The 288,358-nt window shown below is 34.4% G+C and overlaps 2 protein-coding genes and 1 non-coding gene across 6 annotated transcripts; 1 reads left to right on the top strand and 2 right to left on the bottom strand.

Moving 5' to 3' along the window:
• Positions 1–15,679: 15,679 nt before the first annotated feature.
• LOC143239426 (uncharacterized) lies at positions 15,680–66,157 on the bottom strand. The gene is made up of 3 exons (XM_076480459.1): positions 66,064–66,157; positions 19,101–19,215; positions 15,680–18,097 (listed from the first exon to the last, which is right to left on the bottom strand). The coding sequence occupies exon 3, from the start codon at positions 18,028–18,030 to the stop codon at positions 16,267–16,269; it is 1,764 nt and encodes a 587-aa protein (XP_076336574.1). The 5' UTR covers positions 18,031–18,097; positions 19,101–19,215; positions 66,064–66,157; the 3' UTR covers positions 15,680–16,266.
• A 22,760-nt stretch (positions 66,158–88,917) lies between these two features.
• On the top strand, positions 88,918–275,739 carry LOC143238008 (adenylate cyclase type 2-like). 4 transcript variants are annotated; one of them, XM_076477874.1, is made up of 23 exons: positions 88,918–89,068; positions 158,944–159,092; positions 162,080–162,433; positions 175,714–175,863; positions 183,276–183,427; positions 187,729–187,840; positions 204,047–204,174; positions 205,767–205,925; positions 214,360–214,492; positions 214,879–215,037; positions 228,036–228,094; positions 244,571–244,741; positions 249,318–249,402; positions 249,760–249,885; positions 252,803–252,892; positions 255,765–255,931; positions 257,212–257,293; positions 261,545–261,703; positions 262,015–262,161; positions 262,672–262,770; positions 266,525–266,639; positions 268,852–268,976; positions 272,851–275,739. In XM_076477874.1, the coding sequence occupies exons 2-23, from the start codon at positions 158,952–158,954 to the stop codon at positions 273,001–273,003; spliced, it is 3,066 nt and encodes a 1,021-aa protein (XP_076333989.1). In that variant the 5' UTR covers positions 88,918–89,068; positions 158,944–158,951; the 3' UTR covers positions 273,004–275,739. The 4 variants fall into 4 exon arrangements, 3 of the variants coding, with proteins under 3 accessions (XP_076333989.1, XP_076333991.1, XP_076333990.1); XM_076477875.1 differs by having other exon boundaries at positions 88,924–89,133; XM_076477876.1 differs by lacking the exon at positions 175,714–175,863.
• On the bottom strand, positions 238,567–238,639 carry TRNAV-CAC (transfer RNA valine (anticodon CAC)). Its single transcript has one exon. It is a non-coding gene; the product is annotated as a tRNA-Val (tRNA).
• Positions 275,740–288,358: the final 12,619 nt, after the last annotated feature.

Below are 288,358 nucleotides of genomic sequence, written 5' to 3'. Positions count from 1 at the left end.
TGGGATTGAGATAACTGAAGTGTTTGTTATGGATTAGAAAGTGAAATCAGTTTGTAATTGGATAACTGAAGTGTTTGTTATGGATTAGAAAGTGAGATGCGTTTCTGATTGAATAACAGAAGCGTTTGTTATGGATTATAAAGTGATATCTGTTTGTGATCGAGATAAGAAAAGCGTTTCATATGGATTAGAAAGTGATGTATATTTCTCATTGAGATAACAGAAGCGATTATTAGGGTTTAGAAAGTTATATCAGATTCTCATTGAGATAACAGAAGCGTTTGTTATGGGTTTGAATGGAGATCAATTTCTGATTCAGATAACAGAAGCGTTTTTTGTGGATTAGAAAGTGAGATCAGTTTCTGATTGACAAAACAGAAGCGTTTGTTATGGATTAGAAAGAGATATCAGTTTCTGATTGAGACAAAAGAAACGTTTGTTATGTGTTAGAAATTGAGATCGGAATGGTATTGAGACAATAGAGACGTTTGTTTTAGATTTCAAAGTGATATCATTTTCTGATTGAGATACGAGAAGCATTTGTTATCGATGAGAAAGTGATGTCAGTTTCTGATTGAGATAACAGAAGAATTTGTTATGGATTACAAAATGAGATCAGTTTGGAATTGAGATAACAGAAGGGTTTCTTATGAATTAGAAAGTGATATCAGTTTCTGTTTGAGATAACAGAAGCGTTTGTTATGGATTAGAAATTGAGATCCGTTTCTGATTCACATAAGAGAAGCATTTGTTATGGATGAGAAAGTGATGTCAGTTTCTAATTGAGGTAATAGAGGCGTTTATTATGGATTAGAAAGTTAGATCAGATTCTGATTGAGATAACAGATGCCATTCTTATGGATTAGAAAGTGAGATCAGTTTCCGATTGAATAACAGCAGCATTTCTTATGGATTAAAAATTAGATCAGTATGGGATTGAGATAACAGAAGCGTGTGATATGGATTAGAAAGTGATATCAGTTTGTAATTGGATAAGAGAAGTGCTTGTTAGGGATTACAAAGTGAGATGCGTTTCTTATTGAATAACAGAAACGATTGTTATGGATTAGAAAGTGCTATCAGTTTCCGATCGAGAGAACAGAAGCATTTGTAACGGATTGCTAAATGAGATCAATTTCTTAATGAGATGACAAATGCGTTTGTAATGGATTAGAAAGTGAAATCAGTTTGAAATTGAGATAACAGAAGAGTTTGTTATGGATAAGAAAGAGATATCAGTTTCTGATCGAGATAATAGAAGCTTTTGTTATGGATTAGAAAGTGATATCAGTTTCTGATTGAAATAACAGAAGAATTTGTTATGGATTATAAAAGGAGATCAGTTTGGGATTGAGATAAAAGAAAAAGTTGTTATGGATTCGAAGGTGAAATCAGTTTAGGAGAGAAATAACAGAAGAGTTTGTTATAGATTAGGAAGTGAGATCAGTTTCTGATTGAATAACAGAAGCGTTTGTTATGGATTATAAAGTGATATCTGTTTGTGATCGAGATAATAAAGGTGTTTAATATGGATTAAAAAGTGATGTATATTTCTCATTGAGATAACATTGGCGATTATTAGGGTTTAGAAAGTTATATCAGACTCTGATTGATTTAACAGAAGCGTTTGTTATGGGTTTGAATGGAGATCAGTTTCTGATTGAGATAACAGAAGCATTTGTTATGGATTAGAAAGTGAGATCAGTTTCTGATTGACAAAAAAGAAGCGTTTGTTATGGATTTGAAAGTGATATCAGTTTCTGATTGAGATAACAGAAGCGTTTGTTATGGATTAGATAGAAAGATCGGTTTCTGCATGAGAGAACAGAAGTGTTTGTTACAAATTAAAAAGTGAGATCAGTTTGGAATTGAGATAACAGAAGGGTTTGTTATGAAGTAGATATTGATATCAGTTTCTGATTGAGATAACAGACGCGTTTGTTATGGATTAGAAAGTGGGATCCGTTTCTGAATGAATAACGGCAGCGTTATTTATGGATTAGAAAGTGAGACCAGTTTATAATTGAGATAAGAGAAGAATTTGTTATGGATGAGAAAGTGATGTCAGTTTCTGATTGAGATATCATAAGCGTTTGTTATAGATTAGAAAATAAGATCAGTATGGGATTAAGATAACAGAAGTGTTTGTTATGGACTAGGAAGTGAGATCAATTTGGGATTGATATAACACAAGCTTTTATGATGGAATGGAAAGTGAGATCAGTTTGGACTGAGGTATCATAAGCGTTTGTTATGAATTAGAATGTGAGATCAGTTTGAGATTAATATAACAAAAGTATTAGTTATGGATTAGAAAGAGAGATCAGTTTCTCACTGAAATGAGAAAAGCGTTTGTTATTGATTAAAGAGTGAGATCAGTTTCTTATTGAATAACAGAAGCGTTTGTTATGAATTAGAAAGTGGAATCAGTTTGTGATTGAGATAACAGAAGTATTTATTTTGGATTAAAAAAGTGATATCAGTTTTGACTTACATAACAGAAGCGTTTGTTATAGATTAGAAAGCAAGATCAGTTTGAGATTGAGATAACTGAAGTGTTTGTTATGGATTAGAAAGTGAAATCAGTTTGTAATTGAGATAACAGAAGGGTTTTTATGAATTAGAAAGTTATATCAGTTTCTGATTGAGATAACAGAAGCGTTTGTTATGGATTAGAATGTGAGATCCGTTTCTCAATGAATAACAACAGCATTATTTATGGATGAGAAAGTGATGTCAGTTTCTGATTGAGATAACAGAAGCGTTTGTTATGGGTTTGAATGGAGATCAGTTTCTGATTGAGATAACAGAAACATTTGTTATGGATGAGAAAGTGATGTCAGTTTCTGATTGAGATAACAGAAGCGTTTGTTATGGGTTTGAATGGAGATCAGTTTCTGATTGAGATAACAGAAACATTTGTTATGGATTAGAAAGTGAGATCAGAATGGGATTGATACAATAGAGACTTTTGTTCTGGATTTGAAAGTGATATCGGTTTCTGCTTGAGATAACAGAAGTGTTTGTTACAAATTAGAAAGTAAGATCAGTTTGGAATTGAGATAACAGAAGTGTTTGTTATGAAATAGAAAGTGATATTAGTTTTTTATTGAGATAACAGAAGCGTTTGTCATAGATTAGAATGAAAGATCGGTTTCTGCTTGAGATAACAGAAGTATTTGTTATATATTAGAAAGTGAGATCAGTTTCTGATTGGGCAACAAAAGCGTTTGTTATAAATTAGAAAGTCAGATCAGTTTGGGATTGAGGTAACAGAAGTATTTGTTATGGATTAAAAAGTGATATCAGTTTTGAATTACATAACAGAAGCGTTTGTTATGGATTAGAAAGCAAGATCAGTTTGAGATTGAGATAACTGAAGTGTTTGTTATGAATTAGAAAGTGATGTATATTTCTCATTGAGATAACAGAGGCGTGTACTATGGTTTAGAAAGTTATATCAGATTATGATTGAGATAACAGAAGCGTTTGTTATGGGTGTGAATGGAGATCAGTTTATGATTGAGATAACAAAAGCATTTGTTATGGAATAGAAAGTGAGATCAATTTCAGATTGAGATAACAGAAGCCTTTGTTATGGATTAGAAAGTGAGATCAGTTGCTGATTGAGACAAAACAAACGTTTGTTATGGATTATAAAGTGAGATCAAAATGGGATTGAGACAACAGAAACGTTTGTTTTTTATTAGAAAGTGATATCAGTATCTGATTGAGATAACAGAAGCGTTTGTTATTGATTAGAAAGTGTATTAGTTTGTGATTGAGATAACAGAAGCGTTTGTCATGGATTAGAAAGAGAGATCAGTTTCTGCTTGAGATAACAGAATTGTTTGTTATATATTAGAAAGTGAGATCAGTTTGGAATTGAGATCACAGAAGGGTTTGTTTTGAATTAGAAAGTGATATCAGTTTCTGATTGAATAACAGCAGCCTTATTTATGGATTATAAAATGAGATCAGTTTCTGATTGAGATAAGCGAAGCATTTGTTATGGATGAGAAAGTGATATCAGTTTTTGATTGAGATAACAGAAACATTTTTATGGATTACAAAGGGAGATCAGTTTGTAATTGGATAACAGAAGTGCTTGTTATGAATTAGAATGTGAGATTAGTTTCTGATTCAGATAACAGAAGCGTTTGTTATGGATTACAAAGTAAGATCAGTTTCTGATTGGATAACAGAAGTGTTTGTTATAAATTAGAAAGTGAGATCAGTTTGGGATTGAGATAACAGAAGTATTTGTTATGGATTAAAAAGTGATATCAGTTTTTACTTACATTACAGAAGCGTTTGTTATGGATTAGAAAGTGAGATCAGTTGCTGATTGAGACAAAACAAACGTTTGTTATGGATTATAAAGTGAGATCAAAATGGGATTGAGACAACAGAAACGTTTGTTTTTTATTAGAAAGTGATATCAGTATCTGATTGAAATAACAGAAGCGTTTGTTATTGATTAGAAAGTGTATTAGTTTGTGATTGAGATAACAGAAGCGTTTGTCATGGATTAGAAAGAGAGATCAGTTTCTGCTTGAGATAACAGAATTGTTTGTTATATATTAGAAAGTGAGATCAGTTTGGAATTGAGATCACAAAAGGGTTTGTTTTGAATTAGAAAGTGATATCAGTTTCTGATTGATATAACAGAAGCATTTGTTATGGATTAGAAAGTGAGATCCGTTTCTGATTGAATAACAGCAGCCTTATTTATGGATTAGAAAATGAGATCAGTTTCTGATTGAGATAAGCGAAGCATTTGTTATGGATGAGAAAGTGATGTCAGTTTTTGATTGAGATAATATGAGCGTTTGTTATGGATTAGAAAGTAAGATCAGTATGGGATTGAGATAACAGAAGTGTTTGTTATGGATTAGGAAGTGAGATCAGTTTGGGATTCAGATAACAGAAGCGTTTATGATGGATTAGAAATTGAGATCAATTTGGGATTGAGGTATCGGAAGCGTTTGTTATGAATTAGAATGTGATATCAGTTTGGGATTGATATAACAGAAGTATTTGTTATGAATTAGAATGTGAGATTAGTTTGTGACTGAAATAAAAGAAGAGTTTATTATGGATTAGAAAGTGAGATTGGTTTCTTCTTGAGATAACACCACTGTTTGTTATAGATTAGAAAGTGAGATCAGTTTGGAATTGAGATAACAGTAGGGTTTGCTATGAATTAGAAAGTGATATCAGTTTCTGATTGAGATAACAGATGCGTTTGTTATGGATTAGAAATTGAGATCCGTTTCTGAATGAATAACAGCAGCGTTATTTATGGATTAGAAAGTGAGATCAGTTTCTGATTGAGATAAGAGAAGCATTTGCTATGGATGAGAAAGTGATGTCAGTTTCTGATTGAGATAATAGAGGCGTTTATTATGGTTTAGAAAGTTAGATCAGATTCTGATTGAGATAACAGATGCCTTTCTTATGGATTAGAAAGTGAGATCAGTTTCCGATTGAATAACAGCAGCGTCTCTTATGGATTAAAAATTAGATCAGTATGGGATTGAGATAACAGAAGCGTTTGTAATGGATTAGAAAGTGAAATCAATTTGAAATTGAGATAACAGAAGAATTTGTTATGGATATGAAAGAGATAACAGTTTCTGATCGAGATAATAGAAGCTTTTGTTATAAATTAGAAAGTGATCTCAGTTTCTGATTCAAATAACAGAAGAATTTGTTATGGATTATAAAAGGAGATCAGTTTGGGATTGAGATAAAAGTAAAAGTTGTTATGGATTCGAAGGTGAAATCAGTTTAGGAGAGAAATAACAGAAGAGTTTGTTGTAGATTAGGAAGTGAGATCAGTTTCTGATTGGATAACAGAAGATTTTGTTATGGATTTTAAAGTGATATCTGTTTGTGATCGAGATAAGAAAAGCGTTTGATATGGATTAGAAAGTGATTTAGGTTTCTGATTGAGATAACAGTAGCGTTTGTTATGAATTTTAATGTGAGGTCAGTTTGTAATTGACAAAACAGAAGCGTTTGTTATGGATTAGAAAGGGAGATAAATTTCTGATTGAGGTAACAGAAGAATTTGTTATGGATTACAAACGGAGATCAGTTTGGGATTGAAATAACAGAAGCGTTTTTTATGGATTAGAATGTAAGATTAGTTTCTGATTCAGGTAACTGAAGCGTTTGTTATAGATTACAAAGTGAGATCAGTTTCTGATTGGATAACAGAAGTGTTTGTTATAAATTAGAAAGTGAGATCAGTTTGGGTTTGAGATAACAGAGGTATTTGTTATGGACTAAAAAGTGATATCAGTTTTTACTTACATTACATAAGCGTTTGTTATGGATTAGAAAGTGAGATCAGTTTGGGATTGAATAAAAAGAAGAGTCTGTTATGGATTAGAAAGCAAGATCAGTTTGGGATTGAGATAACTGAAGTGTTTGTTATGGATCAGAAAGTGAAATCAGTATGTAATTGGATAACAAAAGTGTTTGATATGGATTAGAAAGTAAAATGCGTTTCTGATTGAATAACAGAAGCGTTTGTTATGGATTATAAAGTGATGTATATTTCTCATTGAGATAACAGAGGCGATTATTAGGGTTTAGAAAGTTATATCAGATTCTGATTGAGATAACAGAAGCGTTTGTTATGTGTTTGAATGGAAATCAGTTTCTGGTTGAGATAACAGAAGCATTTGTTATGGACTAGAAAGTGAGATCAGTTTCTGATTGACAAAACAGAAGCGTTTGTTATGGATTAGAAAGTGATATCAGTTTCTGATTGAGACAAAAGAAACGTTTCTTATGGATTAGAAAGTGAGATCAGAATGGGATTGAGACAATAGAAACGTTTGTTCTGGATTTGAAAGTGATATCAGTTTCTGATTGAGATAACAGAAGCTTTTGTCATGGATTAGATAGAGAGATCGGTTTCTGCTTGAGAGAACAAAAGTGTTTGTTACAAATTAGAAAGTGAGATCAGTTTGGAATTGAGATAACAGAAGGGTTTGTTATGAAGTAGAAAGTGATATCAGTTTCTGATTGAGATAACAGAAGCGTTTGTTATGGATTAGAAAGTGAGATCCGTTTTGAATGAATAACAGCAGCGTTATTTATGGATTAGAATGTGAGATCAGTTTATAATTGAGATAAGAGAAGCATTTGTTATGGATGAGAAAGTGATGTCAGTTTCTGATTGAGATAACATAAGCGTTTGTTATAGATTAGAAAGTAAGATCAGTATGGGATTGAGATAACAGAAGTGTTTGTTATGGACTAGGAAGTGAGATCAGTTTGGGATTCAGATAACAGAAGCGTTTATGATGGATTAGAAATTGAGATCAATTTGGGATTGAGATATCGGAAGCGTTTATGATGGATTAGAATGTGAGATCAGTTTGGACTGAGGTATCATAAGCGTTTGTTATGAATTAGAATGTGAGATCAGTTTGAGATTAATATAACAAAAGTATTTGTTATGGATTAGAAAGAGAGATAAGTTTCTCACTGAAATGACAGAAGCGTTTGTTATGGATTAAAGAGTGAAATCAGTTTCTGATTGGATAACAGAAGCTTTTGTTATGAATTAAAAAGTGGGATCAGTTTGTGATTGAGATAACAGAAGTATTTATTATGGATTAAAAAGTGATATCAGTTTTGAAATACATAACAGAAGCGTTTGTTATGGATTAGAAAGCAAGATCAGTTTGAGATTGAGATAACTGAAGTGTTTGTTATGAATTAGAAAGTGAAATCAGGTTGTAATTGGATAAGAGAAGAGTTTAGAAAGTGATGTATATTTCTCATTGAGATAACAGAGGCGTGTATTATGGTTTAGAAAGTTATATCAGATTATGATTGAAATAACAGAAGCGTTTGTTATGGGTTTGAATGGAGATCAGTTTATGATTGAGATAACAAAAGCATTTGTTATGGAATAGAAAGTGAGATCAATTTCTGATTGAGACAAAACAAACGTTTGTTATGGATTATAAAGTGAGATCAAAATGGGATTGAGACAACAGAAACGTTTGTTTTTTATTAGAAAGTGATATCAGTATCTGATTGAGATAACAGAAGCGTTTGTTATTGATTAGAAAGTGTATTAGTTTGTGATTGAGATAACAGAAGCGTTTGTCATGGATTAGAAAGAGAGATCAGTTTCTGCTTGAGATAACAGAATTGTTTGTTATATATTAGAAAGTGAGATCAGTTTGGAATTGAGATCACAGAAGGGTTTGTTTTGAATTAGAAAGTGATATCAGTTTCTGATTGATATAACAGAAGCATTTGTTATGGATTAGAAAGTGAGATCCGTTTCTGATTGAATAACAGCAGCCTTATTTATGGATTATAAAATGAGATCAGTTTCTGATTGAGATAAGCGAAGCATTTGTTATGGATGAGAAAGTGATGTCAGTTTTTGATTGAGATAACAGAAACATTTTTATGGATTACAAAGGGAGATCAGTTTGTAATTGGATAACAGAAGTGCTTGTTATGAATTAGAATGTGAGATTAGTTTCTGATTCAGATAACAGAAGCGTTTGTTATGGATTACAAAGTAAGATCAGTTTCTGATTGGATAACAGAAGTGTTTGTTATGGATTAAAAAGTGATATCAGTTTGGGATTGAGATAACAGAAGTATTTGTTATGGATTAATAAGTGATATCAGTTTTTACTTACATTACAGAAGCGTTTGTTATGGATTAGAAAGTTAGATCAGTTGCTGATTGAGACAAAACAAACGTTTGTTATGGATTATAAAGTGAGATCAAAATGGGATTGAGACAACAGAAACGTTTGTTTTTTATTAGAAAGTGATATCAGTATCTGATTGAGATAACAGAAGCGTTTGTTATTGATTAGAAAGTGTATTAGTTTGTGATTGAGATAACAGAAGCGTTTGTCATGGATTAGAAAGAGAGATCAGTTTCTGCTTGAGATAACAGAATTGTTTGTTATGAATTAGAAAGTGATGTATATTTCTCATTGAGATAACAGAGGCGTGTATTATGGTTTAGAAAGTTATATCAGATTATGATTGAGATAACAGAAGCGTTTGTTATGGGTTTGAATGGAGATCAGTTTATGATTGAGATAACAAAAGCATTTGTTATGGAATAGAAAGTGAGATCAATTTCAGATTGAGATAACAGAAGCCTTTGTTATGGATTAGAAAGTGAGATCAGTTGCTGATTGAGACAAAACAAACGTTTGTTATGGATTATAAAGTGAGATCAAAATGGGATTGAGACAACAGAAACGTTTGTTTTTTATTAGAAAGTGATATCAGTATCTGATTGAGATAACAGAAGCGTTTGTTATTGATTAGAAAGTGTATTAGTTTGTGATTGAGATAACAGAAGCGTTTGTCATGGATTAGAAAGAGAGATCAGTTTCTGCTTGAGATAACAGAATTGTTTGTTATATATTAGAAAGTGAGATCAGTTTGGAATTGAGATCACAGAAGGGTTTGTTTTGAATTAGAAAGTGATATCAGTTTCTGATTGATATAACAGAAGCATTTGTTATGGATTAGAAAGTGAGATCCGTTTCTGATTGAATAACAGCAGCCTTATTTATGGATTATAAAATGAGATCAGTTTCTGATTGAGATAAGCGAAGCATTTGTTATGGATGAGAAAGTGATATCAGTTTTGATTGAGATAACAGAAACATTTTATGGATTACAAAGGGAGATCAGTTTGTAATTGGATAACAGAAGTGCTTGTTATGAATTAGAATGTGAGATTAGTTTCTGATTCAGATAACAGAAGCGTTTGTTATGGATTACAAAGTAAGATCAGTTTCTGATTGGATAACAGAAGTGTTTGTTATGGATTAAAAAGTGATATCAGTTTTTACTTACATTACAGAAGCGTTTGTTATGGATTAGAAAGTGAGATCAGTTGCTGATTGAGACAAAACAAACGTTTGTTATGGATTATAAAGTGAGATCAAAATGGGATTGAGACAACAGAAACGTTTGTTTTTTATTAGAAAGTGATATCAGTATCTGATTGAGATAACAGAAGCGTTTGTTATTGATTAGAAAGTGTATTAGTTTGTGATTGAGATAACAGAAGCGTTTGTCATGGATTAGAAAGAGAGATCAGTTTCTGCTTGAGATAACAGAATTGTTTGTTATATATTAGAAAGTGAGATCAGTTTGGAATTGAGATCACAGAAGGGTTTGTTTTGAATTAGAAAGTGATATCAGTTTCTGATTGATATAACAGAAGCATTTGTTATGGATTAGAAAGTGAGATCCGTTTCTGATTGAATAACAGAAGCATTTGTTATGGATTAGAAAATGAGATCAGTTTCTGATTGAGATAAGCGAAGCATTTGTTATGGATGAGAAAGTGATGTCAGTTTTTGATTGAGATAATATGAGCGTTTGTTATGGATTAGAAAGTAAGATCAGTATGGGATTGAGATAACAGAAGTGTTTGTTATGGATTAGGAAGTGAGATCAGTTTGGGATTCAGATAACAGAAGCGTTTATGATGGATTAGAAATTGAGATCAATTTGGGATTGAGGTATCGGAAGCGTTTGTTATGAATTAGAATGTGATATCAGTTTGGGATTGATATAACAGAAGTATTTGTTATGAATTAGAAAGTGAAATCAGTATGTAATTGGATAACAAAAGTGTTTGATATGGATTAGAAAGTAAGATGCGTTTCTGATTGAATAACAGAAGCGTTTGTTATGGATTATAAAGTGATATCTGTTTGTGATCGAGATAAGAAAAGTGTTTGATATGAATTAGAAAGTGATGTATATTTCTCATTGAGATAACAGAGGCGATTATTATGGTATAGAAAGTTATATCAGATTATGATTGAGATAACAGAAGCGTTGGTTATGGGTTTGAATGGAGATCAGTTTCTAATTGAGATAACAGAAGCATTTGTTATGGAATAGAAAGTGAGATAAGTTTCAGATTGAGATAACAGAAGCGTTTGTTATGGATTAGAAAGTGAGATCAGAATGGGATTGAGACAACAGAAACGTTTGTTCTGGATTTGAAAGTGATATCAGTTTCTTATTGAGATAACATAAGCGTTTGTCATGGATTAGAAGGTGAGATCAGTTTCTGATTGTGATAAGCGAAGCATTTCTTATGGATGAGAATGTGATGTCAGTTTCTGATTGAGATAACATGAGCGTTTGTTATGGATTAGAAAGTGAGATCAGTTTGGGATTGAGATAAGAGAAGCGTTTATGATGTATTAGAAATTGAGATCAATTTGGGATTTAGGTATCAGAAGCGTTTGTTATGAATTAGAATGTGAGATCAGTTTGGGATTGATATAACAGAAGTATTTGTTATGGATTAGAATGTGTGATTAGTTTGTGACTGAAATAAAAGAAGAGTTTGTTATGGATTAGAGAGTGATATCAGTTCTACTGAGACAACAGAAGAGTTGTTATGGATCATAAAATTAGGTCAATTTATGATTTAGATAACAGAAGAATTTGTTATGGATTAGAATGTGAGTTCAGTTTGTTATTGGATAACAGAAGAGTTTGTTATGGATTAGAAAGTGAGATCAATTTGTGACCGAGATGGGAAAAGAGTTTGTAATTAATCTTTTTAATCAAGTTGTTGAGATAACAGAAGAGTTTGTTATGGATTAGAAAGTGAGATCAGTTTGTGACTGAGATAACTGAAGAGTTTGTTATGGATCAGAAAATATGATCAGATTATGATTCAGATAACAGAAGTGTTTGTTATGGATTAGAAAGTGATGTCAGTTTCTGATTGAGATAACATAAGCGTTTGTTATGGATTAGAAAGTAAGATCAGTTTCTGATTGGATAACAGAAGCGTTTGTTATGAATTAAAAAGTGAGATCAGTTTGTGATTGAGATAACAGAAGAGTTTGTTATGGATTAGAAAGTGAGATGCGTTTCTGATTGAATGACAGAAGCGTTTGTTATGGATTATAAAGTGATGTATATTTCTCATTGAGATTGCAGAGGCGTGTATTATGGTTTAGAAAGTTATATCAGATTATGATTGAGATAACAGAAGCGTTTGTTATGGGTTTGAATGGAGTTCAGTTTCCAATTGAGATAACAGAAGTATTTTTTATGGATTAGAAAGTGGGATCCGTTTCTGATTGAATAACAGCAGACTTATTTATGGATTAGAAAGTGAGATCAGTTTCTGATTGAGATAAGTGAAGCATTTGCTATGGATGAGAAAGTGATGTCAGTTTCTGATTGAGATAACATGAGCGTTTGTTATGGATTGGAAAGTAAGATCAGTATGGGATTGAGATAACAGAAGCGTTTATGATGGATTAGAAATTGAGATCAATTTGGGATTGAGGTATCAGAAGCGTTTGTTATGAATTAGAATGTGAGATCAGTTTGGGATTGATATAACAGAAGTATTTGTTATGGATTAGAAAGAGAGATCAGTTTCTGACTGAAATGACAGAAGCGTTTGTTATGGATTAGAGAGTGAGATCAGTTTCTGATTGGATAACAGAAGCGTTTGTTATTAATTAAAAAGTTAGATCAGTTTGTGTTTGAGATAACAGAAGAGTTTGTTATGGATTAGAAAGTAAGATCAGAATGGGATTGAGACAACAGAAACGTTTGTTCTGGATTTGAAAGTGATATCAGTTTCTTATTGAGATAACAGAAGCGTTTGTCATGGATTAGAAAGTGAGATCAGTTTGTGATTGAGATAACAGAAGAGTTTGTTATGGATTAGAAAGTGAGATCAGTTTGTGATTGAGATAACAGAAGAGTTTTTTATGGATTAGAAAGTTAGATCAATTTGTGACTGAAATAACAGAAGATTTATAAACTGTCTACATCTATGTTGTATTAGAAGACGATTTTTTTTTAAATAGAAACTTTTCATGTTCCATATATACTTACTGTGTGTCATAATGCTATATATTCAACTAACTTATTACTAATGCTACACCATGAACTACTACTAAAAATATATGACACATTTTTAGTTTGTGGTCATCTTGTGACTTACCATTCAGCGGGTTCCGAAACTTTTTAAGTGGCGTTTGTGAAATTATTTTTGATTACAATGATGTTTCAAATTATAGCAATAACGACGACCATTTTCTAGATTAACAAGCGAAGACGAAATTGTACTTGTTTTTCCAGTAAACATACTTATAAAAAGTTCAATTTACTTGGCTCTCATGAAGATTGAATACTGGTGCACTGGGCATTGATTACATCTTGATTGACTAGTCCTTCCACATCGTTATTGGCTCTCTGAATGTGTTCCTAGTTGAACTTGGAATTGGTTGTTGTAACCAACGGTAAATGATCTAGGTTAATAAATCTTAGTGTCACGTATGTCATTTTATGTCATTATAACGTCACTTTAGGCCTATTGGTTCCATTGGGTACAGCGTGATTCAATTCTGTGTATTTTCAGATGAGGTTAAAGCATGTAAAATACGAACCATGATGAAGGAAAACGTTTCGTACAAATTTTTAACACTAAAACTGCGATAAGTTAACTTTATTTTATTCAGTATGTGTTATAAAACGCTTCTCAGAAATGTGTTTCTTTGAACAATGATTTGTTTCACCTGTATTTTAATTGTTATTACGGTTTAATTAAACATAAAATTTTAAAAAAAAATTTCTTAAGGAACGCCATTGAGGAAATATTTCTTGAAACTTTAACAAAAGATCTTCAATATTCATCAATCATACAATAAGTTTAATATTATAAATTTAATTTTCAAGATTAACAGTTAAGCCTTTGATAATGCTCAGCTATTGAAAATCAATAACAATCGATCTACAGGATTTTGTCGGTATTACAGAAGCTAATGTTTTGTTGTAGAAAGTATTGATTCTGTTTCGTATATATAAGGATAAAAAAAATCTAGAATTTCCAGAACCACTGAAATAACTCATAACAGTTTATTGGAAAAAACTCTATAATGACTATACTTTAAGAAGCATAAACTAAAAACCTACTAAGAATACGGTTTCATCTAAAATGGCGACGTGATGGAAACGTAAGTCCATTAAATATATATACATACGACACTAGTTTAACCTATGCTACTAAATAAAGCATTATAATTTAGCAAGTTGAATTATTTAAAGAATAAAATGTTTACAGATATTTGGTGTTAATAGGTCAAAATGTTTACAGATATTTGGTGTTGATAGGTTCCTAATTCCGCTCTAAGGATAAGAAGTAATTCTGTTTTGAATTGAAGAAACGTTACATCACAACACTGTATTCAATAAAATCAACGAAATTATTCATCTGTAAGCTAAAACCTGCTGCTAAGCCTCGTTCTCTTTTCTATATTATGCTTAAACCTGCTGCTAAGCCTCGTTCTCTTTTCCTATATTATGCTTAAACCTGCTACTAAGCCTCGTTCTCTTTTCCTATATTATGCTTAAACCTGCTGCTAAGCCTCGTTCTTTTTATTACATTAAGTAAACTTGCTGCTAAGTGTCGTTCTCTTTTCTATATTATGCTTAAACCTGCTGCTAAGCCTCGTTCTTTTTATTACATTAAGCTTAAACGTGTTGCCAAGCTTCGTTCAGTTTTCTACATAGCGCATATGTGGAATTTGCCCGTTTCGTTTATTATTACAACAAAACAAGAATGACACACGAATATACTACTCACACTTAGGTGTTCTAGACTGTTTTACACATATTAAAGCAAACATGTCGTGTTTAGGTGTAACATACATGACAGACACTGTCTGATGGCATTTTAATAACATCCCATAACTTTCAATAACATTTTATCTCATTTTGGTTGTCAAGACACATCCTAAAATAAAAGTAAGAAATTATTGGTTCTCACTTAATAAAATATTCATTTTTACTTAGGACTTTGACCAATAGAGACGATTACAGATACCCCTTACGTTGAAATCAAATATTAAACTTAAAGTAACTCTTATAATGTCTGGTACCAAATATAACAGAACTCTGTAATCAGTGCCAACAAAAACATCAGAAATTGGAAAATAAGTTAACATATAGATATTTTCCTTACTTTCACTATTGAAATGTGTTAAAAAATTTAAATCCTATTGTTTGAGATGGATATTTCGATATAGTAATTAGTTGTATAAACCACGTGAGATGATGTATTGAAAGAAAGAAATATATCACACAATTATACCAAAAAATAAATAAATGAATAAAATAAATACATGACTGGCCCCTAACACCTCAAACGGTTTAATAACACGTGACTCGTAAATTTAGATTTATTAAAAAAGCCTACTCCAGTATTGCTAAACGTTATCTAGCCCTCACAGTTTTTTTACTATGACTTTAATTAAGTTATTTTAATTTGCTTTTAATGAGAAACCACATTAGAGGTATTCCAGCTCATATTCCCTGACTAATTACCATAAGTTGAATTTACAAAAAAAACAAAAAACAACTACAAATCTGCAATGAATGGACACCCAGGTTTCTTCAATCTAGCGTACGAATAGCATTTATAAAACAAACACGAATTTTCAAATAAACCAGTTCATTCACCATTAGGTTATTTTCACTTCTTTTTAAAGAGGTTTTATCTGTAATATTTCAGTTCTTATCCATTATTTTAGACCACATTATATTAATATAATATTATTCAAGTAAATATAATAGCTTTATATATTTGTTATTCTCTTTAACGCTTTCTTATGTCTTCACATTTACTACGTGGTAAATTCTCTGAAAAAACTATTTAAATATTCATGTGGCTCTAAAACACGTGGATCAAATACCTTGTTAAGCACCTACACGGTTACGTGAAACTATAGAGATGTGGATAATAATAATATGAAATGAATAAATTTATCTCTGCATAGCCTGTGCGAAGCAGAACAATAGACATTCACGCCTCAACACTGAGGTAATGAACTGAAGCAACTTGACTATCTAAGTAAAGTTTGATTTTTCCTGCAACCAAAGAAAACTAATAAAAGCGTCAAGTTAGGTTGTTGTTTGTTGTTGTTTTTTTACATTGATGCAATTTTGTTAATTGAAGAATCCATTCCTGTCAGTATATACTGACTTCTAAATACCTTTTTCTCGACTTCTTACAAACCATTAGTGAGGCAACATTCACGTGACTTACTCGTTCATCAGCATAGATTCTCTCTGTCATTACTGTCCTCCTTGTTAAATAGCCAGTTCTAGACATTTTTAAGTCTTCAACAGACATAGGTGACACTACAAGCGCTATCGCTCATCTTATGGTCAAGCCCGACGCTGCCACGACGATCACGTGATACTGTTCACTGTCTGTTTCGTTCTACTCCCCTCACAGTTTGTGCCTGATGATGAAGTACTTTCCTGGACTTTGTTCATCTGCAGTCCGCCATTTTTGTCGACGATGGCAATATTATCGTATGCTGCGTTTTCAACCCTTTCCTGCTCGTGCGTGTAATAATCAGCACTCTGTCGTTTATAAATCATAATCGCCGAGGCAATGACCAGTACTAAAATAACTATGACGACCACAGCGATAATTGTTCCTATTTTGGAAGCGTTCACCCCTACGTGTGATTGAGGTAAGGGCATGGCACAAAGCTCCAATTCTTCTCTTTGAACACTCATCAGTCCTCTTCTGGCCAACTCAGGGGGTGTTACACATTTTAAACAGTCGTCTTGACCCCCACAGATTTTTTCGTACAAGTCAGACTGATTGAAGTACTCCTGAAGTGGACTTACGTTACACTCAAGACAGCTCCACCTGTTGGAATGGAGTAGAAATAGCTGTAGGCTTGGAGTGTTGTTCATCGAGAATAGCACTTCAAAGGTCAGTTCTTGCAATTTGTTGTATGAGAGGTCAATCACTTCGACACGAACCAGCGGTTGAAGGAATTCGTTTGGGATTTCTGGAATGTTGTTGTGAGACAAGTTTAAGTATCGTAATTCTGGATTCTTTTCAAACGTATGTGGAAGGAGTTTGTCAATGTCCATTCCTGCCAGTGACAGATTCTGCAATCGATGTAAAACACTCACGATACTAAACACAGTATAAATATCTAAGGGATTAAATCCCAAATTCAAAGTGTCCAATGAGTTACTTACCATGGTCAAGACATCAGCAGTTAAAGAAGACAAGCGATTATAACTTAAGTCTAGATATTTTACACTGGTGTTACAAAAAGAGCAAGGTAGTAGCTTGATAATATTGTTTCTCGACAGCCCCAGTACTTCTAGACTGTGACCTCCAAATGTCTTCTCACGGATCTCTTTTAGATAATTACCATCAAGACGCAATATTCGAAGATTTTTGAGATGTCTAAATTCTTCGGGAGCAAGGAAGAAGAAGTTGTTATTTCGAAGATCGAGTTCGTGAATGTTAGGAAGGTTTTGGTAGACAAGAGAGTGTAAAGACCGCAGCTCACAGCCTGCCAAGCGTAAGATCCTCAGAGGACGAAGGTCCTTGAGGTTCTCTGGATCTAACTCTTTCAATGGGTTCCCACTGATATCAAGTTTGTCCATCTTTTTGAGCATGTAAAAGAACCTAGGAACCAACCTCTGAAAATGATTATTTGCCAAAGATAACGATCTTAAATTACTTAGAAATCGGAAGGGGGCGGAAGGGGTAGAGATTATTTCATTATTACTGAGATCTAACACTTCTAAGTTGGAAAGACCATTAAAATCCTGGTCATGCAATAAGGTAATGTTATTGTAACTAAGATCAAGTATCTTCATTCGCTTTCCAGGCCAGAAAGAACTGTCTCCTATAGCTGGAACGTGGGAGTTAGTGAGATGAATCTCTTCCAGATAGGGAAACTCCAGAAAGATTCGACCAATAGTCAAGAAGTTTGGGTTATCTGGAGGAGAGGTCACCGTGAGAACTTGAGTATCTCTGTCCATGCTGTTCGTTGGAATTTCTGTCATCCCTCCTTCATTACAGGTCACTGTCTTCCGGTGAAATACAAGTTGGCATGCGCACTCTACTGGACACTTGGTCTCGGCCAGAGTTAATACTGTTAACACGATAATAATAAAACAAGCTTTACTGGTCATTATGTTGGTGGCGTTACTTCAATTAAATGCAGTTCCTCTGCTACAAACAACCGCTAATATCTATAACCTAGAAGTAAAAGGACAAAAAATATTTTTACTAACTATAATACTAATTTGCCTGAAAACATTTATCAAAGACCACTTTCGAAGTTATCAGAACAGAAAATCTATATTTTCCGTATTCGTTTAAAATATTTTCAACTTAAAAACAAACGTAAGTTTTATCAAACAGTAATAAAAATAACCTGTCCTGAAACATAAAACTAATTAAATAATTTCATTATTTCACATACATAGAAGTTTTCGTTTTACTTATTTCGTACAAAGCTACTCGAGGGCTATCTGCGCTAGCCGTTCGTAATTTAGCAGTGTAAGACTAGAGGGAAGGTAGCTGGTCTACACCACCCATCGCCAATTTTTGGGCTACTCTTTTAACAACGAATAGTGGGACTGACAGTAACATTATAACGTCCCCACGGCTGAAAGGGCGAGCAAGTTTGGTATGACGAGGATTCGAGCCCGTGACCCTCAGATTACGAGTCGAGCGCCCTAACCACCTGGTTATGCCAGACCAAAATATAAAATAATCAAATTTTGAAAAAAACACTTTTGCCAGTAAGGTAATTTTGATTTATTCAGACCAAAGTGAATGAAACAGAATTATAAAATTACAGTAGTTCATATTTAAAAGGAAAATGTTTTGTTAAATACTGGAATAAAGAATAAATAAATTTCAAAAAAAAAACATTTTTTTTCTCCGTCTATGAAAACGTCCGATGTTTGTTTTGTTTCGGACATAAGAACAAAGTTTGTTCAAATAGTAGATTTTTTTTTCAGAAGTTTAGTTATTACTAACCCTTCCCACTTACTTGTTTTGAAGCAAAACGGAACGAAAACGATGTCTTAAGTTTAAGTGTCTGTTGGATCTTTCCAGTATACTGAGTTTTAACCTGAAAAATTCCTTACGAAATATATAGGTTAAGTAATCAGATAAGAGACTCCCTAAGATTTACGTGTTCCTAATTTAGACCCAGAAGGCGACACTTACCAGCACCTCTTCCTTCTCTTACCTAAATTGTGGTACTGACTGTTATGCCTGTAATAAAGTGCAGAGCATGTCCAACAGCATATCACGACTCGAACCTTGGACCTTCTGATCCGTTAGAATATACGCTCAGTCATCTACTGTAAGAAATGAGAAAGTATTTTACGAATATATCGTGTAAGTTTCAGCTCCTTGTGTAACGAATGTTTGTATGTGTAACGAATGTTTTTCCATTTAATTTCTAACAAGAAATCTCAGCATTAATAAAAACAGTTAAACACAGAATCGTGGTGCCTTTTAATTCGCCTATTTTGTTTTGCTCACAGAATATATATACATATATATTTAAAAATACAACCACGAACATTTAACCCACTAATTGAAAAACAATGAGAATGGTTCGATTGATATGTATTTCAGGCATAGCACACACACACATACAACCAGAATAGACCGGTAATTTATTTATCTTCATCGGTAACAAATTGATTTAAAATATGTAATGATGGTAGTTAAACTGATATGAAAACAAGTCATATATAAGTTTCAAACAGAATTTATCATTACATTTTATGGTGTCAAGATATTAAAATCTTCCTTATCGAGTCTCGTGGATAAGGGGTAAATATGTCATTAATCACGAGCTAATCTAGCCCCGTGACTTCATCTTCTCTGTAGTAGTTCCTGACAGTAAACAATGGAACACTAATTATAAGGTGAGAAGCTGAACCATTTGTGAAAGGCAGGAAAGAGATAGAGAGAGAGGGCGTTGCGAAACAATCCATGCATAATTTATTAGGCTTACCAGATTTTGCTACCGACGTTACTACTATTAGATGCTTAAGTATGAAAGAACATTATGCTAATATAATAACAAGTTGACAACAAACGATTTATAAGTATAATGAAGTGAATTTGAAAGAGGGAACATTATATGCCTTGTTGATCAATGTACTGTCGACACATGTAGTATGTCTCCCTTCTCCACAAAAATACATTCCTTCATTCTGTTCATAAGTCGTTAGTTACCATCTTATTACCGCTAGATGGCAGTATGCTACTAACGTATTTCTTTCAAAAAATAACTTATGGTTCTTGATTATTATTTTCTTAGCGTAATAGTAATAATAGTAACGATTTAATTATTACACCAGTATTTAAACAATAGTAACAATTTTAATATTATACCATTAATTAAATAACAGTAACAATTTAAGTATTACACCATTAATTAAATAATGGTAACAATTGAATTATTACATTAGTAATCAAATAATAGTAACCATTTAATTATTACATCAGTATTTAAACAACACTAATAACACTATGTAACAAAATTTTTACTTTTTCTTGTCCCTGAGCAGAAAGTGTTATTTCCCAATTGCTTGTTCTTAAAGTAAATGAAAAAGACCTACTTTTCTCTTGAAACTTTGCTTTTGTGATCTGGGTAATGAAATTTTCACATTTACACATTTTCCAGAACATTTCAGGTAGATTCAGTGCTGAGTAGCTGATAGAGAATTTTTTCGAACTTACAAGAATTTTCAATAACTTTCTAGATGGTGTAGAACTTACAAGAATTTTCAAGAACTTTCTAGAATGTTGTAGAACTTATAAGAATTTTCTAGAATGTTGAGAATTTTCAAGAACCTTTCAGAATTTTCTAGGACTTTCCATAGTAATATATATATATATATATACAGGGGTTCACCACTCACTACTTAAGTTTAGTTCTAGCTGCCTAAGTGAACACATAAACCTATCTGATTTGATAGAGATGGCATCAAGAAGCTGCAAGCATTCTCCAGACACATTCTGCTATGTATGTGGCCAATTTATCAAGACAAGAGCGGAAATGTACTCTGTGACGGTAACTGCTAAAATGTGTGAAGCCTACAAGACATATTTCGGAATGCCTGTCGGAGATCAAGACAAACCCTGAGCACCTCATTTTACCTGCGAGCACTGCAGAAAAACTCTAGAGGGTAAGACGGACAATTTCTGCTTGCTTGAATAGTAAGATTTTATATTATACAAATTTTAAGCCTTTTAAAATATAAATATCTTTTAATTCAATTTTATAAATTTCCAATAGTATGGAAAAAATATCACATATAAAATGTTTGGCACGAACCTCTTATATATTAGTTGTGAATGAAATAAATTTATTTTTCATAATAACAATTTTATTTTGTTCTTTTGCAGGATGGTACTGAGGGGAAAAGAGAGTCAGGAAGTTCTCTATTCCAAGAATTTGGTGTGAACCAACTGATCACTCAAGCAATTGCTACTTCTGCATGGTGGACCCTTTCAAACGTCGGGCTGGCAAGAATGCATCTGCTATCATGTATCCAGACCTCTTGATATAAGGAGTGTGCAGCCTTCAAGTACCTTCGAGACTTCTTCCCTAAGCTGTCTGAGGCAAAGGTCAAAGCTGGCGTCTTCGTTGGATCACAAATAAAGAAGATCCTGGAGTGCATAGAATTCCCCAAGAGCTCAGTAGGAAGGAAAAAGAAAAAGCTTGGGGCAGCTTTGTTACAGTAGTTCGGGGCTTCTTGGGCAATCACAAGGCCGAAAATTATGTGGAACTGGTTGAGGCTCTGGTAAAGAACTACGGCAAAATGGGCTGCAGGATGTCACTAAGAATTCATATCCTTCATGCTCATCTTGATAAATTCAAGAAAAACATGGGAGCATACTCAGAGGAGCAAGACAAGCGCTTCCACCAAGATATACCGGATTTTGAACGCCGCTACCAAAGAGCGTATAAAGCAAACAAGATGGGAGATTAAATTTGGGGGCTGATAGGTGAAAGCGATTCATATTACAGTCGCAAATCTCGAAAAATTACTCACTTCTAAACATTATTGTATAACTTAAGTAAAGAACATGGCTATTGTACTATTCAAACTTCGCTTTTGCAACATAAGCAATTAAGAAATACCACATACTATCCAAGAACAAAATTTGTGTTATATAGTGTAATTTAAACATCACATCAGTATTTAAACAACACTAATAATTTAAATATTACACCAGTATTTAAACAACACTAATAATTTAAATATTACATCAGTATTTAAACAACACTAATAATTTAAATATTACATCAGTATTTAAACAACACTAATAATTTAGACATTACATCAATATTTAAACAATACTAATAATTTAGATGTTATGTCAGTATTTAAACAACACTAATAATTTAAATATTACATCAGTATTTAAAGAACACTAATAATTTAAACATTACATCAGTATTTAAACAACACTAATAATTTAAATATTACATCAGTATTTAAAGAACACTAATAATTTAAACATTACATCAGTATTTAAACAACACTAATAATTTAAATATTACATCAGTATTTAAACAACACTAATAATTTAGATTACATTACATCAGTATTTATTTAAACAACACTAATAATTTAGACATTACATCAGTATTTAAACAATACTAATAATTTTAAATATTACATCAGTATATTTAAACAACACTAATAAACAACACTAATAATTTAAATATTACATCAGTTTAGACATTACATCAATATTTAAACAATACTAATAATTTAGATGTTATGTCAGTATTTAAACAACACTAATAATTTAAACATTACATCAGTATTTAAACAACACTAATAATTTAAATATTACATCAGTATTTAAAGAACACTAATAATTTAAACATTACATCAGTATTTAAACAACACTAATAATTTAAACATTACATCAGTATTTAAACAACACTAATAATTTAAATATTACATCAGTATTTAAACAACACTAATAATTTAGATATTACATCAGTATTTAAACAATACTAATAATTTAAATGTTATGTCAGTATTTAAACAACACAATAATAATTTAAACATTACACCAGTATTTAAACAACACCAATAATTTTAACATTAAATCAGTATTTAAACAACAATAATAATTTAAATATTACATCAGTATTTAAACAACACTAATAATTTAGACATTACATCAGTATTTAAACAATACTAATAATTTGAATGTTATGTCAGTATTTAAACAACACTAATAATTTATACATTACATCAGTATTTAAACAACACTAATAATTTAAATGTTATGTCAGTATTGAACTGTTTAAAAAACAACATAAATCTAACAATGCTATTAAAATACGTTTTATAAATACATGTGGCCAAAATTATGTCAGATGTCCACGTTGACCTATCTGTGCTGAAGTATGTGGTTTTTATGCAATGGATCGAGCGTGGCCTGGTGGTTAACATGATCGAAAGGTGGGAGGTGAGGGACTCGAACGTGATGCCACTGAATTCCCTTTGCTAATTTCAACTGAGGGTAAGCAGTGTAACCGTGATGGCCAATCTTATTTTTAAGTTCAAAGCCAGATAAAACCCTAGTGGCTAGATGTCTTTCCTCCGTTCAGTATCCCAAATTTAGAGAAGATTATAACTGACCACTAAGAGTCACTAACATGACTCTCGTGCAACCGTATGACTGAAATTATCACGTATGTGTATTCCTAGGGCGCATTGATGGGAAAGGATCTACACGTGTGATGATGTATTGGAGTATTTAACAAAACACAGTTTTCCATTGCAGTTTCTTCCTTGTTTTAAAATCGTCAATTCGCGAAAAAAAAGAGTTTATTTTTTCTGTTTTATTTTTCATAAAGTTAATTACTTCCACGTGGATTTCTCTCTCTATTTTTTTTTTTTTTTACCTTATTCATCTAAATGGTTCAGCTATACCAAAGCAAACAAACGTATACGACCAAATCTCTCGAGTCCAATTACTTAAGAGCAGAAGAAGAAAAAACAGAATAAACTAAGTTTTTTTAGACTCTATTATTTCTTATCAGGGATTGTCATGGAAACAGTTAACAGAACAATTCAGACAATAGTTAAGGGACTATTGAATGTATAAACCTCTTGTTGAACTGAGCATCAAAATGTTCAGCTGTATGGGTAATATTCATAATGTTAGTTGTGTCGTTGTTATTTAATTAGTGCCACCTGTCGGTTTAATAGTTGAAGTATCAAGTTAAACTTTTTTATCAGTAATTTTCTTTTTTCTTTCTTTACAATTTTTATAGATTTATTGTACATCAACGGATGTACTCGTATTAATGCAACGTTGCTAAGAAACATTAGGTAATAACCTGTGGCAGAAACTCTTGGTTTTCAAAATAACCAAAGTATTTAGGACTAAGTTAGGGCTCATTTGTGAAAACGATAATCATAACTCAGACTCATTTAAGGACTTCAGTTGAACGCCCTCTGGATGTATAATAAATTTCTATGAACAATTAATCAAAGTCGTTTGAATTAGTTTAGAATAATAACGTGATTTTTAAAACGAAAGAAATGAAAAATTGAAAGTAGATCATTACAAATATATAAATGATAAAACATAATACTTAAATATTTTTAAGTCAGCGCAGACGTCGCTGAAAAGTCTGAAACTGTAAAACCTAATACGTATCCGTTAAGCGTATACAATAATTAAAGTAGATTACATTTTAGGTACGTAAATAGTCAGTGAAACGTATTAAACACAGTAAAATATGAGTGATAAAAATCATATATCAGTTCTTATTAACGTCACCAAACTTGCTCACACTTTCAGCTGTGGGGGCGGTATAATGTGACAGCCAATCCCACTATTCGTTGTTAAAGAGTAGCCCAAGAGTTGGCGGTTGGTGGTGAAGACTAAGTGCCTTCCCTCTAGTCTTACACTGCTAAATTAGGGACGGCTAGCGCAGATAGCCCTCGAGTAGCTTTGCGCAAAATTCAAAACAAACTAAATCCAACTTATTAAAATATTAAACACCGTAAAATCTGGCTGTTAAAACTGTGAATTTTAGGTAACTCTATGTAAACATATTAGACAGAGTAAACTGTTATTTTTAGAAACTACAAATCCTGAGTACGTGTCTGTTACCATATTAAACACTATATGTAAACCCTAAGTGAACCTGTAGAGACCATGAAATCATTTACTTTTGTCAGTAAACATATAAAATGCAGTAAATTCTTAGTGTTAAAACTACAAACCCTGAGTAATTGTCTGTAAACGCGTTACACACCGTGAAATTTGAGTGTTAAAAAGTGTAAATCATAAGTAAGTAGTATACAAATTAGTATAATAAGGTAACCTAAGTAAGTAGTATACAAATTAGTATAATAAGGTAACCTAAGTAAGTAGTATACAAATTAGTATAATAAGGTAACCTAAGTAAGTAGTATACAAATTAGTATAATAAGGTAACCTAAGTAAGTAGTATACAAATTAGTATAATAAGGTAACCTAAGTAAGTAGTATACAAATTAATATAATAAGGTAACCTAAGTAAGTGGTATACAAATTAATATAATAAGGTAACCTAAGTAAGTAGTATACAAATTAGTATAATAAGGTAACCTAAGTAAGTAGTATACAAATTAATATAATAAGGTAACCTAAGTAAGTAGTATACAAATTAGTATAATAAGGTAACCTAAGTAAGTATACAAATTAGTATAATAAGGTAACCTAAGTAAGTAGTATACAAATTAGTATAATAAGGTAACCTAAGTAAGTAGTATACAAATTAGTATAATAAGGTAACCTAAGGTAACCTAAGTAAGTATACAAATTGGTAGTAACCTAAGTAGTATACAAATTAGTATAATAACCTAAGTAACCTAATTAGTATAGTAGTAACCTAAAATTAGTATAATAAGGTAACCTAAGTAAGTAGTATACAAATTAGTATAATAAGGTAACCTAAGTAAGTAGTATACAAATTAGTATATAACCTAAGGTAACCTAAGTAAGTAGTATACAAATTAGTATAATAAGGTAACCTAAGTAAGTAGTATACAAATTAGTATAATAAGGTAACCTAAGTAAGTAGTATACAAATAATATAATAAGGTAACCTAAGTAAGTAATACAAATTAATATAATAAGGTAACCCAAGTAAGTAGTATACAAATTAGTATAATAAGGTAACCTAAGTAAGTAGTATACAAATTAGTATAATAAGGTAACCTAAGTAAGTAGTATACAAATTAGTATAATAAGGTAACCTAAGTAAGTAGTATACAAATTAGTATAATAAGGTAACCTAAGTAAGTAGTATACAAATTAGTATAATAAGGTAACCTAAGTAAGTAGTATACAAATTAGTATAATAAGGTAACCTAAGTAAGTAGTATACAAATTAATATAATAAGGTAACCTAAGTAAGTAGTATACAAATTAGTATAATAAGGTAACCTAAGTAAGTAGTATACAAATTAGTATAATAAGGTAACCTAAGTAAGTAGTATACAAATTAGTATAATAAGGTAACCTAAGTAAGTAGTATACAAATTAGTATAATAAGGTAACCTAAGTAAGTAGTATACAAATTAGTATAATAAGGTAACCTAAGTAAGTAGTATACAAATTAGTATAATAAGGTAACCTAAGTAAGTAGTATACAAATTAGTATAATAAGGTAACCTAAGTAAGTAGTATACAAATTAGTATAATAAGGTAACCTAAGTAAGTAGTATACAAATTAGTATAATAAGGTAACCTAAGTAAGTAGTATACAAATTAGTATAATAAGGTAACCTAAGTAAGTAGTATACAAATTAGTATAATAAGGTAACCTAAGTAAGTAGTATACAAATTAGTATAATAAGGTAACCTAAGTAAGTAGTATACAAATTAGTATAATAAGGTAACCTAAATTAAATGACTACTCATTATTTAGCTTTAAATTCCTGCCTATTGATCCCAGTGTTTTATTATTCAGACATTAGGATGCACTACTGTCTCCATCAGGAATTAAACTCGGAACATACAACAGATGAAGAACGTTCGGTATCAGCGCAACCTGGTGACGTTTTCTAATATTTTATTAAACTCTGAATTGTACCTATTTTAACAGATTAATATTTGTACGTGCACTAAAGACAATGTTCTTAACTAACACTAGGTGTTGTCTCTAATTTTTGAGAAACTTTTCAGAGAGAAGAGCCGGACAGTCCGGAGCGTCTTACCGTATACATTAAGACAGTTACAGTAACTCTGCTGTCTCACCCACAGCTTAAAGTGTGGGGGACATCTTGTGCTATTTATCACTCCATGTCATCCAAACTTTATTACTATACACACCGTTACATATCGATGAACATCACTGATGGGGAATGTATTAATAAGTAGGAGAAACGGCCTGACTGAGATTACATAACGTTAAATGTTTTATCTGTGCAGGATTCAATATTTGTTGTTAAAATGTTGTGCATTCGGTGTTAACCAGTAGGTACCCAAATGCAGCTACGAAATAGGAGAGGACCACTCCTCCGTGCAGTTACTCTAATTTATTTCTTTTTAGCACAAATGTACGCAACGCTGAGCTTGCGATGGGTATCGAAGCCCGCTTTAGAAGGTTGTATTGAAAGAAATAACCTATTTTCACCGTCTGATTATTAGAGTCACTAGTAAAACCAACTGCCAGCGTTAGAGCGTGACACGAGATTCTTTTGTGTCTGACACGTGGTCACTTTTACGATGAAGGTAATAACCAGTGTTGGAGCTAAGACCACTCCCGACTGTCCAAATCAAATATTTATAATCAATTCGGGCGTGTCACCTCCTGGGAATAGTTTCTTTACCATTCATTTAGCGGGAAAACCTCACACAACACAAAAGTCACCGTAACTCGGCCTTACCTAAGTACGTTCGAATAAAGACTAGTGTTAGCTTCTTTTAATCCAAGCCCCACCCTGACACCACACCCAGTGGACTGTTCTTTGGAATCAACTGTAAGATGATGAATGAATTACTGGAAGATTTGGGTGGGGCAAGTCTAACAGCAAATTCACGAAAGAAAAAAACCAGCGCTCTCTCAGACTCCAACACTTTGGCCACAGTGAGCTTATAAGTTTAATAAAAACACCTTCTAATCACATTTAGTTTAATTCGGCCACTATCGATCAGATGTGGGTAATAAATTTTACAAAGTATCATAATTACCAATGAATGTCACTAAATGTTTGCTGTGACATCCATTACTGACCCAAAATGTCCTTTTCTTAACCAATCTGTAAAGGGTGGATATATATTCACTTTAAAGTACGTGTCTATCTTGTGGATAATACTAGGATAATCCAATGAAATATTGAAATTTATCCGTTTCGTACTATTAAGTAAATCTTTTTAAATGACATAAAAGTTTCTTAATGTTTCCGTTTATGTTATTTGGTTAAGGTTAACGTCTTTCCACATCGTTTTACGTCAGTGACTTATTAGAACATTAATTTCACACAAAAGACATGAGATGGCATTTATTCAGTGACACATAAACCTTGGTTATTAGCTGACGAAGCACCAATGTTCTGTTTGACATATTGATCAAACTAAGAATGTTTTGCCCTAATAAAATAAAGCTTTGATGTTGTATAATGAAGCCGCACCCACCAAAGCCCAACCAACATATTACAAAAGTTTAAACTTCACTTTTAATTTGGTTTTAAAATTAGGTTTGTTACTTTTGCGACGTGTAGAAATCTCATGAAGCACCTGCTATTTGATCCACTATAATCCGTATATTACTCTGTCTCGCTTTAAGGGGATTTTCTGAACTTTCAAATTAACATTCATAGTATTTTATATTCATGTATTCTAAATTTATATAACGAAAGAAAAAACTCAAATTAAAAAAGTGATACACCCCTAATCACAGTTACGTAGTTCTAAATCAGGTTAGAAACAATTAACTGATGTTTTCATCATTTTATGTTAAGACGTCTTGAACCGTCGTGTTTTTTTTAACATCATGGATGTATCTTTACGTAAGGAACATAGATTTATTTAAAAAAGGTATACTTCTATGTTTCCTAACATAGGTATTGCAGGTGATTCAATTCTCCAGCATTTAACTTCTATTAATGGACACCTAATCCTGTCAAAATCCATCGGTGGATCTAAAATCAACGATGCCATAGCTCTGACCAGTTCTCTTCCTAAATCTATCACATTTCTGACAATTCAGAACGACTTGAAACAATCTGATAAGACTGCTAAAGACACAAAATCAGATATCTTCAGGCTCAGACCACACAGTCCAGACTTGTGAACAGACAACACACAAAACAGCAAAATAATTAAACGATTTAACATTTAAATTAATTAACCAAACAGACTTAACTCCAACTTACCTTCATTAACCTCAGAAACTTAATACCATCCACCGATTTTCTCGCACCTGACTGACTTCGCCTCAACTTTTCTTATGTTTTTTACCTTGACCTCAAACTTCCCATACTATTATCCTACTCTTGTCTTCCTTTTCCAAGTTACCCCCAAACCATTCCGAGTTTCTACTTATACCAGTTTTTCTGGTGGCCCTACATGGCCAGGTGGTTAGGGCGCTAGACTCGTAATCTGAGGTCGCAAGATAAAATCCCCGTCACATTAAATATGCTCGCCATTTCAGCCGTAAGGTCGTTATAATGATACGGTCAATCCCACTATTCGTTAGTAAACGAGTAGCCTAAGAGTTGGCGGTAGGTGGTGATGACTGCTGCCTTTCCTCTAACGTTATACTGCTAGATAACAGACGGCTAACACCCTCATGTAGCTTTGCGCGAAATATAAAATAAACAAACAAACAGTTTTTGTGTCCATTCCTGTCCAATTTTTTACATTCCTACTACTTTAGAAACTCCCAACGTCTCGCACTAGAACACTTTCATCTTTTGATCTAAGCGCAGATAGCTCTCGTGTAGCTTTGCGCGAAATTCAAAATAAACCAAACCTCTCCATCTAAATACACTCTCAGACCTCAAAATATACCTCGTTATTTACGTTTTGGGTGCGTTATAAGAGAGACAGTCATTCTACTAAAGCAGATAAAGGAGCAGAGAGCAAGGTGATGCTGACTGGATGTCTTTCCTCTGGTCAGTATTTCAAAATTAGGGACAGCGAAAAATTGGCTTAACAACTTAACCTTAAATAGAAAATACAAATACAAGTTTTCATTAATAATATTGGTTATAACGTTTAAATAATCATTCATTGGGTCAAAAAAACTTGTAGGTTTGAAAAGTGTTGATACCAAATAATAAAAAGATCCACCACTAGAGAACGGTCGAGTTGTAGGTTTTTTTATTACCATTTCGTAATAATCGTTATAATAAGTGTTAGTTAATTACATCGTGAGCGGCCATTTTGTTTATACCTGAAAAAGTTATTACAAACTAGGGTGTTCAGTGGGTGATTTACTGTGCACTCGTCACGATAGGTTTCAGTTTTGTTTTTTTTTTTTGTAATGGATTGTTTGGGTGCTCGTTTCACAACCTGAATGAAAGTTGTGGGTTCGAATCTTCGTCACCAAACGTTCCTGCCGTTTCGGCCGTAGGGGCATTAAATACGACGGTCAATCCCACTAACTGTTCCTTGGTAAAAGAGTACCCGACGAGTTGACGTGAGATAAAATTCATTCGCTGCCTTCCGTCTAGTCTATCACTTCTAAATTAGCCCGGCATGTCCAGGCGGTTTTTTGTTTTTGGAATTTCGCGCAAAACTACACGAGAGCTATCTGAGATAGCCGCCCCTAATTTAGCAGTGTAAGACTAGAGGAAAGGTAGCTAGTCATCACCACCCACCGCCAACTCTTGGGCTACTCTTTTACCAACGAATAGTGGGATTGACCGTCACATTACAACGCCCCCAACTGAAAGGGAGAGCATGTTTGGTGCTACTGGGATTCGAACCCGACTAGGTGGTTAAGGCGCTCGACTCGTAATCCGAGGGTCGCGGGTTCGATTCTCCGTCACACGTGTTCGCCCTTTCAACCGTTGGAGCGTTATAACGCTACGGTCAATCCCACTATTTGTTGGTAAAAGAGTAGCTCCAAAGTTGGCGATAGGTGGTGATGACTAGCTGCCTTCCCTCTAGCTTTACACTGCCAAATTAGGGACAGCTAGCGCAGATAGTCTTCGTGTAGCTTTACATGAAATTCAAAACAAACCAAATCACTTCTAAATTAGGGACGGCTAACGCAGATAATTATGCGCGAAATGCAAACAAGTTCCTGGTGTGTTCATTTACGACATTATATATTTCCATTCAGTTTGTTAGCTTCATTATTTTGCGAGATGAATTTTAGTTGTAATCTACACATCTGTTTCATTGACGATTAACTTGGACTTTGTTAACATGATATAAAAATCTACAGAATTTAAAGTATTTTTTTCCTTTTTCCACACTCGCCAGAAACTTAACCATTTACAACGCAGACATTCAGAATTCGATCCCAGCGGCAGATTCAGCGCAAGCACCCCCTATTGTGTAGCTTTTCGCTATAAGCAATTAGACAAATTTAAAATACTAAAAAATGCATCACTATAATACGGTACAAAAAATACGTCAAAAGAGCAACATCTGGAGACGTTAAGTAACTCCAACTAGGCTTAGAATTATAAATGATATAGCAACCTCCGATATCCTAAACAACTGTAAATAAGTCCAAAGTTTTAAATATTAAAGAAGCAATCTCTAATATTCTAAGTAAGCCTAAAGTTATGGCCTGACATGGCCAAACGCGTAAGGCGTGCGACTCGTAATCCGAGGGTCGCGGGTTCGCGTTCGCGTCGCGCTAAACATGCTTGCCCTCCCAGCCGTAGGGGCGTATAATGTAACGGTCAATCCCACTATTCGTTGGTAAAAGAGTAGCCCAAGAGTTGGCGGTGGGTGGTGATGACTAGCTGCCTTCCCTCTAGTCTTACACTGCAAAATTAGGGACGGCTAGCACAGATAGCCCTCGAGTAGCTTTGTGCGAAATTCCAAAACAAACAAACAAACCTAAAGTTATAAATGTTAAAGTAATATTTATTATTCTAAATAACCCTACATAAACCTACAGTTATAAATGTTAAAGGATCATCGTTCGAGAAGCTGAATAACCCTAACTAGGCCTGGGGTTATTAATATTAAAGCACTCTCTAATTTTCTAAATGGCCATACATAAATATAGAGCTATAACAGTTTAAGAATGATTACTCTGGATGCTAAATAAGCCTAACTAGGCCTAGAGTTATAAGTATTAAAGCACTCTGTCATTTTCTAAATTACCCTACATAAATATAGAGTTATAGATATTGAAATTATCTATAATTTTATTAATAATCCTACATAGAATTACAAATGTTAAAAAAATGATCATCCGAGATGCTAAATAACCGTAAGTAGGTCTACAGCAAAAAAATTTAATACAAGATGCGCAGGTTGTGCGCTAATAATGGATCATAACACGAATGTTTAAGATCATTCCATCCTCATCTTTAATGTATAATATTAACTGTCTATTCTTAAAATAGGTATGTAATGTCACGTGATTTATTAAATATCACTCAAGCCATTACCAGGTCTTCACCGATATGGAGTAGCTTTACGTTTTGAGGTTATTAATTGGTACAGCAGAATTTATAGTCACTGTCGAGCGCGTGGATGAAGTGACAAATGAAGAAATAAAAGATTAGTGAAGTATAGCTTCGAAACATATATCTTAAATGAAGACATAAAAAAGTTCCGCTGTTAGTACTTCTAAAAAATTACACGTCGAATATATAGATCAAATATAATATACTTACGTAAAAGTTTCAAGATTACGAAACAAAGGGGTAAACAGAACTTGTGTGCAATCATTTCACATTAAATCTTATAATTCGCTGAACGAATATTTTAAAATCCTTTCTATATCGCGTCTTGCTTGGTAATATAATGAAATCGGAGTGTGTTTAATCAAGTACAATAATTAATTAATCTCTAATAGGATAAAAGTGCCAATTAGTGTTAACTAAGGAGTTCCTTAATGACTTGTTTTGTTTAATTCAGGAGATTTCTGATTTTTCGACTTGTTAAATAGAGATCTTTGTTTAACTTTACGTGATAATTACATGAAACCCTTCATTAGTCGGTGACAAGTAAGCTATAATTAACTGTGTGTGAACTGAAGATCAACAACATAGTATTTAGTCAGTTATACAGCACACCGTTTGCACAGTTCGTAAACACACCGATTATATGCTTATATGGGATCTTTGATCTCGGATTATTGTTAGCTTAATGTATGTATGTTACGTGCTACTTAAATTTACTAAGCTGCCAAGCCTCGTTTGATATTACTGGGTTTATGGACGAAAGTGTCGTTAACAGTAAAGATACCCAACTAATGAATCAACCTACTCTAGTGATTACACTATGTAACATACAGTTTGTTCTTGGATAGTATGTGTTATTTCTTAATTGCTTATGTTCTACAAGTACAGAAAATGGCCATTATTCCCTTCAAACTTTGATTTTGTAACCTGTATAATAAAATTTAGAAATTAACCTATTTTCTATGTAAAAACGAGCAAATTTGCTCATTTTCATTTACATAAGGTCTGAATAAAATATCATATGAATAAAAATTTACATGCATTTTATAAAGTTATACAAAATGTTTAGAAGTGAGTAGTTTTTCGAGAGTTGCGACTGTGATATAAATCGTTTTCACGTATTAGCCCCCAAATATAGTCTCCCATCATGTTTGCGTTATACGCTCTTTGGTAGCGGCGTTCAAAGTCCTGTATATCTTGGTGGAAGTGCTCGCCTTGCTCCTCTGAGTATGCTCCCATGTTCTCCTTGAATTTATCAAGATGAGCATAAAGGATATGGACTTTCAGTGACATCCTGCAGCCCATTTTGCCGTAGTTCTCACCAGAGCCTCAATCCAGTTCCACATAATTTTCGACCTTGCGATTACCCAAGAAGCCCTGAATCACTGCGACAAAGCTGCCCCAAGCTTTGTTTTCCTTCCTGCTGAGCTTCTTTGGGAATTCTGTGCCTCCCCACAGAGAACTCGGTCTGTTGTGGCCAGTGCTACCTGTTGTAAGGCGCTACGGTGACCCTGCTGTCCCAAAGGTAAAGATAACAGGGAACTTGGTAAAGCCTTCTTGGAGAGCCATCAGGAATGCCACCATTTTGAAATCTCCGATAACTTCCCAGCCATACTCACCATACTTCAAGGCTTCTAGCAAGGTCTTGACGCTGTTGTATTCCTCTTTGAGATGCACCGAATGAGCCAGGGAAAGAGACGGATACTAACTTCCATTATGGAGCAGTACAGCTTTGAGGCTTCTGGATAAGCTATCAATGAAGAGGCACTACTCGTTCGGGCACAGACCGGATACATTGTAACAGAAGCAGAGCCCATCTTGACGAGTGAAGAAGCTTGAAAATTTCGATAACGCTTCCTCTGACTTACAACATGCACACTTTCATCTAATAAATCCCACTTCTCAATCCTAGATGTCAAAAGCTCGGCATTCGACTTTGTTATACCAAGATCTCTGACCAAGTCATTGAGGTTTCAGCACCGAATCTACCTGGAATGTTCTGGAAAATGGGTACATTTGAAAATTTCATTACCCAGATCACAAAAAGCAAAGTCTGAAGAAAAAATTGGTCTTTTCTATTTACTTTAGGCATAAGCAATTGGGAAATAACACTTTCTGCCCGGGAACAAGAAAAAAGTAAAATTTTTGTTACATAGTGCTATAGGTTCGGTTACCTCGCTTTTTAATTACGATATAGGGTTATCTTCAGAAAAGAGAATGTCTTTAAGACTATATTTACTTTTGAGGTTTAGGTTTAATCATTTTTAAGTTCAGGTTTCATAACTTATAAGTTCGGGTTTAATAACTTACAGGTTCACGTTTAATAACTTACAGGTTCAAGGTTAAAAACTTACAAGTTCAGGTTTAATAATGTTTCATTTCCTCTTCAGGTTCCTGTTTAATAACTTTCAAATTTCCTGGCTTACTTAATTTTCAGTTTCAGGTTTGATAACTTATAGGTTCACGTATTTCTTGAATTCATTGTGCACTACAGAATAATTCACTTTCTTGAAACCGAAAATAAAACTGATTTTGTAAAAAGTTTGCAATGTATGGCAGTGTGTATATCTTAGGGAAACCTACACTTTCGTTGTTCGGTTTATTCAGCGGGAAAAACGTAATGAAACTTGTTTGACATTCTGTATTAATCCGCTTCTCAGCTTATTTGTTTAATAAAAGTTCCAGTTATCTTAATAACAATAAACACTACTTTGAGAAAACTGATAAGGAAAACTAAAATATTTTATGTATTGCAAATTAACATTACCCCCCGTAGAAGGCGTTTCACCTTTTAATAACCATGTAATGAAAAGTAGTACGAAAAAAAGATATCATGTCTCGTGCACGTGCGCACCCTCCCACAAAGCCATAACTATCCCGTGTTCACGATGAATAAAAACAAAAGTTTTGGAAATCAAACGTACAAATTTTATTGTTAGTTTCAACTACAGTTTTCATTTATGTTAGATCAGAAAGTTTCTCTAATGACAAGTAACTCGGCACGTGAAGCTACACATTGTGAAGTTACGTCTTCTACATGCGGTTAGAGAAAAAACAAAAAAGCCTTGAGATAAGTCACTTTATCAGAAATTATTATTACTAGTAGTAAAAATATTATTTGAAACAGGGTTTCGACACCGGTAGTAGTCGCCAAAGCACAGATAGACCATTACGTAGCGTTTCGTTTAAAACGAACAATCAAAATATTTCCGGAAGATGTCTCAAAAATTAGCTTCTAATCAATGAAATATTACGTCAAAGCTTAGGACGTTGAAACGGTTTCAAATTCACACCCATCTTCTCTGTAATGTTAGCTCGGAATGGTTAGAGTTCTCGACCCGTCATCTGAAGATCGAGGGTTCGAATTCCCGTAACAACAAATGTGCTCGACCTTTCAGCGGTGGGGGTGTTATACTGCGACAGCTAATCCCACTAAAAGAGTAGCCCAAGAGTTGACGGTGGGCAGTAATGACTAGCTACCTTTCCTCTAGTCTTACACTGCTAAATTACAGACTAGCCGTCTGTAATCAAGATACACGAGCAGATAGACCTCGTGTAACTTTGCGCGAAATTCAAAAACAAACAAGCAAACAAAACAAAAACTCCAGAGTACGCGCTGGAATAGTACTCCTGGTATTTAACTACGGAATGAACTATATATATATACATACTTCCTGGTTTCACTCTGATATAGCGAACGGTTTAAACTATAGAGATATCCCTTGGTTTCACTTTCGTATAACACGTGAGGTGGTTAGTTATATCTTGATTACATTCTCTTGAAACACGTGAGACGGTTAGCTGCCTCCCAGTGGAACAGCAGCATGTCTGCGAACTCACACTGCTAAAAACCGGATTTCAATACCTGTGGTGGGCAGAGCACAAATAATCCATTGTGAAGTTTTGTGCACAATTCTAAAGAAATAAAAAAGCGGTTAGCTATTTCCAGATTACATTTTTAAAGCCCGTTATGCAGTTAGCTATTTCCGGATTACATTTTGTAAAACACGTTATGCGGTTAGCTATTTCCAGATTACATTTTTTAAAACACGTTGTGCGGTTAGCAATTTCTATATTACATTTTTAAAGCACGTTATGCGGTTAGCTATTTCCAGATTACATTTTTTAAAGTTCGTTATGCGGTTGGCTATTTCCAGATTACATTTTTTAAAACACGTTATGCGGTTAGCTATTTCCGGATTACATTTTGTAAAACACGTTATGCGGTTAGCTATTTCCAGATTACATTTTTTAAAACACGTTGTGCGGTTAGCAATTTCTAGATTACATTTTAAAGCACGTTATGCGGTTAGCTATTTCCAGATTACATTTTTTAAAGTTCGTTATGCGGTTGGCTATTTCCAGATTACATTTTTAAAGCACGTTATGCGGTTAGCTATTTCCAGATTACATTTTTTAAAGTTCGTTATGCGGTTGGCTATTTCCAGATTACATTTTTTAAAACACGTTATGCGGTTAGCTATTTCTAGATTACATTTTTAAAGTCCGTTGTGCGGTTAGCTATTTCCAGATTACATTTTTAAAGCCCGTTATGCGGTTAGCTATTTTTAAATTACATTTTTAAACCCCTTATGCGGTTAGCTATTTCCAGATTACATTTTTTAAAGCCCGTTATGCGGTTAGCTATTTTCGGATTACATTTTTTAAATACCGTTATGCGTGTTAGCTATTTCCGGATTACATTTTTTAAAGCACGTGACACAGCAACAAATCTTCTTGTGTCCATCTAGCAAACTTAAATCAGAAATCCGATAACCGAAACGAAAAATTATTTCCGGACTTCGTTGTGTGTGTTTGTGTGTTTCTTATAGCAACGCCACATCGGGCTATCTGCTGAGTCCACCGAGGGGAATCTAACCCCTGATTTTAGCGTTGTAAATCCGTAGACTCTGTACTCGTTGTTTTAGAAGCACTTGACGGAGTTAAATATGTTTCTGTGCTTCAGTCTGTTGAAGCACATAATAAACCTTTCTATGAATCAGACTCCAAATCGTCACCAGGTGCATTAGCGAATTAAAATATAACAGACATTTCTCGTCATCAAAATATCTCTAAACACAAAAATAATTCTGGTAGTGCCAGACCTTTAACTTTAAAACAAAGAATCTCAGTATTTGGTCCAAACGTTCTGTTATGTCGTGAACCAGACAGGGTGAAAGTATACATATATTTAACTAGTAACAAATCAATTCAACTGTGCTAACACCTTTATTTTCTCAACTCGATGAGGAGTCAGCTAGTTTTATAGTGAAACGTTGGAAATATTAGACTAACCGTCTACCACAACATTCGCTACACTGAATTAACCTAATAGGTCGAGAATATTAAAGAAGTGTTATAGCAAAACGTCGGTAAAATTGGGTTATTCTTAAAGAGAAACGTTGAGAATGTTAGAATAACGTTTTACCACAACATTCGCTGTTCTGAGTTAACATAATACGTTGAGAATATTTCAAAACCATTATAGCGAAACGTTGGTAAAATTGGGTTATTCTTATGGCGAAATGTTGGAAAATCATTATTCTCACACCCAGCGGTTGGGATAATTGGACCTATCGTAGCTCAAAACGCTGGAACGACCGTGAGAGTTTTGCCTTGAGGTGGTTTTATATCTAAACCGAGGTTGCATTGAAGAGGTAATTAGCTAAACATTACATTAAGCAGTATCATATACACTGAGATCTAATCTGCTATAATATAGAGTTAGAAATTATTCCACTGAGTGGGCGTTTTATGACGTCATTTGAAGTTCCCTTTTCCCTCAAAATAAAAATACAGTTCAATTTATTTTTGTTCCTTTTAACCCACTGGTGATGATTATATATATATATATGTATGTATGTTTCGTTAGAAGTGACCCAGAACCTAAAATAGCTATGATGTCATAACGAAGGTTTAACTGTTAATCGTCTGGAATATGCTTATTTCCAAACTAATTTATTACGTATTCCCAAGTTCTCTTTCCGGTTTTAGTAACGTAATCGTATTTTTGCTTATTACTACACATTTTACGTGGGATATATACAGACATATGTATAACGTTCGGTACAAAAGTCCAAGTCAGCGGCCATGTTAGGCCTGGCATGGCCAGGTAGTTAAGGGGCACTCGACTCGTTATCTGAGGATCGCGGATTCGAATCCTCGTCACATCAAGCATGCTTGCCCTTTCAGTCGGGAAGAGTTATAATTCGACAGTTAATTCCACTGTTCGTTGGTAAAAGAGTAGCCCAAGAGTTGGCCGTGGGTGGTAATGACTAATTGCCTTCCCTAGTTGTCTTACACTGCAAAATTAGGGACGGCTTGTACAAATAGCCTTCTTGGAGCTTTGCGCGAAATTCAAAACAAACAAACAAGAGTGTTTTTTTTTATTTTTTGTAGCGTAGGTACCATTGATTTGTGTCAGGCTTAAGCAAGTGGATCTATGGATAACACCGGCCACCGGCTTCATATCCTAGATTATCGAGAGATTCTAAACGAATCGTCCGACAGGAATAAAGATTTTTTAGCTCTCCTGGTCATTAACAAAAGAATCGAATGTCGCTCGCAAAATAATTAAAAGGAAAAAGAGGAAGAAAAGTTTCGTCACATAAATAGCTACCAACATCGATAAAAATACTGCGCGTAACCTTCACGTGTTTTGTCGTCACTGTATCACAAAATAAGCGCGTTCCTCGCGTATTTCGAGCCGTTGTTATTACATAAGTGTCCACAAGGTGTCAGCGGGATCGATAGAAACGACCCAGACAAATTTGCAAAATCAATAATAGTACAATAATGAATAAATAGGTGAAAAAGACCTACTTGTTTTTATGAGATTAATTTAGAGTAGAGATAAAAAAAAAAGCATGTTCCAGGTAAATGTCACTATGAATGGAAAATTCTCTAAGTCAAACTTTTAATAAGATACGTAGGCCTGTAGGTATGCGTTGGTCTGAATTAAATACATTCGTCGTTTTTCAGAGAGTTTGAGCCCTTATTGTTATTTCTTCCTTAGGTCTCGTGTGGCTCGTTGTTACGGAACTCGACCCGAAAGTTGCGAGTTCAAAACTCGTCAGCAAACATGCTCGCCATTTTCAATCGCCAGGAAGTTATAACGTGACAGTCAATCCTATTATTAATTAGCAAAGAGTAGCCTAAAAGTGTACGGCAGATGGGGTTGTTTTCTAATATATGTAACTTAAAATCTACGGGTAGTTGGTTCAAAACCCGTTAGCAAACTTGCTCGCGTTTTCAACTGTGATGGGGGTTATAATATGATGGTAAAAAGTAGCCGATGAGTTGGAGATAGTTGATAAGCTGTTTTCCTTCTAGTCTACCACTGATAAATTAGGGACGGCTAGCACAGATAGTTGATAAGCTGTTTTCCTTCTAGTCTACCACTGATAAATTAGAGACGGCTAGCACAGATAGTTCTCGTGTATTTTACCGCGAAATTCGACCTTCAAACAATTAAAACATTAGACAACACAGGACTGTTTCTGAAATACACGAAGATTCTGTTTGTTTAATTAGTTTTGCTTGTTTGTCTGATTTTTCTTGCCATTGTAATCGTCCAACTAAAACTCTGATGTGATAAACTTGTCTGTCAGATTTTCTTTAGCCTAAGTTGGGGTTTTTGGGGTGTTTTTATAAAATTGGGTAATTCATTTTTTCTTTTTTTTTGCGTTTGCTAAACTTCTATTGGAAATAAAACAGTTGATCTACCATTGTGTACACATCTGACTTTCAACTCGATTATTTTAATGATAGATTATAAATTATTTGTCTCATGCATTACGTGTACGTGAAAAACAGAGAGTCAAAAACAGTAACAAGGGACGAATAATGACAGTCGTGTGAACTTGTTGTTAAGAGTAAAGCTACGGGTATCGAAACTCGATTTCTAGCGTCGTAAGCCTGCATTGACATCGCTGAGCCACTAGACGAGCGTTAGGAAATGTTGTTAAAATAAAGCACAATAAAAATAACAGGTTGCTTTAACACAGTGGAATTTTAACACACACAAAAATCTAATGAAATGTAGTACACCCAAAGTTCACAAGGTGACACTATGAGCGCATGAAATATTTTATGAAATATAATATCGACTGAGCGGATACTAAAACAGTGAAGATAATCCAGAAGGTTGACAAATATACCAGTTAAATCATTGTAACTTGTTTCACTCTTTCCAACTACATAAAATAACAAGTTTTTAAATATTTGCTAAGACCAAGCTAAGTCAGTATTTTCTTAACCCTTAAACAACGGGAATGCTAAAGGTAGCATCATCATTTAATGATGGCCGCTGTTTAAGGGTTAACTTATCGACTAGAGAAAAGACAGCTAATCAACAGCACCCAATGTTAACACTTGAATTACTTTTGTGTCCTCGAATATTGGGATTTGGCAGTTACTTTTATACAATATAACCTTCCTATGGTGCAGCGGTAAAACTGATGGTTTATAACACTAATAACAAAAACGGGTTTCGATAACCGTGGTAGGTACAGCCAAACTAAAAAAACGTATAGCGCACCAATGGTCTTAGAGTGCGGAGCGCGATTTTGCGGCAGCAGGACGAAGTCCATGAATCCAGCTTTACAGTCCATGATAACAGTATTTCCCCTTTCGATAGCGTTTTATCTGTTTGAAAAGAAACTGCTAGGCTTAACTTTCGCTCTATCGGTAAGACAAGATATGGTTTATTTAGTTATGAAGATAATTGTCAAACATTTGTTATTACAAATACCCTTCAAAGGTCAGTTGTAAACATTGTTTTTAATGATTTCGGTCATAAACCCAGTAATACCTCAGTACGTTAGACTGCCTTGAAACCATCTGTTTGGTTGTTGCTAAGCTGAGAGATATACAAAGGGTTATCTGCTCTCTGCCCACCAAAGATATCGAAATTCTGTTTTTAGCGTTGCAGGCCTGCAGACCTATCACTAAGGCATCGTGGGATTCTCGAAAAAAAAAACATGTGTATATAACTTACAGAGTAAATCAGTTCTTCATTTTCATGTTATGGTTATTTAAATTCTTTGTTTCAGAATATTTTGAAACACTACACTACATGTTCAACTAGCAAATGGAGGGAGGGAAGCTAATCAGCAGCACTCACCGCCTACTCTTGATCTACTCTCCATTGATCTAACAGTAATATTGACCCGTCATTCTTATAGCACAGCCCGAAACTCAGAGTGCGGTACTTTTTTTATTTTTAGGTAAGGGGTCGCGAACCATAAATTGTTGGGTTTCAACTTCAGGTGGAATAACCGCTACGCCTTATAATAATTTGAAATGTCTCAGTCAAACCTATGATACAAAACATTAAAAAAGAAAAACCAGCTAGACAGTCACTCGAAAATACGAACACATACAAATGTATAAATTGTTAAGTTACTGGCATGTGGATTCTAGCCTAATTGCTGGTAGTTAAATAAGTACCGAGGTGTCTTGAAGACAAAACGACACGTGATATTTAGTACCCGCTACTGTACTTTTACACAGCTCTCTTTATAAAATACGACACGTAAATATTAGTATCCTCTGCTGTATTTCTACACAATTCTCTGTAGACAATGCGACACGTGATACTTAGTACCCTCTAGTGTACTTTTGCACAGTTTTCTGTAAACAATACGACACATGATGCTTAGTATCCTCTACTGTACTTTTACACAGTTCTCTGTAGACAATACAACACCTAATACTTGGTACCCTCTACTGTACTTTTACACAGTTCTCTGTAGACAAAAAGACGTGTCATACTTAGTACCCTCTGCTGTATGTTTTCACGGCTCTCTGAGAGAGAACATTAACTGATATTAAGAACCTTCGGCTCGCACGAGGGTAATTTACATTATAATATATCAATCTTATCTTGAATCTAAAGATGATTATGCTAGCGAACTAGCTATTACGTTCATTATAACTTAAGACTAATAGTCACTCTGTGCATGTGTTTCAAAAAAATCTGAAACATCGGTATGGCCTAAATTGAATACATAATGTACTTGAACAGAGCGGCCTCCAATTAAGAATCGTTCTCTTTCGGCGTCGTCCAATGGTTTTGCTAGTGGTCGATATTTTATAACCCCCTCTCCCTACTACTAGCCGTAATAACCACGTACAAACGCTGACGGCAGAAACTATTAGAGAAAAGAGCCACCTACCGACGATGAATTTTTACTAAAATGTTCTGATGATATTGAATATTCGAACATCTCGCAATTTTGGGAATTAGTTTATGGAAATGAATGAGGATCTAACACGATATTGTAGAGTTGTTACATAATGGTTATATGGTGTTTTTCACAGCCATGTAAAGAAGAATATTCCTATATATATAAAGATTCATTGAGATATGTATATTTAAAAAAATAAGCCTCTGACACCGTGAGGTATGGCATATTGTGATAAAATAGATATACCTTTCTCTGATATTTGGTTAATAACTTGATACATGCATCTAGATGTTTTAGACAGAAAGTTAATGTGAGTGTATAGCAGCTCGAACCCTGGACCTTTCCATTCATAGACAAGCAAGCTAATCACTGTTCACACTCGACAGTGATATGTTTTGTTGTTGTTTAATTTACATTTCATTTGTTTATTGACCAAAATTTGAGGTATAATGTTTTTCAAGAATTGATTTGTTAACATATTTTTTATCAGAGGTTAAACGAATGTTTAAATCGAGCATCACCTTATGCGCATGTCAGCTGACAAATCTACTCGCATGCCTCAAGGAAATCAGCTGGGAAGGCATTTTTATTCTTATTTTGTATTTACTTGAGTTACTGACTGGCAATCAATAGCAATCTACCACCATCCTGCTAGAGGACTGACTGCCACTTTCATAACGCACTCACAGCGCGAAATGAAAATCAGGAATATTTTTTGGTATGGCACGGATTTGAACCCGACTCGCTAGCTCTGAAGTCCAGAACTCTACCAAACCACACCCTATAGGAGAAGACAGTTATTCAATACCACTCACCGCCTACTGTTGGGCCACTGTTTTCAGACTGAAGAGTGGGATTTCACTATCACTCTTATAAAAAACCCACGTCTCCAAAGTGCAACGAAAATATTATTGTATCACTAGTACCATTGAATCTCAGATATAAACTCCTGCACGTTAATCAGTGAATCGCGTTAGGCCTTAGATAAAATTCTAACAAAAAACGGCTACTTCAATTATAATTCAGTGAAATTCAAAAAGATTTTGTGGTTCATCAGTTCAGATCTTACAACTATTTTGTGGGGCCAGTAAAAATTAAAAATAAAACATCTAACACAAAATAAAAAGATAAACTGAAACGATTATATTAACAACAAATGTTATTATTTTTCATTTTTAAACTTATATGCACTTTCTATTGATGGAGAAATTTCTTTTTAGTTCATTCGTGTTTTAAAAATATACTTGAAACCTGATACGGCCTGGTGGTTAGGGTACTCGACTCCCAATCTGATGATCTCAGGTTCGAATCCCGTCACAGAGCATGTTTACCCTTTCAGTAATGGGGGAGTTATAATATGACGGTCAATCCCGCTTTTCACTGATAAAGATTATCCCAAGAGTCGACGGTAGGTGATGTTGGTTAACTGCTTTCCATCTATAGGCTGTTACTTCTAAGTTAGGGACGGTTAGCACAGATAGTCCTAGAGTAGCTATGTGTTAAATTTCCGAAGTAAACACAACAAATAAAAAGACGTTAGTTTGAATAAGAGGTCATCTTGAATGGATCTCTTCTTCAGCATTTCCTTAAAAACAGTCATGATGGTTGAAATGGCTCAAACTTCACGGGTTGTTCAGATGCAGACGTCACAAATTACAGCTAATTGCAAATAAATGGTCAGCTTATAATTAGCACAACAAACCATTACAGAAAATTAAAAAATAGTTAATAAGTTTCACAATTCACTAGTATTTTACATTTCCCTCAAATATAGTATTAAGACTTGTTGTTGTATTAACACAAGCTTGTCAAAGTCCTGTTACTTCATGCAATATAATAGATAAGAACATACTGTACCAGTCAACAGTCAGAGTGCCATCAATTTTGTGTAAATTGGTAACATCATTGGCTAAGATCCCAAATATGCTTCATTCAAACTTATAATTACAAGCCAAGTCATCGAAATGTTCTTTATACCAGATTGTCGCACATCTCTAATCCACAGAAATGGTTTAACGTAAACCTTTTTACATAGCTCTAACTGAAATATAAACTTTTGCCCTAATATATTACATGGTGTAAATTCACCAGTCAAGACCTTCATTTCTACACGTTTTTGCCCTAGGAGTTAGTCTTAGTCGTTTCTCTGGTTCTTTAATAACTCAATGAACTTAAAAGTAACGGAATTTGTAGATTTATTAGTAGTATCAAAGATAAAGATGGACTTAAACCAATGGAGGCTGTTCTTGACACTTTTCGCATGTGTAAAAAGTGATAAAACAAATTCGGAAATTCTGAATTAACTAATGTAAGTAAGTTAGAAACATCACGAACGAGACTAGACGTGGCAAAATTAGCTGTAACAATTGTAAATATTTCCTCCATTGGTAATTAAAAAAATTCATCTTTTTGTTGGAATGGATCGAGCTCTGAATTCTAGCTTTATAACCCATGCAGCTTACCGCTGAGCCATCAGGGGCTAAACGTTTATTAAAAATTCGAGTAGGAAAAAAGTATTAAAGTAAATAGTTCTGGGAGAATTGAGACAACTCAAGTTGAGTGGCTAAAATGTGAGCACGTGATGTAGAGAGAATCCAATGAGAATGGACGTGAACGGCTCTGCAGGTTTCGGAAAGAAAAATAAAGCTATTTTATAAGACGTCAGTGATAAAAGAAACTTTGGTGCTACAAACAGAGCCAAAAGTTGTTTTTTTCCTCAATTAACGACAGACCTAAATTACATGTTTCCGTAGTTTAGCAATAATAACATACGCTTAACGTGCCCAACATCATCTGCTCGAACCCCCACGGAAACACTCATTTTAAAAAAAAAATAAACAGTATTTAGTATACTGTAAATAAACTTAACCACTTATTTTGGGAGTTTTCCAAGAACAGTCACTGTTATGCTTTAGTTTTCTAATTTGGGGTTAGTTTCATAAAATATATAAATCAGCTAAGAACTGATTGGTTCATGACAGAAAAAGTGAAGTCTAATGGTTAGGATGAAAAACACTTTATTTATTTGAGTCGAACGTTTCGGAATCAGAAAGGTCGGAATAGTTTGTTATGTGTTTATGAATTTCGCGCAAAGCTCCACGAGGTCTGTCTGCGCTAACCGCCTCTAATTTAGTAGTGTAAGACTAGAGGGAATGTAACTGGAAGAGCCACAATAATCGATTGGTCTTTGGGGAACACTCAACTTTAGTGACACATTTGCCAAAGATCAGACGGAGTTCTTTGTACTTATCCTGTTCAGAGGAGTGAAGACAATATCCTGGTGGTCAGCCGGGAAAAATAAACATAAATTATAGGAAACAAATAGACGAACTGAGTATAGAAACCAAATGGGCGAAACTGTACACATGAATCGTAGAGTACAAACTACACACGTAAGTAGTGATTTCAGGACAGAAACTGTTTGGATTAGTTCTAAAGTACCATCATGGTATTGAAGGTAAATTATTGTTTACTTATATTCCATTTCAAGCTTATATTTAGATGATGTAAAAGGGCAAAGAGAAAGAAACAAATCCGTTGGAATAATTTTAAAAAGTTGCACTGGAAGTTTAGCGTGATGGACTTTGTTCTATTTAATACCATCATGGTCAACGAAATATAGATGAGTACATGAAGAGAATGGGTTCTTATTAGAGAATAATATATACTGAATATACGTTTGAGTTAGAGAATAAATGTATATCATATGCATATGTGGAGAAATCAGTGAATCAGGGGGTCTTTTAATACCTCTTAATAACTACCACGTATTCTGGGAGGGCCATACTCCTTAATTATCATGTTCAGGTCTCGCATGCAGTTATCCCCCTAGTAGGAAGTGTTATGTATTTAATGAATACTAAGAAATCAAATAAACGTTGCAAAATCAGCAGTTTTTAGTGAAAGGAAACTGGAGAACCATTAATACACAACAAGAAGAAAAACCGGAAAGACGAAAATGAAAGTTGCAGTTAGTAACACGTGGAAAAACGAAACCAAAAGAAGGAATGGAAAAAACGTGGAATTTGAGGTGTCAGAATTTTATGGTTAAAAAACGAGAAAGAAAATTTCTAAAAGGAAATCACGAATCCAGAAAGTTTTTACGTTCAAAAGCAACCAGACATTTTGAATATAGCTTTTGTCTTGATTTGTTTTCCTTGTAGATTTTATGAAAAACAAGGGTATAAGTATCCATCATAACCATGTTACTAGTGAAGAAAGATAAGTATCCATTACAACCATGTTACTAGTGAAGAAAGATAAGTATCCATTACAACCATGTTACTAGTGAAGAAAGATAAGTATCCATTACAACCATGTTACTAGTGAAGAAAGATAAGTATCCATTTCAACCATGTTACTAGTGAAGAAAGATAAGTATCCATTACAACCATGTTACTAGTGAAGAAAGATAAGTATCCATTACAACCATGTTACTAGTGAAGAAAGATAAGTATCCGTTACAATCATGTTACTAGTGAAGAAAGATAAGTATCCATTACAACCATGTTACTAGTGAAGAAAGATAAGTATCCATTATAACCATGTTACTAGTGAAGAAAGATAAGTATCCATTACAACCATGTTACTAGTGAAGAAAGATAAGTATCCATTACAACCATGTTACTAGTGAAGAAAGATAAGTATCCATTACAACCATGTTAGTCTAGTGAAGAAAGATAAGTATCCATTACAACCATGCTACTAGTGAAGAAAGATAAGTATCCATTACAACCATGTTACTAGTGAAGAAAGATAAGTATCCATTACAACCATGTTACTAGTGAAGAAAGATAAGTATCCATTATAACCATGTTACTAGTGAAGAAAGATAAGTATCCATTACAACCATGTTACTAGTGAAGAAAGATAAGTATCCATTACAACCATGTTACTAGTGAAGAAAGATAAGTATCCATTACAACCATGTTACTAGTGAAGAAAGATAAGTATCCATTACAACCATGTTACTAGTGAAGAAAGATAAGTATCCATTACAACCATGTTACTAGTGAAGAAAGATAAGTATCCATTACAACCATGTTACTAGTGAAGAAAGATAAGTATCCATTACAACCATGTTACTAGTGAAGAAAGATAAGTATCCATTACAACCATGTTACTAGTGAAGAAAGATAAGTATCCATTATAACCATGTTACTAGTGAAGAAAGATAAGTATCCATTACAACCATGCTACTAGTGAAGAAAGATAAGTATCCATTACAACCATGTTACTAGTGAAGAAAGATAAGTATCCATTACAACCATGTTACTAGTGAAGAAAGATAAGTATCCATTACAACCATGTTACTAGTGAAGAAAGATAAGTATCCATTACAACCATGTTACTAGTGAAGAAAGATAAGTATCCGTTACAACCATGTTACTAGTGAAGAAAGATAAGTATCCATTACAACCATGTTACTAGTGAAGAAAGATAAGTATCCATTACAACCATGTTACTAGTGAAGAAAGATAAGTATCCATTACAACCATGTTACTAGTGAAGAAAGATAAGTATCCATTACAACCATGTTACTAGTGAAGAAAGATAAGTATCCATTACAACCATGTTACTAGTGAAGAAAGATAAGTATCCATTTCAACCATGTTAGTCTAGTGAAGAAAGATAAGTATCCATTTCAACCATGTTAGTCTAGTGAAGAAAGATAAGTATCCATTACAACCATGTTACTAGTGAAGAAAGATAAGTATCCATTACAACCATGTTACTAGTGAAGAAAGATAAGTATCCATTTCAACCATGTTAGTCTAGTGAAGAAAGATAAGTATCCATTACAACCATGTTACTAGTGAAGAAAGATAAGTATCCATTACAACCATGTTACTAGTGAAGAAAGATAAGTATCCATTTCAACCATGTTAGTCTAGTGAAGAAAGATAAGTATCCATTACAACCATGTTACTAGTGAAGAAAGATAAGTATCCATTACAACCATGTTACTAGTGAAGAAAGATAAGTATCCATTACAACCATGTTACTAGTGAAGAAAGATAAGTATCCATTACAACCATGTTACTAGTGAAGAAAGATAAGTATCCATTACAACCATGTTACTAGTGAAGAAAGATAAGTATCCATTTCAACCATGTTAGTCTAGTGAAGAAAGATAAGTATCCATTACAACCATGTTACTAGTGAAGAAAGATAAGTATCCATTAGAACCATGTTACTAGTGAAGAAAGATAAGTATCCATTACAACCATGTTACTAGTGAAGAAAGATAAGTATCCATTACAACCATGTTACTAGTGAAGAAAGATAAGTATCCATTTCAACCATGTTAGTCTAGTGAAGAAAGATAAGTATCCATTACAACCATGTTACTAGTGAAGAAAGATAAGTATCCATTACAACCATGTTACTAGTGAAGAAAGATAAGTATCCATTACAACCATGTTACTAGTGAAGAAAGATAAGTATCCGTTACAATCATGTTACTAGTGAAGAAAGATAAGTATCCATTACAACCATGTTACTAGTGAAGAAAGATAAGTATCCATTACAACCATGTTACTAGTGAAGAAAGATAAGTATCCATTACAACCATGTTACTAGTGAAGAAAGATAAGTATCCATTTCAACCATGTTAGTCTAGTGAAGAAAGATAAGTATCCATTACAACCATGTTACTAGTGAAGAAAGATAAGTATCCATTACAACCATGTTACTAGTGAAGAAAGATAAGTATCCATTTCAACCATGTTAGTCTAGTGAAGAAAGATAAGTATCCATTACAACCATGTTACTAGTGAAGAAAGATAAGTATCCATTACAACCATGTTACTAGTGAAGAAAGATAAGTATCCATTTCAACCATGTTAGTCTAGTGAAGAAAGATAAGTATCCATTACAACCATGTTACTAGTGAAGAAAGATAAGTATCCATTACAACCATGTTACTAGTGAAGAAAGATAAGTATCCATTACAACCATGTTACTAGTGAAGAAAGATAAGTATCCATTACAACCATGTTACTAGTGAAGAAAGATAAGTATCCATTACAACCATGTTACTAGTGAAGAAAGATAAGTATCCATTTCAACCATGTTAGTCTAGTGAAGAAAGATAAGTATCCATTACAACCATGTTACTAGTGAAGAAAGAGATAAGTATCCATTACAACCATGTTACTAGTGAAGAAAGATAAGTATCCATTACAACCATGTTACTAGTGAAGAAAGATAAGTATCCGTTACAATCATGTTACTAGTGAAGAAAGATAAGTATCCATTACAACCATGTTACTAGTGAAGAAAGATAAGTATCCATTACAACCATGTTACTAGTGAAGAAAGATAAGTATCCATTACAACCATGTTACTAGTGAAGAAAGATAAGTATCCATTTCAACCATGTTAGTCTAGTGAAGAAAGATAAGTATCCATTACAACCATGTTACTAGTGAAGAAAGATAAGTATCCATTTCAACCATGTTAGTCTAGTGAAGAAAGATAAGTATCCATTACAACCATGTTACTAGTGAAGAAAGATAAGTATCCATTACAACCATGTTACTAGTGAAGAAAGATAAGTATCCGTTACAATCATGTTACTAGTGAAGAAAGATAAGTATCCATTACAACCATGTTACTAGTGAAGAAAGATAAGTATCCATTACAACCATGTTACTAGTGAAGAAAGATAAGTATCCATTACAACCATGTTAGTCTAGTGAAGAAAGATAAGTATCCGTTACAATCATCTTGGTCTGAGAGAAGGAACATCTATATAGGGAACACGTGAAGAGTAAGTCTATAAGAAAGATCAGATCTTGTCTGCTCTAATAAAACAAAGAAATCGTGAGGTTAGATCTTATCTTCTCTATTCAAACAAACAAACAAATAAATCGTGAGGTTAGATTTTGTCTTCTCTATTCAAACAAATAAACAAAGAAATCGTGAGGTTAGATTTTGTCTTCTCTATTCAAACAAATAAACAAAGAAATCGTGAGGTTAGATCTTGTCTTCTCTAATAAAACAAAACAATAGAATCGTAAGGTTAGATCTTATCTTCTCTATTCAAACAAACAAACAAATAAATCGTGAGGTTAGATCTTGTCTTCTCTATTCAAATAAACAAACAAAGAAATCGTGAGGTTAGATCTTGTCTTCTCTAATAAAACAAAACAATTGAATCGTGAGGTTAGATCTTGTCTTCTCTATTCAAATAAACAAACAAAGAAATCGTGAGGTTAGATCTTATCTTCTCTAATGAAACAAAGCAGCAAAAGAATCGTGAGGTTAGATCTTGTCTTCCATAACTAAACAAACAAACAAAAGAATCGTGGTAATAAATATAATTTTTATGGTTTTTTAATGGCCATGTAAAGATAAAGAACTGTGATGATTAGTTGTAGTTCGAGTATCTGTTCGTGGTACTGTACCGTCTATAATAACTGTAATGGTTTCAGGCAAACATTCCATTCTAACTTCTATTATTGAGTTCTAGACTACGTGTGAAGCCTAAAGCAACAAAAATATAGAGAGCGAGTTCTCATTCCAGAACGTTTCATAAAACTACACATCACTATCTACAGACATCAGTTACTAAAACTGAACTCTGAAACTAAAGGATGGTGGTTAAAGGCATCAGCTGCCAACTCTTGGGCTACTCTTGATTTATCAAATAATGAGATTTGACTGTGGAGCATGTTTTCATGGCAGCAGGTAGGAAACCAGGAATCCACAGATTCACTGCCCAAATACGCTTATTACTAGATCACGCTTGGTCCAGAGAGCGAAAGTAATAGTCCTAATAATCTTACTTAATAGTTCTACACTACCACTGATGTATAACATGGCTCAGTATTTGTGTAATATTTTCTAACGTAGCCCATTATATACGTAATATTGTGTGCACCATTTGTAACTATCATCTATATGAGATTGACAGATACTAATTGGTTTGGTTTGGTTTGTTTTTTAATTTCGCGCAAAGTTATACGAGGGCTATCTGCGCTAGCCGACTCTAATTTAGCAGTGTAAGACTAGAGGGAAGTCAACTCTTGAGCTACTCTTTTACCAACGAACAGTGGGATTGATCGTCACATTATAACGCCCCCACGGCTTAAAGGCCGAGCATGTTTGGTGTGACGGGTATTCGAACCCGCGACCCTCGGATTACGATTCGAGTGCCTCAACCACCTGGCCATGCCGGGCCTCAAAAACGAAGAATAGAGTTGTCAAAAATAAACAAATAAAACCAATGTTTTAACGTCGCAACTGATCATTAAGTAAAAGAAAGGGTCGTGTAAATACGAAACAAAAAACGGGCCAATGAGAGTGGAAGTTAACGTCTAACCGAACAATGTAATCTCGTGTCGTCTATTGGTGCGAACGTTTTAAAAGACGCGTCACAACATTTGAAGAGACATTATTTAAATACATAATAAAAATACTACTGTCTGCAGTAACTACGATGTCTCTTAAAAAGAAAACAACATTTGTAAGTTCTTTTCTAAAGTCTCGAAAACATTTTCTGTTGTGTTTTTTATTTGCTTTGTTTTAAAATATGCTTCGTAATTAGTAGAAGCTATTTATTTTCTCTTTGTCGAAAGAACAGTTCTTTCACTGTGAAGACTTGTTTTTTCGGCTAATAGTTTTGTTAATTGTTAAGCCTTAATGGCACGCGTTTACTGGGCGATCGTTTGTTTGTTGAACGTTGCGCAGAAATAGCTACTTGAGCCTTATCCGCGCATGCCGTTCTTGATTTAGAAGTGATACTAGAGACAAGGAAAGCAGTGAGCATCACCCACCGCCAACTTGGTGCTAGTCTAGTTCGAAAGTTGGATTCGACTACCAGTTTTATAACGTACTCACGGCCTCAAAGTGGGGAGCGCGACATTTTTTTCGTTTCTTCGTTTTTGTTAGTGGAAACAGGTCATGAATTTCTGATTGAGAGAGACAACTATTTTATTACTTCCATGGTTGTTTAACATTTTGTGCACCTACGTTTCTAGTAGTGCAGTTAAAAAGCTTTTTTGTGTGTGTGTTTTTTAAACATGTATAGCTAGTTACATATGATTAGGTATTAGAGGAAGATAAGGAAGAATGCAGGTTTATCAACAGCTTGCACGTCTGTGTGGACCAAAGTTTGCAAATAATTAGCCGTTCAAATGACTTTAAGGTAACACTTCATCGCGTCACGAATGAGTCTCACGTGATCTTGCGCGAGTGAAACTAGTTTGTTATGTCTGGAGTTCAAGTTCCGTAAACCACGACAAGATTTCATAACGTTTCATCAAAAAAGTTTGCTGTTGTTTGTTTGGTTTTTTTTCTGTTCAATAGCAAGACGATCCCTTATTTCCCAGTACTCGATGAAAGACGAAATTGTTTCACAAAGTTTTGAGACCTTTGGCTCGAAGAATTTTCAACTCGTCTGCAGGAAATCAAACAGTAGAAATGCTACAGGTTAAAGGATTGTTAGAAATATAATATTAAAAAAGAAAGAGAAAACAGATTGGCTCAAGCGATTTTAGCTAAACGCGTTCGAATAACTATCTTCCTATTCACCCTCAACTTTGTATTTTTCAGTGTAAGTCCGACGTAAAAGGTAGGGGACCTAACCTAACAGCAACTGATACAGGGAAGGTGTTATTAATATATCTTAAATTATATGTTTATTTACATGTTTCGGAAATAAGAAAAATAGTAGATTTTAAAGATTAGCTTCGAACAACGCAGGAATCAGAGAGCATAAAGCATATAACAGCTTTTTTTCTCTATATTTGTTTATAATTCCGTGACGAGAAACCGCGCGTTAATTATAAGTTAGATACACAGAATACCTGATGTTATCTTTACACGAATATCTAACTTCACGTAACAGATTTCACTCAGAGTTGTTAAGATCTTGCTTCCCAGGTTTGTCTAATATCTTCTAGATTAGTATAATTATCCACAACTAATTAATTAGTATAGTATTATATACATAGGTCTCATTTCTGTCTGTTAACAAAACGTTTTACAACTACACCTAATGTTTTATATGGGTTTGCTGTATGATGTTAAGTGGAGTAGATTGGAAAATTACAACTAACATTTCGTCTGAAAGTTTCTATGGTAATAAATGGCCTATATTGTAAAATTACAACTAACATTTCGTCTGAACGTTTCTATGGTAATAAATGGCCTATATTAGAAAATTACAACTATAATTTCGTCTGAACGTTTCTATGGTAATAAATGGCCTATATTGGAAAATTAAACTAACATTTCATTTGAACGTGCCAGATGAGGACATATAAACAAGTCAACATGTAGCAGCAAAGCGACGAAAAATGAAACTTATAACTAATTCAACATGTAACAGTAAAACATGGCGAATTGGAAGAAAAAACATGGTCAACATTAAGTCATGGCATTTGGAAAATATAACTAACACATAGTGTTGATTAAGATATCACTTAATCAATGTGTGACAGACTAAAAGATATAACTAACTCGATGTGTAACATTAAAGACTAGTAGATATAAATAACACAATGTGTAACATTAAAGACTAGTAGATATAAATAACACAATGTGTAACATTAAAGACTAGAAGATATAAATAACACGATGTGTAACATTACAGACTAGAAGATATAACTAACATGATGTGTAACATTAAAGACTAGTAGATATAAATAACACGATGTGTAACTTACAGACGAAAAGATATAACTAACACAATGTGTAATATTAAAGACTAAAAGATATAACTAACTCGATGTGTAACATTAAAAACTAGAAAATATAAATAACTCAATGTGTAACATTAAAAACTAGTAGATATAAGTAACACAATGTGTAACATTAAAGACTAGTAGATATAAATAACACGATGTGTAACATTACAGACGAAAAGATATAACTAACACAATGTGTAATATTAAAGACTAAAAGATATAACTAACTCGATGTGTAACATTAAAAACTAGAAAATATAAATAACTCAATGTGTAACATTAAAGACTAGTAGATATAAGTAACACAATGTGTAATATTAAAGACTAGTAGATATAACTAACACTATGTGTAATATTAAAGACTAGAAGATATAACTAACACAATGTGTAATATTAAAGACTAGAATATATAAATAACACGATGTGTAACATTACAGACTAGAAGATATAACTAACACAATGTGTAATATTAAAGACTAGAAGATATAACTAACACAATGTGTAATATTAAAGACTAGAAGATATAACTAACACAATGTGTAATATTAAAGACTAGAAGATATAACTAACACAATGTGTAACATTAAAGACTAGAAGATATAGCTAACACAATGTGTAATATTAAAGACTAGAAGATATAACTAACACAATGTGTAATATTAAAGACTAGTAGATATAACTAGCACAATGTGTAACATTACAGACTAGTAGATATAACTAGCACAATGTGTAACATTACAGACTAGTAGATATAACTAACACAATGTGTAATATTAAAGACTAGAAGATATAACTAACACAATGTGTAACATTAAAGACTAGAAGATATAGCTAACACAATGTGTAATATTAAAGACTAGAAGATATAACTAACACAATGTGTAATATTAAAGACTAGTAGATATAACTAGCACAATGTGTAACATTACAGACTAGTAGATATAACTAGCACAATGTGTAACATTACAGACTAGTAGATATAACAATGTCAGCATCTTTCATTGCTGTTTCACTAACGTGTGTTTCTTGTCCTTATCACCATGTTTTAACATCAATTCACTGATATAATAAATATACCACATAATGTGTTATAAACCTTTCTTACACACAACACGTTATTTTCATGTAAAGGCACCTGAAAAATCAGTAAAGGTTTCAGATTTTGTTCTATAATTTCATAAAATCGCTTACTTAAGATTCTTGTTATAACACTGTTATATAGTTATGACGAGTTTCATAAGATGTTTACATTAACTATCGTTTCTGTAGAAACAGTTATACCTGGCTTATTTGTATCTGTAACAAGATAACAAAACCAGTTACAAACCGACATCAGTGTCGTGGAAACTAGAGAAAGAAAACAGTTTTCTTTATTTACAGATATTCACGTCCATGATCTGACTTCTGTATAACTTATCTTTCTAGATGACGAGAAACCCACTTGAAATAAAAAGAACCTTTGTTAACCTGGTGATAACCTAGGAAGGTCGAAACGTTGTTCTCTGCTTATCCATAAAAGTATTAATACCCATACCAGCCCTTCTGAGATACGGAATTGTTTCTTCTCATGCATCCAACATGCAGCGGATTATCAAAAAGTCAGATCTTTACTGATGGATTTGTAATCCGTCAGAGCTTTATTAAAATGTGATGATAAATACTTTTAGAAGTACCGTAAGATGATATTAAGATATCAAGATACAAAGATATTATGATGTTAAGATGCTAAGATATTATAAAGCAAGAGATAAATATATTCTTACCGACCTTTCCAACTAGTTCTTGCATGCAGTCTGCTAACCAGGGTGTTTATCTAGAGCACGTGTTGAGAAGGTGGTTCTCATTTATCCGCTTGAGGTCTGTTACAATCTTTTCTCACATAAAATCCTGAGAAGCTGTAAACAATCACGTTTCGGACATCAACGTCACGAGCTCGTAGCTCGCGATAACCTCACCTAGATGCTGTTAGTTACGCAAGTGGCAACGTTCTGATAGCCGCCAAAACCTGCCTGCCTTCTTTATATTCAGAGCAGCAAGAGAGTAGAGCTCGTAACCACGCGGGAAGATGTCTTCCTGGATTCGATGGTCGTTTTTTAATGGACGAAAGAGACTGAAGAATTGCTTTATAATCTTATAGTATTTTTTATTCGTATTTTCTCCCTTTCCCTAACAACATATCGTAGGTTTTCAAAATCACAGCTGTATTATCCACTGTATAATAGGACCATATACTATATTTTTATCACAATTCCCAAGATGACAGTAGCAAAAATTTCACATAGTTTTTCCAAAGTACTTACCAATCTTTAGGTTAGTGAATAACTCAGAACTTATGCTATAAATGGTTGAAACATATGTTGGAAAATTTCACGACTAAGCATGTTCCAGGAAAAACCAATCCGAATTTACAGAAATTTGAAACGTGAATCGCAACACTGGAAAACATAAAATCATAAAAACTCGATGAGCAAAATCGAATAGAAGCGAAAACGTTAGTGTCTGTGATGCAACAATATTTTATAAAGAATAATACTGCACTTGTATGTCAGTTTTGTTGTTATTAATTGTTATCAAAAGTATATTTCTAATCACAAAGTTATCAAGCGTGACTTAATTGTTTTATGGATTTCAATAGCTTGTCCTCAAGACGAGGCTATTGTCTCGAAAGCGAGGCTTGTATTTGGTAAACGAGGCTTATATCTCGAAAGCGAGGCTCGTATCTACAAAACGAGCTTTTATTTGTAAGGTGTTTTAATTAGAGTATTCTTGGATATCGGAATAACATAATAACCTGTTTCTGTTTTAAATATAATAATTTAGACTCCTAATACTTGGGGTTGTTACACTGTAGTATTGTTCTTAAGTATAGATAATGTTTTTAATTTATCATAACTTTGTTGGACAAAGTGGTCAATAGTCTTCCAAAAACTTCTATATTTTTAAGATATTCCATGTCATTTATTTGGATGTTCGAGGCGAAATGAGCCATAAACAATAACTATGTATGTCCATGAATTGTTACAGGTTAAGAAAACAAGTTGGCTCACAGAAAGCCAAAGTGAGCAAATAACGTGACGTTTAGGACAAGAAAGAACGCAGTTAGTCAAAAGCACCCTGTATCAATCCTCTCGTCAAATAGACTTGACTCTCACTCTTATGGTGTACCCACGACTACAAGGCACGTAGAGAATTTTTGAGGTACTAGGAAGGGAACCATGATTCATAAGATTCACAGAACGCTAACTATAGGCCACGCCCAGTATATGATTTTGACTTAATAAATAGTAACATGAAACAAATTCTCCAGTGATCTCAGAATTATTGCATCTTTCTATTTTATGAGAATTAGTAAATGGATTTCGTCCTGGTCATGCTTATCTTTTACGTTTCTTAGTGGTCAGATCTAAGGTGTCCATCTCTCCATTGAATCGGTGGTAAGTTTATGAAGATGCAATGCTAAAATTCGAAGTTTCTTCAAAGGTGGTGAACAGAACTCAGATAAAATAGTGTGTAAGTTTGCACTAATACCTAAAAACAAATAATAAACATCTGACTCGTTTATAAAACCGTTTTATTAGGTCACAGCTGGTCAGTTATCAATTGTGATGTTTATAAAACCGTTTCATAATATCATAACTGGTCATTTTTCAAACGTCATGCTTATGACGTGATTTCTTAAAATCACAACTGGTCAATTTTCAACTATTATGTTTACGACGTGATTTCATTTGGTAAACCATTTGGTTTTTTTCTACCTCATTCGACACACAGGCTAATTTACAAGGTCAGAGGTTTCGGCATGGCAATCTTTAATTTACATCTGCTGGGTGTTAGCCAGCGAGACAATCAGTGAACAGCGACCAACGCCCACGCGCGACTACTTATTGATACGCTATAATAACTTCCAAGCAACTGAAAGCGTGGAATGCATTGAGTGACATATCACGACTCGATCCTCAGACTTATACTCAGCCTGCTACACTAACCACTAATTCAGGCCTAATTTTAGGATATAGAGAATAATGTATAAATATTTATATAAAACAGAATAATACAGTTTGATTGTCAGTATAAAAACTATATCTCCTAGTGTCGATAACTTTTGTATCCGATAACAGACATAAACAATTTTGAGTAACAAACTATGCATAAAAAATGGCGCTGTATGTAAATTGAAGTAAAAATTCGACACGTAAGCACAACATAATTAGCTCATTAAAACACAGAAACGTGGGTATAACATCGTGTTTTGATTGTAGTTAAGCGTGATGATACACAGTGGGCTCGCCGTGCTGTGTCCACCACGAATTTTAGCGTTTATAAGATTTACCGCTGTACCATTAGAGGGCGTGCAGCATGGTCTCAAAAGACATTTAATTAATCTTTATTACAAAAGATAGAAAAGAAAGTTAAATTAACCTCTGGGAATTTATAACAATGAAGCTGAATTCGTAACACGGGACTAGATGGAGAAACACACTGTTTGTAATTGTGTGAGTAACAATACTATGTTTCTAGACAGGATGACGAAACGGTTGAAACTGCATCTATTTAACGTGTTGTGACCTCACATTTTCTTAAATAATATTCGTTATATTTTTCAGGTCAAAAGGTAAGACGTCAAAGCGATCAACGTAATAAAATGTCCCTCACTTTTACTCAAATTAAGCTATTTCAAAGTTACCGTATATGGTAAAAATGTTTGTTCTTCGTTTATATTGAAACTACTATATCTCACAAATCAAATGGCAAAAATTCAAAGTCATCAAATATGGTAATATATTTACCCTTCATTTATACTAAAACTAAGGTATTTCTCAGTTCTAAAGTTGAAACTTCAAATCAACAAACACAGTGAAATGTTTGTCCTTCATTTATATCTGTACTAAGGTACTTCAGGAGCCCAAAAGTGAAAAGTTGAGCTACACAGCTACTAATGTTTGATAGACAAAGTATATTTTGTTGTTAGGCTTAGTACGTAAACTGACTTTTACATTTCATTAAACTATGATATTAAACACAGCTACTAATGTTTGATAGACGAAGTATATTTTGTTATTAGGCTTAGTACGTAAACTGACTTTTACATTTCATTAAACTATGATATTAAACACAGCTACTAATGTTTGATAGACGAAGTATATTTTGTTGTTAGGCTTAGTACGTAAACTAACTTTTACATTTCATTAAACTATGATATTAAACACAGCTACTAATGTTGATAGACAAAGTATATTTTGTTGTTAGGCTTAGTACGTAAACTGACTTTTACATTTCATTAAACTATGATATTAAACACAGCTACTAATGTTTGATAGACGAAGTATATTTTGTTGTTAGGCTTAGTACGTAAACTGACTTTTACATTTCATTAAACTATGATATTAAACACAGCTACTAATGTTTGATAGACAAAGTATATTTTGTTGTTAGGCTTAGTACGTAAACTGACTTTTACATTTCATTAAACTATGATATTAAACACAGCTACTAATGTTTGATAGACGAAGTATATTTTGTTATTAGGCTTAGTACGTAAACTGACTTTTACATTTCATTAAACTATGATATTAAACACAGCTACTAATGTTTGATAGACGAAGTATATTTTGTTATTAGGCTTAGTACGTAAACTGACTTTTACATTTCATTAAACTGTGATATTAAAACAGGTACTGATGTATGATAGACGAAGTATATTTTGTTATTAGGCTTAGTACGTAAACTGACTTTTACATTTCATTAAACTGTGATATTAAAACAGGTACTGATGTATGATAGACGAAGTATATTTTGTTATTAGGCTTAGTGCGTAAACTGATTTTTACATTTCATTAAACTATGATATTAAAACATGTACTGATGTATGATAGACGAAATATATTGTGTTATTAGGCTTAGTGCGTACATTAATTTTCTCATTTCATTTACACCTTATAAATTTAGAAATAAAATATTCTACCTAAAATTGGACTCACGTTCACCTTAGAGTTATAAATTTACTTTAAACAGTTGAGTCACTATCAACTGAATACAAAATGAGTTACATAATTACAGACGAAGAAATAAACCTTGGAAATGTTTACAACATCTTGATGGAACTTTTTAGTGTCTGGGACTTAACTATCTTTTGTTACAAATCTCACCTGGACTTAACCATCTTTTGTTACAAATCTCATCTGGACTTAACTATATTTTATTACAAATTTTAACTGGACTTAACCATCTTTTGTTACAAATCTCACCTGGACTTAACCATCTTTTGTTACAAATCTCATCTGGACTTAAATATATTTTATTACAAATCTCGTCTGGATTAAACCATCTTTCGTTACAAAATCTCAACGTAGGATTAACCATCTTTTGCTACAAATCTCACCTGGACGTAATCATCTCTTCCTGCAAATCTCAACTGGACTTAACCATCTTTTGTTACAAATTTCACCTGGATTTAATCGTTTTTTGCTAAAAGAGTAGTTGGGCTAGAAAAGGATTCTGAATGTGGTCACGTGATGTAAAAGACGGGAACCTTTACGCACCACGTGCATTGAAAGTAATCAAAACGCTAAGAAACACGTGCTTTCCTCGTACGTCTCTGATCCGTTTGAACTTAGTGAGACCCGCGTGCGTATGTTTCATTTTTGCACACGTGTTGTTTTATCCGATTTCACATTTCTAGTAAATCTTTACAGTATTAGGCAGTTGGCTTCACGTGACGAATACTTTTCAACCCAGGGAAACTTTAACACCTAACGACTTAAGTTCGTGAAACGAAAAAACTTAAAGGTTAGTGCAAAGACAAGAAATAAGCAGTACACCGTGTAACTTTATAATCTCCAGGGTTTTGTCTTGAAAACAAACAAACAAACCCTAAATGTCGGTTAGAAAGAGTTACTGATGACCATAATAATTTATAATTTAAAATGAAATTTCACAAAATAACTTAAAAATATAAATTTTTAACAGCAATTTCTGACGTATGTTTACGACTTATGAAGACCACCATACGTTGTCTGCACTCTTACAGTTTTAAACTACGAATATTGTTATTTATCGTATTTTCGATTTACTTGAATAATTCCAGTCGCCCCCTAGTGGTACGTTCAAGGCTGGCATGCTAAAATTCAAGACTCTATTCTGTAGTGGACAAAATACTCATAATCCTTTGTGTAACTTCTTAAATAAACGAACGAAGGAATACCAAGTTTCTTTAAGAAAACAAACAGTCCACTTTTTTGAACTTACTGCCGCTGGTTGAATTTTAACAGCAGATATATAGATATTTCTATTCGACTAAAGAAAGCCATCTACTGAGAAAAATGTGATTCAAATTAGCTATTTTAATATCGACATTCTCTTCAGTGAAGTTTATTTGCTCAGGGAAACATATTAACTTCCAAATCTTATCTTTAATCTTATCTCTTCCAGATTTCAACGTTTTCTTAACACAACCAAAATATTAATTTTCTTACGACTGTTTCTCTTCTCTATGTACGCCTGGGCGTAATTTAACCAGAAAAACACGGATCTCTACCGTAGAAATAATAGTTGTATAATCATATTAAAACCTCTGTAGACCACGTGGTCTATGGCTTGAATATTAATGAATAGTTCAAAATTACTTACCCATAATGAGTTAAGCCTATGGATCAAAACTCAAGCGTGGACTAGAAATAAAGCTAGTTCTTGATAGCAAACGCTGTAGTATCTTAAATCAACACACAAACTAGAGAGTGAAACTGGAAACTATGTTAATTAAAACTCAGCCAATCATCAGTTGGATATCATCGATATAACAGGAATGAAAAACGATCCTGTTTTAAGACAAATCGAACAACTCTCGACTGTAACTCACAATAAAAATATTTCAGGTTTTCGCCTCTCTTCAGGATCTGGATACCAGGTTTTCCTTTTAATCGGAAAATTATCGTCAAAAGTACAAAACTGGATAACAAGATAAGAAAACCTTACTTTGAAACGATGAAAGTTGTCTTCAGGGGACTGAAGTGTAGAACTATACAACAAATCAGCGTTTGGCTCCAAACTTGAACAAATACGAAACATGAACATTAATGACTCATTCAACCATTTCAACCACTGAACATCTCTCATACACTTATTGTAATGACTCATCCATTCATTTCAATCATTGACTGTCTCTCATACACTTATTGTAATAACTCATTCAACCATTTCAACCACTGAACATCTCCCATACACTTATTGTAATAACTCATTCAACCATTTCAACCACTGAACATTTCTCATACACTTATTGTAATGACTCATCCATTCATTTCAATCATTGACTGTCTCTCATACACTTATTGTAATAACTCATTCAACCATTTCAACCACTGAACATCTCTCATACACTTATTGTAATGACTCATCCATTCATTTCAATCATTGACTGTCTCTCATACACTTATTGTAATAACTCATTCAACCATTTCAACCACTGAACATCTCTCATACACTTATTGTAATGACTCATCCATTCATTTCAATCATTGACTGTCTCTCATACACTTATTGTAATAACTCATTCAACCATTTCAACCACTGAACATCTCTCATACACTTATTGTAATAACTCATTCAACCATTTCAACCACTGAACATCTCTCATACACTTATTGTAATGACTCATTCAACCATTTCAACCACTGAACATCTCTCATACACTTATTGTAATGACTCATCCATTTATTTCAATCATTGACTGTCTCTCATACACTTATTGTAATAACTCATTCAACCATTTCAACCACTGAACATCTCTCATACACTTATTGTAATGACTCATCCATTCATTTCAATCATTGACTGTCTCTCATACACTTATTGTAATAACTCATTCAACCATTTCAACCACTGAACATCTCTCATACACTTATTGTAATAACTCATTCAACCATTTCAACCACTGAACATCTCTCATACACTTATTGTAATGACTCATCCATTCATTTCAATCATTGACTGTCTCTCATACACTTATTGTAATAACTCATTCAACCATTTCAACCACTGAACATCTCTCATACACTTATTGTAATGACTCATTCAACCATTTCAACCACTGAACATCTCTCATACACTTATTGTAATGACTCATCCATTTATTTCAATCATTGACTGTCTCTCATACACTTATTGTAATAACTCATTCAACCATTTCAACCACTGAAAATCTCTCATACACTTATTGTAATAACTCATTCAACCATTTCAACCACTGAACATCTCTCATACACTTATTGTAATGACTCATCCATTCATTTCAATCATTGACTGTCTCTCACTTATTGTAATAACTCATTCAACCATTTCAACCACTGAACATCTCTCATACACTTATTGTAATAACTCATTCAACCATTTCAACCACTGAACATCTCTCATACACTTATTGTAATGACTCATCCATTCATTTCAATCATTGACTGTCTCTCATACACTTATTGTAATAACTCATTCAACCATTTCAACCACTGAACATCTCTCATACACTTATTGTAATGACTCATCCATTCATTTCAATCATTGACTGTCTCTCATACACTTATTGTAATAACTCATTCAACCATTTCAACCACTGAACATCTCTCATACACTTATTGTAATAACTCATTCAACCATTTCAACCACTGAACATCTCTCATACACTTATTGTAATGACTCATCCATTCATTTCAATCATTGACTGTCTCTCATACACTTATTGTAATAACTCATTCAACCATTTCAACCACTGAACATCTCTCATACACTTATTGTAATGACTCATCCATTCATTTCAATCATTGACTGTCTCTCATACACTTATTGTAATAACTCATTCAACCATTTCAACCACTGAACATCTCTCATACACTTATTGTAATAACTCATTCAACCATTTCAACCACTGAACATCTCTCATACACTTATTGTAATGACTCATCCATTCATTTCAATCATTGACTGTCTCTCATACACTTATTGTAATAACTCATTCAACCATTTCAACCACTGAACATCTCTCATACACTTATTGTAATAACTCATTCAACCATTTCAACCACTGAACATCTCTCATACACTTATTGTAATGACTCATCCATTCATTTCAATCATTGACTGTCTCTCATACACTTATTGTAATAACTCATTCAACCATTTCAACCACTGAACATCTCTCATACACTTATTGTAATAACTCATTCAACCATTTCAACCACTGAACATCTCTCATGCACTTATTGTAATGACTCATTCATTCATTTCAACCTTTGAACATTTCTCATGCAGTTATTGTAATGACTCATTCATCCATTTCAACCATTGAACGTCTCTCATACATTTATTGTAATGACTCATTCATCCATTTCAACCAATGAGCGTCTCTCATACATTTATTGTAATGACTCATCCATTCATTTCAATCATTGAACGTCTCTCCTACATTTATTGTAATGACTCATTCATCCATTTCAACCAATGAACGTCTCTCATACACTTAAAGGATCGTTGGTATTTTACTTCCAGTATAGATATTATTGTTAATGGATTAATAGTTTTGACAGATCGCCGAAATATTCATGTAACCCCTTAACCCTTAACCCATAACATTTAGGTAAAAGTAAAAGGTTATCCTCTCGAGTTTCAGATAAGACACGTTACAGATACGTTTAATATTTACTCTCCAAGAACACATCTATTAGTGTGAAAGTGAGATAGCCCCAAAGACTCTGTGGTTGTCATGGATCCAAACACTCCTACCCATAAGCCTAATAGGAGGCTAAAAAGCCATTGACAGATATAGCTTGGACACTGGTGGTCAGAAACACAGGATGGCTTGACTTTAGGAAGTCAATCACTGAAGGACATGTAATAACGAACATAAGTATAGACATGAACTCTGATGGCTATGGACACATATAAAATGCCCATAACCGAGACAGGAGCGGCTAATCTGTCCACATAAAACCGATCAAACTTTCCGAAATCGGTTTGTCGACGCACCTCGTAAAGAACGTCCGACGTTTATGTTTACTTATTTTCTTTATATTTTTTCCACAGTTGCAGATATACTGGTTAGCAGTTGGTATTCTTAAAAGGCTTAATGACATAGAATAACAAGGACTGAAAGAAATGTGGACGTCATTTCAACGTCACATTTCTAGACAGTGGTTGGTAATGCTACAATGGATCAATCGTTGTAACATTAAAAACCTACAAAACCGCTTGTGTTAACGAACTATTGTCTAAACAAAGGTGATATTTCGACCACTTCTAGTTTCTCTCTTGTTGTCCTTCATTGATCGGGGAGAAGAAGTCCGTATAAAAATGCTAGAATATCTTCTTATTACGATGAAAAAGAGCTTTTAATCGGAAGATGAGCGTGCAGCCACTGCATCTTCAACTGGAAGATACAGAGAAAGGAAAAGAAGATGAAAGAGATGTCCAAAAGTCAATAGAAGAACTGAAACATTCTTGTTAAATAGTGCACTTTATGTATAGCCTCCTGTGTTACTAGTCCGGAATGGACTTTCTGAACTATCTTTTTATAAAGTTGACACTTACTACCACAGTTTCCACAGAAGCCCTAATTCAGAAAAAGGAAAAAAAAAGCAATTTATAATTTTAGAACTAAGTAGAAGACCCCCACAGAAATTAACACTTACTTTTTTTAGTCGACACTCTGCACGTTATTTGGTCGCACGTGCTTATAAACATCCCTCGTGTGCCACACGTTCTGCGTAGTAGTTCGAACACTGATCGAACGAACGAGACCCGAGGTGATTTTATTCGCTCTTACTGTTGATAGAGTCCGTCTAGTGGCGAGGCGTGGTGAACTTTCGTTCACAATTTTATTTCTTTGCTAGACATTAAATTTAATGATATAACACTGTACAATAGAAGTTATGAATAGCACTCCTGGACTTATCTTGATGTATAAAGTAAGATAGAAGAAAATGTTTTGTTTTGTTTTTTTGTTAACATTGAAATAACCCATTCTAGGTAGTGCCTTGGGTGTCGACTAGTCAAAGAACTAAGCCCATATCATTTAATTTGTTGGATTACTGGGTGGAGATTATCACTAGGGGGCGGTAACGGCGTGCTAGAGATACTGGGCTCGATCCTGGATCATGCAAAAAGATGGATTACTAGATAACTTTTTCTTCATTACGACGTCGATATGTTATCATTAACGTAATACTGACAATAACGGGATTTGGATGACGTCAGCATAATTCCTTTAGTGATTAACTAGGCTTAGCACGCTCTGCAATAGCGTCCAGACCTTTGTTGTTGTTGATGGTTAAGTTGTTTCATAATCTTTCTTGGTTTTGTTATTTTGATCTTAGACATTCGGTAAATCATTTCATATTTTGATCAAATAAGTCTGGCAAATTCAAATATAGATTTACTTCAATTTCTTTCTGCATAAATAAAGTAAATACGAAAAAAATCAAATACCTTTTCTGGCTCACTACTCCAGACCCGGATATATATGTGTGTGTAAATTTGCTCAGTGTAAGACTTAGTTTATGTCTTTAAAGCACGGAAACCTTATCTATATTGTCTCTAATAACAGAGAACGGAAAAGGATAGTTGTATCACGATTACAAAGTGCTTTCTAACACGTTTCCCTTATAAAGGGGTTTCTTTCTTAAACATCGGTGTTGATCTATTTCAGGATCACGTGAAAGTCACGAGACAGCATCGTATCAATAACTTGTACCCTCACAGCTGTTGCAAATTCTCACCATTGTTATCAGAAGACAGGGTGTGATGTCCAATATTGAAACAGTACCAGGTCTGATGTACAACAGTGAAACAGTGCCGGATCTGATGTCCAACATTGAAACAATACTGGGTCTGATGTTCAACATTGAAACAGTACCGGGTCTGATGTCCAGCATTAAAACAGTACCACGTCTGATGTCCAACACTGAAACAACACCTGGTCTGATGTCCAACATTGAAACAGTACCGGGTCTGATGTCCAACATTGAAACAGTACCGGGTCTGATATCCAACATTAAAACAGTACCAAGTCTAATGTCCACTATTGAAAGAACAAGGTTAACACAGTATCATGGACCATGTGTGAATGCAGTTCGAAATCAAATGAAATCTGTGTGAATATGGATTGACTCTATCATCTTCTTATGATCAGTTTTTGATATTTGAAATAAATAAAATTTTTACTTTATTTACTTTAAGAAGTTTTAAATTAACTGTTCTTCTGTTACAGTTTAAAATACTGGTTTTACATTTAGCTCGTTCCTTATATCTTTAGTTAATTAAACTTTTGTAAATATATTATTACGCAGCGGTAGTCTATCTACATTTTGAGTATCCAACATGGTATGATATTACTGTGATAATATATATCTGATAACATTTTATAAACTGTACTAAAACTCTTAAACGTATTAGAGGGTGATATTCTATTGTAGAATTGAATAGAACCAAGCAAAATAATTGTTTTTTATTTCATTCTCAGAGAAATGATGTTTTAAATAAAAAACCCTTACTGCTCGTATCTTGAAACTTATTTCATTAATATAACGTGTTATTGTAATTTAATCTATAGCCTATGTTTCTCCAAGATACATAATGCTTTCTGATTTATGTAGAACTGAATTAATGGTTCTCTTTGAATTAGTTGGTTAGATTCTTTTACTTAAAAAACATGTACATACTGTTTGTTTTTACGTTTAAACATAACCAAATATTAATAAGCCAGAACTTTATAACCATTTGTTTTAATTCGTTGTTTTCTATTTCAGATTTATCGTTTAAACCAATTTAAAACAATACCTTTATTCCAGTTTTATCAAATGTTTTGAATAAAACTTTTGGTGTATCTAGAAAATAACAACATCGTATTTCGTCGTCAGTGAAATCAACCGATTTAATGTTCAGTATTCATATTTTTATCATGTCTGTAGTGAAGAAACCAGTCCCCCGCTGGTACAGCGGTAAGTCTACGAAATTACAACGCTAAAATCAGGGGTTTGATTCCCTTTGGTGGACTCACTAGATAACCCCATTTGACTTTGCTATAAGAAAATACAAAAATTTTTTTGAAGATCTCAGTAAATTCTTGATGAAACTTTAACTTTTATTATTGGTTGTTTAATATCATTAATAATAAATCAATAATTATTCAACTCGCCTTTATCTTCCCCTTTATATTCCGGTATAAAGACAGCATGTTTTTAAAATCTTTAGACAACTTATTTGATTTCATTTATTACCTAAGTGCGTTATTAGTGTTCGATATTATTTGTAATAATCTCAGCTGTAATTTTATCGTTTGCAATGAACAAAACATGGAATTTATAAAATACGACATCGGACTTTGTACTATGTGCTAGATTGTGGTTTTAGAGAGAAGAACACAGCTGTGTGTTTAAAATATTAAAATATTTCTCTAAGTGAACCTGGTGGCAGAAAGAAGAAGGTGCAAACCCAAAACTAGCACCTTCTTTTTTGTCCAAGACAGCTGAGAACGAAATTAGAAACGTTTTCGTAAAGAAAATTGGACATAGATCGCAGATTAAACCGTTCATAAGAAAAAACTCTATTGTAGGGTGAAAACTCTTCGGTTATTAGCTAGGTTTATTAAGTTCAGAAGTCTCTCACACTGTTTTCTCTACTTATTTCTTTATAAGCCGATCACTGGTTTTATTTATCTCGATTTCAGCGTAAAGAAGTAATTGTTATTTGTAATCTTCCTGACTGTTAACAGATTCTGTTAAAGCACCTCTAGCAGAGAAAAATACTTTCTGAATGGTCTGTTATCGTGTTCATTATCCAAGTGTTCTGAGTACGGATATGGTAGTAATCTAGTTTCAAGTGGTACTATACTCTTCTTACATTAAATAAAGATACTACAGTAATCTATTTCTAACTAGTACTATATTCTTCTTACATTAACTAAAGATACTATAGTAATCTATTTATAACTAATACTATATTCTTCTTACATTAAATTAACAAAATATAGTACTGTAATTTGTTTCTAATTGGTACTATCTTCTCCTTACATTATACTTTAATCTGTTTCTAACTAGTACTATATTCTCCTTACATTAACTAGAGATACTACAGTAATCTATTCCTTGGTGGTACTATACTCTTCAAAACAAGAAACGCAAAAGGGATATTTTTGTTATTTTAAAGAGAAATATATGTAATAACGTTACAAGATCAGAGTATGTGATGTTACACGTGTTAAGACACTGATTGTCAGACCAAAATGACAATAAAAGTTGTGCACTTTGAAAACGGAGGAAAACATCGGATTTTTCGCCAAAACGCATTCGTGTCATATAAATTTGTTTGAGAGAAGTGCATGTTCTGCACGTGCAAAATCCCTATAAAAGTGACGGGTTTTCGGTTTCCATAGCTTAGTGTTAAGCCACCGACACGCAATACAGTTACGCCAAGACTGACAGAAGCACAACGCAACAACACCATTGGTGGCTTGGAAGCAGGCGAATTTCGATCAGATGTTGCCAGAGCTGTGAATGTCCACCCAAGCACCATCACAAGGCTATGGAATCGTCACCAACAACATGGATCAACACGTGACCGCCCACGATCTGGCAGACCTGGTGTGACCACGCCCGTACAAGATCGCTACATCCTGTTACGTCACCTTCGGGATAGGATCACCACTGCAACGTCTACTGCCTCAATCATACCAGGGCTGCGTATGATTTCCGATCAAACCTTATGCAACCGTCTACGAGATGCAGGAATCCGACCTCGACGTCCAGTCAGAGGCGTCATCCTCACCCAGCAACATCGTCAAGCACAGCTGCAGTGGACTCGGGCACATCGGGTATGGCCTCATCGACGATGGAGGCATGTTTGGTTCAGCGATGAATCACGTTTTATGCTTCGTAGGCAGGATGGAAGGACCCGTGTTTACCGTCGCCGAGGTGAACGTTTTGCAGCAAACTGTGTGCAGGAAGTTGACAGATTTAGTGGTGGCAGCGTCATGATGTGGGCTGCCATCGCCTACAATGCCAGAACAGACCTTTTGCACATTCGAGGGAATCTTACGGCTCAACGATACGTCGACGAGATTCTTAGGCCCCATGTGCAACCCATCATGGTGAACGTCAACGACGTTTTTCAACATGATAACGCCCGTCCTCACACAGCCTGACTCACCACTGTCTTCTTGAGACACCACAACATCAACGTTCTTCCCTGGCCCTCCAGATCACCAGATTTAAACCCCATCGAACATCTTTGGGACGAGTTGGACCGACGTCTGCGACGGCGACAACCTCAACCGCAGACTCTACCTCAGCTTGCAGCAGCTTTGCAGGCTGAGTGGACAGACATTCCACAGGATGTGATTCGTCATCTCATCGCTTCCATGGGCAGGAGATGCCAAACAGTTATTGATGCTCACGAGGGGCATACTCGTTATTGACGTTGAGTGACGTTAAACTTCACCTAGTGAGCGTGGACTTCGCCTTTGCAGACTTTGGATGTTCAGCAGTGAATGTGCAAAGTTTCACACATGTCATACAGAACTACCCGGAATAAACTTGTTAACAATTTGTCTCAAATTTTGCCTTTTGCGTTTCTTTTTTTGAAGAGTTTATATTCTCATTACATTAACTAGAGATACTACAGTAATCTATTTCTTGGTGGTACTATATTCTCATTACATTAACTAGAGATACTACAGTAATCTATTTCTTGGTGGTACTATATTCTCATTACATTAACTAGAGATACTACAGTAATCTATTTCTTGGTGGTACTATATTCTTATTACATTAACTAGAGATACTACAGTAATCTATTTCTTGGTGGTACTATATTCTCATTACATTAACTAGAGATACTACAGTAATCTATTTCTTGGTGGTACTATATTCTTATTACATTAACTAGAGATACTACAGTAATCTATTTCTTGGTGGTACTATATTCTCATTACATTAACTAGAGATACTACAGTAATCTATTTCTTGGTGGTACTATATTCTCATTACACTAACAGAGATGCCAACTATTTCAAATGACTGAGCGAAATGATTGTAGACAGATCCCGTACAGATATCGTACAACCACTGGATACAGTTTTGAGTCATCCATGTCTGTGGATCCATCTGTGGCTAAACTGTAAACACTGTTAGTAAGTACGCTTGAAATTATTTTGTCATCTTCACAACCCAACATTTATACAATGGCTGTAGTTTTGGTTCTAGCACAGCCATATTTTTTCGCTATATCAGAGTCTGGGAACATTTTTCTGAATAGATGTCCTGCATGATCGGCTACAGCTAGAGGTAAATTATGAGCAATGACGAATTGCGTGAACATCCTTCTGCATTTATAGTTTCATATTCTGAATTCTTACTCATAAATGTCATTATCTGCATCGTTTTTGTCTTCACCTCAGCCTTTTGTTGGTGAGATGCTGATTTGTATGTCTGGAACAATCGTTTATCCCGCCATGCGCCACAGAAAAATCGATGTGACAAACCGTACAAAACGCATGACTGTCACTGACTTTTGATGAAATGACCGGATATTTTGCACTATACTCTTTCCTAAATTTTTGATTCACAGTTTTAGTCCTTTTAGATTTGCCAGAAACAAGAAAATCTGGTGAACGATGACTCATTTTTTTCCAACTTGTGAACGATCGCATTGTTGTTTCTTTGCCGCTTATCAAACGAGAAATACCCATCTACGCGAGCGCTGATTGGCTGACAAGCACTGATGACGTAACTATGGATTCCCCCACATAACTAGTATGGAGAAGCACCACACACGAACTATTTGTAGACGTCGGATATACAAATATTTTTTATTATTTCAAGCACAAACATGATTATCACAAGTAGCCATTTGGACTATGTCTTTTATTTGTATCTCACTAGAAATTTTCTTTTCACCCCTTTTAAGCCCTGGGGGAACAATTTATCACTTTATTGTATGGGCCTATATAATATATACTAATTTGGGAGTTGCAACAAGTCGTGATATTTGTCTGTATGAGCGAATAGTCCTAATGTATACACCAAAATCGTAGTGATTGGCATCTCTGCACTAAGTGTGATATTACAGAAACCTATTTCCAAGTGGTACCATACCAGTTAATACCTTGTTGTTGACATAGTGTTTTGATCTACGTTTATAAAAAAAAAACATATAACACAGCGGTATGTCTGCGGACTTACAACGCTAAAAACTGGGTTTCGATACTCGTGGTGGGCAGAGCACAGACAGCCACTAGTTGGTATCCGTACTTGTTTTCAAACAAACAAACCTTTATAAAAGTAGTTGTAATATGTACGTGCAATGTTATAACACACTTCAAGTAACGACACCTTGCATTAATTTCTTTTAAGCGTGTTAACAAATGATCATAAAACAGCCAGAAGCTAAACCATGTTGTCTTAACTCGTTGTAGTTTAATCAGAAAAATATATGTTCTTAAAGATTCAGTTTTGAAGATGCATTGTCTTTAACGCATTATCATCTTAAAGAACGCCACCCCATTGGACACGGTTAACTCGAACAATTAGCTTAAACAGGTGATAAAACAACAAGAGACAGACATACACACAGGCACATAAACTAGATTTTTAAAAATATGTTTTGTGTTCATTTGTTTCTACTTCGGTTACCTGAATTTAAAACACAAGATATCTATATTAATGGAAAATTATCACGTCCTTTCTACTGTTATTTAGATAAAATTGAGTCTGTGGAAAGACATTCACGCGAAAACACCAAAAGAAACACCAAAACCAAACAGTTTTCTGTTTACTGGAGTACCATGCATTAAGGTGGAAATGTTCTTTACAGAGAATATTTTCTTCCTTTCTTATCGTAAAGACTACTCTATCAAGGACTGTTTTAGAATAAAGAAGTTTATTATTACAGATTGTCTCTCTCTTCTCGGGCAGTTTCAAAAGGTTCTAGGTCATTATGGCCTACAAGAAATTAAATCGTTGTGAGAAAAAACAAGTAAATACTGTTTTAACGATTCGTCATTTCTGTCTGGGCAGTATTCCATTAAGATAACTAAAGAACAGGAAATTGTATCGCGGAATATTCCTGGATAATAAAAACGATTTTAATTCTGAGAACGGGTTCTGTTCTAAACTAACTTTCTAAATGGTTTTTCTAATGAAGTCAGTTTTCTCTGCGTTATTACCTCCCAGAACAGACAGATCCCACTTTATAAAACATCTGGTGGTTCAGTCTTTTAATTAATTCTACAATTCGTTATTTCGTTTACGTTTTCTACAAAGAAATAATTAAAACTTCGAGTTAGCTTCCTTTTAAACAGTATGTTACCCACCCACCAACCCCAAGTGGCACAGCGATACGTATGCGACTCACACCGCTATAATCCGGTTTTCGACACTGTAGGTGGGCAGAGCACAAATAACCCATTGCGTAAATTTGTGCTTAACTTCAAACAAACACGGGCGCGGCACGGCCAGGTGGGTTAAGGCGTTCGACTCGTAATCTGAGGGTCGCGGGTTAAAATCCCCGTCGCACCAAACATATTCGCCCTTTCAGCCGTACGGGCGTTATATAATGACGGTCAATCCCACTATTCGTTGGTAAAAAAATCATATTTTATCATTTTTTTGTTGAGCAGCCTACACCTACGTTAGACTTTATGGTTTATTCATAAGGAAACATTTAACTAAAAACCTGTGGAATGTTACTTCTCTTCCTCACAGTGTTTTCGGAAGTTTTGGCTAAGAGCTTGAAATAAAACACGTCGCCTTCTAACGGTAGATTATTGTAACAGATTTCATAGAGGTCACTAGTTTCAAATCCACCGTTTCTTCTTTCGTGAATGTTGACAACAGTAAGAGTAGTCTATCTTTCTTTTACCTACGTACATTAATAGTGTCGTATATCACTGCCAGTGAAGGGGAAATTGGGAGTGGGTAATAATCCCACGCGCGATACTCAAAGGGGAGTCGTCTGAGGCTGGTCACCAATTTTTTTTATTATTTTTTTTATTAGGGGCGCCAAAAAAAAAGCATTGCCTCCGGCAGAGCAAACCTTCACTTCACCAATAACAACTGGTAAAAATACAATATACCATTGACGTTTAAATTCAAGTATTATGTACCTACTCTAATAATACTATATACCATTGACGTTTAAATTCAAGTATTATGTACCTACTCTAATAATACTATATACCATTGACGTTTAAATTCAAGTATTATGTACCTACTCTAATAATACTATATACCATTGACGTTTAAATTCAAGTATTATGTACCTACTCTAATAATACTATATACCATTGACGTTTAAATTCAAGTATTATGTACCTACTCTAATAATACTATACACCATTGACGTTTAAATTCAAGTATTATGTACCTACTCTAATAATACTATATACCATTGACGTTTAAATTCAAGTATTATGTACCTACTCTAATAATACTATATACCATTGACGTTTAAATTCAAGTATTATGTACCTACTCTAATAATACTATATACCATTGACGTTTAAATTCAAGTATTATGTACCTACTCTAATAATACTATATACCATTGACGTTTAAATTCAAGTATTATGTACCTACTCTAATAATACTATATACCATTGACGTTTAAATTCAAGTATTATGTACCTACTCTAATAATACTATATACCATTGACGTTTAAATTCAAGTATTATGTACCTACTCTAATAATACTATATACCATTGACGTTTAAATTCAAGTATTATGTACCTACTCTAATAATACTATATACCATTGACGTTTAAATTCAAGTATTATGTACCTACTCTAATAATACAATATACCATTCACATTTAAATTTAGGTATTACCTACTTTAAAAGTATCGTGTACCACTGGTATTTAAATTTAGGTATGTACCTATTTTAACAGTATCGTGTACCACTGGTACTTAAATTTAGGTATGTACCTATTTTAACAGTATCGTGTACCACTGGTACTTAAATTTAGGTATGTACCTATTTTAACAGTATCGTGTACCACTGGTACTTAAATTTAGGTATATACCCACTTTAACAGTATCGTGTACCACTGGTATTTAAATTTAGGGGTATACCTACATTAACAGTATCGTGGTACCTCTAGTACTTAAATTTAGGTATATACCTACTTCAACAGTATTGTGTACCACTGATATTTAAATTTAGGTATGTACCTATTTTAACAGTATCGTGTACCACTGGTACTTAAATTTAGGTATATACCTACTTTAACAGTATCGTGTACCACTGGTATTTAAATTTAGGTGTATACCTACATTAACAGTATCGTGGTACCTCTAGTACTTAGATTCATGTAGTCATTCTCTGTTACTCTGAAGTCATCAAAGTTTCAGAAGTAGGTGTGAGATTGTGAAGCATTTGAAATTTACCATGTTTCTGCATCAGGATATATAATTCAAACAGCCATACTCTATTCACACGAAATAAACCCTGAACTAAAAAAAAGCAGAAAAACAAAAGGAAAGATTCGTTAACGTTGCGATACGTCACCATTTACACGAGGGGTGAAAGAGACCCTTTGTCATTAATGTGGTCTCGTAACAAATTCAAAACAACAGATCCAGTTTCAAACAGTATTCATTCAGAGGGTGTGTTCATGTCGAGCATTCTCCGCCCTTGAAGTTTGTTTCGTTTTTAGAGAAATAAAAATTATTGGTAAGTTAGTTCAGTTCATGAGGAAACATGTCTGTCCGTCTTCAGCCAGGTAAACCTGTTTTTGTATGACAATAATTAAAGTACAGTAAGACAAAAAAACGAAATGTTTAGTGTTACATTTTACTTATTACAGACGAAGAAGTTAAGGCTTGAATTTTTGTGGTTTGATGTGTTGTTAGAGTGTCTAAATCCGGGGTTCTATTCTCCCGTTCCAGAGCAAACAAAATCGACTGTTTGAAGTGCCATCTGTTAGCCACAATATGAACAAAATGTTTATTTTCTGTGATGTCGAGAAAACCCACTTGTAGAGAAATATGTATGCAAAAACGGCTCGTTTGGATTGAGAAAATATTTTACGTAGAAGAGCGAACAACGTTTCGACCTTCTTCGGTCATCGTCAGGTTCACGTTCTTCTACGTAAAATATTTTCTCAACCCAAACGAGCCGTTTTTGCATACAAAATGTTTATTTTATTTTATTCGGGCTTTCTTTTTTAAGTGTAATATCGAAAATGTGATATTAAGAATGTCATTTATTGACAGAGGTGACAGTTAATTAAATATTTGGCATATTTTGTGTTTAGGCAGTGTATAACCAATAAATAGAATGGTACTGTTAGAACACTCATTATATAACCAATATAAACGTAGATAACATATTAGATAGTTATGACACTGAGCCAATGGCTGCTTGAATATTCTTAGGCTATTTTCATTGATTAGCCAATAGGAATGTAGATAAAATATTAGATAGCCATGGTATTTATGCTAGCCAGTTAATGACTCACAGAATACTGTTAGGATATTCTAACTGCTGTTAAAGTAGTTATTTTAAGAATGCGACAATGTGCGGACATTTCTTAACACGTGGTTATTTTGATAATTTGTTTTTTTAGAAAGGTTGGTTGACTGTAGTTTATGGTTGCTTTAACACATGTTTTCTAAGACAAACTGTTAAACAGAGATATTTACAATGTTTTGTTTTTCTCAGATTGCTGTGTCCGAGGAAAAAAAAAGTATATTATGTTTGTTTGTTTTTATGTGTGCGTGTGTGTTACTTGAGATAAACTAATAAGTGAGAACCACTCGTGGTGAAACCACTAACACTTTAGAGCTAGATAAAAGCTAACTTCTTCCGCCAAACATCTTAGGTCAAGGGGTCAAAAACTCGCGACTTAAGAACAGCCACCTAGTGGAGAGTAAAAATATTAATTTTGACTTGTGTAAATAAATAAACAAACATTTGCTAAATCTATTAAAGAGTTTATTAGATACAAACAAAACAAAAGCCGTGTGCATCTGAGGTTATTTAAAACTTGACGAATTTTCCGTAAAAGCACTAGCTAATTATAACTTGAACGAAAGAACACTAAATGATTAGTCGTAGACATCACGCGAAATATAATTTCTATTGATCAAAGTCGAACATTTTTTATGATTCTGTTCATGAAATAGAGTCAATTTTTTCGAGTGTTTTCCAAGCACGTGTCTGACAGGGTGTAATCTGTTTATATTAATCAAGCCAAAGTTATGTCGTTGTTGTTTTTTAAAGGACTGATAAAAGTAAATATGACTGTCTGATAAATACATTGTCAAAACTTTCTATACAAGATAATTTTAAAATGTAACTCATATAAAACTACAGATACAATGTACACATTCACATCACAACGACTTTGTTATCCAAGTTCAGGGTGTGCTCATAATGTTTCATTATATTAGATTAATTACAAAATACCTGAAATGGTAGCTCGGCATGGCTAGGTGGGTTAAGGTGTTCGACTCGTAATCCGCGGGTCGCGTGTTCGAATCCCCGTCACACCAAACATGCTCCCCTTTCAGCCGTGGAGGCGTTATAACGTTACGGTCAATCCCACTATTCGTTGGTAAAAGAGTAGCCCAAGAGTTGGCGGTGGGTGTTGATGACTAGCTGCCTTCCCTCTCGTCTTACGCTGCTAAATTAGGAACGCCTAGCGCAGATAATGCTCGTGTAGCTTTGCGCGAAATTCCAAAAACAAACAAACAGACCTGAGATGGCAAACAGCCTCAGCGCTCATTGTCTTTATATACGACCTGGCTTGGTTAGGGAACACTCCACTTGCAAGCTGCCAATGGCGGGTTCGAACCCTGTCATCGGATATTCTCACCCTTTCAGGCATTGGGACCATAAAGTTACTACGAATCCAATTGCTCGTGAATAAAACGGTAGCTCAAAAGTTGGCGGTGGGTGGTGTTGACTAGTTACCTTCCACCTAGGCTACCACTTCTAGCTTAGGGACAACTGGTAGTTTTACGCGAAATTCAATTGATAAGCAAACACATCGTAAACACAACGAACGTGCATTTATAGCTTTTAGATAGTTATGCATGCAGTAAAACCTGTCTCAGGCGGAAACACACGGGGCCGAGTAGAATTTCCGGCTTAAGCAGGTTTTCCGGCTCAGGCACAGTGAACATGCATTTCCTTAATTAAATATAATTTTTGAGCGGAACGTTATACTTGCTTGAATGAAGGGAAGTAAGATGTTTATGAATAAAGTTGTTATACTGTTAATGCTATATTTATTAGAATAAGAACAAAAACAGACATTCAAAACATAAGTACACAAAATCTTAATTAAATTTATTTCAAGAAAGTATCCAATTTCAACTGTTTCGTTTTTTTAATGGGCTTTCTCATGTGGTTAAAAGAGAACACTACAGTCTTTTCATGAAGTTCATTTTCCCCCTTCATTTTAGCATACATAGGAATTTTTATTTCCTCACTATCTTTTTCATTTTGTTCATCTGAATCTCTCTCACTGTTATCATCTTGCGATTCTATTATAGATTTTAAATCAGTTTCATCAGTTTCTGTTAAAACATTCTTGTCAACGTTCACAGAATAATTTGCATCAATCTTTTCAATCAGAGTTTGGATTTCACTAGAATCATCATAACAAACAACTTCTTCACAATCTCTGCCATTATCAAGAATAAGTCCACAGTTTCAAAAGCACTTTATTATGCATTTGATTGAATGACTTAAAAATGCATTTGCATCTAACACGTCAATTTTCATGGTCATTTCAGATGCTCTCTTAGAGTTGTCCATGTTTGCAATAATATGCTGAAGCATCAGTTTTCTGTATTTAAATTTTATACTCTGTATAATTCCATTATCTAGTGGCTGTAGAACTGATGTTATTAGTGGGACTGGCCTTTACATTACAATGCCCTCACGCCTGAAAGGGCAAACATATTTGGTGTGACAGGGATTCGAACCCACAACCTTCAGATTACGAGTCGAACCCCTTAACCCACCTGGCCATGCCGGGCCCAATTATGACGTAAGTTTATACGGTAAAACCTGTCTAAATAGCAAACTGCATTAGGCGGAAATCTGTATGAGCCGGAAATATAAAAATTTTTCAGTATAAACTTAAGATATTTTTTATAAAACGCACTCTATATGGCGGAACTGCGTAACGCCTTTTACCTACTTCATCTATCAACAAGTGGGATTAAAACCTGAGTAAGGCGCAAAAAATGTTTTTGATTAAATATTAATTTCTTATTTAATTAATAATTTCTTTAAGCATTAATAAGTTATTGTTTAATCAATAATTTGTTTAAATATTGTTAAATTCTCGGACATTTCGTTACATTAAGTATTGGTTAAATATATTTTCTTCCGGCACGGCATGGTTATGTGGGTTAAGGCATTCGATGCGTCATGTGGGTTAAGTCATTCGACGCGTAATCCGAGCGTCGAGGGTTCAAATCCCGGGCACATTAAACATGCATGCTCTTTCATCCATAGGGACGTCGTAATGTGAAGGTCAGTCCCACTATTCTGTGGTAAAAGAGTAGCCCAAACATGCTCGCTCTTTCAGCTGTGAGGGCGTTATAATGTGATGGTTAATTACACTATTTGATGATAAAAGAGTATCCCAAGAGGTGGCGGTGGGTGGTGATGACTAGCTGCCTTCCCTCTAATCTTATACTGCTATATTAAGGACGGCTAGCGCAGATAGACCTCGAGTAGCTTTGCGCGAAATTCAAAGCAACCCAAGCCTCATAATCGTGTTCACATTTTCATTCTTTAGAGAGTATGTTTTGTGGGAGTGTTTTGAAGCACTCATACAATGTCAGTAGTGTCGTACAGAATATAAAGACTCGTGAATACCGATATTTGGTACAATATGTATTTTTTTTCTTTCAGTGGCTTGGTGATAAGTGTGCGGGCTTAAGGGACTGAAATTCGGGTTTCTATATCCGCGATGAGGCAACTGTGGGGAAGCAGAAGATATGTTACGATTATTTTCTGATAAAATAAAATATTAATGTGATAATGAACGCAATAACTAAATAGTTTGATTGATTATTTAGAATTAAACACAAAGCTACATAATGAGCTATCTGTGCTCTGTTCACCACGTATCAAAACCCAGTTTTTAGCGGTGGGAATCCGCAGACATGCCGCTGTGCCACATGAGTGGTATAATTAAACAGAAGAACTCAATAATACGTTTATATACTTTCTGAAAAAACTGGTTATGTTCATAAAGTAAAATGTTATTGAATCCAAATGAATCAATATTATTTAATCTAGCATAGATTAGTGGTTATTGTGCTCGACTGAATCTGAATGTCTCAGGGTCGTGTCTCGTTACTGCAAAAAAAATTGAGTTATGCACTTTGGAGTTGTGCCTGCATTATAACTTTGTTTATAATTAAGTATAAAACTTAACAATGGGCTATCTGTGCTCTGCCCACCACGGGTGTCGAAACTCAGTTTCTAGCATTGTAAGTCCGAAGACTACCGCTGTATCACTGGGGGGTATGCTTTATAAGAGCACCAGTCAAATCACCCTATATTATTAGAGTATTTCAAGAGTTGGTTGTTCGCGCTGTTGAGTTGCTTTCTTACCTTAGGTCTACCAATTCGAAATTAGAAAGGCCTATCTTCGCTGGGCCTTGTATAAATGTTTCTCACTAGTTTAGCGGTAAGCCTGGGAGGCTTACAAAAATAAAAAAGCGAGTTTAGATTACCAGTGGTAGAGAGAATATAGACAGTGCATTGTGTAGCTTTGTAGTTATCCAGTACCTCGTGAAGCTTTGCACGAATAAAACAAAATTAATTTAATGTTAAATGAACGCGTCATACGAGAACATATTTTAACAACACAACGTTTTGGAGCAACGCCCAACAACACCTCAAAGAAAAAAAAAATCTAAATATGATAAGAAAATGACACATTAAAAATTTAATTTAACTTTTATATAATAGCTCAAAGAATAGCCTCTTCCATTTCATTAATACAGCGAACATCACTGGTTGTCACACCAACAAACAAAATATAATATCCCTCCCTAGATGGCGATAAGATTCCAAGTAATTAATTTTTTATTTTAATTAGTTTTAATTTGAACATATTTCCTTCATTTTAATTAATTCTTACTAAAGTTTTTACCCACATTACACTAACTTTGCGATATCTCGTTTTGGTATGTAACCATTTTTATTACTTTTATGTGTATTCGTTATTATAAGATTTCATATATTACATTTCTTTGAATTTTCTCCTGTGTGTCTATTAAACAATTCGTTTATTTTATAATAAAATCATTGAATCATTAGGAAACGTTTAGTAAGCCGAATAATTGATTCAGTATTATTGAATGGAAAATTATATATTTTTTATTAAATAATTATTTATGTCCAGAGAACATATAATACTAACAGCCAAGTCCCCGATTGGCACAACAGTATGTCTGCGGACTTACTACATTAAAAAGTGGGTGTTCATACCCGTGGTGGGCATATCATAGATGGTCTATTGTATAGCTTTGTGCTCAATTACAAGCGAAACTAACAATAAAAATAATGTTAAATTATATCACCTTGTAATACTAAACTACTGCCATCTATCGGCAAGTGTTTTAACAAATATCAGAGATGTTTTAATTTTTTTCTAAATTAATTTATATTCTCTCAAAACAACAAAAGCATTTAATTTAGACTAATTTCAGGAATATACATTACAGTTAAATAGATAGTTAATCGCACTGAATCGTAACTTTACTTAAACAAAAGCTTTAAATATTTTCAGCATCCATACTTGTTTAGGTACATGAAAAATAAGTGAAAAGAGGAGCTCATATAATGGTTTTGTTAGGGTAACACCCGGGGAATTACAAACGAACAATTTCTCTTTGAGCTTTTTTTTTTTTTTTAATTACCGACTGTGCACTAGCAGAACGGTAAACGAATTCTACAAATTTCGACAAGCGACTACTTTCTTTTGAAATAGGCTTAGGTTTTATAAATCGTTTTTAATTTTGGTAAATACATTCATGTTAATAAATACTTACAAAATGTAAAACTAGATAGCAGCAGCTTTACTGGATAAATAAAGAAACAGGGGTGAGAATATTGCAATAGTCATCTGGAAAGGACCTTTAGTAATGCGTGCTAGCTATACACACAGTAGGGATCGAACCGTAAAATTAAGTATGTTACCTAGCTACTCTAACCAGAACATCTAATTTTACCCTATTAAAAGTCGGAAACAAAGTTTGTTTGTTTTTATTAAGAGTAGAGCTTCAAGTAGGCTGTCTTTACTGCATCCAGTGAGAGAATCCAAAATTGATTTTTAGAATTATAAGACAACAACGGACGAACAGTTGCGCTCGACGGGTATTGGTATTACCAAATTCTAGTGATATTAACTGGCTGATCCACTAGGGAACTCTGTAACGGTAACATAATTTTCTTAAAATAATTGTTTACAGCGGAACTCATGGATATGCCTGCTTGTTTTAGTTTTGTTTTTATTATATTATATAAGGGTGTTGCTGTACGTGTACATATGCTAGCTTTGTATATATATATATATATATATATATATATTAGTAACATTTAATAATTTATATCCAAATAAAGTTAAATAAATAAACAAAATCATGAGGAAGGAGTGCGTTAAAAACAGCAAATCCCACCCTCTGATTAATTATATTATAACTATAAAATATTCAAGCCAAAACACATTAACATGAATTCTTTTATTTAATTTTTTAAAAGTACAGTGCACTTCTTTTTTTTAAAAAAGGGGATCCTATGGTACAAGCTATAACGTAGAATTATAAAATGTATCCTGGGTTTTGGAGGTGACTGAGAAGTGTGACCCACATTCCGGTGGGGATACACAGTCTATCAGTCTTAACCTTGAATTCGCTAGTCTCACATGACGAAATTAGAAATTAGGAGAGCGAGATGTGGGTGCTCAAGCCCATAACGTCCCACATCTTTATATCACCCTTCACTGCCTGCATGCAGTTGTAGGAAAGTGACTGTTCTCCAAAGTTAGAATAAAAAAAAAAAACTAATGAGAATTTACAGAATACAAACTAAAGAGAGTGCTCACAGAATACTAACTAATGAGGGTGTTTGCAGAATACAAACTAAAGAGTGTTTAAAGAACACTAACTAAGGGGGTGTTTACAAAACACTAACTAAAGAGAGCGTTTACAGAATACTAACTAAAGAGAGTGTTTACAGAACAATAACTAAATAGAGTGTTCACAGAATACAAACTAAAGAGTGTTTAAAGAACACTAATGGGAGTGTTTACGGAACACTAACTAATTAGGGTGTTTGTAGAATACTAACTAATTAGGGTGTTTATAGAATACTAACTAAATAGTGTTTACAGAATACAATCTAAAAAGTGTTTAAAGAACACTAATGGGAGTGTTTACAGAATACCAACTAAATAGTGTTTACAGAATACAATCTAAAAAGTGTTTAAAGAACACTAATGGGAGTGTTTACAGAATACCAACTAAATAGTGTTTACAGAATACAATCTAAAAAGTGTTTAAAGAACACTAATGGGAGTGTTTACAGAACACTAACTAATTAGGGTGTTTGTAGAATACTAACTAAAGAGAGAGATTTACAGAACACTAACTAATTAGGGTGTTTACAGAATACAAACTAAAGAGAGTGTTTACAGAATACTAACTAAAGAGAGTGTTTACAGAACACTAACTAAACAGGTTAACAACAGTATAGTATTTTCCGTCTATAATTTTCAGTGTGGTACGAGTGTCTTCACTTAGCCTGGTAAGTTTCGGTATTTGACACGTGTTTCTATTTTATCGATTATATAATTTCTATTCGAACCGTGTGTAACTGCTAAACCAGTTTAACAAACTGTGAGAAAACACGGAGAATTCGTGTCTCAAGTTACGGTATTGAGTTACGTACGCGACACACGTGCGACTGAAGTGCAGAACTCGCTGGGATAATTTTTCATTTAACGTTTTTCCATTTGTACTTTCTTCTTATGAAGCCAAACAAATTTCTAATTTTAACCTTTTAGTTACATTTATATCAACAAAAATGTATACATAATGAAAATCAACAGCTTCGACTCTTACGTTTCACTTCTGATGTGTTTGTTCTCACAGACAACAAATAGTACTATTATATTGACACAGACATGCAGTTATGAACACAAAATAATAACGTACAAAGCAGTGATGGATTTAAGGTTGTGTGGGCCTAGGGTGTAATAATTGTTGTGGGTCCTACATCCCATGTAATTTTACACAGACTAAAGTTATCAATGGGCCTTCATTAAGACCAAAGGCCCCATGGTTTGAGCACCCTCTAGCCCCAACCTAAATATCCAACTGGAACAAAGTAGACAATGTCCTTTAATTATATTATAAGTTAACTGACTTTTTAATTAAGATATAAATGCCATAATTTACTCGCTTGTGAACTCAGTGATAGTATCGACGAATCTATAAGTCGGGTTGACTTTATACAATCATCAATAAATTAGATTGGTGTATTTTTTATATTTCATAAATAATTCGAAATGAAACGTCAGAAATAAATGTTGACACTTTACCAAGGAGAGGTTTGTAGGAGGGCGTGGTATGTGGGTGTCAGGGCGTTTTTACAATATTAACTAGTGAGGGCGTTTTTATAATACTAACTAGCGAGGGTGTTTTTACAATGCTAACTAGTGAGGGTGTTTTTACAATGCTAACTAGTGAGGGTGTTTTTATAATAATAACTAGTGAGGGCGTTTTTACAATGCTAACTAGTGAGGGCGTTTTTACAATATTAACTAGTGAGGGCGTTTTTACAATGCTAACTAGTGAGGGTGTTTTTATAATAATAACTAGTGAGGGCGTTTTTACAATGTTAACTAGTGAGGGCGTTTTTACAATGTTAACTAGTGAGGGCGTTTTTATAATACTAACTAGCGAGGGTGTTTTTACAATGCTAACTAGTGAGGGTGTTTTTACAATGCTAACTAGTGAGGGTGTTTTTACAATGCTAACTAGTGAGGGTGTTTTTATAATAATAACTAGTGAGGGCGTTTTTACAATATTAACTAGTGAGGGCGTTTTTACAATGCTAACTAGTGAGGGTGTTTTTACAATGCTAACTAGTGAGGGTGTTTTTATAATAATAACTAGTGAGGGCGTTTTTATAATGCTAACTAGTGAGGGCGTTTTTACAATATTAACTAGTGAGGGCGTTTTTACAATGCTAACTAGTGAGGGTGTTTTTATAATAATAACTAGTGAGGGCGTTTTTACAATGTTAACTAGTGAGGGCGTTTTTATAATACTAACTAGCGAGGGTGTTTTTACAATGCTAACTAGTGAGGGTGTTTTTACAATGCTAACTAGTGAGGGTGTTTTTATAATAATAACTAGTGAGGGCGTTTTTACAATATTAACTAGTGAGGGCGTTTTTACAATGCTAACTAGTGAGGGTGTTTTTACAATGCTAACTAGTGAGGGTGTTTTTATAATAATAACTAATGAGGGTGTTTTTACAATGTTAACTAGCGAGGGTGTTTTTATAATACTAACTAGTGAGGGTGTTTTTATATTACTAACTAGTGAGGCGTTTTTACAATGCTAACTAGTGAGGGTGTTTTTATAATACTAACTAGTGAGAGTGTTTTTATAATACTAACTAGTGAGGGTGTTTTTATAATACTAACTACTGAGGGTGTTTTTATAATACTAAATAGCGAGGGTGTTTTTATAATACCAACTAGTGAGCGTGTTTTTACAATGCTAACTAGTGAGAGTGTTTTTATAATACTAACTAGTGAGGGTGTTTTTACAATGCTAACTAGTGAGGGTGTTCTTACAATGCTAACTAGTGAGGGTGTTTCTATAATAGTAACTAGTGAGGGTGTTTTTACAATGCTAACTAGTGAGGGTGTTTTTATAATACTAACTAGTGAGGGTGTTTTTACAATGCTAACTAGTGAGGGTGTTTCTATAATAGTAACTAGTGAGGGTGTTTTTACAATGCTAACTAGTGAGGGTGTTTTTACAATGCTAACCAGTGAGGGTGTTTTTATAATACTAACTAGTGAGGGTGTTTTTACAATGCTAACTAGTGAGGGTGTTTTTACAATGTTAACTAGTGAGGGTGTTTTTACAATGCTAACTAGTGAGGGTGTTTTTACAATGCTAACTAGTGAGGGTGTTTTTACAATGCTAACTAGTGAGGGTGTTTTTATAATACTAACTAGTGAGGGTGTTTTTATAATACTAACTAGTGGGGCGTTTTTACAATGCTAACTAGTGAGGGTGTTTTTATAATACTAACTGGTGAGGGTATTTTTATAATACTAACTAGCGAGGGTGTTTTTATAATACTAACTAGTGAGGGTGTTTTTATAATACTAACTATTTTCTTTTCTAAGACACCATAAATATTTGTTGTTATCGATAACGTAATAACATGCCTCTTTTGTTCATCCGTTTATCCACCCGGCTATCTGTTTGTTTGTTTGTTTTCTATCGAGTTCAAAAGATATACCATCAACTATCCGCCTAGTTCATTGACAAAAGAACTAGTGACATTCAACGCGATAAAAGGACGCCCCACCACTTCGCACGTGGCAGTCGAGGAGAAAATGGGAAATTCCAAAGTGACGTGATTCCTGAAAACTAATACCCTGCCTTAAAAGATAATTAGCAGCACACAAATTGCTGGTCACTCTTGTTCGATAATTAAGTATTCTATCGTACTTTCGGCGGAACAAAAGCTATGATACTGATGGAACCATTACGTCTCCTACAATTAAAATTGGCGTATTTCTAGTCTTAATTGTAATATCCTAGATTTACCACACCTTCTGTTAATCTTGACACGTCACACGCGGCTGTTCCTTCTACGTCAGGTTGTTGAGAGCTTTTTGCATAATCCGATTAGAAGTATAATAGAACTGTTAGCATTCGTGAAAACTATCTTTAGAACAATGTGATAAAAAGAAGAAAAAGTAAAAATTATCGGCCATTTACTTACGAGATTCAAGAGAAACAAAAAGTGTTTTCAAAGATTACAATTATGTCGCAAAATATAAAATAAAGACAGAATAATATTAGTTCAAAATTATTACCTTATAATATTTATAAATATAAAGAAAACGTCCATCGAATGCTAAGCCTAAAATATATTAATTCCTGTTAGTCCTAAAATATTATATTATCATGAAACGATGCAATTGTGAGCATTTTAACGAAACTCTGGTACCATTGTAATTCAATTATTGTTCGAGCCTACTTACGCGAGAGAACTGTGTCTCTCTATACGTGTTTACATATAGCAAGTATCGGCCGATCTCGTCAAAAACGAGATTACGTTTGTTAGCAAACGATTTTGTTTCACGAACCGTAAGTATACTGAATAAGGTATAATACCTTTCGCTCTATTACTATTTAATTCTAGAACATTCTAGAATACAAATTACACATTGTCTTCTTTATAATCCTGCCTTATAATAAAAATAAAACTAGAATAACGAAAAAATATTTATATAATAGCTTAATCCACTGTCTTAATTTTACGTTACGTAATTAATTTATCTTATTTTCAGTTAATTTACGCTTTACGCATCTATAATTGAAAAAAAACAATGATATCCATACACACTACGCGCTATCACTTTAGAAGAAGAAAAATAACTCAAGATACACAGGTTTAGGCTATGATGATTTATTACATTTTCCACGCGAGTATCTCAAATTGATGTTGTATTTTTAATAGTATCTTATTTTTAAAAATAATACCCAGTGTAAGTGGTAAGGCCCGGCATGGCCGGGTGGGTTAAGACGTTCGACTCGTAATCAGAGGGTCGGGGGTTCGAATCCCCGTCACACCAAACATGCTCGCCCTTTCAGCCGCGGGGGCATTACAATGTGACGGTCAATCCCACAATTCGTTGGTAAAAGAGTTGGCGGTGAGTGGTGATGACTAGCTGCCTACCTTCTAGTCTCACGCTGCTAAATTAGGGACGGCTAGCGCAGATAGCCTTCGTGTAGCTTTGGGTGAAATTCAAAAACAAACAAAAACAGTGTAAGTGGTACTTAATCAACTGGGTAGGGCAATATAAACGCTTTACATATTGTCCTATTTCAAATATGTTCAACAAGCTATTTTGTGGCACATATTTGCTGGTTCGTTCAATGATATTCATTACTGTCTTTGTTGAAATATCAGACTTAATTAACTTGGCGTTTTTCGAAAGCTTATGTTAGTTTTGGGGCTTTTAACTTTGTTTACACTAAACGTATAACTATATAAAATATAAATATTTTAAAAAAAGCAGATTCTTTATGTACGTGTCTTTCTAAACTAAACAAATAAAAATAAACGTTTCCTGTCGTCCGATTTCTCACTAAAAAAATGTAACTTCCAAACAACACGTCTCACATCTATGAAAGAGTACTAAAGTGGTGAGTTCTAGATGGCGCCAGCAGCCTATTCGAAAAGATTCAACACCGACAACGATGTTGTTCTCTCAAACAGACGACACAATCAGGAGTGTAGTGTGAGTGTGTTTGAGCACTTCCTGGCTAATCGAAGATTTAAAACACTTCTCGCAATAAGACCCGTTCGTTAAGTGTCTGTTTCCGGCCACGTTTTGGACTCGGTAAGCTTCACCTTGGACAAAATTGTTTTCCGTTTATCTTGACAGAATGAAATACTAATGTTCTTGTAAGATGTTTTCCCTTTATTCAATGTGTTATGGTTGATATTTCACATTTACACTTGAAGAATGAGTTACACCTTTAGATCACACACTGATATAAATCACTCAGTTGTTGACCTTTTATAAACTGTGTACTTAATAGTATTATAAACTGTGTACTTAATAGTATTATAAACTATGTACTTAATAGTATTATAAACTGTGTACTTAATAGTCTTATAAACTATGTACTTAATAGTATTATAAACTGTGTACTTAATAGTCTTATAAACTATGTACTTAATAGTATTATAAACTATGTACTTAATAGTATTATAAACTGTGTACTTAATAGTCTTATAAACTATGTACTTAATAGTATTATAAACTGTGTACTTAATAGTCTTATAAACTATGTACTTAATAGTCTTATAAACTATGTACTTAATAGTATTATAAACTGTGTACTTAATAGTATTATAAACTGTGTACTTAATAGTATTATAAACTGTGTACTTAATAGTCTTATAAACTATGTACTTAATAGTATTATAAACTATGTACTTAATAGTATTATAAACTGTGTACTTAATAGTCTTATAAACTATGTACTTAATAGTATTATAAACTGTGTACTTAATAGTCTTATAAACTATGTACTTAATAGTCTTATAAACTATGTACTTAATAGTATTATAAACTGTGTACTTAATAGTCTTATAAACTATGTACTTAATAGTATTATAAACTGTGTACTTAATAGTATTATAAACTGTGTACTTAATAGTCTTATAAACTATGTACTTAATAGTATTATAAACTGTGTACTTAATAGTCTTATAAACTGTGTACTTAATAGTATTATAAACTGTGTACTTAATAGTATTATAAACTGTGTACTTAATAGTCTTATAAACTATGTACTTAATAGTATTATAAACTGTGTACTTAATAGTATTATAAACTGTGTACTTAATAGTCTTATAAACTATGTACTTAATAGTATTATAAACTATGTACTTAATAGTATTATAAACTGTGTACTTAATAGTCTTATAAACTGTGTACTTAATAGTCTTATAAACTATGTACTTAATAGTATTATAAACTGTGTACTTAATAGTCTTATAAACTATGTACTTAATAGTATTATAAACTGTGTACTTAATAGTCTTATAAACTATGTACTTAATAGTATTATAAACTATGTACTTAATAGTCTACTAAACCATGTACTTAGGTCTTATGAACTATGTATTTCATATTCTTATATATTGTGTATTTAATAGTCTTATACAATATGTATTTAATAGTTTTATAACCTGTGTACTTCATAGTGTCTTCAAGTGTCTACTTAATAGTCTTAAAAAAGTGTTTGTAAGACTCTTATAAACTTTGTATTTCAAATCTTATAAATTGTATATTTCATAGTTTTATAAGCTATGCACGTAAATCATTTACGAATTATTTATCTTACAACCTCACAGAAAATATACTTAAAACTCTTACGAATTATTAACATTAAAACTTTAGAGATAATTAACAGTAAATTTTTACACAAGTAGTGTTCCTGCATATATAATTTATTTACGTATAATTCATGCAAAGTTGTTACTTTGTTTCTTCTCAATTCTAGCCCTAAGTTCGTTAGTACCAAATGATAGAAACCCTTTGATGTGTATTATTTAGTTGTAATATCAGTAGTCAAGTCAAACCTCTTTTGCACAATATTTAAAAATATTCGACGTTTGAAAATGTCTCAGAAAACATTGTTGTGTTTTCGATATGCTGTATTTTGATTAGTTATTGAGATCGAAGAGTAGTGGATAAATCCATTGTGATTTAAAAATATCTATCTCGACTTCAGTTTGATACCACAAACAAATCAAACGAAATTCTTATATAGGAATACATAAATCGATCTGATAATAAAAAAATACAGAACTCAATCTGTACTAGCGTACTTATACTCGGCAACTACAGGTTGTCAGTTAACCAGAAACCGACTTAATCTTCACTAGCCGACTTATACTCAGCAACTACAGGTTGTTAGTAAACAAGACACAGATTTAACCTTTACTAACTTACACTGAGCGACCACAAGTTGTTAATAAACAAGAAACAGACTTAACCTGTACTAGCTCACTTATACTCAGCAACTGCAGGTTAATAGTAAACCAGACACAGATTTAACCTTTACTAGCTTACTTATACTCAGCAATTGCAGGTTGTCAATAAACCAGAAACTGACTTAATCTGTACTACCTTACTAATACTCAGCAACTACAGGTTGTCAGTAAACCAGAAACCGATTCAATGTGTACTACCTTCCTTATACTCAGCAACTACAGGTTGTCAGTAAACCAGACACAGATATAATCTTTATTATCTTACTTAAACTGAGCGACCACAGGTTGTCAATAAACCAGAAACAGACTTAATCTTTCCCATCTCATTTATACTCAGCAACTACAGGTTGTCAAAAAACCCGAAACCGATTTAATGTGTACTAGCTTACTAATACCTAGCAACTACAGGTTCTCAGTAAACCAGAAACCGACTTAATCTGTACTAACTTACATACATTCAGCAATTACAGGTTGTCAATAAACCAAAAACTAACTTAATCTCTACTAATTTACTTATACTAACCAACTACAGGTTATCAGTAAACCAGAAACCGATTCAAATTGTACAAGCTTCCTTATACTCAGCAACTACACGTTGTCAGTAAACAGAAAACCGATTTAATGTCTACTAGCTTACTAATACTCAACTAAAAGTTGTCAGTAAACCAGAAACGTATTTAATGTGTACTAGCTTACTTATACTCAGCAACCACACGTTGTTAGTAAACCATAAACTAATTAAATCATTACTAGGTTACTTATACTCAGCAACTACAGGTTGTCAAAAAACACGAAACATATTTAATATGTACTAGCTTACTAATACACAGCAACTACAGATTGTCAGTAAACCAGAAACCCACTTAATCTGTACTACATTACTTATACTTAGAAACTTCAGATTATCAGTAAACCAAAAACTAATTTAATCTTTACTAGGTTACTTATACTCAGCAACTACAGGTTCTCAGTAAACCAGAAACCGATTTAATCTGTACTAGCTTACTTATACTCAGCAACTACAAGTTGTCAGTAAACAAGAAAACGACTTAATCTGTGCTAACTTACATACACTCAGCAACTACAGATTCTCAATAAACAAGAAACGGACTTAATCTGTACAAACTTGCTTATACTAAGCAACTACAGGTTGTCTCTAGACCAGAAACCGACTTACTCTGTATTAGCTTAATTATACTTAACATCTACAGGTTTTCAGTAAACCAGACACAGATTTAACCTTTACTAACTTACACTGAGCGACCACAGGATGTTAATAAACTACAAACAGACTTAATCCGTACTAGCTTAATTAAACTCAGCAACTACAGGTTGTCAGTAAACCACAAACCGACCTAAACTCTACTAACATACTTATACCCAGCAACTACAGGTTGTCAGTAAAAAAGAAACCGATTTAGTCTGTACTAGCTTACTTATACTCAGCAATTACAGGTTGTCAGTAAACCAGAAACTAATTTAATCTTTACTAGGTTACTTATACTCAGCAACTAAATGTTATCAGTAAATAGAAACCTCTTTAATGTGTACTAGCTCACTTATACTCAGCAACTACAGGTTGTCAGTAAACCAGAAAACGATTTAATGTGTACTAGGTTACTTATCCTCAGCAACTACAGGTTCTCAGTAAACCAGAAACCGACTAAATCTTTACTACCTTACTTATACTCAGCAACTACAGGTTGTCAATAAACCAGAAACCGACTTAATTTCTACTAACTTACTTATACTCAAAAACTACAGGTTGACCACAAACGAGAAACCGACTTCATCTTTACAAGCTTACTTATAATCATCAATGATTGTCAGGTTGTCAATGACCCAGAAGAAGACTTAATCTTTACAACCTTACTTAAACTCAGCAACTATAGGTTGTCAGTAAACCAGAAACCGACTTAATCTTTACTAGCTTACTTATACTCAGTAAACTATAGGTTGTCAGTGAACCAAAAACGGATTTAATCTTTACTAGCTTACTTACACTCAGAAACTACAGCTTGTCAGTAAACCAGAAATCGATTTATTCTGCACCAGCTTACTTATACGCAGCAACTAGTGGTTGTCAGTAAACCAGAAATCGATTTATTCTGCACCAGCTTACTTATACGCAGCAACTAGTGGTTGTCAGTAAACCAGAAACCGATTTAATCTGCACCAGCTTACTTATACGCAGCAACTAGTGGTTGTCATTAAACCAGAAACCAACTTAATCTCTATTAACTTTCTTATACTCACCAACTACAGGATGTCAGTAAACCAGAAACTGACTTAATCTGTACTAATTTAATAAAACTCAGCAACTATAGGTTGTCCAAAAACCAGAAACCGATTTAATCTGTACTAAATTACTTATACTCAGAAACTACAGGTTGTCAGTAAACCAGAAACCGACTTAATCTCTACTAACCTACTAATACTCAGGAACTAAAGGTTGTCAGTAAACCACTTAATCTGTACAAACTTACATACACTCAGCAACTACAGGTTGTCAATAAACCAGAAACGGACTTAATCTGTACTAACTTACATGTACTGAGCAACTACAGGTTGTTAGTAAATCAGAAACAGACTTAATCTGTCGTAACTTACATATGCTCAGCAACTACAGGTTGTCAGTAAACGAGAAACCGACTTAATCTTTACTAGCTTACTTATACTCAGCAAATTATAGGCTGTCAGTGAACCAAAAACGGACTTAATCTTTACAACCTTACTTATACTCAGCAACTACAAGTTGTCAGTAAACCAGAAACCGATTTAATCTATATCAACATACTTATACTCAGCAACTACAGGTTGTCAGTAAACCAGAAACCGACTAAATCTTTACTAGCTTACTTATACCCAGCAACTACAGGTTGTCAGTAAACCACAAACCGACCTAAACTCTACTAACATACTTATACCCAGCAACTACAGGTTGTCAGTAAAAAAGAAACCGATTTAGTCTGTACTAGCTTACTTATACTCAGCAATTACAGGTTGTCAGTAAACCAGAAACTAATTTAATCTTTACTAGGTTACTTATACTCAGCAACTAAATGTTATCAGTAAATAGAAACCTCTTTAATGTGTACTAGCTCACTTATACTCAGCAACTACAGGTTGTCAGTAAACCAGAAAACGATTTAATGTGTACTAGGTTACTTATCCTCAGCAACTACAGGTTCTCAGTAAACCAGAAACCGACTAAATCTTTACTACCTTACTTATACTCAGCAACTACAGGTTGTCAATAAACCAGAAACCGACTTAATTTCTACTAACTTACTTATACTCAAAAACTACAGGTTGACCACAAACGAGAAACCGACTTCATCTTTACAAGCTTACTTATAATCATCAATGATTGTCAGGTTGTCAATGACCCAGAAGAAGACTTAATCTTTACAACCTTACTTAAACTCAGCAACTATAGGTTGTCAGTAAACCAGAAACCGACTTAATCTTTACTAGCTTACTTATACTCAGTAAACTATAGGTTGTCAGTGAACCAAAAACGGATTTAATCTTTACTAGCTTACTTACACTCAGAAACTACAGCTTGTCAGTAAACCAGAAATCGATTTATTCTGCACCAGCTTACTTATACGCAGCAACTAGTGGTTGTCAGTAAACCAGAAATCGATTTATTCTGCACCAGCTTACTTATACGCAGCAACTAGTGGTTGTCAGTAAACCAGAAACCGATTTAATCTGCACCAGCTTACTTATACGCAGCAACTAGTGGTTGTCATTAAACCAGAAACCAACTTAATCTCTATTAACTTTCTTATACTCACCAACTACAGGATGTCAGTAAACCAGAAACTGACTTAATCTGTACTAATTTAATAAAACTCAGCAACTATAGGTTGTCCAAAAACCAGAAACCGATTTAATCTGTACTAAATTACTTATACTCAGAAACTACAGGTTGTCAGTAAACCAGAAACCGACTTAATCTCTACTAACCTACTAATACTCAGGAACTAAAGGTTGTCAGTAAACCACTTAATCTGTACAAACTTACATACACTCAGCAACTACAGGTTGTCAATAAACCAGAAACGGACTTAATCTGTACTAACTTACATGTACTGAGCAACTACAGGTTGTTAGTAAATCAGAAACAGACTTAATCTGTCGTAACTTACATATGCTCAGCAACTACAGGTTGTCAGTAAACGAGAAACCGACTTAATCTTTACTAGCTTACTTATACTCAGCAAATTATAGGCTGTCAGTGAACCAAAAACGGACTTAATCTTTACAACCTTACTTATACTCAGCAACTACAAGTTGTCAGTAAACCAGAAACCGATTTAATCTATATCAACATACTTATACTCAGCAACTACAGGTTGTCAGTAAACCAGAAACCGACTAAATCTTTACTAGCTTACTTATACCCAGCAAATACAGGTTGTCAGTAAACCAGAAACCGACTAAATCTTTACTACCTTAATTATACTCAACAACTGTCCATTGTAAATAAACCAGACACAGATTAAATCTTTACTATCTTACTTACACTGAGCGACCACAGGTTGTAAATAAACCAGAAACAAACTTAATCTTTACCAGCTCACTTATACTCAGAAACTTCAGATTATCAGTAAACCAGAAACTAATTCAATCTTTACTAGCTTACTTATACCCAGCAACTACAGGTTGTCAGTAAACCAGAAAGCGATTTAATCTTTACTAACGTACTTACGCTAAGCGAACACAAGTTGTCAGTAAACCAGAAACCGATATAATGTCTACTAGCTTACTGATACTCAACAACTACAGGTTGTCAGTAAACCAGAAACTAATTAACTCATTACTAGGTTACTTGTACTCAGCAACTACAGGTTGTCAGTAAACGAGAAACATATTTAATACGTACAATCTTACTTATACTCAGCAACTATAGGATGTCAAAAAACACGAAACATATTTAATATGTACCAGCTTACTAATACACAGCAACTACAGATTGTCAGTAAACCAGAAACCCACTTAATCTTTACTAGCTTACTAATACTGAGCGACCGCAGGTTGTCAGTAAACCAGAAACTTATTTAATGTGTACTAGCTTACTTATACTCAGCAACTACACGTTGCAAGTAAACCAGAAATTGACTCAATCTTTACTAGCTTACTCATACTCAGCAACTATAGGATGTCAGTAAACTAAAAACCGGTTTAATCTGTACTAAATTACTTATACTTAGAAACTACAGGTTGTCAGTAAACCGGAAACCATTTTAATGTCTACTAGCTTACTTATACCGAGCAACTACAGATTATCAGTAGACCAGAAACCGATTTAATCTGTATTAGCTTAATTATACTCAGCAGCTACAGGTTGTGAGTAAACCAATCACAGATTTAACCTCTACTAACTTATTTACACTGAGCGATAGCTGGTTGTCAGTAAACCAGAAACTAATTAACTCATTACTAGGTTACTTGTACTCAGCAACTACAGATTCTCAGAAAACCAGAAAACGATTTAATCTGTACTACCATACTTATACTCAGCAAATTATAGGTTGTCAGTGAACCAGAACCCGATTTAATCTGCACCAGCTTACTTATACGCAGCAACTAGTGGTTGTCAGTAAACCAAAAACCGATTTAATCTGCACCAGCTTACTTATACGCAGCAACTAGTGGTTGTCAGTAAACCAAAACCGACTAAATCTTTACTAGCTTACTTGTACCCAGCAACTACAGGTTGTCAGTAGACCAGAAACCGATTTAATCTGTATTACCTTAATTATACTCAGCAGCTACAGGTTGTTAGTAAATCAGACGCAAATTTAACCTTTACTAACTTACTTACACTTAGCGACGCAGGTTGTCAGTAAACGAGAAAACGACTTAATCTGTACTAACTTACTTATACTCAACAACTACAGGTTGTCATTAAACCAGAAACCGATTTATTCTGTACTAAATTACTTATACTCAGCAACTACAGGTTCTCAGTAAACCATAAACCGACTTACTCTGTACTAACTTTCATATACTCAGCAATTACAGGTTGTCAGTAAACGAGAAACTGACTTCATCTGTACTATTTTACCCTGAGCGACCACAGGTTGTCAATAAACCAGAAACCCACTTAATATGTACTGACTTACTTATACTCAGCAACTACAGGTTGTCATTACACCGGAAACCGATTTAATGTCTACTAACTAACTAATACTTAACAACTACAGGTTGTAAGTAAACGAGAAACTGACTTAATCTGTACTAGCTTACTTATACTTAGCAAGTACAGGTTTTCAGAAAACGACTTAATCTGTACTAACTTACATACACTCAGCAACTGCAGATTGTCAGTAAACAAGAAACCGACTAACTCTTTACTAGCTTACTTCTACCCAGCAACTAGAGGTTGTCAGTAGACCACAAACCGATTTAATCTGTATTAGCTTAATTATACTCAGCAGCTACAGGTTGTTAGTAAACCAGACACAAATTTAACCTTTACTAACCTACTTACACTTAGCGACGCAGGTTGTCAATAAACCATAAACAGACTTAATCTTTACCAGCTTACTTATACTCAGAAACTTCAGATTATCAGTAAACCAGAATCTAATTTAATCTTTACTAACTTACTTATACTCAGCAACCACAGGTTCTCAGTAAACCATAAACCGACTTACTCTGTACTAACTTTCATATACTCAGCAACTACAGGTTGTCAGTAAACGAGAAACTGACTTAATCTGTATTATTTTACCCTGAGCGACCACAGGTTGTCAATAAACCATAAACAAACTTAATCTTTACCAGCTTACTTATACTCAGTAACTACAGGTTGTCAGTTAACCAAAAACTGATTCAATCTTTACTAGTTTACTTATACCCATCAACTACAGGTTCTCAAAAAACCAGAAACCGACCTAATCTGCACTAAGTTACATACATTCAGCAACTACAGGATGTCAATCAACCAGAAACAGACTTGATCTTTACTAGATTACTGATACTGAGCGACCGCAAGTTGTCAGTAAACCAAAAATTGACTTAATCTGTACTAATTTACTAAAACTCAGCAACTACAGGTTGTCCGTAAACAAGAAACCGATTTAATCTGTACTAAATTACTTATACTCAGAAACTACAGGTTGTCAGTAAACCGGAAACCGATTTAATGTCTACTAGCTTACTAATACTTCACAACAACAGGTTGCCAGTAAACCTGAAACCGACTTAATCTCTACTAACCTACTAATACTTAGGAACTAGAAGTTGTCAGTAAACGACTTAATCTGTACAAACGTACATACACTCAGCAACTACAGGTTGACAATAAACCAGAGACGGACTTAATCTGTAATAACTTACTTCTACTGAGCATCTACAGGTTGCCAGTAAACTAAAAACCGATTAAATCAGTATTAACTTACTTATGCTCAGCAACTACAGGTTGTCAGTAAACAGAAAACCGATTTAATGTCTAATAGCTTACTAATACTTAACAACTACAGGTTGTCAGTAGACCAGAAACCGATTTAGTCTGTATTAGCTTAAATATACTCAGCAGCTACAGGTTGTTAGTAAACCAGAAACCGACTTAATCTGTACTAGCTTATTTATACTTAGCAAGTACAGGTTTTCAAAAAACGACTTAATCTGTACTAACTTACTTATACTCAACAACTACAGGTTGTCATTAAACCAGAAACTGATTTATTCTGTACTAACTTACTTATACTCAGCAACTACAGGTTCTCAGTAAACCATAAACCGACTTACTCTGTACTAACTTTCATATACTCAGCAACTACAGGTTGTCAGTAAACGAGAAACTGACATCATCTGTACTATTTTACCCTGAGCGACCACAGGTTGTCAATAAACCAGAAACTCACTTAATATGTACTGACTTACTTATACTCAGCAACTACAGGTTGTTAGTAAACCAGAAACCGATTTAATGTGTACTAGGTTACTTATCCTCAGCAATTACAGGTTCTCAGTAAACCAGAAACGGATTTAATCTGTACTAGCTTACTTATTCTCAGCAAGAACAGGTTGTCAGTAAACCAGAACCCGATTTAATCTGTACTAACATACACTTACTCAGCAACTACAGGTTTTCAATAAACCAGAATAAAACTTAATCTTTACAACCTTAATTATACTCAGCAACTACAGATTCTCAGAAAACCAGAAAACGATTAATCTCTACTACCATACTTACACGCAGCAACTACAGGTAGTTCGTAAATCAGAAACAGACTTAATCTGTAGTATCTTGCATATGCTCAGCAACTACAGGTTGTCAGTAAACGAGAAACCGACTTAATCTTTACTAGCTTACTTATACTCAGCAACTACAAGTTGTCAGTAAACGAGAAACAGATTTAAGCTTTACTGATTTACTTATACTCAGAAACTACAGCTTGTCAGTAAACCACAAACCGATTTAATCTGCATCAGCTTACTTATACTCAGCAACCGTAGGTTGTCAGTAAACCAAAAACCGACTAAATCTTTACTAGCTTACTTATATCCAGCAACGACAGGTTGTCAGTAAAGCAGAAACCGATTTAATCTGTATTAGCTTAATTATACTCAGCAGTTACAGGTTGTTTGTAAACCAGTCACAGATTTAACCTCTACTAACTTATTTACACTGAGCGACAGATGGTTGTCAATAAACAAGAAACAGACTTAATCTGCACTAGCTTACTTATACTCAGCAACTACAGGTTGTCAGTAAACCAGAAACCGTCATAACCTGTACTAACTCACTTATACTCAGCAACTGCAGGTTGTCAGTAAAACAAAAACCGAATTAATCTCTACTAACTTACATATACTCAGCAACTACAGGTATTCTGTAAACCAGAAACCGACTTAATCTGTACTAACTTACATACACTCAGCAACTACAGGTTCTCAATAAACCAGAAACGGACTTAATCTGTACAAACTTACTTACACTGAGCGACCGCAGGTTGTCAATAAACCAGAAACAGATTTAATCTTTACTAGCTTACTTATACTCAGAAACTTCAGATTATCAGAAAACCAGAAACTAATTTAATCTTTACTAGGTTACTTATACTCAGCAACTACAGGTTCTCAGAAAACCAGAAACCGATTTAATCTGTACTAGCTTACTTATTCTCAGCAACAACAGGTTGTCAGTAAAGCAGAACCCGATTTAATCTGTACTAACATACTCTTACTCAGCAACTACAGGTTTTCAATAAACCAGAAGAAGACTTAATCTTTACAACCTTACTTATACTCAGCAACTATAGGTTGTCAGTAAACCAGAAACCGACTTAATCTGTACTAACTTACATACACTCAGGAACTACAGGTTGTCAATAAACTAGAAACGGAATTAATGTGTACAAACTTACTTATACTAAGCAACTACAGGTTGTCAGTAAACCAGAAACCGACTAAATCTTTACTAGCTTACTTATACCGAGCAACTAAAGATTGTCAGTAGACCAGAAACCGATTTAATCTGTATTAGCTTAATTATACTCAGCAACTACAGATTCTCAGAAAACCAGAAAGCGATTAATCTGTACTACCATACTTACACGCAGCAACTACAGGTAGTTAGTAAATCAGAAACAGACTTAATCTGTAGTAACTTACATTTGCTCAGCAACTACAGGTTGTCAGTAAACGAGAAACCGACTTAATCTTTACTAGCTTACTTATACTCAGCAACTACAAGTTGTCAGTAAACGAGAAACAGATTTAAGCTTTACTGATTTACTTATACTCAGAAACTACAGCTTGTCAGTAAACCACAAACCGATTTAATCTGCACCAGCTTACTTATACGCAGAAACTACTGGTTGTCATTAAACCAGAAACCAACTTAATCTGTACTAACTTACTTATACTCAGCAACTGCAGTTTGTCAGTAAACCTGAAACCGACTTGATTTGTAGTATCTTACATATACTCAGCAACTGCAGGTTGTCAGTAAACCAGAAAATGCCTAAATCTTTACTAGCTTACTTATACCCAGCAACTACAGGTTTTCAGAAAACGACTTAATCTGTACTAACTTACATACACTAAGGAACTACAGGTTGTCAATAAACCAGAAACGCAATTAATGTGTACTAAATTACTTATACTAAGCAACTACAGGTTGTCAGTAAACCAGAAACCGACTAAATCTTTACTAGCTTACTTATACCGAGCAACAACAGATTGTCAGTAGACCAGAAACCGATTTAATCTGTATTAGCTTAATTATACTCAGCAGCTACAGGTTGTTAGTAAACCAGTCACAGATTTAACCTCTACTAACTTATTTACACTGAGCGACAGATGGTTGTCAATAAACCAGAAACAAACTTAATCCGTACTAGCTTACTTATACTCAGCAACTACAGGTTGTCAGTAAACCAGAAACCGTCATAACCTGTACTAACTCACTTATACTCAGCAACTGCAGGTTGTCAGTAAAACAAAAACCGAATTAATCTCTACTAACTTACATATACTCAGCAACTACAGGTATTCTGTAAACCAGAAACCGACTTAATCTGTACTAACTTACATACACTCAGCAACTACAGGTTCTCAATAAACCAGAAACGGACTTAATCTGTACAAACTTACTTACACTGAGCGACCGCAGGTTGTCAATAAACCAGAAACAGACTTAATCTTTACCAGCTTACTTATACTCAGAAACTTCAGATTATCAGTAAACCAAAAACTAATTTAATCCTTACTAGGTTACCTAACTCAGCAACTACAGGTTCCCAAAAAACCAGAAACCGACCTAGTCTGTACTAAGTTACATACATTCAGCAATTACAGGTTGGCAATAAACCATAAACAAACTTAATCTTTACCAGCTTACTTATACTCAGTAACTATAGGTTGTCAGTTAACCAAAAACTTATTTAATGTGTACTAGCTTACTTATACTCAGCAACTTCACTTTCTTAGTAAACCAGAAACTGATTCAATCTTTACTAGTTTACTTATACCCATCAACTACAGGTTGTCAGTAACCAGAAACCGAATTAATCTGTACTAGCTTACTGATACTGAGCGACCGCAGGTTGTCAGTAAACCAGAAACCGACTTAATCTGCACCAGCTTACTTATACTCAGAAACTACAGGTTGTCAGTAAACCAGAAACCGACTTAAGTTCTTCTAACTTACTTATACTCAGTAACTACAGGTTGTCAGTAAACCAGAAACCGACTTAATCTGTACTAACTTTCTTATACTTAGCAATTACAGGTTGTCAGTAAACGAGAAACCGACTTATTCTTTACTCTCTTACTTACCCTGATCGACCACAGGTTGTCAATAAACCAGAAACAGATTTAGTCTTTACTAACTTACTTACACTGAGCGACCACATCTTCTCAATAAACAAGAAACAGACTTAATCTTTACTAGCTTACTTCTACGCGGAAACTACAGGTTGTCAGTAAACCAGAAACCCACTTAATATGTACTGACTTACTTATACTCAGCAAATACAGGTTGTCAGTAAACCGGAAACCGATATAATGTCTACTAACTTACTAATACTTAACAACTACAGGTTGTTAGTAAACGAGAAAACGACTTAATCTGTACTAACTTACATACACTCAGCAACTACAGGTTGTCATTAAACCAGAAACCGATTTATTCTGTACTAACTTTCATATACTCAGCAACTACAGGTTGTCAGTAAACGAGAAACTGACTTAATCTGTCCTATTTTACCCTGAGCGAACACAGGTTGTCAATAAACCAGAATCCCACTTAATATGTACTGACTTACTTATACTCAGCAAATACAGGTTGTCAGTAAACCTGAAACCTATTTAATGTCTACTAACTTACTAATACTTAACAACTACAGGTTGTCAGTAAACGAGAAATCGACTTAATCTGTACTAGCTTACTTATACTTAGCAAGTACAGGTTTCCAGAAAACGACTTAATCTGTAGTAACTTACATACACTCAGCAAATACAGGTTGTTAATAAACCAGAAACTGACTTAATCTGTACTAACTTACTTATACTCAGCAACTGCAGAATGTCAGTAAACCAGAAACCGACTAACTCTTTACTAGCTTACTTCTACCCAGCAAATACAAGTTGTCAGTAGACCAGAAACCGAGTTAATCTGTATTAGCTTAATTGTACTCAGCAGCTACAGGTTGTTAGTAAACCAGACACAAATTTAACCTTTACTAACTTACTTACACTTAGCGACGCAGGTTGTCAATAAACCATAAACAGACTTAATCTTTTCCAGCTTACTTATACTCAGAAACTTCAGATTATCAGTAAACCAGAAACTAATTTAATCTTTACTAACTTACTTATACTCAGCAACTACAGGTTCTCAGTAAACCATAAACCGACTTACTCTGTACTAACTTTCATATACTCAGCAACTACAGGTTGTCAGTAAACCAAAAACTGACTTAATCTGTATTATTTTACCCTGAGCGACCACAGGTTGTCAATAAACCAGAAACAGACTTAATCTTTACCAGCTTACTTATACTCAGAAACTGCAGATTATCAGTAAACCAGAAACTAATTTAATCTTTACTAGGTTACTTAACTCAGCAACTACAGGTTCTCAAAAAACCAGAAACCGACCTAACCTGTACTAAGTTACTTACATTCAGCAATTACAGGTTGGCAACAAACCATAAACAGACTTAATCTTTACCAGCTTACTTATACTCAGTAACTAAAGGTTGTCAGTTAACCAAAGACTTATTTAATGTCTACTAGCTTACTTATACTCAGTAACTTCACGTTCTTAGTAAACCAGAAACTGATTCAATCTTTACTAGTTTACTTATACCCATCAACTACAGGTTGTCAGTAACCAGAAACCGAAATAATCTGTACTAACTTACTTATACTCAGCAACTACAGGATGTCAATAAACCAGAAACAGACTTAATCTTTATTAGATTACTGATACTGAGCGACCGCAGGTTGTCAGTAAATCAGAAACCGACTTAATCTGTACTAATTTACTAAAACTCAGCAACTACAGGTTGTCCGTAAACAAGAAACCGATTTAATGTCTACTAGCTTACTAATACTCAACAACAACAGGCTTGTAAGTAAACCTGAAACCGACTTAATCTGTACTAACCTACTAATACTCAGGAACTAAAGGTTGTCAGTAAACGACTTAATCTGTACAAACGTACATACACTCAGAAACTACAGGTTGTCAATAAACCAGAAACGGACTTAATCTGTAATAACTTACTTGTACTGAGCATCTACAGGTTGTCAGTAAACTAAAAACCGATTAAATCTGTACTAAGTTACTTATGCTCAGCAACTACAGGTTGTCAGTAAACAGGAAACCGATTTAATGTCTAATAGCTTACTAATACTTAACAACTACAGGTTGTCAGTAAACCAGAAACCGACTTAATCTGTACTAGCTTACTTATACTTAGCAAGTACAGGTTGTCAGTAGACCATAAACCGATTTAGTCTATATCAGCTTAAATATACTCAGCAGCTACATGTTGTTATTAAACCAGACACAGATTTAACCTTTACTAACTATCTTACACTCAGCGACCACAGGTTGTCAATAAACCAGAAACAGACTTAATCTTTACCAGGTCACTTATACTCAGAAACTTCAGATCATCAGTAAACCAGAAACTAATTTAATCTTTACTAGGTTACTTATACTCAGCAACTACAGGTTCTCAGAAAACCAGAAACCGATTTAATCTGCACTAGCTTACTTATACTCAGCAACTAAAGGTTGTCAGTAATTAGAAACCTATTTGATGGGTACTAGCTCACTTATACTCAGCAATTACAGGTTGTCAGTAAATCAGAAACCGATTCAATGTGTACTAGCTTACTTATCCTCAGCAACTACAGGTTCTCAGTAAACCAGAAACGGATTTAATCTCTACTAGCTTACTTATACTCAGCAAATAAAAATTGTAACTAAACCAGAAACCGATTTAATCTGTACTAGCTTACGTATTATCAGCAACAACAGGTTGTCAGTAAACCAGAACCCGACTTAATCTGTACTAACATACTCAGCACCTAAAGGTTTTCAATAAACCGGAAGAAGACTTAATCTTTACAACCTTACTTATACTCAGCAACTATAGGTTGTCAGTAAACCAGAAACCGACTTAATCTTTACTAGCTTACTTATACTCAGCAAATTATAGGTTGTCAGTGAACCAAAAACGGATATAATCTTTACTAGCTCACTTATACTCTGGAACTATAAATTGTAAGTAAACCAGAAACCGATTTCTTCTGTACTAGTTTACTTATACTCAGCAACAATAAGTTGTCAATAAACCAGAAACCGATTTCTTCTGTACTAGTTTACTTATACTCATAAACTACAGCTTGTCAGTAAACCAGAAACCGATTTAATCTGCACCAGCTTACTTATACTCAGAAACTACAGGTTGTCAGTAAACCAGAAACCGAATTAATCTGTACTAATTTACAAAAACTCAGCAACTACAGGTTGCCTATAAATCAGAAACCGATTTAATCTGTACTAAATTACTTATAATAAGCAACTACAGGTTGTCAGTAAACCGGAAACCGATTTAATGTCTACTAGCTTACTCGTACTCAACAACTACAGGTTGTCAGTTAACCTAGAAACCGACTTAATCTGTACTAACTTAGATACACTCAGGAACTACAGGTTGTGAATAAACCAGAAACGAAATTAATGTGTACAAATTTATTTATACTAAGCAACTACAGGTTGTCAGTAAACCAGAAACCGACTAAATCTTTACTAGCTTACTTATACTCAGCAACTAAAGGTTGTCAGTAATTAGAAACCTATTTAATGTGTACTAGCTCACTTATATTCAACAATTACAGGTTATCAGTAAACCAGAAACCGACTAAATCTTTACTAGCTTACTTATACTCAGTAACTACAGGTTGTCATTTACCCAGAAACTTATTTAATGTGTACTAGCTTACTAATACTCAGCAACTACACGTTCTTAGTAAACCAGAAACTGATTTAATCTTTGCTAACTTACTTACACTGAGCGACCACATGTTGTCAATAAACAAGAAATAGAATTAATCTGCACTCGCTTACTTATACTCAGCAACTACAGGTTGTCAGTAAAAAAGAAACCGTCATAACCTATACTAACTTTCTTATACTTAGCAATTACAGGTTGTCAGAAAACGAGAAACCGACTTAATCTTTACTCTCTTACTTACCCTGATCGACCACAGGTTGTCAATAAACAAGAAACAGACTTAATCTGCACTAGCTTACTTATACTCAGCAACTACAGGTTCTCAGTAAACCAGAAACCGATTTAGTCTTTACTATCGTACTTACCCTGAGCGAACACAGGTTGTCAATAAATCAGAAATAGACTTAGTCTGTACTAGCTTATTTATACTCAGTAACTTCAGATTATCAGTAAACCAGAAACTAATTTATTCTTTACTAGGTTACTTATACTCAGGAACGACAGGTTCTCAGAAAACAAGAAAACGATTTAATCTATACTAGCTTACTTCTACTCAGCAACTACAGGTTGTCAGTAAACCAGAAACCGTCATAACCTGTACTAACTCACTTATACTCAGCAACTGCAGGTTGTCAGTAAAACAAAAACCGAATTAATCTGTACTAACTTACATTGAGCGACCGCAGGTTGTCAGTAAACCAGAAACAGATTTAATCTTTACTAGTTTTCTTATACACAGGAACTACAGGTTGTCAGTAAACCAGAAACCGACTTAAGTTCTTCTAACTTACATATACTCAGTAACTACAGGTTGTCAGTAAACCAAAAACCGACATAACCTATACTAACTTTCTTATACTTAGCAATTACAGGTTGTCAGTAAACGAGAAACCGACTTAATCTTTACTCTCTTACTTACCCTGATCGACCACAGGTTGTCAATAAACAAGAAACAGACTTAATCTGCACTAGCTTACTTATACTCAGCAACTACAGGTTCTCAGTAAACCAGAAACCGATTTAGTCTTTACTATCGTACTTACCCTGAGCGAACACAGGTTGTCAATAAATCAGAAATAGACTTAGTCTGTACTAGCTTATTTATACTCAGTAACTTCAGATTATCAGTAAACCAGAAACTAATTTATTCTTTACTAGGTTACTTATACTCAAGAACTACAGGTTCTCAGAAAACAAGAAAACGATTTAATCTATACTAGCTTACTTCTACTCAGCAACTACAGGTTGTCAGTAAACCAGAAACCGTCATAACCTGTACTAACTCACTTATAATCAGCAACTGCAGGTTGTCAGTAAAACAAAAACCGAATTAATCTCTACTAACTTACATATACTCAGCAACTACAGGTAGTCTGTAAACCAGAAACCGACTTAATTTGTACAAACTTACTAATACTTAGGAACTACAGGTTGTCAGTAAACGACTTAATCTTTACTAACTTACTTACACTGAGAGACCACATGTTGTCAACAAACAAGAAACAGACTTAAACTGCACTAGCTTTCTTATACTCAGCAACTACAGGTTGTCAGAAAACTACTTAATCTGTACTACCGTACTTATACTCAACAACTGTAGGTTGTAAATCAACCAGACAAAGATCAATTCTTTACTATCTTACTTAAACTGAGCGACCGCAGTTTGTCAATAAACCAGAAACAGATTTAATCTTTCCCAGCTTACTTATACTCAGAAACTTCAGATTATCAGTAAACCAGAAACTAATTTAATCTTTAGTAGGTTACTTATACTCACCAACTACAGGTTCTCAGAAAACCAGAATCCGATTTAATCTGCACTAGCTTACTTATACTCAGCCTACTAAAGGTTGTCAGTAATTAGAAACCTATTTAATATGTACTAGCTCTCTTATACTCAGCAATGACAGGTTGTCAGTAAACCAGAAACCGACTAAATCTTTACTAGCTTACTAATACTCAGCAACTACACGTTCTTAATAAACCAGAAACTGATTTAATCTTTACTAACTTACTTACACTGAGCGACCACATGTTGTCAATAAACAAGAAACAGACTTAATCTGCACCAGCTTACTTATACTCAGCAACTACAGGTTGTCAGTAAACCAGAAACCGACATAACCTGTACTAACTTACTTATACTCAGCAACTGCATGTTGTCAGTAAAACAAAAACCGAATTAATCTGTACTAACTTACATTGAGCGACCGCAGGTTGTCAATAAACCAGAAACAGATTTAATCTTTACTAGTTTACTTATACTCAGGAACTACAGGTTGTCAGTAAACCAGAAACCGACTTAAGTTATTCTAACTTACTTATACTCAGTAACTAAAGGTTGTCAGTATACCAGAAACCGACTTAATCTGTACTAACTTTCATATACTTAGCAATTACAGGTTGTCAGTAAACGAGAAACCGACTTAATCTTTACTCTCTTACTTACCCTGATCGACCACAGTTTGTCAATAAACCAGAAACAGATTTAATCTTTACTAACTTATTTACACTGAGCGACCACATCTTCTCAATAAACAAGAAACAGACTTGATATGCACTAGCTTACTTATACTCAGCAACTACAGGTTCTCAGTAAACCAGAAACCGATTTAGTCTTTACTATCGTACTTACCCTGAGCGAACACAGGTTGTCAATAAATCAGAAATAGACTTAGTCTGTACTAGCTTATTTATACTCAGTAACTTCAGATTATCAGTAAACCAGAAACTAATTTATTCTTTACTAGGTTACTTATACTCAGGAACTACAGGTTCTCAGAAAACAAGAAAACGATTTAATCTGTACTAGCTTACTTCTACTCAGCAACTACAGGTTGTCAGTAAACCAGAAACCGTCATAACCTGTACTAACTCACTTATACTCAACAACTGCAGGTTGTCAGTAAAACAAAAACCGAATTAATCTCTACTAACTTACATATACTCAGCAACTACAGGTTGTCTGTAAACCAGAAACCGACTTAATCTGTACTAACTTACTAATACTTAGGAATTACAGGTTGTCAGTAAACGACTTAATCTGTACTAACTTACACACACTCAGCAACTACAGGTTCTCAATAAACCAGAAACGGACTTAATCTGTACAAACTTACTTACACTGAGCGACCGCAGGTTGTCAATAAACCAGAAACAGATTTAATCTTTACTAGCTTACTTATACTCAGAAACTTCAGATTATCAGTAAACCAGAAACTAATTTAATCTTTACTAGGTTACTTATACTCAGCAACTACAGGTTCTCAGAAAACCAGAAACCGATTTAATCTGCACTAGCTTACTTATACTCAGTAACTACAGGTTGTCAGTAAACCAGAAACCGACATAACCTGTACTAACTTACTTATACTCAGCAACTGCAGGTTGTCAGTAAAACAACAACCGAATTAATCTGTACTAACTTACATTGAGCGACCGCAGGTTGTCAATAAACCAGAAACAGATTTAATCTTTACTAGTTTACTTATACTCAGGAACTACAGGTTGTCAGTAAACCAGAAACCGACTTAAGTTCTTCTAACTTACTTATACTCAGTAACTACAGGTTGTCAGTAAACCAAAAACCGACTTCATCTGTACTAACTTTCTTATACTTAGCAATTACAGGTTGTCAGTAAACGAGAAACCGACTTAATCTTTACTAACTTTCTTACAATGAGCGACCACATCTTCTCAATAAACAAGAAACAGACTTGATCTGCACTAGCTTACTTATACTCAGCAACTACAGGTGCTCAGTAAACCAGAAACCGATTTAGTCTTTACTAACGTATTTACCCTTAGCGAACACAGGTTGTCAATAAATCAGAAATAGACTTAGTCTGTACTAGCTTATTTATACTCAGTAACTTCAGATTATCAGTAAACCAGAAACTAATTTATTCTTTACTAGGTTTCTTATACTCAGGAACTACAGGTTCTCAGAAAACAAGAAAACGATTTAATCTGTACTAGCTTACTTCTACTCAGCAACTACAAGTTGTCAGTAAACCAGAAACCGTCATAACCTGTACTAACTCACTTATACTCAGCAACTGCAGGTTGTCAGTAAACGACTTAATCTTTACTAACTTACTTACACTGAGAGACCACATCTTCTCAATAAACAAGAAACAGACTTGATCTGCACTAGCTTACTTATACTCAGCAACTACAGGTTCTCAGTAAACCAGAAACCGATTTAGTCTTTACTAATGTACTTACCCTGAGCGAACACAGGTTGTCAATAAATCAGAAATAGACTTAGTCTGTACTAGCTTATTTATACTCAGTAACTTCAGATTATCAATAACCCAGAAACTAATTTATTCTTTACTAGGTTACTTATACTCAGGAACTACAGGTTCTCAGAAAACAAGAAAACGATTTAATCTGTACTAGGTTACTTCTACTCAGCAACTACAGGTTGTCAGTAAACAGAAACCGTCATAACCTGTACTAACTCACTTATACTCAGCAACTGCAGGTTGTCAGTAAAACAAAAACCGAATTAATCTCTACTAACTTACATATACTCAGCAACTACAGGTAGTCTGTAAACCAGAAACCGATTTAATCTGTATTAGATTAATTATACTCAGCAGCTACAGGCTGTTAGTAAACCAGACACAGATTTAACCTTTACTAACTATCTTACACTCAGCGATGCAGGTTGTCAATAAACCAGAAACAGACTTAATCTTTACCAGCTCACTTATACTCAGAAATTTCAGATTTTCAATAAACCAGAAACTAATTTAATCTTTACTAGGTTACTTATACTCAGCAACTACAGGTTCTCAGAAAACCAGAAACCGATTTAATCTGCACTAGCTTACTTATACTCAGGAACTAAAGGTTATCAGTGATTAGAAATCTATTTGATGTGTACTAGCTCAATTATACTCAGCAACTAAAGGTTATCAGTGATTAGAAATCTATTTAATGTGTACTAGCTCAATTATACTCAGCAACTACAAATTGTAAGTAATCCAACAACCGATTTAATCTGTACTAGCCTACTTATTCTCAGCATCTACAGATGGTCAATAAAACAAAAACTGAATTAATCTGTACTAACTTACTTATACTCAGAAACAACAGATTTTCAGTAAACCAAAAACCCACTTAATCTGTACTAACTTACTTATACTTAGCAACTACAGTTTGTCAGTAAACCAAAAACTGATTTAATCTCTTCTAGCTTACTTACGTTGAACAACCACAAACTGTCATTAAACCAGAAACCGATTTACTCTGTACTAGCATATTTACACTGAACAACCACAGATTGTCAGTAAACCAGAAACCGATTTAGTCTGTACTAACTTACTTAAACTGAACAAACACAAATTGTCAGTAAATCAGAAACCGAGTTAATATGTACTACCTTACTTAAACTGAACAACCACAGATTGTCAGTAAACCAGAAGCCGACTTTATCTTTATTAGCTTACTTACATTGAACAAACATAGATTGTCAGTAAACCAGATTCTAACTTAATCTGTACTAGCTTATTTACACTGAACAACCACAGATTCTGAGTAAACCAGAAACCGATGTAATCTGTGCTAGCTTACTTACTCTGAACAACTGGGGATTGTCAGTAAACCAGATTCTAACTTATTCTGTACTAGCTTATTTACACTGAACAACCACAGATTCTGAGTAAACCAGAAACCGATGTAATCTGTGCTGGCTTACTTACTTTGAACAACTGGAGATTGTCAGCAAACCAGAAGCCGACTTAATCTGTAATAGCTTATTTACTTTGAACAACCACAGGTTGTCAGTACAACAAAAAACAATTAAATATGTACTGGCTTACTAACACTGCTTAACCACAAATTGTTAGCAAACCAGAAACCGATTTAATCTGTACTAGGTTAATTACACTGAACAGCCACAGGTTGTCAGTAAACCTACGAACTTTATATTTGTTAAAATGTACATTGAAATATGATTTTGCTGTTAAGATTCTTCTATTTATTTTTCTAAACATCATCTCTGTCGAGAACGTGAGAAAGATGTCGCTCACCTATATTGTTATAAATTTATTCCGTTGAATATTGCGTCAAACTTTCTTCTTCTTTTTCTGATTGAGACCCTGTTGTTGGTTGGAAGTGCACTGAATGTTTGTATATAAATAACAAGACTGCAACTCCTTTTGGCTGGTCAAAGTGTCAATCCTTGTTATGTATGTAAAAACGGCCGGTATGGATAGAGAAAACACTATGTAGAGGAGCGAACAGCGTTTTGACCTTCTTCGGTCATCGTCAGGTTTATAAAGAAAGAAAGGGTTACTTACCGGTAGCTGACCACATATTTGAAGGCGGTTGTGTAATTGATTGTAGGAATGTAGAGGGCGTGCTTAGATGTTGGATATATTTATTTATATAGGTATAAAGGTGTTCTTTTGTAGTGGTTTATTTTGGGCTTGAGTTGTTGCATAAGTAACGCTTCCTTAATTTGCGTTTGTTTATGTTTGTTTATTTAGTATTTTAGTGTTTTCTTTGGTTATGTTGTGTTTATTTGATTTGCATTGTTCGAAAACGTGTGAAGGTGACTTTTTGTGTTCTTTGAATGTGGTTTTTCGTGGCAGTTTCTACTTTGTATTTTATAAATAATGTTGGTGTGGTGTTTATTAGCGTAGTTTTTACATAGTATAGACCTCAGTTTAGTGCCTGGTTTTTGAATAAATTTGGTATTAACTGATATGTCATATTTTGTTACTGGTTTTTGCCAAATGTTGGTTATTTTTACGGAAAAACTACTTAAAGCCATGTTGAACACGAAATACAAAGAACTACATGACTTACACAAACAAAAAATGAACCTAGACCATTAACTGGCATGCTGAATTAAACCAGAGGCTTACAGACTTATACAACAAAACATAAACATATCAACACTAGGAACGACAGAGACACAAAGATTTGTCACAACAAAAAACTGGAAAAACTAAGATACATACAACAGAAAAGACACAAACACGACAAACCTCATAAGTAACAGATCCGACCGACAATTAAACACAGACGAGATACATCTACTTAACAAATGACTCAACTTCGCAATAGCACCTAGGTACATTCCAAACTTAAAAATCAAAACATGTTTAGAAGACCTAGCCAGGAGACTTGTGATACTTTCTACAGAAAACAAAAACGACAAATAAACAACCGATAACAACCAACAGAAAGAAGACAACTTAGACAATTCTATTGACATCCAATATCCAAACTTCCCAGGAAAAATTTAAAATTTATATTTTCCAGAAACATCTAAAAACAACATTTTAAACGATTTTTCAAAGAATTTTCTCACAAAACAGAAAACTAAAAAACAATCTTACAAAAGGAGACATTAATGCTATTAAAAACCTAAAACAAGACAAAAACATAAAAATTCTAAAAGCAGATAAAGGAAACGTTATAGTCATAATAAACAGGAATAAATAAAGAAAATGAAGAACATCCTATCAAACACAAACAAATTTAAACCAATACACACAAATCCAACAAAGACGCACGAAACGCAACTAAACAAAATACCACTAAAAATGAAAAAAGCCAACAGAATTTCACAAACACTTTATTCCTACTTACGCAATACCGACTCACGCACACCACAAATATACGGCATCCCTAAATCTCATAAACCAGATTGTCCATTATGACCAATAGTGTCCACATATGAATCGTTTAATTACAATCTTGGTAAATACATAGCATGGCATTCTCCAAATATGTAACATCAGCCAGCTCATTCATCAAAGACTCTTTTAATTTCAAGTCTAATCTAAATCAACTTAATCATAAAGCCTTAATGGCCAGTTTCGACGTTATATTCCTCTTTACAGAAGTTTCAACCACTGAAGTCTGCAAAATAGCGTTAGAACTCTATATCCGAAACCCTAACCCATCTATGACATTCCCAGCAACCCTCATAGAATTCACCATGATAAAGACAAACTTCATGTTCAACAACCACAACTATATACAAACAAATGGCCTAAGCATGGGCAACCCAAGATTACTAGTTTTAGCCAATATTTCTATGACACAAGTTGAAACACAAGCAATTAACACAGCATTACATCCACCACTAAACTGATACAGATATGTAGACGACACGATTGTGGGATTCACATCTACAGAACACACACTTAATTTCTTCAATCATTAATTCTATGCATCCCAACATTAACTTCACATTGAACAGGAAAAAAAGCAATCACATATAATTTCTTAACCTCAAAATTACAAGAACCGATACACAATTTAAAACAGAAATCCACCGAAAATCACCCATACTGGACTATACATTCCTTGGGATTCAGCACATGAAACAAAACAAAAACTCAACATACTAAAAAACCAAATAAACACAGCCGTGTTCACCAGATAAAATTAACGACGAATTAGACAAAATAAAACAATACTTCATCAACAACAATAAGTTTCCTCCACAAACCGTAGAAAACATTATATGCACACACCTAGACAAAAGCAAAATCAATCAACAAAAGTAAATATATCCCACGAATTAAAAAATCACGAAACCATATACTGCTGCATACCATAATAACCAACATTTGGCAAAAACCAGTAACAAAATATGGCATTCCTGTTAAAACCAAATTTATTCAAAAACCAGACACAAAACTAAGGTCTATACTAAGTAAAAACTACACTGACAAACACCACACCAACATGATTTATAAAATACAAAGTAATAACTGCTACGAAAAACCACATTCAAAGAACACAAAAAGTCACCTTCACACGTTTTCGAACACTGCAACTCAAATAAACACAACATAACCATAGAAAACATCCAAATACTAAATAAAGAAACAAACATAAACAAACGCAAAATTAAAGAAGCCTTACTTATACAACAACTCAAGCCCAAAATAAACCAATAAAAAGGAACACCTTTATACCTATATTAATAAATATTATCCACATCTAAATACGCCCTCTACATTCCAACACTCAATTATACAACCGTCTTCAAACATGTGATAAGTTATCGGTCAGTTACCTTTTTTTTCTTAGTGAACCTGACGATGACCGTAGGTCGAAACGTCGTTCGCTCCTCTACATAGCGTTTTCTCTACTCATACCAGCCGTTTGTAAAGATATAATTTTCTCTACAAGTGCGTTTTTCGTCATCACGGATTATAATCTTTGTTATGATATCTGAGAAAACTTATAGCAATCACCTTAGAAGAAAAAAAAACTAGCTATTAATTAAGATGTCTTAAATGTTCTCTAAAAAGTACAAAATAATTATTATCCGAAATGTAAAAACTTAAAACCACTTTTACAGTACATTTTAACTAATAACCATACACGCGAAACTGACGCGAATAATGGACAACATTACATGAGTTTCACTGACATCTGTAGGTAGAAGGAAGACAGCGGACAGCTATTTTCAACATCACCCACGGTAAACGGATCACTAGCGGGTAATACATCCTCGGACTAACAAACCTGACACGTTAACTACTAGGTGATGCATGAGACATCAATATTATCTGAAAAACTATTTTCTCAGCTATGGAATTGACAGAGGTTTACTGGGGGTCGGTTTAATAATGAAAGAATTGCCTTATGTTAATTAATATTAAAATATAAGACATCCCACGTGGGCGTTGACCCAGTTTTCATAAACAGGGGGTCTCGTTCCCGCCTCGGTGAGAAAATCAAACATATTAAGTACGAGTGTGGTCTATACACTTTAATAACTTCAAACTTATTAAGTACGAGTGTGGTCTATACACTTTAATAACTTCAAACTTATTAAGTACGAGTGTGGTCTATACACTTTAATAACTTCAAACTTATTAAGTACGAGTGTGGTCTATACACTTTAATAACTTCAAACTTATTAAGTACTAGTGTGGTCTATACACTTTAATAACTTCAAACTTATTAAGTACTAGTGTGGTCTATACACTTTAATAACTTCAAACTTATTAAGTACTAGTGTGGTCTATACACTTTAATAACTTCAAACTTATTAAGTATCAGTGTGGTCTATACACTTTAATAACTTCAAACTTATTAAGTATTAGTGTGGTCTATACACTTTAATAACTTCAAACATATTAAGTACTTGTGTGGTCTATACACTTTAATAACTTCAAACATATTAAGTATTAGTGTGGTCTATACACTTTAATAACTTCAAACTTATTAAGTACTAGTGTGGTCTATACACTTTAATAACTTCAAACTTATTAAGTATTAGTGTGGTCTATACACTTTAATAACTTCAAACTTATTAAGTACTAGTGTGGTCTATACACTTTAATAACTTCAAACATATTAAGTACGAGTGTGGTCTATACACTTTAATAACTTCAAACTTATTAAGTACGAGTGTGGTCTATACACTTTAATAACTTCAAACTTATTAAGTACTAGTGTGGTCTATACACTTTAATAACTTCAAACTTATTAAGTACTAGTGTGGTCTATACACTTTAATAACTTCAAACTTATTAAGTACTAGTGTGGTCTATACACTTTAATAACTTCAACTTATTAAGCACTAGTGTGGTCTATACACTTTAATAACTTCAAACTTATTAAGTACTAGTGTGGTCTATACACTTTAATAACTTCAACTTATTAAGTACTAGTGTGGTCTATACACTTTAATAACTTCAAACTTATTAAGTACTAGTGTGGTCTATACACTTTAATAACTCCAAACGTATTAAGTACTAGTGTGGTCTATACACTTTAATAACTTCAAGTAGAGAAATGAACCTTCACTTTATTCAGTAAGCCCTCTAATGACAAAACTCTAGAACCCAGGTTTCGATTGTGTAACTTTCTGCTTAACCGCAAACATTTAATAGGTAGTATGAGAGATATATGTCGATAAACATGGTATCTTATAATGTATAATGCTAATAAACGTCTCGTTTAAAAATGTGATGTTCTCGTCTATTATAGACTTACTGTTAATATTGTGGTAGCAACAAGAGACGTAGAACACACAATCGTTAACCCTATATAAACATACACGTTTTAATCTCATTGATACTTAAAGAAAGACATATTTTTTTCATTTTCTTCAAAACAGCAAACTAACCTTGGCTTTGCTTGTTTCCTCTGTATAAAAACATACATTTTAATATTATTTTTAATTAGAAAGACCCATTTTACATTCCTTGACAACGGCAAATCAGTTTAAAGTTTCTTTCTCAATATAACCTTTTTAATTCTGAATACAGAAAGCATTGTATGTGCTATTGTTGTTGTTAAAGAAATACACATATCTCTTTCTTTCTTGATAGTAATGAATTATTTTGTTATTTATTTTAAATGTAAGAAAAATTTAAACATCATATCGTTGAAGACGTATCCATTTGAAAACAACAGTAATAGAAACTTTTGTTTGTTTTTCCTTACCCACCGAGAGATCAGGAATCTCCAAACTTAATATCAAGGTTTTGGTAGCTTTAAAACGTAATCAAGAGAGCAGCTTTATCTCTAGTAGAGACGTCACGAAACATAGCCCTAATCACTGAACGGACGTTAAAACTAATCTTTAACAGTTTTCAGTTGTTGTTACGTCACGTTGTTCCAAGTTTCCTCTCCAACGTTTTTACAGAACAAATTTCCTAATGGTAAGCAAGAATTATAGATTCTAATTATTCTAATTGAGGGCTTGTTTGTTTGCAGATGAGCGCAAAGCTACATAATGAACTATCTGTGCTGTACTCACCACGGATATCGAAACCAGGTTTCTAACATTGTATATCCGCACACACTTATTGCTGTGCAGCTGGGAACTGCTGAAAATATTTATAAGTATTAGGGTTTGTTTTCAGAGCACAGCCACATTTGGCTGTCTGCTATGTTACCACCGCGGGGAATCAAACCACGAATTTTAGTGTTGTCAGCCAATAACTGTACCGTTAACCCACCGAAGAACAAAATCAATATTATTATTATTTTAGAAAATGTTCATCTTCCAACTAAATATGAATATTAATTCGTAGAAAGAGAAGTATTGGTATTAGTTCGAACACAGCTCAAGACAAGCTTAAGGATAAAAGATACAATTCTAAGCCTCATTAGGGTTCTGCTGTTAGACCATTTGACAGATGGTGTTTTAATTTTAACTATAAACTATCTAAACTATTTTTAGATCACCAAAGAAGTAATCTTGATGCATGTAAGTCGAATTTTAATCTATATAAATAAATTACGACGTGGATTCAGAAAATTTAATCACATTCTCGACTTACCTTCACGTGGTCACGTTAAGAAGAAGCGAAAACGTATGTTTGTGGTCTCATAATTCAACAAAAATTAACAGTGGTGTTAGAAACGTAAACATTCAGATATAAACCTGAAACACCATGCAATACTTTAGACGTTCAGAATCGGTATTGAGAGCTTGACATAAGATGTCACTTGAGGAAAATGATTTCTTTTATGAACGGTTTCTTGATAAATATATTTTTATTTGGGTAATTGATTTATTGATTAACATCTTTTTGATAAACGGTTTCTTAATAAATGTTTTTTTATAAATTACTTTCTGATAGATATATTTTATTGTTTGTTTGTTTTCAATTTCGCGCAAAGCTACACGATGGCTGTCTGCGCTAGCTATCCCTAATTTAGCAGTGTAAGACTAGAGGGAAGGCAGCTAGTCATCACCACCCACTCTTTTACCAACGAATAGTGAGATTGACCGTCACATTATAACGTCTCCACGGCTGAAAGGGCGAGCATGTTTGGTGCGATGGAGATTCGAACCCTCGACCTTCAGATTACGAGTCGAGCGCCTTAACCACCTGGCCATGCCGGATCTCTATATTTTATTTCGATAAATGATTTATTGATAAATTTCTTTTGATAAACGGTTTCTTGACAATTGTTTTATAAATAATTTCTTGACAAATGTGTTTTTATTTTGATAAATTATTTCTTAATAAATATTTTTCTTGAAAAAAACTGTTTCTTGGTAAATCGTCCCTTGCGAAAGGTTTCGTGGTAATTTTTATTAAATGAATGGTTTACCAGGAATAATCCGTAAGAGCCATATTCTAGCACAGAGAAGATAGCTCACTTCTCGTGTTTACATACAAGTAGATAGATTATCTGATCAAGAGAAGTTGTGAGTGTTCTATACATAGAGCTATAGCTGACATCTGCTCTAAATAATATAAACGGAAGTAAAGAAAAAATAGTGTCTCTAGTTTTAATTTTAATTTTCTTGTATGAGATTCCAGGCTAATACTTTAGAGCATAAGTTATGAGTCACACTTTAGTTCCACTCATGAATGAATCACCAGTTCTTTTATACAGAATGTAGTGTAAACTCTGTCACGTACACCAACAGCAACACATGTGATTTATTCAAAATGTATTGAATTGTTCTTATTTAAGTGTTAATGGATATAAACAGCCAACCACATGGAACTGAGTCGTTCTCTTACAGGTTTTATCTAACTGTGAAGTTGTTCTATTATAGGTTTCATCTAACTGTGAAGCTATTCTGTTATAGGTTTCATCTAACTGTGAAGCTGTTCTGTTATAGGTTTCATCTAACTGTGAAGCTGTTCTGTTATAGGTTTCATCTAACTGTGAAGCTGTTCTGTTATAGGTTTCATCTAACTGTGGAGCTGTTCTGTTACCGCTTTTATGTAACTGTGAAGTTTTTCTGTTATAGGTTTCATATAATTATGAAGCTGTTCTGTTACAGGTTTCAAATAAGTCAAACAACCAATCGATAGATCTAGCAATCTGTTCACGTGATAGAGACTAGCTACCTTATCTGTATGAATATCATGTCTACATTTTGTTAAACCTAGTATTTAAAGTCGCCAGTGAAAACATACAATCTGACCACACGTGACCTTGTATTTTAACTAAAATTTGACATCATATCTGTTTTGAGTAGAGACCGTTGGATTGGAGTTTATGATGAAAGTTTTCCATCCTGTAACTCAATATGGTAACATTCTGTTCCCAGAATTCCATTATAAAGCTGGTACCAACATTAGAATTATGTTCTAAATATTAGAGTAATACAGTATCCATAGTTTCGTTGTGATTTGGTCTTCATCGAACGTGATTGTGACAAGAATAACTGTGTGAAACTTTCGGTTTTGCTTTCAGGCAACACGAGAAAAAGCAATAAAGGTAAAGATTTATCAAACTGGAAAATCCGCAGAGAACAGAAGAAACGACTTCGTTATTTTCGATGAGAGATTAGAAATCCTGTTTGTTAAGACAGTTATTTCTTAGTGAAAACAAATATTCAAAATGCCTTTTCTTGACAAACATATTCACTGGATCTTGTTTCAAAACCAGGTCAGAGCAGTGGGTTAATTTGATTAGCTTTGTTTGTTTGTTTTTAATTTTGCGCATAGCTACATGAGGGCTATCTGCGCTAGCCGTCCCTAATTTAGCAGTGTAAGACTAGAGTGGTTAGGGCGCTAGACTCGCAATCTGAGGGTCGCGGGTTCGAATTCTCATGACACCAAATATGCTCGCCTTTTCAGCCGTGGGGGTGTTATAATGTGACGGTCAATCCCACTATTCGTTGGTAAAAATGTAACTCAACGTTTGGTGGTGGGTGGTGATGACTAGCTGCCTTCACTCTAGTCTTACACTGCTAAATTAGGGACGGCTAGCACAGATAGCTCTCGTGTAACTTTGCGCAAAATTTAAAAGCAAAACAATTATGGAAAAGAAAAAACTTTCATGAAGTTTAAATTCAAAGGGCAGTGTATTCATTATTCGACGCCACCCCAGTGGCACAGCTGTATTGCTGCGGATTCACACTGCTATAAAACGGGTTTCGATACTCGTTATGGGCAGAGCATAGATAACTCATTGTGTATCGTTGTGCTTAACTACAAAACAAACAAGCAAATAAAGCGTTATTACCAAACATTACAGAAACAGTACAAACAAACACGAGAACACAGCCTAGTATATAAAGAGTTGCACAAGTTAAACCATTTTATTCTGTTGTGTTATTTTTTTGGGGGGGGTGTTTGTTTATTAAAACGTTGATTAAAATATAATTTAAATTATATTCAAAAGTTCTGTCTCACTTTTTCTCTTTTTTTTTCCCCTTTAGAGTTTACTCTCTGGTTTAATTACGAGTCAGACAAACAATTTTGTACAAACATTTTCGTCAACATCCAGGTTGTTCCAGTATCTGTTGTTAGTTTTGTCCAAATGATGTTATACTTATTACAGCCTCAAACCAATTGAACTCTCAGTCTCCGTACTAACAAATTACAGAAGCTCCGGGTAGGCTTAGCTTAAGCCTTCTTTCGCAAAGACCGAAAAAGATCAATCATTACTCACAAGTATATTATGTTAGAAAGTCTGCTTCCATGTTGTTGTTTGAAAACGTAGAAATATCTTGTTTAATTGTTTTAAAACAGAACTAAAATGTTGTGTGTGTAAGCTTAAGCCGTTTTAAAATAACTGTAATTTTAAAATGTTTATTATATCATGAAAACTGTAGTTTATCTCCAACAGTCACAGCAAGAATGGATATACTTTGAAACGAGTTTTATTTCTGCATTGCTAGCTATCTGAAAGGATCCTGGTTCAGGTTCCATTTGATTAAACGTAATCTCCTCGAGCGGAACGAAGGGGGAAATTAATACCCCTGAACACCCGTGTTGAGGAAAGTTTTTATTTAATTTTTAAAACTAAACTCCTGCCACGATTTTTTTTTCATGAACCATTTAATCTTGGTGAGAGACCGTCCATAAAATTTTGGACTCTGGGGCAGAGATTACGAAACTGGAAGGGTGAGGATTTAAAATATTACGGAGGGGCACAGGAAGTAAACAGTACTGTTAAAATACTATTCAATATCTATATGTTTATTTATCTGTGGCAACCTCAGTGAGGATATGGAGTTTCCTGGGGGAACGTGCCCCAAAAAAATTCATGTTTTTGTTTCAAACGACCTTATGTAGATTCGTAGCTCCAACCCTGCGAACCAACGTCCAGGAACACTCGTGATTACGTCAAAGCTGTTTCGTCTACAGTTTCTTCTGGCTTTGATATTAACATGTTACTTTAATAGCTACCAACTATTTAGAAAAATAATTAAAATACAAAACTGCTGATAATGAGTAACATAACAAATAGAAATTCACCGATGAGACAGCAGTAAGTTTACGGACTTACAACGCTATAATCCGGCGTTCGATCCTCCGCAATAGAAACAGTGGATAGTACAATATAGCTTTCTTCTAAGAGCTAAGCAAATACAGTGTATAACAAACAGAAGTCCTTCGATCTTACAAAGATACAATTCAGCATTGCATTCCTTACAACAGATAGCTCAAACAAACCAAAAACAAGCAAACAGGTATGATACATGCTTTCCAAAACGCCTTAGGCCCCGGTATGACTAGGTGGTTAAGGCGCTCGACTCGTTATCTGAGGGTCGCAGGTTCGCATCCCCGTCACACCAAACATGCTCGCCCTTTCAGCCAAGTGGGCGTTATAATGTTACGGTCGATCCCATTATTCGTTTATAAAAGAATAACCCAAGAGTTGGCAGTGGGTGGTGATGACTAGCTGCCTTCCATCTAATCTTACACTGCTAAATTAGGAACGGCTAGCGCAAATAGCCCTCGTGTAGCTTTGCGCGATATTAAAAAAACAAACCAAACCAAAATGCCTTTTTCAAATTGAATCCCCTTGAATTTTTCGAGTTTGGCATTATTCGGTTTCATTTGATTTGAGAAGAAATTGATTGGTATTTGTTTTGTTTTTTTTATTTTTGTGAGAATAAAAGAAGTGTTCTTATTCTTCAAGTTAAAAAGCTAATTCAGTTCTTATCTCAAGCCCAGCAAATATTGTTTTTTTTTTGGGTTTTTTTTCAAACCTCAATTGAGCGCACGAGCCGTGCACGCCACACCTACACGGGGGAGGAGATAACATGCCGAACTATGGACATAAGGTTGCATGGTAACAAAATAATAAACAATGCACGGCCCGGCATGGCCAAGCGTGTTAAGGCGTGCGACTCGTAATCTGAGGGTCGCGGGTTCGCATCCCGGTCGCGCCAAACATGCTCGCCCTCCCAGCCGTGTGGGCGTTATAATGTGACGGTCAATCCCACTATTCGTTGGTAAAAGAGTAGCCCAAGAGTTGGCGGTGAGTGGTGATGACTAGCTGCCTTCCCTCTAGTCTTACACTGCTAAATTAGGGACGGCTAGCACAGATAGCCCTCGAGTAGCTTTGTGCAAAATTCCAAAACAAACAAAAAATGCACTCAGCACTTTGGGGCGGAAGGTGCATGATGAAAGTAGCCTTCAATACTTACTGTTGAAACTGATACGAGTATTCCAAGAGCTGGCGGTGGGTGGTTTTAACTATTTGCTTTCCTTCTATTCTTTTGCTTCAGAATTGTTTCCACAGTGGATCAGCAATGAGGCTGTATATAGACTTACGTCGATAAAAAATCGGTTTTGATACTTGTGGTGACCAGAGCACAGATAGGTGTTTGTGTGGGTGTTGCGCTTAACAACAACTAGAACAAATGAATTCAAATTTTGGCGCGACCAGCCCTCGTTTAGTGTTGCCCCTAGTGGCTCAGCGGTATGTCTGTGGACTTACATTGCTAAAAAGTGGGTTTCGATACCCGTGGTGGGCAGAGCACAGATGCCCATTGTGTTGCTTTGTGCTTAATTTAAAACAACAACATCGTTTAGCTTTTCACAAAATTTAACAAACAAACGTACGTGGCTGTAAGTTCCAAATGAATCAAGTTTCCCGTATACCATCTAACATGTAGTAAAAATGTTTAGCTGGATTATTAGTTGTCATCACTAGTCGTTCTACTGTAGCTCAGAGGATTTTATTTCGTCCGCTGGTTTCAATCATCTCTCTGATAGACTATACGGAAGACAGCTAGTCAACAGCTCCCTCCGCCAACTCTTGGGCTATTCTTGTGAGAACTGAATCGTAGTTTTTGGCCGTCATATTTCTAACGCACCCATAACTCTAAAGAAAGGAGTGCGTTTTTGTAGCAACAGGTCACAAACCATGAATCCTGGAATTCACAAATTTGGCATCTAGCATTTCACTGGCTGTTTATGGGACAGAAAATATTGATAATAAAGTATAAGCGTGGACAAAACTTAACTCACAGATTTCTGGACCTTTCTCGTAAATGAGCATGAGAAAGTTCCACAAGTCTACCTAGTTAATATTTACAGCGTTAGGGGTCTAAAAGCGGACAAGAAGTTAGTAATTTGTTTTCGTAAAGTTGTCTCCCATAACATTATGTTTTGGAGTTTAAAAAGCAAAGCATTCGTTACGGCAAATACACTACAAAAAAAAAGTAATTACTTTGTAAAGCCACGTGTGCTTAACACTCGTATGAGCACATGGGTTAATTCCCCTCTCTTGATTTTCTCCCCCATTCTTCGCGTTTCGATTCACTCCCCCCCACCCCAAAGCGTTGAGATTTATAACAATCGCCCGAAGTTCATATATTTTTTTAAATTCCTCATAAAGCTTTAGTACAGTGATAACACCAATAAAACCTCCCTTCAGAGTTCATTTGCTACAGATTGTTAATAGCTTGATGCTATATTCGAACCATGACCATCTGAAACCGGTTTGAACGTCAAATTCGTATAGAGCGGTGGTTAAGTTGAGTGTTTTCGTAATGAATAGTAGAACGCATTAGCAAAGTGTAAATTAATATCGTGTTCGGTTTAAGGTTTAGCTTTTCAAGTTTTAACCAAAGCACTTAAAGTATTTGTTATAAAATGTAAGAACTGGATTATGTTTAAAAAGTGAAAGATATTTCGTGATAGTATTTCTAGCCTTAACTGAAGAAAGGTAGATAAGTGAAATGTACAGGGTGTTCGGAAAGTCACTGTGCACTTATATATTTATTAACAGACATGTTTCAATATAGAATACAGGAGGTAAATATGAATGACAATTATAAACAATGTTGAAAGTGACCCCCGTTGGCATCAATACAGGCCTGGATCCTTCTTATTTTGTTTCTAAACACCGCTATCAGTTGCTGGCTTGAAATACTGAATGAAATATAATAACATATGATTACAAAACTGCACATTGACTTTCCGAACATCCTGTATTAACAGCTTTGGTGTTATATATATATACAGGGTTTAAATGAACTGAAGTTAACCGATGAAAGACAGTAATATTTTATAACCATCACTATTAATTTTTCACTCGGTTTACAAATTAAATGTTGAGTCACTGTCACCGTGTATGGTTATCACTGTCACCATGTGTGGTTATCACTGTCACCGTGTATGGTTACGAAGTATCATTAACTATGAAATTAAACAGTTAGCCTCTTAGACCACAATGCAACAGTTTTCTGCTTTACAAAATGTTTTATATTATTCAGTGAGTTGGGCAAGTAATTCTCCCCTTTGTATAACTTAAAATTCAAAACGTTATCTCGAGATGATAAGTTGGTTGTAATTTCTGTACATATATTTTATTGGAATCCTAGGAAAGTCTCCCGAGAAAGTTTTTAAATTAATTTTTGTCACTATTATAACACCGTAATAACTTATCGTGTAGTGTAATAAACACGAAATGAGTTGTAATAATAATGTAATAATAACTGAGTCATATCGAATCGATTCTATTTAACTGTAACGAGGTCATTTCGTAATACCAGTTGCTCTCCATGCCAGTTGGGATATAAGTGAAAGTGTTCTTGGTCGACATGCTATTTACATCGACTATTACACGAACAGCTGATCCATTTGACATGCCTTTCTTCAACTAGCATCTAAAAAACATATACGTATATGGAATGTCATGGATCGATAAGTAATTATAAATTTCGAAAGTTAATATTACAAACATATCATAAAACATTAATTTTACTATTACCAATATTAACAATTTAATTCAATTAATAACTAAACCACTAGGGGAACTTCTGAATGGAAACAGAAAAAAAACGTTTCGGTTGTTGTTGGTTTTGTTTGTTTTTTATGGAAAAGTCAGGTTAAGCTATTTGCCATGCCTACCACCGATAATCGAACCCAGGATTTTAACGTTGTAAGCCTCTGTCTCCTGCAAATTAATTAACCTTTTTGTAATCACTACAAAATCTTATATTCAAAACAGACTAGTCAAAGAGCTGAAGATCGTATCTTTGACGTTCAGTCATAAGGTTACAAGTAGGCTTAGCTTTGCACTAAAACTTTAAAACAGAAACTTTATTAGTTTTCACACAATCCAGCTGATGATGTTACAGGATCAGTTTAGACAATATTTGGTCGTACATTATCAACATCTTGTTACTGAAGCTCAAATAATACCCAACTCTGTTCATACAGATTGAAATGGTAATTACGTAAATTTCTAACGTTGTATATAGTGACATCACAGAAGAATAATTACTGAAGCGCCCTCTACTTGAAAACAGTAGCATATCTAAAGTCGCTAATGTTGTAAAAAGTTGACTAAATTAATCTTGATACTGTAAATTCGGGGTTCGAACCCGAAATGGGCACAGTTTTCAAAACTTACTCCCATTAATAAAGATATCATACAAACTACAGTTGAGGACATGAAAGTGTTATTCCAAATAAAATTTAACTTATCGGTTCGATCACCGCGACGGGCGAAGCCCAGATAGCCCATCGTGAAACTTTGCACTAAAAGCAAAACAGATAAAAAATGTATTTGGAAACTTAAATAAATATCACTGAGAGATTTCCAAGTACACCTACGTAAAAATGGTGGTAGAAACTAGTTTGGTTTGTTTTGAACTTCGCGCAACACTACACGAGGGCTATCTGCGCTAGCCGTCTCTAATTTAGCAGTGTAATACTAGAAGAAAGACAGCTAGTCATCACCACCCACCGCCAACTCTTGGGCTACTCTTTTTACCAACAAATAGTGGGATTGATTGACCGTCACATCATAATGCCCCCACAGCTGAAAGGGCGAGCATGTTTGGTGCGACGGGGATTCGAACCTGTTTCGTTTATTTTGAAGTAATTTTATGATTGATGGAATAAGAAGTGATAAAAAAGTGATGAACAAAGTTGAGTATGAAAACAGTTTAACTTATCTGTAAAACTTTTACTGGTAGATGACAACTAATTGTTACCAGGCGTCTTTTAATTAAATATCCTTAGGGGAAAAATGATAGATTAAACCTCAGTTTTAATATTTACATACAAGCACTAATATGAATAGCTCAACATACCTTGCTAAGTAAGTTTAACAAAGCTAGAGTTGAAACAGTTAATAATGTGAAACAAAACTACATGAAACTTTAAAATAAAATTCGTTTCCAAAAATTCATAAAACTTCTGACTAAAGTGATTTAATTGCAATTTTCAAAGGAATTTTAACTAAAGTAAACATTCAGAACTTCATACATTTAGTTATATCTCTCTATGAGTAATTTAGCCTTGAATTAATGCAAAAACTTAGTAAATTATAGAATTTTTTTATTTCCCATCTTAAACAACAAATATACCTGCCATGAAAAGAAATTGTTACAGCTTAAACATTAGATTTCATATTCCAAATTAATGGTTAGCATGTCGGGCAGTGAAGGACTCGAGGTCGAGAAGTGCTGCTTATAAATGTGCTTCACAGTTTCAGTTGCAGGTGTGTTATAAAAATAAATTCACTTCCCTTATTTCGTTCAAAGTATCGGACAAAACGCAGGTGTTAGCTGACTGGCTGCATTCTCTCTCTTCCTTGTCATTAGTTCAAAACTAAGGACCACTGTGGCCTACAGGGTGTCCCGTTCAGGTCGTCTGTACATAAGGTATTATTCAGGATGAAAATTACGATTCCTTAGTTTTGTTGTTGCTTAGCTCGTGTGTACGTAAGTTGTTGTTAAGTTTGAAAATTACAATTCATCATCATTTGTTTATGTAGTTGTTTTCTCTGACCTAACTTAAATGTTTATGAGATATGTTCTACTTGTTATCCATTGTTTTCTAGATCGATTGATGTTTTATAACAATAACTTTTATTGCTAGCTACTTGTTGTCTATACTGTTCAATCTTTAATATCAAGTTTTCTCCTTTAATACCATGACATCGGTTGTTTTTGTCTCCAGTTATTTTCCAATAATACCCCACCAGACAAGGCCTGACATCTTTCTACCATTACTCTTAAGGCTGCCGTTTCGACCTTTACAATCGTTTCGTTATTTCTGGACACTTTAATTTTGCTGCCTTTAACAAATCAAATAAGCATTGCTTTCTAACGGAGACTGAATATTTGCGTTATACAACTCTGTCAGTTTAGCGAGAAACGATTGTTATTAATGGTGGAGGTGATCGGACTGCCGTTGTCAACCCCTAGTCACACACTCCACTCTTCGAAATCTTGGATGCTGTAAAAAAAGTAGCGGACAAAGTCCCTTATTTAGTCAGACAAGAGTAATCTAAGGATCAGCGGTGGGTGCTGTTGACTAGGTTCCTTCCCTCTAGTCTTATCTATCAGCTGAAATTTAGGGACAACTGTCCTCTTCGTGGAACCGGCAAACAAAAACTTTATAATAACTAGGCACGTGCCAACTTCATGTTGTATTCCTGCCACTTGGTGACAAGTTTGTGAATAAACTGGAAACCGATTTTAGGAATGATCGGATGCTATTAATTATAACTATTTACCCACATTTACGTCGATGTCTCTCTTGTAACTCAATAAACAAAGAAGTATCTCATTAAGCCGCAGCGACATCTGTAGGTACGAATCACTCAAGTCTTCTTTTAAGTTTAATTATATTTAACAAATAATAGATGCCTTAATATTCATAACTGATATTTTAAACTTGGTAGTACACCTTATGCGACACGCTTTTAAACATCCAGGCCAAAGACCCAAAGGTGGTATATCGCGATTCAAACCTTGAACCTTCCGATTCGTAACCTGGACACACTAATTTTATTGTTCTCCTGTTATGTATTACGAAACGTGTAGTTATGCGTTAACTTTTTTATCGCAACATGTGTCAAACCTAGCTAATTTATAAATCACTATTTCCTTATATCGCCAAGTCACGACCAGTTTTTTTACATCACTACGTCACCACTAATTTATTTTCCATCACTAGGACACCAGTATTTCTTGTCTTTCACTACTTTTTGTACATCATCAGATCACCACCGCCTTCTCGTATATCACAAAAATTAGTGCATCACCGACAAAATAAAATGTAAAACTAAGACTATTTGAATTCGTCTCAAAGTTAAGAACATCGGAAGAAACTACAATTTTTATTTCGTTTGGAAATTTAAATAGTTATATCACAACCGTCAATTGAATATTGATTATATTTAAATAAGACACTTTCCTAGACGGAAGGGAATTCTATAAGCATCTTTTGTAATTTTCCAAACAATACTACACTGTACGAGAATAAAATAAAAATCAGTCAGTGTGTGTTCATAACGACAAAGAAAAAACAACTACTTTCCCGCTTTGTATTATATTAGAAAACTGTCGCCAGAGGGTATTCTAAAACTAGCAGGCCTAGGTTTTGATTTTTATCATTTAAATTACGCACAATAGCCAATGATTGACAAACTTTGAGCAAAATTACCTTTAATTAATGCAACTTAAGTTTACCAATAATGTTTTATAAAACCATTAAATATAATTTAAGGATCCTGGTGTATTTTTTTGTTTTGTTTCGTTTTATATTCAAAGTAATTTGTTAAAATTAACCGTTCTGGCAATGGAAGATTGTGGATATCATGCTATATCACGTAATAAGTGTTGTAGGTATCATATATCATGTGATAAGAGTTGTATATGTCATCTGATAAGTGTTGTATATATCATCCAAAGTGTTGTAATATCGTGTTATATCACGTGATAAATGTTGTGGATATCACGTGATAAGTGTTGTAGATATCGTTTGACAAGTATTGTAATATCTTTCATCATGTAACAAGTGTTGTAATACCATGTGGTAAGGGCCCGGCATGGCCAGGTTAGTTAAGGCGTTCGACTCGTAATCTGAGGTTCGCGGGTTCGAATCCAAACATACTCGCCTTTTCAGCTGTGGGGGCGTTATAATGTGACGGTCAAACCCCCTATTGGTTGGTAAAAGAGTAGCCCAAGAGTGGCGATGCGGGTGATGACTTCCCTCTAGTCTTACACTGCTAAATTAAGGACGGCTAACGCAGATAACCCTGGTGTAGTTTTGAGTGAAATTCAAAATAAATAAGCAAATCATGTGGTAAGTGTTGTGGATATCTTATGACAAGTGTTGTAATATCGTGTTATATCACGTTATAAGTGCTGTAGATATCGTATGACAAGCATTGTACTATCTTTTATCATGTAACAACTATTGTGGTATCATGTTATATCATGTCATAAGAGTTGTGGATATCGTTGTTATATCATAGTATAAGTGTTGATTATATATAGTGTGACAGGTTCTAAAGTCATTGTAAAGCGCTATAGCTAATGTATTATGTGTTATATAAAAAGTAGGTTTACACGTGTCACATACACCAAAAGTAGGTTAATACGTGTCATTCTACACCCCAATTAGATTAACATGTGTCACTCTACATCATTAAGAGGGTAAAGCTCTACCTTTCACTATAGTTCTACAAGGATTACAATAATGTACTTCACTCTACCTTCCACTATAGTTCTACAAGGATTACAAAATGTACTTCACTCTACCTTCCACTACAGTTCTACAAGGATTACAAAAATGTACTTCACTCTACCTTCCACTACAGTTCTACAAGGATTACAAAAATGTACTTCACTCTACCTTCCACTACAGTTCTGCAAGGATTACAAAAATGTACTTCACTCTACCTTCCACTACAGTTCTACAAGGATTACAAAAATGTACTTCACTTGTGAACAAAATCGTCGTCGTCTACTTCCCCACACCCACTTGTATCACAGGTTCAAACAGTGAGTTTAAATTTGATAAAAACTTACCGTAATTAGTGGCAACTACATTACTGACGTTATTGTACTCGCTAACAACACCTGTTTTAAATTTTGGCCAATCAGACTCTTTTCGAAACCACATATATATTCAAAAGGAAAGAACGAGTTTCAGAAATGCAAAACCGTTAAGGTTAAAGATTAAAGGTCTCCTCTTGTCTCTCTCTCTACTTTGTAGAAAATATCGACCCCCGTAACACCAAAAGCTAGGGCTAATTTCTGTATAAAGACCCAGCAACACCAAACGCTAGGGCTAATTTCTGTATAAAGACCCAGCAGCACCAAACGCTAGGGCTAATTTCTGTATAAAGACCCAGCAACACCAAACGCTAGAGCTAATTTCTGTATAAAGACCCAGCAACACCAAACGCTAGGACTAATTTCTGTATAAAGACCCAGCAACACCAAACGCTAGGACTAATTTCTGTATAAAGACCCAGCAACACCAAACGCTAGGGCTAATTTCTGTATAAAGACCCAGCAACACCAAACGCTAGGGCTAATTTCTGTATAAAGACCCAGCAACACCAAACGCTAGGGCTAATTTCTGTATAAAGACCCAGCAACACCAAACGCTAGGACTAATTTCTGTATAAAGACCCAGCAACACCAAACGCTAGGGCTAATTTCTGTATAAAGACCCAGCAACACCAAACGCTAGGACTAATTTCTGTATAAAGACCCAGCAACACCAAACGCTAGGACTAATTTCTGTATAAAGACCCAGCAACACAAAACGCTAGGGCTAATTTCTGTATAAAGACCCAGCGAGGTCAGCGTCAACTTTTTAGAATTCTTTTCACTCTTCGGAGCAGGGAGTTATGTCATGACGTCGATATATATGACACTGTGTGATACATTTGACTGACGTGTTTGGAGTTAACTTGTCTAAAAATAACGTTTGAAACAGGGTAAAATGGGCTGAAAATAAAAAGCTGGTATGGAACATTTCGTCTAATGTCAATAAACATTCAAAACCTTCCTGTCATAACAACTTCCAAGCTTATATCCACTTAAAAAACTAAAATATTGACAGCAAGTCTGATATTTGTGTGTGTACGCTACACTCGCTATCTCTTGGTTCTAGGTCATCTTTTGAATGACGTAGCAACTTGAAATGTTCAATATTTTGAAGACCCTTAAATAATGGATCTCACTCACTTATGTCGATTTGTTTCAGAGAGAAAGTCAAACGACTGAAGTGATAATTTCAGTTATATACACTTAAAGAAATTCTGAAATACCTATATCTACCCGATTGTGAGTAACACTTGACATAATGTTTCCAACTTAAAGGCCATAAAGCAACAAATTACTTTAGATAAAATACGAAAATATGTGCAGTAGTTGGAATATACGTGTTGGGTGACACAACACTGGTAACATACGGGGTGTGTTGTAGGTGAAATATACACGTCAGAGACACAACACTGGTAACATACGGGGTGTGTTGTAGGTGAAATATACACGTCAGGACACAACACTGGTAATATACAGGGTGTGCAGTAGTTGGAATATACGTGGCAGGCACACGGTCAGGTTAGAATACACACGTCAGGAACACAACACTGGTAACACACGGGGTGTGCAGTAGTTGGAATACACACGTCAGGGACATACCACTGGTAATACACGGGGTGGGCAGTAGTTGGAATACACACGTCAGGGACATAACACTGGTAATATACGGGGTGTGCAGTAGTTGGAATACACAGTCAGTAACAGGGTAACATAACACTGGTAGTAGTTGGAATATACATAACACTGGGGTGTGCAGTAGGGATTGGAATACACAACACTGGTAATACGGGCAGTAGTTGGAATACACTGGGGACACAACACTGGTAATATATGGGGTGTGCAGTAGTTGGAATACACACGTCAGGGACATAACACTGGTAATATACGGGGTGTGCAGTAGTTGGAATACACACGTCAGGGACACAACACTGGTAACACACGGGGTGTGCAGTAGTTAGAATACACACGTCAGGAACATAACACTGGTAACATATGGGGTGTGCTGTAGGTGAAATACACGTCAGGGACACAACACTGGTAATACACGGGGTGGGCAGTTGTTGGAATACACACGTCAGGGACACAACACTGGTAATATATGGGGTGTGCAATAGTTGGAATATACATGTTAGGGACATAACGCTGGTAATATACTCTGTTCAATACGGACACAATATAACCACGTGGACTTGGTATCATTTATGTTCAGTATTAACTCCACGTAGGTCTGAAATATAAACAGTTAACATCAAGACACTATGTCTCATCATTTTGCATTTCTTGATGTTGGTTGTCATATTTACTACTACGCAGTGCCCCTATTTTTATGAAACATCAAAACAATGCGTCTCATTGTTTGTTTTGTTTGTTTTTTTTTCAATTTCGCACAAAGCTATTCGAGGGCTATCTGTGCTAGCCGTCCCTAATTTAGCAGTGTAAGACTAGAGGAAGGCAGCTATTCATCACCACCCACCGCCAACTCTTCGGCTACTCTTTTTCCAGCGAATAGTGGGATTGACCGTCACATTATAACGCCCCCACGGCTGAAAGGGCGAGCATGTTTGGCGCGACGGGGATGCAAACCCGCAACCCTCAGATTACGAGTCGCACGCCTTAACACGCTTGGCCATGCCGAGCCTCACGTCTCATCATTCTGCATTTGTGGTTGTTAGTTGCCATGTTCACCACTATATAGCGCCCCCTACGTTGTAGAATGTAAAAGATTTTTACTATATTCATTTCTTATATTGTGGTAATAATACGTTATCCGAGAGAGCAGTATAATTATTATATTATGTTCCAGAAACAGAGGCACAGTAATTCCCATAGAAAGATTAAATTCGCATTTGTACAATCCGTTCGAAAATTAGTTTGTATTTGTTACTTTGAGCGATATTTTCTGACAGTCTTTTAAAGTTAAATACGTAAATGTTACTCAGCTAAAAATAATGCCAGTTATGATATTATCCTACAATTCTCGTATTATTGTTTATGAGAACGGTACACTTCTCTGAGCATGTAAGTCGTAAGTGTGTCTATAAAACATAGAACTATCTGTCTATAGCAGTGGTTCCCAACCATTTTTATGCTCCGCACCCTTAAAAAATTTTAATATTTCTCGCACCCCTCACAGTACTTATTTATTTAAAAATAAAGGTGAAGGTGGCTATAACAAATGTTATCTCGCACCCCTGGTTGGGAACTACTGGTCTATAGGCTTAGCAGGCAATGAATTCCCTACTCAGTGAAGACCATTTAATAGTATTTTATAAGTAAACCATTTAGTCACAGAAACAAATATCAGTTTGTGCATTTTTCAAGTATTCTAATGTATTCGAATATGTAAAATATATATATTCGTCCCTAATTTCCAGGTGATCTAAAGCGACACGATTAACTTTGATGAGTTGAGGTCGTCACGGGTATCTAAACCCGGTTCTTGGACCTTCTGTTGACCCACTAATTGTGGGGATGATATTAGAGCTCGAAGGAACAAACCCAGTCAACAGCAACCGCCAAACACGAGTTTAATAGTCGGATTTAACAGCTGCTAGAGTGTATCACCTGGAGTACAAAAAATGCAGAAAGTTTGACCAATAAGATGATAGACAGAACAGCATTACTCGAACAGCGAAGATGATTATCAAAATTCCAACAGTCACACAGCTAAAGCTGTTGTGCTAAAGCTGTTGTGACTGTTGAGCGAAATATCTGAAGCTACAGATTACACAGAAAACTGGGGAACAGTTGAAAAGATAAAAACCGGTTTAATGATTATCTTAAAACATACTCGTGCACACGAAACGTTCTATGTATCCATATAAAACCGTTTAATTTCATTTTAGCAGCTAAAATGATCACAATACTTTCCCATAACTGTTCAAGGTACAAAGTACGAACTTCGTTTCTCACTTAAAAAAAAAAACTAAAGTAAAGTTTGTTTGTTTTATTGCTAAGCGCAAGGCTACTTAACAGGTTATCCGTCCTGTGCTCATCACTGGTATCTAAACCCGAATTTAAACGTCATGATCTTTGAGACATTCCTCTGAGTCACTAGGTGGTAAAGGGGTTGTGGAAATCTGGAAACTATTCATGTAAAATAACAAATATAAGTTTTTATATGATGAATTATGTCAGGAAAAAAGGTTTCCACAATAGTATTCCGTAGATAAAGTTACATAACAAAATTTATACGCCTGAATCAGGTTGTGTAACGGTAAGATGTTGGTAGAAAAATATATATTTTTGTTGTTTGTTTGAATTCAAGTACAAAGTTACAAAATGAGCTGTCTGTGGTTTGCCCACCACGTGTGTTGAAACCCGGTTTCTTGCGGTGTGAGTCCACAGACATACCGCTGTGCCACTGACGGGCTAAATATATATCTATACTTACATTAATTTATTTTACAGCATATATATACACAAGTCCACATGTCAATCCAAATATATCAAGATTCCAAGGGCCAACGATATGAAAAACTGTGTGAGGAATATATATATATTTATGTGTGAATAGTTGGTTATTCATTTTAGTCTGCTGTTATACTGCAAGGTTTCTTACGAGGTGTTTTTTAGTTTGGAAGTTCATGTAATAGTCACTTATGTTTCTAAGAATGAGTTGCACTTTCTTTTCATGTATGTATGTTCTTAATTGTATTAACTTTGTTTCTAATCTAATAGAAACGCAACAGCCCAATATATCAACAATATAAAGCGATAGATGCAACTATTTGATCAATCCATGTTGTTACCGTATTTGTCCGATTATAAAGTGATGTTTTTATTAATAACCAGGCTGTAAAATGCATAGTCGCCTTATAATCGCGGCTGACAACAGGTCTTTTCGTCCTACACTAGCCTGTCGCATTCCTGAGTTTCCAGATAATATCCGTCTGTGCATGCGCGCCAGATGCTCACTCAAGGTCATCGCTAATTCTCGCAGTTAATCAACCTGCAGGCTGTTCAGTTATAGTTTTACGTTTGTGGACCTGAAAAATGACGTTATTACATATAATTTCTGAATATAAGAGTCGCCTTATATTCGAGATCGCCCTGCAATCGGGCCAATACAGTATTTAGTAATACTTGCTTGTCTTCGTTTTAAAGTATTGAATGACTTATTCTTCGATCAATGAGCGTTGTTCTCAAACTGAACTGAAACTTTTGGATACTTTTATTTTTTAAAGAAAACATTTCGCGTACTCTTTTTAATTGGGGCTGTGAAAAGTGATTCAAAGTGGTAAGGTAATTGAAATTCGTTAGTGCATCACGAGCTTAACTGTCAAGCACAAGAAGCATAAAAGTCTTCAAATGACAGACACAGGTATTCAGGAACTGTTTAGAACCAACTTGGTTGATAACATACGGCAAGCCGATTACAATATTAAGTCTGTAGCTGCTTTTAAAATGTTCCTGTCTACTCATCCCACTGCTGACTATCGTGATACTTCGACCTTTCCTACAGAATCCGAGGTGAAATCGTTCGTATCTCATTAAAAACTAAACATAAAACATTGATAGCAGAAACATAAAAGTTTGGCAATTGTCTAATTAATGACGCCGATAATGTGGCTTTATTAATATACACTGAATTTTCTCCGGGCAAGTAGACCTTAGTATTAGCTAATATGTAGACTTGAGGATACTATATTTCAACTAAATATTTTACAGTTAACAAACGAAAACTTGTTTCAAGGAAATAATCCAAAGCCATATTTTATGGGAGTTTCCGGATGGAACTTGCTTTTAATATTCAACAAACTGTAATATAAATTTACTTCTTGGCCCCAGAGGGACGTATTAAAAATATAGCTGGTATTCTGAAGATTTAGACCATAAACACATGCTCCGAGCAAGCATAAAAATCCAGTGTTCTAATTTATGACTATTATGGCTCGCGGCATAAGAACAGTTTTCAAATTTAATTTTCCAGGTTCGTTTCTCGTGCTTCACGGTATTGGTTTGTTGAAAGTCAACAAAAATTTCTTAGATGTAACGACTAAAGGTAAACGAAAAATATTTTAATTACAATCATATTAAAGCTAATAAAATAAAACTGTTTAGATGTAACGGGGTCCAGGCGGAATTTCGACGAACATTTAGATATTTTTATGGAGTTAGAGGACATACGGAAGCATAAAACGTTATATTAAAATAAGTTTGGAACATTCTCACTTCATTACAGTTCGTGTCACCATGTCTGCTCGTATTCTATCTGATGACTGTATAAAAAGACAATGATCCTGCGTCGTAGTTTCCCTTGCAAAGTCATGCAAAGTTAGTTAATTAAGGACTCTATGCGCTAGTCGCCTCTAGAGGGAAGGCAACTATTCAACAACACTTGCAATTTCAGAGACCACGATTTATTATTATTTTATTATTATTTTGGGTGTGCTTTTAGTTTGATTTGTTTCAAATTTCAAGCAACGCTTCACGAGGGCTATCTGCGCTAGCCATCCCTAATTTAGCAATGATAGACTAGAGGGAAGGCAACTAGTCAACATCAACCACTGCCAACTCTTGGACTACTCTTTTACTAATGAATAATGGGATTTGACGTCACATTACAGCGCCTCCACAGCTGAAAGGACGAGCATGTTCGATGATGGGGATTCGAGTCCGTGACTCTCAGGTTTTCAGGCATTTTGGTGGGAACAAGACGCAAATGATGGAGCTTCACATCCACAGTAAGGCATTCTAACTACTGGGCCACGCTTGATCCCAAGTAGATATTACGTAGACATTTGCATCATTAAAATAATATCCAGGTGAGTTCTGAGAAACGTGTTCGGAAATACTTGGACATAGAAACAGACTTTCCTTCCTTCCCACACAATTAACAAACTTTCCCTCCAAGTTAAACCTTCCGACATAAACTTCAACGCATCTCGTGTATCAGACACAAGTACTTCCATGAGGGGGGTAGAGAAGTCGCCTAGCTGCTGAGAAATAATCTCCGAAGCTTAATTACGCCTGAAAAACATTATACGTCAAACTGTACAACTACTGGGAAAACTCACGTCTAACACATTAAGGCTGAAACGAAGGGAAAAAATATTTGGCCTGCGTTTTTATTTGAATTTCAGATTTTGAGAACTTGTGTTGTATTTTTCACGATTGTTTCTGGCACAGGCCACGCCTCTGTTGTTAAATGGTTGCCTTCTCTGAGTAAAAAGCTACAAAATTTTAGGTTTAGTTTTCGTTTATGACTACTGAGATATTTTCGTTGTTTATTTGCTTTCTTTCGTATGAAGAGTTGATTAAACGTTCTAGTAATTAATTAATGACAAACAAGTATGTTGCATCAAGCACGTATTTTAGTTACCGCCCTCTAGCGGAAACTGTTAAACAAGATCTCAGATCAAAGATGAAAGGAACAAAATAATAGAACATAAGTATACAATGAACTCGTTAGCTTTGTCTAGTTCTTCTTTAAACGAAGTTGTCGTTAAGTTATATAAAAGGTATCGGTAAGAGCATATTAAGTCGGATGAGTTGGGTTAATCCTCCGAGGTTGGGGTTCGGCATGGCCAGGTGGGCTAAGGGGTTCGACTCGTAATCTGATGGTCGCGGGTTCGAATCCCGCTCGCACCAAACATGCTCGTCCTTTCAGCCGTGGGGGCGTTATAATGTGACGGTCAGTCCCACTATTCATTGGTTAAAGAGTAGCCCAAGAGTTGGCGGTGGGTAGTGACGATTAGTTGCCTTCTCTCTAGTCTTACACTGCTAAATTAGGGACGGCTAGCGCAGATAGCTCTCGAGTAGCTTTGCGCAAAATTCAATAAAACAAACAAACAAACCAAGAAAATGTTGTGACTTCGACCTATATAGTTACACACCAAATGAGATGAACTTTCACCTATATTAGTTAAACACCAAGCAGGATGAACTTTGATCTCTATAATTTCTCATCGTGCTTGTACACAACATTTGAACAAAGTCAAGATAATAACCAACCAGAATGTAGAGAAACAGTGAAAAGAACGCACGGTGACCATGATTTACAAGATCGTTATAAAGGAATAGCATCTCTGAAGAAACTTAATAGCCACACCCCCTGTAGTTATTCTCGCAAACTACGTCCGTAGCTCTCGACTTTTATACGAAAAATAACGCTCGAAACAAGAATAGACAAGATACTTGGACGTATGTACGTAGTCTATATGTTAAATTCTCCCGTTGAGACCTGGCAAGAGTTCTTATGATAATTTGTTTCATTCTCAAAGGCTTTCCGTTTTTGATGTCATGTTTTAATAACAAACATTTACCACGATATGAAACTTCTAACGAAGGTTTTCTTTCTCTTGTTCAACTCTCTGCTGATGAATCCTAAATTATATCTCTTATTTATTCTTTTATAATTTTTAAATTATAAAAGCATGTTTCCCATATATACATAACAGTATTATGTTGTATTTCCATGTAACTACTTCGTAGGGCGTGGATGGATATTCACCAAAGTTGGTGTGAAGGTTCATTAGGACCATGCGTTTAAATACGTTGAAATTTCCAGTTTCGTATTTTGTGTCTTTTACCGCAACTTTGCCTTAGTTGGATGAATCTTTACCAAATTTGAGTTTAAGGTTCGTTGGGTTCATGGAGAGATACACAAAAGTGTTCACTTTCAAATTCTGCGTTTTGCAGTTTTTATGGGCGTTGTTTTACAATTACATATAAGGGAATCAATTTTGCATGTCTTAAGATAACCTTCTATTAATTATAAATTTACAAAACGGGTACTCCAGCTAGTATATATATCATTCATAAATCACACGTACACGATTAATTTATAAAATTAGGAACTCAGACACTGTCATTAACATAATACGACTTGTTATATGTTGTTTCTTTCTCTGATTATTATGCATTGAAATTGATACTTGTATGTTGGCTGTATTTACCAAAGGACACTGTGAGAGAAGCCGAACTACGTAGCATTATTTTAACACCTTCCATCAACCAACACAGGGCTCGCCTGCTTACACATCGAAAAATAACGGATGTTTAATTGTCTTGATCCGGAAAAACTTATTATTTGTTCTTATTCTACTTACTAGCGCAGATAGCCCTCGTGCAGTTTTGCGCCAAATTCAAAATAAAATAAACACACTTACTAGACAATGTACCACCTAAAAATACACAGAATAAGCAAGTGGAAATTAATTGCGAGTTTCATGGTCGTATTCTCGTCTGAACAGTTAAGTAAAATACGAAACGTTTTAGTAAAGCCACACGAGTAAACATTACGAGAGAAAAGTCCCACCGTTTTCAAACCGTTGCTGTTTGACGCAAAATTACACTACGTACCTGTTTACAATCGTTCATAAAACCATAGTTATCCACTTGTTAATATTTGATATACGCTTATTTTTAGCTGTTAATCTTTAGAAACTGGGACGCTACGGACAAAACAGGTAAGTAATCTTTCTTCACTTTCTCGTAAAGAATTTACAGCGAAAAACCCTTTAACTGGCGATTGGCAGTCAAGCTGGAGTTTCCAAGAAAACCGAAAAGTAAGAAGTACTACCCGGTAACAATGGGGTTGCTTCTTTTAGGCTTACGTATTAGATTAAAATATATGGATTACACTGCACAACAAAGTTTTTGCTTCTTGAACACTGTTGGGTGTTCCTTATAGATTTTTGGCTACTGATCACGAAAATCACATCCAAATTTGCCCATTACGTACTGTTTCATCGTATCTTGGTTTCACCAGGACATTGGTACAATAGAAAAACTATATCAGGGCAACTGGAATTCGTCAATGCTTGCTGACTACTGTTGGACACTGCAACATGATGCACCGAACATTGAATAAAAACAAAAATCAGGAGCAAAACACTTTTAATTATGTTGAACTTAACACTCCTACGAAAAGTGGGGCCTAATAGGCCCCAGAGCAACTTGAAAGGTTATTAATATTAGGCTAATAATTTTGTATTTAAATGAAATTGCCATTTAATTCCATTAATGAATGGATTAATGAGATTCCCACTGTCCCTATCTACTATCTAGCGAAACCACAGCCAGGGGAACGGGCTTGGAGAAATCAGGACTAGAAACGTCTTTTCGTAGGAGTGTTAATAGCATATTAGAAACATAAACGCAATTAAATACATTATTGCCGGTAAACAGTTAACTGTCTATTTCTCAGAGTTCCTATGTGATGAAGCAAAACCAAAACTATATTTGTACATACCTACCAGGTACCTGTCACAATCAGCAAAAACGTTTCAGGAAGCAAAACTTTTCAAAAAAATTGTTGTTCAGTGTTACTGACATGGAGCTAATATATTTATGTCTAACTTATACGTCTGAGTAATAACACAAGATTAATATGGTTAGATTATGTAGCCCACATATCAGAAGTAGAGACAGCGGGCAAACTGTTTACAACTGACCCATATATCAGAAGTAGAGACAATGGGTTAATCTGTCTACAAGTGACACACATATCTGAAATAGAGATAACAGGTTAATCTGTTTATAAGTGACACATATGTCAACTAGAGACCACAAAATCATCTGTTTACAACTGACCCATATATCAGAAGTAGAGACAATGGGTTAATCTGTCTACAAGTGACACACATATCTGAAATAGAGATAACAGGTTAATCTGTTTATAAGTGACACATATGTCAACTAGAGACCACAAAATCATCTGTTTACAAGTGACCACATATCTGAAGTAGAGACCACAGATTCATCTGATTTACAAGTGACACACATATCTGAAGTAGAGACAACAGATTAATCTGTTTACAGTAATGACATTTTACCACAAAGTAATATTACAGTTGCAATGTTTTATTATATCCTAAGAAAAATTGGAAAACCATATGTTATGAACAAAAATATAATCGACATAAATGTGGTGCGATAACTATCCAGATTCAAAGAAGAATAACTCCACCTAGTGTAAAAGTTATGTACTACTAGTAGGATTATTCCAGATCTTATAAAAACTTCCGTAATGTAAAAGAAAATTTATTTGTTTGTCCTCGAATTCCTTCTCCATTTGGACCTGTCAAATATACAGTTCAATCAACGAGGAATTTATTCCTGATGTGTAATGAAGTTATTTTTACCTTAAAATGTACACACTTCGTAGCTACAGGGCTGGTTAAATATACATCAGACAGTGGGGGGTGGCCATTAGAGGAACTGATGGGATGTCTCCAGTTTTCTTTCTCATTACATTTGGTATATTTACAGTATATGTACATTAGTCCACTACTGGTATACTTACAGTATATTAGTTTAATCTACTACTGGTACACTTACACTATATGTACTTTAGTCCACTACTGGTACACTTACACTATATGTACTGATAAAACTTTCCAAAACTTTCGTTTCCAAATGCCATCTATAATTTGAAGAGTTAATAATTATTCACGTAAACACCTAATACCAGCACGTGTGAATAATGTGTTAGTTATTATAAGACATCTACACCTACATATCACAAAGTCCTGCGAGGGTTTTTTATCTTAACATTTTTACATGTTCTACACTAATTCCTGTTCGTTGAATCCGAAAATGGTATCTATTTTTCTCCATCACGTACAGGTTTTTTTTCAGAAAACGACATAACGCAACTCATAAAAAACAAACCACGACAAGTAGTTTTAAGACTAAAATATACAGATTTCACACTAAAACCTGGCCCAGCATGGCCAGGAGGGTTAAGGCGTGCAACTCGTAATCCGAGGGTCGCGGGTTCGAATCCCCGTCGCGCCGAACATGCTCGCCCTTTCAGCCGGGTGGGCGTTATAAGGTGACGATCAATTCTACTATTCGTTGGTAAAAGAGTAACGCAAGATTTGGCGGTGGGTGGTGATGACTAACTGCCTTCCCTCTAGTCTTACACTGTTAAATAGGGACGGCTAGCACAGATAGCCCTCGAGTAGCTTTGTGCGAAATTCAAAAACAAACAAGCATCACAGAAGCTAATACCAACCTAATAAAGATGTTTCTATAGATAAAACGAAAAGTTACCATGAAATCATTAAAAGCATTAGTTTAAGAAGTAAAGAATCCCTCCTTCCGTTTTCAGTCTGTTCCAGTAAAATAAGTAAATTAGGAAACGCATTCTTAAGAAAAACAATTCAATCAAGATCCCAAGAACTTCAAGGGCCCTAAGGCGAGCCCTAGATCCTTGTTGTAATTGGTATACCTGTTGCTTACATTTTCTCACTTCTCTCACGATCAAAATCCCCATTCATTTTTAATATGATCCTAAACCCTGAAATGAATCATATAAATTAAACGGTTTGTCAACCTTCTTAAGCTTCTCCCAGTAGATCGCAGATTTTTTTTTCTTGCTTTGTTTTGTTTTTTGAATTTCGCGCAAAGCTACTCGAAGGCTATCAGCGCTAGCCGTCCCTAATTTAGCAGTGTAAGACTAGAAGGAAGGCAGCTAGTCATCACTACCCACCGTATACTCTTGGACTACTCTTTTACCAACGAATAGTTGGATTGACTATAACATAATAATACCTTCACGTCTGAATAGGCAAGAATGTTTTGGTGTAACAGGGAATCGAACCTGCGACCCTCAGATTAGGAGTCGAACGCCTTAACCCACCTGGCCATGCCGGGCCAGATCGCAGGGATATATCTAAGTTCCAGATGGGTGAGTAAATCCAGAGATAACGAGCATTCCACAAACAAGAACTGAACTTGTCTTCCAAGTCTGCTATGCCTCGTTTCAATGTTCTTCAGTCTTATATTTCAGATGATTTATTGGAATAATGCTGAACGGGTGACGATTCTCCGCTGTGAAGAACTTGAACTGTGGTTTCAAAGCATGAATAGGACACAAATTAGCACATTGTTTTTATTTCACACTGCTTAAATTGCTTAAGGGGTATTGGTTAAGCAGGATGTGGAGCGTTGAAAGTTAACCAGGCCACCTATTTTACGAGTTGTTTACACCAAGGACTTCAAAAGGCTTTAAAAGTTCTTAAAATGATTATCCAGTCCTCTCTATAGTATTCTGTTTTCACAATACAACAAAAAGAAAACAGTCGATCTTATAATTTGAGTTCTTTAGATTTATTTACAAATCGTATACTACGATTAGCTTAGTGACCTCAAATTGACCTTTCCAAACCCTGTAAAGTAAATAAATTTTTGCGTTAACCCATTTATAAAAATAAATAACTTGCTCATCACGTTAGCTCTAAGTCAAGCAACATCACCAAACCAATCGAAGATAAATAATGCAATCAATCGAACTTAATCACAGAACACGTGTTCCATTATTTATGGGCCTTATTAAGTCCATGATATACAGGTTGCAGGGTTCCTAAGAACATACGAGTCACACATAAAAATAAAAGTGAAATGTTTTAAATATAGCATCTAATCTCTCTAATTACTGCTGCGCAGGTCCGTAGGAAGCGGTTAGGCCAATCAGGCCATGTCCTGACCAGTTTTTTTCATGGCATGTATAGCTACAACCAACGTATTTAAACTTGCTTCGTTTAGTTCAGTGCATTACGTTGTGTGTATGAAGCAAAAACGATCCCAGATTCAATCTCATAGTGTTAAAAGTTTCAAAAACATTTTTTGGGGAGCTTGCTCCCAGAACCTCTTAGAAAATGATATGCTTTACACACATTATATGTTACATTGTTTAGCTGTGGCAATGACCTGTCCATTAAAAACTCCTTTCGATGGCAATGGCTGGGATCACTAATATATTTTACATTTATTTTTGTTTAGCCAGTTTTATTATTATGGTATGTACACCTTTTACCACCCGGCGAAGAATGATTAGTTATACTTGTAAGAAATTAATGCTAAACCTAATGTATTTCCAGACTTTTCATTCGTAATCTAGTCCGTTGTGTAAGAACGGGTAACAATATACATTTAACTATTATGGTACAATATTGGACCTCATTGGTCTTGAACGGAATGTAAATAAATCGATAACTTGAAGGTTAAAAATAATAATGTTAACACTACTTTATATCCCTCCCCTCTTTAAGTATATTTTTATTCAGTGTAATCTATCAACATATTACTTAAATAGTGTGTATGGTTATACACTATCTATCGTTTTGTTCTTTGATGGATCAGAATTACTTTCACTGGCTTACAACACTAACGCCTAAATCTGAGATTCGATTCCGTGAGGTGATCAAAGCCCATTGTGAAACTTTGCGCTAAACTAAACTAAATACATCAGATAAAAAGTAACTAAACTCAGAAATAATCTTGTTTAATAAAAAAAACAAACGTAGAATACACATTTAGGCAACTTTCCTTCATAAAATAATATCTACATTCTTAGAATTTCATCGTATCTTAGTATGTTACCCTTTCAGTCGATAACGAATATCGCCAAGAAAAAAACCCATTCCGTAAACATCTTTCCACATAATCAAGAAATTATCATTTCCTAGGGGGAATGTATAACTAGACTATGAAAAAGTGAACCAAAACATATTAAATTTATGTTTTTTTATTGAACGAAGCTCAGCTCTGCCATGAGTCAGTTAAAAAAACTAAATCTAAGTCACGTGCATGCCTCGCGTTAAATTTTTTTTTTTTGCCTTTTGTGATTTGTATTTTTTATGGTATTTTCATGCTTTTCTTCCTTGTAAGATATTTATCCTTGTTCTGTACTTAACCTCTGTTTTTTAGAGAGTAAGTTTACAGACTTACAGTGGTGAAATCCTGGGTTCGATTCCACGCAATGGCCAAAGCAGATAGTCCAGTTTGGCTTGGCCCGGCATGGCTAGGTGGTTAAGAGACTCGACTAGTACTCTGAGGATCACGAGTTCGAATCCATGTCACACCAAACATGCTCGCTCTTTCAGCCATGGGGACGTTTATAATGTAACGATCAATCCCACTATTCGTTAGTAAAGGAGTAGCCCAAGAGTTGGCGGTGGGTGGTGATGACTGGCTGCCTTGCCTCTGATCTTACGCTGCTAAATTAGCAGATAGTCCTCGTGTTGCTTTGCGCGAAATTCAAACCAAACCAAACCAATTTTGCCTTTTTCCCTAAAACAAACATGTAATCTGGTGCGACATCTTGTGGAGGATCCTTCAACAGAGAAGGATCCTTCAACTACTGTCTGTTTCGTATCCAAATTACTAACAACAAAATCAGTTTCTAATAGTTTGTTTCTGACTTAGGACCTCGCGTTAGTAATAGGTTCTCGTAAAACTAAACAATAACGAAGTATTTATTTGGCTTTATCTATTCTGTGGTTTAAAATGTTGTGCTAAATCAGTGTCGTTTTATTCTAGTGGTGTATATACTTGAGAAGTTGGTACCACATGGTTAATAACACACTTAGAACTAACTGGACCAGAAAGTGAAAGATATATAGCATTCTTTGTATTAAGTATCTTTGCCACAGTCACTTCAGTGAGTTAATGTATCAATATTTCTCTTGATGCCTTGATTCTCAACAGAGTTGCTACATGAGCTGAACAAAATGGCTGTTTTTCATGTTTTTGTACTGGTTCCGCGGAAATAAAGGCTTCTTTGGCTTTACGAATCCGTGTTAATAAACCTAAAACAAGAATTTCGGGGGAAGATGGTACTGAGAAGGAAGAGTTTTGGTCACATCCTATAAGTCTGTTTGTTTTGAATTTCTCGCCAAACTATTCGAGGGCTATCTGCGTTAGACAGCATTAATTTAATAGTGATGACCTGAAAGGAAATCATATAGTCAACACACCCACCTCAATCACCTGGGCATGCCGGGCCCCAGGAGTTAAAGACACTCGACTCGTAATCCGAGTGTTGCGAGTTCGAATCTCCGTCGCACCAAACATGCTCGCCCTTTCAGCCATGTGTGCTTTATTATGTGATAGTCAATCTCACTATTCGTTGGTAAAAGAGTATCCCAAAAGTTGGCGGTGGTTGGTGATGACTAGCTACCTTCCCTCTAATCTTACACTGCTAAATTAGGGGACGGCTAGCGCAGATAGTCCTCGAGGAGCTTTGCACAAAATTCAAAACAAATCAAAACCAACCGCTGGGCTATTCTTGACCAACAAATGTGAATTAGTCGTTACATTATAACGGATTCGGGGTTCGAACTAGTGCTCCTCGAGTGCCCTAATATACACATTGTGTATGAAACAATAATCCTAATTCAAAACATAGAAAAACAAGTTACAATAACCTCAACGTGAATTGTTATAACCGAGTTCTTGGAATGCTGTTAAAACTGTTTTTGGTATCTCGCTGAAGTTGGACACTTTTCCTTATAGAGACAACTATAAAAACTAAGCAAAAATCTTGGGTTTCAGTGCCTTCATGTGGTTGGGAACAACAATCTAATCAGTTTCTTGGAGTCTTTCCAAATTCCTTTCCTCAACTTTAACTCACCAGTATAAGGATATAAGTGTTTTAAACGTTTGTTTGTTAAATGTAGACGGTACATTTATTGACTTAGTTTGAAACAACAAGAAAACAAAAAGTTCTGGGGTTGTAATGGATGGTTCTGTTTCAAACTTAAAATCATCTTATCTTATAACCTCACACGATTTTCTTCCAGTAATCTTCGTTCAGTAACTCATCAGCAAACTTCAGTAAAACTTAAAATTGACAGCAGTAAGTTCAAAATTATCAATTATTATTATGATTTTCACTACCTGATACTTTAGTTCTTAGAAGGTAAATCATTAAAAATTACACCAAACGTGCTCGCCATTTCAGCCGTGGGAGCGTTATAATGTTACAGTCAATCTCACTATTCGTTGGTAAGAGAGAGAGTAGCCCAAGAGTTGGCAGTAGGTGGTGATGACTAGTTGCATTCCCTCTAGTCTTACACTGCTAAATTAGTTACGGCTAGCGCAGATAGCCCTCGTGTAGCTTTGCGCAAAATTAAAAAACAAACAAATAATAACTCAGCAATACCCTTAAGTCTGCAGGAACAGGCAATTTCAAAGATTTATCTGCTACATAAATTTTTCTCATTCACCGAAGTTTGGACCTCATACGTTTCAGTACATTAACATCTGAGTGTGGCTACAGGAACAGAAATCGTAAGAGACTGTAAATATTTAGGTTAGTTGAAGAGAAAACTACTTTAAGAGAGTGCCGAAAGATGTTAAGCCGTGCTCTAAACGAGAACATTACTTATTACACTAACGATGGAAAAACTAGTACCTTAAAAAAAACACCTTCTTTTCTTACATCAATTCCTGAGATTATTTAACTTGGTTTCCATAACAACAACATCACCTGGTTAACGAGGTTGTTGCTGATAATTCTTGAGAAATCATTGTTTACTAAGATAACGTAGTAACTAATGTAAGCTCGTTGTAGCGACTGAGTTTGTCACTAAAGTACGTCGGTTGTTTCAAGTCAGTTATTTCAATTAAGATAACTGTTGCTAATATAAGTTCGGTTGCGGAATTGTTGTAAATTAACGAAAAATAGTTATTCAAGTAGGTTGGTTGTTGCGAGTGAGTTGTTGACTTGAATAGATCGATCACTATAGTGGGTTGGTTGTTGCAGGTGAGTTGTTGACTTGAATAGATCGATTACTATAGTGGGTTGGTTGTTGCGAGTGCGTTGTTGACTTGAATAGATCGATTACTATAGTGGATTGGTTGTTGCGAGCGAGTTGTTGACTTGAATAGATCGATTACTACAGTGAGTTGGTTGTTGCGAGTGCGTTGTTGACTTGAATAGATCGATTACTATAGTGGGTTGGTTGTTGCGAGTGCGTTGTTGACTTGAATAGATCGATTACTATAGTGGGTTGGTTGTTGCGAACGAGTTGTTGACTTGAATAGATCGATTACTACAGTGAGTTGTTGTTGCGAGTGCGTTGTTGACTTGAATAGATCGATTACTATAGTGGGTTAGTTGTTGCGAGCGAGTTGTTGACTTGAATAGATCGATTACTACAGTGAGTTGGTTGTTGCGAGTGAGTTGTTGACTTGAATAGATCGATTACTACAGTGAGTTGGTTGTTGCGAGTGAGTTGTTAACTTGAATAGATCGATTACTACAGTGAGTTGGTTGTTGCGAGTGAGTTGTTGACTTGAATAGATCGATTACTACAATGGGTTGGTTGTTGCGAGCGAGTTATTGACTTGAATAGATCGATTACTACAGTGGGTTGGTTGTTGCGAGCGAGTTGTTGACTTGAATAGATCGATTACTACAGTGGGTTGGTTGTTGCGAGCGAGTTGTTGACTTGAATAAACTTATTACTTTACACTTAAGTAAGGCCCCGCACGGCCAGGTGTGTTAAGGCGTTCGACTCGTAATCTGAGGGTCGCGGGTTCGAATCCCCGTCGCACCAAACATGCTCGACCTTTCAGCCGTGGGGCGTTATAATGTGATGGTCATTATTACTATTCGTTGGTAAAAAAAGTAGCCCAAGAGTTGACGGTGATAACTGCTAAATCAAGGATGGCTAGCACAGATAGCACGCGTGCAGCTTTGCGCGTAATTCAAAAACAAACAGTTGAGTATTGTAAGAAAAACAACAACTCTACGTGTAAGACAGTTTACGTAGTTCGATAATCTCACAACATTAATTATTTATCGTAAGCGAACTGTTTTTCTTGAACATTTCCAGAAAATACTTCTCTTCGTTTAAATATTTTTTGAAACTTTCGAAGTTCTTGCAGATATGAAGACTGGTCAGTGGGTATCTTTAAATCTCGCTGCACTTCAGAAGGAAAAAAGACATTTTCAAAAACCTCAAACACAATGAAATAAAACGTCTCGATGAATCGATATATTCCATAGATGTTGTTTGCGTCTCTGTTTTTGTAGAGAATATGTAAATAAGCCAACTGATCCTATTGGCAACATTCAGAATCCGTGGCAAATAAAACTGTTTAAGACAATAATATCATGGATATGATACAGTTATCATTAGTCACTTAATGCTGACCACACCCACAAGTATTTGTTCGTTAAAAGCCATTCGGTAAACGACAGGTTGCAATATTATGAGAATATGTAGATAAATATATACAAGTCATATTGTTACTTATGTTAAAACGTCACTTCCTCTGCCACAGTAGTTACTGCCACATGTAAACGTTTGTATGTTGTTTACTTCTAGCTGCAAACTGTTTTGGTCGCACTGTAGCAAATTATTCGAACCTAGACTGTCTAGGCTGTTGCTACCTTAGTCCGTCCCCCGGTGCACGTGACATGAGAGAAAACTGGTAATTTTACTTATGAATGACTTGGTTTTGAGGTTACCAAAATAACGTTCGCTCTTTTCATTTGGGTAGAAGTTGGTTCTTGAATATTCACGCAAAGCTCTCGAGTGCTAGCAGTCCATAATTCTAAAGTGATAAGCTCGAGGGAAAACAGTTATCCATTATGTAACACCCACCGTCAATTCTTGGGCTACGTTTTGTTTTGTTTTTACATCAACAAACAGAGGAATTAACCGCCATGGTGTAATACTCCCACTTTTGAAAATGTGTATGACGACGGGTTTCTATCTCGCATCTAGCAGACGTAACGATCGTTGAACTGTTCTTTGGCTTTAAAATCAGCCAAAAATCAGTTGCTACAACAGAATATTGATCATTTTAACAGAATATTTTGGTGCTTTAGGTTATTTCATATTTAAAGGCGTGGTCTACATCCCATTCGACTTTGCAAGCACTGAAAAATATTTAGGTGCGTAGTTTTAACTTTCAGTTTTATTTTAAACTATTTTATAAGCATGAAAATAAATTGCTTGGACACTTGTTATTACATTTAGTTTCGTTGTCAAAAAAGACACACACAAACAGTTTTTCACCTGTTCCTCTTTTCGCCTTTTCCATTCCTCTTGTCAGTAAGGTTTGTCGAAAGTAGCTGAATGTATTTAAACGAAAGTTGTTATAGAACTGGACTATGATCCAACTTAGAAGTAATTAATTTTTGGTCAAAGGTCAAGATCACGAAAAATTCCTCCTCTGTTACCATGGGGCCTGATTTTTTACACAGTGTTTGCTCCTAACCAAAGTTGAAGGAAATATGTGGAATATTACTATTTATTTCCCTGCTAATAATGGTCCTTGTTCGTTGATAACAACGCACACATATTTTTGTGAAGGTCTGATCAACGCTGCGTGACGGGGGTATGCGAGTTACTGAATGCACTCGTCTTATTTTTAAACTGTTTATCCGTGTCTATGATTTTTACAGTTTCACAGCGGATATCTCATCACCACCAACAAAGACTGGTGTTTGACTCCGTTATGGTTACAGAGTTGGTGACTGGCTGGCTAGTGGAAAATAACGAACTACTACATAAATTCGAAATAAAGTTAGAGCAAATAAGTATGTTCGAACCTTACTGATACAAAGATAATTACTCAGTCCAATTATTTTCTGCTATTTACTTTTCACGAGAGATTACGTGAGAAAAAAAATGAAAGAAAAGCTTTTAATAATTATATTATTGGCCATTATTGTTTCTACAGCAACGCAGTACGTGTTAGTTATAGACATGTCTATTTCCATGCTCTTCAGCCACGCACATAATTAATTCTGCAATATTTTTCATTAAAGCTTTTCCAATTGTTGTCACCTGTCGAGGCAGTTACCTAGCAACCTCTTACAACTTGACATGCTCGAAAGTTTTCGTCTAAGTAACAATAATGCCGTGGAAGTGAGATAACTTTAATTACAAATAAATATTTGAGAAAAAAAGAACTTAGAAATAAATACAATAATTAATCACCATTTTGTTTTTCTCGCGCGCGTTCTGCGCATGTTCTGAATAATATTGAAAACTAAGAATACAGTTAAGTAAATTAATTCTAAACAGTGAAATAATGACTGAAAATCTGCACTATAGGTTATCTTCTCTCTCCTCCGCTGGGATCGAACCATAGATTTCATGAAGGGGGGGACAGATAGAGCGATCTCGCAGACTACTTCTCACTGGCTTTGGTCTAAATCTGAATAACTTGTCTACTTAACATAAAGTTAACATCAGATTGAGTGTTCAGAGTTGAAATGTGATTTAATTAACAGGGTGGATGGATGGGACTGAAATATTACCGTGTCCGCTCTGTGAATGCGAGCAATCGCAGTTATGTTCTTAGGTGTAAAGACACCCTTTACGTACTGAGACCGGAACGTTATTGCGTTTGGAAAAGTGGACTAATACATTATGATATTTAATAAACAGACAGACAGCGTAATAGGCTAGAGAGTATAGATAAAGACATAGTGTGGTAAGTTGATAAATTTGTACATGTATGTGTCTCGTGTTTTCACTGCAAACTCCCACGTTTTTTTTCTCCACTAAGAAAATAAATTGGTATCGTGTTATACTGTAATAAATAAGATATTTATAGGCTAATTGGACAATAAAAAGTCATTTACATAATATCTATAATATAATTAACATTCGTGGTCACGAAGTTAAATATATTACGTTACGTTTAATTGTCAATGAATTAGAGAGCTGCAGTTTCTAGAGTTCATAAGTTAAATATGGTTGATGTGTTTCGCATATCTGAACAAACCATTCTAAACCTATTTGTTACAGCCCTCCCTAGTTGAAAGATGATTGGCCAGAGAGAAAGCAGCTAATCAACAGTACCCCCCCCCCAACAACTACTGATTGGCTTGGTTTGAATTTCGCACAAAGCCCCTATCTGCCCCTAATTTTTCAGTGTAAGACTAGAGGGAAGGCAGCTAGTCATCACCACCCACTGCCAACTCTTGGGCTACTCTTTTACCAACGAGTAGTGGGATTGACCGTAATATTATAACGCTCTCGCGGCTGAAAGGGCGAGCATGTTTGATGTGACGGGGATTCGAACCCGCGACCCTCGGATTACGAGTCGAGTGCCTTAACCACCTGGCCATGTCGGGCCGACAATTACTGAATTACTGTAGTTTGTCAGAATAGAACGGAGGACTTTCACTGCTACCCTTATAACACACCAACAGTCTCAAAATATGCAGATCGCCATGTTTATTCGTGGTAAGGGACGCAACCGCAGTTTCATCATTTCACAGTCTTGAAATAATCAAAGGAAAATAAAAACAGGGAAAAAAAATCCATGTTCAGTTTCCCCAGTTGTTGTAATGTCTGGGTTAGTCTTACACTTTCCTGTTTTCCTATATTTTGAGCCTCTAAATATTTAAGTTTTATTTCACGTAGCCTATTCGAGAAGAAAGTACTTCTGGTTCACTATCTGATAAAGTTGTTTTTGGTTTTTTTAAACATTATCGGCCGAGCTTCGAAGCTGGTGGATTTATTAGCTGTATAATGTAAACCATTCCGCTCGGTGTTTAGGGTGTTTCATTGACGATTTCGCTGAATAAAACTTGTAGCTAAGATCTAATACTTATTATCTGATGTGTCCTCGTAAACATTCACCAAATACCGGATTCAGTACGTCAACAGTCCATGTTATAAAGACAAAACGAGGAGAATTACTCACACCACAGATAACGTAGCCACAAACCTACATATTATCTAGTTACTGAAGTGGATAACAGTATAGTGAAGTTACCGTAGTGTATAAAAGTAATACAATGCAACTTAGAACATAAAGATACTGAACCAGTCCTGATATAATAGTTTGCTAGTTAATAAGTTCCAAACAAGTGGTTTATGTTTTAATCTCTAGATTAGTAAGCTGTTAAAACAAACGTATCTAAAACCGTATTTTTGGTGAGAACACGGAAATTTAAATTGTCTCTGTTTAGATTTATATTAGTAATGACGTTTCTCTTGTTTCCAGAGTGAAAATAATTTCCTAATATACGTTATATTCTGACGACCATGTGACAAGGGTCTAAGTCACGTGCAGTTTATTATGTTGGTTTTCCCAAAAGCAGGAAGACTCAACATTGATATAATTTTATATTTTACAGTTGTCCCCCGCTAATAGAGCGGCAAGTCTACGGATTTACCGTGCTTTACAGCGCTAAAATCAGGGGTTCAATTTCCCTCAGTGGGCTCAGCATATAGCCCGAATGTGGCTTTGCTATCAGAAAACACTCCTTTACAGTTACTGAATCTCAATAAAATACGGTATAGATTCACAATTTTCCCTTTAGCTACCATAAAACATCCACAGCTGTATGTTTCAAACAATATTGAAGAAATTTAAAAAATAAAACGTTTTTAAAATAGTTACCGCTCAGTAAACCGCAAAGCTACACAATGGGTTATGTGTGCTGTATCCACTACATGCATCAAAACCCGGCTTTTGGTGTTATAAGCCCTCAGGTTTAACTAGGAGCCACCTGGGGCGTTTTAAAAGTAAACAAATAAAATAGCTACATCAGTTACGACGAATTCCAGAAGAGACTTTCAAGACCACACACATTTAAAACTGACTTATATTTCCGTTGTTTATTTTCTAGATTTCTCGGAAACAGTTTTTTTTTGTTTTTTTACTAGGCATGGTGTATAATAAAACAGATTTTTAGAAAGTGAGAGACTATTTTTCAACGTAAGTGTTTCAAAGTTACTTCGTTTGTGTTGTTCTTTCACGCACGTGCTCGTTTACCAGTCGCGACCGTCACATTTAAATCCCCAGAAGTTGAAAACCAAACGGGAAAACTGTCTTCACCATGGTAAAAACTTGTGAAATTCGAAACGCCAACGCTTGCTAAGCAAATAAACATCGAAACGTCTTCAAAGGATTGCGAATGCTTTGCTCTTATAATACAAGCAACGCGTCAGGGATGACGCCTGGCGATGGAAATTAGTTTTATTTATATATTTCTACGTACATTCTTATATTTTTTGTTCATTTGATATGCAGACCCTGAACAAGCTACGTTGTAACGTTAATTATGACTTGATAAACCTGATTTCAAAGAGCTAGTTGGTGTAGTTTTATACGTTGTACTTTAATTTAATAAAGTTGTGGTATGTTAATTATACAACACCGTCATGCCTTACGCGCTGAGGTAGGTTAAAGAACTAGACAGGCAGAGGAGAAGGGAAAACGTGCATAATTAATAGTAAAGTCACGAGATCTTATGAAAAATTGCTACAAGTTCTATCCTTCCAACACATGTGTAATTTGAAAGTCTTGCAGAGAAATTAAACCGCAAGTGAAAGAAGAAAAACAACAAAGCAAACGAACCAAACAGAAACAATATCAGATTGTTCTTATGGTTACACGTGCGCATCCAAATTTTGTACAAACTTTATTAAACAATGATTTTAAACGAACAACTATAGTGTGCTTCGTAATAAGTGGTAGCACTTTTTTTACAAGATTTTGAAAAAGAACTGCTCGACACGAACAGTTATACTGTGTCTCGTAATAACAGGTCGCATTTTGCTTAACAAACTTGTCAAACATCGGTTTTATATTAATTTACATACTATGTGTGGCAGTTAAAGGTAGCAAACACTTTTACAAGTTTCTGAAACAATGTCTTTATACGGAGATCTGTACTGTGTTTTGTAATAACACATACACCAAATTATTTAGAACTGGGTAGTTTCGAACTGGAAATGCAACAGTAGGACTACACGTTTTTAATAAATAAATATTTAAGTTACAATACATAAAACAATGGAATGATTCATTAGGTAAACTAATCTTTGATAAAAATAATGATATTAAAAAAGCTTTACCAAATTTGTGATTACGTAAATTAGCTACGTTGAAGATTCATGATCTGAGAAATGGGACAATAAGTATGTACCTAAACCACCTGCTTTAACACTCCTACGAAAAGTGGGGCCTAATAGGCCCCAGAGCAACTTGAAAGGTTATTAATATTAGGCTAATAATTTTGTATTTAAATGAAATTGCCGTTTAAATCCATTAATGAATGGATTAACGAGATTCCCACTGTCCCTATCTACTATCTAGCGAAACCACAGCCAGGGGAACGGGCTTGGAGAAATCAGGACTAGAAACGTCTTTTCGTAGGAATGTTAAATAATTTTGACAAGAAGTTATGTAAACTTTTCTCTTTTGTCAGAAATATCGATTTAAACTACCTTATTACCACAGATATGAGTTATCTTTTGCTTTATATACGTTTTTCCTTTACCTGGCCCGGCATGGACAAGCAAAGCGTGCGATTCGTAATCTGAGGGTCGCGGGTTCGCATCTTGGTCGCGCCAAACATGCTCATCCTTTCAGCCGTGGGGGCGTTATAATGTTACAGTTAATCCCAGTATTCGTTGGTAAAAGAGGAGCCCAAGAGTTGGCGGTGGATGGTGATGACTAGTTGCCTTCCCTCTAGTCTTATACTGCTAAATTAGGGACGGCTAGCGCAGATAGCCCTCGAGTAGCTTTGCGCGAAATTCAAAACAAACAGTAAGACAAGAGGGAAGGCAGCTAGTCATCACCACCCACTGCCAACTCTTGGGCTACTCTTTTACCAACGAATAGTGGGATTGCTGTCACATAATAACACCCCCACGGCTGAAAGGGCGAGCATGTTTGGTGCGACGGGGATTCAAACCCTCTATCCTCGGATTACGAGTCGAGTGCCTTAACCTCCTTGCCATGTCGGGCCTTGTTGGAGTTAGGAAAATCATGATTACCTTATCTTCCATTCGAGCTCGTGTTTTAAGAAAGTATATTTTGTTCTACAGTGTAATTCCGAAACTTTCAGTACGAAATAAAGTTCTAAGCAAGTGAACTACTGACTTCAAACTTTCTGTAAAGAAAACAGTCATTTAAACAATTCAACCTTAATGTTAACAACAAAGAAAACTTTAATGTTCAATAATTAATTCAACTTTAATGTCACTAACCAATCCAACTCTGATGTCAGTAAACAATACAACTTTAATGTCAGTAATTATATTCAGTTTTAATATCAGTAACCAATCCAAACGTTAAAATGTACCTCAGAAGGGCTGGTATGGGTATTTTACACTTTTAATAATAAAGCAGAGAACAACATTTCGACCTGAAGATGACCTAGGAAGGTCAAGACTTTGTTCCCTGTTTTATTAGTAAAAGTGTTAATACCCATACTAGCGGTTCTGAGGCACATTTTTACTTCAAGCAGGTTTCTCGTCATCAAGAATCCAAATGTTAGTTTGCGATGACTGACGTAAACCACTCATCTTTACAGCAGGTAAAAAACAAACAAACTTACTCGCAGTATGTACTTTGTGGTTAGGAACCATGTTAATTTGATTTAATAACCAAACCTACTCTAAGAACCACGTGCACCTTTATTACACATCATTGTGTTATTATTTTGACATAATTTCTATTTTAGTTCTCACAAAGGGCCGGCATGGGCAGGTGGTTAGGGAGCTCGACTCCTAATCTTCGGGTCGCGGGTTCGAACCTCTGTCGCACCACACACGCTCGATCTTTCAGCCGTCGGGACGTTATAATGTGACGGTCAATTCCACTATTCATTGATAAAAGAGTAGCCTAAGAGTTGGCGGTGGGTGATGGTGATGACTAGCTGTCGTTCCTCTAGTCTTACACTTCTAAATTAGGGACGGCTAGCGCAGATAGCCCTGATGTAGCTTTGATCGAAATTTAAAACAAACAAACACACTGTGTTATTAACAGCAGTGATTGTTTAGTAATTTTCCTTTTTTGTAGCTTGAACTCCAGTAATTCAGACTATTACATGTTATCAGTGGATGTGTATTTTTTTAACCCACCATCAGGCCCCAACTTGAAAAAAAAAAGAGGTTTGGCTGACTAACAAATAAACAAATGCTGTAAATTTCTATAATTGTAGCTACCAGTCTAGCTACCAATTCTGATTTCATTCATTTAAGTTATACGTTAGGTCCTTTTTTAGCTACACCTTTGTACATCTACATGTTTTTCATTAGGTATTATTAACATGAAACATGTTGTTAGTCCAGCTATTGTGACTATCCCTGGTGTTAGACGGAATACCTCGTCGGCACAAGATATAGCAGATGTAGTGTCTGACATATTATTCTTTTCTTTCACCTATAAGTTCACATAAAAGATGTGATCAGTAGTTCGATATAATCATTAAGAATTATGAAAGTTTTGTAACCGTCATTGTATCAATTTGAAAAACGTAATTGTTAACCTGTATTTAGATACCTATTTAATTTGATTTTCTACAACATTACAAACTTACATACATATAAGTAATTATAACATGGTTAATTTAAACTGGTAATTAGTATAAGGATTTAAAACCCTTTCGTTCTAAGCTCTCCATTATTACCTCACAGATATTAGTGGGATTACGGTCGAAAGTACCGTTTAAATTGTCATGATTTATGTCAACTTAATTTTATTCACGAACTAAAGTTGGACTAAGAAGGTACTGATGGTTGTTAAAAACTTCTTTACAAAGTTGTTAATTTGTTTTAACAAGATTTCAGTTGATTAGATTGCTTTTTATATTCATTGCACAAAATCTTTATCAATCATAATTATATTAATTTTTTTAGATAGATTCCCCCTGAGAAAATAAAATCACTTAACGAATAATAAATAAAATCATAGTATTTATTTCTCTGTAAATGAAAGATACCGCTGTATTAATTCATAGGTGTCGCTCTTTTCTGAGATAATCGTCTGCTCTGTTAAAACGCTTTGTAATTGTCATAGTAACTTTTTAACAATTATAATACTGTTTCCTTTGTTGTATGGACGAATAAACTTATTTTTCAGATCAGCGATTTTTTTATTGATTTTTTACTGAAACTTGAACTGTAGAATAGAATCAGAAGTTATAGTGTAGTGTAGTATAACTGTCTTTTCATTTTACTTCAGGTTGCAGGATGACGCCTGCTGTTGACTTGAGCGACCTCAAACGGCGTTATTGTGGCAGACTCCAACATTCTCTCTTTTTGTCTCTTTTGACGATATGTTTGTTGTATGGCCTCGTTTTCATGATCATCTCTCATGTCGTATATAATCGTGTAAGTTAAAGCTCCATCTTGAAAACATTGGTTCTATACAAGAAAAAGACAGTTTTTTAAAATATAATTTTGTATGATTATTCTTAAAGACGCATTTTCGTCAGTTTCGCTACACAAACCACACTGAACAACTTTTTCTTAATGTGAAAAGTTGAGCCTCAACTTATGTATAGCTAAACATAAGTGACATGCAGAAATTATATTTATATATTATCTAAGAGAAAGGACGACGGGAAATCTTTCAAGAACAGTAATCTAAGTATAGTTACTGTGTATTGGTTCGTCACATAGTTTCTTTAGTTTTGAGGGCTAATAATCAGATGAGAAATAGGAGACAAATAGTGTGGGGGTCTCTGTATAGATACATACTGAAGGTTTCAGATAGACAGTGGATCACTGCCTCTGTATAGACACATACTGAATGTTTCAGAGAGACAGTGGATCACTGTCTCTGTATAGATACAAACTGAAGGTTTCAGATAGACAGTGGATCACTGTCTCTGTATAGACACATACTGAAGGTTTCAGATAGACAGTGGATCACTGTCTCTGTATAGACACATACTGAAGGTTTCAGATAGACAGTGGATCACTGTCTCTGTATAGATACATACTGAAGGTTTCAGATAGACAGTGGATCACTGTCTCTGTATAGACACATACTGAAGGTTTCAGATAGACAGTGGATCACTGTCTCTGTATAGATACATACTGAAGGTTTCAGATAGACAGTGGATCACTGTCTCTGTATAGATACATACTGAAGGTTTCAGATAGACAGTGGATCACTGTCTCTGTATAGATACATACTGAAGGTTTCAGATAGACAGTGGATCACTGTCTCTGTATAGATACATACTCTAGGTTTCAGATAGACAGTGGATCACTGTCTCTGTATAGACACATACTGAAGGTTTCAGATAGACAGTGGATCACTGTCTCTGTATAGATAGATACATACTGAAGGTGGGTTTCAGATAGACAGTGGATCACTGTCTCTGTATAGATACATACTGAAGGTTTCAGATAGACAGTGGATCACTGTCTCTGTATAGATACATACTGAAGGTTTCAGATAGACAGTGGATCACTGTCTCTGTATAGACACATACTGAAGGTCTTCACAGAAGGTTTCAGATAGACAGTGGATCACTGTCTCTGTATAGACACATACTGAAGGTTTCAGATAGACAGTGGATCACTGTCTCTGTATAGATACATACTGAAGGTTTCAGATAGTGGATCACTGTCTCTGTATAGACACATACTGAAGGTTTCAGATAGACAGTGGATCACTGTCTCTGTATAGACACATACTGAAGGTTTCAGATAGACAGTGGATCACTGTCTCTGTATAGACACATACTGAAGGTTTCAGATAGACAGTGGATCACTGTCTCTGTATAGACACATACTGAAGGTTTCAGATCAGATAGACATTGGATCACTGTCTCTGTATAGATACATACTGAAGGTTTCAGATAGACAGTGGATCACTGTCTCTGTATAGATAGACACATACTGAAGGTTTCTCTGTAGATAGACAGTGGATCACTGTCTCTGTATAGACACATACTGAAGGTTTCAGATAGACAGTGAATCACTGTCTCTGTATAGATACATACTGAAGGTTTCAGATAGACAGTGGATCACTGTCTCTGTATAGAAGGTTTCACATACTGAAGGTTTCAGATAGACAGTGGATCACTGTCTACTGAAGGTTTCAGATAGACAGTGGATCACTGTCTGTATAGACACATACTGAAGGTTTCAGATAGACAGTGGATCATACTACTGAAGGTTTCAGATAGACAGTGGATCACTGTCTCTGTATAGACTACATACTGAAGGTTTCAGATAGACAGTGGATCACTGTCTCTGTAGATAGAAGGTTTCAGTAGGATCACTGTCTCTGTATAGACACATACTGAAGGTTTCAGATAGACAGTGGATCACTGTCTCTGTATAGATACATACTGTGGGTTTCAGATAGACAGTGGATCACTGTCTCTGTATAGATACAAACTGAAGGTTTCAGATAGACAGTGGATCACTGTCTCTGTATAGACACATACTGAAGGTTTCAGATAGACTGATCACTGTCTCTGTATAGACACATACTGGGTTTCAGATAGACAGTGGATCACTGTCTGTATAGACTTTCATATAGACAGTGGAGTCTCTGTATAGACATACTGAAGGTTTCAGATAGACAGTGGATCACTGTCTCTGTATAGACACATACTGAAGGTTTCAGGATGGATCACTGTCTCTGTATAGACTGATAGTGGATCACTGTCTCTGTATAGACACATACTGAAGGTTTCAGATAGACAGTGGATCACTGTCTCTGTATAGATACATACTGAAGGTTTCAGATAGACAGTGGATCACTGTCTCTGTATAGACACATACTGAAGGTTTCAGATAGACAGTGGATCACTGTCTCTGTATAGACACATACTGAAGGTTTCAGATAGACAGTGGATCACTGTCTCTGTCTCTGTATAGACACACATACTGAAGGTTTCAGATAGACAGTGGATCACTGTCTCTGTATAGATACATACTGAAGGTTTCAGATAGACAGTGGATCACTGTCTCTGTATAGATACATACTGAAGGTTTCAGATAGACAGTGGATCACTGTCTTTGTATAGACACATACTGAAGGTTTCAGATAGACAGTGGATCACTGTCTCTGTATAGACACATACTGAAGGTTTCAGATAGACAGTGGATCACTGTCTCTGTATAGACACATACTGAAGGTTTCAGATAGACATTGGATCACTTTCTCTGTATAGATACATACTGAAGGTTTCAGATAGACTGTAGCTCATTGTTGGTGTTTGATCACTTAAATTTTAACTTTGAAATGGTTCTGTTTTTCATGAAAGCTGTAACATTCATTGTCTGAAAAAGTTTTATTTATGTCATTGTTTTTTGTATCTATTTTTTCTCTCTTATTATTATTTTTTTACCAGAACTTTTGGGACGATTCCATTCGTTACTCTACATTAGTGACCACACTAGGCGTCTTCTTTGTAATTATTGTATTCCTACTGCCGATAGAGGGCGTCGCTGAGTATCTTCGTTGGCTTTTAGGATTTTTAGTGTGGGCAGCCATGTTGGTAACCATTTCTATTTGGAGTTACGTCAGACCTGTTCAAGCCAGCACCGACAACTTGTTGCTCGTCTATTTAACAGTATTTATTGTCAATACCATGTTACCTCTGCCACGACTTTCAGCTCTCATTGTGTCACTTGCCACAGCTGTATCCCAGGTGGCGCTATCAGCAGCCTTAGCGAACTTTGAAACCGATTGTCTCGGAAGTCAGGTACGTACAGAACTCGAGAGTGTTACTCGGTTGTTCCCAAATTATCTTTATTTAATTATTTTACCGTTTAAAATATTAAGAATATTAAGACTAAATATGTTTATTTTATAACATTTAATATCACTTCTTTAGTCAAGGTTAACAAGAAAAAGGTTGCAGTTAGATTAGACTAATTATTATGTTTTCTGTACAAAGTAAAGACAGGAATTTTCACATTTTTATTTCTGTATGCAATGCGGAAGAATACTCGTAAAGTTTAAAGGTTAAACGCAAGTGAAAGTCAAATCTTTAAAGGTCATTTTGATAGGATGAAACAAGTATTTATTAGTTTTCAAATATATACCAAAATGAGAGAAGCCAAGATAATTGAATATTTTCAATTACCTGATTGTTTCTCTTATGATATAAAAATACATCAAAATGTTAATATATATGTAAAAATGGCTGGTTTGGGTTGAGAAAATTGTTTATGTAGAGGAGCGAACAACGTTTCGACCTTCTTCGGTCATCGTCAGGTTACAAAGAAAGAAAGAGGTAACTGACCGATAGCTGACCACACGTTTGAAAGGGGTTGTGTAACTGATTATAGGAATGTAGAAGGCGTGCTTAGATGTTTGATTATATTTATTAATATAGGTATAAAGTTGTTATCATGGGAGATACTCGTGTATTGTATAATGTAACATTTAGATATCGTGTGAGATACTCTTGTATTGTGTAATGTAACATTTAGATATCGTGTGAGATACTCATGTAGCGTGTATTGTAACACTTAGAAATCGTGTGAGATACTCGTGTATTGTGTAATGTAACATTTAGATATGGTGTGAGACACTTGTGTATTGTGTAATAATTGTATATTGAGGTTATGTATAGTTAATTGCTGAGCTACTAAAAACTAAAAACTTGAACTAAACCAGGGAGTGAAGTTTATTGTTGGAATCATGTTAAAACATAGGATATAAAGTCGCCAATCGTTGCTTCTCACTTAGCCTTATCAAACAACTTTATAGCAGCAGTGCCCCCGCTAGTACAGCGGTATGCCTTGGGATTTACAACCCAAAATCAGGGGTTCGATTCCCCTCGGTGGGCTCAGCAGATAGCCCGACGTGGCTTTGCTATAAGAAAACCCTTTATAGCAGCAGTACTTGATGTAGCATCGTAGTGCAAGGCATGTTAGGAATTCTTAATGTCCCTCTTTGGTTGTTTTCACTAAACCACTTCATCTCTCATCAGCTGTATAGCAGCACGTTTACAAATAAACTTGCCACGCAGTAGTAGGAATGGAGCGGAATTACTATATACAGGTTGATAGTTGTACGTCCAATAGTCTAGTATATATTCATGTGTTCACTGTTGCCATTATTGTGTTTTTATACGAGATAAGCTTAACTTCTTCCTCACACTGCTAGAAGCAACAATTTGTCTATTCGTTCAGTAATAGTTATTTTCCTCATAAAATTAAAATAAAAAAGGAAATTCGTCGACTATGCTAATTAAGATATTTTTAAGCCACTGCGTTTCATATTTACATACCTCGAGGTGAATTATAAAACTAGGCTTGAACGAAGTTAATCAGACCTTGTAAGTTGTTCCAGGCGAGTTGATTGTGGAAAAAAATAAAATAAAATAGAAGTTCATCTTTCACCAGACAGTCTTCATTGTTTGAAAATAATAGTCTGTGTCATTTGCATAGCGAAGAGCGAACTGTTTTCCTTTATAAGTGAGTTTTCAATTTTCTTTCCTAACAAAAAGTTCTCATCACGAGTAATGGCTTCAGCCCGAAGTATATGTTCTTTATTTGCAACCAATCATAAACAACGTCGAATAAGAACTATTAAAGTCATGCAAATAAAAATAACTGTAATGTCAAAATGGAAATAAATCAACACATACCGTAGTGTGCGACCAAAACAACCTGCAGGACCCACACATACCGTAGTGTGCGACCAAAACAACCTGCAGGACCCACACATACCGTACTGTGCGACCAAAACAACCTGCAGGACCCACACATACCGTAGTGTGTGACCAAAACAACCTGCAGGACCAACACATACCGTAGTGTGTGACCAAAACAACCTTCAGGACCCACACATACCGTAGTGTGCGACCAAAACAACCTGCAGGACCAACACATACTGTAGTGTGTGACCAAAACAACCTTCAGGACCCACACATACCGTAGTGTGCGACCAAAACAACCTGCAGGACCCACACATACCGTACTGTGCGACCAAAACAACCTGCAGGACCCACACATACCGTAGTGTGTGACCAAAACAACCTGCAGGACCCACACATACCGTACTGTGTGACCAAAACAACCTTCAGGACCCACACATACCGTAGTGTGTGACCAAAACAACCTTCAGGACCCACACATACTGTAGTGTGTGACCAAAACAACCTGCAGGACCCACACATACCGTAGTGTGTGACCAAAACAACCTGCAGGACCCACTGCGTGTTACTAACTTGGGTGATCGTTTAGTGACGTTCAAACTTCTGTATCTTGGATTATGTTAATCCAAACTACCACATATTTTCCGTGGATATGCTCTACTCGACTCTTACTTTACATATCAAATTTTAAGACAATGAATTAATAAATACCTGAGATATAAAATCTACAATATTGCACAAGAATTACGAAAACTTTATTTGATATATTTGTTTGTTTTGAATTTCACGCAAAGCTACACGAGGGCTATCTGCTTTAGCCCTCCCTAATTTAGCAGTGTAAGTCTAGAGGGAAGGCAGCTAGTCACCACCACCCACTGCCAACTCTTGGGCTATTCTTGTACCAACAAAGAGTAAGATTGACCGACACATTATAACTTCCCCACAGCTGGAAATACAAGCATGTTTTGTGTGACGTGGATTACGAGCGCCCCTAACCACTTGCCGGGGCTTTATTTGATAGACGAACATCATATAACTTTTATGGATTTTTTTTATTCTTCATATTTGATACGCTGATAGTACAACCTACAATCACGAGTATCACTTGGTATAAATATAAGCCACATGTGCAAATTTATTCAACAAAACCACTCAATTTTGACCAAGCTTTTTGGGCATGCCAACATAAAAAGTCACGTGAGCTATCGGTCTAACATTTTCACAACAGCTTGAGCTAAGAGTAAAGTGGACTGTTTTTAATTTTTGTAACTCGAATTAATAACGGCTGATTTAGAGCAGTAAAACTATAAGGTGAAAAAACATAAAGATTCACAAGTGTTGGTTAGGCTAAGAAACTAGATTATCAGTTGCTAGCTCAAGTTTTCAAGAAATCATATGGATGGATGGTTATTATTCATTGCCAACTTGTAAGAACACATTTGTAAAGTTTTATAAAATTAAAGAGCATTTAGCGTTACGTAATATTAACTTAAGCAATTAGTATAAATAAATGATACGAATGTGTTGATTGCATGGAGGTGATGACAAGAAATTGTTAATCTAAATTCCATTGCGTTACTATAAAGGAAGCTATTATCACTGTTTTAAAGAGAAAGAATCATTATCATATATTTTAAGGAATATAGTCGTTTCTAAAATTTTAAGGTTTGGTTTGTTTTGAATTTCGCGCAAAGCTACACGAGAGCTATATGCGCTAGCCGTCCCTAATTTTGCAGTGTAAGACTAGAGGGAAGGCAGCTAGCCATCACCACCCACCGCCAACTCTTGGGCTACTCTTTTAACAACGAATAGTGGGATAACCGTCACATTATAACACTCCCACAGCTGAAAGGGCGAGCGAGCATGTTTGGTGTGGCGGGGATTCGAACCCGCGACCCTCAGAATACGATTCGAGTGCCTTAACCACCTGGCCATGCCGGGCCCGATTATGAGGTAAGTTTATTTAACTATCCGAAATCTATAAGAGTAAGTTCATTGTAAAGGTTTGCTCCGAATAATAGGGTTGCGATCTGTTATGTTAATGTAAGTTACTCTCTGGTATCACTTTTTTACTTGCTGTGGTTTGTTGGTGCGTATTGACAAGAAGTTATGATATGTAATCAAAACCACCTCAGGCGTGGAAAATATGGTGCGGTCAATAAAGTATTGAATGTGCGACATTAAGGAAAAAGTATCAAAACTGGCGGCTAAACTGGTAGCTAACTTATAGCACTGATAGTAATGTTACAATAAATATTCATTCATTACTTAACCAGGTGGCGTATTTTGTTTTACCCACCATTATGTCCAACGTTGAACAAAAATGTGGCCTGGTTAACTGAAGAATGAATACTTAGCGTAACATTCTTATTACTGCTGTAAATGTAGCTACCAGTTTGGCCGCCAGTTTTGATTTCATTTCTTTATGTCTGATGTTCTATTCTTTTCTGGACGTACGTTTTTTCACACCTGGTGTGTTTTCGATTATATGTCTTATATCATTGATTATTCTTTTCTTCTACAAGTTATAAGTCCATGCTGTCGGTATAACCTGCAGCTTAACATCTCACGTAGTTAATTTGCACATAATTAAACCTAATTCTAAACATGGTTCCGTTTCTTTACATAACTTAGTCTAATTATTATTACACAGATTGGTTGGTTTATATAATTAAGCCAAATATATCCAACAGTTTTATTTGTTTACATAATTAAACCTAATAATTCCAACAGCTTTGTTTACATGATACAACCTTCTACTTACGACAGTTCTGTTTATTTACGTAATTAAATCTAATACTTACAACAGCTCTGTTTAATTACGTAATTAAATCTAACATTTGTAACAGTTCCGCTTATTTAAGTAATTAAACCTAGCACTTATAACAGTTCTGTTTATTTATGTACATATTTAAGCATAAACTTGTCAAATGTTTTTTAAACTTATATGATTAAGCCTAAAACGTAAGATTTTCGTTTGTTTACATAATTAAGCGTGTATTATGATCAAATTCCAATGTTCACGTTTTGTTGTTCAGCCAATTTTTTATGGGTTTGGGTGAGCTGGTCATCTGAAAGATCACACTCCTACAAATAACTACTTTAAAATGTTAAGCCTAATAAACACGATCACACACGTTTGAGGTGTATTTAACATTATATGAGTTTGACATGTCATCAGACTAACCTGGTCACGCGAATCGTTGACGATAAAGTTGTGAATACACGCAACGAAAACATATCGGTATTAAGTTATTTACTCTTTCAAAATATTTTAAATTAAAGAACTTAAAGTTCAGTGGCTTAAGTCTAAATATAATTGACTTTTATGAAAAGAATCTGTAAATTTTGTGTGAGATATTTGAAGAGCTTGTTTGTTTGTTTTTTGCTTTTTAATATCTCGTTACACGAGGGATATCTGCGCTAGCCGTCCCTAATTTAGCAGTGTAAGATTAGATGGAAAGCAGCTAGTCACCACCACCCACCGCTAACTCTTGGGCTACTCTTTTACCAACAAATAGTGGGATTGACCGTGACATATAACGCCCCTACGGCTCAAAGTGCGAGCATGTTTGGTGTGAGGGGGATTCGAATCCACGACCCTAAGATTACGAGTCGAGTGCCCTAACCACCTGGTCTCATGCATATCGAATAAAAAATGTTTGTTTACTGAGTTTCCTCAAAAAATACTAGAAGGTTATTTGTGCTAATTAGGGATAGGAATAGAAGGTACTCAACACCACCTGCAGTCTAATGGGTTTGATTTTGACATCATAACGCCTCCACGACTCAATATCCTAAAAATAAAGTATATTTGGAGACTCGTTTGGATCCCGTCGTGTGCATCAACCACTAGTCTTCAATGAGAAGTGAAGTGTTTCAGCATATATATCCACGTTCATAAAACGTGCTAATAACTTGGATATCTTGTGAAGTTGGATTGGTATAAATACGGTTGAATGCTTAACGTCTTTGTTTTTCTAGTTTCGATTGGTTCACGCTTGATGGTCTTACAGTTCTCTAGTAACACAAAACTATCAATATTCGAATAAATCCAGGAGCAAATAAAAAAACTGGTATTAGAAACATGCGATATTCAGACAAAGGAAGAAATAAACAAAACAGTAACGGTAGAAACACTATCAATATTCGGGCAGAGCAAGGAATAAACAGAAATCTAACAACACAAACAACCATTATTCAGTCAGAGTAACAAGCAACCAGAAAACTGGCATTATAAACGTGTGATATTTCGATACAGCAAGAAATGATCAGAAAACTGACAAAACAAACAAAATTTGTTAATTTAAAAAAGGATAATAGAAATATATGAAATCAAAATACGAGACTATATTTCAAGCTACAACTAGAAAAACTGAACAAAATAAGCTGGAAATAGTGTCTACAAAGGCACTTGAATTAATATTAAAACTATCTTGTGACACAATCCTGTATTCAACGGTAATGTCCAGGTTTCAGTAAAATATTACAATTTTTTTGCAGCGGCGTGTAAAATTATAATAAATAATAATAAGGATAGAGACATTGTTACAAATATACGCATTGCTCACTCTAATAAAACAAAGCGTTTCCGACTAGTATGACAATGCATAAATGACCTCGATTTGTTTGTTTGTTTGAATTTCGCGCAAAGCCACTCTAGGGCTATCTGCGCTAGCCGTCCCTAATTTGGCAGTGTAAAACTAGAGGGAAGGCAGCTAGTCATCACCACCCACCGCCAACTCTTGGGCTACTCTTTTACCAACGAATAGTGGGATTGACCGTCACATTATAACGCCCCCACGGCTGAAAGGGCGAGCATGTTTGGTGCGACCGGGATTCGAACCCGCAACCCTCGAATTACGAGTCGAACGCCTTAACACGCTTGGCTATGCCGGCCTAAATGACCTCGAAGAGTTTATTTTGTTAATGAAAAGGAACTTAGAAAATTTTAAAAGGTGGAAATCGTGAATTTTAAAAATTAACATAAAATAGCCCTGCAACCTACGCAGAAGTTTCTTTACTAGTTATGAATAGATTTTTGTGCAGTATATATAGCCATTTTTGGAATAGAAACTTGGTAGGTAGCGATGAAAAACTGATAAAATCTCTTCTCTTCCCTCAATAATCACCATTAAAATAGTCCTATCACCTGAGCAGAAGTTTTTTTTTTCTTTTTGTTAAGTTAGTTTGTCTGTGTTTGAATAAAACGTTCATAACCGTTTTTACTGTAGGCTTATGAAACAATAATAATATGAATAACAATAATATGAGAAACAAATTAACAGATTTTGAGTTTTGTCTAACAATTGGAAAAAATAACTTTATTTTAGCAGCTTTAACCATTGAGACATATCTTTTGTGCTGTCTCGAGAACAAGTTTGCTTTCTAAGATAATTTATATCCCGTATGTTCTTTTAGAATTTCTGTCAAATTCCTAGACGAACCTTATTATGAACTATCGTGATTCGGCCAGAGTAATGAGGAAACAGAAAACTGACAATAGAACTTGAATGTTATTAACAATTCCTAAGGACACGGCCTGGCTTGGTGATTTAAGACTCTCGACTCGTAATCTGGGAGTCGCGGGTTCGAATCCCCATCACACCAAATATGCTCGCCCTTTCAGCAGTAGGGGCGTTATAATGTGACGGTAAATTCAACTATTCGTTGGTAAAAAGAGTAGCCCAAGAGTTGGCAGTAGGTGGTGATGACTAGCTGCCTTCCCTCTAGTCCAGTGGTTCTTAATCTGGGTTCAGTCGAACCCCAGGAGTTCGGTGAGTCAGTCTCAGGAGTTCGGCGGAGGTCAAGACACACATACTGTGTGTGTCCCCGTTCCGTTCACCCTACTCGTTGATTCGTGACGTCATGCTCCAGTTGGCCATCATTGGATGCGGCTGAACACGTCACATCACTTGGCCTTAATATCTTTGTGATTTTTTACCTAATCTTTCAATCCCTTTATACTAACTATGTCTTGCGAAAACAGAAAGTGGTTGGATGAATACGTACAATATGGATTCACGTGTATAACGGAACATGATGGGAGTCGGCGTCCTCAATGCATGATTTGCAATTCCAAGTTGAGCAATTCTAGTCTAGCACCGGAAGAACTAAGAGAACACTTCCTAAAGCTGCATAGAGATGGGAACTAGAAGAACACAACGCTTGCTGAATTCAAGGTAAAGAAAGCCAGGTTCAATAAAATAGCTACTTTGCCTGTTCTCGGCTTTTTACCCATCGACCAACCGATCCTCACAGCATCGTACGAAGTTGCGTACTTGATCGCAAAGCAGGGCAAACCACACACCATTGGTGAAGCACTCGTAAAACCAGCTGTGTTGAAGATAGCGAATATCATGCTGGGAAAAGCTGCTGAAAATAAGTTATCCCAAATTCCTCTTTCAAATGACACCATCAGCAGCAGAATAGATGACATGAACGATGACATCTTGGCTCAAGTAGTTGCAGATCTGATTTCAAGCCCAGAAAAATTCAGCCTTCAACTCGACGAGACCACCGACGTTTCCAATCTAAGCCAGCTTGTTGTATTCGTGCGCTATGTTGAGAACGAGATAAAAAAAGATTTTTATTTTGTAAGCCTCTTATAACAACAACTAAGGCAGCTGACATGAAGAAACTTGTGGATGACTTCTTCAGAGACAACGATCTTTCGTGGGATATGGTTTCTGCAATTTGTTTGGACGGAGCTCCAGTCATGCTGGGACGAAACTGTGGTTTTGGTGCGCTGGTGAAAGCCGATGCACCACACATCATTGTATGTAACACACTGTGTTCTGCACAGACACGCATTGGCAACAAAAACCTTGCCTTCAAAACTGGCAGAAGTATTAAAAATTGTAGTGGAATGTGTGAACTTTGTGCGAAATAGTGCCCTGAAGCACCGTATCTTCAAAGACCTGTGTAATGAAATGGGCTCTGAATCTGATGCACTTCTGTACCATTCTAACGTTCGGTAGTTATCCTGGGGAAAGGTGCTGAATCGTGTTTTTGCCATGCGTGTGGAATTAGCCCTGTTTTTGCGAGAGCACCAACATTGTCATGCAAATTGCTTCGAAAAATCTGAGTTCATTCTCATTTTGGCGAACAAGGCCGATATCTTCAGTGCTCTCAATCACCTCAATCAACAGATGCAGGGAGGTGGAGTCAACATCATCGAAGCGGAAGAAAACCTGAAGACTTTTCAAAAAAAGCTACCATTATGGAAACAACGAACAGAGAATAATAACTTCGTAAACTTTCCCCTGCTGGACGACTGTGTAAGCAAGATCGAAGATGTGTCTGAAAGTAGAGACATTTCTGGGGAACTGAAGCAATTGCCATGCACTTAGATGAGCTCGCAAAGTTTCTCGATGGATACTTCCTCTCCAGAGAGTCATATCCAACATGGGTGAGACAGCCGTTCACGTTTAATGTTACGACAGCAGATGTCGATGATGAATACCTTGACAAAATCATTGAACTTCAGCAGAGTCAGGTTCAACAGCAACTTTTCAGAACAACAACGCTCTCATCGTTTTAGTGTCACCAAATCATAGTGTACCCTCTTATTGCTAAGAAAGCCCTTGAGATACTCATACCGTTTGTTACAACGTATCTTTGCGAGCAATCCTTTTCGAGGATGGTAGACATAAAAACGAAGAAAAGGAACAGACTTTGTTGCGAAAATGATACGAGAGTGGCACTAGTCAAGGTGAAGCCACGCACTTCTGAATTTGTCTCTGAAAGGTAACAGCAAAAGTCACATTGATTTGCAGTAAATATTCATTGAGTTATGTTTTTATTTTTGGGTGAAATTCATGTCTTGTTCTTTGAACACAGTGATATTGTGTGCAACTGATGCATGGTTCATTTTGTGCACTAATAAAATACCTACTTATGTTTTGAATTTGAAAAAAAAATCATATTTTATTTTTCCAATTACGAAGGGTTCAGTGAATGCAAGTACGAAACTTCCGGGGTTCAGTACCTCCAACAAGGTTAAGAACCTCTGCTCCTGTCTTACACTGCTAAATTAGGAACGGCTAGCGAATATAGCCCTCGTGTAGCTTTACACGAAATTAAAAAAAAACACAACAATTTCCAAATCTGATATATGCCGAAGTAATAAACATGATTTACAATAAATATTTAATTTTCTCATAAGACATTCTTTCTTCTTCAAAGAGGTGGGCAACAAAACACATCAAAACGAAATTGTTTTTTGTAAAATATTTAACTTATATGAAAAACAAGGCTAGTAGCTCTTATTTAAACTAAAACGAAACCGAGTTTTATTTAGAAACTCACAAGTTCTACAGTAAATCCTTAAAACGCTCATCAAATATTCGTCCCTAAGGCAACCTTGTGTTTATGACTGTATAAGACTGCCCTTAAGTACAAAAAAGAACAGGAAGGAAAAAAGTTATTATCCTGTCGTGACTTCTTGCATATATCTTTAATTTTGAACCGAGTATTTATACATATATATATATAAATTGTACTTCAACACGAAGTAAACTGGTTGTTTATGAAGTGTATTTTGCATAAATTCTAATCCAAAGTAAGCCAACAATGTAGATAAGAAAATAAAGTTAGTGAGCATTTCGTGAAAATCGACTTACGACTTTCTATGTGCTCGTATCACGCTGTTTAAATCTCGTGTGTGCTTTTTACAATAAAATCGAACATTTGAACAGCGGTGTTACCTTGTGGATTACTATCCTAGTGAAGCTGAAATACCTTAATTGACTTTACGATATGTTAAAATCGAAAGGATACCGAAAATATCTAGGAGCAACAAAACTCCATTAAAGCCTATTTCACTAGTAAAATAATCGATAGAACCATATTATGTTTGCCGCCATCTCGCGGAGATTTCCAGCTGTTTTCATGCGCCAACACTTGTTGACTGCTCAGAAGTAATATAACAGTTATCCTCATAAATACAAAACGCTAGTTCGATCATCTTAAAAAAAAAAAACACGTGTTCTTTCTTATATCTAGTACTTAAATGTTGCAGATAATTAACATTAACAATGAAATGTTACAGAGAATTATCGTTGAAGGTTACAGGACCATTAGTATTAACATGTTACCGGACACTTCCGAGACCAAAGAAAATCCTGATTCGATTGATTAATTAATTTCGTAATGAAGACTGTGACACAGGACATCACAATGTTTTATTTATAGGGTAAAATTCAAAGTTAGCAAACGGGCCATAATCACACTCTTCATAATTACTCATTTTTTAAAACTAAAAGTGCCTAGTGGTGTAACAAATTATTGCTTGCTATTTCTATATGCTTCTCTGAAACTGTATTGTTTTCGTTAACTTAAAAATATTCCATACAAACTTGTACCACATAAACCTGTACTACATAATCTTGCACCAGAGCCATCGAATAAGTCTATAATAGCTTTCTTTTATGTTGTCAGTTTCTGATGGAAAGCACTCAAAAGATGTTCTACTTCCCTTTGAACTTCCAACAGCGCCTCTTGTATGTACATATTGATTGATTTATCAACAAAAATTACTGTCTTTAAGCTGAAAAACGATTTCTGTATAAATAATAATTAATTTCTCAAGACCTTCATCAATAAAACAAATTATTTTAGCTGTAAGAGAATGATGACTTTCGTTCTGGATTTTGCACCTTGTAAAATGAAAATGAGGAACCAAATGAAAAGCGAACATCACCTTACAAGGTGAAAGGTTATAAGGTTTTGTTTTGTTTTGAATTTCGCGCAAAGCTACTCGAGAGCTATCTGCACTAGCCGTCCGTAATTTAGCAGTGTAACACGAGAGGGGAGGCAGCTAGTCATCACCACCCACCGCCAACTCTTAGGCTACTCTTTTACCAATGAATAGCGGGATTGAGCGTTACATTATAACGCCCCCACGGCTGAAAGGGCGAGAATGTTTAGTGTGACGAGGATATAAGGAAAAAGAATGAGATAATTTATGAAGTTATATGGGATCTTAGCTAATACATGAATAACATAGTATGAATGGTACTCTTCAAGTCACATTTATTCATTGTAGAATTTATGTTAGGAAGGTCTGAAACAAAAACGTTAAATGATCGAAATTCTGCTGTTGTTGCTTGACAGAATGGAAGTTTTAGTTTTACATTCAAATATATTGTTTTTAAGGATATGGCTAGAGGTTTTCAACAAACGACTATGAAAGCATTGTTTTTGTTAAAACGTTGATATATGTTTTGTCGATTGACTTACTTAAGATATCGAGTAGAAATGTCGATGTGTTGAGAAATATATTATACAAGATATTATTGAAATATCATAGCAATATCAGTATACCAGAATAACGACATATTACAAAAACATGATCCATACATCCTATAAAACATTAATGGCATATCATACATAACACTGTCGTCATATCGTTCAAAAAACACTTTCAGAATATTGAACAAGAACCCATCGGTACTTCGTATACGACATAAAAAATATATTGTGTTCCACCAAAGCCAGGACTATTTGCTCAATGAACTGGAAATATCCTGTCCCTAAAACAAATAGTACTAGATCCAAATTTATCAGATTGGAAGAAAGTTCCTCCAAAATTTATTAGGATAAAGTAACACTAACCTTAAATATTATAAATTTATTTATGCGAATCTACCAGACGACTTACATGTACATCATTGTGGTTTTATATTCTTTTGTCTTCTTCTAAAGTATATTAGATTAAGCCTAACAGTAAAAAAGTGAGTTTATTATTAAATATAGGTAGTGTCATGTACATAATAACACAGATTACTCTAGTTTAGGTTTTTTAAATCTAAATAAGAGGAGTAATGTGCTGACGACAGGAAGAGTTTCTCAGTAGAAACTAAAAACAATTAAATAGTCAAAGCAGTGTATTCAAGTTTAGCTGTTACTAGATGTTCTGACGCTCTCTTTATCGATTTTCTTTAAAAAAAAGCAATTATGGTAAATAGTTGACAAAGAAGGTACATTTTTGTAGCTTGTGATATTTTTTATTTCATGGAAACGTTTACGTGGCGCTGATATTTTCTTTTAATTCTTACACTTATCAAGTAAAATACAAACAACCAGAGGGCGCAGTTATCCAATAAGGAATAATGGGATTCAGGTGCGAGAGAAGAAAGGTGGTTGAAACAAATTCGGCAACTAGATTACACGTGAAATAGCACATCTATGTGTAGACGAAGGTGTGACATTTCTGTCTTCACTAATTAATCAATATAATGATATTTGAACGAAACAGAGAAACACAAGCACTTCTTTTTCAGCTAAACCACTGAGAATTTAAAAAATATATATATAATGTACAATATAATAAAACACTGTATAGTAATAATTCGTGCCCTCTGTCTCTTTAGATCGTAGCAAATTCGGTGTTTCTGTTATGTGCTGTTAAAGTGGGTTACTATCACAGACAGATGAGAGATCAAGCATTAGACCGGACCTTCACCGGGACCAGAGGGGTGATAGAATCACGAATTAAACTGGAGTATGAAAAAGAGCAACAGGTAAAGTAAGATCCCGAAGTCTTGTTGTTGTACACTGATGACTAGTGACCTTAGTTATGACCCTGCTATGTATTAAATTCAGTTCAATTAGTAACTTATAAATACCCATCAACACTACTTTGTATTAGTTCAGCACACTCAGTAACTTCTAAATACCCTACTTTGTTTTTATTTCAGTTCACTCAGTAACTTTTAAATATCCACCAACCCTACTTTGTTTTCACTTCAGTTCACTCAGTATGTCATAAATACACGATAAGTCTACTTTGTTTTTACTTTTCACTCAGTATGTCATAAATACCCGATAACCCTACCTTGTTTTCACTTCGGTTCATACATTATGTTATAAAACTCACCAATCTTACTTTGTTTTACTCCAGTTCACTCAGTAACTTGTAAATATCCACCAACCCTACTTTTGTTTTACTTCAGTTGACTCAGTAACTTTTAAATATCCACCAACTCTACTTCGGTTTTACTTCAGTTCAGGTGGTATCTTATAAATACCCACCAACCCTACTTTTTTTTTACTTCAATTTGCTCAGTAACTTATAAATATCCATTAACCCTACTTTGTTTTCACTTCAGTTCACTCAGTATGTTATAAATACCAGATAACTCTACTTTGTTTTTACTTTTCACTCAGTATGTCATAAATATCTGATAACTCTACTTTGTTTTTGCTTCGGTTCATACATTATCTTATAAATACTCACCAATTTTACTTTGTTTTACTCCAGTTCACTCAGTAACTTGTAAATATCCACCAACCCTACTTTGGTTTTACTTCAGTTCACACAGTATTTTATAAATACCCACCAACCCTACTTTGTTTTTACTTCAGTTCACTCGGTATGTCATAAATACCCGATAACCCTACTTTGTTTTTACTTCAGTTCACTCAGTAACTTATAAATATCTACCAACCATACTTTGGTTTTACTTCAGTTCATTCAGTAATTTATAAATACCCACCAACCCTACTTTGTTTTTACTTCAGTTCACTCAGTATGTGTGTGTTTTGTTATAGCAAAACCACATCGGGCTATCTGCTGACCCCTCCGAGGGGAAGATCACCCAGTACCTTACAAACAATCGCTAACCCTACTTTGTTTTTAGCGTAATTAAGTCATTAAAAATAACATGTATATGCGTTCCAAGATAAAAGGAAAATATTTGTTCCACTACCCTTTTTCTCACTAATTTGTAAGTTTTCGGTCCTGATTCTCTGTAACGTTGTTATGCAACGTTTGAAGACAAAGAGCTGAATGCGTTATGTTTAAGCGATTTCGAACACGCATGTTAGCAAAGCACATGAAAATCACAGCCGCTACAATGCTGCGATAGAAGTATATCTTAAGATGATTTTGCGTTTCGTAGGTAGTGTGATGTCCTCTGATATTTATAACATGTGAGAAAGTTATGTAATCATCCTTTTGAACATAATATATCCATAATCTTGATATATACAGGTCGCGAATACAGACTTTCTAAGATAGGATATCTATTGTATTTGATTACATTGGAATATGAAACTAACTGTGAAACCAGCACTATCGAAGAATTAACCTTCATTAAGTCCAGCCGAGTCGAGGTAGATAAAGTGTGGTGTCAAGTGAAAATATACAAATATAAAGGTTAGGGGCAAAAGGGTCCTTGTGCCACCTGTACAAGTTGCTTCTTCGACATATCCGTTCAATCGTCACATACCCCAAGCGGATGGAGTCAGCTCCTATATATATTTCTATGTGAACGGACTTTTGAAACTAGCGCTGCGAAACCGTCGTTCACATACAAAAGATGGTGTATGGAAAGCCAGCAAGGAGGGCGAATGTGCTTTGGACATGACAGCATTACGGCAGAGCCTTTGGTAACGGAAAATGCGCTGTAGAGATATTGTAAAAGATGTATGACCATTAGAAACAGCATGACTGGACGTGACGAAATAGACTGTTATGTCGTCCTAAAATTCCAAAATTATTTAAATACAACATATCCAACCTCTATATAATACAAAATCAACTTTCTTCAAATATTTGCAGTTTGTTACATTTAAGTTCATTGTATTCATAATATACAGTGTGTAGCTGAAGATTACACTAAAATTTTGCTCACGTCAAACGAATTCCCAGAAGTCTTCTTGCAGTTTTGTTTGTAGGTCTTGACCAGTGATCTCGAAGCGCCATCTTGAATATTGCGTCTTCTTTCAGACACCTCGCTTTATCAGAACAGGAAGGAAATATATCACCGTAAAATGTTATATTTCAGTTACCAGTTTTAATTATCAATCTCTCATTTCTGGGAAACCAAATGCACTGCTTGCTTATTCACATTTTCGTAATAATTCCAATAAAATTGAAAATTCGACGTCTATCAATTTGTTTCACGCGCTTATTTTCTGTTTCATTTATTCGTAAAATATCGTGTTCAAAGACGACTCTTATTTGTTCTTATACTTTTCTTTTGCTTTGTTTGTTTTCGTCTTTGTTTCTTGGCCCAATAATTTATGCCTAACATAGCCTGGTAGTAAAAGCGTTCGACTCGATATCTGTGGGTCGCGGGTTCGAATCCCCGTCACCGAACATGTTCGTCCTTTCAGGCGTAAGGACGTTATTGTGTGACAATCAATACAACTTTTGTTGATTAAAAGGTAGCCCAATAGTTGGCGGCGGGTGGTGATGACTAGCAGCCCTTCCCTCTAGACTCACGATACTAAATGAGAGATGGCTAACGCCTATGGAAAATCGTGTAGCTTTGCACAAAATTGAAATAATCAAACAAATCCAACAATTTGGTAATAATAATATTTTAGGCCCTGCATGGCCAGGTGGTTAAGCCACTCAACTCATAATCCGAGAGTCATGGGTTCGAATCCCCATCACACCAAACATGCTCGCCCTTTCAGCCGTGTGGGCGTTATAATGTTAGGTCAATCCCACCATTCGTTGGTAAAAAAAAAGTAGCCCATGAGTTAGCGGTGGGTCATGATGACTAGCTGTCTTCCATCTAGTTTTACACTACTAAATTAGGGACGGCTAGCGCAGATAGCCCTCGTATAACTGTGCGAAATTCAAAACAAACCAAAAATAATCTTTTAAACTTTCGTGAACCTAAATGTTTAATGTCTTTACTGTTTGAATTTCGTTCTCTTTCTAATTTTTAGTTGAGAATAATTGTTTGTTGAATGTTTGGAACTAAGCACAAAGTTACACAATTGACTATCTGCGCTCTGCCCAACACTGGTAAAGAAACCTGGTTCTAGCGATGTCAGTCCAGATATTCCGCTGTGACACTGGGAGAAGCAAATGACAGTACTTTATAAATTGAACACATTTCGTTTAGGTATACCCATACCAGCCGTTCTGAGATATATTAGGTATACTCATACCAGCCGTTCTGAGATATATTAGGTATACTCATACCAGCCGTTCTGAGATATATTAGGTATACTCATACCAGCCGTTCTGAGATATATTAGGTATACCCATACCAGCCGTTCTGAGATATATTTTTATTTCAAATGGATCTCTCGTCATCAAGAAATTTCGTTTAGGTTGACGATCCCTTAACATTTAGTCAGAAATGATATCCCTTGGCTACCCTTGATCATATAAATAACGACAATTGTTATTGGATCAGATGATTCATATAAACAGTGTTCCTGTGTTTGTCGTGTTTCAGTTGGTCTGAAGAACTCCGTGTTGAGCGAAACGGGTCGTCAGCAATAGATATGACAAATGCACTATATCTGGAAAACTATTAGTATAACTTTTCTAATCTTTGAAAATCCCTAAGGGCCTAGATAAAGAATGTAGTGTTTAAAATACAATAAGCCTAATACTAATATCCTACAACCAATATAATGAAGTGTACAGTTTATTTAAGTGATTAAACTGGACATTTGCGTACCTACGAGCCCCCCGCTAGTACAGCGGTATGTCTCCGAATTTATAACGTTAAAATCTGGGGTTCGATTCTCCTCGGTGGGCTCAGCAGATAGCCTGATGTGGCTTTGCTATAAGAAAACACAAACAAACACACACAAACACGTGTACCTACGAAATAACCTTATGTTTATTTCCTGTTTATTTCTTGTATCTCACCCATTCTCGGCCTTAATCAAGTATGTAAAATATCATTCTAGTTTCGACTTTAGTTATTATAAACACTGTTTTCTTGTGACGTGGTTTTAGCTGAAGACAACTTCTGAGGAACTTGGATTTATAGATCCCAGCCATTCCGTGGCCTTGATAACGGGACGTTCCACTGATTATCACGGGGTTGGTCTTCGGCTTGCTTCTTTTCTACCTGCGGGCTCTGGACTTGTCCACTTGCTTTTTTGCCGCCTTTGTCTCACTGGACATTTTCAAACCACCCCACATCACTTCATTGTACAGGAAAACTCCCATGTGCAGATAATCTAACATGAGCGGGTACGTTCCTGTTGGGGAGAGAATTCATCAGACTTCTTTCTGTTTAGGCTAAACAACTGCCAAGGTTTCGTTCAGCTAAAGTGATTCTATGTTTCTAAAGTTTATCAGAACCTGAAAATTTATATCCCATTTGATAACTATCAAACTTATAGAACATGAAATGTGTAGAGCAAAATACTGAGGGGCATCTTAAACCGGAGTCTGAACATTTTTGTCGTTTTTTTTTTTTTTTTTTTATCTACGAATCATCTTTCACGTCATTAAAAAAATCAGTGAAAACCTTACCAAACATCTGAGACTGATCATCGTGCTTCCTGTGTTCAATTGTTTGTGTTATCTTATATCAAAGCCACATCAGGCTATCTGCTGAGCCCACCGAGGAGAATCGAACCCCATATTTTAGCGTTGTAAATCTGGAGACATACCGCTGTACTATACGGGGGGGGGCTTCTTGTGTTTAATTAACTCTGTTAAGCCTACACTTATATTACGTTTTTGGTACATATTTATGTGTTTTGTATTCACATCGCCAGTGGATTGTAGATTTTCATTTTGTTTATTTGATTGGTGTTAAACTAAAAGCTATAAAATGGGCTATCTTTGTACTGCCTACCACTTGTATCAAAGCCAGATGTTTAGCGTTATAAGCCTGTAGTTTATCGTTTAACCACGGGTGCTTTGTTTTTCTTATACTAAAGCCACATCGGCCTATCTGCTGAGCCCACCAAGGAAAATCGAACCCCTGATTTTAGCGCTGTAAATCCGTTGACTTACCGCTATACTAGCGGGGAGCTTTTAGGTGCTAAGAAAACATTTAAAAGGACAAATAAGTGTTCCAGAACACGAGAAAAGACTGATATGTGGACGTTATGTGGTATTCGTTACGCATGTTATTTTCGTTACATGTTTGAGAAATTTGGGTGATACTCTTAAAATTAAACATTTACATACAAATAAATAATAAAAGATGGGTGTGAATGTGTCTGGTAGAGTGCGCTTCCCAACTTCCTACTAGAAAAACAATAAAGCATTTCTACTTTTCCCAGTATTTTATCGTATTATGTCAAAGAATACTCACAAATGAAACGTAGCCTCATGGTTCATTTTCAACAATCATTGAAGATCCAAAACGAAAGCCGCTGGCAATTGAAAGATTTTACCGGAGATAATCTTATACACACAAAGGTCAAGATTGTTTGAGTGCCGATTGGTTGATTGATTTGGTGTTTTATGGAGCAAAGCAACTAGGCTATCTGCGCCTTGAGAGACGTAAATGACGTCATACGTGGTTTATGGATGGCGCGTTAGACGCTGATATTTTTCCCAGTGTTTCTTTCATTCACAGATTAAAACAAAACAGAGCACAACACTGAGTCGATTCTTTGTTATCGTAATCTGGTAGTTTTGGTAAGTTTGTCTGTTGTTAGCACAAAGCTACGTAATGGGATATTTGTGTTATATCGAGCATGACTATTATATCAAAGATTTCAGCGGTGAAAGTCCTAAGATTTACCGCTGAACCACTTGAGGGCGTTCAAAGAATCATACTTTATCTCACGAAAGCATACATACTACTTTAAAGCTTATGAAACAATTACAAAGTTTGACACGACACTAGGCCCATCTAGAAGTTTTGACAGACGAGAAAATTAGAAATCCTGCATCTGAAAGGAGTGCCATTTAGTGTATTCGTTTTCATCTGGTAGTTAACGTCTGTTGAAGTGACAGTTATGTTAGATAAAAGTTAACAAACTCACAAATTACGGAAATACTTTTTATTCCAAGACTTTCCAGGTTGTTCGACAGAAAAACTTGTATTTGTCTTCTCGGCCGATAATGTAAAAAAAAACTTCAAAGTCATATATATGTTATTAGACTGTTGTTCCATACGAAACCCTGTTGTGTTTTAGAATAACCGACGAACAGCTTACACAACGCACACAACTGCCGCGATAAACTAATCGACCAACACGTTATCGATTATTTATGGACCATGACAACGAGTGTTCTCTTCTTCTGTTACACTATGATGTATTTTTCTCCACGAGAACTGAAACACAAAGATCAAGACTTATTAAACGTATTGAACTTTGGTAAGAGGTTTGTTTCAACATGATTATACCTAGAAATTGAGTCCATTGTTTGGTTTAACACACGCACAATATTTTTCAGTTGTCTTTTACTCCCATATTTACATAGCAGGTGATAACGCCCATTTTCTTCTCGAGGGTTACTGATGATGGATGAAATTGTTCGAAACTTGTACAGGTCTATACGAAGTGTTGTGCAATTTTGTTAAGAATTTACATATATATACCGTAAATATGGATTTTATTGGACAATGTGGAGATACTCTCGGCTTCGGTGGTTTTTGCTGCTGCTTCATATTAAGTTATTTAGTTTCTAAAGAGAGAATACGACAGTTTTAATACTTTCATTAGTTTGTGGATAATCAAAATTCTTAACAATATTTCTAACCTAACTGAAAAAACTGGTAATTGTACATGTCTATTTGAATTAATAGTTTCTTGTTTTAAACTATTTAATATTAAATTGTGACGAGAGTGAAATTAAAATTTAACCTGCTAATGAATATGATTAAACATACTGTTCTTATATTATTATTTATAAAAAACACAATGCATTGTTTCGTCAGCTAGGAACTCTTGCTGTTAACGACATAATTGGCCGTAAACCCAATGATGTCAACGACTTTTTGACTCCTTTAAATAGTCACAAAAAATGGTAAACGAAGCTGAATCACAGCAATAAAAAACATAATCAGTCTTAACAGTCTGCATCAGTATTTAATTAAACAACCAGTTAGTGTCTTTATTGAAAACGAGCAACCTATCACTGTTCTTATTTAAATAACCATATTAAACAAGTATCTTATTGTGGGATTTTACGCTACTGTCGTTGTGAACTATTTTTAAGGTAAATAATGCGACTGTTTAATTCATTCATTTTTCTTTTTAGGAACAACTTCTTCTGAGTGTAATCCCAGCATACATTGCAGCGGAAGTAAAGAGGAAGATAATGCTAAAAATGGCGGACGCCTGTCAAACTCCAACCACACAAGCAAAACAGAGATTTCACGAACTATACGTTCAAAGACATAATAACGTCAGGTATATTCATAGATGAGAAAAGTTGTTACTGTTTTTTATTGTAAGTAAAATTTAAAACATAGAACATTCTACGCCTACTTTTTACCTGTCTCAGTCTATTGACCAAAATATTTGTTAATAGACACTGTGAATGCAAATTGGTCCTTCAAAATTTTATACCTTAAACGTGTTAGTTATGATCTCGTAAACGCCAGGTTTATAACTGTATTTCAAATTTATGCAAAAATGTATTAATACAAATACTTACTATCCGCGGATAGGCAATTCATGGAATGGCTCTGAGTTCACTGAGTTTTTTTTTTTTTTTTAAGTATAGACTTTTATCTCATAGCTTTGTCATATCTTGACCAATTTGAGGTCCAATTACAGTTTTGGACTCAGGAAGTCAAACCCATTCGATTGCTCTATTTGACTACGCCCAAGGTCTTATTAATCAACTTACTGTAATCCTGCCTCAAAGAATTTCAATTTGAGGGTAGGCTGGTAGAGATTTTAATGAGTAATAAAATCGAGTCAAATATACACGTGCCTCATGCTTGGCATTGCTGGCGCACAGAAGTATAGCTAATAAAAAGTTTTAAAAAAGGAATTTAAGGATAATTTACTCTAATACTTTCTAAACCTTTGCGCGAAATTCAAAACAAACTTTCTGAAAAAAATTCCAGTGCTGCGGCTATTGAGTATTGCTTCTTGTTAACACATTGAAACTGTGTTCTTTTCACCTCGGTATAAAGAACGAACGCAACAAACCAACAAGGTATTGTGATGTCATACGTTTTACATATAAGTTTCAGGTTATTGTTAGGTACTTTGGATTATATGTTGTTTCAAAATCCTTCACTTTATTTCATAAAACTAGAGAACGTAGCTGTTTTCCCTCGGGTTATTGAGATGGTTAGTGTTTGCATTCTGAACCAATTTTAACATAAAAGTATGACCTAATATTGTTGTTGCTAAGCGACATGACATAAAAGACATTGTAGGAAAACGAATTGTTACGAAAACGCACTGACTTTTCTGTATATTAGAAGTTGTTATACAAGAAAACACTTCTTTTCTCTTCGCGCGAAATACGAAACAAACGAAACCAATTCTTTTCCATGTGATTTTTCGCTAACTTGTTTCATAAAAAGAGGCGCACGCACATAAGTATTGATAACCAGGTATATAACCTTAGGGTTCATTTAGTATGGGTACAAAATTTCATGTTTTTAGGCTCTTGGAGATATGTATCACACATAGTCATCCTTTTATTATTATTCATAATACTATTACAAACACTAAACGGTTATTGTTGAACCTTTGTGATTTGTTTTTCTTTATGAAGTATCAAGTGCTGTTGTATTTTATCTTTACTTTTGAAAAGAAAAGAGTGATGGTACTGTAGCTTATTGGGAGGAAGGGGTGACGTGGATGAAGTTAAATCATTCATTCTACAAGAACTTACGGATTTCATCATCATCGATACGAAATGTTCACAAAATCTTAGCCCCAGTTCGCCGAGGGAAACAGTTTTGTGTATATTTTGATAAGCTGAACCAAAATTTGAGAGCTGTTTCATATTCACTAAAAATTGTGGCCAAGCATGGCCAGATGAATATGTCACTCTACTCGTAATTTGAGGATCACAAGTTCGAATCGCCGTCATATCAAACATGCTCGCCCTTTCAGCCATGGGGGCGTTATTAAGCAACGATCAATCCCACTATTCGTTGTTAAAGAGTAGCCCAAGAGGGGCGATAATGACTAGCTGCCTTCCTCTAGTCTTACACTGCTATTAGGGACGGTTGCGCAGATAGCCCTGTATACGGACATTATATTGGTATGTATGATATTTTATGGATGTCAACACTGAACATTTCAAGGAATGGAATATTCTCAAAATTGATATTTCTCATATTTGTTTGTAGAAGTTTACTCATTCCACTCTCTTCTTTTCCCTCAAAACATTATATACCTACAACTTTAAATGAAGGTATTATTGTTAAAGCGAATTTCTTTGGTTAGGGTTAGCTTGAGTGTCAGAATGTTAAAGTTATCCTCTGAGAAAGGGTGATCATAAACAATATGTATAAGTAGCAGATAAAAAGAAATCAAAGAGATGTTTCGTTTTTTCTGTATATGAACTAGACGCCCTTATGTTCGTGGGTTCTACTTTTAAATGTTGAATTGTATATACACACACACGTCACTTACGCATTTATTAAACTGAGTCCGTATATTTGTAACATTAATAAACACGTAAAAACAAGGCATGAGAAAGAAAGGAGGCATTGTTCCTCTGGAAAATGAGAAACAAATATTTTTTTTCCTTATTCATTCATAACATATATTATGGTGATGTAAACTTTAACCCCCAGGGGTAATTTTTGTGGCTGTCCATGTTTGTGCTTTAGCCTCATGCCCATTAAACAAATTGGGAGATGTGACCTGGACGGAAAAAGCTTTGAATGTACGTACGTAAAGTGTAAATTGGAATTTCCATGTTGTTCTTGTTTTTGAACGGTTTTATGTAACAAAGGTTTTCTCGTCTGTTTGTTTTTCAGTGTGCCTTATTTTGTTAAATTCTTTATACAAGGTGATTTTATTCAGCCATGTCTTGTTTCGTTGTAGCGACAGCAGATGGTTTGTATTAATTTAGTTAGTATTTATTTTCAGTCATCTCAATTTGTATTATACATGTGCATAAATTTAACTTGTTTATTACTTTTCTTACAAATAAATTAAGCCTAATGGCGTCACCTAATTAAAGAAATTACAAAAAGAGAAAATCTAATTGTTATTATACGATTATTTATTGTACACACAAATTAGCAGAGATGCTAACCATTACGATTTGAGCGTAATCATTACGATTTTGGTGTATACATTACGACTATACGCTCATACAGACAAATATTACGACTTGTTACAACCCCCAGATTATTATACATTATATAGGCCTATACAATAAAGTGATAAATTGTTCCCCCAGGGCTTGAAGGGGTGAAAAGAAAATTTCTAGTGAAATACAAATAAATTTGATAATAAATAAAAGACACAGTTCAAATGACTACTTGCGATAATCATGTTTGTGCTTGATATAATAAAAAATATTTGTATCTCCGACGTCTACCAATAATTTGAATGCGGTGCTTCTCCATACTGGGTACGTGGGGGGAATCAATATTTACGTCATCAGTGCTTGTCAGCCAATCAGCGCTCGCGAAATGGGTATTTCTCGTTTTCTAAGGTTCGCATCCCCGTCGCGCCAAACATGCTCGCCCTTTCAGCCGTGGGGGCGTTATAATGTTATGGTCAATCCCACTATTCGTTGGTAAAAGAGTAGCCCAATAGTTGGCGGTGGGTGGTGATGACTAGCTGCCTTCCCTCTAGTCTTACACTGCTAAATTACGGACGGCTAGCACAGATAGCCCTCGAGTAGCTTTGTGCGAAATTCAAAACAAACATACAAACTAAGCGGCATAGAAACACCAATGCAATCGTTCACAATATGGAAAAAAAAGAGGCCTCGTTTACCAGATTGTCTTGTTTCTGGCAAATCTAATAAGATTAAAACTGTGAATCAAAAATTTAGGAAAGAGTATAGTGCAAAATATCCGGTCATTGCATCATACAGACAACTGTACAAAACGTACGGTTTGTCACATCGATTTTTCTGTGGCGCATGGCGGGATAAACGATTGTTCCAGACATACAAATCAGCATCTCACCAACAAAAGGCTGAAGCGAAGACAAAAACGATGCAGATAATGACATTTATGAGTAAGAATTCAGAATATGAAACCATAAATGCAGAAGTGATGTTCACGCAATTCGTCATTGCTCATAATTTACCCCTAGCTGTAGCCGATCATGCAGGACATCTATTCAGAAAAATGTTCCCAGACTCTGTTATAGCGAAGAAATATGGCTGTGCTAGAACCACAACTACAGCCATTGTATAAATGTTGGGGTGTGAAGATGACAAAATAATTTTAAGCATACTTACTAGCAGTGTTTATAGTTTAGCCACAGATGGATCCACAGACATGGATGACTCAAAACTGTATCCAGTGGTTGTACGATATCTGTACGGGCTCTGTCTACAATCATTACGCTCAGTCATTTGAAATAGTTGGCATCTCTGAATTAGGCCTTATGATGCATCATCATATTTATCGTTACACAACAATTAAGCCTAATTACTTCAAATATACGACAAAAGTCAGTGCTAAATTTGCTAAGTGTTTTTGAATTTGCCCCATTTCAGAATTATGTGATTAAAACCTCACAAATTGTGTTTTTCTCTGTGTTTCTAGCATTCTTTATGCAGACATAGTCAACTTTACCCCTCTGTCAGAACAGCTATCGGCATCAGACTTAGTGCAAACTCTAAACCAACTTTTCGGGCGTTTTGATCAAATTGCACAAGTAAGTTCGTAAAATTATTTTGCTTTCTATCTGTTAACACAACAAAGATTAAGACGTAACTTATAATAATTAAATAACATACTGGTAACTTATTGAGATTTCTATTATTGCAGTCTTTTACTAAATGAATCGCATGACTTATAATATAAACCAGTCACAGTATTAGCCTAAATTTCCTCTTTCTGAAACAAATATTCTTCACCATTGTTGCTATTTCGAGTTATTAATTACTTGCTTTGAGCCACAGAAATATATGATACGTGTTGGTTGCGTCTCTGAGCTTAAATAATATGTTTTTCTTACTGTAATAGTGATATTTTAATAGTATAATAGAGTTTAGTTTCTTATTATTGAAGTGGATAAAATCCCTTTAAAGTAAATATCACACACACATCAAACAGTTTACAGCCTTTAAGGTTCAAGTTGTAAAGGTATCACTCCAGTCGGATCCAAGGAGAGAGAATGCCACTTAGTAGACACTTCTCAGTTGTACATTCTGGTAAGTGATGCTAAAAGTGTTTTTCCCATAACAGTGAGCAGTCATATCTTTACAACTGAAATATAATCTACTTTTTGTTCAAAACCATGATTGTTTTTAATTAAATTCACATTCAAAATACGTTTTCAAGGTTTATGTGGCCCACTAAACAAAATTATTAACCTTTTAAATGGCAAACTGATTTTCTTGAGGTTTTTCTCTCTCTACCTGTAAGATACCGTAAGCGACAGAAAAACTGAACGTGTTTTGAATACTGGTTTTATTTAATGTCGCTGTACGCTGCATTTTGCTTCTTCGGTTATTTCAACTGTGATTTTAATACAGTATAAAGTTGTGTTTTCACATATCGAACTGGAGGTATGTTTTAACGTATTTTCAACCCCGAATTTGGAGTTTAGTCGGGGGGGGGGGAAGGTGACAAATTTGTGAAGATAAATGTCATTATTACGGCCAGTAGGATTGTTTGTACTCGGCCTGAAGTGAACAAAAACAGATAAAAAATAACAAGTGACTCTGATGCATCTTCCAAAGTGCTTCTTAAAGTTAATCTGTTTTGATGATGTTGTTGTTGGTTGAAATTCAGCATAAAGCTACACAATGTTCTGCCCATCACAGGTACCGAAACTCAGATTCTAGCGTTGTAAATCCGCAGAAATACCACTACGGACCTGGGGGGAAGAGGACATTTTGACGAAGGTCGACTACTATTTTCGGTGTGAACTTGGCCAGATATTTCAACGCAAACAATAACCGGGAGATTTTGAACAATAGCAATAACAAACAAAAGTCCACCAGATGAATTTAGCAAATGGAGTCATGAATCATCTTCAAATTGTGTTTCATTAACACCTGAATCACAGTCTTGAAGAACTCAAACGATAACATTTGCCCCAGAAGTAGATAGAAGACACATTCTTAATGAACACTCTTATCTTTCCTTTTATTACTTCTTAGACCTTATCTTAGTTGTTTTCTTCCACATGATAATTTTCTTTGAATATATGTATTATCATTGTTAATTTTTCGTCGGTTACTTTTATTTTACTCGAAGACTCTCACTTTTCAACTTCAATTCAACTAATAAGAAGCGAAGGATGGTCTTCTGGAAGTTTCCATATAAAATCGTTTTGTACGCTTTATAAAGGAAACGTAAAACAGAGGAAAAAAACAATTGACACTTGTCCAGAAGATGGAAAATATTCGTCAAAGGAGAGGCAGAAAATATTGAATAAGTACATGGTGAAAAACTGTATAAAATATTTATCATTTACAATGGAATCCCTAATCCGTTTCAGCACATTTTTTTCTTTTTTCTTGAAATTAACGTTTCTAGATTTATTGCCAATATAGGCCTATTTAAATCACAAATTGAGCATATGTTAGCCGTGTAGTAGAACTGTGGATTTCGGAATTGGCTTGTGAAAATCGAATACGTGCAATATCGTAAACTAATTCTCGAACTTTAAATTGTATGTACTTTAAGAGTGACAGTCAATCCTTTAGTGTGGTTAGTGGATATGAATGTGTTGCTTATTGGCTACCTTTCATCTGCTCATTAGTTTAAAATAAGGCACTGCAGCAAATAGGCTTAATAGCTTTGCCGTTGATACAAACTGAACACAAGTCGCGACTTTAGGGTTAAGAAATCCGAAAGTTAATACGTTGCCTAATACACCGATTACCTTTCATAAACGTTTTTCAGTTTATTTTGTTTTCTGTAAATGACAAACAAATGGAATGTAGGTCTTGTTTGTAATATAACACCCCCCACGAATGAAAATACGAACATGTACAGTGTAACAGCGATTCGAACTCACGTCCCGCAGATTGCGAGTCGAGCGCCTTAACCAACAGGCCTCGCTAGGCCAGGACTATAGAATACAGTTCTAGGAAATCTTACATGGGCCCACACGTTCTTTTAAATTCATTGGATAATACAAATGTGTGACGTAGTAATCATATCCTTCAACCAAACAAACTCTAATTACTAAGTTAAAAACATAAGTTGGTCTTCTGCGAGTTTGGTATCAGGTTTCAAGTGTGCCAATATTAGCGAGTGCTTAGAATGAAGTGGGACTAGGCATAGATTAATACAACACTTCTCGTTAAAGTGGTTTGTTTTATCATGATATTATTTATGTACTTCTTCAAGGTGTACCAGCGAACTTCGTTGGAAAGTAACTTGGACCAAAATTCGCATTTAGACTGTTTAGAATATTTTTCGTTTGTACTTGTTTATTTCTAACTGTACAGTTGAATGATGTAGCGGCAAAAAGGATATCTAAAATCAATTGAAAATCAAAGACTTTATAATAATTATCATTTGGATATAATGAATATTTGAGAGTCAGTGTATTAGGAAATTGTTTTTGTTATGCACTTTTCTTAAATGAAGGCTGTAAAATGAGGTGTTCTTGGGACATTTTTGATTACGATTTAACCATTGGATGAATATAATTATACCTCTTCATTTACCCCTTGAAGGCTCATTAAAATAATTCCTTATTCATTAGCCATGCAATATCGATTATTAAATTCTAATAATAATTTTCGGTGTTTGAAATAGCTTTCAATTTATCAAAGTATCAAATTATTGAGATATTTATTAAAATTTGATCATTTATAGGGAAGAAGATCAACCCTTTTCGAAGTTAAAATCAAATTTGAAAAATAAACGGTTTTATTGGAAGACCGCGCATCTTGGAAAATGAAAGAAATTGTTTGCCTTTGAGTAAAGAAAAATTACAGCTCTGTCTGTAATGTCTCTCAAGGCTATGCTATTTTGTGAAGATACATCCAGTCCACGTAAGAGATCAATATTGCTAGAGTAGGCCTAATGAAAACTTAGGTTCTGATATGTGGTAGATATATGCCCAAGTAGAAAATGAACATTACTCGTGTGGGCTTAAACGAACACGTGGATGGTAATGCTAAGAGGTAACTATCCATGAAAACAAACACTACTCGTGTTGACACAATGAAAATACAGTTGCATTGTAGTATTTTATGTGAATGATCAAAATAAACATTTTATTCATCAGGTTTACTCAGTACGTCTTAAACTCAGGAAAAATCAGAATTCTATACGTTAGTGACTAATTCGTGTGTCAGGAATCTAAACTAACACAAGAGAACGACAATAAAAGTATATTTAAAGATGTTTTGTAATAGCACATATTTACTCAACAGTTTAACACTCCTACGAAAAGACGTTTCTAGTCCTGATTTCTTCAAGCCCGTTCCCCTGGCTGTGGTTTCGCTAGATAGTAGATAGGGACAGTGGGAATCTCGTTAATCCATTCATTAATGGATTTAAATGGCAATTTCATTTAAATACAAAATTATTAGCCTAATATTAATAGCCTTTCAAGTTGCTCTGGGGCGTATTAGGCCCCACTTTTCGTAGGAGTGTTAATAAAGAGGAAATGTTTATAAAACTGTATCAGAAAAAACACGAGTGGAAACAAACACGTACAAGAAATTATAATAAATTCGATGTTTTCCGGTAGAAGATAAAACAGCGTTCAGTCTACAGATTTATAACTCTATAAAATAATCCAGCTTCGATCTCACGTGGTGGGCACGGCAGATAGCCCAATGTGATTTTGCTATTAAAACAAAATAAAATAAATGTAAAAGGAAAGAGGGTTTTTAGTAAGTAGTTAAGAATATTTATTTTACAGGTTTTCATATTGCTCATAAGGTGCCTCCTAGTGACACAGCGGTACGTCTGTGGACTTGCAATGTTAGTATCAGGGTTTCGATACCTGTGGTGGGTAGATCACAGATAGCCTATTGTATTCCTTTGTGCTTAATTTCAAACAAATAGCTATTCATAACGTCTATTAAATATTGTTATTGTCGCCCTCTGGTTTTTTATTCTATATTTATCTTTAGTAATTCACAATAGCTGTGTTACATTTTTCATGAAATCTTAAATAATCCTACGAGTTATATTAAGTCGTAACGTGATTGGATAAATAGCGGGTGACTGGTTAGGCAACACGTTATTAGCTACGTAACACACAATTAGCTTTTTCCTTTTGTTTTCGTAAGTCTGTAATTTTGATAATATTTAAAAGTTTGTCTTTTTGTCTTTTAATATACTGTAAATAAATGAAAGTAAATATATAAATTTTCTGATTTTGATAAAAATGCCAGGGACACTCAAAGTGTTGTCAAACTTTCTTCAATACAGTATATAAAATTATTTATGGTAAACCTCGTGAATCTATACATTTGGTTACCATGGTAAATGGAACTGAATCAGCAAGCGTTCACACTTTGTCGTCGGTGGTAACCGAAGAAGTTCGTTGATGTATCTTTACTATCAACTTGTGTCAGCCAATATTCAGTTTGAGTTAAAGTGAAATTAATTTTCTTTTTTACTCCTGTTTTGACCGGTATTTATCGTTATTTGGTTCATTCCTCCTACTCAAGTTTAAATACAACAATAAAAACCAGGCATTCTTTGTCACAGACTTTTCTAATTGAGCTTTTTTATATGTACATTTTTTATATATGTACATGTTTCACATCTGACGTATTATGTGAATCCAGATATATATATATATACACACATTTCACATACTTATGACTAGCTACCTTCCCTCTAGTCTTACACTGCTAAATTAGGAACAGCTAGCGCAGATAGCCGTCGAGTAACTTTGCGCGAAATTCAAAACAAACCAAATCTAAAAATATCAATTATACAGTACACAGTTGAAATTACATTATGTAACAAAATCAAACATGACGACAGTAATACACATTTTTTATCATTAAATATTTGCTGTCTATTGTCACGCGCGATCGATATTAGTTTATTCTTTCCAAAGTCGTTGTTTTCCATAAATGGTAAATTAAAGAAAACTGAAGCTGGTGTCACGTGCGAGATTTGACTCAGGTATAAAATAAAGGTGTGATACGTTTTGTGAGAGCGTTATGGTGTTGACATTTTTGTACTGTTTGTGTTTAAAGCGAAAGTTACACAATGTGGTAAGTTGTACTGTTCCAGTGAGAGGTATCGAACAGGAATGTTTAGTAATATAAGCCCAAATTCTTACCGATGAATCACCTGGATGAAATGTTAGCCTAATGAAATAATAAATTACTTATAAAAGCAATAAGCGTCAGATAAGTACAAAAATGAAACAATATTAATAGCCACTGAGCGACAAAATTATGCTTGTTAGGTTTGAAACAAATATATTATTGTACGTCATTTGTCATTGTCCAATTTACTCTTCATGTGTTCTCGCCATCTAGTGACAACCCACATAAACTTCTGTACGTGTAATTAAACTTCAGAAAGAACTAAACAAAACAACCAAATACAGTATTTCGTTACGTAAACTACAGGCATTATCGTCTGGAGAAAAAACAACAACAAACAATAAACTAAGATAATTCGCTCAACATGGCATTTGACGGGTAAAATATAATAAGCATGTTTCCAGTAGACGGGCCTAGACAAAATAAAGAATAACCTAATAACGGTCTTCTCTTGAGAGACCATACTTTAGGGGCGAATCATTATCTACCTTACGGGAAACAACTTTGTTCATGTCAAATAGTATGAACGGTTTATGGGAGGCGTTAGCCTGTTGATTGGTGTAAGGTAGGATCGCTGTACGTAAAGAGGTTGTGGCCAAGTAATCCATTATAGAAAACTGAGTGGAACTGAACCAGATTAGTTAATTATGAGATTTAGCTCAGACAACTTTAGTTTTCAAAGTTAATCGAGTTTCCTGTGTAACTTTTAGATAGACAGAAAGAGCGATGCTGTGGTTAACTGTAAAGGAAATAAATGATAGTGTGAATGTTTAAAAACATCAACTTTGTTTTTAGTGGAAAGAAAATAAATGTGTGCCCACTGTTGTTGGTTGTATCTGGCAAGGAAAGGAGAGGTGTACTCTGTTGTTGGTTCTATCTGGCAAGGAAAGGAAAGGTGTACTCTGTTGTTGGTTGTATCTGGCAAGGAAAGGAGAGGCGTACTCTGTTGTTGGTTGTATCTGGCAAGAAAAGGAGAGGTGTACTCTGTTGTTGGTTGTATCCTACAAGGAAAGGAGAGGTGTACTCTGTTGTTGGTTGTATCTGGCAAGGAAAGGAGAGGTGTACTCTGTTGTTGGTTGTATCTGGCAAGGAAAGGAAAGGTGTACTCTGTTGTTGGTTGTATCTGGCAAGGAAAGGAGAGGCGTACTCTGTTGTTGGTTGTATCCTACAAGGAAAGGAGAGGTGTACTCTGTTGTTGGTTGTATCTGGCAAGAAAAGGAGAGGTGTACTCTGTTGTTGGTTGTATCCTACAAGGAAAGGAGAGGTGTACTCTCTTGTTGGTTGTATCCTACAAGGAAAGGAGAGGTGTACTCTCTTGTTGGTTGTATCCTACAAGGAAAGGAAAGGTGTACTCTGTTGTTGGTTGTATCTGGCAAGAAAAGGAGAGGTGTACTCTGTTGTTGGTTGTATCTGGCAAGGAAAGGAGAGGTGTACTCTGTTGTTGGTTGTATCCTACAAGGAAAGGAGAGGTGTACTCTGTTGTTGGTTGTATCTGGCAAGGAAAGGAGAGGTGTACTCTGTTGTTGGTTGTATCTGGCAAGGAAAGGAGAGGCGTACTCTGTTGTTGGTTGTATCCTACAAGGAAAGGAGAGGTGTACTCTGTTGTTGGTTGTATCTGGCAAGAAAAGGAGAGGTGTACTCTGTTGTTGGTTGTATATATATATAAAAAAAGAAAGATATTGGTCTGTTATATCAAGTATCATAGGTTTTAGTCAGTTAAAACACATTGTTAACACGCAGATTGTATTGCTTGATTAACGATTTAAATGCCATTATACCAGTTTAGGTGTTAAGACAAAAGGATGTCTTGGTTTTCCTTTCACTTCCTCTTATGTAATGCTAAACCGTGTCTTATTTATAACGATACCAGTGTATGTATGGTGCGAATATTCTGTGTCAGAAGTATCATGGTGTGAGCGCAAGTTTTGTAAGAATAGCTAAGATATACATCTGTTTCACTGTCAGAGTTTGGTAATGACCAGTTACAAACTTGAAATGTAAGTCTAGTAACAACCAGTCATAAAGTTGAGTTGTACTTCTGCTAAGAACCAGTTGTAAAGTTGAGATGCCCCTCAAACTATACAATGTTCTGAATGTGATAATATTGGTGTAAAATTGACCTGTAATATAGAGCTACTCTCATCTGTAATACACAGATAAACTGACCTGTAATACAGAGCTAATCTAATCTGTAATACAAAGCTAAACTGACCTGTAATACAGAGCTAATCTGATCTCTAATACACAGCTAAACTGATCTGTGATATACAGCTAATCTGATCTGTAATACATAGCTAAAGTGACCTATGATATACAGCTAATCTGATCTGTAATATACCAGAATATTTTTGTAAGTCCGAATACTTATTTGATTGTCATCATACCAGTGTAAGTCTGGTATGTCTGTGTTGTGTATTTAAAAAGAGAATGGTAAATAGATAACACACAACAATCTCCCTCGTTTTCAATAAGTCATGGGAGTGGTACTAACTTAGACATTGTGGTCTCAGAAAAATTTAAATTTCGAAACACTTCATATGAATACTAACTATCATTTGTTGTTTCATAAACATTTCTAAACTTTCGACTGAGTTCCTAATTCTCAGTTTTGTTTGACTTATTTAAAGTGTCAATTCATGCATGGAGCATAGTTAGTTCAACGAGCGTCGTCTATTTGATTAAAGAAATAAATATTATTTTCGTATAGAATCTTTTTAACTATAGCAGTTAGGTATATGTTATAGAATGTTTTTAACGATAGCAGTTAGGTTTATGTTATAGAATGTTTTTAACGATAGCAGTTAGATTTGCGTTATAGAATGTTTTTAATGATAGCAGCTAGGTTTATGTTGCAGAATGTTTTTAATGATAGCAGCTAGGTTTATGTTGTAGAATGTTTTTAACGATGGCAGTTAGTTTCGTGTTACAGAATGTTTTTAACAATAGCAGTTAGGTTTGTTTTTAACGATGGCAGTTAGGTTCGTGTTACAGAATGTTTGTTTTTAACGATAACAGTTAGGTTCGTGTTCTCAAGACATCAGTTGCAAACTCTCTTTGTTAATCTGAAGATGTTCCCCTCGTGGACTCGACAGATAGCCCGATGTAATTATGCTATAACTATACACACACACACACATACACACAACCTGAAGATGACGTAAGAAGGTCGAAACGTTGTTCTGTACTTTATTTTGATTAAAGTTTATTAATCATACCTGCTGCTTTGAGAATACATCACGGAATAACAGAATTTTCTTAAAGAGTATTTTTAACGATATAAGTTAGATTTTTATTATATAATATTTTTAATGATAACAGTTAGATTTATATTATATAATATTTTAATGATAATAGACCTGTGTTACAAAATATTTTAATGATAACAGACTTGTGTTATAGAATATTTCAATGATAACTGCTAGATTTATATCATATTTTAATGATAATAGACTAATGTTATAGAATGTTTTTAATGAAAACAGTTAATTTATTTTATATAATATTTTAATGATAACAGACTTATGTTATAGAATTTTTTACTTATAACAGATTTATATTATATAATATTTTTAATGATAATAGACCTGTGTTACAAAATATTTTTAATGATAACAGTAAGATTTATATAGTATTTTAATGATAACAGACTTGTTATATAATATTTTAATGATAACAGACTAGTGTTATAGAATATTTTTAATGATAACAAACTTGTTATATAATATTTTAATGATAACAGACTAGTGTTATACAATATTTTAATGATAACAATTAGATATATATTATATAATATTTTAATGATAACAGTTAGATTTATATAATATTTTAATGATAACAGTTAGATTTATATAATATTTTAATGATAACAAACGTGTATTACAGAATATTCTTAATGATAAGAGAGCTGTGTTACAAAATATTTTGTGATAACAGACTTGTGTTATAGAATATTTTTAATGACAACAGTTAGATTTATATAACATTTTAATAATAACAGTTAGATTTATATTATATTATATTTTTACTTATGACTCGTGTTACAAAATATTTTTAACGATAACAGTTAGATTTATATAATATTTTAATGATAACAGACTTGTGTTATATAATATTTTAATGAGAACAGACTAGTGTTATAGATTATTTTCAATGATAACAGGCTTGTGTTGTAGAATATTTTAATGATAACAGACTTGCGTTAAAAATATATTTAATGATAACAGTTAGATTCGTATTATATAATATTTTTAATGATAACAGTTAGATTATATAATATTTCTAATGATAACAGTTAGATTTATATTATATAATATCTTAATGATCACAAACTTGTGTTACAGAATATTTTGAATGATAACAGAGCTGTGTTACAAAATATTTTTAGTGATAACAGACTTGTGTTGTAGAATTTTTTAATGACAATAGTTAGGTTTATGTTATATTATATTTCTACTTATGATTTGTGTTACAAACTATTTTTAATGATAACACTTAGATTTATATAATATTTTAATGATAACACATTAGTGTTATAGAATATTTGTAATGATAAGAGTTAGATTTATATTATATTATATTTTAATGATAACAGACTTGTGTTATAGAATAATTTTAATGATAACACTTAGATTTATGTGATATTTTAATCATAACAGTTGCATTTTGTATAATATTTTAATGATAACAGTTAGATTTATATAATGTTTTTTATGATAACAGTTAGATTTATATTATATAATATTGCTACTGATAACAGACCTGTGTCACAAAATATTTGTTGAACGACAACAGTAAAATTAATATTATATAATATTTTCACTTGTGACTTGTGTTATACAATATTTTTAATGATAGCACTCTAGTGTTATAGAATATTTTTAATGATAACAGACATGTGTTACAAAATATTTTTAAGAATAACAATTAGGTATGTATTATATAATATTTTAATGATAACAGTTAGATTTATATAAGATTTTTATTATAACACACTAATGTTATAGAATATTTTTAATTATGACAGATTTATATTATATATTATTTTAATGATAACATACTTGTGTTATAGAATATTTTAATGGCAACAGTTTGATTTATACTATATAATATTTCTACGGATAACAGACCTGTGTCACAAAATATTTGTTACACGACAACAGTAAAATTAATATTATATAATATTTTTACTTGTGACTTCTGTTACAAAATATTTTAATGATAGCAAACTTGTGTTACATAATATTTTTAATGATAACACACTTGTGTTATAGAATATTTTAATGATAACAGAGCTGTGGTACAAAAATTTTTTAGTTGTAACAGACTTGTGTTATATAATATTTTAGTGATAACAGACCAGTGTTATAGAATATCTTTAATCATAACAGTTATATTTATATTATATAATATTTTAATGATAGCAGACTAGTGTTGTAGAATATTTTTAATGATTACAATTAGATATATATTATATAATATTTAAATGATAACAGTTAGATTTATATAATATTTTAATGATAACAGTTAGATTTTATATAATATTTTAATGATAACAGTTAGATTGTATAATATTTTAGTGATAACAGTTAGATTTATACTATATAATATTTTAATGACAGCAGACCTATGTTAGAAAATATTTTTAATGATAGCACACTTTTGTTATAGAATATTTTTAATGATAACAGTTAGATTTATATAATTTTTTATGATAACAGTTAGATTTATATGATATAATATTGCTACTGATAACAGACTTGTGTCACGAAATATTTGTTGAACGACAACAGTAAAATTAATATTATATAATATTTTTACTTGTTACTTCTGTTACAAAATATTTTAATGATAGCAATCTTGTGTTACAGAATATTTTACTGATAACAGACTTGTGTTATAGAATATTTTTAATGAGAACAGATAGATTTATATAATATTTTAATGATAGCAGACTTGTGTTGTAGAATATTTTTAATGATTACAATTAGATATATATTATATAATATTTTAATTTTAACAGTTAGATTTATATAATATTTAACGATAACAGTTAAATTTATATATTTTAATGATAACAGACTAATGTTACAGAATAATTTTAATGATAACAGTTAGATTTATATTATATAATATCTTAATGGTAACAAACTTATGTTATAGAATATTCTTAATTATAACAGACTTGTGTTATAGAATATTTTTAATGATAACAGAGCTGTGGTACAAAAATTTTTTAATAGTAACAGATTTGTGTTATATAATATTTTAGTAATAACAGACAAGTGTTATAGAATATCTTTAATGATAACAGTTATATTTATATTATATAATATTTTAATGATAGCAGACTAGTGTTGTAGAATATTTTTAATGATTACAATTACATATATATTATATAATATTTAACAATAACAGTTAGATTTATATATTTTAATGATAACAGACTAATGTTACAGAATATTTTTAATGATAACAGTTAGATTTATATTATATAATATCTTAATGGTAACAAACTTGTGTTATAGAATATTTTTAATGATAACAGACTTGTGATATAGAATATCTTTATTGATAACAGTTAGATTTATATAATATAATTTTTAATGATAACAGACTTGTGATTTAGAATATTTTTATTGTAAACATTTAGATTTATATTATATAATTTTTAATGATAATAGACTTGTGTTATATTATATTTTAATGATAACAGACTTTTGATATAGAATATTTTAATGATAACAGACTTGTGTTATATTATATTTTTAATGATAGCAGACTAGTGTTATAGAATATTGTTAATGATAGTAGACTAGTGTTATAGAATATTTTTAATGATAACAGACTAGTGTTGTATAATATTTTTAATGATAACAATTAGATATATATTATATAATATTTTAATGATAACAGTTTGATTTATATAATATTTTAATGATAACAGTTAGATTTTTATATTTTAATGATAACAGACTAATGTTATAGAATATATTTAATGATAACAAATTTGTGTTACAGAATATTTTGAATTATAACAGAGCTGTGTTACAAAATATTTTTAGTGATAACAGACTTGTGTTACAAAATATTTTTAATGATAAAACTTAGATTTATATAATATTTTAATGATAACACACTAGTGTTATAGAATATTTGTAATGATAAGAGTTAGATTTATATTATATAATATTTTAATGATAACATTCTTGTGTTATAGAATAATTTTAATGATAACAGTTAGATTTATGTGATATTTTAATGATAATAGTTAGATTTATGTGATATTTTAATGATAACAGTTAGATTTATGTGATATTTTAATGATAACAGTTAGATTTATATTATATAATATTGCTACTGATAACAGACCTGTGTTACAAAATATTTGTTGAACGACAACAGTAAAATTAATGTTATATAATATTTTTATTTGTGACTTGTGTTATACAATATTTTTAATGATAGCGCTCTAGTGTTATAAAATATTTTTAAGAATAACAATTAGATATGTATGATATAATATTTTAATGATAACAGTTAGATTTATATAAGATTTTAATGATAACACACTAATGTTATAGAATATTTTTAATTATGACAGATTTATATTATATAATATTTTAATGATAACATGCTTGTGTTATAGAATATTTTAATGGCAACAGTTAGATTTATACTATATAATATTTCTACTGATAACAGACCTGTGTCACAAAATATTTGCTACACGACAACAGTAAAATTAATATTATATAATATTTTTACTTGTGACTTCTATTACAAAATATTTTAATGATAGCAAACTTGTGTTACATAATATTTTTAATGATAACACACTTGTGTTATAGAATATTTTTAATGATAACAGAGCTTTGGTACAAAAAATTTTTAATGGTAACAGACTTGTGTTACAGTATATTTTTAATGATAACAGTTAGATTTATATTATATAATATCTTAATGGTAACAAACTTCTGTTACAGAATATTCTTAATTATAACAGTTAGATTTATATAATATTTTAATGATAACAGACTAGTGTTATATAATATTTTAGTGATAACAGACTTGTGTTATAGAATATATTTAATGATAGCAGCCTTGTGTTACAGAATATTTTTAATGATAACAGTTAGATTTATATAATATTTTAATGATAACAGACTAGTGTTATATAATATTTTAGTGATAACAGACTTGTGTTATAGAATATATTTAATGAAAACAGATAGATTTATATTATATAATATTTAATGATAGCAGACTAGTGTTGCAGAATATTTTTAATGATTACAATTAGATATATATTATATAATACTTTAATGATAAAAGTTAGATTTATATAATATTTAATGATAACAGTTAGATTTATATATTTTAATGATAACAGTTAGATTTATATAATATTTTAATGATAACAGTTAGATTTTATATAATATTTTAATGTTAACAGTTAGATTATATAATATTTTAATGATAACAGACTAATGTTACAGAATATTTTCAATGATAACAATTACATTTATATTATATAATATCTTAATGGTAACAAACTTGTGTTACAGAATATTCTTAATGATAACAGACTTGTGTTATAGAATATCTTTCATGATAATAGTTAGATTATTATTATATAATATTTTAATGATAGCAGACTAGTTTTGTAGAATATTTTTAATGATTACATTTAGATATATATTATATAATATTTTAATGATAACAGTTAGATTTATATAATATTTAATGATAACAGTTAGGTTCATATATTTTAATGATAACAGACTGATGTTACAGTATATTTTTAATGATAACAGATAGATTTATATTATATAATATCTTAATAGTAACAAACTTGTGTTACATAATATTCTTAATGATAACAGATTTGTGTTATAGAATATTTTTAATAATAGCAGCCTTGTGTTACAGAATATTTTTAATGATAACAGTTAGATTTATATATTTTAATGATAACAATCTAATGTTATAGAATATTTGTAATGATAAGAGTTAGATTTATATTATATAATATTTTAATCATAAAGACTTGTGTTATAGAATAATTTTAAGGATAACTGTTAGATTATGTGTTATTTTAATGATAACAGTTGCATTTTGTATAATATTTTAATGATAACAGTTAGATTTATATAATGTTTTTTATGATAACAGTTAGATTTATATTATATAATATTGCTAATGATAACAGACCTGTGTTACAAAATATTTGTTGAAAGACAACAGTAAAATTAATATTATATAATATTTTTAATTGTGACTTGTGTTATACAATATTTTTAATGATAGCACTTTAGTGTTATAGAATATTTTTAATGATAGCACTTTAGTGTTATAGAATATTTTTAATGATAACAGACTTGTGTTACAAAATATTTTAAGAATAACAGTTAGATATGTATTATATAATATTTTAATGATAACAGTTAGATTTTTATAAGATTTTAGTGATAACAGACTATTGTTATAGAATATTTTTAATTATGCCAGATTTATATTATATAATATTTTAATGATAACATACTTGTGTTATAGAATATTTTAATGATAACAGTTAGATTTATACTATATAATATTTCTACTCATAACAGACCTGTGTCACAAAATATTTGTTACACGACAACAGTAAAATTAATATTATATAATATTTTTACTTGTGACTTCTGTTACAAAATATTTTAATGATAGCAAACTTGTGTTACATAATATTTTTAATGATAACACACTTGTGTTATAGAATATTTTTAATGATAGCAGCCTTGTGTTACAGAATATTTTTAATGGTAACTGTTAGATTTATATAATATTTTAATGATAACAGACTAGTGTTATAGAATATTTTAGTGATAACAGTTAGATTTATATTATATAATATTTTAATGGTAACAGACTTGTGTTATATAATATTTTAGTGATAACAGACTTGTGTTATAGAATATATTTAATGAAAACAGTTAGATTTATATTATATAATATTTTAATGATAGCAGACTAGTGTTGTAGAATATTTTTAATGATTACAATTAGATATATATTATATAATACATTAATGATAAAAGTTAGATTTATATAATATTTAATGTTAACAGTTAGATTTATATATTTTAATGATAGCAGTTAGATTTATATATTTTAATGATAACAGACTAATGTTACAGACTATTTTTAATGATAACAGTTAGATTTATGTTATATAATATCTTAATGGTAACAAACTTGTGTTATAGAATATTTTTAATTATGACAGACTTGTGTTTTAGAATATTTTTAATGATAACAGAGCTGTGTTATATTATATTTTTATTGATAGCAGCCTTATGTTATAGAATATTTTTAATGATAACCGACTTGTGTTACAAAATATATTTAATGATAACAATTAGATATATATTATACAATATTTTAATGGTAACAGTTTGATTTATATAACATTTTAATGATAACAGACTTGTGTTACAAAATATGTTTAAAGATAACAGATATATATTTTATAATATTTTTAATGATTTAATGATAACAGGCTAGTGTTATAAATATTTTTAATGATAACAGACTAATGGTATAGCACATTTTTAAGTGTAACAGTTAGATTTATGTTATATAATATTTTTAATTATAACAGATTTCTGTTTCAGGAAAACCAATGCATGAGAATCAAAATTCTTGGAGATTGTTACTATTGCGTATCGGGATTACCAGTTTCTAGGCCTAACCATGCTTACAACTGTGTGCGAATGGGTCTTCAGATGATAGAGGCTATCAGGTAATATTCAAAGGAAATCAAATTATTTTATGTTAAATCTGACATTAATCACTATAAATTAAGAATACTGAAGGTAGTAAGTAGATGTAGTGGAATCATTCGTACTAACCACTAGAAAGTAAAGTAGTAATAACGGAAATGACATCAGAGTTTCATGTTAAAACTATATCTTTACTGACACCCTGTAAGAACCATTGTGTCATAATCTAAGTACATAATATAGAACACTGTATGATAATAGCTTTACTGTTTGTCGTTAGAACAAATCAAGTTAACTTTAGTCCTGTTTATATTGTGATATCGAGAAAATCAAACAAACTTTAATGTAGTTTATGTTAACATTAAACAAACTTTAACAAAATTTGTGTTGTGGTCACTACAAATAAACAGACTTTAGCGTAGTTTGTGTTGTGGTCGATACAAATGAAACAGACTTTAGCCTAGTTTGTGTTGTGGTCAATACAAATTGAACAGACTTTAGCCTAGTTTGTGTTGTGGTCGATACAAATGAAACAGACTTTAGCCTACTTTGTGTTGTGGTCAATACAAATTAAACAAACTTTAACCTAATTTGTGTTGTGGTCACTACAAATAAACAGACTTTAGTCTAATTTGTGTTGTGGTCAATATAAATTAAACAGACTTTAGCCTAGTTTGTGTTGTGGTCACTACAAATTAAACAGACTTTAGCCTAGTTTGTGTTGTGGTCACTACAAATTAAACAGACTTTAGCCTAGTTTGTGTTGTGGTCAATGTAAATTAAACAGACTTTAGCCTAGTTTGTGTTGTGGTCACTACAAATTAAACAGACTTTAGCCTAGTTTGTGTTGTGGTCACTACAAATTAAACAGTCTTTAGCCTAGTTTGTGTTGTGGTCACTACAAATTAAACAGAGTTTAGCCTAGTTTGTGTTGTGGTCAATACAAATTAAACAGACTTTTTCCTAGTTTGTGTTGTGGTCGATACAAATTAAACAGACTTTAGCCTAGTTTGTGTTGTGGTCGATACAAATTAAACAGACTTTAGCCTAGTTTGTGTTGTGGTCACTACAAATTAAACAGACTTTAGCCTAGTTTGTGTTGTGGTCAATACAAATTAAACAGAATTTTGCCTAGTTTCTGTTGTGGTCAATACAAATTGAACAGACTTTAGCCTAGTTTGTGTTGTGGTCAATACAAATTAAACAAACTTTAACCTAATTTGTGTTGTGGTCACTACAAATAAACAGACTTTAGCCTAGTTTGTGTTGTGGTCAATACAAATTAAACAGACTTTAGCCTAGTTTGTGTTGTGGTCGATACAAATGAAACAGAATTTTGCCTAGTTTGTGTTGTGGTCGATACAAATGAAACAGAATTTTGCCTAGTTTGTGTTGTGGTCGATACAAATTAAACAGACTTTAGCCTAGTTTGTGTTGTGGTCACTACAAATCAAGTTGACGTTAACCTACTTTGAAGTCTAAATGCTTCTAGGCCTAATAAATTATTGATCATGCAAGCAAAAATATCCCATAGCGTGCGAGTCAAAATTACCTCTTAACGAAATGTTCACACCTGGTGTGGTTTGGAGAATACTGAAATTAATTTTTACAGAGTTGTACGTGAGGCAACAGAAGTAAACGTCGACATGCGTATTGGAATTCATACTGGTAACGTTTTGTGTGGTGTACTGGGCCTGCGTAAATGGCAATATGACGTATGGTCCGATGATGTCACACTAGCCAATCACATGGAATCTTCAGGAGTTCCAGGGTAAGAAACCATTTAATTGATGGCTATAAAGTTTAAAACTTTCTAGTTACGTATTTTGTTTTCGTTATCCCCCTATCCCAAACAAACTTTCTTGAGACATTGTTTCTCAGGACTGCTTGTATAGGTATTAACACTTTCACCAAAATAAAGAGGAGAACAACCGTTTCTTAGGGCTGATCTAGGCTGGCCTCACTACTAAATAAATTTGTTATCTTGGCAATAGATTTTTAAAGTCGATTTGTTTAGAAAATTGCTAACAAAAACGACACGTTAGTTTTCCTGCACAGTTGTAGGATCACAGTGGCTTCCTCGCATACCTTTAGGATCACAGTGGCTTCCTCGCATACCTTTAGGATCACAGTGGCTTCCTCGCATACCTTTAGGATCACAGTGGCTTCCTCGCATACCTTTAGGATCACAGTGGCTTCCTCGCATACCTTTAGGATCACAGTGGCTTCCTCGCATACCTTTAGGATCACAGTGACTTCCTCGTATACCTTTAGGATCATAGTGGCTTCCTCGTATACCTTTAGGGACACAATGGCTTCATCGTATAATTTTAGGGACACAGTGGCTTCCTCGTATGCCTTTAGGGACACTGTGGCTTCCTGGTATGCCTTTAGGGACACAGTGGCTTCCTCGTATGTCTTCAGGGACACAGGGGCTTTTTTTTCTGCATTTATATGGAGACTGTGGTTTTCTGATACACTTGTTGGGACACAGTATCTTTCTTCTACACTTATAGGGAGACAGTGGTTTTCTGATACACTTGTTGGGACACAGTATCTTTCTTTTACACTTATATGGAGACAGTGGTTTTCTGATACACTTGTTGGGACACAGTATCTTTCTTTTACACTTATATGGAGACAGTGGTTTTCTGATACACTTGTTGGGACACAGTATCTTTCTTCTACACTTATAGGGAGACAGTGGTTTTCTGATACACTTGTTGGAACACAGTTGCTTTCTTCTACACTTATAGGGAGACAGTGGTTTTTTGACACACTTGTTGGAACACAGTAGCTTTCTTCTACACTTATAGGGAGACAGTGGTTTTTTGATACACTTGTTGGAACACAGTTGCTTTCTTCTACACTTATAGGGAGACAGTGGTTTTTTGATACACTTGTTGGAACACAGTAGCTTTCTTCTTCACTTATAGGGAGACAGTGGTTTTTTGATACACTTGTTGGAACACAGTTGCTTTCTTCTACACTTATAGGGAGACAGTGGTTTTCTGATACACTTGTTGGAACACAGTAGCTTTCTTCTACACTTATAGGGAGACAGTGGTTTTCTGATACACTTGTTGGGACACAGTATCTTTCTTTTACACTTATAGGGAGACAGTGGTTTTCTGATACACTTGTTGGGACACAGTATCTTTCTTCTACACTTATAGGGAGACAGTGGTTTTCTGATACACTTGTTGGAACACAGTTGCTTTCTTCTACACTTATAGGGAGACAGTGGTTTTTTGACACACTTGTTGGAACACAGTAGCTTTCTTCTACACTTATAGGGAGACAGTGGTTTTTTGACACACTTGTTGGAACACAGTAGCTTTCTTCTACACTTATAGGGAGACAGTGGTTTTTTGATACACTTGTTGGAACACAGTTGCTTTCTTCTACACTTATAGGGAGACAGTGGTTTTCTGATACACTTGTTGGAACACAGTAGCTTTCTTCTTCACTTATAGGGAGACAGTGGTTTTCTGATACACTTGTTGGAACACAGTTGCTTTCTTCTACACTTATAGGGAGACAGTGGTTTTCTGATACACTTGTTGGAACACAGTAGCTTTCTTCTTCACTTATAGGGAGACAGTGGTTTTCTGATACACTTGTTGGAACACAGTAGCTTTCTTCTACACTTATAGGGAGACAGTGGTTTTCTGATACACTTGTTGGGACACAGTATCTTTCTTTTACACTTATATGGAGACAGTGGTTTTCTGATACACTTGTTGGGACACAGTATCTTTCTTCTACACTTATAGGGAGACAGTGGTTTTCTGATACACTTGTTGGAACACAGTAGCTTTCTTCTACACTTATAGGGAGACAGTGGTTTTTTGACACACTTGTTGGAACACAGTAGCTTTCTTCTACACTTATAGGGAGACAGTGGTTTTTTGATACACTTGTTGGAACACAGTAGCTTTCTTCTACACTTATAGGGAGACAGTGGTTTTCTGATACACTTGTTGGGACACAGTATCTTTCTTTTACACTTATATGGAGACAGTGGTTTTCTGATACACTTGTTGGGACACAGTATCTTTCTTCTACACTTATAGGGAGACAGTGGTTTTCTGATACACTTGTTGGAACACAGTAGCTTTCTTCTACACTTATAGGGAGACAGTGGTTTTTTGACACACTTGTTGGAACACAGTAGCTTTCTTCTACACTTATAGGGAGACAGTGGTTTTTTGATACACTTGTTGGAACACAGTTGCTTTCTTCTACACTTATAGGGAGACAGTGGTTTTCTGATACACTTGTTGGAACACAGTAGCTTTCTTCTTCACTTATAGGGAGACAGTGGTTTTCTGATACACTTGTTGGAACACAGTAGCTTTCTTCTTCACTTATAGGGAGACAGTGGTTTTCTGATACACTTGTTGGAACACAGTAGCTTTCTTCTTCACTTATAGGGAGACAGTGACTTTTTTCTAAATATATAGGGACACAGCAGATTTCTTGTATATTTACATTATTTAGTGTTCACTGAGTTTTAACGTGAAGTAAAAATAAAAAACTTCTATTTATAGCTTTAAACTTTCTTTTACAACTACAAACATGTGATTAATAATAATCTCTTCTCTCTTCTCGTTTACATAAGGGCTGGGCGTGGTCTAGTATCTAGCAACCGGCATAGTGGTTTAATCTCTGTACCTTAGAGACGTGTGTGCATTACAAGAATAACAGTCAAATCCTGTTGTTCGGTTTGGAAAGAATAACTTAAGAATTGGTGTTAGTTTGGGTTGACTAGCAGTATTCCCTATAGTCTGTCACTTCTGAATTAGAGATAGTTAGCTCAATTAACCCTCGTGTAAGTTTGCGTAAAATCCAACAAATAAACACACATATGCGTTTGCATGAGTAAACAACTCGTTATTTAACTTGCACGTGAATATTTTCAGTTAGTTAACTTACCCCAGGCGCGTTCTAATTGTGTGCATTTTATTTACATACGTCAAAGCTCTTTCAAAAAGTTTATTCAAATATGCCTCAAAAGAAAATTAGCTTTAAAAACAGTTTAATGCACAGGAACCCGGATGTTATTAATATACTTTTTATTATAACAATGAACTTAATGAGATAAACTTACTAATTGACAATATATTATTTCGTAGCTTACACGAGCGGACAGAGATACTTGTTTAATTGGCCGAATCGAAACTGTATTAAACGTGATTCATGGACAATTTGTTTTATGTGTACCAACTTATCGAAACTTTCCCAAAGTCCCTGTTCACCCGTAGTGTGTCATTGACAATAAAATCTGCATATCTAACTCGCCAACCGAGCTTGGAAATCTACTCAATTGACAGAGATAAATGTTTCAAATATCCTTAATTAGTTATTCAAGAGACCCCGAGCTTTTTGAAACGTTTCATTAATTAATCAATTTATTTAATTATAGATCGTCCTTTGAGGAAGCCACCCGTGGGAACTTAGATAATTAATTAAAAATAGCGTTTCGAGCAACTAAGTCGAGTAAAGCGTTTTCTATAATAAAATAAATAGTCTTCACGTAGAAACAAAAATTTTGAAACTTTCAAAGTAATTTATGTGTGTGTGTGTGTCAAAACTGTGGTAAGATTCGCTGATATCATTTGAAAATTCAGTGTTATTATTGCTTTTGTATTTGACGAACCACAAATGTAACGTCTCCTTATGTTCGGGATGTTCGCGAAAGGCGGTCTGCACTAGCTATCCAAAGTTAATTTTTGGACTGCTCTTCTCCAGTAATGGGATTCGACCATCACTCTTATAACGTACCCCCGATCATAAAGTGCGGAACGCGAGCTACAAACCGTCGGATTTGCCGTACAGCAAATTAACTTGTTTTCATGCCCTACATGATCATAAGCTATAACTATAGTAAAGAGTTTGCCTTTCTATACAGAAAATGCTTGACTTCTAATCCACAATTCCCTCTAGAATAACCTTGCTATTATCCTTCGTAATTTATTAAGCAAATGTGAGTTTGGAAACAGCTCTTTCCCCTAAAAGGAAGATGGTGGGGTCTGATTGGACATATCGTAGTGTTCTAGATTTCAGAGATGGCGAATCGAGTTCGAATCCATACTATTGCATATAATATCCACCTACACTTTAAGCTCTCAGTACGGCTTAAGAGTAACAGGTCAGTCCATTACCATAAAGGTGATAATAACTGGTTGTCTTCTTTCAGTCACTAGTTCCAAATTAAGACAGTCGCCAATAGATACAAATTACGAATATATAGTACCCATACAAGATGTGATGACCTGTAAAACGTAACTATATCAAAACGGTTACAAAATTAGAAAGTAAAATATGTTTGTTTGTGACGGGAGATCAAGTTATTTTGAACAATACAAGTTAAGCACAAAGCTACACATCACTTTGCCACTGTGAATCCAACGGTTTATGGTTCGCGTCCCATTACTGAATAAAGCAAGAACAAGCTCGATTTTTGGGAGGATGGGTGTGTTATATAAGTAACAAGTTCTACTAATGCAGTCAGACAAGAGTAGCTAAAGAGTTGGCGCAAGATGCTTTTGACTAGCTCTACCTTCCCTCTAGTGTATAAGCTCTTGTGTCGTTCGGTAAGGAAATTTCAAATAAGCAAACAAACTGAGTATTTCGGAATGAAAGACAGCAATAACTAGCTCTTCCCTGCACCTCGGACTTTCAGTCTCACCTCTGCCGTCTACGAAACATAAATTCAATTTTATTGCGTCGTGAAGGCACTTTTGTCCGCCAGGAGCTCTTATTCTCCACGTTATTTGTCCATATGGATTCCTTGTGGCCAGAAGGTACATTTTATGACGGCATTAACCTACTTCTTTTATCTCCAATAATATTCTGTCTCTTGGTTTTGCATAAGCCCTTGCGATCTAGACAGACAGTTACACGAATATCAAAACGGTAATGTAGTGTTGTTTTTCTTTATCGGGTGTTTTCATGAGCAGGTCAGTTCCATGGGAAACGGTGTCCCTGTAACAAGAATACGTGATTCTGTTTATACAAGCATTACCTCAGTTACTCCATCTGTATCCCGGTACTGTTCCAAGGACACCTGAACTTGTTTATATAAACATTACTGTAGTTACTCTGTCTGTACAGGTACTGTTCCAAGGACACGTGAACCTGTTTATATAAACATTACTGTAGTTACTCTGTCTGTACAGGTACTGTTCCAAGGACACGTGAACCTGTTTATATAAACATTACTGTAGTTACTCTGTCTGTACAGGTACTGTTCCAAGGACACGTGAACCTGTTTATATAAACATTACTGTAGTTACTCTGTCGGTACCACGCATAATGCTACAACGGTTAAGTCTATTTACAGAGTACATTTGTTTGTGACTACGTACCACATGTTGTGTACGTTGCGTAGTGATACAACTAATTACATGAAATTACTACGCCTTTGAGCAAAGAAATTAAAAATGTACAAATAAGTTACTATATTCGTTGAATGAAAATAAATAATTAATTGTGACGGTGTATCACATCTGATAAACACAAATAAATGTTCTGTTGAAACATATAATGTTACGTACATGAAATACATTTATAGTGCTGAGTAATTGGCGCTTGTGAATTTACAATGTATTCCTTTGTCCAAGATATAACTACACGTTACTCAATCACTTAATGTTTTTTAGGTTGTTAGTAGTAAACAAATGGATATACATCAAAGCCCACAAATTATTTACATTTCAATATGATATGAAGCCTAATGCATCTATTTTATTTTCTGTTGTAATGAGGACTGATGAGCCGTGACGTTGGTAAAAGTAGTCCACTGGTGAAGGCTTAGCGAATCACATAATAGATTAAGACTTAACGTAATTTACAGTTTTTTCTTCACTAAAATTACACGTTTTGATAAAAAAGGGAAATTCACCGGTTGGTGTTGTTATTTTCAGGTATCGTTAAACTGCTCTGTATTTTATTACTGTAGTATAGTCTGCCGTCTTGTCTTCAATAAATGTTGTGTGTTCCAGAGATATATATAACAAACAAATAAACAAACAAAAAACATCAGCTACCGTCATTGTGACAAAAGAGATACGTGTTTCTTTTTAGGGTAATAATCAAGAATCGATCTTGTGACATCTTTCATTAATCTCAAACTTTGTTATATAGTATCCAAACTCGAGGTTTACTTTATCTTCTTCCAGATGGGGGACACTAAACGTCATAGTACGTTGAACAATTCCGTTAGATTAACAACACTTGTGATACTTTGTATGTCTTAAGGACTATTCGTAGTCCAGAAACACCTATCAGTCTTGGTGAGGCTTAGCAGATTCGTTTCATAAAACACTGAAAGCATGCTTGATCCAAAATGATCATTAACATTCGTTAATGTTGTTATTTTTAGGGCTACGTATACAGTTATTTAGTATTTGCTGATAAAAGAAATCTCGTACAAACGAAATTTTTCATACGATCTAATTTTGTTCGTGTAACACTTTTGCTAAGAAAATAATTTCTATACCTGTAATTAAAATAATTGAAAATCACTTTTTGAAAGTGTATTGTATTACTTTAATCTAAAATGAAATAACTTTTCTATCTATTTATACAAATAATTATTAAGCTTACCCCACGATACCTTTACTCAAGATAATTTATAAACTTTGCACAGCTAAATGCTCTCCTGAACGTTAAAAATAGTAAGTGCTGTCATATGTTTGAGAGTCCATTTCAATAAGTCTCTCGGTTGATCAGCAATAGTTTTATAGAGTTACAACGCTAAGATCGGGGGTTCGATTCCCTCTAGTGGATAGAACGCAGGTGGCCTCTTGTGTAGTTGTGCCAAAGTTACCAAACAAGCATATTAACAACTTTGGACTTAATTTTTATACGGTATTACCTAGAGCTTACTCTATAAATGATCACTGATCGTAGAAAGTCTAGTGGTTAACGTGCTGGGGTGCGTAGCCCAAGGTCTAAAGTATGCGATGCCGCTGAAGACTATCCGCATTTTCAGCCGTGGTTGTGTTATAAAAGTAACAATCATTTTCTTATTTCGGTTCGGAGGCGGACAAAGCCCTTGATGTAGCTCTTACTACTGGTTGTCTGCCTTTCCAGTTGTTAAGTTGTTCAAAAGTAGGCTTAACCATAACTGAACCCTATATAGTTGCTTAACAAACGGGTGCATAAAAAGTCTTTCATGTTGATAGCTTTAATAACAGTACAAAACAATGAAAATGTTTTTAACAATATATACTTCATATAAAGTTAACAGTGTCGTTTGAGAGAGTAATAGTAATGTAATATTGGATAAAATTCAAGTAAGTAATTCCACTGAGTGTTAAATAGCATAATTTCTCGTTTCATCTTCTTTGTATAACACTTTACTTTTCCCTATGGAAGACAATTGAACCTATCGAAGAGATAGATTTTTCGTTCGTTTTTTTCAATGTGGTTTGTCTCTGTTTTAGTCCCGGCATGGCCAGGTGGTTAAGGTACTTGACTCGTAAACTAAAGGTCGTGGGTTCGCGTCGCACCAAACATGCTCGCCCTTTCAGCCGTGGGGGCGTTATAATGTTACGATCAATCCCACTATTCGTTGGTAAAAGAGTAGCTCACGAGTGGGCGGTGGGTGATGACGAATAGCTGTCTTCCTTCTATTCATACACTGCTAAATCAGAAACGGCGAGTGCAGATAGTCCTCGAGTAGCTTTGCGCGAAATTCAAAACAAACCAAACCTCTGTTTTTGATCTCAGTGTTCTTATACACAATTGGAAATTCTAGTCTTCGTTAGGCTTGTTTAATAAAACGATAGATACGGGGGCTATCGGAACGTAACGTTAACTTTCGCGTCGTTTCACAATCTTTGAAATGTTATTAACACATGCTACGGTTCTTTCGTGCTGGGCGGTGACAGTGCGTGTTTCTTTCAACATTAGATTCTAAGAGGAATGCTTGGAATTTTCTGAACACTGTGGTTGCGACTAAAAACCAAACAACTCAGAGAAGCAATGTGTAAAACATAATATTGCATGAGAGTGTTAAACCATGTTGCTGTCTGATTGTCCTGAGATGATATGCCGGAAAATGTTGAAAATGCCAGTGTGTTAAGAACATATTAACACATTTAAATCGAGAACTTAAACCTTTTATGATGTTAAAATTTGCTATATATCTTGTCTTTATATCCCAACCTGTTCACATGTATACAAATATCCAGTCGAGTGCATATTACCATGGCAACGCTGCAGCAACTGGACAACAGGTTCGAGGTTGAGCCACGCCAGGGACTTCTTCACGATCAGTTTCGTCTTAATCACCAAGTGGAAACATTCCTTATAATTCCTCCTAAGGTAATGGTGTTTCTTTTGATCTGTTTTGTTCATGAAGCATATAATCCCCACCAGGAGTCGTTCACAATCGCATTCACTGTTAAGACTAAACTGACTTTATTTACTGCGAATATTTGTCATTAAAATAAAAATAAAAAACGAAACAAAAACTTAAACTATGTTACATATTTAAGAATATAATGTTAATAATTTTCATAGACGCTCCTTAACGTCAATCAAAAAATTAAAAATGCACATGTTTCTTTTGTAAGGTGTTTCTCCAAACTTGTTACAAACTATTCTTTCCAATTTTTTGTTTCTGTTTTGAAATGTTAGGTTTTATGTAATTTATTGTATATAATTTCTATTATTTAGTTGTACTCTTTTCAGTGTTTTCTGTTTTACAGGAAGGCATGACCGAAAATAAAGGAGCGACAAAAAAGTCAGATTCCTCCACTAGATGTCGAACTTCTTCTAAAATGAGTAAACACGTGGAATGTTGGGGAGCCGACAAGCCTTTTGCTAATATATCAGAAGTCACGCTTGCTAAAAATATTGGCTTAACGGTATGTAAAAAAACATTACATATCTTAGAAACTGAATATTTTATGGGTTTTAAAAAGACGAACCAGAAAAACTAAGACATCCGATTTATTTTCTTTCATTTGCTATCAGTTGAATGAATAGCAAACTTGAATGACATGAAACCAAAAAAAATTGAGGTGGGGATAGAACAAACATTTTCAGCAGTAAAATAAGCCACCATAAATCACTGAAAGCGTTACAACACGTGTTTTGAAATATAAAACAAGGCATTTAACTTTTGAAGATGATTTCTTTTCAAATTGCATGGCACTTGTTTAGTGTTCAATGTCAAAAACCCACAAGCTAAAAAAAACATGTAATGATTATTTTATACGCAGTTCTAAAAGTGAGACCGTTTCCAGTCTCAAAATTACAAAAAGCACAAATAACTTACTATACAGAATAAAAAGTATTTAAAGAAACCGATAAGACTGTGGGAAATATTTGAGTTTCTAACATTTCTGAGATGAGTTTTTGACGGAAACTTTGAGAGGGAATTACTTAAAAATAAATGAGAACAGATTAATATAAAGATATGTACGTTTATCCACCTATCTTGTTAAACATTTAATATAAAGATATCTACATTTATCCACCTTTCTTGTTAAACATTTAATATAAAGATATGTACGTTTATCCACCTTTCTTGTTAAACATTTAATATAAAGATATGTACATTTATCCACCTTTCTTGTTAAACATTTAATATAACGATATGTACATTTATCCACCTTTCTTGTTAAACGTTTAATATAAAGATATGTACATTTATCCATCTTTCTTGTTAAACATTTAATATAAAGATATGTACATTTATACACCTTTCTTGTTAAACATTTAACATAACGATATGTACATTTATCCACCTTTCTTGTTAAACGTTTAATATAAAGATATGTACATTTATCCATCTTTCTTGTTAAACATTTAATATAAAGATATGTACATTTATACACCTTTCTTGTTAAACATTTAATATAAAGATATGTACATTTATCCACGTTTCTTCTTAAACATTTAACATAAAGATATGTACATTTATACACCTTTCTTGTTAAACATTTAACATAAAGATATGTACATTTATACACCTTTCTTGTTAAACATTTAATATAAAGATATGTACATTTATCCACGTTTCTTCTTAAACATTTAACATAAAGATATGTACATTTATACACCTTTCTTGTTAAACATTTAACATAAAGATATGTACATTTATTCACGTTTCTTGTTAAACATTTAATATAAAGATATGTACATTTATCCACCTTTCTTGTTAAACATTTAATATAACGATATGTACATTTATCCACCTTTCTTGTTAAACATTTAATATAACGATATGTACATTTATCCACCTTTCTTGTTAAACATTTAATATAAAGATATGTACATTTATCCACCTTTCTTGTTAAACATTTAATATAACGATATGTACATTTATCCACCTTTCTTGTTAAACATTTAATATAACGATATGTACATTTATTCACGTTTCTTGTTAAACATTTAATATAAAGATATGTACATTTATCCACCTTTCTTGTTAAACATTTAAAATAAAGATATGTACATTTATCCACCTTTCTTGTTAAACATTTAATATAAAGATATGTACATTTATACACCTTTCTTGTTAAACATTTAATACAAAGTTATTTACATTTATCCACCTTTCTTGTTAAACATTCAATATAAAGATATGTACATTTATCCACCTTTCTTGTTAAGCATTTAATATAAAGATATGTACATTTATCCACCTTTCTTGTTAAACATTTAATATAAAGATATTTACATTTATCCACCTTTCTTGTTAAACATTTGATATAAAGATATGTACATTTATCCACCTTTCTTGTTAAACATTTGGTATAAAGATATGTACATTTATCCACCTTTCTTGTTAAACATTTAATATAAAGATATGTACATTTATCCACCTTTCTTGTTAAACATTTAATATAAGGATATGTACATTTATCCACGTTTCTTGTTAAACATTTAATATAAGGATATGTACATTTATTCACGTTTCTTGTTAAACATTTAACATAAAGATATGTACATTTATTCACGTTTCTTGTTAAACATTTAATATAAAGATATGTACATTTATACACCTTTCTTGTTAAACATTCAATATAAAGATATGTACATTTATCCACCTTTCTTGTTAAACATTCAATATAAAGATATGTACATTTATCCACCTTTCTTGTTAAACATTTAACATAAAGATATGTACATTTATACACCTTTCTTGTTAAACACTTGATATAAAGATATATACATTTACCCACCTTTCTTGTTAAACATTTAATATAAAGATATGTACATTTATCCACCTTTCTTGTTAAACATTTAATATAAAGATATTTACATTTATCCACCTTTCTTGTTAAACATTTAATATAAAGATATGTACATTTATCCACCTTTCTTGTTAAACATTTAATATAAAGATATGTACATTTATCCACCTTTCTTGTTAAACATTTAATGTAAAGATATGTTCATTTATCCACCTTTCTTGTTAAACATTTAATATAAGGATATGTACATTTATACACCTTTCTTGTTAAACATTCAATATAAAGATATGTACATTTATTCACGTTTCTTCTTAAACATTTAACATAAAGATATTTACATTTATCCACGTTTCTTGTTAAACATTTAATATAAAGATATGTACATTTATCCACCTTTCTTGTTAAACATTTAATATAAAGATATGTACATTTATCCACCTTTCTTGTTAAACATTCAATATAAAGATATGTACATTTATCCACCTTTCTTGTTAAGCATTTAATATAAAGATATGTACATTTATCCACCTTTCTTGTTAAACATTTAATATAAAGATATTTACATTTATCCACCTTTCTTGTTAAACACTTGATATAAAGATATATACATTTACCCACCTTTCTTGTTAAACATTTAAAATAAAGATATGTACATTTATCCACCTTTCTTGTTAAACATTTAATATAAAGATATTTACATTTATCCACCTTTCTTGTTAAACATTTGATATAAAGATATGTACATTTATCCACCTTTCTTGTTAAACATTTAATATAAAGATATGTACATTTATCCACCTTTCTTGTTAAACATTTAATGTAAAGATATGTTCATTTATCCACCTTTCTTGTTAAAAAGTTAATATAAGGATATGTACATTTATCCACGTTTCTTGTTAAACATTTAATATAAGGATATGTACATTTATTCACGTTTCTTGTTAAACATTTAACATAAAGATATGTACATTTATTCACGTTTCTTGTTAAACATTTAATATAAAGATATGTACATTTATCCACCTTTCTTGTTAAACATTTAATATAAAGATATGTACATTTATCCACCTTTCTTGTTAAACATTCAATATAAAGATATGTACATTTATCCACCTTTCTTGTTAAGCATTTAATATAAAGATATGTACATTTATCCACCTTTCTTGTTAAACACTTGATATAAAGATATATACATTTACCCACCTTTCTTGTTAAACATTTAATATAAAGATATGTACATTTATCCACCTTTCTTGTTAAACATTTAATATAAAGATATGTACATTTATCCACCTTTCTTGTTAAACATTTGATATAAAGATATGTACATTTATTCACGTTTCTTGTTAAACATTTAACATAAAGATATGTACATTTATCCACCTTTCTTGTTAAACATTTAATGTAAAGATATGTTCATTTATCCACCTTTCTTGTTAAAAAGTTAATATAAAGATATATACATTTATCCACGTTTCTTGTTAAACATTTAATATAAAGATATGTACATTTATCCACGTTTCTTGTTAAACATTTAACATAAAGATATGTACATTTATTCACGTTTCTTGTTAAACATTTAATATAAAGATATGTACATTTATCCACCTTTCTTGTTAAACATTTAAAATAAAGATATGTACATTTATCCACCTTTCTTGTTAAACATTTAATATAAAGATATGTACATTTATCCACCTTTCTTGTTAAACATTTAATATAAAGATATGTACATTTATCCACCTTTCTTGTTAAAAGTTAATATAAGGATATGTACATTTATCCACGTTTCTTGTTAAACATTTAATATAAGGATATGTACATTTATTCACGTTTCTTGTTAAACATTTAACATAAAGATATGTACATTTATTCACGTTTCTTGTTAAACATTTAATATAAAGATATGTACATTTATCCACCTTTCTTGTTAAACATTTAAAATAAAGATATGTACATTTATCCACCTTTCTTGTTAAACATTTAATATAAAGATATGTACATTTATACACCTTTCTTGTTAAACATTTAATATAAAGTTATTTACATTTATCCACCTTTCTTGTTAAACATTCAATATAAAGATATGTACATTTATCCACCTTTCTTGTTAAGCATTTAATATAAAGATATGTACATTTATCCACCTTTCTTGTTAAACATTTGATATAAAGATATGTACATTTATCCACCTTTCTTGTTAAACATTTGGTATAAAGATATGTACATTTATCCACCTTTCTTGTTAAACATTTAATATAAAGATATGTACATTTATCCACCTTTCTTGTTAAACATTTAAAATAAAGATATGTACATTTATCCACCTTTTTTGTTAAACATTTAATATAAAGATATGTACATTTATCCACCTTTCTTGTTAAACATTTAAAATAAAGATATGTACATTTATCCACCTTTCTTGTTAAACATTTAATATAAAGATATGTACATTTATTCACGTTTCTTGTTAAACATTTAATATAAAGATATGTACATTTATCCACCTTTCTTGTTAAACATTTAACATAAAGATATGTACATTTATTCACGTTTCTTGTTAAACATTTAATATAAAGATATGTACATTTATCCACCTTTCTTGTTAAACATTTAAAATAAAGATATGTACATTTATCCACCTTTTTTGTTAAACATTTAATATAAAGATATGTACATTTATCCACCTTTCTTGTTAAACATTTAAAATAAAGATATGTACATTTATCCACCTTTCTTGTTAAACATTTAATATAAAGATATGTACATTTATCCACCTTTCTTGTTAAACATTTAATATAAAGTTATTTACATTTATCCACCTTTCTTGTTAAACATTCAATATAAAGATATGTACATTTATCCACCTTTCTTGTTAAGCATTTAATATAAAGATATGTACATTTATCCACCTTTCTTGTTAAACATTTAAAAAAAAATAGTTACATTTATCCACCTTTCTTGTTAAACATTTGATATAAAGATATGTACATTTATCCACCTTTCTTGTTAAACATTTGGTATAAAGATATGTACATTTATCCACCTTTCTTGTTAAACATTTAATATAAAGATATGTACATTTATCCACCTTTCTTGTTAAACATTTAATATAAGGATATGTACATTTATCCACGTTTCTTGTTAAACATTTAATATAAGGATATGTACATTGATTCACGTTTCTTGTTAAACATTTAACATAAAGATATGTACATTTATTCACGTTTCTTGTTAAACATATAATATTAAGATATGTACATTTATCCACCTTTCTTGTTAAACATTTAACATAAAGATATGTACATTTATTCACGTTTCTTGTTAAACATTTAATATAAAGATATGTACATTTATCCACCTTTCTTGTTAAACATTTAAAATAAAGATATGTACATTTATCCACCTTTCTTGTTAAACATTTAATATAAAGATATGTACATTTATACACCTTTCTTGTTAAACATTTAATATAAAGTTATTTACATTTATCCACCTTTCTTGTTAAGCATTTAATATAAAGATATGTACATTTATCCACCTTTCTTGTTAAACATTTAATATAAAGATATTTACATTTATCCACATTTCTTGTTAAACATTTAATATAAAGATATGTACATTTATCCACCTTTCTTGTTAAACATTCAATATAAAAATATGTACATTTATCCACCTTTCTTGTTAAACGTTTAATATAAAGATATGTACATTTATCCACCTTTCTTGTTAAACGTTTAATATAAAGATATGTACATTTATCCACCTTTCTTGTTAAACATTTAATATAAAGATATGTAGATTTATCCACCTTTCTCGTTAAACATTTAATATAAAGATATGTACATTTATCCACCTTTCTTGTTAAACATTTAATATAAGGATATGTACATTTATCCACGTTTCTTGTTAAACATTTAATATAAGGATATGTACATTGATTCACGTTTCTTGTTAAACATTTAACATAAAGATATGTACATTTATTCACGTTTCTTGTTAAACATATAATATTAAGATATGTACATTTATCCACCTTTCTTGTTAAACATTTAACATAAAGATATGTACATTTATTCACGTTTCTTGTTAAACATTTAATATAAAGATATGTACATTTATCCACCTTTCTTGTTAAACATTTAAAATAAAGATATGTACATTTATCCACCTTTCTTGTTAAACATTTAATATAAAGATATGTACATTTATACACCTTTCTTGTTAAACATTTAATATAAAGTTATTTACATTTATCCACCTTTCTTGTTAAGCATTTAATATAAAGATATGTACATTTATCCACCTTTCTTGTTAAACATTTAATATAAAGATATTTACATTTATCCACCTTTCTTGTTAAACATTTGATATAAAGATATGTACATTTATCCACCTTTCTTGTTAAACATTTAATATAAAGATATGTACATTTATCCACCTTTCTTGTTAAACATTTAATATAAAGATATGTACATTTATCCACCTTTCTTGTTAAACATTTAATATAAAAATATGTACATTTATCCACCTTTCTTGTTAAACATTTAATATAAAGATATGTACATTTATCCACCTTTCTTGTTAAACGTTTAATATAAAGATATGTACATTTATCCACCTTTCTTGTTAAACGTTTAATATAAAGATATGTACATTTATCCACCTTTCTTGTTAAACATTTAATATAAAGATATGTACATTTATCCACCTTTCTTGTTAAACATTTAATATAAAGATATGTACATTTATCCACCTTTCTTGTTAAACATTTAATATAAAGATATGTACATTTATCCACCTTTCTTGTTAAACATTTAATATAAAGATATGTACATTTATCCACCTTTCTTGTTAAACATTTAATATAAAGATATGTACATTTATCCACCTTTCTTGTTAAACATTTAATATAAAGATATGTACATTTATCCACCTTTCTTGTTAAACATTTGATATAAAGATATGTACATTTATCCACCTTTCTTGTTAAACATTTAATATAAAGATATGTACATTTATCCACCTTTCTTGTTAAACATTTAATATAAAAATATGTACATTTATCCACCTTTCTTGTTAAACATTTAATATAAAGATATGTACATTTATCCACCTTTCTTGTTAAACATTTAATATAAAGATATGTACATTTATCCACCTTTCTTGTTAAACATTTAATATAAAGATATGTACATTTATCCACCTTTCTCGTTAAACATTTAATATAAAGGTATGTACATTTATCCACCTTTCTTGTTAAACGTTTAATATAAAGATATGTACATTTATCCACCTTTCTTGTTAAACGTTTAATATAAAGATATGTACATTTATCCACCTTTCTTGTTAAACATTTAATATAAAGATATGTACATTTATCCACCTTTCTTGTTAAACATTTAATATAAAGATATTTACATTTATCCACCTTTCTTGTTAAACGTTTAATATAAAGATATGTACATTTATCCACCTTTCTCGTTAAACATTTAATATAAAGATATGTACATTTATCCACGTTTCTTGTTAAACATTTAATCCATCATATAACCAAGCTATTCAAATCCTTTGTTGTAAAATATATAACTTTAACGTTCACAGGAAAGTAAAAAAAATAATAAATTCTGTTAATCGTCATATATTAATTTTTTTGAAAGATTACAACGATATAACAGTTCACGATAACGAGAGTGTTATGTATTCGTGAACTGTGTTCGTATTAGCCTAATCTCCAAAGCTATCTAAGCTTGTTAAGGTATTAGAATTAGGGCTGAAAATACCCTTAATTAGAAAGGTACCCGGATGGTGATGACTGAATGTAGTCTCGTCACCATAGGTTTCAGTTTTCTTTTGTAAGTTAATAAATTTATTATTATGGTTAGATTAATTTAGGTATCAGTTATTTCTCATTCCTGGGCCATGTGATTAGCGTACTTTTGATCAGAATGTATTCATAAATAAATGTATAAAACAATGATTCGAACTATGAGGTTATTACGGTTCCACGTATAAAGACTCGACAAGGCCAGGTGAGACTAGGCAAGTATAATTAATTTATCGTCTAAAACGTATCAGACTTTACTATATAGCAGAGCATCTTTTATTTATTTCTATAAACACAAGTTATTTGTAAAGTCTGATAAGCCTTTTTTGCATATTGAAAGCAAGCAAAATTACTCTATATTTTGTTTAAATATCGGTATTTAAAAACCTATACATTTGTATATTTTCTTCTCACTTCAAGAATATCTAATTTTGTTTTTATTCTTCCTTGCATAAATATTTTTTGTTCGCAGTTGCAATAAACTTACTTTTTCGTTTCCAAATCAACTATATATATTCTTCGTTAAAAGTACGTTTTCCGATAAAGACGTCCCTAACACTAGCCTGAAACAACAGTTTCCAATCCAAATGACCTAACAGCAGTTCGTCCATCTTTTTGTTGTTGTTGTTTATAATATACCTGATCACTCAATCTGAGCACGTTCTCTCTTTGGTTTGGCGACCATTACAGACCCACGAGAAAGATATCGAAGACAACACGGTTGGTAAAAAGAAGAAAATATACGTTACGTTTAAGTTGGAGTTCGTTTTATCAAACAAACAAAATTGTCTGTGAAACTTTTGCCACTTATATTCGTATGTATTTGTGATCTTAAAGAAACCAAATAAAATTACAGATTTTAAAGTTTGATAACCTGATGTTAGAAACGTGCCACTTTTTACGCTACTGTTCTAGTTTTAGTCTGAACACGTAACGAAGATCGGATATAAACAACTTTTAGTGGTCCTTGATTTAGACTTGTTCTTGTGAACTACCAGGCACACCAGATAGAGATATGAATAACTTTTCGTAGTCCATGTGGTCCTTGATTTAGACTTGTTCTCATGAACTACCAGGTACACCAAATAGAGATATGAACAACTTTTCGTGGTTCTTGTGGTCCTTGATTTAGACTAGTTCTCATGAACTACTAGGTACTTCAGAAAGAGGTATGAACAACTTTATACATGTAGAGGTGTATACAATCATCCCCCCTACAGTTTGGTCTGTTGAATTGTTTAATTGCATCACAGGGTTACAAATTGTGTGTTTGTTCTTGTGATTTTCGTGTTCCTACCAATCTAATTACATAATTAGGCCAAGATGTAGGCTTTTTCAGTAGCCGAAATGTACGTCTTTAATATAGGCGTGCTTCTAAGCTTTTCGATCTAAGCGACAGTTCGTAGGTATCAGTCAGTAGGCCTAAGAATACATGCAAGTATCGAAATTGAACAATCCACATAAGTGGTTGCGAAAATCATCCCCCCTGGTTTGTTTTATCCGGATTATAAATCTTAATTCAAGCCTCTACTAACTTAAGATTTTTTGAGAAAATAAGCAACCGGAGCGTTTATGTTTATACTTTATCCCAACTTGTCTTTTATGTTTATAGTCGTGAAATTCTTAGCTCAAGATTAGTACAGATAGATTAATTCAATTAGCGATCAGTTCCTTTAGGGATTATTGCAACTTTTATTCATTTCTCCATTTTATTTAGGCTTAGCTCATAATTAGCCCAGATCGATTAATTCAATTCTCCAATAATTCCATTAGAAATTATTGCAACTTTATATTAATTCCTTCATTTTGTTTAGGCTTAACTCATGATTAGCCCAGATCGATTAATTTAATTAACCAGAAGTTCCTTTAGGAATTATTGCAACTTTATAATAATTTCTCCATTTTGTTTATGGCCTAGTTCATGATTAGCCCAGGTCGATTAATTTAATTAACCAGAAGTTCCTTTAGGAATTAGTGTAGCTCTGTATTTATTCCTACATTTTGTTTAGGTCTAACAGCTTTTTTTTGTATACTTTAGGCTGAAGATAACTTATTTTGTAATTATTTAACTTGACAAGCATTTGTTGTCAAACACTTCACAATAAAAATACTAAAAATAACTAAATAGGATGTATATTTAAATACAATGTTTGTTTTAGTGGTTTTTTCTCATTTTCAATCACTAAAATGTAATAAAAATAACCAACTTTTGCTGACAATTATATGGTAAACTTTGGGTTTGACGTATTCTAAAGACGGCTAGCGTTAGTATTAAAACTTTAATTAAAATAAGTTACATAACAACGTTTCGACCTTCTTAGGTCATCTTCAAAGAGTCTCAAACTCTCATTATTAGCCTGAAGATGACCTAAGCAGGTCGAAACGTTGTTCTGTAATTTATTTTAAATAAAGGTTTGATACCCACGCTAGTTCTCTTTAGAATACATTTTTACTTCAAGTGCATTTCTCGTCATCACGGGTTCTCAGAAGTTACATCCTTCGACAATGGCTGGCTTAACAAATACAATATTTTATTTGTATTTTATCGATAAGAACTCGATAATTAATTATTTGATAGTTAGAGTATCACTAGACACAGGTAATAATTAACATGATTCTATCCTTGGGTCGTATGATGATAAAAAGAAAAGAGGAAACTGCTATTAATATGATACAAGGAACACTCACCATGCAAGCTAAACGATAGGTCTGAATGAATTATAACTCATGTTTTACCTATTGATATTGAAATTTTTATTTTTCGCTAGTCTGAATGAGCAAATTTACGTATAGTTTCAAGAATAACTCCTCTCTACATTTCCAGAAAAGTGACGTAAAAAGAAACAAGGAATAGATCTTGAAACGTTGTGAAGTGCAGGTTTTCAGAAACATATGTTTTACGGGAAATTCTGCGTCGTAGAAAATGCCTTATTTTTTCTGTTTTTTCAGTTTTTTTTTTTTTTACTAGTCTGGTAGTAACATTATATCAACATGGTGTTTATCTAATATATAATATTTATTGTGACAACTGGTACCACGGAAAGCCGTTAAACCTCTGACAGAGACCCTAATGTCACATTCTCATGTCAGTTGATGTGAAAGCACTTCAGGTTTTACTTGAATGGCTGCCAACTACGCATGTGTGTTTGTTTCTATTAACCAAAAGTAAGAGTGGATAGTCGAAAGAACGTTCGCACTAAATATCCACGTGTTAGTGGCGACTTGTTATGTAGTAAGAGACACTTCAAGAGTTCTGTTACGACGTTTATTAACCTCGTTCTGAGTAACCGTTAAGACAAAAGGTTCAGTGCCGTAGACGAAAAAAACTCGTCCAAGCCGATCGGTAACACAGTACCACGGACAAGTTAATTCGTTTCCAATAATACCTAACTGCAAACGCTAGATGTCAGCACCATACATACATTTGACCTAATTACATATTGTTTCACTTTCGATCCAAAATGGCGTCACGAAAAAGGTTACAAAATGAAGAAGCATTAGAATTCTATTTTAACCTTGGTTCGGAGTTGCCGTAGCAGCTGAAATACTTTGCAGTCAACAGGTTAAAATCTAAATTGCATAGGTTTGGGAATCTAACGTCTCTAATTCTCTGCCTGCTTAGATGGATCTTGCACTTAATTGATTCAACAGTATTAACCCGTTATAGTGGAAACGTATTTTTTCACTGTTGCAACAAACATTCGTCATGTAATAGCTCAACTTTAAAAATAACTCGTACGTTATCAAAACGTGTATTCTAAGTTTTCGTATTGGATTTTATTTTAACCCTTTCATACCAAAGTTATTTGCGCTGGGGATAAAAATGATTTTGAAGATCAAACGTAAAACTTAGTGTTAGTTGTTCGTGTGTTTTAAAGAAAAGCTAAATTTGGTTACCTGCTATGCCGACCGAGGAAAACCGAACCCGGGTTTTAGTGTTATAAGTCAGTAGACTTGCCACTGTCTCACCGTTGGACATTAGTGTTACTAAATAACCAGTGTAAACCACTGAAAGTTGAAAACTAAGTTGTTGTTTTTGAAATAAGTTGTGTAACATCATAATTGATGTTATTCACTGTCGGTGATTTTTTGTATCACTTTTTCAAGCTAATTAATACATCAATTAAACATCATTTATTTCAGCTACCTTTATTATTGTTATTTCTAATAATGTTCAAAATCATGTTAAACCTTCCTATTGTTCAGTTTTATATTTGAATTATTGTTTTGCATCGTTAACATAGTTTATGGATTTAGGACCTAGTTTAATCTGCTCAGCTGGCTGCTGCTTGTGAGATATTGGTGGGATTATGGCCGAAAATATTGTAAAGCACGAGGGTATTAAATTAAGAAATAAATAATTTGAATCTGTTTGTTATGTATTGATTCATGACTTTAACAGGTTCTGGTCAATCTGTGACACAGAATTAGCTTAATTAATTTATAACAAATTAATTTTTATTTCTAATATTTAGTATTATTGATAGGACGATGAGCTGTAAAACAAAAATCGAGAAATCATTAAACAATGACTAGTAAACAACCATGATGCCTAGAGTTTAATAAACAAGTTTATCTGTGCTTTTAGACACTAGTTTTCTCCCAACAATCCTCTGTGTGGCTCGAGATTGAAACCTGAAAAAATATAAATTAAACTGAATACCATTTGTCTTTGTACCATTGGGGAATTTCTATTTGTTCCATTCATTACATCCTACTGTGAAAAGTGTCTTAATTAAAGAATACCCGTTTTCTTAAATAATATTAGAGTTTTTTTTGTTCTGTACGTACGAAGGAGGAACTAACTAACAACCTAATTCTACTTTCCGAACAGAGTCTAGCATTGATTGAAGGTAATATACTACCAGGAGATGGAGTTCTGATTGGTTGTCGGTGAGTACATTTGAATTTACCACATCATTGACCTAACCCGACCGACCTTGTGTGAAACAGATGTTTTACGTGACTGTAGTGTTGTTATATTAAACTAATGTAATTACCTTCATTAAAAATAACTTCATATCTATTTGTTTTAGTATCCTACTGCTTATGGTTTTTCAGTTCTTACAATGTTTCACAATATTTATTGTATTTAGCTTTCAGTTCTTATTGTTACCAATATCTACAATACCTATTGTATTTAGCTTTCAGTTCTTAGTGTTACCAATGTCTACAATAACTATTGTATTTAGCTTTCAGTTCTTAGTGTTACCAATGTCTACAATATCTATTGTATTTAGCTTCCAGTTCTTATTGTTACCAATGTCTACAATACCTATTGTATTTAGCTTTCAGTTCTTAGTGTTACCAATGTCTACAATTCGTATTGTATTTAGCTTTCAGTTCTTAGTGTTACCAATGTCTACAATACCTGTTGTATTTAGCTTTCGGTTCTTATTGTTACCAATGTCTACAATACCTATTGTATTTAGCTTTCAGTTCTTATTGTTACCAATGTCTACAATACCTATTGTATTTAGCTTTTAGTTCTTAGTGTTACCAATGTCTACAATACTTATTGTATTTAGCTTTCAGTTCTTATTATTATCAATGTCTACAATACATATTGTATTTAGCTTTCAGTTTTTATTGTTACCAATGTCTACAATACATATTGTATTTAGCTTTCAGATCTTATTGTTACCAATGTCTACAATACCTATTGTGTTTAGCTTTCAGTTCTTAGTGTTACCAATGTCTACAATACCTATTGTATTTAGTTTTCAGTTCTTAGTGTTGCCAATGTCAACAGTACCTATTGTATTTAGCTTTCAGTTCTTAGTGTTACTAATGTCTACAATACATATTGTATTTAGCTTTCAGTTCTTAGTGTTACCAATGTCTACAATTCGTATTGTATTTAGCTTTCAGTTCTTAGTGTTGCCAATGTCAACAGTACCTATTGTATTTAGCTTTCAGTTCTTATTGTTACCAATGTCTACAATACCTATTGTATTCCATGATATGATTTTCATCCTCATTTCAGATTTTAACAAATATCTTCTTGAGTTTTTAATATTTAGTGTTCAACTGATATCTCTCGTGTGAGATGTTTAACACCAGCTCTCTGTGTTCTATCAGTGACGTGTTTTAGTCTTTACATCGTTCTACCAGTATTTGCTGTGTTGTGTTTTAATCTTTACATTGTTCTACCAATATCTACTATGATGTGTTTTAATATTTATATTGTTTTACCTGTTGATACGTGTTTATTCATTGAGAGCACATGTACAAAATAAAAGTTTTTCCTAACTACAGGTGGCAGCACTTATCTCAATATTCTTAACACTCCCACTTAATTTTAAGTTTTACACAAACTTACAATTACTGTCAATCTGTTATTATAATCGTCACTTTATGTGATTCATTTATCCATTGGTGCCAGTCCAACATTATCTCTGAACCTTTCAAATGCATTTTTTGCAAGAATGTCAGCAGTCATACTGTTTGTGGGACAATATTCCAGTTTTACTGATCCGTTCTGCACACATTGGCGAATGAAGTGGTAACGAATGTCAATGTGTTTTGTTCTTGCATGACCCACTGGATATTGTGCCATGGCTATTGTTCCTTGGTTATCTTCCATGATACGAACAGGGTCATCAGCTTAGGAACCTATTTCTTGCAGCAGTCTTCTCAACCATACTGTTTCCTGTGTTGCAAGACTCAAGGCTATATACTCTGCCTCTGAGGTGGACAGGGCCACCATGGATTGCTTTTTGCTAATCCAACTTACAGCTGCTCCTGCTTGAATGAAAATATTTCCTGATGTTTTCCTATCATCCAGGTCTCCAGCAAAATCTGCATCTGAGTAACCAATAATGACGTCTCCTGGTACCTTTTCAAACTTAAGACTAAGATCAACTGTTCCTTTCAAGTAACGTAGGATTCTCTTCGTTGCTGTCAAATGTGCTGTGTTGGACTGAGCACAATATTTCAATATTGCTCCCACTGTATATGCAATATCTGGTTTTGTTCCCATTGCAGCATACAAAAGGCTGCCTACCAACGACTGGTACAAACTGCGGTCAACCTGAGTGCTAACACCATCATCCTTTTGCAGTTTCACGCTTACATCTGATGGAGTTGCAACTGCCTTACACTCAGTCATTCCAAATTTCACCAGCATAGTTTAGATATACTGTATTTGATTTAACCATTCACAGCCATTCTTTTCATCCTGAACAACACTGAGTCCAGGGATGTAATGGAGCTTTCCAAGGTCTTTCATGCGGAATTTTTCCTTCAGCGCTTCCTTCATAGTGATTATTTCATCATCACTATCAGCAACCAAAATAATATCATCCACATATACTGCACCTATTGCTAGATTTTCACCCTTCCGTATGTAAACACATGGATCTGCTGAACTCTAAAGAAATTCCACTTGCATCATCTGTTCATGAAATGATTTGTTCCAACAACGTGGTGATTGTTTTAATCCATACAGTGATTTTTTTTCAGTTTACACACAAGGTTTTCCTTCCCTGGTACAGCGTAGCCTTCCGGTTGTTCCATGTATATCTCTCCATCCAGATTTCCATTCAGAAATGCAATTATGACATCAATCTGGTGAATTTTCAAGTTGTTCTGCACAGCAAATGCAATCAAGGAGCAAATTGATGCATAGCGCACCACTGGGGAGAAGGTTTCCTCGTAATCCAGACCATAATTCTGCGGGTAACCTTTGGCCACCACCCTACTCTTGAACCTCTCTACATTTCCAGAATTTCCATACTTAACTTTGAACACCCACTTACAACCTATAGGTTTTCTTACAGCTGGTAATTCCATCAGATCCCAGGTGCCACTTTCTTGTAAAGACTCAAATTCCAGATCTGTGGCTGACTTCCACTCCTTTGCATTGTCACTTGACATTGCTTCACTTAATGTGCTTGGCTCTAACATACTACATAAGTTTGCAGTGTGACAAACTGATTCATTTGCTGCTGACATATCAGCATACTCGTCATATCCATACATCTGGCACATGTACATATGCAAGACATCCGAACACTTTCATGTGTTCTACACCTGGTTTCTTCCCACACCATCTCTCATATGGCATACTACCATCTTTTATTGCCGATGTGAATACTCTGTTACCCACATACGCTGCAGTAGCTACAGCTTTCGCCCAGTAAATTCTTGGTAACTTAGCATGTGACAGCATGCTTCTTGCTGATTTCACAAGAGTTCTTTTCCTTCTCTCAGCGACACCATTTTGTTCTGGACAATACGCTACTGACATCTCATGATGAATGTCTCTTGACTTCAAATATTGCTGGAACTCATTTGACGTATAATCTCCGCCATTATCTGTGCGCAGGGTTTTTAAGCGCTCTCCAGATTCATTTGAGTACAACTTTTCAAATTCCTTGAATTTCTCAAAGACGTCTGACTTCTGTTTCAAGAAATACACTCTGCAGCATCTTGAGTAATCATCAATAAATGTAACAAAGTACTTGCTACCTCCAATAGATGGAGTTTGCATAGGACCACAGACATCACTGTGTACCAGTTGCAGTCTTCTCTTTGATCTGATTTCACCCCCTGACTTAAATGGCTTTCTGTGCATTTTACCTTCAGTGCATCCCTCACAGAAACTGGCTTCATCAGACTTCTGGAATTTGATTCCACTTACATTTCCACTCCTGACAAGCTTCTGTAACTGTGAAACACTGACATGCCCTAGTCGTTGATGCCGTATATCCAAGCCATTCATGCTGCTGTTTGAGGCTACTGAGGCATTCTCAATAACATTGGTCTTACAGTCCAGTTTGTATAGACCATCATCCTTTCTTGTACCCTTGCCATGGAGTTGTCCTGATTTACCTCGGATGTAACAGTGATTAACTCCAAACTACACAATGTTTCCTTTTTCAGTAGTAGCTCCTACTGAAAATAGATTGCTAGCTAATTTTGGTATATGAAGGACACTCTGCATTGTGACATGCTTTAAATTACTGGCTTTAAATGTAATTTCTAGTTTACAGTTTGCAACTCCAATAGCTTCAACAGTTCTTCCATCACCAATCCTAACTTGCTGAGGTGTGCTAAACTTGTGATAATTTGATAATATGTTCCTCTGGTGTGTCATATGCCTAGACACACCAGAATCCACCAACCATTCCCCATTTCCGATTCCTTTATCCTGGTTTGTTACAAAGGCAACACCATTGTTTCCATCAGTATAATCTTCCACCACATTAATATCCACATTCTTAGCTTTGTGGACCATTTCCTTTAGTGTTGTAGAATTGCGTTTTATATGTCCCTCTCTGCCACACTTGTAACACTTGAAGCTATTACCCCTTTTCTTTGTTTCTTGTGTTCCATGTGGTTTGAAGTTGCTGCGAGTGGCTAATGCAGTTCATGATGCTTCATTCGATGTGGTCTCTTTCTTCTTTTGTTCTTCATTAATCAGTGCCTGTTGCACAAATTCTAATGAGATATCATGAATTTTGGTTTCCAGGACTGTTATAATTATATCATAGCTAGCTGGCAGACTACCAAGTAAGGTAACAATCTGATCCTCTTCTGTTTTTTCCGCCCCAATCGCAGCAAGCTGATCCGTTAATTCCTTCATTTGTTTCAAATGTTCCTGGACCGTCATGCTTTCTTTCATCTCACATCGAAAATACTTCTTTTTCAGGAATAGTTTATTGGCTAGTGTGTTCCTATCAAAGTGAGCATGCAGTACATTCCATGCTTTCTTAGGATTTGTGCATGAGGTAACAAGATAGAGTTGTGCACCTTGAATATTCACAACAATTGTTGAAAATGTTCTTTCCCTTTTCCTGTTGAAATCTGCCCTTATTTGATCATTGGCTGTCTCTGCCAATACCTCTGTTTCAGTCACATGGCCCCATAGGCCTTTTCCTCTCAATAAATGTTCCATTTGAAATTTCCATGTGGCCCAATTATATTCTCTCAACTTATCAATTGATATTTTATCTTCCATTGTCAAACTATTTCAACCACAACTGTAATATTTCTTTCTTTGATTTAAATCAATTTTTCCCTTTATATGACTTGAGAAAATAGATTGTCAATCAATATTTTACTTACAGTTTATCTTGGTATTGCACAATGGCTTCCAGACAAAGGAAACGAATCACTCAGCACTTGTGATAAAGTATCCATGTAAATCATGTGCCATCCAACAAAAATTGTCATCCAAAACTGTTCTACAGTAATCCTCAGTATCTCCTGGATTACTTGTACCAACAAGTTTAAAACAGTTTCATCTGTTTAAGCACTATTAGAGCATTCCTGGACCCATAACCTGTTGATACGTGTTTATTCATTAAGAGCACATGTACAAAAAAAAAAAAGTTATTCCTAACTACAGGTGGCAGCACTTATCTCAATATTCTTAACACTACCAGTATCTACTGTGTTGTGATTTAGTCATTACATTTTTCCACCAGTATCTACTGTGTTGTGTTTTAGTCTTTACATCGTTCTACCAGTATCTACTGTGTTGTGTTTTAGTCTTTACATCGTTCTACCAGTATCTACTGTGTTGTGTTTTAGTCTTTACATCGTTCTACCAGTATCTACTGTGTTGTGTTTTAGTCTTTACATTGTTCTACCAGTATCTGCTGTGTTGTGTTTTAATCTTCACATTGTTCTACCAGTATCTACTGTGTTGTGTTTTAGTCTTTACATCGTTCTACCAGTATCTACTGTGTTGTGTTTTAGTCTTTACATCGTTCTACCAGTATCTACTGTGTTGTGTTTTAGTCTTTACATTGTTCTACCAGTATCTGCTGTGTTGTGTTTTAATCTTCACATTGTTCTACCAGTATCTACTGTGTTGTGTTTTAGTCTTTACATCGTTCTACCAGTATCTGCTATGTTGTGTTTTAGTCTTTACATCGTTCTACCAGTATCTGCTGTGTTGTGTTTTAGTCTTTACATCGTTCTACCAGTATCTACTGTGTTGTGTTTTAGTCTTTACATTGTTCTACCAGTATCTGCTGTGTTGTGTTTTAGTCTTTACATTGTTCTACAAGTATCTGCTGTGTTGTGTTTTAGTCTTTACATCGTTCTACCAGTATCTACTGTGTTGTGTTTTAGTCTTTACATCGTTCTACCAGTATCTGCTGTGTTGTGCTTTAGTCTTTACATCGTTCTACCAGTATCTGCTGTGTTGTGTTTTAATCTTCACATTGTTCTACCAGTATCTGCTGTGTTGTGTTTTAGTCTTTACATCGTTCTACCAGTATTTGCTGTGTTGTGTTTTAGTCTTTACATAGTTCTACCAGTATCTACTGTGTTGTGTTTTAGTCTTTACATTGTTCTACCAGTATCTGCTGTGTTGTGTTTTAGTCTTTACATTGTTCTACCAGTATCTGCTGTGTTGTGTTTTAGTCTTTACATCGTTCCCACCAGTATCTGCTGTGTTGTGTTTTAGTCTTTACATCGTTCTACCAGTATCTGCTGTGTTGTGTTTTAGTCTTTACATCGTTCCCACCAGTATCTGCTGTGTTGTGTTTTAATCTTCACATTGTTCTACCAGTATCTGCTGTGTTGTGTTTTAGTCTTTACATCGTTCTACCAGTATCTGCTGTGTTGTGTTTTAGTCTTTACATAGTTCTACCAGTATCTGCTGTGTTGTGTTTTAGTCTTTACATAGTTCTACCAGTATCTACTGTGTTGTGTTTTAGTCTTTACATTGTTCTACCAGTGTCTGCTGTGTTGTGTTTTAGTCTTTACATTGTTCTACCAGTATCTGCTGTGTGGTGTTTTAGTCTTCACATTGTTCTACCAGTATCTGCTGTGTTGTGTTTTAGTCTTTACATCGTTCTACCAGTATCTGCTGTGTGGTGTTTTAGTCTTTACATCGTTCTACCAGTATCTGCTGTGTTGTGTTTTAGTCTTTACATCGTTCTACCAGTATCTGCTGTGTTGTGTTTTAGTCTTTACATCGTTCTACCAGTATCTGCTGTGTTGTGTTTTAGTCTTTACATCGTTCCCATCAGTATCTGCTGTGTTGTGTTTTAGTCTTTACATTGTTCCACCAGTATCTGTTGTGTTGTGTTTTAGTCTTTACATCGTTCTACCAGTATCTGCTGTGTTGTGTTTTAGTCTTTACATTGTTCCCACCAGTATCTGCTGTGTTGTGTTTTAGTCTTTACATCGTTCCCACCAGTATCTGCTGTGTTGTGTTTTAGTCTTTACATCGTTCTACCAGTATCTGCTGTGTTGTGTTTTAGTCTTTACATCGTTCTACCAGTATCTGCTGTGTTGTGTTTTAGTCTTTACATTGTTCTACCAGTATCTGCTGTGTTGTGTTTTAGTCTTTACATCGTTCTACCAGTATCTACTGTGTTGTGTTTTAGTCTTTACATCGTTCTACCAGTATGTACTGTGTTGTGTTTTAGTCTTTACATTGTTCTACCAGTATCTGCTGTGTTGTGTTTTAGTCTTTACATCGTTCTACCAGTATCTACTGTGTTGTGTTTTAGTCTTTACATCGTTCTACCAGTATTTACTGTGTTGTGTTTTAGTCTTTACATCGTTCTACCAGTATCTACTGTGTTGTGTTTTAGTCTTTATATCGTTCTACCAGTATCTGCTGTGTTGTGTTTTAGTCTTCACATTGTTCTACCAGTATCTGCTGTGTTGTGTTTTAGTCTTTACATCGTTCTACCAGTATCTGCTGTGTTGTGTTTTAGTCTTTACATCGTTCTACCAGTATCTGCTGTGTTGTGTTTTAGTCTTTACATCGTTCTACCAGTATCTACTGTGTTGTGTTTTAGTCTTTACCTTGTTCTACCAGTATCTGCTGTGTTGTGTTTTAGTCTTTACATCGTTCTACCAGTATCTACTGTGTTGTGTTTTAGTCTTTACATTGTCCTACCAGTATCTGCTGTGTTGTGTTCTAGTCTTTACATCGTTCTACCAGTATCTACTGTGTTGTGTTTTAGTCTTTACATCGTTCTACCAGTATCTACTGTGTTGTGTTTTAGTCTTTATATCGTTCTACCAGTATCTGCTGTGTTGTGTTTTAATCTTCACATTGTTCTACCAGTATCTGCTGTGTTGTGTTTTAGTCTTTACATCGTTCTACCAGTATCTGCTGTGTTGTGTTTTAGTCTTTACATCGTTCTACCAGTATCTCCTGTGTTGTGTTTTAGTCTTTACATTGTTCTACCAGTATCTGCTGTGTTGTGTTTTAGTCTTTACATCGTTCTACCAGTATCTACTGTGTTGTATTTTAGTCTTTACATCGTTCTACCAGTATCTACTGTGTTGTGTTTTAGTCTTTACATTGTTCTACCAGTATCTGCTGTGTTGTGTTTTAGTCTTTACATCGTTCTACCAGTATCTGCTGTGTTGTGTTTTAGTCTTTACATCGTTCTACCAGTATCTGCTGTGTTGTGTTTTAGTCTTTACATTGTTCCCACCAGTATCTGCTGTGTTGTGTTTTAGTCTTTACATCGTTCTACCAGTATCTGCTGTGTTGTGTTTTAGTCTTTACATTGTTCCACCAGTATCTGCTGTGTTGTGTTTTAGTCTTTACATTGTTCTACCACCAGTATCTGCTGTGTTGTGTTTTAGTCTTTACATCGTTCTACACCAGTATCTGCTGTGTTGTGTTTTAGTCTTTACATCGTTCTACCAGTATCTGCTGTGTTGTGTTTTAGTCTTTACATTGTTCTACCAGTATCTGCTGTGTTGTGTTTTAGTCTTTACATCGTTCTACCAGTATCTGCTGTGTTGTGTTTTAGTCTTTACATTGTTCTACCAGTATCTGCTGTGTTGTGTTTTAGTCTTTACATCGTTCTACCACCAGTATCTGCTGTGTTGTGTTTTAGTCTTTACATTGTTCCCACCAGTATCTGCTGTGTTGTGTTTTAGTCTTTACATCGTTCTACCAGTATCTGCTGTGTTTGTTTTAGTCTTTACATTGTTCTACCAGTATCTGCTGTGTTGTGTTTTAGTCTTTACATCGTTCTACCAGTATCTGCTGTGTTGTGTTTTAGTCTTTACATCGTTCTACCAGTATCTGCTGTGTTGTGTTTTAGTCTTTACATTGTTCTACCAGTATCTGCTGTGTTGTGTTTTAGTCTTTACATCGTTCTACCAGTATCTACTGTGTTGTGTTTTAGTCTTTACATCGTTCTACCAGTATCTGCTGTGTTGTGTTTTAATCTACACATTGTACTACCAGTATCTGCTGGGTTGTGTTTACCCTGTCTGAGATCGTCTGCAACAGTATCGTTAATAATACACACCATCTCTCTTTCATATGTTTCGTCAATTCATATTAATTTAGATACTAATATCTTGAATTTCATATAGTTTCAAAACTTATCTAAATCTAATTTCTAAAAAATTTTCTGTTATAATAAGCTAACTTGCGTGATAACGTTGTTTAATAAAGTTAACTTTTCATAATATTCTGTGAAAACTCGCCTTCTTCAGTGTGTGTTATTTGATAAACTTTTTAATGGACAAGAAGTGTATAAAGATTTACACGATGAGGGTCTAAGAACGTGAATGTTATTTCCTTAGATGGTATTTCGTTTCATTTTAACAGAACTACAAAGAAACACTTTTCATGTTGTCAACGTCTGGAGAACCTTTAATTGCTTCTAATTCGTTAACTTTTGTCCTTCCTTTAACGAACTGCACACTTTTCAAATTAATATACTGGAAACTAAAAATTATTCTATATGCTACGTTTTCTAAGAGGGCAGGAATAAAATTTACATAATATCGATAGCTCAGTTGATTCGGACAGGAAAAATATGTACATATGTTCTATTCGAAAAGTGTGCATGATTGTAAAAATATATTTAATAATGCAATTATTTGATTTTTTATATTATCCTAAAAAATTGATATGTTATTGTGTTATCATAAAACATACTTTTCTCTGAGAGGTAGTTACTTTGCCAAAGTTTCGTACGTGACCTTTTTAATTAAAACTGTTTCTTTTTGTTTTAGTATCAACATTTTCTATGGTACGTTGTTAATATTTATAAAAATGACTAATAGATGGTGCTCCTTTTTCCTCTAGTTCGGGATCGATAATATTTATTTGAATAGATCTTCAGTGGCTTCGTAAGAATACTTTAAGTATAAATTAAACTAACTGTTGTACAACTTAACAGATTTTTACTATCAAAACAGATAAAACATTATTAACTTAACGTGCCAGTAATATTCAGAGAAAGAGGTGTCGTTTTTTTACAAGGTTTCCAGCTAATGTGAATAGTTCGAAATTATAAGCAAGTGTAAATAATTCATTTAATAATAATTGTTTTTTACCTGATAAAATATAAAATGAAGATTTACACGAGAATCTTTTACCCATTGACACGAAATTTTGGAGAAAGTGAAAAACGTGTTTCCGCCCGGGATTGAACCGGGGACCTTGCGCGTGTGAGGCGCACGTGATAACCACTACACTACGGAAACATTGATATAATTATTTTAAGTCATTTTTTTTGTCTTCTCTTATGTCTCATGTATTTTCTATTTTTTGTATAATACAATAATCAGTTTTACATATTTGTTTGGTTTCAAAATAACATGTTATTTATTAATAGCAACAGCCGTTATAACTCCAATGGGCTGCAACTGCCTATAGTATGAAAAACAACAAAGTTTCGGCTTGTACACTTCAGTTTTCTAAACACTTAGATTTGCTTGTTTATCCGCAATACTTTTTGTAAGATTCTAATAACAATTTTTTTTTTATTCCATTCGTGACTAAAATGATGACATGAGATTACTTTATTGGTGAAGAAGAAATGAAAAACACAGATATGTCAATAAAGCAGAAAACCCAAAGTTGCCGCTTTGTGCTTCAAAAACATGACCGTCTTATCAGCAACGAAACTCCAATCCATTTGAAGAAATTAAACTGAATAAACAAAAGAAATGAAGTGGAGATATATATATGTATATACATTGATATGTATAGATAAAATGTAACAAGAAAGTATAAGGCCAGGCATGGTCAGGTGGTTAAGGCACCGGACTCCTAATTCGAGGGTCCCGGTTTCGATTTCCCGTCACACCAAACATGGTCGCCCTCTCATGCGTTATAATGTCACGATTAATCCCACTATTCGTTGGTAAGAGAGTAGCCCAAGAGTTGGCACTGAGTGGTGATGACTAGCTGCCTTACCCCTAGTCGTACACTGCTAAATTATGGATGGCTATCGCAGATGGCTCTCGTGTAGCTTTGCGCGAAATTCAAAACGCTTCAAACGAAAAAATAATAATATAAAAACGGATTACACACAAATATAAGATAAACTAATATAGTACAGGATCTGACAAAACGGAAAGAGGTTAAGAGATCCAAGACCCAAGGATTTACTATAGTGGAAAGGAAATGGGATTATCACTGGTAAAATTCAACCTGATCAGTGCTCAAAGTTAGAACCTAAAGTAGAGAGACATAAACTTGTAATAAATAGAGTAAGTTGTGTATCGAGACGGTATGTTGTCAAGACTGGTGGACAGTTTTGAAGTATTCTTCATATGGTAATATCATTTAGAAGATCTACCTTCTGGTAAATGTCTTAGGAGGTAAATCATCAGGAATATTCTAAATTTCGGTATCATTTTGGAGCTCATGTGTCTTTCTTCGGCGTACTGTGGAATCCATGTTTTTTAGATAATAGTTGCATGTGTCCTCTTGATGGTTATTGCATAGGTTCATCGGTCGGATGTTGGTGAGAGGGATGGCTCACTATGAATGTTAAAGGAATGTTTTCTTCTTCTAGTCTTTACACAGAGTTTGGCTTGACTCTAGTGAGAAGTTTCGGCAAATGTTTACTGGTTTGACGACAGGATGTTGGTCTGGTAAAACTCCCTTCCGGCACGGTTTCTCCATCTTGAAGTGAATGTAATTTGATAAACAACCATGGTAGAGAATTGTTTCTGTTACCCGATGAGAAAGTGATTTCTATCTTCATGAATAAGGTAGTTCTTTCTGTCCTCTCAGACGTGTTGGCTATTCTTAAACACAAAGCTACACAAAGGGCTGTCAGTTCACCATGGATATCGAAAGTTGGTTTCTAGAGGTGCAAATCCGCAGACATGCCACTGTGTCACTGGTGGAACTCTTAGACATGAGTCTCTGGACAGCGTGGATCTTTGAAGGTGTGTCCTCTTTAAGCGCTCTTTTGAATACTCGAATAGAAATGGATAAATCCACTTTCCTCAGGAAAATGGCCTAGAAGCTAGACTTCCTACTGGTGGATGGAGATGATGTGTAGTCGTATATTAAAAAAAAAAAACAGACACAAGTAGTGATATTTTACGAAAAAAGTAAACCAAATTACGCTTAAATTAAAAATTCTATAACATTCCTAGGGTTAAGTTTGTTTTGTTTTGTTTTATAAACGCTTAATTTGAGACAACCTCTATTACGAAACACTTAAAGAAAAGATGACAAAGATTATATATTTTCGAAACAATATGGTGGCTATATCAAAGAACGCAACGTACAATCCAAGGTATATATCATAACCAATAATGAATACGGCAGCACAATCACAAACGATATGTCCAACAGACCCCTCAGTGGCACAGTAGTAAGTCTGCGGACTCGCATCCCTGGGTTGGCAGAGCCCATTGTGTAGCTTTGTGCTGAATTTCAAAATAAACGAAAAATAACGTCAAACAGAGCCATCAGAACAGCATATAGATTCTGTACTTACACTCAAGGGACTCATCTCTGCAAAGCCAGTAAACTACAGCGAGTTGAAAAGCGAATCATAAATCTTGGAAATTCCTTTAATAATAAAAAAATCGTTATACCCTTATTGTCAAACTCTTATTTTTCAGATTTCAGAACGCCATCTTTTCAAACTCTTATTTTTCAGATTTCAGACCGCCATCTTTGTAAACTCTTATTTTTCAGATTCCAGACCGCCATCGCAATGACCACGAATTAAAGTTTTATTACTTTTTTAGATCTTTAATTCTGTTGTTAACCTCAAATACTGATGTGTTTCTGACACATAACGGTAAACTGTTATATTATTGTAATTATTATTGTAACACACTGTGTTATGGTCTCTTCTGAGTGAGAGTGTGTGGTCTTCTACTGGGTGGAATCGGGTTGGTGATGTCGTGCGCCCGCCTGGCCTCTTGTCCGGTGATATTAGTCGTAGAGGAAATATTTTCTGTGGTGAGCTCAAGTAAAAGAAGGACCAAGGGGAAGTTTGAAAAGGTATAGTTCAACACTATCCGCCCTTGGGGCAACGCCCACACTAAATACATTCCACGTATTTCCTTAGAGCAGAGGTTCTTAGCCTTTACGCTATCACGGCCTCTTCGCTAGTCCAGCGGTAAGTCTACGGATTTACAACGCTAAAATCAGAGGTTCGATTCTCCTCGGTGGGCTTAGCAGACAGCCTGATGTGTTTTTGGTATAAGAAAATCACAAACACACACACGCTACCACGGAACCGTTATTTTAAGAATTATTCGCAGCAGAACTCTCTGGTACATGATAAATAATAAATACATTATATGTGAATTATATTATTATTATTGCAAAGGAAGCTGAAACATATCATCAAACTTAATATTAGTTCGAAGTTCTTAATTGCATTTTAAAAGAAAATATTAAATTAAAAAAACTTTAATTTTCCCATGGTGTGAAAATTGTGACACGTTGTTCTTTTGTCCTCGCCTTTTCCTTATTTCCCTGTTTTCGGAGAACTGAAATATTTGTCATAAAATAGTTTCTATAACATCACTTAGGTGGCGTGCTAGAAATATTTTATGTCTCTCAATCTTATTTGTCTAAATAAGTGTGTGTTTTTCTTATGACAAAGCCACATCGGGTTATCTGCTGAGTCCACCGAGGTGAATCGAACCTCTTATTTTAACGTTGAAACTCAGTGTCTAAAAAGCAATCCAATAAACATTCAGACCCCCTCCTTTCACATCCTCTCGTTTATAATTTGCTACTAGGTTTCCCTTCAGTATATTTGTATAACCAATAAAAAAAAAAAACAACCTAGATTTTAACTGATCGATTACCATGTTGTTATCACTTGGAGAGCAAGAAATATTGTCCAGTTAGAAAAAGAGTATCAGGTCTTTTATTTTTATTTTGCTATCATTACAGAACCAGAGAAACCTGACTTCGAACATGATAGATATAAAAGACGAGTTAGTGAGAAATCCCGGTTCGAGTAGTTGTTTGGGCATTTGTGGCTTTCCTTGTGTCTGTTGTCTTTGTGGGTGAAAATAAATATAACTTTTTTTTTTTCTTTCACGAAGACTTTTGTTTGCACGTTCTATTTCACGGATCAGCCAAGTAGAAAATTTTCAATTTCTAAGCCTCCCTGGTGTTGAAACCTGAAACTTTACTCCGATTAAAAGAAGTCCGATGACTTCTCCGTCTTCTATTTTCGTTTTTAGACCAAGAGTGTTTGGAATTAAAATATTCCCCTTGGCCCAACTCGTGATGTTGTAGGACCATTTGATAAATTCTATCAACTTACACCCCACTTAGACACCTGCTAAGAGAGAGACTAGAAAACTCAAAACGAGCTGATAGAGATTTGTGATTAGTTGTAGGATCTAACTGATGCGAGGGAGAACATGGGAACATCATGACAAAAACCTGCTTTACTCGTCCAGCTCCAATGACAAAACGAAAGTCCAGAGTGGGAAAGAAAATATCAGTATTAAATTTAAAGATGAAACACTTAAATCACAAGATAACGATTTTGTTTTTGAATTTTGCGCAAAGCTACACGAGGACTGTCTACGCTAGCCGTCCCTACTTTAGCAATGTAAGACTAGAGGGAAGGCAGATAGTCATCACCACCCACCGCCAACACTTGGGCTACTCTTTTACCAACGGATAGTGGGATTGACCGTTACATTATAAGTTCCCGACCAGCTGAAAGGGCGAGCATGTTTGGTGCGACGGTGATTCGAATTCACGACCATCGGATTACGAGTCAAGTGCCTTAACCACCTGGTCATGCAGGGTCAAGGGTAAATTTGTAGACGACGAACTATTTTAATCGCTCTGACTGTCAGATCGTTAAAACTACCTTCGATTCTGTGAAGGTAACTAATGTTTTGTCTTTTTAACTGAGGTTTTGTGTCCATACGAAACTGCTTTCTAGAATTCTTCAAGCAATTCTAGTCTTAATACCAAATAACTACCGAGAAAAGGGCAGGCTGACCTACTGTGACCTGAAAAAGTCCTCGGTAGAGAAGCTGAAACATTGTCCATCCTGTCCTTTAAAATTGTCAATCATACTATAAATTTCGATTTGCGTTTCAGTGAACACTCCTGAAGAAATGTGAAGCGAAACGTTGAATGTCTAATTAAATAATAATAACATTTCGGTGTTAAAATGTCGTTTTATTTTTAGTATTGTAGGAACAACGGCATTACTTTATGCTGATTGGTATTGTTGATGTAACAGAGAGCAACAACAACAGTCAACTGTTATTCGGTATCTAAGCAACAAACATTCAAATTACTCACTTTAACAATACAGTTTTCCATATAGAAACCATTTCTCAAATTTTTTATTTACTACACAGCAGTTTAATAAGAAAAACAAATCCCCACAGCATTGTAAACCCACTTTCATTCTTTCAGAGAAATTGAAGGGTGTTACCTTTCAATTATTGTACGTTCGTTTCTAAATTTCTGGGGTGTTAAAAGGGAGAGACTATTGTATTTTATATAAAATATAGTCTTATCAATAAACCTGTTTGTTTTTTTTTGCAACATGAAAACGTAGCTTGGTAAAAATATGTATGTGTTCCTTTAATTACAAAGTTCTGACCTCATATCCTTAACTTGATAATAATGGATCTTAAATAATATTCTACCCTAGCTCCCTCTAATCTTTATTTAAACGTCACGTTTTCAAAAGATCATAATGATTACAAATTTCGCCAACAACTGTGTTATCAATTGGGACGATCTACATACGTTTATTGTGATACTGTGACATTTATATGGGGGACTTTTATGTATCACCCTTAAGTACTTAAATCTACAGAATACATAACCATTTTATGTGTCATTTTTGATAGATAAAACCACAGAATACATAACCATCTTATGTGTCATTTTTGATAGATAAAACCACAGAATACATAACCATCTAATATGTCATTTTTGATAGATAAAACCACAGAATACATTACTTAAACACTCTAAAATTATCTTATTACATAATTAGTGAGAAACTGTTAATCTTAACGTGCTCATAAGAAAGAATAATAAATTAGGAAGAGCTTATTTAAATACATTTTTGTTAGTTTTCCGTTAAGTTTCTACCACAACCAGCTTGTTGTCGTGTACAAACATCTTTATACAAATATTTTGTGTGTGTGTTTCAGACAGTGCATCAAGACTTCGGACGACTTCAATCCGATTCTACTCCGTTTCACCGATAGAGGGCTAGAAGCTGAGTACCATGCCCAGCCAAATACCCAGTTCTTCTGGTACACTCTGTGTGCAAGTGTACTGTTTGTTTCTATTGCTTTCATTCACCTGCTCACGTTACCAATGTAAGTATTACTCACCATTCTGACTGTATGATATGACTTGTTTTCACATGTGCTTCCTTACAAAATAAAATAATGCTTCTAAATGCTCAAACTTAGTGAGGTTTAGTTGCATTGTTTTTTAAAGCACTAAGTGGATGTTAAACATTGTCAGTTGAAGGTTAATTTGCTTAATGTTCTCTCTGAAGTATTAGTTCTAGAACTATAAAATTAATAATTTATTTTAAAGTAGATGAAACATATATAGTAGTCAGCTTACCAGGCTTTGTCCCCCTGCAGTGACACAGCAGTATGTCTGCGAACTTACAACACTAGAATCCGGGATTCAATACCCATGTCGAGCAGAGCTCAACTAGTCCATTGTGTAGCTTTGTACTTAATTAAAAAACAACACTACCAGATCCCGAAACTAAATAAAACTTAAAAGTAAATGTTGGGTTTTTGTTCTTTTTTCGGTGGAACGACTCCTAGAATATCTATCTCCTTTTTAATATTCTGACAGTTGCTCAGTTGGTTTGATAGAGCAGATTCCTTCTGCGCTAAAATATATCTTTCGTACTAGCGAGATATATAAAACTGAACCGTCTTAAAAAAAAAAAAAACTGGAGAGTCTTCTCGAAGGTCCAATCAGAAAGACTAAACCAGTCACCAAGTTTCGCTGTAAAACCAGTGCGAGTGGGTAACACAATAAAGCTAGTTGCAGTAGTGTCTTTATATGAACTGTAGTTAGTACTAGCAACATTTATGTGGCGGTTCAGTATGACAGAAACATTGTTCAAACTCTTTAGATGCCAAAAGCTGGTACACTTATCCCTGGTGGAGAAGTAAGAAAAACCATTGCAATCAACAGAAAGTCATCCTTCACTGCAAGTAATATTAGTAAAATATATCAAACTGGGAACAAGATATTTTATAATAAAAATATACATCGAAATCACAAATTTAAGAAGAACAAAAACTTAGTTGATATCAAATATCTTTTAGAACGTACAGTATGAATACATAGCCTCTGACTTCGGCGTGAACTGTTTCATTTGCAGTGATAAACAAAAACACGTTTTCTTCAGTAAACGTCTGCGTAGGTTCAACAGTGTATTCCAGAAGTCTGGAATGGTTTTACATCAGTATTTCAAGAAAGGCCTTCAGGCAAAACTCTTTTTCTAACTCGTCTTTTTTATTTGTTTTTGCCAACCTTTCCATATAAAAAAGGCCCGGCATGGCCAGGTGGATAAGGCACACGACTTGTAATCTAAGGGTCGCGGGTTCGAAACCCCATCACACCAAACATGCTCACCCTTTCAGCCGTAGAGGCGTTATAATGTGACGATCAATCCCATTATTCGTTGGTAAAAGAGTAGTCCAGGAATTGGCGGTGGGTAGTGAGGACTAGCTGCCTTCCCTCTAGTCTTACACTGCTAACTTAGGGACGGCTAGTGCAGATAGCTCTCGAGTAGCTTTGCGCGAAATTCTAAACAAAACAAACAAACCATATACAAAGCTCGCTTACAATTCAGTGCTTTTGATTCCAGTTTCACGTGCCGATGAACATTCCATTGCAACTGCCTTCTGGCGCGTGAAGTAATTAATGCAACGTCGGAACTCATATTTACACCTATCACACACTTTTCTTACAATCGGGAGAGAGTTTTCATTTAATTCCTCCTAAATCCAGACCAGCTTGACATCTTCTGACCACAACTAACAAACGTCAATAACATTTTTTTTTACTCCATGCGAAATGAAATTTCGAAACTAATGGTCATTTTTCGACTTAACATGGTTATATTTATTTCATATTAGAACCAAACTCATGAAAACTACGGCTGCCTTAGTTTAATTTTTACTTTTCTTTCATGGCGCTTGTGGTTCCTTAGATCAGGGGTCACCAAACTATGGCCCGCGGGCCGGATACGGCCCTCGAGGTCATTTTGTCCGGTCCACCAGCAGCTAGTCGCTTGGAAATAAAAAGGGACATTTCATGAAATGTCCGACTGTCATAACAAAATAAATCACACCGATGGTCGCTTTAAGCTGGGAAACACAAGACGTTATGATAAAAAGAAACAAAACTGTCACGCGCATTTTTAACCAATAGGAAAATTCTTCTTTCGTCCTTGCTGCCCGTTTATTCATATCAAGGCACGTATCTATGAAAGCATTAGGATTTCGAAAACAAGTACAGACTTAACCCTCGTCCTATCGACTCTTCTTGTAAATTCAGCGGCCTAGGGTTACCGCTTCAGCAAGCTCATTTCTCTTAGTAGTCTGGTTATGCGCTTTTCGTAACTCGTTCTTAGGTAAGTGTCGTGGCAAACGTAAGTTTCAGTATATTTTGTTTGTGCGTTCTTGGACTAGTACAATACTTTTCTCACAGCGTTCTGTGTTTTCCATATTCAAATCCTGTTTTTTTTCACCCATCATTATGGCTGCTTTTAAAAGAAGAAAATTGGACTCTGAGTGTCGTGCTTTCAATGAAGAATGGGGAGAAAAGTACTTCTTTGTGGAAACACAAAACCAGAAAGCTACTTGTGTGATATGCACCGAAAGTGTTGCCGTTTTGAAAGAGTACAATCTTCGGCGTCACTATGAAACAAAACATCTATCAACATATTTGAAATTTTCAGGAAAGTTCCGTTCTGAGAAATTTGAATCCATGAAACGTGTTTTTGAATCTCAAAAGAATCTCTTCACGAGAAAGTTTGCTGAAAATGAATCTGTCACTCATACAAGTTACAAAATAGTGCATAGGACGGCAGAGCGAGGAAAACCTTTTACTAACGGCAACTTCATCAAAGAGTTTATGATGGAAGCAGCAAATGAGCTGTGTTCTGAAAAAGCCAATTTGTTTGAAAGTATCAGCCTTTTAGCAACTTTAGTTGTACAGAGAGCAGAAGAACTTGGAGAGAACATCACATTACAGATACGCCAAAAAGCTAGAAACTCCCTATGGTATTCTCTGGCACTGGATGAATCTACTGATCTCTCGAGTACGTCACAACTTCTCGTGTTCATTCGTGGAGTTAATTTGGACTTTCAGATCACGGAAGAGTTGGCATCAGTTTGCAGCATGCACGGAAGAACAACTGGAGAAGACATTTTCATGGAAGTGCATAAAACTTTGCAAGACTATAACCTTTAGTGGAATCAGCTTAGAGGTGTAACAGTTGATGGAGGAAAAAACATGGCTGGAGTAAAGAAGGGTCTGGTGGGGCTGATCAGGAAACAGTTGGAAGATCTCCAATTCCCAAGTGCTCTGTTCATACACTGCATCATACATCAGCAAGCACTCTGTGGAAAAGACTTAGATATTTCTTACGTACTGAAACCAGTCATTTCTGCAGTGAACTTCATTTGGGGTCATGGACTTAATCATCGCCAGTTCAAAGCGTTTCTTGAAGAAATTGATTCGGATTTCTGTGACTTGTCTTATCACACGGCGGTGAGGTGGCTCAGCTGTGGTTAAGTTTTGTCTCGTTTTTATAAGCTGAGAAGAGAAATAGATATATTTCTTATCGAGAAATGTAGAGCCGATCCACTTCTGTCGGATCCAACCTGGTTGTCAAAGTTGTATTTTTTTTGGTTGACATCACATCCCACATGAATGAATTGAACTTGAAACTTCAGGGGAAGAATAACCTTGTCTGTGATCTCCATAGAATCATTAAAGATTTCGGAGAAAGCGGTCAATGTTTGAAGCACATTTGGAAGGAGGAAACCTCTCTTATTTTCAGTGTTTCAATGAGTTTCATGCTGGAATCACAGAAGATGTCAACCTGGAGTTTCAGAAAAAGATTATTGGTGATTTAAATAAACATTTTTAGAGAGATTTTCGGATCTCGACAGAATCGAAAGTGACATTCTCCTTTTTGAGAATCGTTTTGATTGTGTCATTGATGACGTGCCAGTGGAACTTCAGCTGGAGGTCATCGATTTGCAAGGAAATGACTTGTTGAAAGCAAAACACAGAGAGGGGCAACTTATTGAATTTTACAGCTGCATACCTGAAGATGATTTTCCAAAGCTGAAGCAGTTCGCATGTGGTATGACATCAGTGTTTGGAACAACTTATGTCTGTGAACAAGCATTTTCAAAAATGAAGTATGTGAAGTCGGTACATCGATCAAGGTTGACTGATAAACATTTGAAAGCAATTCTAATGATTGGATGCAGCAATTCAAAACCGAACATTGAAGATATTTTGAAAGCCAAACGCTAATTTCATAAATCTCACTAACTTTTTGTGACTTAGTGAAATTCAGATATGTACTCACTATGTGTGATGTGACAATTGTTTTTGCTAATGTCACCTTCTTTGATAACCTTTTGTTAAATAAAAATGTTGGTTGTATTTCTGTTTGTTTTTATTATATGTGTGTATTGCATGTTACTCCCACATGGCTAATGTGGCATCCTAAACTTAGTGTTAAGTATTTTACAGAGAACTTTCGTTCTACTTTATGAGTATTGAACATAATGATCATGTGGCCCGTGCTTCTCATTCCACAAGTAATCTGGCCCCCTGTGAAAAAAAGTCTTATATAATCATTGATTACATTATTCTATTGTTTTCTTTCGTCAGAAATATTACAACGGTGACCGTACTGACCTCTACATTCGTAGTTGTAGCAGCTTTAGCTGTGGCGTCTTTTGTCCAGCATCATCAGGTTAGTGTTGTCTATGTTGTCGCAGCTTACTCACTGTCTAGTTATTAATGTAATACCTGTCATATCTTCTGAATACAATTACCATACAATTAGACTCTTACTATAAAGTAGTTATAACGACTTGGGTCTCTGAACCTACAATAAAAGGCTTTGTTGTAAATCTGTATTTTTTCTTGTCGTCTCGGAAATTTAATATTATGTTTGTGCTGAAAAAATAAAGTGAGAGTGTCATTTACATTCTATATACTTTCGATTTATTTAACAGTAAATTAATGTATTCCACCAAAGTAAAGTTGTCGTTAAGCCTAAAACGTGGAAAATCCAGTGTTAAGCCTAAAAATAGTTTTATTTTTACAGCATTCAAGTCAGTCAACCACTAGGTCTCTTTCCTGCTCAACAGATGTCGCTAAAAATCAAATGTTAAGAATATTCATCTTCTTTTTTTGCGTTCTTATTATAATGGCAGCTTGTGTAGTGAGTATGGTAAGTGATATTTCTATATTACAAATTGGTGGTAAATGCTAAAGTATGCAAGCGATAGTTTGATAATAGTTCACATATATTTAAAGAAAACCATTTCCAAAATAATGATAAACTTTTACTTAAAAACAAACTTATAAATTGCCAATTAAACAAACATTCAAAATGTATGTAAAAAATATTTATTTAAATTTATGTTCATGTTTGCTTTGTTATAGATTTTTGGAAAAATACATTTTAGTTCATCTATAAAATATATTCTTCTACTGTGATTCTTTCTTCCACGGTACACGAAAATGTTTTGATTTGCAAGCATTTTATTAGAGAATCTAAGCCTAATAGTATTTTTAAACGTCACTTCCTGCCAGTAACTATGAGTCTTAATCCAATAATATTTTAAACGTCATTGCATAGGGCATGGCCAGGTGGTTAAGGCACTCGACTCGTAATCCGAGGATCGTGGGTTCGAATCCCCATTGAACCAAACATCCTCGCCCTTTCAGCCGTGGCGGCGTTATAATGTGACTGTCAATCCTACTATTCGTTGGTAAAAGAGTAGCCCAAGGGTTGGCGGTGGGTGGTGATGACTAGCTACCTTCCCTATAGTTTCACGCTGCTAAATTAGTGACGGCTAACACAAATAACCCTTGTGTAGCTTTGCTCGAAATTCAAAAACAAACAAATAATAACTCAGCGATATCCTTAAGCCTGCAGGAACAGGTAATTTCAAAGATTTATCTGCTACATAAATTTTTCTCATTCATCTTAATTGAATCTTAATCCAATTATATTTTACACGTCACTTCCTGTCTGTAACTATATCACAAAAAAGTTTCAAGTTCTGCGGAAAAAAATAATGCATTTATTATGTCAAGGAACAAGTAAAGAAAACATATCCTTAAAGTGAGGAGAAACTTTTAATTAAATAAACATCGTAATGTTACTGTAAAAGGACATTTTCCACTCGACGCCTTTCGATCCAAGCTTTCATGGACGGAATGAGACAACTCGTCCATTAAGCCTAGCTCTATACACTTTACTTTCGTCGTTTTACAGCACGTGATAGTTTTCCACAATTTTTTATTTTAATATACGCTATAGTTAACAGGACGAATGGACTTTAACATCCAGTCTTAGGTAAGGATTGGTTACCTTTCACCTTGGATTATAGAATGGTCAACATCGGTAATGAGGCTCTTCCATCATTATATAGCGAATGGTCAAGGATGTGATCACTAACTAGTGAATGGTCAAGATTGTGATCACTAACTAGTGAATGGTCAAGATTGTAATCACCAATCAGTGAACGGTCGAGATTGTCGTCGCTAAATAGTGAATGGTCAAGATTAAGGTTACTAATTAGTGAATGGTCAATAATGTGGTCATTAGCTATGATTGGTCAAAGTTGTGGTCGCTAGCTAGTGAATGGTCAAGCTTGTGGTTCAAGATCTTGAAGAAGAGATTGTTCCTAATAAGTTATTAAAAATGCGACTTTTTTTATAGTCAGATATTGCCTACTCTGTTACAAACCCAACTTCGATCATTTTTAAATCTGTGGGTTTAAAATACTAAAATATGGCTTCGAAATACGAAGTCCGATGGTTGGGATGCTCGAATTCGCAGCCTTGAGTCGCGGGTTTGAATTCAGTCGCCTAACACGCTCGCCTTTTAAGCTGTAGGAGTGTTGTAAAATGATGGTCAATCCTAATTTACCGTGGTAAACAGTTGGCGGTGGGTGGTGTTAATTAGCCGTTTTCCCCTCCAGTCTATCTCTACGACATTAGGAACAGCTAACGCATATATTCCTCGAGTAGCTTAGAGGGAATTGCAACAAACAAACAACCAGGTCCATTACAAACAAAGAAACTAGAGAGAATATACAACCTAAAACAAGCACGCTAATCTGTCAGTTACAGGGTGTCAATTTTAAAGAAAGTTGAGTGTAGTTTGAATGTGTTCTTATTTATATCAATCTCTCCCTCATTAAATCATAATTGTATATTACAGGCGTCACTTTCTGTAAATCTTTTAAGAGAAAGCAATCTCCAAAACAGACACTCGCTTATTAATTCCCAGCTTAAAAAGAGTTATAATTAGTGCAATTTATTTATATTTAAGCCGCTCGTGACGACGTGCATCTTGCAATATAAGTCCTCATATTTCAGCCTGGTGACGAAGTTTTATAGGTTTATCACTTTTAAACATTTGTTTGTTGCTGAACGTAAAGCTACACAAGGGACTGTGCTGTACTTAGTACTGGTACCTAAACCTCACTTTTAGCATTGTAAGCCCACAGATTTACCGCTGAGCCACAAGGGAGCCTTTTCAACTTAGAGCTAAGAACCTTTTTTTTTTATCTCTAAAGACAACACACTGCACATAGATCTTTATGGCTTCTTTATCTTGAATATATTCTATTGTTACTGGTTTTATATTGAGAAACATAATTTATTTTCCCAATTTAAATAAGATTTTGGTTTGACGACGAAGATGTAATAGGTGCAAAACGAGATATTATTTATTCCTATGTTAAGGAAATAACATAAATGTTTTGTATAAACTTATGTTTATACCGGGTAAAGATATATTCTTAAACAAGAATGTAAGAAATACAGACTAATTGAATTATCGTAATGTTAAAAAAAAAAAGTTATATTCGTAATGTAATGAAACGTGAGTACAAACATTAAAATAAGCTCTTCATATAGTCCTAGATCTCCCAAAGGAAATCACTGTGTCTATCTGAAAATTTATCTTGGACACAAAAACAACTAAAAACTGGTTCTTTTCGTGACGAAGTTGCCTTTTGTTTAAATAAGCTACGTAAAAGTAAATTATTATGTGAGGTAATTTCTTTAGCTAATGATACATCTGCGAATGTGCACTGTCTCGAAATAGTGTGTTATCTTTATTTTTTCAGATCACTTTTAATTCTGACCCTCCTGAAAAACTGGATTTGAACAGCACTAACTCGACCATTCGCAACGAACAAGGCTGTTACTTCTTTCAGGTAATGCATATCTTAGTGTTACAAGTTTTTTAAATGTCTATTTTTTTTTCAAAAACACCTGTGAATATATATATATATATATATATAGGTTTATACAAGAAATTACAGCTGGCACTGTGCCCCTGTTATATATAGGTTTGTACAAGAAATTACAGCTGGCACTGTGCCCCTGTTATAGATAGGTTTGTACACGAAATTACAGCTGGCACTGTACCCCTGTTATAGATAGGTTTGTACAAGAAATTACACCTGGCACTGCGCCTCTGTTATAGATAGGTTTGTACAAGAAATTACAGCTGGCACTGTGCCCCTGTTAAAGATAGGTTTGTACAAGAAATTACAGCTGGCATTGTGCCCTTGTTATAGATAGGTTTGTACAAGAAATTACAGCTGGCACTGTGCCCTTGTTATAGATAGGTTTGTGCAAACAATTATAGCTGGCATTGTGCACCCGTTATAGATAGGTTTGTACAAGAAATTACAGCTGGCACTGCGCCCCTGTTATAGATAGGTTTATACAAGAAATTACAGCTGGCACTGCGCCTCTGTTACAGATAGGTGTGTACAAGAAATTACAGCTGGCACTGTGCCCTTGTTATAGATAGGTCTGTGCAAACAATTATAGCTGGCATTGTGCACCCGTTATAGATAGGTTTGTACAAGAAATTACAGCTGGCACTGCGCCCCTGTTATAGATAGGTTTGTACAAGAAATTACAGCTGGCACTGCGCCTCTGTTACAGATAGGTGTGTACAAGAAATTACAGCTGGCACTGTGCCGCTGTCATAGATAGGTTTGTACTAAAAATTACAGCAAGCACTGTGTCCCTGTCATAGATACGTTTGTACAAGAAATTACAGCTGGCACTGTGCCCCTATTATTGATAAGTTGTTCAAGAAATTACAGCTGGCACCGTGCCCCTGTAATAGATACGTTTGTACAAGAAATTACAGCTGGCACTGTGCCCCTGTTATAGATAGGTTTGTACAAGAAATTACAGCTGGCACTGTGCCCCTGTTATAGATAAGTTTGTACAAGAAATTACAGCTGGCACTGCGCCGCTGTTATAGATAGGTTTGTACAAGAAATTACAGCTGGCACTGTGCCCCTGTTATAGATAGGTTTGTACAAGAAATTACAGCTGGCACTGTGCCCCTGTCATAGATAGGTTTGTATAAGAAATTACAGCTGGCACTGTGCCCCTGTTATAGATAGGTTTGTACAAGAAATTACAGCTGGCACTGTGCCCCTGTCATAGATAGGTTTGTACAAGAAATTACAGCTGGCACTGTGCCCCTGTTATAGATAGGTTTGTACAAGAAATTACAGCTGGCACTGTGCCCCTGTTATAGATAGGTTTGTACAAGAAATTACAGCTGGCACTACGCCGCTGTTATAGATTGGTTTGTACCAGAAATTACAGCTGGCAACCCTGTTATAGATTGGTTTGTACAAGAAATTACAGCTGTCATTGTGCCCCTGTTATAAATAGGTTTGTACAAACAATTACAGCTGGCATTGTGCCCCTGTTATAGATAGGTTTGTACAAGAAATTACAGCTGGCACTGTGCCCCTGTTATAGATGGGTTTGTACAAGAAATTACCACCGGCACTGTGCCCCTGTCATAGATACGTTTGTATAAGAAATTACAGCTGGCACTGTGCCCCTGTTATAGATAAGTTTGTACAAGAAATTGCAGCTGCCATTGTTTCCCCGTTGTTATTATAGGTAGGTTTGTACAAGAACTTACAGCTGGCACTTTGCCCCTGTTATAGATGGGTTTGTACAAGAAATTACCACAGCACTGTGCCTCTTTTATGGATAAGTTTGTACAAGAACTTACAGCTGCCCCATAGATAGGTTTGTACTGTTACAGCAACCCTGTTATAGATTTGTTTGTGCAAGAAATTACAGCTAGCACTGCGCCCCTGTTATAAATAGGTCTGTGCAAACAATTATAGCTGGCATTGTGCACCTGTTATAGATAGGTTTGTACAAGAAATTACAGCTGGCACTGCGCCACTGTCATAGATAGGTTTGTACAAGAAATTGCAGCTGGCACAGTGCCCTTGTTATAAATAGGTTTTTGCAAACAATTATAGCTGGCATTGTGCACCCGTTATAGATAGGTTTGTAAAATAAATTACAGCTAACATTGTGCCCCCGTTATAGATAGGTTTGTGCAAGAAATTATAGTTGGCATTGTGACCCTGTTATAGATGGGTTTGTGCGATAAATTACAGCTGACATTGTGCCCCTTTTGTATTTATGTTTTTGCTAACAATTTAACTGTACTGCTAGGACTAAAAGTGAATACAAATGCAGCGGTAAATTACCACGTTAAATTAAATTTCAAGTGATAGAATACTTTTAGGACCATAAAGATTATACTGTTTTATTGTTACAATAACACAGATACAAAATGTAACACTATATTGGGACCATAAGGAACAACCAAAATATATAAAAAAAAATGATGCTGGGACAAAAAACACATTCAAGATGTAACACTTTATTAGGACGTTAAGGAATAACCGCAATTTAATAACAGTGTTAGGCCTAAGAAACTCATCCAGACTATAATAATAATGTCTAGACTGGAAAAACAAAAAAGATAAAAATACTGTTTGAATTGTGATAAATGTTTTAAATTTAATAATTCCGTTAGGAAGTAAAAAACGACCCAAGTATAACATTAGTTTCGAAAAATAAACCGATGAAAATAATAAGTGATTCTTGCACACGCAGTAAACATTATAATATGACAAAAAACGGCTTACTAGACAATTATTGTCGAGAGAGTTTTCAAACTAAGTATATTAAATATATATACCTTTTTTTGTTAACCACATTTCTTCTATGTCTTTTCAGTACCACCAATTTATAGCTGTACTAGCCCTGACCACCGTATCCGTATTCTTACGTATAAACTATCTACTTAAACTAGTTGTCATGGTTACGGAAGTTGCAGTGTTCACTGTGACCTTCGTAATTGTCCGGCCCGACTTATTCGCTGAGGCTCTGGAGATGGACGAAGGGTAAGAAAGAAAAATAATAATTTCTGTTCTTTGTCAGAGGCATGTACTACTTGTGTCTTACTTGTAATGACTCTCTCGTTAGTCCGCCCTTTAGTCCAATTGTTGTTTTTTTAATTTCGCACAAAGCTACACGAAGGCTATCAGCGCTAGCTGTCTCTAATTTAACAGTGTAAGACTAGAGGAAGGCAGCTAGTCATCACCACCCACTACCAACTCTTGGGCTACTCTTTTACCAACGAATAGTGGGATTAACCATCACATTATATATCCCCAACAGCTGAAAGGGCGAGCATATTTGGTGCGAGAGGGATTCGAACCCGCGACTCTCGGATTACGAGTCGAATGCCTTTACCCATCTAGCCATGCTGGTCCACCTTTAGTCCGAGAAAATCCAAGAGGTAAGCCTAATAACGTCACTTGGAAAGAAAGATCTAACCTCGTGGTTTCAGGGTTAATCAGAGAATAAGTTGAGGACTTGCTAATTGTCAATTCTGAACAATAACGTAGAAACAGTACATTAGTGACGTCATGTTTTAATGTTAACATATCATGTTTCATGCATATTTTCCTTTGGATATATTTCCTTCATGTCCGACATGACAATATATTTTTATTGGGTCCTTCTTCTTTTTAGTAATTGAAAATAGCCAATCATAGTGTTCAGTAATAAGTCAGGAAACATCTCAAACTTTTAAATTAAGATTAATTAGGAGCTACTTTCCACTACTGATACTCGAAACGTGTTCGAATCCCCGTCACACCAAACATGGTCGCCCTTTCAGCCGTGGGGGCGTTATAACGTTACGGTCAATCCCACTATTCGTTAGTAAAAGAGTAGCAAAAGAGTTGGCGGTGGGTGGTGATAACTACTGCCTTCCCTCTAGTCTTACACTGCTAAATTAGGGACAGCTAGCGCAGATAGCCCTTGTGTAGCTTTGCTTCACTTACATTTAATAACAATATAATGTCTTTTTTCTTTAGGTTTTCGTGTATATTTCTAAAAAAAACAACAATTTATCAAAATAGGATTTTTATTAAAGTTTTGTTGGCTGACTTCTAGTCAACAGTTTCATGTGAATTGTTTTATGTATTGAAAGGTTTTTAATATGTTTAAACAATGGTCCGCATGGTGAGTACGATAAAATCGGGTTTCGAACAATCATAACCCGTTGTGTGACTTTGTACCAAACAGTAAGTAAATCATGCTTTTCGAAATAGTTATTGATACGATATTTTTTTTTAATGAAATGAAATATCCATCGAATAATATATCGTTTCAGGTTGACCGAAACGCCTTTGCACATCCATACTACGTCGTTTTTCGTAGTATTTTTGGTTGTCCTCCATGTTTTAGATCGACAGGTAAGAACATTCCTTATGGTATGTTTGTGTGCGAGCACATGTTGAAACGTACAGTTTGATCCTGACAGTCAAAAAAAAATAAAATAATGTATATATATATTTACATTTAATAGAAACATATTATAATTAACGTCAGAAGTATTGTAATAGACAGAAAACTTTTCTGTTATTTAACTAAGGGCACTTTTAATGACAATCCTGAGAAGAAACTGACGTGTCTTACAATTCCATATACCGTATAATGTGGCTGTTGTACACCTGTGTATATTGTTATATTTTAATAACATTAAATAAACGTAACTTGTTAATAACATCAAATGTACTTTTACATTAATAAACACGTACAGTAACTAGCAGTAATTAAACACGCACTGTCACTAGCAACATTGTGAAACAGGTTACTAAAGACAGCTCCTTGAAACACAGGTTACTAAAGACAGCTCCTTAAAACACAGGTTACTAAAGACAGCTCCTTGAAACACAGGTTACTAAAGACAGCTCCTTGAAACACACACTAAAGACAGCTCCTTGAAACTAAAGACAGCTCCTTGAAACACAGGTTACTAAAGACAGCTCCTTGAAACACAAGCTACTAAAGACAGCTCCTTGAAACACAGGTTACTAAAGACAGCTCCTTGAAACACAGGTTACTAAAGACAGCTCCTTGAAACACAGGTTACTAAAGACAGCTCCTTGAAACACAGGTTACTAAAGACAGCTCCTTGAAACACAGGTTACTAAAGACAGCTCCTTGAAACACACTAAAGACAGCTCCTTGACTAAAGACAGCAGCCCTTGAAACACAGGTTACTAAAGACAGCTCCTTGAAACACAGGTTACTAAAGACAGCTCCTTGAAACACAGGTTACTAAAGACAGCTCCTTGAAACACAAGCTACTAAAGACAGCTCCTTGAAACACAGGTTACTAAAGACAGCTCCTTGAAACACAGGTTACTAAAGACAGCTCCTTGAAACACAAGCTACTAAAGACAGCTCCTCACAGGTTACTAAAACACAAAACACAGGTTACTAAAGACAGCTCCTTGAAACACAAGCTACTAAAGACAGCTCCTTGAAACACAAGCTACTAAAGACAGCTCCTTAAAACACAGGTTACTAAAGACAGCTCCTTGAAACACAGGTTACTAAAGACAGCTCCTTGAAACACAAGCTACTAAAGACAGCTCCTTGAAACACAAGCTACTAAAGACAGCTCCTTGAAACACAGGCTTACTACAGGTTACTCAGCTTGAAACACAGGTTACTAAAGACAGCTCCTTGAAACACAGGTTACTAAAGACAGCTCCTTGACACAAACTAAAGACAGCTCCTTGAAACACAAGCTACTAAAGACAGCTCCTTGAAACACAGGTTACTAAAGACAGCTCCTTGAAACACAGGACAGCTTACTACTAAAGACAGCTCCTTGAAAAGACAGCAAGGTTACTACTAAAGACAGCTCCTTGACAGCTCCTTGAAACACAGGACAGCTCCTTGAAACACAGGTTACTAAAGACAGCTCCTTGACACAGGTTACTAAAGACAGCTCCTTGAAACACAAGCTAAAAGACAGCTCCTTGACTAAGACAGCAAACACAGGCTACTAAAGACAGCTCCTTGAAACACAGGTTACTAAAGACAGCTCCTTGAAACACAAGCTACTAAAGACAGCTCCTTGAAACACAGGCTACTAAAGACAGCTCCTTGAAACACAGGCTACTAAAGACAGCTCCTTGAAACACAGGCTACTAAAGACAGCTCCTGAAACACAAGCTACTAAAGACAGCTCTACTAAAGACAGCTCCTTGAAACACAAGCACTTACTAAAGACAGCTCCTTGAAACACAGGTTACTAAAGACAGCTCCTTGAAACACAGGCTACTAAAGACAGCTCCTTGAAACACAGGTTACTAAAGACAGCTACTAAAAGACAGCTCCTTGAAACACAGGTTACTAAAGACAGCAAACACAAGCTACTAAAGACAGCTCCTTGAAACACACACTAAAGACAGCTCCTTGAAACACAGGTTACTAAAGACAGCTCCTTGAAACACAAACACAGCTACTAAAGACAGCTCCTTGAAACACAGGACAGCTCCTTGAAACACAGGTACTAAAGACAGCTCCTTGAAGCACAAGCTACTAAAGACAGCTCCTTGAAACACAGGTTACTAAGACACAAGCTAAAGACAGCTCCTGAAACACAGGTTACTAAAGACAGCTCCTTGAAACACAAGCTACTAAAGACAGCTCCTTGAAACACAGGTTACTAAAGACAGCTCCTTGAAACACAAGCTACTAAAGACAGCTAAACACAAGCTACTAAGACAGCTCCTTGAAACACAGGTTACTAAAGACAGCTCCTTGAAACACAGGTTACTAAAGACAGCTCCTTGAACACACACAGCTACTAAAGACAGCTCCTTGAAACACAGGTTACTAAAGACAGCTCCTTGAACAGGTTACACAGCTCCTTGAAACACAAGCTACTAAAGACAGCTCCTTGAAACACAGGTTACTAAAGACAGCTCCTTGAAACACAAGCTACTAAAGACAGCTCCTTGAAACACAGGTTACTAAAGACAGCTCCTTGAAACACAAGCTACTAAAGACAGCTCCTTGAAACACAAGCTACTAAAGACAGCTCCTTGAAACACAGGTTACTAAAGACAGCTCCTTGAAACACAAGCTACTAAAGACAGCTCCTTGAAACACAGGTTACTAAAGACAGCTCCTTGAAACACAAGTTACTAAAGACAGCTCCTTGAAACACAGGTTACTAAAGACAGCTCCTTGAAACACAGGTTACTAAAGACAGCTCCTTGAAACACAAGCTACTAAAGACAGCTCCTTGAAACACAGGTTACTAAAGACAGCTCCTTGAAACACAGGTTACTAAAGACAGCTCCTTGAAACACAAGCTACTAAAGACAGCTCCTTGAAACACAGGTTACTAAAGACAGCTCCTTGAAACACAGGTTACTAAAGACAGCTCCTTGAAACACAGGCTACTAAAGACAGCTCCTTGAGACACAGGTTACTAAAGACAGCTCCTTGAAACACAAGCTACTAAAGACAGCTCCTTGAAACACAGGTTACTAAAGACAGCTCCTTGAAACACAGGTTACTAAAGACAGCTCCTTGAAACACTACTAAAGACAGCTCCTTGACTAAAGACAGCTCCTTGAAACACAGGTTACTAAAGACAGCTCCTTGAAACACACAGGTTACTAAAGACAGCTCCTTGAAACACAGCTCCTTGAACTAAAGACAGCTCCTTGAAACACAAGCTACTAAAGACAGCTCCTTACTAAAGAAAAACACAGGTTACTAAAGACAGCTCCTTGAAACACAGGTTACTAAACAGCTCCTTAAAACAGCTAAAGACAGCTTTGAAACACAGGTTACTAAAGACAGCTCCTTGAAACACAGGTTACTAAAGACAGCTCCTTGAAACACAGGTTACTAAAGACAGCTCCTTGAAACACAGGTTACTAAAGACAGCTCCTTGAAACACAAGCTACTAAAGACAGCTCCTTGAAACACAGGTTACTAAAGACAGCTCCTTGAAACACAGGTTACTAAAGACAGCTCCTTGAAACACACACTAAAGACAGCTCCTTGAAACACAAGCTACTAAAGACAGCTCCTTGAAACACAGGTTACTAAAGACAGCTCCTTGAAACACAGGTTACTAAAGACAGCTCCTTGAAACACAGGTTACTAAAGACAGCTCCTTGAAACACAAGCTACTAAAGACAGCTCCTTGAAACACAGGTTACTAAAGACAGCTCCTTGAAACACAAGCTACTAAAGACAGCTCCTTGAAACACAGGTTACTAAAGACAACTCCTTGAAACACAAGCTACTAAAGACAGCTCCTTGAAACACAGGTTACTAAAGGCAGCTCCTTGAAACACAGGTTACTAAAGACAGCTTCTTAAAACAGGCTACTAAAGACAGCTCCTTGAAACACAGGTTACTGGTTGACTAGCAAATATAAATAAAAACACTTGATTTTAGTTTGAGTTTGATTGTTATTATCAATAACACGAACGCTTTTGAAAGTAAACTCAATACAAATACAAGGTTTATAACTGGTGGTAAAATGAAGTTGAGCAAGATAAAAATTGTTATCAGTAGAAACTAAATGTTATATTAAAGTTGGCCCATTTTAAAATATTATTGTAATTTAATAATACTGATTGTCCTCGCTATCAAAGAACTTATTGTTGGAATACATTTCGTAGATGGAGTTTACCTTCAGGGCAGACTTTCTCTGGCGGGCTAAACTACGTGTAGAGCAAGACGAGGTAGAAACAATGGGAAGTATAAACAAGGTTTTGCTGGAAAATATTCTACCGGCACACGTGGCTGAACATTACTTGGCTAACAGTAAGATATCAGAGGTAAAACGTGACAGGTTTCTCTTCTGTTGTCTTCTGATAAACAGTAAATTTCACAGATAAAACGTAACAGGTTTCTCTTCTGTTGTCTTCTGATAAACAGTAAATTTCACAGATAAAACGTAACAGGTCTTTCTTCTGTTGTCTTCTGATAAACACTTAAATATCAGAGGTACAACATGACAGTTCTTTCTTCTGTTATCTTCTGATTAACAGTAAAATATCAGAGATAAAACATGGCAGGTCTTTCTTCTGTTATCTTCTGATTAACATAGATAGAACTTGACTGTTTCCCTGCTGTTATTTTTGAACAGGATCTCTACCATGAATGCTACCATAGTGTGGCTGTGATGTTCGCTTCCATTCCTAATTACAAAGAATTCTACGACGAGACAGACATCAATAAACAAGGTCTGGAATGTCTACGTCTTCTGAATGAGATCATCTGTGATTTTGACAAGGCATGTTGTCTCAGATTTTTCTTACCATAAACATGCTACAGAAAGTTTGTTTCAAGGATAATTTAATGTTTTTTAAGAGCAACAAGTTATGTTTATTTTTGTCTCCTACTTCTGGCAGGTCTGAGGGTAATATACAAACCAACCTTCGTCATTTAGGATGGTCCTGGTAAAGGTATTTTCGTCATGAACTCACGCTCTGTTCTCTCCTTGTTGTCTTGCTTATTTGAATCTTGTTAAATATATGTAAGGAGCACTCAGAAATAATCTTTGTCATATATGTATATAATATACACTTGAAAAATGTGGGTTTTTTTAATATTTATGTGTGGGAAGTAGAGGGTGGGGGGGGGGGGGGTGTTGCTTAGGTTTGTGAGTAAAGACTTCGATCCGGGAGTTATCTCAACCACTCATTGATACAAGTTCGCCAGGATATAAAATGGAAAATTCAATTAGACGTATCTGAATGTTTCTTGATTAGCTTTAAATCGATTGTAACACGTTCTTATTTAGCTTCTGTCAAAGCCCAAGTTCAGCTGTGTAGAGAAAATAAAGACTATTGGAAGTACCTATATGGCAGCTGCCGGTCTTCAACCAGGCAAGGAAGAAAGTGTAAGTTACCTCCACGTGGAGGACCTTATAACTTATAGAAAAAGGGAAAACCTCAGCATCAATATAAAAACATTGATGGTACATTAGAAAATAATGTTAGATTCTTCTCTGTATGTAAGGAAACGTCCCCTCACTGGTACAGCGGTAAGTCTACGGATTTACAACGCTGAAATTAAGGATTTGATTCCTCTTGGTGGACTCATCAGATTGCCCGACGTGCCTTTGCTATAAGGAAGACACAAAAGACACACGTTAAGAAACGAACGTAAAGACATATTTAACTACTTCAAAGCAAAACAAAACTACCCCTAAGAAAACTTTTTGAGGGCATTCTATATAAAACGTTCTACAGTTGTTTTTCAATAGAAAACTCGTAGAATTGGTTTTAAAAGAACTAAATTTTAAACTATTTTAAAACATTCCACAAATCATTTATGTAGAAATTTTAAGGTTCTCTTAAGGCATTCTGTAAAGCAATTACATGGAAATCCTTTTGGAGTTTGTTGGAATTCTAATGATTTCTGGAACACTCTATGAATCAAAGTGCTTTGATGTATTGTGTAATAATAATTTTTAAATATTTATAGCCCCCTAGTGGTACAGTCTGTGGGCTGACAACGCCAGTAACCGAGTTTCGATACCCGTGGTGGGCAGATAACCAATGGTGTGGCTTTGTGCTTAATTACAAACAAGCCAAAAAATGTTTCGTAACACATAACAGAATATACTGTTATCGGTACCAAAATCATATAATTCATCAATATTTAGAAATTTATGAAAACAAGAGATACAGTAATTATAAGCAGAATATAACTTGCACATCTTCAGCGTTTTCAATGCTACTTGGAACCGATGGAGTTACTACAAAGTTTGACTACAATTATATCTGATACCTGTCCCTTGCTGATACAGGGGTAAGTCTACGGATTTACAACGCTAAAATCAGGATTTCCTTTCCTCTCAGTGAATTTAGCAGATAGCCCCATGTGGCTTTGCTATAAGAAAACCACACACACATCTGATATCTATGTGGTGTATAACCAATGGTTAGCTATGTACTCCACAAAGACATTTGTACCTGCATACGGTAAACATCGTGTATATGGGAACTAAAAAACTATGCAAATTTATTCCATAAAAACTAGGTCAGAAATGAATAATAAAAAAATATTATAAATATTTCAAAGTAACAGACATTATACAGTTCTTGATGAATTATATTCTACATATCTGGATGTCCAGAAATTTTTTTTTTGTCACGAGGGTTTCTGTAGAGCCGTTGGAAATATTTTCAGTTCCATGAAATGTTGTCAAATCATAGTCTGTGGAGATTTTTCTAAATATTCCAATAGAGATAGAGGATTATACATTGTTTCTATATAGTTTTCCCGGATTCTATTAATTTTCAACGTCCCCTGGTGGGATAATGGTAAGTTAACGAGCTCACATCGCTATTATTCGGGGTTCGGTTCTCCGAGTTGGACACAACAGAAAGCGTTAATTCGGCTTTGGTCTGAAAAACAAGAAACCAAACAAACCAGTTTTGTGAAGGACCTTTCTGTATGCTTAATATCACCAAATGTTACGATCCTCGAGGGAAACAGTTTGTTGATAATTCGCGGGTAAAAAAATGTAGTTATTGTTAGTAACCTGCGTGAACAGTGTTGCAAGCATTGTTACAAACTTATCATTTGTTTGTTTGTTGGTAAGCACAAAAATACACAATGGACTGTCTGCACACTGGCATCGAAACCACAATTTTATCCTTGTAAGCCCTCAGATATGACGCTGATCCACAGACGGTGTTAATACTTTGTTGGAACAAAAAACGAATGTGAATAGTTTTAATAATTAGCGAGAGAAGAATCTTAAGAGTGTTACCTAATAAAATAAATATATTTAATTGTTTGTTTGTTTATAAATTTCACTTAAAGATACACCAGGGCTATCTGCGCTAGCCGCCCCTAATTTAGCAGTGTAAAACTAGAGGGAAGGCAGCTAGTCATCACCACCCACTGCCAACTCTTGGGCTACTCTTTTACCAACGAATAGTGAGATTGACTGTCACATTACAATGCCTCCACGGCTGAAAGAGCAAGCATGTTTGGTGCAATGGGGATACGAACCCACGATCCTCAGATTACGAGTCGAGTGCCTTAACCACCAGGCCGTGCCGGGCCCTATATATTTAATTGCTCACAAAGACGGGACTTGTACCTTTCATTCACGAGTTTATACAATTACATTATAATTATATTAAATATAGCTATTCAAAAAATGAGAAATTCTGAAGGGTTCGTGTGAAATATTTTTTAAAAATCTTTTAAAAAGTGATCATCAAAAGAAACCTTTTTTTTATTTTACTCCACGTTTGTACTAAGCCTGAATGACATTAGTAAAATGCCCGTATTTAAGTCTGCTGCTTGCTTACTGCAGCTAAGTTTATTTTCGTTGCTCGAATGAAGGTCTTTACCTTGTCGCTTTGTTTCCTCAATTTCTGCTTCACAGAGCATAGTGAAAAGAACTTGAGATGAAAGACTTGGATTCTTTGAGAAACCAATTAGTCACGTGCCGGTCCTACCGATAGAAATCACTTTGAAACAAAGTGCTAGAACGTATGGACCTAAAGATGTTCTTTTGAGGCACCAAGATACAGCAAGAAATTCGTACGGTGTAAACCGTAGAACGTTGATAAAAGATAGAATATAATAGGATATAATGACTTCCTTTCAAAATATATTATAGACTGAATGATAAAACATAAGGTACCTTTATACACGTAATGAAACATTCTGTCTATTTCTTCTTTTTTAAATAATAAAAAAGAAGAAAAATGTTTGTAAAATATGAATTTGAAACGCCCTCTGTTAAAAAAATATTAAATTAGACGAAACAAAAAATATCAAAAATAGTTTATCTTCTACTCTATTAAGAACAAACCAACTCGATGATACGAGTCCAACGTAAATACACACTTATTGATAATTCATAACTAATTCCCTCTCTGTTGGTCCCTGTGGCTCATCATTAGATCTGACTACTTACAACACGGCCAAATGGATAAGGCTCTCAACTCGTAATATGAGGGTCGTGGGTTCGAATCCCCGTCACACCAAACATGATCGCCCTTTCAGTCGTGGGAGCTTCATAATACCATAGTCAATCCCACTATTCGCTGGTAAAATGTAGCCCAAGAGTTGGCGGTGGGTGGTGATGACTAGCTGCCTTCCCTCTAGTCTTACTGCTAAATTAGGGACGGCTAGCGCAGATATCCCTCGTGTAGCTTTGCGCGAAATTCAAAACAAACTACTTACAACATTTAAATTCGGCATATGGTACCCCTGGTGGTCAAAGCTTAAATAACTCACGGTATAGCATTGTGCTTTACAATGAACTGTCATTAACAAATATTGTATTTAATGTAACACTTACTACTAGTTGTAATGTTTTATCTGTAACGTATATTTACACTGTTTAACTTTTTTCACATTCTGTTGCTCTCAATAGGACAACACTGGGGTAAGTAGACATGTGATCTTCAAAAAAATATATTTTATTTCACTATTTAATAGGAAAATGTAAAATAAATGAATATTACTTGTAAATAAAACAGAACAAAATTGTTACCATGGTAACATCTTTTAGAGTCACAGAGCTCACTTTTCTCAACATTATCTGAAGTGTTACTTGTCTTCTTCCTTCCATGTTTCATTTACTGTTGACTTTATTTACAGTAGTAATCGATTATTAACAGGGTCGAACTAGAGCGCAGCACAACCTGGTGTCGTTAGTTGAGTTTGCTATAGCCCTTATGTCTCTGTTGGATCAAATCAACAGGGAGTCCTTTCAACGTTTCAGGCTGCGAGTCGGTAGGTGGCACTGTTTTCTCAATCCTTTAGAGCAGTGGTTCCCAACCTTTTTTATGCCCAGCACCCTAAAAAAATTTTAATATGTTCTCGCACCCCTGACAGTAATTATGTATTTAAGAATAAAGGTGAAGGTGGCCAAAACAAATGTCATCTCGCACCCCTGGTTGGGAACCACTGGTTTAGAGCATCATTGTCCCATTCAAGCCGAAAGTATTTCATAATAAAATCTAGAAAAAATGTTTAAACCACAGTTTCAATTTATATATATAGAAATAGAGAGAGACATCTAGAAAGATGTGGATGCACTTTCGAAAGACACGAAAAGACAATATCTCTAAACTTAGCACTTACAGTCAAATTATCTTATGCGCATGCCCAAAAATATATACTCACTTTTAAATATATGATTGGCTGGCTGCAAAGTTATTTCACATAAGTAGACGTAGCTAGTTGTGTTTTAATGTTACATTGAGTTAAAATCGTATAACGTTAAATGATGCTATACCAATCTTATACTGAATTACATTAATGTTGTATTGGGTTATACTGATGCTATGACCCCACTAGTAGAGCTGTTTGTCTACGGATTTACAACGCTAAAATCAAGGGTTCGATTCCCCTCGGTGGGCTTTGCTATAAGAAAACGCATACTGATGTTATACTGAATTACATTAATGTTACTTTGATGGTATATTGGGTTACTTTAATATTATACTTAGTTATGTTAGTGTTATATTGAGTTATTTTAAAAATATACTGATTTATGTAAATGCTATGTTAATATTATACTAATTTATGTAATGCTGTGTTATGTTAAAGCTGTACTGAATTGATGACGTATTAAATTACTGTAATTTAATCCACATATATATTTTTCATCTCTATGAAATCCTTTCAACAATGTTTTCGTTAGATCTGAGATCCTTTCTGAACACGTGAAATGAAATTTGTTTTCAATCAATGTGTTTGCCAAGAACGTATTATATGTACGTTTTCAAACCTGACTGTATAGAGTGAAAAGGAAGCTTATAACGCGTTCTATACGTGCGTCAAGTCTGTCTCCTTGCTATTAGCAGTTGCTAAAGTCAGTTCTTTACAAAGATGACCCTTCGTGTGTGTGTGTGATGTCTGTTCTATTGAGGAAATAAACAGATTACCCGCGAGGTTATGCAGTTCGGACGAGAAATGTCTCGAGGAATCTAAGGTCTTATAGGTGGATTTATTTAACTGTAAGTTCAGGATAATTAAACAGAATTATTCATTTTTTGTATTCCTCTAAATATATTAGCGAGAGTTCGTTTCACGTCGAAACGTGACGACTGAAAACTCGTTTCTTAACTAACCTTACCACACATGTCTTTTTGTAAAAACAGTATAGATGTTCCCTTGAGTTATTGTAAAAAAGTTAGACGCTGAACAGAAAGTCTCTTCAAAGATAACAAAGAACGAATAAAAACGTTATTAATGTGATGACCCACAATAACTATAAACCAAATTACTGACGGCAAGGAGTGTCTATGGATATCTGTATTATGTACACAACATTTCAGTACTATATTATTTATATTTATACCTCCCAGTGGCACAGCGGTATGTCTGCGGACTTACAATGCTATGAACCTGGTTTCGATACCCGTGGTGGGCAGAGCACAGATAGCCCACTGCGTAGCTTTGTACTTAACAAAAAAAACAACAACAACGACACTATAAAACTGTATAATCTATAGGAACTCCAAGGTTATTTGTACGACGCTTCAACACCGTATCTATATAAATATTATAGTAGTGTCTGTTATATGTCCATATAATTACTTCACAGGGTGTGGAGGTTTATTAGGTCCATGTGAGATACGTACACATTTTTCGGTTTTTATGGATGTTTTTCTCATTTACTTCACCCCCTGTTGTTGTTGTTCATCAAAGTTGGCATGAGCGTTTTTTTTGTGGTTTCACATTTTGCGTGTTGCAGTTTTTTATGGGAGTTTTGTTTTACAATTACATATAAGAGAATCAACTTGTCGTGTCCTAAGATAACCTTTCGTTAATCATGAATTTACATAACTTCCGTCCAGGAAGGGGTAATCGAGGTAGTTATCTATGCAATCCTAAATACACCGATTTTAGGGCTACTTTTCATGGTCCTTCTGTACAATGTATTATCTATTTGAATTTAAACATACTGATTTTAGGCCTACTTTTCTATATCTTGTAGGTATCAACCATGGCCCAGTGATTGCCGGAGTTGTTGGCGCCCAGAAACCACAATACGACATTTGGGGCAACACTGTAAACGTCGCCAGTAGAATGGATAGTTGTGGTGTTACCGGTCGGATACAGGTGAGTGTTTGGTCCGTGTGGTCAACCAGTTACATCTCTCTCCGTTTCATGGATACTTAACATTGCTTTGGGTAAGAGTGACCGTGAGGTTCTGGGTTTGTTGCTCACAAACTATCACTTTAGGGCGAAATTGTAATGACTGTGATTATATATAGACTTAAGAATTAAACAGTTTTGGGAATATTGAGCTTATTTTTTACACCTGATATTTTGTAGCTGTATAATGTGACGTATGTGTACAGTGACACTTTTATTCTCTTAACCTGTGTATAGGTTTTTTCTCGCACTGACTACAGCTTATTTGTTTTTGATAAATTTGTTTTCGGGGTTACCACTGAGAAATGGAATTCTTCGAAACTCTTTTATCAAATTGTACATTGAAATGGATTTCTCTTGAACTTTAACTTCGAAATTAAACAGTTTGGGGAATATTAAGTTTATTTATTATATACGACTGTATTTTTTTCTAGTTTTAAATTAACCATAACTTTAATTCCCGTGGTCAGGGGTCACTAAGTAAGGTTCTTCAGATAACCTTTGACTTTATAACTTAACCATACTTCTAAGGTCATCGAAAGGTTTTAATTTTTCTTTTTAAAAAGAACTGCTGTTTTGTTTGTTTGTTTTTAAATTTCGCGCCAAACTACATGAGGGCTATCTGTGTTAGCCGTCCCTAATTTAGCAGTGTAAGACTAGAGGGAAGGCAGCTAGTCATCACTACCCCCTACCAACTCTTGGACTACTGTTTTGTCAACAAATAGTGGGATTGACCGTCACATTATAACGCTCCCACGGCTGAAAGGGCGAGCATGTTTGGTGTGACGGGGATTCAAACCCACGACTCAGCTGTTCAGTTAGAAGTTTGTGCAGTGCGTGAACCTGTATTGTTAACCGGTTTAACACTTTAATAACTGGTCCTGCAAGTCGTACATGTTTATCAGTGGCAGATGATAACAAATAAGCAACCGTGGAACTTTGTAATCTGTTTATATGTGATGTACAAGTTAGATTTCTAAAACATGAACCTCTTAGTGAAGCATGCGTCGTAATGGCAGCAGGGCTTGACTGTGGGGAAAAAATATTTATTTTTCTATAATTCCTGACTTCAACATTATTACTGCTTTGTTAATAGTCAGATACACCACATAGCAACCGTATTTTAAAACTTTGTTCAGTGTGTTACGTAGAAACCGTTGCTCTATGTGTGTCGTGCCATCTGTCGGACATTATATAACAATATTTTTCGTAAATAATTGTATCCACTATGTTTTTGTCTCAGTTCTGAACTATCCTGGGACTTACTGCTCTGCCATATATTCCTTTTTAATAATCGTATTTTCTTTTTTATTTGAAGAGTTTTAATTCACTTTATTTGTATATGTGAAGACAGTGATGTATCGCGAAGCGTAGAAGCACTGTCGGCATATTTACCATTTATATATTTGGTTTATGTCGAATTTCTAACCATTCGAAAGCGAAACGCTAGCAAAAGTATATGGTATACTTATAATGCTGTTTCAGAGATTACTATTTATAAAGCTGGGATACAATGTTTCGAAAGAGAACCTTCCTACACCTTCAATGCGATGAAGCTGAGAATATCTCCTGTAATTCACAATTAAGGCGTCAAAAGATAATATGTTTATAACCTATCTTGAAGCTAACTGATATGTTCACGACGAACACGACCGAAAACGATATTATTTAACAATTACTGCTAAGCCTACATTTTGCCTAAGTTTGATCTTGAAAGCCAATGTCCACATCCATGGTCTGCCAAGATGTGTGGTTTTAGGTACTTGTTGTAGTGACAAGAACTGTCAGTATTTACAATTAATGTGTAGTCGTGGCCTTCGAACCGAGAACAGTGGGTGATAGAGAATATTTGTTGAACGGCAACAAGTTGGCCTTTTAAAATACGCCTAACCTCAGTAATAACTGGTCATTACGTTCGCACTACGACATTTTTACTTGAAGCGATACAAGAAGCACTTCTCTTTCGCAAGATATCATTCTATTGAACAAGTTTTATTTCGTGACTATTTAAGTGTTGCCAGAAGGCCTTCCTTTGTTTTCTTGACTAATCGCATGTTATTAGAAAGTCTTTATTTCGAGACTATGTGCTATTAGAATGTCTTTTGTGACTTTTTTACGTTATTTAAATATCACAGTATTTGTTCTGAGACTATTTGCAATTCATTAGAAAGATGTTTTAAGCCATCTATTATATATAATCTTACCTAGAATGTTTTTACCAGGTCACATGTTAAACGAGTGCATATTATGTTACTTTCCAGTTCTAAGGTTAATTATGTACACGTCTTTCTTAGTTTGCTTGTTGAATTTCGCGCAAAGCTTCACGAGGACGAACTGTTATCTGTCTATAATTTAAAAAATAATAGACTGGAAAAAAGGCGATTGTTCAAAACTACCCATCTCCAACTTTAGAACTATTAAAGAACAGTGGGACTGGCTGTAAATCTTTAACACACTTATGGCTGAAATAGCGAACATGCTCGATGGTGTGATTTGAGCCCACGACCCTCAAATCCTAACCATCTAATAACGGCTGAGAGATCATTTGTAACTTGCAATATAACCAGTAGAAGACAAGTGCTCCCACCTGTTGCTAGGTTACTAGTTGCAATAAAACAAGTGGAAGATAAGTGCTCCCATCTGTTGCTAGGTTACTACTTGCAATAAAACAAGTGGAAGATAAGTGCTCCCATCTATTGCTAGGTTACTACTTGCAATAAAACAAGTGGAAGATAAGTGCTCCCATCTGTTGCTAGGTTACTACTTGCAATAAAACAAGTGGAAGATAAGTGCTCCCATCTGATGCTAGGTTACTACTTGCAATAAAACAAGTGGAAGATAAGTGCTCCCATCTATTGCTAGGTTACTACTTGCAATAAAACAAGTGGAAGATAAGTGCTCCCATCTGATGCTAGGTTACTACTTGCAATAAAACAAGTGGAAGATAAGTGCTCCCACCTGTTGCTAGGTTACTACTTGCAATAAAACAAGTGGAAGATAAGTGCTCCCACCTGTTGCTAGGTTACTACTTGCAATAAAACAAGTGGAAGATAAGTGCTCCCATCTGATGCTAGGTTACTACTTGCAATAAAACAAGTGGAAGATAAGTGCTCCCATCTGATGCTAGGTTACTACTTGCAATAAAACAAGTGGAAGATAAGTGCTCCCACCTGTTGCTAGGTTACTACTTGCAATAAAACTAGTGGAAGATAAGTGCTCCCATCTATTGCTAGGTTACTACTTGCAATAAAACAAGTGGAAGATAAGTGCTCCCATCTGATGCTAGGTTACTACTTGCAATAAAACTAGTGGAAGATAAGTGCTCCCATCTGATGCTAGGTTACTACTTGCAATAAAACAAGTGGAAGATAAGTGCTCCCATCTATTGCTAGGTTACTACTTGCAATAAAACTAGTGGAAGATAAGTGCTCCCATCTATTGCTAGGTTACTACTTGCAATAAAACAAGTGGAAGATAAGTGCTCCCACCTGTTTCTAGGTTACTACTTGCAATAAAACTAGTGGAAGATAAGTGCTCCCATCTATTGCTAGGTTACTACTTGCAATAAAACAAGTGGAAGATAAGTGCTCCCACCTGTTGCTACGTTACTACTTGCAATAAAACAAGTGGAAGATAAGTGCTCCTACTTATTGCTAAGTTAGTATTTTTATACATATCTTAACCGTTGTCCCTGCTGGCTCAACAAAAATTCGAGCTTAGATCCCTGTGGTTGACACAGCAAAACCGCCAATTGTGTAATTTTGCGCTTAATAACAAACGAGCCACTAAAAAACTACCCATTTTTTAATTCTTTGAAAATATGTTTGTTTCTTGGCAGGTTACTGAAGAAACTACGAGAGTATTAGTGGATTGTGGCTACGAATGCGAATGCCGTGGCCTGGTTAAAGTAAAAGGAAAGGGTAATCTGACCACTTTCCTCGTCAAAACTCAATTTGATAAGTTCGACGAAGAGGTTCCCTCGAGACTTTAATAAGCAACAAAAGCTATTGAATTTGATTTTATATATATATATATATATATATGTTTGTGTGTATATGTTTGTGTGTGTGTGTGTGTGTGTGGAACTATTCCAATTGAACAAGCTTCATTTAAAAATGGACTCGACAGCTTATTGGTGAATGAAATCCAATATCAGAGCTCAGAGTATTGGGTTGACAGGAAATAGTGGAAAGTATAGAATGAGGGTCTAAGGTTAATGGATTTCTCTTTTTGTTAGATACATCCGGGGATTTGACAATAAGCACGAGGTGACTCAATAACCTCGTTCAAAGAAGGTGTCGTTTTTTTTTTAAACTGATGAAATATGAAAGCAGGTGAGACTTTTTGATTGAAAATCATTGTTTCGATGTGATAGTGTATATAATTAATGTTAACTCGTATCACGAATTCTTAAAATCCAAATAGAGACAAAAATAAGTTAAATATTGAATAGAATATCTTAACAAGTAGTGATAAGGTCCTGTTTGTCATCATTAGATTATTCATCACAAGAACATCTTTCAACTGTTCTACATAAACACCACGACACCAGTACTCCATATAAGAACCTTGATTTATCCCTTTTATGGTTCTCCTCTATCACCCCCCCCCCATATAAACATCAGGTTAAAATAATTTGAATATATCTTCTAAATTAAATAACAACAGAGTAACTTATAATGACTATAATAAAACTAAAACTGTCATCTTAATGACATCCAGTAACTAGTTATCTGTGGCTAGAACTGAGCTCTACTTTTATTGAGTTTTGTTTCGTCTTTCACGTGTTCTGTGGTCTTGTTTTCTTTATTTGTTATCTGTGATAAAACAAACAAACTTTTCTTTTCTTGTCCAAAAGTAAGTAATCTTCTTTAAAACACATTTAACAATGCCAAACTATGACGTAAAGTCAGTTTTTTACCGAAGAGCACAGGGAACATTGTATCTTCTTTCATTCGTCTATACTTTAAATTTAATATGAATCAAACGTTAACACCAAGACAACATTACCTGAGGTATCAAGTACTGGTAATGACGTCACGACGTAACTTTTCTTATTTTATGAAACTTCTTGGTTTCGGAAAACTATGGTTTCTACAACTTCAATTTTGATGTTCTGGGGAAACTATAACACTGACAATTACAAGCTGGGGTAAAGTATCTGTATAAAACTAAATAGATGTGAATTTTAATAATCAGAACTGTTTCTCCAACTTCTATCTTTATCCGATGTAACTGGATGTTTAAATGATCAACCAACTAGCAAGATGTTTCTATTCGTATTAAGGTCTGTATTGAAATAAATTTGTGAAAATTATGCTTTGAAAGTTTTTACAAACAATCAGTGTGAAATCTCTGTACTGTAAGGTTTGTAATCTTCATTGTCAATATTTTAAAATATGATTCTATGAATTATTGTCAAACTCCAAAATCCAAATAAGGAAAGGGGGTTATTGTTGTAGTTCAACATATTTCATATTGTATTGTGCGTTCTGTCATTTACTTAAGGTATCTTGCATCTCGACTTTTAGTCAAAACAAACAAAACGTTTAAGAGACATAGAACATTATCTATGTGGAGTTTTAATAGCACTTGTGCTTCAGGTTTTCATAAATTTCTTACTTTTTTTGTGATTAGAGCAAAGTGTGAGCCATAACTATAGTGCTGCCATCTGTTGTACTTTATTAAAATAATAGCGTTCAGTGGTGATGCTGCTAAATTAAATAATATTAAATGTTTGTACGCTTGTCATAAAAAAAAAAAAACTACAAGCAGTGTTTCACTTTTCAGGTTAACTGTACAATATTTGTGTTTTGATAATAAACGAATTAAAGTTGTGTTACTGGGTCAAATGTCACTTAGATGACCTGTAGTCAGTCTATTCATAAAGTTATGTATTGTAATAATTCTGTATTCTATACATTTAAAACTTGATGTTTCGCAAAGTTTTCTTAATGTACTCACAATAAAGTTGCCTCAATATATCGGCCATTTTCTCCATCTCTGATTCGTTCGCAACCCAAGATTAAATCCTACTAAATAAAGTTCTCAAGGCCAAAAACGTCACATGTTTTAAACCATGATGGTTGGTGATTTATACTTTCACAATACCTTTTAACAAATCAGTTTGTTAGTTGTTTTAATCGTCTGAAACCTCATACCAAGTGTTGCGTCTCTAAAAATGAAACTGTAATGTGTACATATATAACGAATTATTATTGGTTGAATGATATTGAAACGGTGTGTTTTAAACAAACGTATAATGGCTAATATTGAAGTGGTTACATATGTATTTGTCTGTGTATTTGTACATATATATATATATATATATGGTATGTATATGTTAGGTTATATGTATGAATATATATATATAAACTGAATTACAACTGGGTTATTTATAATGAAACTTTGTGCTTAAAATAAACATATCCGAAAGAAATTTCATCAAGATTTGTAAAGTATGTATTTTGTGTAATCGATAAAAGTTAAAAAACACTTTGATTAGTAGGAACAAAAACAATGAGGGTATCAGTATGGAAGTTGTCAGTGGAATAGTTAGTTCAGTACTTTACTAGCAATATAAGTGAAACAAGAATAACAAAGATGCTATGTACAAGTCCAGTGAAACGATGTGTATGAGAATTCGTGATACCAAATCAAAGTGTTTAGAAAAGTTATGTAATATCACTGATGTCAATGTTGTACTTTAAATAAAACTATGAGGAAATTATGTTTGGGTTGAGTGAATATTTGACATTTGTACCCGGACTGCAAATCTGATGATTCGTGGTTTGCATCTCGTTGGTACTATGTAATTTCGAGTCTGGTTATACAGATATATTCGTCGAAACGTTTATGTATCTTAAAAGATCTTTTATTTCCCGTCATAAATTCACTGACTTCATTATCAGCAGGTTGTATACTGTATCACCCTGACTTCATTATCAACTGGTGGTATACTGTATCACCCTGGCTTCATTATCTACAGGTTGTATACTGTATCACCCTGTCTTCATTATCAACTGGTGGTATCACCCTGGCTTCATTATCTACAGGTTGTATACTGTATCACCCTGGCTTCATTATCTACAGGTTGTATACTGTATCACCCTGGCTTCATTATCAACTGGTGGTATACTGTATCACCCTGGCTTCATTATCTACAGGTTGTATACTGTATCACCCTGGCTTCATTATCTACAGGTTGTATACTGTATCACCCTGGCTTCATTATCTACAGGTTGTATACTGTGTCACCCTGGCTTCATTATCTACAGGTTGTATACTGTGTCACCCTGACTTCGTTACCTACAGGTTGTATACTGTGTCACCCTGACTTCATTACCTACAGGTTGTATACTGTTGTACATTGAGATGGTAACTTTATGACAGGAATTTAATGTTTAGAGAAAACGGAATCTGTATAACACATTTATAGATACTTTATATTAGTTCATGAATAATGATAAAATGAGCGTGTCTTAAAATTTCATTAAAAGAATTATTGTTACCTTGTTATTGTGAGGCAGAGAGATTCGGTTAATTCTTTAAACTACAGGACGTCAACAAGCTGAACCACACGACACAAAACTTTCTACACTACATTCCGTCAACAAGCTGAACCACATAGCAGAGTAATAGTAAAGAATAAATATACAAATAAACGATATTTTGTGTTTAATGTTTCGGTGTATTTTAAAATGTATGTTTTCTATCCTGAGAGTCGATCAGAACAAGGTTCTTTCCAGATATATGTTCTAACTGTTTTGTAAGAACAAAACCATTGTCTGCCTTCATAAGTTATCTAGCAATATGCTCCACAGTATTATAAACATGTATTACGTCACTTCTGGTGCGAGCCTGAAAAATAAAACTGGGGAAATTAAAGACATTAGAGAAAGTGTTTGGTTTTGGTTTTAGTTTAATAATCTAAATGAAATTATGTTTTGTTTTGGAATGCCCTCTAGCGAAGTCACGGATGTAACCTAGATTCAGTGGTTGATTTATTATAAGTTATATCAAAGCTATCTTGATACGAAAGGATTCTGTGTAGAAACCATATTCAATTAACAACAGCGTATGAACCTCTATAGCAATAAGTGTGGGGTTTATGTGTGGTATATACACATTAACCACTATTAAATATATATTGTTCTTTTTAGTGTCACTCTAAAAGTCAGTCTACAGGAGTGTAAGATTTATAAAGTCTTGATCGTTTCTTTGTTACGTGATACATCCACTGTCCCACATATGATCTTATGACTAATAAAAGGAACAATTTGATTCCGGTTGTAGGAGTAGCTGATAGCGCAACTTTGTGATTAATTCACCGGAAAAAAACTGTGAAATGATATTCGTAACAACCAGTGATTCTCAGGTCATCACATCAATAAGAAAGGTCTCAAACGAACCACACAAAAAAAATCACTTACTAGCAACAAGTGTGTTGACACCTAAACCACTGTTATACAAAATGGCTACTAGCAGTAACTGTCTCACATGACACCTAAACAGTTGTTATTTTTAACCACTACTAGAAGTAACTGTGTTACTTGACACCTAAACCACTGTTATTTCTAATAACTACTAGTAGTAACTGTGTTACTTGACACCTAAATCGTTGTTATTTTTAACGACTACTAGAAGTAACTGTGTTACTTGACACCTAAACCGTTGTTATTTTTAATAGCTACTCGTAGTAACTGTGTTACTTGACACCTAAACCGTTGTTATTTTTAATAACTACTAGTAGTAACTGTGTTACTTCACACCTAAATCGTTGTTATTTTTAACGACTGCTAGAAGTAACTCTGTTACTTGACACCTAAACCACTGTTATTTCTAATACCTATTAGAAGTAACTGTGTTACTTGACACCTAAATCGTTGTTATTTTTAATAACTACTGGTAGTAACTGTGTTACTTGACACCTAAATCGTTGTTATTTTTAACAACTACTAGAAGTAACTGTGTTACTTGACACCTAAACCACTGTTATTTCTAATAACTACTAGAAGAAACTGTGTTACTTGACACCTAAACCGTTGTTATTTTAAACGACTACTGGTAGTAACTGTGTTACTTGACACCTAAACCACTGTTATTTCTAATAACTACTAGAAGTAACTGTGTTACTTGACACCTAAACCGTTGTTATCTTTAATAACTACTGGTAGTAACTGTGTTACTTGACACCTAAACCGTTGTTATTTTAAACGACTACTAGAAGTAACTGTGTTACTTGACACCTAAACCGTTGTTATTTTTAATTACTAGTAGTAACTGTGTTACTTTACACCTAAATCGTTGTTATTTTTAACAACTACTAGAAGTAACTGTGTTAGTTGACACCTAAACCACTGTTATTTCTAATAACTACTAGAAGTAACTGTGTTACTTGACACCTAAATCGTTGTTATTTTTAACGACTACTAGTAGTAACTGTGTTACTTGACACCTAAATCGTTGTTATTTTTAACGACTACTAGTAGTAACTGTGTTACTTGACACCTAAACCACTGTTATTTCTAATAACTACTAGTAGTAACTGTGTTACTTGACACCTAAATCGTTGTTATTTTTAACAACTACTAGAAGTAACTGTGTTACTTGACACCTAAACCGTTGTTATTTTTAATAACTACTGGTAGTAACTGTGTTACTTGACATCTAAACCGTTGTTATTTTTAATAACTACTAGAAGTAACTGTGTTACTTGACACCTAAACCGTTGTTATTTTTAACGACTGCTAGAAGTAACTGTGTTACTTGACACCTAAACCGTTGTTATTTTTAACGACTGCTAGAAGTAACTGTGTTACTTGACACCTAAACCGTTGTTATTTTTAACGACTACTAGAAGTAACTGTGTTACTTGACACCTAAACCGTTGTTATTTTTAATAACTACTGGTAGTAACTGTGTTACTTGACACCGAAACCGTTGTTATTTTTAATAACTACTGGTAGTAACTGTGTTACTTGACACCTAAACCGTTGTTATTTTTAACGACTGCTAGAAGTAACTGTGTTACTTGACACCTAAACCGTTGTTATTTTTAACGACTGCTAGAAGTAACTGTGTTACTTGACACCTAAACCGTTGTTATTTTTAACGACTACTAGAAGTAACTGTCTTATTTGACACCTAAACCGTTGTTATTTTTAATAACTACTGGTAGTAACTGTGTTACTTGACACCGAAACCGTTGTTATTTTTAATAACTACTGGTAGTAACTGTGTTACTTGACACCTAAACCGTTGTTATTTTAATAACTACTGGTAGTAACTGTGTTACTTGACACCTAAACCGTTGTTATTTTTAACGACTACTAGAAGTAACTGTCTTACTTGACACCTAAACCAATGTTATTTTTAACGACTACTAGAAGTAACTGTCTTATTTGACACCTAAACCAATGTTATTTTTAACGACTACTAGTAGTAACTGTCTTACTTGACACCTAAACCACTGTTATTCTTATTAACTAATAGCAGTAGCTGTGTTACTTCATACCTAAATTAGGCTATCTGCTGAGTCTATCGAGGGGAATCGAATCCATGGTTTTAGCGTTGCAAATCCGTAGTCTACGTTTGAGGAAATTAGTCTAAGAATATATTTTTATTCGTTTAACTTCTCCCGGTCTTGGAAAAACAAATGGCTTTGAAGAAATCTACAAACTGAAACATTAATTCTTAGAAAATCAAATCTCGAAAGCAAACATATAGGAGGTTCGTATTAAATGCTTGTATTTCAGAAAATATTCTCAGTACAGACAAACTACAGGATAGTTTGTGGATTGTTCTGTCTGTACTGAATGTATGTTGTCGGAAGAAATCTGTGTTCATGTTTCTGGATTCACTTACTAATGCTTTGTGAACCTGACGATGACCGAAGAAGGTCGAAACGTTGTTCGCTCTTCTATGTAAAATATTTTCTCAACCCAAACGAGCCGTTTTTGCATATAAATTTCTCAACAAGTGGGTTTCTCGACATCACTGAAACAAAAACTATGTTGATCTCAGAAGCTGCTGTTGTCTTAATCCTTTTCTTAGGTTTAGTTTAATCTACGATGTATCTAAAGGACATTCATCTATTTAACAAATATTTCATCCATTACATGTGAACTGCTGTTGTGGAAATATTCAACAGACTAAAGAATCATTGACCTGAATAAGCCAAGAACGAGTCGTTCGACATAAGAATTTATTAACTCAGAAAGTTATACCAACATATATTTTTATATGGAAACACATTACATAAGAAGACTTGTATATATAACGTTTGTAAGCATAATGAAGAAATGTGAGGCATACTATATGTTATATCATACTATATGTTTAAAGAGACCTGAAGAAAACAGATTAGTCGAAAAATGTGGTGTGTGTTACAGAATGTTTTACTTGGTTACAAGACGTTCTCCATCGTTACAGAATGTTTTACTTGGTTACAATATGTTTTCCTTCGTTACAGAATGTTTTACTTGGTTACAATATGTTCTCCTTCGTTACAGAATATTTTACTTGGTTACAATACGTTCTCCTTCGTTACAGAATGTTTTACTTGGTTACAATATGTTCTCCTTCGTTACAGAATGTCCTACTTGGTTACAATATGTTCCCCTTCATTACAGAATGTTTTACTTGGTTACAATATGTTCTCCTTCGTTACAGAATGTTTTACTTGGTTACAATGTGTCTGCCTTTGTTACCTGCCTTGGTTATAATACGTCCTAGTTCATTATCAAAAAGAAAAGAGAGTTCATATTTACTTCATCAAAGTTAAATTACAAGTATTTCCAGAAACCAATATACCAAAGCTAACTCCTCTGTCCTTCATCATACTCAGAAACCAGCAGAACCTCCATCTTAGTCATTCACAAATGCCAACAAGTCCTCCTGTTGTAGTCATGCTTATTTCTAAGTCATCAGTCTTCATCCTCGGTCAAGTCAATAACCAACATATGTTCTATCCGTGAATATTACAAAAATAAACAAACGTCACTCTCTGTTCGTGAACAAATCTTTTCTCTTTCTACTAAATCCAGAAGTTAATGAAACTGATATTCCATTATGTCTTTTTCTGGCCAGTCCCAGAAGTCAACAAAGTCACATGAAAAGCCTGCTGTTCTTTTCTCTAGGCTAACAAGTCTTTTCTTTAATCATACCAAAAAAATCAACAAGTGCTTTTTCTGTTTTGTTTTGTTTTTTTGCTTCCCCGTAAAGCTGAGGTGGATCTGCAGCTATTATAACAAGATACACTAACTTCATTGATTAAAGATTCCTGTTGGCAGACTGGTTTCCTTGAACAGGAGTTTGACGTGATGCTGCGACAATAGAAGATAATTGAACATTATTCGAACATTCAGACTTTTATTTATAATTCATGAAGAAGTTCATTTGTTTGAATCTCTGTCTATTTCTCCCTTTGGTTTAGAAAGCTACACGATATCTATCAACCGCTTATTGCAAAGTTGTTAGTTTTATTTTGAAAGAGATTAACCACTTAACACTAGAAGAAAACGTTAATTCGTTTTAGAAGTTACAATGTTTTATTTTTATAATAATGTTCACAAAGTGCCTGCGGGTAACAATGGATTTGTTATAAAGCGACATCTTTGGAGAAACCAGTCTTATCTCATTGGCTGTTCTACTTTTTGTTAGTTGTAATATTTAGTATTTTTCCTTTATTTATACGACGAATAAATACCAAAGAGATAGAACGTTTATATCAATATATTTATGTATGCGTCAAAAAGAAAATAGAATTATCTTAAATCATAGCATTTTTATCCACTTCAACCTGAGAAAATAAAAACATAAAAGAAACACTTTAATCAACACTCCAACCTGAGAAAATAAAAACATAAGAGAAAGATAAACACTTTAATCAACACTCCAACCTGAGAAAATAAAAACATAAGAGAAAGATAAACACTTTAATCAACACTCCAACCTGAGAAAATAAAAACATAAGAGAAAGATAAACACTTTAATCAACACTCCAACCTGAGAAAATATAAACATAAGAGAAAGATAAACACTTTAATCAACAAATACTCCCAGTGCCTGGTGTGGCCTAATGATTAGCTTGCCCATACAGTGAATACGATGATTTTCGTTTCGCATCTCATTGATAAGATAAATTTCCTACCGTAGGTGCAGTATAGACGTGATTGTCAAATCCCACTATTCAAAGGTTCACAAGCTAACGGTGAGTGCCGTTAAGTAGCTGTTTTGTCTTTGGCCTATCCGTTACAAATCAGGGGCGACTAGGTACAGTTACTGGTAGTCCCTGTGTACAAATTCTATTACAAAGAAAAAACCGTCTTTGAAAGGTGTTCACGTGGCGATCCGAATGAAAGAGGTTTGTGAGCCACGCCTCGACAAACAACATACACACTCTTGAAACGGGAATAAATGCTCTTTTGATTTATGGGATAAAAAGAATATCCGGACTTTTGTATCCGTTGCTGACAGTAAGCCTGCGTATAATTATTAGTATGTGTTTAATTTACGTGATTACGTCAATGGAGTAACTCCATTTATGTCCCATAATCTCTGTCCAATCAGCACGTCCCTATAGATACAACATCTTGCTGTCGTAACAACAGTGCTAGCCATTGAGCACTTGACAACAGTGTCGTACTTGCAATATAACCACTCCAAACATGTAGCTGGAGACACAATGTACATTACTACCTCTGTGCCATTGAATGACTCATAATCTAAAATAATAACGGAAATTGGTTGTAAAATGGGGGAGCACACGTTTCTAAAGCTAAACATGTAAAGAAAAGACTTAAGTTGTGTGTGAATAATTATTAATTAGAGGAATATAATTAGGATAATTAAACTAGGGGTAAAAATATATCAATTAGGCACAATTCCTCTTCGCTCACTGGTGGCACAGCAACATGTGTGCAAATTTATAACTCCGGAAACTGGAGTCTGATATCAGTGGTGGGCAGAGTAAAGATAACCCATTGTTTAGTTTTGTGCCTAACTACAAACGAGTCCTTTATTTTTAAAAATATGTATCGTCCAAGATATCCAACATACATTGAAACGTAAATATTTTTTATCTGTTTACTGTTAAACACAAAACTGCATAACTGGTCAGCTGTGTGATGCCAAATCGCAGGAATCAGCCCCCAAATTTCAGTGTAATAAGTCCTTGCTTTTGGGCCACCGAGAAGGGTGAGGAAGTGCAACACAGTTGATAATGTAATGAAAAAGTCCTGAATCTGTTTTGTTCTTTAGTTCTTGGAGTTCTGTTGAGATTTAGCCCCATCTGGTGGATTAGTAACGTACTATAATTTTATAAGCACGATGAGATTGAAATATCCTTATGGACTTGCTCACTTTGGGACAGGTTGTTCAAAAGTTTATTAAAAACCACTAGTTATATTTCTGGATACAAAACTCTATTTAGCTTGTACTTTACATAATGTAGTTCTCTCTAGCGGACGAAAACACTTGTTTTTTGTTGTTGAATTTCATGAAAAGCAACCCGAAGCCTACCTGCGCTAGCCGTACCTAATTCTACAGAGATAATCTAGACAGAAGGGAACTACTCGACACCATTCACCGCCAAATGATGGACTACGACTTTGACAGCAAAGGGACGCGAACATCGAATCCTTGATCTGTAAAAGAAAAACATTTAATCTTAATTCCATTCTAAGTGGTAATTTTCCTTATATTGTGAGAAAATAAGAAATAACATATATTCCATTGAAGAAAAGAAACGGAAAAAAATTGTTTGTCAGTAATGTTCGCATACACTTTATTTAATTGGGCTACTGTTAACAAACGATTGAGTGGAGTTTAATAGTCAATATATTACCTGATTGGAATCAAATATTGGACAACGTTTTGGTCTAATATTACAGAAAGCTTTAGAACAGAGTTGAATAGAAATACGATTCCCGTTCTACCAGAGTTGTTACTAAAAAATAAAAAACAAATGGTGTTAGTAGTGTTATCTAGTGATGGTTTGAACAATCATAATATATATATATTAAAACCTTGTGAAAGTGTATTTATGTTTAGGTGCAAAATTAAGGTAACCAGTGTATGAATGTGTATCTTTTTACAAGAATCCTCAAGCGAAAATATTTTACTGTATTATATAGTGGCATGCACACAACCAATAAGTTATTCGTTTGTTTGGTAGTCTTCTTAAATCTTTGCAGATTTGTTTTCTTGCAATTAAGCACAAACCTACACATTGGGCTTTCTGCACTTTGCCAACCACGGATACAGAAATTAAAAACAAGACGGTTAAACATTTTAGCAATATTAGTAATATAAATACTAAATTACAGACAAAACTGTCGAACTTTGTAACAATGTTAATAATATGAATAATAAACTACAGACAAACTGTCAAACTATTAACAATGTTAGTAATGTAGTTAATAAATTAAAGAAAAGACTGTCAAACCTTGTAACAATGTTAGTGATATAAATATATGTATATATATGAAAAACATACGCATGGCTCAATGCTATTACTGTTCCAATTGTTCCCCTTATATTAAGCCTGTGATGGCATTGTTTGAATTTGTTATATATTCATAATTTATTTCTGGATGACTTCTCTCCTTTCTTTAAAGCCACAATATGATGAGGTGGTTAAAGCATTCGACTCGTAATCTTGGGTCGAGGGTTCGAACCCAATCACATCAAACATGCTCGCCTTTTCAGCTGTGGGGGTTATAATGTTCAGTCAGTCCCACTATTCGTTGGTAAAAGAGTAGCTCAAGAGTTGACGGTGAGTGATGATGACTAGCTGCCTTCCCTCTAGTCTTATACTGCTAAATTAGGGACAGCTAACGCAGATAGCCCTCGTGAAGTTTTGCGTGAATCTCAAAAACAAGCAAAACTTTTTTTTAACATGTATATGAATTATTTATTTTGTTGTTAACCAGAAACCTATATTATGAGTTCTCTGTACTGTACCCATCGCAGAGATTAAATTCCAAATTTGACCATTATAAATCTTCGTTATTATCTCTGAGCCACCAGAGAGCGCTAAGATTATTTGCATGTTTTATTTCCTAACACCAACTTTAGTTCTAACTGAGTTTTTCAATAAATAACATCGGGATTTATTAAGTTGGTCTGGGATTGGAGTTTTCTTTTCTTCTTCTTTTTTTCAATTTATTAGGGGATGTTAATGACCTTTTGAAAGCCACGACCTTTCCGAGTAGTCTGACACAACAGAGGAAGATAGGCTTAAGATAACGTTGTGTGTAATAGGGTCTCATACTTTTAACAATAACTAAGCTCAGGCTTTCAACCTCAGCTAATGAAAACTAGTACAACGAACTTGTTAACTAGCTTTGCTTGACTTAAACTCCTCCACTGAAACACTGACTGTTGAAAAACAACTGGTCTTTTTGTTCGTATATTTAAAATAAACACATGGATATTTTCTTAAGACAAGTCAGGCGAGACTTTGTAAGGTTACTGCCACTTTTATTTGTAACTTTCAAATGCTTTCAGAAATATTAAACACCAAGAATAAAACTAACTCGCAATTTATCCAACTCTAGAAATAAAAATATATTTTAAGGAGCGCACTAAAACGTGGAATGCATGTCACGCAAACGCTGAAGCCTTACACGTATTTTACATTGAAAATATGAGCTATGAGGCAGTACGCCATCTGTGCATATAAAGATGTAATGTATGTTTGCTTGCATTCTATCTCCTCGGAACCTATTGGGCCAATCTCAACCAAAATATGTATGTAAACACTATGAACTATGGGAAATGTCTCACGGGGATCACAATTGAACTTAACCCTATTTCTGTTTTGTAAAGCCTGTTGGTTAATTAGTCTTAGCCTATTGAGTCAGTCTCAAACAATGTTGTCAGGTTGGTGCTTTGGAAAATGTTGAATATTATAAAGTGATTCAAGGGCAAAGTATGAAAGTTGCTGGATTGTTCCTCAAACAACCATGTTTCTCTCATGATCAGTGAGATGTATGATGTTCAATGGTGGGACCACCTTAAAATCTTTATTTGTTGGTAGATGGAAACCAAACTGTAAATGTTGTTTATGAAGAAACTTTAAGATAAAGTTTATGTTCAATTTATTACTTTGAAATGTTAAACTTACGTTGCTTGAATTACGTTTATACATTCTTATGTCAGATCATGATACTTCAGCTTATACGTTTATACGTTCTTATGTCAGATCACGGTACTTCAGCTTATACGTTTATACATTCTTATGTCAGATCACTGTACTTCAGCTTATACGTTTATACATTCTTATGTCAGATCATGGTACTTCAGCTTATACGTTTGTACATTCTTATGTCAGATCACGGTACTTCAGCTTATACGTTTATACATTCTTATGTCAGATCACTGTACTTCAGCTTATACGTTTATACATTCTTATGTCAGATCACGGTACTTCAGCTTATACGTTTATACATTCTTATGTCAGATCACTGTACTTCAGCTTATACGTTTATACATTTTATGTCAGATCACTGTACTTCAGCTTATTTATAAAGCAAGAAATAAATGCAATGGAACTAAAATAATACTCACAATAACTTTAGATCAAATATCTGTGTATACTGTATACTATACTGTATCGAAGTGCCTAATTTTTAGGAATTATGTGTGGACAGGTGGGGAGAGTTTTAAAGGAAAACAGTTTTAAGATCAGGCCCTGTTGTCTGGTGTGTTTAGAATTAAACACAAAGCTACACAATGGGCTATCTGTGCTCTGTCCACCACGTGTATCGAAACCCGATTTTTAGTGTGTAAGTCCGCAGACATATCACTGTGCCACTCGAGGACACTGCTGTCTGGAAGAGGTAAGATAGTTAACTATGTCATTCGTATATCAGTTGACTGTGATCGAGACAATATAAGAATTAATTATTGTGTTTCACGTTTAATTAAAAAAATATCCCTGACAGATTCCGGTGAAATCCGGCAGATATTATGGACTGCTATATATACTTGTTACGACATTGATATGTTTTGTACACAAAAGTTAGTAAACAACTAGTTCGGTGGACTCAGCAGATGTGACTTTGTTATAAGAAAACATGCACACATACATAAACAAACTAAGCCTAGTTTGATTCCCGTGGATCCATTAGATAATTGTGCGCACGACTTTTTTATTTTTTATTTCTTTTTGTCATTTCTCTGGCTTAGGACAAAAGTACTTTTGGGCGTAACAATTCAACAGAGTACAAAGTCCAGGAAGCACAGTTTGCGAGCACGCGCGTTACCTCTAAACCCACCACTTAGCAGTTAGCTTAATTAGCAGTAGAGTCTGTGGTACAGACTGGGTCAGACAGTATTATTTGGCTACTTCACGCATGCGCAACCGAAAGAACTATAAACTCACTGGGTTGATCAACCTTTCCCGTCTTAGCTTCTTATAACTTCTAACGTGTGGTTCATTGTTGAGTATACGTGCTTGATTAAACTTTACATTTCTCTTTTGCAACAATATCTATAACAATAAAAATATTAGGGTTTTCAACAAAAGGATTCGGGTATTTAATTTTCAAATTGAGGTTCGTTCTTTTTTTTTTATAGAAAAACTACATGACATTATGTAGTGTGTCCAGCGCGAGAATCGAGCCTCGGATTGTAACGTTGTGAGAGCATAAACTTACCACTGGCCTACTTCATGTTTATGGGTTAGTTGGGAGAAATCACGGGTACAAAAAAACAACAACATAGCAATGACGTCATTTTGTACTTGTGGCGACATTGGTAAATTCATCGATGATTGGCTTAAAATATGTAAATATTTGTTTTGTTTTGATTTCGCGAAAGCTACACGAGGACTATCTGCGCTAGCCGTCTCTAATTTAGCAATGTAAGACTAAAGGGAAGACAGCTAGTCATCACCACCCACCGCCAACTCTTAGGCCATTCTTTTACCAACGAATACTGAGATTGATAGGCACATTATAACGCCTCCCTGGCTGAAAGGACGAGCATGTTTGGTGTGAGGGGAAATCGAACCCGCCACACTCGGATTACGAGTTGAGCGCCTTAACCACTTGGCCATGCCGAGCCAAAAGTAAATATCGTTTAAAACAAACCTTCACATAATATGCTAATAAAGTTAAAATACATAGTTTGTTTTGAGATGTCAGCGGCATAATACGTCACATGATATATAAAAAAAAAAAAACACGCGAACACAGAGCGTGAATAAATACTGTGATTTCAGAACGGTGAGAAAGAAGTTAACTGAGCTAAGAGGCCCGGCTGCCTTCCCTCTAGTCTTACACTGTTAAATTAGGAACGGCTAGCGCAGATAGCCCTCGTGTAGCTTTGCGCGAAAA

This window comes from Tachypleus tridentatus, chromosome 13, assembly GCF_004210375.1.
Source record: "Tachypleus tridentatus isolate NWPU-2018 chromosome 13, ASM421037v1, whole genome shotgun sequence".
NCBI classification, from domain to species: Eukaryota; Metazoa; Arthropoda; class Merostomata; order Xiphosura; family Limulidae; genus Tachypleus; species Tachypleus tridentatus.
Note: the sequence above shows the minus strand (reverse complement) of the source record. Positions and strands in the feature narration are given on the sequence as shown.

Excerpts from the sequence above, each read along its gene's own strand:
- LOC143239426 (XM_076480459.1), bottom strand. The coding sequence starts at position 18,030 with ATGACCAGTAAAGCTTGTTTTATTATTATCGTGTTAACAGTATTAACT.
- LOC143238008 (XM_076477874.1), top strand. The coding sequence starts at position 158,952 with ATGACGCCTGCTGTTGACTTGAGCGACCTCAAACGGCGTTATTGTGGC. Across the intron at positions 187,841-204,046 it reads GTTTTGATCAAATTGCACAA|GAAAACCAATGCATGAGAAT; the intron begins GTAAGTTCGTAA and ends TTTCTGTTTCAG. Across the intron at positions 268,977-272,850 it reads GTGTTACCGGTCGGATACAG|GTTACTGAAGAAACTACGAG; the intron begins GTGAGTGTTTGG and ends GTTTCTTGGCAG.